This window comes from Engystomops pustulosus, chromosome 4 (genome assembly GCF_040894005.1).
Source record: "Engystomops pustulosus chromosome 4, aEngPut4.maternal, whole genome shotgun sequence".
Lineage (NCBI taxonomy): Eukaryota > Metazoa > Chordata > Amphibia > Anura > Leptodactylidae > Engystomops > Engystomops pustulosus.
In genome coordinates, this window is record NC_092414.1 from 44,416,689 (window position 1) to 44,705,046 (window position 288,358).

The 288,358-nt window shown below is 42.6% G+C and overlaps 1 protein-coding gene across 2 annotated transcripts; it reads left to right on the forward strand.

The window, feature by feature from the left end:
- The first annotated feature begins 2,659 nt into the window (after nt 1-2,659).
- On the forward strand, nt 2,660-149,005 carry PFDN1 (prefoldin subunit 1). Of its 2 annotated transcripts, XM_072145812.1 has the most exons (5): nt 2,660-2,955; nt 22,369-22,535; nt 78,992-79,076; nt 141,864-142,003; nt 148,812-149,005. In XM_072145812.1, the coding sequence occupies exons 1-5, from the start codon at nt 2,923-2,925 to the stop codon at nt 148,840-148,842; spliced, it is 456 nt and encodes a 151-aa protein (XP_072001913.1). In that variant the 5' UTR covers nt 2,660-2,922; the 3' UTR covers nt 148,843-149,005. The 2 variants fall into 2 exon arrangements, with proteins under 2 accessions (XP_072001913.1, XP_072001914.1); XM_072145813.1 differs by lacking the exon at nt 141,864-142,003 and having other exon boundaries at nt 2,741-2,955.
- Nucleotides 149,006-288,358: the final 139,353 nt, after the last annotated feature.

Genomic DNA, 288,358 nt, shown 5'->3' on the forward strand with positions numbered 1-288,358 from the left:
CATTACAGGGGGGCTGTGTGTGTGGGACATTACAGGGGGGCTGTGTGTGTGGGACATTACAGGGGGGCTGTGTGTGTGGGACATTACAGGGGGGCTGTGTGTGTGGGGACATTACAGGGGGGCTGTGTGTGGGGACATTACATGGCGCTGTGTGTGGGGGACATTACAGGGGTGCTGTGTGTGTGGGGACATTACAGGGGGGCTGTGTGTGTGGGGACATTACAGGGGGGCTGTGTGTGTGGGGACATTACAGGGGGGCTGTGTGTTGGGGAGATTACAGGGGGGCTGTGTGTGGGGGAGATTACAGGGAGTTGTGTGTGGGGGACATTACGGGGGTGCTGTGTGTGGGGGACATTACGGGGGTGCTGTGTGTGGGGGAGATTACGGGGGTGCTGTGTGTGGGGGACATTACAGAGCGCTGTGTGTGGGGGACATTACAGAGCGCTGTGTGTGGGGGACATTACAGAGCGCTGTGTGTGGGGGACATTACAGAGCGCTGTGTGTGGGGGACATTACAGAGCGCTGTGTGTGGGGGACATTACAGAGCGCTGTGTGTGGGGGACATTACAGAGCGCTGTGTGTGGGGGACATTACAGAGCGCTGTGTGTGGGGGACATTACAGAGCGCTGTGTGTGGGGGACATTACAGAGCGCTGTGTGTGGGGGACATTACAGAGCGCTGTGTGTGGGGGACATTACAGAGCGCTGTGTGTGGGGGACATTACAGAGCGCTGTGTGTGGGGGACATTACAGAGCGCTGTGTGTGGGGGACATTACAGAGCGCTGTGTGTGGGGGACATTACAGAGCGCTGTGTGTGGGGGACATTACAGAGCGCTGTGTGTGGGGGACATTACAGAGCGCTGTGTGTGGGGGACATTACAGAGCGCTGTGTGTGGGGGACATTACAGAGCGCTGTGTGTGGGGGACATTACAGAGCGCTGTGTGTGGGGGACATTACAGAGCGCTGTGTGTGGGGGACATTACAGAGCGCTGTGTGTGGGGGACATTACAGAGCGCTGTGTGTGGGGGACATTACAGAGCGCTGTGTGTGGGGGACATTACAGAGCGCTGTGTGTGGGGGACATTACAGAGCGCTGTGTGTGGGGGACATTACAGAGCGCTGTGTGTGGGGGACATTACAGAGCGCTGTGTGTGGGGGACATTACAGAGCGCTGTGTGTGGGGGACATTACAGAGCGCTGTGTGTGGGGGACATTACAGAGCGCTGTGTGTGGGGGACATTACAGAGCGCTGTGTGTGGGGGACATTACAGAGCGCTGTGTGTGGGGGACATTACAGAGCGCTGTGTGTGGGGGACATTACAGAGCGCTGTGTGTGGGGGATATAACAGGGAGGCTGTATGTGGGGACATTACATGCGCTGTGTGTGGGAACATTAAAGGGGGGCTGTGTGTGGGGACATTAAAGGGGGGCTGTGTGGGGGACATTACAGGGGGGCTGTGTGTGGGGGACATTACAGGGGGGCTGTGTGTGGGGGACATTACAGGGGGGCTGTGTGTGGGGGACATTACAGGGGGGCTGTGTGTGGGGGACATTACAGGGGGGCTGTGTGTGGGGGACATTACAGGGGGGCTGTGTGTGGGGGACATTACAGGGGGGCTGTGTGTGGGGGACATTACAGGGGGGCTGTGTGTGGGGGACATTACTGGGAGATATTATAGGGGTACTGTGTGTGGGGGACATTTCCTGGGGCATGCTCACGTGCATTCACACAACGCGTTGCGTTTTTGACGCATTCCACTGGCTTCAGCCTTGATTACATGCTAAGGTTACATTGCGTTTCCACTGCATCTGCTAAAACACAATGGGGGTCATTTACTAAGTGCCCGATTCGCGGTTTCCCGACGTGTTACCCGAATATTTCTGATTTGCGCCGATTGTACCTGAATTGCCCCGGTTTTTTGGCGCACGCGATCGGAATTTGGCACATCGGCGCCTGTATGCACGCGACGGAAATCGGGGGCCGTGGCCGAACGAAAACCCGACGTATTCGGAAAAACTGCCGCATTTAAAAAAAAATTGTGTCGCGAAAATTTCACTCACCTTCATCCTGGATAGGCCGGTGTATTTCGAGGCATTCCAGCGGACTTCAGCGCAGCAGCGCCACCTGGTGGACGTCGGAGGAACTGCTTTGATGAATCCCGGCCGGACCTGAATCCAGTGCAGAGAACGCGCCGCTGGATCACGAACGGACCGGGTAAGTAAATCTGCCCCAATGTATTCCCATCATGTGATGAAGGCTGAAGCCTTTGAAATGCGTCAAAAATGCGACGCAACGCATCACGTGAACGCGCCATCATAGTGAAGTGGACACGTCACCTGCAGTCATTGGATGTAAGTTGAGATTTCTCCTGTGGTTTCTGTAGATGTATATAGCGTCAGTAAAGTTGTTATTGGCACAAGCAAATATGAAAGGGCTATGTACAGGAGTGGGTTTTGCTGAAAGTGCGATAGACATGCATTGGGGTCCGTGCCGGATCTTTAACCACCCTAGCAACGCCCCTGTTTATAGGAAGCTTCCTTCTTCTCCACCTGACCCATCTCTCTGCCTATTTCTAATAAAATCACCTCTAGTAGGCTCTGGGCAGTGAGTCCTTCGTTTAGCAAACCTTGTCCCTTACTGGCAGACAGCGCCAGACGAGCCAACTCACTTAAAAGAGCCGCAATGCCCATCACCTACACACTACTGCTCTCCACATATGTCTTTCTCTCACAGCTACAGCATACCCTACTCCGACCTCCGGTCCCTCCTAGTTAATTCATATGACTTAGACGTCACCACCTACCGGCTAATCCAAGCTACTCTTGTAGACGGCCCATCTGACTAGTAACTGAAATACACAAACCAATCACATCGCGGGTTCTTAAAGTTCTCGTCAACGCATTTTCACTGGAAAAGCAACATGGCGGCCGCTGTGGACCTCGAGATTAAAAAGGTACATACGAAATACAAGTTGTGTTTCTCTAGCTAGATCGAGATTTCATCGCGATGTTGTGAGGCGCATTGTGGTCGTGATTATTCTAAAACATATGGGTCCGGTTTTCTCAAAGCATATGCTTATAGATGTGCGAAGACACTGACAGTGTTGAGCTGGCAGCATTTTTTCACATAGCTTTGTTTTATGGTTAAAAATCTGGAAATATTGTCGGATGTCACTCCTTTAAAAAAAGTCATCATTAACGTGTAGGAGACAAGATCTACTTATATTACAGTAACAGTGTACTCCAGTTTCTCATGCATGTTTCCCCCACCCCCCCATAGAAATCCATCGATTTATAAGGAACTCATGGGACTGTCTAGTTATAATTTAGGCTCAATGCACTGCAGTATGGAGGATGTAAATTGTACAAGGAATCGCACACTCATTTTTCGCTCCCCGCCTCCCCACCAATAGCTTTTTCATTTTTCTGTGTATAAAGCTGTATGAGGACTTATTTCTGTGTAACAAATTGCACTTATTTGGTATTTATTTATTCTGCCTCCTACTGGGAAGTGGGGAAAAAAAATTCCAAATGCACAAAATCGATGAAAAAAGGCATTTGCACCATTTTCTTGTGGCTTTGTTTTTTGCACCTTTCACACTGTTATCATGGGATAATAACGTATATACTTGAGTATAAGCCGAGACCCCTAATTTTACCATCAAAAACTGGGAAAACCTATTGACTGAAATACACAAAAAATACACATAAAAGGAGTATAAGCCGAGGGTGGGAAATGCATTGGTCACAGACCCTCCGGTGGCCCCGACGTGCAGCGCTGCTCCCCCGATGTCCACGCTGGTCCTCTTCTGGCTTCCGCGCCCGTCTTCTTTCTTCTCTAACTTCGTGCTGGGCGCCGCCATTGTTCTTTCCTGTACGGCCACCTTGTATAAAAACGCCCAGCACGAAGTTAGAGAAGAAAGAAGACGGACGCGGAAGCCAGAAGAGGACCCGCGCGGACATCGGGGGAACAGCGCTGCACGTCAGGGTAACCGAAGGGTGAGTGTATAAGTTTATTATTATTTTTTTTAAAGTATATATATGTGTGTATTGACTCGTGTATAAGCCGAGGGAACGTTTTTCAGCACATTTTTTGTGCTGAAAAACTCGGCTTATACGCAAGTATATACGGTAATAATTATTTATATAGCACACACAGATTAAGCAGCGCTGCACAAAGCATGACAAATTAGTCTCTGTCCCTATTGGGCTCACAATCTAAACAACCTACCAGTATGTTTTGGAGTGTGGGAGGAAATCGGAGGACCCAGAGGAAACCCTCGCAAACACGGAGAGAACATACAAACTCTTTACAGATGTTGACCTGATGGGACTAGAACCCAGGACTCCAGTGCTGCAAGGCAGAAGTGCTAACCAGTCAGCCACCATGGGATACTAAATTTATTTGCAAAAAAAATTGTTTTGCTATCTTCTGTAACTAATAACTCTTTCATACTTTGCAAGATAAACTGATGTTCTCATTGCAACCATTGTGAGAGCACAATAACCATACCTTCTAACTTTTCAAAACTAGTAAGAGGGACATTATCCATGCCTATAGCCAAACCCCCTTTCCGTGATTCACAGTGATTACCTTTGTAAAATTCAGCTTTGAAAGAAAGCAATCACATCATATTTGAAAAATTGCGTTTACAAATGCAATGCTAGTGTATTGGACAGGCCGTGGTCCAATCGCATTTGTGTTTCCAATGAAACACATACGATCGGTAAGCAATCGCATGCGTTTCACTGGAAATGCAAATAAAATAGGGCTGAGGCCTAACCCCATGTATTAGGACTGCACCCTGATGGGTTTACATGCAATATTCACACAGTTCCCGCAGGAACTCCCACACTGGCCAACTCTGCTTCCAGGCACAGCAAACTACTCTCCACACTCCCACTGAGTCTGAGGCCTGACTGGGAAAATAGTCGCAATTCCAGGAATTTTCCCTCCATACTGCATACTTTAGTTTTCTGAATGGTGTGTATTAGTATGGCATTGTGATAGACATAAGTTTAATCCTGTGCATGTTTTCCGATCCTGAGCAGTTTATATTTTTACATGAGCTGTATGAGGCCTTGTTTTCTGCCTAACAACATTGCTCTTCCTAGTGATGGTATTTAATATTCCATGCCGTGTACTGGGAAGCAGGGAAAAAAAATTCAAATGCAGTTAACCACTTCGCGCCCGCCCGCCGTGTATTCACGGCGGCGATCGGGGTCGCGCTGCATGGAGAGGGCTCACGGGCTGAGCCCTCTCCATAGCCGGTAAGTCTTTGCTGCATATTGCAGCAAAGGCTTACCGGTAACACCCGATCGCTAGCATTGACGCCGCAAACTTACCTAGGATCGCCGCTCCCCGTGACATCATCGGGGGGGGGGGGGGGCGGTGATCCGTCTCCATGGTAGCCTTGGGTCTTCCGAAGACCCGAGGCTATTTCGTTTTAACCCCTTCATTACAATGTGCTGATAGCACATTGTAATGAATGAGGAGGGAAAATCTCCATATACTGCCATACTGTAGTATATGATAGGATCGATCAGACAACCTATGGTTAAAGTACCCTAGGGAGTCTGAAAAATAGTAAAGTAAAAAAAAAAAAAAAGTTATAATTAAAAAAAACCTAACATTTCAAATCGCCCCCCTTTCCCTAGAACTGACATAAATATAAATAAACAGTAAAAATCATAAACACATTAGGTATCGACGCGTCCGAAAATGCCCGATCTATCAAAATATGATAACGGCTTTTCAATGCATTTAACCCCGTAACGGAAAATAGCGCCCAAAGTCGAAAATGTCACTTTTTTTCCATTTTGAAAAATAGAAAAAAATTTATAAAAAGTATAAAATTTTGCAAAAAATTACACCACCCACAGCTCCGTACACCATAGTATAAAAAAGTTATTAGCGCCAGAAGTTGGCAAAATCAAAAAAATAATTTTTGTACAGGAGGTTTTAATTTTTGTAAATGTATGAAAACATTCTAAAACCTATACAAATTTGGTATCCCCTTAATCGTACCGACCCAAAGAATAAAGTAGACATGTCATTTGGGGCGCTCAGTGAAAGATGTAATATCCAAGCCCACAAGAAAATGGCGCAAATGCGTTTTTTCACCATTTTCACTGCATTTGGAATTTTTTTCCCGCTTCCGAGTACATGGCATGGAATATTTAATACCATCACTATGAAGTGCAATTTGTTGCGCAGAAAACAAGCCGTCACACAGCTCTTTACGTGTAAAAATAAAAAAGTTATAGATTTTTTTGAAGGTGGGGAGTGAAAAATGGACATGAAAAACAGGAAAGGGCCCGGTCCTGAACCGGTTAAATTGGTGAAAAATGCATTTGCACCATTTTTCTTGTGGGCTTTGTTTTTACGCTTTCACTGGCGTTCCAAATTATGTTTACTTTATACTCTGGGTCTGTGCGATCACAGGGGATTTATATAGGTTTTATAATGTTTTCATTAAATTAAAACCTCTTCTTCATTTTGCCATGTTCTGGCGCTAACAACTTTTTCATACTTCAGTGTGCGGAGCTGTGGATGGTGTAATTTTTTTTTTTTTTTTTACCATGAGATGACAATTTTTTTTTTTTTTTTTTTTTTAATTAAATTTTAAAGATTTTTATTATTTTTCATTTTTTAAGGTCCAGGCTTTACAATATACAAATGCAAACAGAGGTTTTTATACAATTGTAGTAACAAATCCTATGTATGTATATTCCTTTCAGTTTGTACATTTGGGTGCTATAGCGGAAGATGGGTTAAATGGGTAGGAGAGTGATTTTCAATGCTACCATTTTTAGGGCTGATCACTGTCTATTAAATTTTTTATATTTTGCAAAGGGCAAAAAATTTTTTATGTTGGATCTATTTTTATGTTTGATTTTTTTTTTTTACTGTGTACAGTCATGGCCAAAAGTTTTGAGAATGATACAAATGTTAATTTTTACAAAGTCTACTGCATCAGGTTTAATAATGGCAATTTGCATGTACTCCAGAATGTAATAAAGAATGATCAGCTGAACAGCAATTTAATTGCAACGTCAATATTTGCCTAGAAAATGATTTTTTTTTTCACCAAAACACATTTCAACTTCATTGCAGGTCTACCTTAGGGCGCATTCACACGATGCGTTGCGTCATGTTTTTTGACGCATTCCGCTGGCTTCAGCCTTGATCACATGCTAATGTTACATTGCATTTTAGTAGATGCTGTGGAAATGCTATGTAACCTTAGCATGTAATCAAGGCTGAAGCCAGTGGAATGCGTCAAAAACGCGACACAACGCATCGTGTGAATGCGCTATCAAAAGGAGCAGCTAACATCGTTTCAGTGATTGCTACATTAACACAGGTGTGGGTGTTGATGAGGACAGGCCTGGAGATCAATCTGTCATGATTAATTAATAATCACTGGACACTTTTTAAAAGGAGGCTGGTGCTTGGCAGCATTGTTTCTCTTCTGTTAACCATGGTTATCTCTAAAGAAACGCGTGCAGTCATCATTGCACTGTACAAAACTGGCCTAACGGGGAAGAGTATCGCAGCTAGAAAGATTGCACCTCAGTCACCAATCTATCGCGTCATCAAGGAATTCAAGGAGAGAGGTTCCATTGTTGCCAAAAAGGCTCCAGGGCCCCCAAGAAGGACCAGCAAACGCCAGGACCGTCTCTTAAGTGTTTCAGCTTTGGGATCGGGCTACCAGCAGTCTGCACGCACTGTGAGGCGAAGACTCTTGGAGCAAGGGCTGGTGTCAAGGAGGGCAGCAAAGAAGCCACTTCTCTCCAGAATAAACATCAGGGACAGACTGATATTCTGCAAAAGGTACAGGGAGTGGACTGCTGAGGACTGGGGTAAAGTCATTTTCTCTGATGAATCCCCTTTCCGATTGTTTGGAACATCTGGAAAACAGCTTGTTCGGAGAAGACAAGGTAAGCGATACCACCAGTCTTGTCTCATGCCAATTGTAAAGCATCCTGCAACCATTCAAGTGTGGGGTTGCTTCTCAGCCAAGGGAATTGGCTCTCACAGCCTTGCCTAAAAACACATCCATGAATAAAGAATGGTACCAGAATGTCCTCCAAGAGCAACTTTTCCCAACCGTCCAAGAGCAGTTTGGCGATCAACAATGCCTTTTGCAGCATGATGGAGCACCTTGCCATAAAGCAAAGGTGATAACTAAATGGCTCAGGGAACAAAACAGAGGTTTTGGGTCCATGTCCTGGATACTCCCCTGATATTAATCCCATTGAGAACTTGTGGTCAATCATCAAGAGACGGGTGGACAAACAAAAACCAACAAATTGTGACAAAATGCAAGCATTGATTGTGCAAGAATGGACTACTATCAGTCAGGATCTGGTCCAGAAGTTGATTGAGAGCTGCAAGGGAGAATTGTAGAGGTCCTGAAGAAGAAGGGTCAACACTGCAAATATTGGCTTGGTGCATTAACTCATTCTAACTGTCAATAAAATATTGATCCAACCACAACCTCGGTATATGGGGATTTTTCACATAATTTATTATAGCATGCAAATCACACATTGTATTAGTTCATATCAAAACAGACAGGTGGGGAATTGCTTAGTAACCTGCAAACTTTGTCATGAAAGCAAGGCGCAGATGCTGCTGTCTGCATCTTCCTCATGCCATCTTGGCGTGAAGGGCGAAATAATCGCAATGCATGGATAACCTAAAGGCACTGTGATTATTTCAGGGCTTGTATGGCACAGAACTGAGACACCTAGCCCTGATGAATGTCTTATATCATACACTGACCTTAAACCATGTATGATGTGAGTGGCATGCCTTCTCTGGAGATACTCAGTGTAGACAAGGCAGCGATGTAGCCTCTGTCTGTGCTGCCACCTCCTGCTTGCACCTCCAACTATCGGGAGCTGCAATGGCCTCACTGACCTGCAGCTCAAGCAGCCATGCTGCCTCCTACCCTGTGTCTCTGCAGCCATTGTGTACAGGGACCAGGAGATGGGACTCGGTCTCCTGGCCTGGGTAGTGCTGCGAACAGCAGGACAATCTCTCCAACCAACCGAGAGCGGCAGGACAGCGGTGAAAAAACGGACTGTCCCGCTGCATCAGTCACGGTTGGGAGGTATGCAATAAGCGTTATTATATTTTGATTGACCGGACATTAACACAGTGGTACTTAACATTTATTTATATTGTTTATGTTTATTTTTATATCAGTTATATCGAAAGGGGGGGGGATAATTTGAACTTTTAGGTTTTATTAATTTTTTAACTTTTTTTATTTTTACTATTTTTCAAACCCCCTAGTGTACTTTTATCCTATATTGTCTGTCTGATCCTACCATACACTGCCATACTACAGAATGTCAATACATGGGGGTTTTCCACATCTATTACAATGTGCCAATCGCTACGATGTGCTAAACGAAACAGCGAAGGACCCAAGGGTGTCTCCATATACTGCCATACTGTAGTCATGGCAACAAATCGTTGTTCCATGATGACATTACGGAGAGCGACAAAGAAGCATGCTAACAATTAGAAGCAACTCCCCCCCCCCCCCCCCCCCCCCTGTTTAGGCCCTGTAAGAGGTTAAAGATAGATTAAATTGTAATTTAATATGTTCAATTTCAGGCAAACTTACTTGTGATTTTTTTATTTTTTTTTTTCTTCCCCTCTTTGACACCTTCACATTAAATGGGCGTGAAGGGCAGCCTGGTCGATGGTTAACTACAGAAGTACATTATTGTTTTATATTCTGTACAAGCTGTAGCTGCTCTCTGCAGCCCCCTAATCTTCTAAAAGGCTGGAGTTGGGAGAAGGTGGGCATGTTAAGAGGGCCAGAATCACTTTTCTGATGTAATCTGAAAAAGGAGTCTCTCCTTTTGTAGCTGCAAGGGAATCGAAGACATTATTTGTTAAAAGAAATCGGTTACACATTCTGCTGGTGAAGAATCTGTAAAGCTGAAGCCTGGGAATGGTGCCTTTGTGGAGAAATGGACAGCTCAAGGGGCTATTTCTCCAAAAACGCATCATTCTAGCTTTACAGATTCTTCATTGGCAGCACCTCAGCGGTATGTGAATGGAGCTCAGAAACACTGTATAGCAGTGGTTAATTTCCTTTAAAGTATAGATCACACCCCCTCTTTGACAATAGAGGGTGTGGACAGTGGCATTTTATGCCTAGGCACCAGGGACACCTTCAGCCAGGTTAAGTGGGGAAATTTATTTATTTTTTTATAATTTGATGGGAGGGGTTGTCGGTCAGCGGCGATTGCTGGTGGTGCAGCACTTACTTTATTACCTGCAGTAGATATGGTCTAAAGGACCTTAGAGGTCATGACCATGTGCCTTTTTTTATGTGGGAGGAGCAGCACAGAAGACCCCTGTATACAGTTTGATGCATGTGCTGCTGATGGGACAAGGTATGGGAAGTGATGCAAAAGCGGCCTTAGCAAGTGGAGAAATGTGGGGTGTAGGCGGTAGAATATGGTGTGCAGTGTGACTTGGCTGTAATGTGGGGGTGCACATTAAATGCTTATGTGTCTTAAGTCTTCAGAGCCGATTTCTCATCTGTGTGTGACATTGTTAGTCATCAGGGGTTGTCTCATCTAGCACGTACAGCACTTGGCTATCTTCGTCAGCTCCATAGAGATAAATCTGATGACCTGCGTATGCGCGATTGGTTGCTCCGGTCATCTCGGGATGCAACAGGGGTACATTTGACCCCTGTTCTCATGATCCGTGGGGGTCCCAACACTGAGACCCCCCCCCCCCCATAATCAACAAGTTTGCCCTATTCGACAACCCCTTTAATGTTAACCCCTTAACGCCGCAGCCCTTTTTTATTTTTGTGGTTTCATTTTTCACTTGCCTTCAAAAATCTATAACGTTTTTATTTTTCCATGTACAGAGCTGTGTTATGGCTTATTTTTTGTGTAACAAATTACACTTCAAAATGGTGGTATTTAATATTCCATGCCGTGTACTGGGAAGTGGGAAAATTCCAAATGCAATGAAATTGGTAAAAAAAACGCTCTTGTGGGCTTGGATTTTACGGATTTCACTGTGCTCCCCAAATGACATGTCTACTTTATTCTTTGGGTCGGTCTTTGAAGACCGGAGGCTGCCGTGGTGACGGATCGTCACTCCCCGATGACTTCACGGGAAGTGCCGATCCTCAGGAAAGATGCAGCTTCGTCGGCAGGGATCAGTGGGTGTTACCGGTAAGCCTTTGCTGCAATATACAGACAGTGAGCCCTCTCCATGCACCTGGGGTTAAAAGACAGAGTACATGTTGCTACTTATATAGCACATACTGTATGCGTCTGATGCGTTTTTCCTAATGTATTTGGATTGCAAACACATTATCAGAATGCAGCCTCCAGCTGCATTCACACTCTGCACTTGAATTACATTTCTAAAGACTATTCCAGCACAGTGTCTGGGAGTTTCTCCAGATCGCATCTGCATGAACAGTGTAACGCTTGCAATCGGGAATGTGCATTGTACACATGCGATCGGGAGACTCCTCCCCACTGTGCATGAATTATGTTCCTAAATGTAATTCAAGTGCAGCATGTTAATGTAATCACCAGGAACCTACCGTGTTTCCCCAATTATAAGACACCCCCGAAAGTAGGACGTAGCAGGGGTGTTAGGGGGGTGGACGTCTAATGTTAGACATACCTGCAGTAACCCAGACCAGCAGATGCACCTCTCCCCACAGCAGCTGCATCGGAGGATTAAGGTCTTATGTGGATGATGGTGGTAGTGAATGTGTCGGCGGGGACGGGAGCATTATGCAGGTTCCGGGAGCGGAGGGGGGATTGGTGGCTGCTGGTGGCAGGCCGATGTCAGCCGGCAGGGGCGGGAGCACGATACAGGTTCCGGGAGCAGAGGGGTGGGAATCTGAGGTACGAGGTATGTGGGAGGCGGGTTGGAGCGAGCCAAAGGGTGGGTGGGGGCTTGATGCCGGCATGTGCAGCGTGTGATTGGACCAGCGGCTCCAGGAGGAAGGAGAAGCCACACCTCTACCCAGCACCGCAGAGGAATTGATCCCATCGCCATTACAGTTCCAGGTACAGTAACCCGATGGGAGATGTGTGGGATACTGTATGGAGCTTTAACCGTATGGAAGGCTGTGTGGGATACTGTATGGAGCTTTAACCCTATGGAAGGCTGTGTGGGATACTGTATGGAGCTTTAACCCTATGGAAGGCTGTGTGGGATACTGTATGGAGCTTTAACCCTATGGAAGGCTGTGTGGGATACTGTATGGAGCTTTAACCCTATGGAAGGCTGTGTGGGATACTGTATGGGGCTGCAACCCTATGGAAGGCTGGGTGGGATACTGTATGGGCTGCAACCCTATGGGAGACTGTGATACGGAACCATAAGCAGTGCTTATACCTTATGCTACGGTATATTTTTGCCCCTAGACATGAGCGATTCCGGTTCCAGTGGTAAAAGGAGAGCTACACCATGGAGTATAAAAAAGCGATTGTCGAAGAATGTTGGGGCAAAAATGTAGTGGAGTTCTGCAAGGAGAAAATGTTGGATCACCGACTGGTCCAAAACTGGCGTGCAGAATACACTAAACTGAGTGGAAAAGTGGACAGCAGAATGGCTAAAAAGCGCAAGATTAGATGTGGTCGGCAACCAATGTGTACATAGCTGGAAAGCCTGGTCTCCGAGTGGGTTGCAGAGAGGAGAGCAAAGACATTGGTGGTGACCAGGGCTCAGATTCGTGAATATGCCCTTGCACTGTCACCAGAGTTTGACATTTCCCCTGACCAATTCAAGGCATCACAGGACTGGGTGGATAACTTTCTTGAACGCAATGACCTGTCTTTGAGAAGATCCACAACCCTCTTTAGGCTGGAAGATGCAGAGAGTGTTAAACGTGCATTAGCCTACAATAAGTTTGTGGATGACATTGACTTCTTTAAATACAGTCTTTGCAACATGATCGCCATGGATGAAACTGCCGTGTTCATGGGCCAAGCAGCTCAAACCACCATTAATCAACAAGGTGCCTCCTCAGTGTACGTTCCCTCCACCGCTTATGAAAGTGCACTTGTCACTTGTATTTTGGCGATTCGTCTGGATGGCACTAAAGTAACCCCGCTACTCATTGCAAAGGGCAAGAAGGAGAAGATTGAGCGGGTTTCTGGCATTTTATGTGCTGGAAACTGAAAAAGCCTGGGCCACACAAGCTGTTATAAGGAAGTGGCTTGATTTAATGCTACCGCTTGTTATGCGAGGGAACAAAAGAGGGTTGCTGATCTGGGATGCAGCCAGCACACACTGTGCTCAAAGGCAGTTTTAAATGTAACAGCAACAGATGCCTTGCATGCAATATAATCTCACATCGCACATGCTCCTTCCACTCTACAGTCACAGGAGAAACCTTCAATTTCAACCATTTCATGAATTGTGCATCAGACTACGTGGTCTATCTATTCCAGTGTTCCTGCCCTCTACAATATGTAGGAAGGACTACACAATCCCTCAGGGAAAGAATACACACAGAGGAAAGATAAAAAATGGATATCAACTACAGTGTCTCCCGACACTGTCATCAACATCATAACAATGACATCAACAACTTATCCCTTGTTCCTATTGAACAAATACCTAAAGCACATCCGGATCGCCTCAGCCAACTCATAAAGAGAGAGAACTTCTGGATTTTTAAATTAAACTCAATGTGCCCATACGGACTTAATGAATCGCTGGAACGTGTCTAATCCCCTAATTATCACCCCCATTAGTACTGTTGCCCACCTTTACCTCCACTCTACATCCCCTTCATAATCCAGTCCTGTTTTATCATCCGTGTTACTATCCGATATTCATTTACCCCAGCTCAACATCAGCTTCACTCTGCCTAATGTTACCTATTTCCTGGCAGAATTTAACACTATTCTCAAATCAGCCTCAGTCCCAACACACCCATGCTCATTATCTGCCACTACAATTAGTAACTTATCTCTCAGTACCACTAATCAACTGTTACCTTGCAGCTCTCCATTCCCAATTTAGATTCAGTTTCATCAAATCCTATTCTAACATCCCTGCTCACTTACACAACTCAGTCCCTCACATACCGAAAGATCAGTTCGCTCCACGGACCATCCGCTCCAACACGCATGCGCCAATATCTTACGCATGCGCAGTCGCACTCCATCTGTCATTTAAACCGCGAAGCCGGCACGGACATCGCACACAGCGCCCGTGCCGGCCCACGTCTTAAGACTCCGTAAGTATCGCTATTTCACCACAATTCTACCACACTACATACTCTACATTTATAATAATCATCTCTCCCCCACATTCCTTATACCTACAGATTCTTCGCAAGCCTGCATTAGTCCTCAGACTTCGAGGTAATTTACCCTTTTCTACATGTACCCCCACATCATCCCATTGTGTGTGTCTACTAACACTACTATTAACATCTAGGCCTACCCGTTGTGATTCCCACCTGTCTGTATCCCCCAATACCACCCAAGTTCACTCCTAGGACGGACTTTACACTGAGGAAAAGACATGTTAGGTTTACATTTATGACTTTACATGTTCACCTTTTAGAATAGGATATACATATTCTCCTTTTTAATTGCTATACTCTTTTCTCTCTACTCTTTTACCCGATGCTATTTATTTTTCTCACCTTCTGTGCTATGTTCGGGAGGTTCTTTTTATTTATCTATTATTACTGTTGCATATCTTTTTAAAATATTGTTAGTTATTTTATGATGAACTAGATGAATTTAAAATCAAGTACATGATATGACATATACATCAACAATGTTTACTTTGTAAGGTATATAGACATGTATTCATTTATTTATTTTTTAATTATTTGTAATTGTTCATTTACTCATCCACACATGTATGAACTTGTTTTTACTGTATATACATTTGGATCTTCTTATGTCACAGATTTTGTACTTTTGGACCTGACGAAGGAGGTAGTCCACCTCCGAAACGCGTTGTCCACCTCTATCAAAATAAACATTTTGTTGAACCAGAGCAGCGCGACTAGCCTGATTATTTTTAACCTGATCCTAATTACACCGTGCTAAAGACATGAAAAACTTCCTTCGTGAGCAGAGAATCAACCAAATCATGATTCCTGAAGCGATGACGGCTTATCTCCAGACTCTGGATATCGCCATTAACAAGTCGTTCAAGGACTATCTGCGTGCGGAAATCAATGACTACATTGAAAACCGCATGGAGAGAAATGTACGTGGGAACTTTGTGAAGCCCAAACTGCCAGAGAATAATTAATGGGATAAGATCACTGACACCTGCATTGCAAGTGCACTGCTAGCTGGCTACCTGGACAAGACTTGCCCATTTCAGGACAGCACTGTTGCTACCCATGAGAGATATGGGCCAATGATTCAGAAGGAAATGGAGTCCCAGGAGTTCCAAGAAAATCCACAGGAACCTCAGAGAGTGGATGTTTATGATGATGTTCCTGAAGATGATGACATGGTTGTCATGGAATAAATCTGTTCCAGTATAACATATTCAGACTGTTCGTTCTTACCGTTTTTTCAAACCGTCATGATACAGTTGTAACAAGACATTCTTCACACTTGCTTTAACAGTATAAAACTGTTTTGTCGTGAATACCATACTGTTCAGGTTGTTAATAAATGTTAATTTTTTGGTTAAAACAAAAATCGACATTTTTTTTTCAATAAGATATACCCCGAAAGTAAGACATAGTGGGACTTTTGAGGGTAAAAAGAATGTAAGACACTGTCTTACTTTTGGAAACATGGTAGGTGTTCTTTCAGCCAACTAAAGCTAGTCCTGCTAACCCTAAGCTACTGCCCCTCTAACATTTACAGTGCTCTCCATAATTAAAGGGGTTGAGGTAGTGGGGGAGGGGGCGCGTCAAAACAAGAAAGCCGTTATACTTGCCCAGTCTGGTGCTCTGGTCCAGCGCTGTGCCTGCCATCAATCCCGGACTGTACAGTCATGGCCGTAAATTTTCAGAATGACACAAATATTTATTTTCACATGATCTGTTGCCCTCTGGTTTTTATTTGTGTTTGTTAGATGTTTTTATCACATACAGAAATACAAGTGCAATCCTATAATGACTATTATTTGCAGTGTTGACCCTTCTTCTTCAGGACCTCTGCAATTCTCCCTTGCATGCTCTCAATCAAGTTCTGGACCAAATCCTGACTGATAGCAGTCCATTCTTGCACAATCAATTCTTGAATTTTGTCACAATTTGTTGGTTTTTATTGGTCCACCAGTCTCTTGATGATTGACCACAAGTTCTCAATGGGATTAAGATCTAGGGAGTTTCCAGGCCATGGACCCAAAATCTCTTGTTTTGTTCCCTGAACCATTTAGTTATCACCTTTGCTTTATGGCAAGGTGCTCCACCTTGCTGGAAAAGGCATTGTTGATCACCAAACTGCTCTTGGACAGTTGGGAGAAGTTGCTCTTGGTCATTCTGGTACCATTCTTTATTCATGGATGTGTTTTTAGGCAAGACTGTGAGAGAGCCAATTCCCTTGGCTGAGAAGCAACCCCACACTTGAATGGTTGCAGGATGCTTTACAATTGGCATGAGACAAGACTGGTGGTATCGCTTACCTTGTCTTCTCCGAACAAGCTGTTTTCCAGATGTTCCAAACAATCGGAAAGGGGATTCATCAGAGAAAATGACTTTACCCCAGTCCTAAGCAGTCCACTCCCTGTACCTTTTGCAGAATATCATTCTGTCCCTGATGTTTATTCTGGAGAGAAGTGGCTTCTTTGCTGCCCTCCTTGAAACCGGGCCTTGCTCCAAGAGTCTTCGTCTCACAGTGCGTGCAGATGCACACACACCTGCCTACTGACATTCCTAAGCAAGCTCTGCATTGCTGGTAGCCCGATCCCGAAGCTGAAACGCTTAAGAGTCGGTCCTGGAGCTTGCTGGTCCTTCTTGGGCGCCCTGGAGCCTTTTTGGCAACAATGGAACCCCTCTCCTTGAATTCCTTGATGATGCGATAGATTGGTGACTGAGGTGCAATCTTTCTAGCTGCGATTGGCTTGAGAAAGTGCCACTGAGCGTGTAACGGCACCGTTTCCAAGGCTTGCTTCTCCCTGCATGTGATTTTACGCTTCTTCACCTGAATAAAGGACATTACACTTTTCTATCAAGTGAGTGAGTGCCGTTACTTTCTTCAAGTTGCTTATGGACTTTTCTGTTTATTAACTGAGCACCACCGCATGGTCCTCTACCGCAACCTCTGGTTCCTGGATCGTTCTGTGGCTTAATGTGTGTCGAGTGAGGATACTGCTTTGATGGAAGATGGTTCCTGCCAGTTTTCCTTCATGTGATCTTTCTAGCTGCGATACTCTTCCCTGTTAGGCCAGTTTTGTGCAGTGCAATGATGACTGCATGTGTTTCTTTAGAGATAACCATGGTTAACAGAAGAGAAATCATGATGCCAAGCACCAGCCTCCTTTTAAAGTGTCCAGTGATTCTTAATTAATCATGACAGATTGATCTCCACACGTGTTAATGGAACAATTACTGAAACGATGTTAGCTACTCCTGTTAAGACAGGCCTACAATGAAGTTGAAATGTGTTTTGAGGGAAAAAGTTCATGTTCTCGGCAAATATTGACTTTGCAATTAATTGCTGTTAAGCTGATCACTCTTTATAACATTGGTGTATATGCAAATTCTAAAAACCTGATGCAGTAGAGTTTGTAAAAATGAACATTTTGTATCATTTCCAAAACTTATGGCCATGACTGTATGTATAGAGGTGCAGCAGTGACATCACAACCAAAGCCAGCAGGTCCTGGCTGTGTTCAGGCTGCAGGCAGAGGCTGCACAGGGAGCACGCTGTGGTGGTGAAATCAGAGGGTGTAAATACAACTGCTTTGTTGGTTTTTACAGCCGTCTAACTCTACTAGTGTAAAAAAATAAATAAATAACTACAAGCCTGGACAGCCCCTTTAATCATGAAGGCCATGTGTGTGTACAGAAACTCTTCCCCAAGCTCAGTTTTGTGTATTGAGTGAATGTGTGATACCAGCACATACTGTAAATCCAGTACACGTCTGGGATTTTCGGGCCGGATTTTACGACACTAGTGAAAACTGCTATACACGGTTCAGTTGACTATGAAGCGGAAATCAAATTTAAAAAAAAAAAAAATATATTAAAACTGATGAACATTGCTCTCGTTTGTGTGGCACGTAAATGGGTCGACAAAGAACCTCCCTCAAAGAAACTATGGCATAATCTTACCTTGAGTGGGCCAGTATGAAAAAATGTATTGGGCGGATATCTAAATGGCATAGTATCTGGTCGACATGGTTTTAACCCCTTACCGACATATGACGTAGTACTACGTCACATGTCGGGTCCCGGTACATGGAGAGGGCTCGCGGGCCGAGCCCTCTCCATAGCCGGTAAGTCTTTGCTGCATATTGCCGTGGATCGTCACTCCCCGTGACATCATCGGGGAGCGGCGATCCGTCGCCATGGTAGCTTCGGGTCTCACGAAGACCCGAAGCTACTTCGGGTTAACCCATTCATTACCATGTGGTAATGTATGAGTAGTAAAATCCCCATATACTGCCATACTGTAGTATGGCAGTATATGATAGGATCGTACAGACACCCTAGGGTTAAAGTCCCCTAGGGAGTCTGAAAAATAGTAAAAATAAAAATTTAAAAAAAATTTAAATAGAAAAATTATACTTAAACCTAAAAATTCAAATCACCCCCCCTTTCCCTAGAATTGATATAAATATAAATAAACAGTAAAAAAATCATAAACACATTAGGTATTGCCGCGTCCGAAAATGCCCGACCTATCAAAATATGATAACGGTTTTTCACTGCGTTTAACCCCGTAACGGAAAAGCGCCCAAAGTCAAAAATGGCACTTTTTTGCCATTTAAAATTTTTTTTTTAATTCTATAAAAAGTGATTAAAAGGTCGTACAGTCCTAAAAATGATAACATTGTAAACGTAATCAAAATCCGCAAAAAACGACACCACCCACAGCTCTGTACACCAAAGTATGAAAAAGTTATTAGCCCCAGAAATGGCAAAATCCCCCAAAAAAATTTTGTACGGGAGGTTTTAATTTTGTGTATGAAAACATTATAAAACCTATACAAATTTGGTATCCCCGTAATCGTACCAACCCAAAAAATAAAGTAGACATGTAATTTGGGGTGCACAGTGAAATCCGTCCAAGCCCACAAGAATAAAGCACAAATGCGTTTTTTTACCAATTTCACTGCGTTTGGAATTTTTTTTCCCGGTACACGGCATGAAATATGAAATACCACCATTTTGAAGTGTAATTTGTTACGCAGAAAATAAGCCATCACACAGCTCTGTACATGGAAAAATAAAAAAGTTACAGATTTTTGAATGTGGAGAGTGAAAAATGAAAACGCAAAATCGAAAAAGGGCCGCGGTGGGAAGGAGTTAAGGGTTTTTTTGTTTTTTTTTCCTCCCTGCGTTAAGAGTTAACACGATGCTGTATGTTCTACCCTTATTAAATGCATCCTTTTTATTTACTGAAAAAAAAATATATAAATGATTGATGAAAACATGAATAATTACCGAAAACCAATTCTATAGGTGAGGTTGTGAAAATAAAGTTGCTAAAAAAAGTGCAAAGTGATGAAGTGCATCATAAAGTGATGAAGTGCATCATGCAATAATATTGATCTATTTGACACATATCCACAAATACATGTGAACATATGTCAGTGCAAAATTTTTTGGGTGTCTGTGATAATTGGATTTTAAAGATGTTGGATTGTCATAAGAACCAGGATTAACAATAAATCTTAATTACAGGCACCATTGATAACTGTTAAAGCTATTTATTGTAGCCTAGGACTAAAGTAAGTAAATTACCAAAATCCAGAGGTCCGTTTGTAACTAGGGGTCGTATGTCAGGTGTTCTTAAGTAGGGGACCGCCTGTATGTGTGTAATATTGTATGTATGTAATATCGTATGCATTTAATCTTTATATAAAACCAACAATACAATGAGCCATGTTTATCCATTTTATATATAGAATCAGTGTTAAGATAACGGTGTTAAATTCACATTGATATGCAGGTCAAGTATTTTACATGAAATTGTTTAGGCACAGAAACTTCCGTACAGATATAGACCTGCAAAGGAATCGGTCCAATATGTGTCAGTCTGGTGTATTACAACATTGGTTACTTCTGTAAAGAAAAAAATGTTTTCAGCTCACCAACCAATAATGGGTTACTGCCGACTTGAATGTGCAGCTGGTGCATGGACATACTGTGCGGGGACCAGTCAGGAAATCGACAGTACCAAAAGAGTAGAGGTCAAGCATCCAGGCAAAAGTAATATGTTGAGTAAATAAAAAATCCACTTTATTAAAAAAATATTTTAAAACATATAGTGACGTACTATAACATAGTAATTCTGACCGTTCACGGTCCTTAATCGTAGCCTACTGAAATGCTATAGTGCAAAGTATTTATACATATGACTTAACCGGAAACAGATTTTGAGTCACATTAACCAATGAGGTACCAAAAAACAAAACAAAGAAAAAAAACAAGGAAAACTCACAAGTAGTAGATTTTTGCTTAATATATATACATAATATCATTTTTATAATTTAGATCGGATAGGGATAGAGTCTGCAGCATTAGAATCCAAAAAAGCCTCTCAAGATCGTACACGAGCCTTACGGTCTCGATAGGCTTTTTTTATTCTAATGGTACAGACTCGATCCCTGTCCGGTCTTAATTATAGAAATGATCTCGTGTGTATGTATATATAATATATATTACACTCATACACTCACCGGCCACTTTATTAGGTACACCATGCTAGTAACGGGTTGGACCCCCTTTTGCCTTCAGAACTGCCTCAATTCTTTGTGGCATAGATTCAACAAGGTGCTGGAAGCATTCCTCAGAGATTTTGGTCCATATTGACATGATGGCATCACACAGTTGCCGCAGATTTGTCGGCTGCACATCCATGATGCGAATCTCCCGTTCCACCACATCCCAAAGATGCTCTATTGGATTGAGATCTGGTGACTGTGGAGGCCATTTGACTACAGTGAACTAATTGTCATGTTCAAGAAACCAGTCTGAGATGATTCCAGCTTTATGACATGGTGCATTATCGAGCTGAAAGTAGCCATCAGATGTTGGGTACTTTGTGGTCATAAAGGGATGGACATGGTCAGCAACAATACTCAGGTAGGCTGTGGCGTTGCAACGATGCTCAATTGGTACCAAGGGGCCCAAAGAGTGCCAAGAAAATATTCCCCACACCATGACACCACCACCACCAGCCTGAACCGTTGATACAAGGCAGGATGGATCCATGCTTTCATGTTGTTGACGCCAAATTCTGACCCTACCATCCGAATGTCGCAGCAGAAATCGAGACTCATCAGACCAGGCAACGTTTTTCCAATCTTCTACTGTCCAATTTCGATGAGCTTGTGCAAATTATAGCCTCAGTTTCCTGTTCTTAGCTGAAAGGAGTGGCACCCGGTGTGGTCTTCTGCTGCTATAGCCCATCTGCCTCAAAGTTCTACGTACTGTGTGTTCAGAGATGCTCTTCTGCCTACCTTGGTTGTAACTGGTGGCGATTTGAGTCACTGTTGCCTTTCTATCAGCTCGAACCAGTCTGCCCATTCTCCTCTGGCATCAACAAGGCATTTCTGCCCACAGAACTGCCGCTCACTGGATGGTTTTTTCTTTTTCGGACCATTCTCTGTAAACCCTAGAGATGGTTGTGCGTGAAAATCCCAGTAGATCAGCAGTTTCTGAAATACTCAGACCAATCCTTCTGGCACCAACAACCATGCCACGTTCAAAGGCACTCAAATCACCTTTCTTCCCCATACTGATGCTCGGTTTGAACTGCAGGAGATTGTCTTGACCATGTCTACATGCCTAAATGCACTGAGTTGCCGCCATGTGATTGGCTGATTAGAAATTAAGTGTTAACGAGCAGTTGGACAGGTGTACCTAATAAAGTTATATATATGTGTGTGTGTATATGTATACACACACACACAATAAATATATATATTTTATTACATTTTTTTGTGTGTGTGTTTATTTATCTTCAATGTTATGTGTAATATATATATATATATATATATATATACATAAAGAAAATAGTCGGATCATACATGTTGGTACTGTAGTGGGTAAACTATTGTTCATAAACCCTGATCCATGAGAGTCTGTTAGTTTCAAATTTTTTACTTCCTAATTTTTGTTACTTCCTAAATTTTATGAATTCTGTGTTTTTTTTTTTTTTTTGTTTTTTTTTTAATTTCATAGGCCTTTACAGAACTTCAGGCTAAAGTTATTGACACGCAACAAAAGGTGAAACTTGCTGATATTCAGATTGAGCAGCTAAATAGAACCAAGAAACATGCAAATCTAACAGATGCTGAAATTAAGAGCTTGCCTGATGAAACTCCAATCTATGAAAGTGTGGGAAGGATGTAAGTTATTGTGTTCATTCTTAAAAGTGATGGTCTCATTTTCATTTTCCTCATTGATGTCATCACCCAGGACGGGCTTCAGGCACTATTTTACATATAACTACCCCCCCCCCCTATTTATGCAATCATTTTTAAAACTATTATAACTATATTAGCAGTCCAATAGTATTTGTCCCCCCTATGTCTCACTGATACCTACAATATAAGACTTGCCATCTATTATTGAAGAGAACCGGTCACCAGTGATTTCCTTACAAACCACATGTTCCACTGATGCCTTTTATCCATGGTAATAGATCCACCTTTCTTACAAGAAAGACTTTAGTTAAAGCTCTCTGTTCAAGTCAGGGAAGTGGGAGAGCTGCTGTATACAGTCAAGCTACCCTGCCCTCCTCATTGAGGCTGACACTGCTAACCCAGCTGAAGAGAATTCCTTAGGCAGAGGTGGAGGACAGAGGTTGATTTCTCCTCGCATCAATAGCATTACTACTGCATCTTTCTTCCTAAAGGAGTGGTTAATTATGTAGCAGAGCTGAGTCCCACACAGCCACTATCTCGCTCACCTCACCCTCAGTAATTCTCTAAAGCCCATTGTTGCCCCTGATAACAGTCCTTGCGGAGAAAAGTAATGCGAGTTGTATATCTAAACTATTGCTTTTTCCCTTTGTGCCATTCTGCATGACCAACAAGCTGTTATAAGTGCAGTTTAGTACTTGGGATAATCCACTCTGTGATATATTTAGGAATATACATTTTTACGGGGGAAAATGAGGGGAAAGAGTGTTATTTGGCTTCTGGATTTAGAATGTGATTTCTGGACACCATGTCACTTTCACATCAACTGATATGATGGAAACCCATTTTGGAAACTAGATTCATAAATTTATCAAGGGGTGTTGTGAGCATTTTGACCCCTTTCCTATAAAAAACCCCCAGCTCTCTGAATACTAAGACTTGCAATTACATTTATACTCACAAACGGAGTCAGTGTGTGTGTATATGTATATATTAAAAAAAATGACAATTTCCTAATAACTCCACAAAACTTGCATATATCTCACTGACAGTGATCAATAAATATACAGATTAATAAGTTTAATGCATACATACAAATGCGCGTTTAATGACCGATGGAATACCTTTTCCAATATGGTATGTCACGGATGCGTGACATGAGCCTTACAGCCTTTCTTCCTCCATTCTATTTTCCAGACATGCGTGTTCATATTTATTGGACTATAAGTCCTCACGGTACCTAGGATTAATCCACACAGGCTATCTTTTGCCTTAATTATTACTTTAACGTTCTTCAGGTGTTATTATACACCAGATCATTTTTGTATGTATGCATTACACTTATGAATTTGTATATTTATAGATCACGGTCAGCGAGATGGTGACATCACTCCTTCATTAAGTGAAATTTCATAAATAACTCCAAGGCTTGCATATGTTTCAACTATATAACGCCATTGTAACACTGTTTTTTGCTTGAATACAATATATATACATAGGTATATATGGAGTGTGTGTATGATATATATATTACACCATATTTTTTTGGACTATAAGACATCCTTTTTGGCAAGAAAAAAAATCTTGTTAAAAAGGCTTGCGTCTTATAGACCGAAGGTCTGGAGGTTCCAGCACTGCCAGACCCTCCTGACCGATTGGGTGATGCCCTGATGTACAGCTGCACCCGATCTCCCAGAGAGGAGAGGCTCCGTACTGCGCTCTCCCGCTGCCTACAGGTACAGGACCTGCGGTGATGTCAGAATCATGTGACTGATCACATGCTTCTTACATCACCACAATATCTGATACTGGGAGAATGGGGACATGCTGGGCTGGGACAGGTTAAGAAGGGGAGGGGAAGTGTGTATGTAGGGATGATGGGGAGGGGAAGTGTGTGTGTGTAGGGATGATGCAGGGCTGTGTGTGTGTGTGTGTAGGGATGATGCAGGGCTGTGTGTGTGTGTGTGTAGGGATGATGCAGGGCTTTGTGTGTGTGTGTGTGTAGGGATGATGCAGGGCTGTGTGTGTGTAGGGATGATGCAGGGCTGTGTGTGTGTAGGGATGATGCAGGGCTGTGTGTGTGTAGGGATGATGCAGGGCTGTGTGTGTGTAGGGATGATGCAGGGCTGTGTGTGTGTAGGGATGATGCAGGGCTGTGTGTGTGTAGGGATGATGCAGGGCTGTGTGTGTGTAGGGATGATGCAGAGCTGTGTGTGTGTGTAGGGATGATGCAGAGCTGTGTGTGTGTGTAGGGATGATGCAGAGCTGTGTGTGTGTGTAGGGATGATGCAGAGCTGTGTGTGTGTGTAGGGATGATGCAGAGCTGTGTGTGTGTGTGGGGACGATGCAGAGCTGTGTGTGTGTGTGTGTGGGGACGATGCAGAGCTGTGTGTGTGTGTGTACGATGCAGAGCTGTGTGTGTGTGTGTGGGGACGATGCAGAGCTGTGTGTGTGTGTGTGTGGGGACGATGCAGAGCTGTGTGTGTGTGTGGGGACGATGCAGAGCTGTGTGTGTGTGTGTGTGTGTGGGGACGATGCAGAGCTGTGTGTGTGTGTGTGTGTGGACGATGCAGAGCTGTGTGTGTGTGTGTGTGTGTGTGTGTGGACGATGCAGAGCTGTGTGTGTGTGTGTGTGGACGATGCAGAGCTGTGTGTGTGTGTGTGTGGACGATGCAGAGCTGTGTGTGTGTGTGTGGACGATGCAGAGCTGTGTGTGTGTGTGTGTGTGTGTGTGGACGATGCAGAGCTGTGTGTGTGTGTGTGTGTGTGTGTGGACGATGCAGAGCTGTGTGTGTGTGTGTGTGTGTGTACGATGCAGAGCTGTGTGTGTGTGTGTGTGTGTGGACGATGCAGAGCTGTGTGTGTGTGTGTGGACGATGCAGAGCTGTGTGTGTGTGTGTGTGTGTGGACGATGCAGAGCTGTGTGTGTGTGTGTGTGGGGACGATGCAGAGCTGTGTGTGTGTGTGTGTGTGTGTGGGGACGATGCAGAGCTGTGTGTGTGTGTGTGTGTGGGGACGATGCAGAGCTGTGTGTGTGTGTGTGTGTGTGGGGACGATGCAGAGCTGTGTGTGTGTGTGTGTGTGTGGGGACGATGCAGAGCTGTGTGTGTGTGTGTGTGTGTGGGGACGATGCAGAGCTGTGTGTGTGTGTGGGGACGATGCAGAGCTGTGTGTGTGTGTGGGGACGATGCAGAGCTGTGTGTGTGTGTGGGGACGATGCAGAGCTGTGTGTGTGTGTGGGGACGATGCAGAGCTGTGTGTGTGTGTGGGGACGATGCAGAGCTGTGTGTGTGTGTGGGGACGATGCAGAGCTGTGTGTGTGTGTGGGGACGATGCAGAGCTGTGTGTGTGTGTGGGGACGATGCAGAGCTGTGTGTGTGTGTGTGTGTGTGGGGACGATGCAGAGCTGTGTGTGTGTGTGGGGACGATGCAGAGCTGTGTGTGTGTGTGGGGACGATGCAGAGCTGTGTGTGTGTGTGGGGACGATGCAGAGCTGTGTGTGTGTGTGGGGACGATGCAGAGCTGTGTGTGTGTGTGGGGACGATGCAGAGCTGTGTGTGTGTGTGGGGACGATGCAGAGCTGTGTGTGTGTGTGGGGACGATGCAGAGCTGTGTGTGTGTGTGTGTGTGTGGGGACGATGCAGAGCTGTGTGTGTGTGTGTGTGTGTGGGGACGATGCAGAGCTGTGTGTGTGTGTGGGGACGATGCAGAGCTGTGTGTGTGTGTGTGTGTGTGTGTGGGGACGATGCAGAGCTGTGTGTGTGTGTGTGTGTGTGGGGACGATGCAGAGCTGTGTGTGTGTGTGTGGGGACGATGCAGAGCTGTGTGTGTGTGTGTGGGGACGATGCAGAGCTGTGTGTGTGTGTGTGGGGACGATGCAGAGCTGTGTGTGTGTGTGTGGGGACGATGCAGAGCTGTGTGTGTGTGTGTGGGGACGATGCAGAGCTGTGTGTGTGTGTGGGGACGATGCAGAGCTGTGTGTGTGTGTGGGGACGATGCAGAGCTGTGTGTGTGTGTGTGTGTGGGGACGATGCAGAGCTGTGTGTGTGTGTGTGTGTGGGGACGATGCAGAGCTGTGTGTGTGTGTGTGGGGACGATGCAGAGCTGTGTGTGTGTGTGTGGGGACGATGCAGAGCTGTGTGTGTGTGTGGGGACGATGCAGAGCTGTGTGTGTGTGTGGGGACGATGCAGAGCTGTGTGTGTGTGTGTGGGGACGATGCAGAGCTGTGTGTGTGTGTGGGGACGATGCAGAGCTGTGTGTGTGTGTGGGGACGATGCAGAGCTGTGTGTGTGTGTGGGGACGATGCAGAGCTGTGTGTGTGTGTGTGTGTGTGTGTGGGGACGATGCAGAGCTGTGTGTGTGTGTGTGTGTGTGTGTGTGGGGACGATGCAGAGCTGTGTGTGTGTGTGTGTGTGTGTGGGGACGATGCAGAGCTGTGTGTGTGTGTGTGTGTGTGTGTGTGTGTGGACGATGCAGAGCTGTGTGTGTGTGTGTGTGTGTGTGTGTGTGTGTGTGTGGACGATGCAGAGCTGTGTGTGTGTGTGTGTGTGTGTGTGTGGGGACGATGCAGAGCTGTGTGTGTGTGTGTGTGTGTGGGGACGATGCAGAGCTGTGTGTGTGTGTGTGGACGATGCAGAGCTGTGTGTGTGTGTGTGGGGACGATGCAGAGCTGTGTGTGTGTGTGTGTGTGTGTGTGTGTGTGTGTGGACGATGCAGAGCTGTGTGTGTGTGTGTGTGTGTGGGGACGATGCAGAGCTGTGTGTGTGTGTGTGTGTGTGGGGACGATGCAGAGCTGTGTGTGTGTGTGTGGGGACGATGCAGAGCTGTGTGTGTGTGTGTGGGGACGATGCAGAGCTGTGTGTGTGTGTGTGGGGACGATGCAGAGCTGTGTGTGTGTGTGGGGACGATGCAGAGCTGTGTGTGTGTGTGTGGGGACGATGCAGAGCTGTGTGTGTGGGGACGATGCAGAGCTGTGTGTGTGTGTGTGGGGACGATGCAGAGCTGTGTGTGTGTGTGTGTGTGTGGGGACGATGCAGAGCTGTGTGTGTGTGTGTGTGTGGGGACGATGCAGAGCTGTGTGTGTGTGTGTGTGTGTGGGGACGATGCAGAGCTGTGTGTGTGTGTGTGTGTGTGGGGACGATGCAGAGCTGTGTGTGTGTGTGTGTGTGTGTGTGTGTGTGGACGATGCAGAGCTGTGTGTGTGGGGACGATGCAGAGCTGTGTGTGTGTGTGTGTGTGGACGATGCAGAGCTGTGTGTGTGTGTGTGTGTGTGTGTGTGTGTGGGGACGATGCAGAGCTGTGTGTGTGTGTGTGGGGGGACGATGCAGAGCTGTGTGTGTGTGTGTGGGGACGATGCAGAGCTGTGTGTGTGTGGGGGGACGATGCAGAGCTGTGTGTGTGGGGACGATGCAGAGCTGTGTGTGTGTGTGTGGGGACGATGCAGAGCTGTGTGTGTGTGTGTGGGGACGATGCAGAGCTGTGTGTGTGTGTGTGTGTGGGGACGATGCAGAGCTGTGTGTGTGTGTGTGGGGACGATGCAGAGCTGTGTGTGTGTGTGTGTGGGGACGATGCAGAGCTGTGTGTGTGTGTGTGTGGGGACGATGCAGAGCTGTGTGTGTGTGTGTGGGGACGATGCAGAGCTGTGTGTGTGTGTGTGGGGACGATGCAGAGCTGTGTGCGCGTGTGTGTGGGGATGATGCAGAGCTAGCTGTATCTGTAGGACACACACCTACATGTGCATCTGTAGGGAAATGTATCCAAAGGGGGGCGGGGGCTGGTAAAATCACATACAATCACATCATGGTACAAGGCTGTAAAACCACGTAAACCATGTAAATGCATGAGTAGGTAGGTATTCAATCATGATATAAATAAATAAAAAAAATATATAAACAATAAACATTGTGCAACAATAGTTTAGCGGAACGCATAATGAAATTGCAGAACAAGCCGATGGATAGCTACATAATTAAATAAATAAATGAATAAATATAAATAGGTTAATAGATGGTTGAAGACACTATATGAGATATGTATATATATATATATATATATATATGTATGTGTATAATTATCTTTCAGCTGTACTAAAACAATGGGAAAAAGGTACTGTATAAGCCGAGGTACCTAGTTTTACCACCAAAAACTGGAAAACCTATTGAAGCCGAGGGTGGGAAATGCTTTGGTCACAGCTTCCCAGTATATAGCCTGCCAGCCCCCTGTTGCCGGTAGAAAAATAATAAACTTACTACTCACTATTCCGACGGCCCGGACAGCTCCTCTTCATCTTCATGCCGCAGGGCCGCGACAGCTCCGTGGCCGCGCCTCTTCTGTCTTCATGCCGGCTCGGGGCCACAACAGCCAAACGAGCCGGCATTAAGACAGAAGAGGCGCGCCCACTGAACTGCCACGGACCTGTGGCATGAAGATGAAGAGGAGCTGTCCGGGCCTTCGGAATGGTGAGTAGTAAGTTTATTATTTTGTATACCCGAGTATAAGCCGAGTGTTGAATTTTTAGCACAAAAGTTATGCTAAAAAAACTCTGCTTATACTCGAGTATATACGGTATATACATGTGCGGTACATAAGATAAATAGATTCGAGGCAAATGGTATGAATAAATAAGTAAATCGTTGGAATAAATATTAAACAACAGTAGATAGATATGAGATATGTTACCCGGAGCTGTCAGGCAGCGTTTGGCTAGTCCTCTAAGTGTTGGCTGGTGGGAGCGGCGCACGCCACAATGATTTTGGCGCATGCGCACAGAGGTATCCAACCTGGAAAATGTCTGCCAGCCGGTGCGGCGACATATTCAACCTGGAACAGCGAGGAGGAGCAATGCGAGGCGCATGCATGCTTTAGCGATGTTCAGATGGAGTAAGGGGGGTGTGATAAGGACCTACATGATGAGGAACTAAAATAATTAATGGAGAAGACTAAAACACTAAGGCAATTACTTGATAGGACCGATTTAATGATACGGACCTAGAACACTACCATAATTAATTTATAGGACTAAGACCCTAAGGTAATTAATTGGAAGGACCCAATTAATTATGATAGATGTTGGGGCAACTAGATGAATGGAAAAACAGGAACTTGACAGGAGATTATTAGTTAACAGAACATATTAATTATGAAAAGTTTGGGGACAACTGATAAATAGATGAATGAATCCGTTGGTGAAAAATTATTGTAAGTGGATGAATGGATAATTAGGTAAATACAAATGTATATATTCAAGAAATATGTGTATGAGCTATTTGTATAGTAGATGTAATTCTGTTGGGATAGGGGGAGGGTGGGCAATGAGAGGTGAGTAGTGAAGTAGTGGGGGCGGGGGAGTTAAAAATTACTTTCTAAAGCTTCATTTAGGCCACTGGGGACAAGACAATTTATTTTAAAAATCCATAACCTTTCTCTTTTACGTAAAAGATTTAAAACGATCGTTCCCTTCTGGAATGTGCTTAATTGGTGTGACGGAAAAAACTGAAAAATCCTTATGGTGGTGTGTGAATCCATGTCTTGAAACACTGGGGCAGATTTACTTACCCGGTCCTGTTGCGATCCAGCGGCGCTTTCTCTGTGGAGGATTCGGGTCTTCCGGCGATTCACTAAGGTAGTGCGCCCGATGTCTACCAGGTGTCGCTGCTCCGCTGAAGTCCGTCGTATTTCACTGAAGTTCACTGTCCTACCCTGGGTGCAGGTAAGCGCGTGTCAAGCAACACTTTTTTTTTTTTTTTTAAATACGGCAGGTTTTCTTACAGCCATGGCCTCCAATTTCTGTTGCATGCTTGCCGGCGGCGATGCGCCACAATCCGATAGCGAGCACCAAAAACCTGGGGCAATTAAGGGAAAATCAGCGCGAAACGGTAATATTCGGGTGACCCGATGGAAAAACGTGATTCGGGCCCTTAGTAAATGACCCCACTGTGTTTAATGTACCCATTAGAAGTATTACATCTATGGCTGTTCGTTCTTGTCTTAAGTTGCTGGGTTGTTCGGCCTACATATTGGAGGCCACGTGGGCACTCCATTAAGTACCGTATTTTCCGGGCCATTAGGCGCACCGGAATATAAGGCGCATTAGTCCGATGCGCCTTTATATATGTAATAATTCCATATATAAGGCGCATCGGACTATAAGGCGCGGGGTCCGGGGGCGTGTCGGAGGTCCGGAGCGGAGACGCGACGGGACGCGATGCGGAGAAGAGACGCGACCCGAAGACGAGACCCGACGAGACGCGGCGACGCGGGGAAGGTGAGTGGGGAAGGTGAGGGGGAGGTGGAGGAGGGCAGCGGACCATACTTACATAGGTCCCCGCTACCGGAGACAGCAGATCTCCAGCGGGAACTGCAGACCACGCGGCAGAAGTTGTTCGTGCCGCGTGGTCTGCAGTTCCCGCTGGAGATCTGCTGTCTCCGGTAGCGGGGACCTATGTAAGTATGGTCCGCTGCCCAGCGCCATACATAGGGCGCACCGGACTATAAGGCGCACTTTGGATTTCCAAGGAAATCCAAGGCTTTTAAGTGCACCTTATAGTCCGGAAAATACGGTAGATGATGAAGACAGAAGAACAGTTCATGAAGCTTCTGATGAGGAAAACTTCATTAGTGGTAGTACTTCTGAAGGTTTTGGCCCTGAGGGTGATGTTGAGACAGCATTTGCAGCTTGCGTTACCGCATTTGTATTTCCAGAAATTACTGGGAGCTACAGAGTTCCTTGGATTATTTTTGAGGGGAACATTCCGCAGCTTGCTGGGTGCCAGGTCGTTTTTCAGGGTTCTTGCTCTTCTGAAGATTATGCTTGGTCTTTTTGGAATATTCTTGGACAGGTATGGATCATTTAGAAGAATGGGCCAATGTTTGTTCAGAATCTTCCTGATGTGCCGATGTTCACTGTTGTATGTCGTGATAAAATTAATACTGGCGATCTTTTCGGATGAATTTGGTTGATCAGGTATGTTCTTTTTGGAGGGTGCTAGGCAGTCCTCTTGTGTCAATTTCTTTGATCTTTTGATTGTGGATTTAATGATTTTCTTCGGAAAACCTTTGTCCAAGAACCTTTTGGAGAGTATTTGGCTTTGTTCCAGAAAGGTGTCTCAGAGCAATTTTTTCTGATGCAACGGAATTGACTAAATGGTATATTATTCTTCCATTTTTTGTGATGGCTGCTCTTATAGTGCAGAAAGCTGTTTGTGTCTACCTTTTTAAAAAAAGGTTTTTGTTTGGATTTTTCCTTGTGTCGTGAACAGATGTAGATCAAGGATTCCATGCTGTGGGGTGAGTGGTTCCAATTGTTTGAATTGATGTTGTTTACAAAGGCTTTTATTTCTTCTTCATCTCTATGCCAGATGAGTAGAAGATCATCAATATATCTTTTATAGAGGACAAATTTTTTCCCATTTGTGCTTGGATTGGATGAATTCATGTACGAATACACCCATATAAATATTTGCAAAGCTGGCGGCAAAACGGGTCCCCATTACGGTACCATGAACTTGTTTAAAAACCTTGTTCTGGAATGAAAACACTTTGTGGGTGAGGATGAATTCAAGGATGAATTATTTTTGTTTGTTGGGGAGCAGTGGATTAGACTTGGACAGATTATTTATTTTGTCGATCCCTTTGTCGTGGGGAATATTAGAATATAAAGCGGACACGTCTAGTGTGACCCATTGGTAGGATGGTTTCCATGTTATGTCTCTGAGTGCCATGATGACACTTGTGGAGTCTCGGAGGTCAAGTTGAGTCCCATATCTTTTGAAGATGTGTATCAACATAATGTGATAAATGTCACTATATTGATGATCTTCCCGATATAATGGGTCTTAATGGTGGGTTCATCACATCTTTGTGTAGCTTAGGCAGGTGATAGAAGATTGGAGTCTTGCGGTTAGTGACCCTTATGTGATCCTTTTCGGGTTTTGTAATGTTATTCTTGTAGGCGTTATCCAAGAGTGTTCTTAGTTCCTGTGCGTGACTCTTTAGAGGGTTGTTCGTTAGAGTTTCATAATAGATGGTGTCTGAGAGGATTTTTTGAGCCTCTGCTAAATAGGTTTCATGGTTTTGGATGACAACACCTCCCCCCTATGACCAACCCACCGTATGACGATTGATGGGTTGGTCATGAGTTTTTTGGGGCTTGTCTCTCGGCGCGTGACAGATTGTGCGAGAGTTTGATATTTGAATAGATAGATCTGAATTCTTTTTCGACTAGAGTCATGAATGTTTTGATATTGTTGCCCCTGTGGTGTAGGGGATAAAACGTGGATCTGGGATTTAACCCGCTTCCTCTAACTGGTGGTTCTCCTTGTTCGTTTTAAGGGGTTCCTTGTATTAATGGATCCGTGGAGGAGGGAGAGGCAAGAGGGAAATCTTCAATCGCTGTGAGCGTATTGTTTAATGTTGTGATGTCAAGACACTTCTTGGGAAGACTGAAGTGTCTTGATAAAGTTAATTTTCTAAAATGACTGTAGGTCGATATATAGTTGGAATTCACAGAATTTAGATGTTGGGCAGTATGATAGGCCTTTGTTGAGATGGCTGATTTCTGATTTTTGTAGGTGAGAGGTTGAAGATTTTCACTTCAGCTTTTTTGTCTTTTTCCGGTTCTGTTCTGCAACCAGTGGTTCCAATGGGATTTGGGGGAGTAGTGTTTTTGTTGTTGCTTCTCTCTCGTCTTTTTCTTTTCCCCACTCTTGTGCCTCTTCTGTGTTTTTTCTTTTTTGGCTTTCTATTGAGCCCAACTGAAAAAAATAATAATGCTGGGGCCTCTTGTTCTGAGATGTGCAAGAGTTGGTGGGGTCTTCAACTCTAGTTGTCATCTGTGGGTTTGGTTCCACATGATTTTGGAATAAGTATCTTTGAGTCGGACTGGATGTTGGTCTTTGGGTCGGACATGTAGTTTTGACTCGGTTAACCCAGTGGAGGGGAGAGAGTCATAGAGGGTGAGAATGGATTCAATGAATGAAGATTTCAATTCTTACAGGGGAGCTGTTGATTTGTGGTCCTTGGAATGTGGTTGGGGGAAGGTTAAGTGGACAAACGTTAATCTCTGGGTTAACAGAGGGTGAAGGGATGGATGGTGGGGTGAAGAATTTTGGGGTAGGGGTAGCTGTAGGTTTTGTTGGAGTTTTGGAGGGTGGGGCGCTGATTTGAGGAATAGATAATTGTATAGGAATTGGAGTTTTGGTTGGGTGTTTGGATGACGGTGGCGGGGGGGGGGTTGTATTGGGTTTCCAATTGTATTTATTGTTGGACTTGTATTTATTTGGGTTGTTAGGGTTTCTGTGTTTATTTTTGGAATTAACTAATAGAGTTGTGGGAGGGTGTTCCTCTCTTGGTGTTGTGGGTGGGTTTTGATCCATTAGTTTTCGAAATGTGAATCGAATTAGGTGGAAGGATTGGTTCAACAGGAATATTGGGTTTCGTTGTAACAGGGGATGTAGGAACAGTATTTTTAGTTTGTTTGAGCCATAATTTGATGTTATCTGACTTGAAGTCTGCTCTATCCCTCTGTAGTTTGGTAAGTTTTTTTTAATCAAAATTTTCCCTTTCGAAGCATAGAACCCTATTCGTGATCATCCTGTCGAATTTGATAAATTCGGGATGATTATGATGGTAACTAAGGAGATTATGGCATGTGTTTATATCAAAGGTGAGTTTTCTAATAATCTCTTCTCTTTTTGCACATAGATGTACCCTAAGGCCATGTGCACAGGTCAAGAGATATGTATCCCAACTCTCTGCTAAGAGGGGATCATTCTTAGCAAGAATCCGTGCATATACAGAGACCTCTTGTTACTATTTTCTCTTTCATGTAGAGTTTCAGAAAGAGAACAACAATATGATGCTGTAGTTCGTCTTTCAAAAGTTTCTCCAAACGGTAAAATAATTGGAGGAGATCCGTGTTGTTGATGGAGAATGTGGTCCTGTCCTCTGATCTTTGGATGGTGGTGTGTCCTGAGTGTTGCGTGATTAGGGCTTCTCTTTGTTGGACAGTAGTCCATCTTTGTAGGCGAAGATTTGTTGAGACCAAATAGCGCACATTGAGTAGTACTAGGTTGTGAATTGTGGTGATGGTTAGAACGGTTAAAAAAAGGCTCACCGGGTCTGGTTGGCACAACTCTAATGTAGGTGTGAAAAGTCGGATGTTTGGTGTTTCCTGGTGCTGCCTGTGGACAAGGGTCGTCAAGACACTGTTGCCAAACTGGTCTGGAAACTAATTTGGTATAGCAGGAGTGGTACTTGTCACGGTCGGTGCGCGCGGAATTCTCACATGCACAGAATATTAGGTGAAGGATTTTTATTCGGTATCTCGGGTAGACAATGCGTGTGTATCTGTAGGGATGATGCACAGCAGTGTGTGTATGTATCTGTAGGGATGATGCACAGCAGTGTGTGTATGTATCTGTAGGGATGATGCACAGCAGTGTGTGTATGTATCTGCAGGGATGATGCACAGCAGTGTATGTGTGTGTATGTATCTGCAGGGATGATGCACAGCAGTGTGTGTGTGTGTGTGTATGTATCTGCAGGGATGATGCACAGCAGTGTGTGTGTGTGTGTGTATGTATCTGCAGGGATGATGCACAGCAGTGTGTGTGTGTGTGTATGCATCTGCAGGGATGATGCACAGCAGTGTGTGTGTGTGTATGCATCTGCAGGGATGATGCACAGCAGTGTGTGTGTGTGTGTATGCATCTGCAGGGATGATGCACAGCAGTGTGTGTGTGTGTATGCATCTGCAGGGATGATGCACAGCAGTGTGTGTGTGTGTATGCATCTGCAGGGATGATGCACAGCAGTGTGTGTGTGTGTATGCATCTGCAGGGATGATGCACAGCAGTGTGTGTGTGTGTGTATGCATCTGCAGGGATGATGCACAGCAGTGTGTGTGTGTGTGTATGCATCTGCAGGGATGATGCACAGCAGTGTGTGTGTGTGTGTATGCATCTGCAGGGATGATGCACAGCAGTGTGTGTGTGTGTGTATGCATCTGCAGGGATGATGCACAGCAGTGTGTGTGTGTGTGTATGCATCTGCAGGGATGATGCACAGCAGTGTGTGTGTGTGTGTATGCATCTGCAGGGATGATGCACAGCAGTGTGTGTGTGTGTGTGTGTGTGTATGCATCTGCAGGGATGATGCACAGCAGTGTGTGTGTGTATGCATCTGCAGGGATGATGCACAGCAGTGTGTGTGTGTATGCATCTGCAGGGATGATGCACAGCAGTGTGTGTGTGTGTGTGTATGCATCTGCAGGGATGATGCACAGCAGTGTGTGTGTGTGTGTGTATGCATCTGCAGGGATGATGCACAGCAGTGTGTGTGTGTGTGTATGCATCTGCAGGGATGATGCACAGCAGTGTGTGTGCGTGTGTGTGTATGCATCTGCAGGGATGATGCACAGCAGTGTGTGTGTGTGTGTGTATGCATCTGCAGGGATGATGCACAGCAGTGTGTGTGTATGCATCTGCAGGGATGATGCACAGCAGTGTGTGTGTATGCATCTGCAGGGATGATGCACAGCAGTGTGTGTGTATGCATCTGCAGGGATGATGCACAGCAGTGTGTGTGTGTGTGTATGCATCTGCAGGGATGATGCACAGCAGTGTGTGTGTGTGTGTATGCATCTGCAGGGATGATGCACAGCAGTGTGTGTGTGTGTGTATGCATCTGCAGGGATGATGCACAGCAGTGTGTGTGTGTGTGTGTATGCATCTGCAGGGATGATGCACAGCAGTGTGTGTGTGTGTGTATGCATCTGCAGGGATGATGCACAGCAGTGTGTGTGTGTGTATGCATCTGCAGGGATGATGCACAGCAGTGTGTGTGTGTGTGTATGCATCTGCAGGGATGATGCACAGCAGTGTGTGTGTGTGTGTATGCATCTGCAGGGATGATGCACAGCAGTGTGTGTGTGTGTGTGTGTGTGTATGCATCTGCAGGGATGATGCACAGCAGTGTGTGTGTGTGTGTGTGTATGCATCTGCAGGGATGATGCACAGCAGTGTGTGTGTGTGTGTGTGTATGCATCTGCAGGGATGATGCACAGCAGTGTGTGTGTGTGTATGCATCTGCAGGGATGATGCACAGCAGTGTGTGTGTGTGTATGCATCTGCAGGGATGATGCACAGCAGTGTGTGTGTATGTGCCGGCACTTATCTTAGTTATGTTTTTAAACAGTTTTAAAGTGTTTTAACACTTTATTAATGTTTATATCCTTACTAGCTTCCCCACACCGAGGTCCGTGCTCGGTGCACCATGCGCGGCTGTGCGTGCGCCTGAATAGGAAGTGGTAGGGCGCATGGTGTGCCGAGCGTGGACCTCGGTGCGGGGAAGCTAGTAAGGATATAAACATTAATAAAGTGTTAAATCTCTAGATGAAAAGGTTCTTCTCCCCTCCCCCCCACCCCCCAGAGGTATTAAGCTCCCTAGATTGGTGGTTGACCAGAGAAAATCTGAGGGTGGGCATTCCTTGGAACCCCTGTCAGGACAGATTAACTACTACGCATGCCAGTTCTTGGGGGGGGGGGGGGGGAGGGTGAGAGGCTCACATAGAAGAACAGGTTTTTCAGGGCACTTAGGACATAATGGAGAAGGGTACACAATGAGGGGGGAGCACCATATTGCGGGACTTATCCCTTACCCTACTCAGTTCGGGGCCTCGATCGGGTCGCGGCCCTTTCCTCTGCCTGTTAGGAACTGTGTTACCTCCGGCTCTGCCCGCAGCTCCTGGAGCCTAGGACACCCGGAACGCGTGATCTTTGCGCTCCCGCGCACTTCCGGCCGGCGTCGACGATTCCGGTGGAGTGATGAAACCGGATGTGACATCAAAGCTGCGCGACCCAGAAGCAGGATCGCGGGGTGGTAAGTTTAAATAGCTCTAGCGTGGTAATCGCGTTGATCTGAGGTCTAATCTTCATACCGGAGCGTACCTCTAACCTGCTGCTTGCGAGCTTAAGGTTTTTTCTGGCGATTATTCAGGTCGGTTTTTTGCATTGCATCCTTTTGTGCTACACACACCTGTATTTCTGTAACTGTGTATTCTGACATGGGCCACATTTACTTTATAGACCCTGGTGGATCTCTCCTGGCTTACCCGTACCAGGTAAAATCCTACCCGTTAACCATTACAGTTCTTAACTCCAGGCCTTCAATTGTTGTTATTACATTCTAGGCTGGCTGGTTACTGTAGTCCCTCTAGGAGCATGGAGCCCTGCAATTTGGAGGCCTCAGGTTTGGACCTCATATCCCCATCTCCTGTGAGTAGGGGTTAAAGGGATAGGGTGGTGGGTCACCCGCATGTCCCATTTGTAGCACTTCCTTATTTGGGCTCTCCTCGATAGGATCCCAAGGAGAAGGAAAAAGGCCGTTCTAAGGAGCAATCCTCCTCTAAAAGAGAAAGAAAATGGCTCATAAAAAATGCAACATGTGTTTTGAAAAACTGCCGAGTGCATACAAGAAAAAATGCCTGGATAATTTGCTTTGTGAGGAAAGGACTTCATTCATGGATGAGATGCGCAGTTTTATCCAGGAGGAAGTCCGATCATCTGTTTCATTATCCTTGGCTGCCTTTACCCCCCAGAAGCCACCTCAAAAGCGACAAAGGATAGTAGACTCATCTTCTGACCCCAGTTCAGACTCTGAAGGAGCTACGGTCAGGGATTCATTGGCGTTTGATACATCCCCCTCCACCTCTGCAAATAAGATGCAATCAAGATATTTACTGGCCTCTGAAGACCTAGAGGCTGTAAGAGACACCCTGAAAATAGAGGAGGTAGAAGAGACGCAGTCCATTCAGGATGAACTCTTCGGTCTGCTCAAAGTTAAGAAGAGGCGTGTATTCCCAATCAACAACACATTCAAAGATCTGATTCTGGAAGAATGGAGGGATCCGGAAAATATAATTTCTTTTATCCAAAGAATTTAGGAACCGCCTTTCATTTAATGAAGAGGAAGCCAGACTATGGAACTCGGCTCCTAAGATGGACATTCAGGTCACCCAGATGACCAAGCAGACAGATTTGCCTTTTGAGGACGCTACCCAGTTGAAGGACCCACTGGATAGAAAGGCAGATGGCCTGTTGAAAAAGAGCTGGGAGTATTCCATGCTGAACCTTAAGTCCAACATTGCTACAACGTCTGTAGCTCGCACCCTGTTCCACTGGGTAATGGAGTTGGAGAAGCATGTAAGGGATGGAACCTCAAGGGAGCTGTTGCTCAATACCTTCTCAACCATGAAGGCAGCCACAGCTTTCATTGCGGACGCCTCAGCGGAAGGGGTGAGGATTAGTGCCAAAGAAGGAGCTCTATCCAACTCAGTAAGAAGATCCCTCTGGTTGCGTCAGTGGAATGGAGACTTCAGGTCGAAGTCTAAATTGTGCGGCATTCCATTCGAGGGAGAGTATGTGTTTGGACCCGAATTGGACACCATCCTGGAAAAGGCGGCGGATAAGAAGGGCTTCCCAGAATCCAGGACCAATCTGAGGAAACCTTCCTTTTGTGACCCCAAAGACAGGAGACAGTCATTTAGGGGTAAGGGTAAGCAAGGAAAGTGGAGCTACCCCAAAGGTGGAAGAGGCAGGGAATTTCTCCTTAGTGCCAGTAACTCCGCCCCGAGTTTCAGGAAGCAATGACGCCAAGGTGGGAGGAAGACTGTTGAAATTTCATCAACAATGGAGCCAGATAACGTCAAACCCCTGGATCCTATATATCCTCCAGGACGGCTACAAGATAGAATTGACCGCTCTTCCTCCCACAAATTACGTCCTAACCAGGCAACCTTCTCGGGATCTGTTACTCCAACTCTGGACAGAAGTGCAGAAGTTGATAGAGCTGGATGTGATTATCCCCGTACCTCCAGAACATCAAAGAAGAGGACATTACTCTCCATTGTTCCTCATAAAAAAGCCGAACGGGAAGTCCAGAATGATCTGCAACCTGAAAGGCTTAAACAAGAATGTCCACTACAGAAGGTTTAAGATGGAGAACGTCTCTTCCGCTTCAGTTCTAATCCAACACCAGGCGTTCATGTGCACAATAAACCTGAAGGACGCCTACTACCACGTCCCAATATACCCCAACTCGCAGAAGTTTCTCAGGTTCGCAGTTCTGTCACCAGAAGGCGAGGAAGTTCACTTTCAGTACAAAGCCCTTCCCTTCGGAATATCCTCTGCACGAGAACGTTTTCTAAGATAGTGGTCGAGGTAGTAGCGTTCCTGAGAAAAGAAGGAATGTCCATCATTCCGTACTTGGACGACCTTCTGGTAGTAAGTGCCTCAAGACAAGAGCTGATTCTTCAGAGATGTCACCTTGAAGACTCTTCGACAGCTAGGCTGGATTATCAACACAGAAAAATCCAACCTAGACCCGAGCATGAACTTGGTATCCTAGGAGTACTAATAGACTGCACACAACAAATGTCCTTTCTCCCGCCGGAAAAAAGAGAAAAACTAATTCTCCAGGTAAAGACATTTCAGAAGAAGAAGTGCTGCTCCATAAGAGAAGCGATGAGAATACTTGGACTCATGACTGCATGCATCCAGTGCGTGCAATGGAGTCAAAGCCACACAAGGACAGTACAAAACTGGGTGCTGTCCTCCTGGGATAAAGATCCTCGTCACCTAAACCAGAAGGTGGAAATTCCCTTTTCAGTCTCACGATCCATGGACTGGTGGACAGATCCGGCAAATCTGAGGAAAGGAGTACCCTGGCATCCTTGGCCAGTTACAGTTATACAGACGGACGCAAGTCAGTCGGGATGGGGAGCGATTGTTGCAGATGATCCTGTTCAAGGACTGTGGCCAGATTCAGTAAAATCCCATTCCTCAAATTATCGGGAATTAAGAGCTGTGCTAGAAACCTTAAGATCCAGCACACAAATGCCAGTCCTGGGGGGGGGGGGGGGCTGTTACTGTATGCCTTTCCCCCAATACCTCTCGTGTCCCGAGTCGTACAAAAAATCAGGGAAGACCGGGCGGAAGTTATCCTCGTCATTCCTTGGTGGCCAAAAAGAAACTGGTTTCCTTGGCTAAAAAAGATGGCACTGGCAGATCCATTCCTGCTACCGCCTCATACCGATCTCCTGTTCCAGGGTCCAGTCCATCATCCCAATCCGCAGGCTCTCCAGCTCGCTGCATGGATCCTGAAAGGAAGATACTAACAGCCCAGGGGCTATCTGACAAGGTAATCTCCACGATGAAAGCCAGTCGTAAGGTGGTCACCCACAGAATTTACTCCAGAATATGGATGAAATTCGTGTCCTTTTGCGGCTCAGTTCCTCCTAACCAGTTGTCTCCTAACATATCCCAGATGCTGGATTTCCTGCAAGCAGGATTTGATAAAGGACTGAAGACAAGTTCGCTCAAGGTCCAGGTGTCGGCCCTTAGGGCCTTCTTTCCAGGTTAAGGCCTCGCTTAAAACAAAACATCCCAAACTGGGATCGGTCTCTGGTGTTGAATCACCTGATGGGGCCTCCATTTGAGCCCTTAGAGAATACTGACCTTAGAAGCCTAACCCTTAAGCTGACCTTCCTTATAGCCATAACCTCAGCTAGACGGCTAGGGAAGATTCAGGCTCTCTGAGAGCCCTATCTTAGAGTTTTGGAAGATAATTCTAACTCTAGACAAGACTTTCGCACCCAAGGTGTCTTCCAGTTTTCACCGCAATCAAGAAATTGTGTTACCTTCTTTTTGCCAGAACCCAAAGAACAGTAAGGAGTCAGCATGGCATACTCTGGATGTGAGGAGATGTCTTCTCCACTACCTGGACATCTCTAGACCTTTGGAGAAAGGACGACAACATCCTCCTGCAGTACATGGGGAAGAACAAGGGGAAAAAAGCTTCCAAGGCGTCTATTGCCTGTTGGATCCGAACTACCATCAGAGGCACATGATGCCGAAAAAATGGACATTCCAGGGACTGTGAGGGCCCACTCAACCAGGGGGTGGCAGCCTCATGGGCTGAATTAATCTGTAAAGCAGCTACCTGGTCTAGCCAGTTAACATTCGCATTAACATTTGGATTAATGTCCAAAGCGCCAGGGACCAAGCCTTCGGTAGGAAGGTCTTGCAGGCAGTTGCCCCCCCCCCTAGAAGTACTGGTAATCTGGTACATCTCCAGTTGGGGCCATCATGGGGGACGCCATGGAAAAGGAGATTTATTCTCACCGTTAATTCAGTTTCCATTAGTCCACCATGACGGTCCATATATTTTCCCGTCCTCCTTTTTTTGCTTTATAAGACAGAGAAGTCTTAGTATTGTTATTATTTAACCTGTTGTATACAATAAATGGGTTGCATCCAAAGCCGGTGTAGTTATTTGGTAGCCACTGGAGTGTGGATGCGGGGGAAGGGGCATTTAACCTCTCTGCTTCCTGTCCCTACAGAGGTCAAGGGTCATCCTCCAGTTGGGGCCGTCATGGTGGACTAATGGAAGCCGAATTAACGGTGAGAATAATTCTCCTTATCCTTAAACGGAGCAGACCTCCCATTGGCGGTGGATGCCTTTTCTCAGAAGTGGGACAGTCTTCTATTATATGACTTTCTTCCCATGATTCTCCTCCCCAGGACAACCAGGAAGATAAGACAGGAAAAAGCAAGGGTGATATTGATTGCCCCCTTCTGGCCTCGCCGGCATTGTTCTCCAGCCTAAGGGAAGTTTCAATAACAGATCCTTGGGTACTTCTGGAGTCGAAACTTGCTGTCACAAGGTCCGGTCTTTCATCCAGAAATAAAAGCCCTGCATTTGACGGCAAGGCTATTGAAAGGATCATTCTCCAAAAATGAGGTTTGTTCCCTGAGGTTATTTCTACTTTGCAAAAAAGTAGAAAACCAACTACCTACAGTATTTATCATAGAATTTGGAAGGCTTTCTTTTCCTTTTCTGGTCAGAACCCAGGGCATCTGGCTCAGCCTAATGTCAGTCAGATTCTAGACTTTCTGCAGAAAGGTCTTGAAAAGGGCCTTAGACCAGCTACACTTAAGCTTCAGGTATCGGCTCTAGGGGTCTTATTTGACCAGGAGTTAGGTCTTGAAAAGGGCCTTAGACCAGCTACACTTAAGCTTCAGGTATCGGCTCTAGGGGTCTTATTTGACCAGGAGTTAGCAAAACATCCCTTGATTTCTAGATTTATTAGGGCATCTGGTAGAATTCAGCCCACCGTTAGAAATAGAGTATCACCCTGGGATTTATACTTTGTTCTGAAGGCTTTGTCATGTCCTCCATTCAAACCCTTGGATAGTGTTTCCTCACGTTTAAAACTGTTTTCCTTAAAGCCATCACTTCAGCTAGAAGAGTGGACGAAATAGCGGCCCTGTCATGCAGACCACCATATTGTAGGATCTTAGATGAAAGGGTTATCCTTAGACCAGACCCGGGGTTTTTTTTACCTAAAATAGGAACCGACTTTCATAGATCTCAAGACATTACCGTTCCCTCATTTTGCAGTAATCCCAAAACAGAGAAGGAAAGGTCTTTTCACTGTCTTGATGTAATGTCCAAAATTTAAATGCTACTTCTATGTGGAGAAAATCGGATATTCTTTCCTGAAAAGAAAACAAAAAGACTAAGTGGATTAAGGCATCTTCCACATTGCTAGATGGATTAAAGTCTCTATTCAAATGGCCAATGAAATTTCAGAAGTTCCTGTCCTGGATGGCATCCGTGCCCATTCTACTAGAGCCTTAGCTACTTCATGGGCCGAGTTTAGGGATGCTTCTTTGGATCAGATTTGCCAGGCTGCCACCTGGTCTACCGCTCACACTTTCCTAAATCACTATAGGGTGGATGTGATGGGGTCCTCTTCCCTAACTTTTGGAAGAAAGGTCTTATCCTCGGCTGTCCACCCCCCCCCAACCCCCAACAGTCTTGTTTTTTTCTCTGTAATTCTCTCTGGAGGTGCCGTCTTGATGAAGGGGAAAACAAATTACTCTTACCGGTAATGTTGTTCCTTCGAGTCACAACGGCACCCGGGTGGGTGTTACTTTTTTATGTGGTGTTGGCTTCACTGGTATCGCAAAAAAGAGGAGATTAAGAAGATATCTATATGTGCCTAATAAATATGTAAGTTCTATCTACTAACTAAACGGCTCTTCCAAGAAATCTCTACCAAAGTGAGGAGGAGGAGCCTCTTTTTATGCTCGAGCCCTGTCCTTGGAGGGCGGATCCCAATCTCTCTGGTGGTGCCGTCGTGACTCAAGGAAACATTACCGGTAAGAGTAATTTATTGTTTTCTGTATTTTCAGGACTATAAAAATTGTAGATTCATACTGATGGCATCAGAACTATGAATTAACACATGTAGAGCTATATACTTAACAAAACATCGTGAAACAACTGAAAATATTTCTTATATTCTAGGTTCTTCAAAGTAGCCACTGTTAGACTGTTAGAATTTGTATTTTGACTAGAAAAAAGCAGTAAAGAAAAATGATTTACCAATTTTTCGGACTGACTGATCTTTGGTCAAACTTTCAAAATGTCCCCAAGTGCAGTTGCAAAAACCATCAAGTGATACAAAGATTCTGGCTCACATGAAGACCACCCCAGGAAAGGAAGACCAAAAGTCACCTCTGCTGTGGAAGATAAGTTCATCCAAGTCACCAGCCTCAGAAATCGCAGGTTAAAGGCTGCTCAGATTAGAGACCAGGTCAATGCCACACAGAGTTCTAGCAGCAGACTCCTCTCTAAAACAACTGTTAAGAGGAGACTGTGTGCAGCAGGCCTTCATGGTACAAAAACTGCTAGGAAACCACTCCTAAGGACAGGCAACAAGCTAAAGAGACTTGTTTGGGCTAAAGAACACAAGGAATGGACATTAGGAATGGAATCTGTGCTTTGGTCTGAGTTTAAATTTGAGATCTTTGGTTCCAACCATGTCTTTATGCGATGCAGAAAAGATTAATGAATGGCTGGTTCCCACCGTGAAGCATGGAGGAGGAGGTGTGATGGTGCTTTGCTGGAGACACTGTTGGGGATTTATTAAAAATTGAAGGTATACTGAACCAGAATGGTTACCAAAGCATCTTGCAGCGGTATGCTATTCCATTTGGTTTGTGTTTAGTTGGGCCATAATTTAATTTTTTAACAGGACAATGACCCCAAACAAACCTGCAGGCTGTGTAGGGGCAATTTGACCAAGAAGGAGAGTGATGGGGTGCTACGCCACAATTAAGATGGTTTGGTGTGAGCTGAACTGCAGAGTGAAGGCAAAAGGGCCAACAAGTGCTAAGCATCTCTGGGAACTCCTACAAGACTGTTGGAAGACCATTTCAGGTGACTAGGCATTTTCTTGATGAGCTTCAAGATGTAGAGTGTGCAAAGCAGTAATCAAAGCAAAAGGTGGCTACTTTAAAGAACCTAAAATACAATATATTTTAAGTAGTTTCACCCTTTTTTGTTAAGTATATAAATCCACATGTGTGAATTCATAGTTTTGTTGCGTGAATATAAAATTTTTATAGTTGTTAAATTACAGAAAACTCTTTGACCTAGGTGTGCCCAAACTTTTGATCTGTACTATTTACAGAGTTGGTAGACTGAAAACTTTTGTTTTCATATACAATGAATGCATTCAGTGATATTTTTTAGGGTTCATAAATACTGTATTTGTTTAACCCCTTAAACAAGGTGCGTCACATAGGTGGGGGGTGTACGAAGAGGGCTCACAGGATCAGCCCTCTTCATACTCCCGCCACTAATACCCGCAGTTGGTGCTTGCACCGATCGCGGTTATCATCCCTTTTGATACTGCAGGCAAAGCTGCCAACCGCATTTAAAAGATGTCAGCTCCGCAATCTTAGTTCTGATCGTCACTCCTCCAAATGCCAGGGGTGGATGTTGATCGGTTGCCATGACTGTCTCAGGTCTTCGGCAGAGCTGATGCGTTCTGGTTTCTGCAGATTTGTTACAATGAACCATTTGCTCATTGTAATGAATACTGTGCAAAAATCAGAACGATCAGATCATCTAGGGTTAATGTACCCTAGAGGGTCTAAAAAAAAAAAGTAAAATGAAAGTTTCAAAAATAAATAGAAAAAAAAAAACCTAAAAGCTCAAATCTTACCCTAAAACTGATATAAAATGTAATAAACTGTAAAAATCCGACACAATAGGTATTGCCACATCTCAAAATGGCCAAACTGTTAAAATATAAAAACTGTTATTGCCAGCAGTGAACCACATAACGGAAAAGAGCGCTCAAATGTCCGAAACGCGACTTTTGCATCAAATAAAAAGTGATCAAAATGTCGCACAGTCCTCAAAATGCTAGCAATGATTACGTCGGCACATTTCACAAAAAATGACACCTCGCACAGTTCCACACCAAAGTATGAAAGATGGTGAAAATTTTTTTTTTCAAAAGTATTAGTTTAATTTTTGAAAATTGTATTAAAACACAATAAAAACTATATAAATTTGGGATTACCGTGATCGTACCAAACGAAAGAATAAAGCAAAAGTGTTATTTGGAGTGCACCATGAATGTTGTAAACTAAGCCCACTAGAAAGTGATGCAAACACTTTTGTTTTTTTCCCCCCCAACATTTCCACATTTAGAAAATGTTTTTTCCAGCTTCCTAGTTCATGGCATTGAATATTAAATAATGCCACGGAGAAGTAAAATTTGTTACGCACAAAATAAGCCCTCACACAGCTCTGTACACGGAAAGATGAAAAAGTTATGGATTTTTGAAGGTGGAGAGCGAGAAATGTGCAAAAAAGCCCTCTGTCCTTAATCCTCTCCCAATACATGCCGTAATAGTACGGGGCACCTCGGGTGCGGTTACATGGAGAGGGCTCATTGGCTGAACCCTCTCTATAGCTAGTCTTCACTGCCTATTGGGTGTTATCCCGTCGATCGCCACCGGCAAAGCTCCTGGCAGGTTAAAAAACATGTGGGCGCGTGGGAGCAGCCATCTTGGTAACGAACGTCGCTCCCCGTGACGTCATCAGGAGTGGCGATACTGCCATAAGTGGCACTTTTTTGCTATTTTGAAAAATACAAAAAATTCTATAAAAAGTTATCAAAAGGTTGTACAGTTCTAAAAATGGTAGCATTGAAAACCTCATCAAAAGTCACATAAAATGACACCCCCCACAACTCCATGCACCAAAGTATGAAAAAGTTATTAGCGCCAGAAAATGGCAAAATAAAAAAAATTTGTGCAGGAGGTTTTAATTTTTGTAAATGTATGAAAACATTATAAAACCTATACAAATTGTGAATCCTTGTAATAATACTGACCCAATGAATAAAGTAGACATTTCATTTGGGGTGCGCAGTTAAAGCCGTATAATCCAAGCCCACAAGAAAATGGCCAAACGTGTTTTTTTTTTTTTTTTCACATCTGCACATGAGAATGGAATGCGAATCAAGTTGGGTAAAGACTGGGATGGGAAAGAGGTTAGAATAGGTTATGATTTGATAGATGAAATAATGTATGTACTAATATTAATATATTGTATGTGATTTGAAGGGTATCCCATGAAAGATAATTCTCAAACTTCAATCCCCTAGTGATATGATGATTTTTAACCCTTTAATTCACAATTGTACTCCGTTTTATTGCGGTTTTAGCTCCTGTCACTCAGTGATGGTCAGTGCAAAATTCCATCACACTTTAAGCAGACACCTTATGATCCATCTAGTTCTGTGAGCTGATAGTGTGGTCAGATTATCAGGGTACAGCTTTATATACACTTTCATCTGGCTTCTGAACATTCTACTTGTATCTGACCCACAGAAAGTGAGATTAGACAGATCAGAGATGAGATCCCTGAGATGCCTATTACACACGGTGACACAGTCAGCTACGCCACATCTCCGCTGCTCCACAACACAGTAGTTCTTCTGTGCATTCCTCCCTAGATAAAGAACTTGAACTAGATAAAGCTAGATCAGTGATGGGCAACCTTATGAGCTTGGGGTGTCAAAATTCGCCAAAAAACCAAGCATAACTCGGGTGGTGTGTCACCTTGACAAAAAAAACATAATTTTGTGATATTTATAGTTTAAATAACAAATATGTATAATTATTTAACTTCTAGGGTACTTTAATCCTAGGTTGTGTGATTGATCCTACCATGTACTGCCATACTAGATCTATTTATTACAATGTGCTGGACAATCTCTCAGCCTCCCGGCTACTGCACCTGGCCGTGTAGGAGCAGAGGATGAAACTTAACTCTCCGGCGGCCGCGTGTCACTGAAAATGGCTATGCGTGTCAGCACTGACACGCGTGTCATAGGTTGGCCATCACTGAGCTAGATAAACTTTCATTTTTACGTGTACAGACCTGTGTGAGGGCTTATTTTGTGCGTAACAAATTTTACTTTCCTGTAATGTTATTTATTTTAACATGCCGGCCGTAACCGTTTTTATATTTTGATAGATTGGGCGTTTTGGGACGCGGCGATACCTAATGTGTCTGTGATTTTAACTGTTTATTATGTTTTATATCAGTTCTAGGGAAAGGGGGGTGATTTGAATTTTTAATAATTTTTTTTTTTTTTTATAATTGTATTTTTATTATCATTTTCAAAACAATATAACAAATAACATGCACGTATTTCACATTGAAGTTTTTCAATAATAGTACAACCGAAAGACAAGTGTTGTCCAAAAAGATATTGACAGCTCAAATTTCCCATCTGCATAATGGGGTGCAAGATTTAACAGTGCAGTGTTTTCCTGGCAGTAAACCAATTACCAAGGACAGCTTCAACTTCATGCCCAATCGGTCTAGAAGGGTTGGGGGGGGGGGAACCGACAGAAGACAATCAGACGAACTGACCATGACAACAACATGACCACCTCACTCTCCTCCTCCTGCCCGCTCTTCTATCCAATAGCGATCCCAACGTTCCCAGGTTTTGTCGAATAATGGGATACGATTATTTAAGGAGGCGGTCAAGTGTTCCATACTGCGGGTTTCCCTTACCCTAGCGAGTAGGTCCATTCGGGAGGGAGGGGCCTGCCTTTTCCAAAATTGAGCTATCAGGCATCTTGCAGCTGTGAGTATGTGCAAGCTCAATTTTGTAGCCGTCTTGGGCATGGGCTGAGGAGAGACGTTTAGCAAGTAATACAATGGAGAGAGTGGAATGTCCACCGCTACAACCTCCCGGAGGAGAGACTTTACCTCCTGCCAGAAAGGCTGCACCAATGAACACGTCCAGAAGATGTGCTGAAGAGTTCCCCCGGGCGAGCCACATCGCCAGCAGGTATCCGGCGTGTCTGGAAATAATCTGTGTAATAAGGATGGGGTATGGTACCACTGCAACATTAGCTAGTACTGATTCTCCTTATGTGTAGCACATAAGGAGGTTTTAGCTGCTCTATTCCAAATCATCTGCCACGTGTCTTGAGATATTGGACCCCCCACTATGCTTTCCCACTTGGCCATGTATGGGTGAGCTATAGGGTCATCTGAGCTTGGGTGTAATAGTAGCATATAGATATCTGATATGAGACCAGAGGTGTGGGTAGCGGTTTTGCAAATGTGCTCAAACGTGGTGGGTGCCGAAACCATCTCAGTACTGCTCAGGGACTGTAAGAAGTGCCTAATTCGAATATAGTGGAAGTTGGCTGTATGTGGGAGATGGAATTTATCCTGCAAGGCAGGAAACGGCAAAATCTTCCTATCCCGGTAATCTGTCTGCGAATCTAAATAATCCCTTCTCATGCCATGGTTTAATTTCCTGCCCAACTCCGGCCTGTTGCATAAGAGGGGTGTGTAAGAAAGATTGCATAGGAGAACATTGGGATACCAGCGGAAACCTGGTCACACAGGCCCTCCACAATTTAATTGTGAATGAGATGGGGCCTAATTGGGGGTCAGGCAATGTAGGCACCTCCTCAGGCCAGAGGTAAGAGTTAGGGTGAAAAATCTCCATCCATTTGGAGAATGCCAGCAAGGTAGACCATGCTGGAATTCGTCGCAAATGTGTTGCCCAGTAGTATCTGGTGATATCCGGCACCGATAGTCCACCCTTGGATTTGTGAGAGATTAGCACCGACTTGGAGACTCTGTGCCTCTTTTTTGCCCAGATAAAATGTAAAATTGATGCTTGCAGTGACCGCAGAGCACCTAACGGGACTGGCACCGGCAGAGTTTCAAAAAGATAAAGCAGCTTGGGTAGGATAGTCATTTTAACCGCTGCTATCCTGCCAAAAAGAGAGAGAGGGAGACTATTCCAGTTATCCAGAAGAGTCCTTATTTCACGGAAGCTACCAGGGAAGTTTTGCCCATAGAGTGTGTTATAAGAGGGGGTCAGGAGTATCCCCAGATACTTAATAGCATCAGTTTTCCAGTTATATCGGAATGTCGCCTTCAATTGATCAACCAATGGTTGGGTGAGATTAAGGGGTAAGGCCTCTGTCTTTGAGGTATTCACTTTATAACCAGAAAGAAGACCATACTGCTGTAACCGTGCTTGTAGGTTGGGCAGAGAGATTAGGGGTTGAGTTAAAGTGAGCAGGATGTCGTCTGCAAATAGAGACAATTTGAATTCCTTATCTCTGACCATAATACCATGGATATTAGGGTCCTGTCGGATGATGGAGGCCGAGGGTTCAATGCAGAGTATGAACAGGAGAGGAGAAAGTGGGCAACCCTGACGTGTACCATTCCTTATCTGCAGAGGTGGGGAGGACGCATGCGGAAGCTTAATTTCAGCTGTGGGATTTGAATATAACCCCCTCAGCCTGGAGAAAGGGGCCTTTTATTCCAATGTGTTCTAGCACTTGAAACATGAAGGGCCAGCTGAGGCGATCAAACGCCTTTTCTGCGTCTAAACTGAGGATCAGGGCCTGGTCGTTTTGTTTGTTGGCTACATCAATAAGATCAATTGTTCTCCTCGTGTTGTCGCCACCTTGATGCCCTGGCACAAAGCCTACTTGATCCTTATGGATTACCTGAGGGATCCACTGGATCAGGCGATTGGCCAGCAATTTTGTGAATATTTTCAAATCAGCGTTCAGAAGTGCAATCGGCCTATAATTGGCACAGTCAGTTGCATCTTTCCCAGGCTTGGGGATAAGAGTGATATAAGAATGAGTAAAAGTTGTAGGCATAGGCTCGCCTTGTAAGAACGCGTTAAACACTTTTGTCATATGCGGCAACAACACAGGGGAGAAGGTCTGATAATAGAGATATGTGAGCCCATCCGGACCCGGGGATTTCCCATTGGGCATTCCTTTAATCACTTCCTCTATCTCCTCTGATGTTAATTCTGAGCTAAGTGTCTCAATGGCCTCCGAGGGGAGACCCGGGAGGGAGCAAGAGTTCAAGAAATCTACTAGCAACGTTTTTCTAAGGTCCTCTTCCAGGTGCAGGGTGTTTGGTAAAGAGTACAATTTGGCATAAAATTCTTGAAAACGAGAGACAATCGCCCTCGGGTCATGCAAGAAGTTCCCCCCCGGAATCGCGTATAATATGGGGAGTTTGGTTATCTCTCCTCTCCCTCAGTTGCCTCGCCAGGAGAGAATGGTGTTTATTCGCTTGCTCATAGTACCGTTGCTTAGTAAACACCAGCAGTTTCTCTACCTCTTGGGTCTGAACCTCTCGCAACTGTTCCCTGACCTCAATTAGCTGCTGGAGTCTCCTCCTAGTTGGTTTGGCTAACAAAGCTGCCTCCTGCTTACCAATCTCTTTTCTTAGTTCTTTCTCCAGATGGACCCTATTCTTTTTCAATCTGGTTCCCTGTTCAATGCAGTGACCTCGGAAGACCGCTTTGTGAGCTTCCCACATCACAGGAATGGAGGGAATTGAATCCTCATTAAACTGAAAATACTCCCGCAACGCCCCATTTAACTCCTCCTTGATCAAGGGCTTTTTAAGAAGGGATTCATTCAGGCGCCAGTGACATACCCTCGTTGTAGTGAGGCCCTCTCTAAGCTGTAGGAGGACTGGCGCATGATCTGACCACGATATGTCCCCCACCTCTGCAGTGTGCATCATTCGCAAGAATTGTATATCTCCAAACCAATAATCTATACGGGTATGGGTGCCATGCGGGGCGGAGTAAAAGGTAAATGAGCGGTCACCCGGGTTGCTCACTCTCCACAAGTCATACAGGGCAAACTTCCTAATGACTCTACGGAATGCCGCTGAGATGGTGTTCTGCGATCTAGTGGTGGGGTTGGGATCAATTGCCAGGCGGTCCATATTTTCTGAAAAAATGACATTGAAGTCCCCTCCTATCAGTAGGGGTGCTGGTGGAAGTTTAGCTAACTTATTCAGGACTTTAGTAATGAAGCGAACCTGGGATGTATTGGGAGCATATATGTTGCATAAAAGTACGGGCGAGCCGAACAATTTACCCTGAATAATGATAAAGCGGCCCATGGGGTCCGAAGTCATTGTCTCAGGCACTATGGGGCACGAGGTTGAGAACAGAATTGCCACTCCCGCTTTCTTGTTCTCCGTGGACGCCATATAAGAAACCGGGTAAAGATGCTTAGCAAAATTAAAATTCCCCGTCGCATCATAATGCGTCTCCTGCAAAAACACCACATCTGCTCTACTCCTCTTCAGCTCATTAAGCGCGAGTCTTCGCTTACGAGCTGAATTGAGCCCTTTTACATTTAGCGTCAAGAGCTGGACCATGATTACCTGATTAGCGGATACTCCTGGGCCAAACCCGCGGCGCGCTCCTGTGTGGTATGCGCCTGGACCTAGAAAGGGAGGGGATGAGAGGGGCTATATGTAGCTTCTACAGTAAGGCTTCAGTATGGGAGTGGGGAAGAGTGCTGGTGTGTGCACACCTAAGATGTCAGAAACACTAGGAAGGAAGGGTAAGGAATGTGACAAAGGGGCGGACAAAACTTGCACACTACAAGACAGACAATCAAAACGAATAAAAAACCCAAGTAAGAAAATAACAAGAAAACAAGAATAAATTCCCAAGTCTATAACCAGGGAGAGGAGAGACCTCCTGACCCTGGTGCAGGCCTACTCAGCCGGTCTGCCCCTAAGGTAGGGGAGTATAGTCGGCTGATCTGGAATCACCACCTCCTATATAAACCCCAATCTGGGATTAGGGAGCAGGATCCAGAAAAGACCCACCTAGTGGGGAAAACGTGGTAATGTAACCCTGAAAAGCAGAGAAAGAAAAGAAAATTTCTGCAAGTACAATACTGTACTAGATTAAATACTTTGATATATCACTAACTATCCAGAGAATCCGGAAAATAACCCCGATGCCTTTATGCATATTACTATCTAAAATTGTTAAGGAGGGAAAGGGCACCCCGAACATAAGCAAACATAGGACCCCCTTTAAACTGTAAAGGATATATGTACAGCAGATGTTCTTCCCTAATCATAAGAGTCCTGGGATGGAGCTCTGGTTCGTGGTCTTCGTCTCTTTTGTTGCGGCTGGCTCTTATACTGCTGTTGGCGTAGCTGATGGGGAAGAGCCCCCCAATCGTCCAGTCGTGGAGTCGGAATGTTCCAGATGTCGCAGAATTCCTGCAGCTCCTCAATCACAGTAAGCGTGGCCGTAATTCCATCTTTGGTGGCCGACAGGGCAAAAGGAAAGTTCCAGCGGTAGGAAATGCCGTTCTCGTGTAGAATATCCAGCAACGGTCGTAGAATCCGCCTCTTCTGAAGGGTGATCCCAGAGAGATCCTGATAAAGCTGTATGACATTTCCATTGAAATTAAAGTTCTTATTTTTCCTCGCCGCAAACATGAGGCGTTCCTTTAATTCAAAGTCATGCACACAACAGATGACATCCCGCGGGTTTCCTCCCAATGCTTTAGGCCTCAATGCTCTATGAGCTCTGTCAAGCTTCACCTGTATTTCCAGCTCCCCTAGTAGCGCTGAAAAAAGTGCTTGTAATGTAGCGCGAACATCTTCCTTGCCCTCCACCTCCGGTAGACCCCTTACCCTAATATTATTACGTCTTCCTCTGTTGTCAAGATCTTCCAGGTGCCTGGCCATATCTTGTAGTGTAACAGACTGAGAATGCAAAGTATGTTGCGCATGTGAGATCTGACGCCTTGAGTCTGCCTGCGCAGTTTCCAGCTCATCAATTTTCTGCGTCATACACTGAATATCGCGTCGTACCTCTGAAATTTCAGACTTTAACTTCAGCGATCAACGATTTAAAGTCCTCCTTAGTAGGCAGATTCTGGAGATGAGCATGCCAGTACGGTTCCAATGCTGATGGCCTCTTGTCTGTCATAATGTCCATACTATATGGCTCCGGCGATGATGCCCACTCTGGAGAAGGTGCTACATAACTGGTGAGGGTGGGAGTAGCACCCAGCTCCTCTTCTTGCTCTCCTGACCTGGGGATAAACGGGGTTCCCGGGATAAATTCCCTTGGCTGCGACCGTTGAGGGGATCGCAGAGGAAGGCCCCTAGGGTGTCGCCCCTGCCCTCCATTATCTTCCTGTCCAGGGCCAGGTTCATTCTCCTGGGGCTGTAGCTGGGGCAAGGTGGCAGCATTTGACTGGGGGGACTTCCCTTCCCCAGTATGTCGCTGGAGGGCTCCCTGGTCAGTGTCCTGCGGTGGCACCACTTTATTTTGGCGCTGCTGCGCCACTGTAGTTTGGCGCTGCTGCGCTACAGGGGAGTCACGCTGCCCTGCAGACTTGGGGCTAAGATGGCGGCTCGGCGCGGCCTGTGACGAGCCGACCGAGTCTTTGCAGCCTGCATGTGGAGGCGGCGCCGCAGTATTCGCCTCGGATCCCCGCCTCCCCGCTGCTGGTGTGGGGGCCATGACGGACGCCTTAGGAAGCTGCGGTGATTCACCTCTCGGTTCTTCAGGTCTCCCGGCTGCACGTGGGCCCGCGCTGACCGCAACTGCGGACCGGAGGAAGAAGCGGGTAAGCGGCGTTTCGCTTGTCCGACCAGCGTCTTGGGGTCTTGAAGGCTTTGTTCCCCTTCTGGGGGTCTTTTTGGCTTTTGGGGCCAGGATAATTCCCCTCCTTATAGCAAAGTTAGGCACCGGGGCTGCGGAGCTCTGCTAATGTGCGGCCATCCTGTCCAGGGTCCAGACCACGCCCCCCTGAATTTTTAATATTTTATTAATTTTTTTTATTTTTTAAACTTTTTTTTTTCTTTTTTTTTCACTATTTTTTAGACCATCTAGGGTACATTAACCCTAGATGATCAGATCGTTCCTACCATATACTGCAATACTTCTGTATCGCAGTATATGGCATTTCTGCACACTATACATTACAATGAGCCACAGGCTCATAGTAATGGATATGCAGAAGCCATGTATCCTCGGGTCAAACGAAGACCCGAGGCTACCATGGCAACCGATCGCCGCCCCCCGATGACGTTCGGGGGCGCGGCGATCGTAACAAAGATGGCGCCGCCGTCTTTAAAATGCCGCCGGCGACTTTGCAAGCACCGACCGTGGTTATTAGCGGTGGGGGTTTTACGCAATATGCAAAAACCCCCACCTTTGTATGAAGAGGACTCAGCCCTTGAGCCCTCTTCATACACTCCTTATACCTCTGCGCCGTAGAGCTACGGTGCAGAGTGTTAAGGGGTTAAGAAACTTTTCTTTGTGGGAATGCTCCTTTAATGTATATTTTTATATATGGGATGTAATGTATATATTGTCTGAAATAGAATATACATTAATTCATATACCAATTCTTCCAACTGAAATAGAATATATATTGATTTAACATTTACCATCTATCTGGATATGAGATGAATAAAAGAAAGGTTGCATATATGGGGATTAAAAATTCAAGTGGGATGCTTGATAAAGTAGATGGTCCAGTGTAAATTTCAGACTTTCTCTATTGTTTTGTTTAGACCATTGGGGCTAAGAAAATTTAATTCGAAATCCACAAATGTTCTCCAGTGTTTTTGAGGCGATCCGGATGTAATTTTGGGATTTGTTCTATTGGGGAGAGTATCAGTAGATCTGGATTCTTGTGGCGGGAGATGCTATGTAGTGCGTAGCCTGCTTTGTTTGCTTCTATGCGTGTTCATGCATTATCTCAAGGACTGACTTGTGCGTCCTCTATATTGCGGGGTGCATTGGCACTCCAGCAAATAGACTACGTAGTCAGAGGGAGAGTTCATGAAGCTCATAATGAAATAAAATTCTTTTGTGATATTCGAAGAGAATTGTTGGGGGAGGTGTTTTAATATGTTGCATGTTAGACATCAATTACTATTACAGTGGTACGCATCCCTTGGTAATGGTGATAAGTGACTTTTTGGCTCTGGATATGTTTTGCTTTATAACTTTAAAGGGGTATTCCCATTTCGGCAAATTGTTAGTGTTTGTATTTTAAAAAGTTAAACAATTTTCCAATATACTATCTGTATCAATTCCTTATTTTTCTAGGTTGCTTGCTTTCATACTATAGAAAGCTTCTATTTTTACTAGCAATGGACTGAAATCTGACCATGGTCACACAGGTGCACGGCTTTTATTATAACTTACAGCTTTGCTAACTCTTGTCGATGCAATGGCTTACAGCTAGTAATCTATGGGTGAGAGAGTGAGACAGACTGACAGACATACAGAGACAACAGAGTCATCCCCCCATGGGAGATGGTGGGGGTAGAGACAGAGACAGGTGACACGTCATGCTTAGTGCTCCATCCACCTTCCCCCCCCCCCCCCCCAGAGCATTCAAATAAACTTTATTATATATAGTAAAATCCTGGGACTGCCCCTCACAATCTACATAAACATGTGACTGATGTCATAAAAGAACACATGATGCCATATATGTCCTTTACATAAAGCTGATGATAAAGCTAGTATGTCCAACTTAATATAAAAATAGTCTTTAGTGAGGGGGGTAGTCTTGCAGAGTCCAGCTACAGCTGTCATTCACAAAGTTGTACAATGTTTATTCTTGTCAGAGGTCAACGACCTAAGACGGCCTTCACAAGGCAATAATAGTGTTCACATAAACTTATTAAATTTAATTTATTTGCATTAACATTTCCTCCTTTTGAACACATTTATTGCCTCCTTATGTTGTTGCACCCAAACAGCTACTTCTGACCGGATCCCCCAGACCAGGACACTCGAACGTCATTTACCAGTTGGGCCTCAACTTCATAAGGAAACAGTACAACACTGGAACTCTTGCAGACCAGTCATTTCACTATATCTAAGGGGTTGTATCAAATATATTTATCAAATCAAATATAGTATTGAAGTAGGGTGATCTTCTTATGCGGCGCCAAACTCCAGAAGTTCAAGGGTCACATCATCTGATTTCAGAAAGCTTTAATCATCTCCCCTTGGACTCTCCTGGGCTTGGACCACTTTGGACATTTTCAGCTGTTGCTTTAAGTTACCTTACACAAAAGCAAAACACAAGCTTAAAAGACAGCAAAAACAGCAAAATTACATATCTCTACTATCAATAAATTTTAAAATCCCTTAAATTGATTAATCCCTCAAGGCCACCACCAGTTGACTTTACAAACTGAGACAGGCCGGTCACTAGAAATTCTCATCCTCTACTGAGTTAGATGGTTAAAATTCTTCCCTTTAAACTTGCTCAACATCATGTTAGACCCATAAAGACCAAAAGGATCTAAATATAACTGATAGAACTCACCACCTGGCACATGTCATACTATTAGAAGAGACACTACTTTTAACAATACTATGCCAGGTCCCAATAATTTAACATAAAAACTACTTCCATAAATTGGAAACACTTATAATAATAATTATATTTTACTATGGTCACATGATGTTCAACAAGCTTATAGTCCCAATACTCCTACAGAAATTTTTTTTAAAAAGTTGACACATAAACACTATACGTCAGACCAGGAGACATCTAACAACTGGTTCTCCTGATTTTTCATCAGTTGACAAACATTTCTCATTAGTTAACACACACTTGTCATTGCCTCCTGAAATCCAAGCTGGATGGTCTAATTGAGCCTTTCCACCTTCCTACTTCTCTTCAGACGAAGGAGTGTGGAAAGCCTGACCTCTATATCCAGAATATTTAAAACATTCAGTTTTGAGTGAAGATTGTACCTTTTCAGTAAACTTAATACCTTTACCACTCTTACTGGTACATCTATCTTCTGTCCTGAGAAGGGATCTGCACAGACCAGAACATCCTTAACTCACCAACCCTTGACAGTCTCAAGTTACCCTTTGCAGTCGCTGAGATGTGTAAGCTGCTCTCTAAATGTGCCTTTCTGTAACTCTCACAGTGTTGTCAGGTTATGGCAGACACATATATCATTGCACAAATCTGGCAGCATTGCTAGATCCCTGGGTGACCCATCATCATGTAAACATAGTCCTTGTCCTGACACTTGTCCCTCCATCCTCAAGCTAAACCATTATGGAAACATAGTTCTAGGCAGACACTATTTTATCCCTGCTCCCATTACTCCAAGATACACTGAAGGCTTCCCAGTGCTTCCTTACAGCCATTGGGATCCATCCTTGCAGCTCATCTAACATGACTACAGGACCTTTTATCCTCCACAATCATGAAAGAGACCATATCCTATGGGAAAAGTAGAGCAGGGCAGCAGCCTCAGCTGCCTCATCAGATAACATACGTGTGCCCACACCTAGGTAATACTAATAAAGAGGCAGTGTCAGGATCTCAACCACTCATCAACATTCATCATGAGATTTCCTGAGGACCCAGCAAGGTCTGAACAACTCAGACTTGGCCATGACCACAATACTAAAGACACCTCTTACCAGCTTGCATGTATCAGCGAAGCCCTCAGCTCCCCCTCCTGTTATGACAGGGCAGGAGTGGTTCTCTATTACAGCTGTCAGGATGGTAAGAAGATCCGTGATCTAGTAGATTCCTCAGGACATAATCTACAAGACAACCTAAAGTTTCAGTTGGACAATGAGCAATGTAGTCAACCTGTGTACTATGAGAATTTCCTGTGACCAGTCTGTTCTATCCCAACAGTCCCATATGTCTGTCATTCCTTATTTAACCATATCATATCTCCCGTCTTTTTGGACTCTGAATATGTAATATAGCAGGGTACAAAATACACCACTAATGAGATAAAAACAGAATTGAACAAAGGAAGAATGTTATACCCATTGACACAGACAAATATTCAATAGGAGACTGAGTATCTCACCAACTTAAACAACTGGTCTAAAACATAATTGTTGATAATATTTGTTTGTGGCCTTGTAAATCAATATAAACAGCAATTTGAATAGCTCAGGTAATAAGCAAAAAGCGGTATATGAACAAAGTAAACATTTAGTGTAGTTGCATAGAAAAACCATTCTCCCACAATAGTTTCCGACAGACCCTATGTTGTTATCTCTATGATCCACACACAAGGAAACTTTGCACCTGTTGTAGACCACAAATAAAGAAAGACAAATCACTGTATGTGTCAGCTGTCTGACACCACAAGAGAAACTAATGACACCAAAAGGGTAGTACAAAATACATTTCACATAAATAGACAATGGGCCCACATGACACTTTCTCACTGGAGCAATTCTACAACTGTGCAGAATTAGCACATAGAACACTTACTTGTGGATCACATATAAACAAATAAAACAAAGACATTGCCAAGATCTTAATTGCAAATGTATTCTTAAAATTTCCCTTATACATTAGATGACTGGGCAGGCCTTTGCCCAGGCTCCTAAAACCATAAGTAATACAATTTCTACCATACAATAATACAATGACTTTACAAGTAAGTGACATTTAAACAGACACCAAAAATGTGACACAACCTATTCTTAGCCCCAAATGGTCAGATGTCACTTTGCTCCTGTCAATCAATTGGCATGGATCTTTCCAACATTCCACAACATGCACATAACACTCTGGTGTTATGTGCATGTTGTGGAATGTTGGAAAGATATGCACCTAAAAATAGGAACATCATATTTTTACATCCACAAAAATGCACATGCACAATTACACAAAAACAGATGATTTGCACACAGAAAGCAAAATTTAACTGAGCTCATTTGTTGTCACGTGACCCGGTACCAATTAACCAATTTGAAGGATATCCGTTTGATTTTACATTTAAACATTTTACATAATGAAATTACAAATAGACCTCCTTTTTTTTTTTTTTTTACTCACATTACCTGGAAAAAAAACATAAACACATTCATTCACTTATACTATTTCCAGATAAGGCACAATTCTTAAAGTTGTTAAAAGTTACACAATATAAGGAACTAACAGTATCTCCAAATCACATCACTTAAATCTCTAGCTCCCAGGGACCTGCATCTTTTAACTGCCTTCTCCCCACATTGTCTAGTAACTATTTCTGCTGCCATAGGTCCCCACCCTCTGTGGTCATCTCTGCATTTGCTTTAGACCCCGATATTCCCATCCTCACCTGACCTTAATACAGGTGCAACTAATTAACTACCGGTCCGCACCTCGCCTTACTACAGGTGCCACTACGGTAATTAAACAAAAGAAGCTGATCAGACTTCTGATATCGACGGCCTTAACGCGATCTTACACCTGAAAAAAATCAGTAACTATCACCGGGTGTAGCAAAACCAATCTGCACCCTACCTTCACAGCCAACCTGATTTCCACTGGATCAAGCGTCTAGCATCAACTTGCATACCGTAGCTGGTTAAACTACCACCAGAATCCGCTAGGCTCCAATGCAGAATGGCTTCAAACAACATCAATGAGTTACTTCTCAAATATTGGAGCACTCAAAACAATCTATCCTATGTTACAATGGCACCTTGAGCATTACCTAACTCATACTCCAGTACTTCTTAACCACAACATCAGTACCACAACCTAGGAACATCACAGTCAGTTTCTTATTCTAACAACAACTAAACATATACAACTGTACATATACACAACCCATAGAAAACTAGGTCCATATACTTCCTACTTTACATCAAGAAAACAATACCTGGACAGTAGCTAATACAATTTTGTCAATTGTTTTACTCACCAGTCCAATAGTGTGATTCCCTGTTGTCCTGTTAGCCACTGCCCTCCATGGATTATTTCTATTGGTTCCTTTAATAATCGCGGACGAGAGCCCCCAAGTAATGTCGTTGCAATGGCTTTAACAGCTAGTCATCTATGGGTGTGAGGGTGAGACAGACAGACTGACATAGAGAGAGAGCAGAGTCATCCCCCATGGCAGATGGTGGGGGTAGAGACAAATAAACTCAAACTTGATTATATATAGTAAAATCCTGGGAATGCCCCTCACAATCTACATAAACATGTGACTGATGTCCTAAGAGAACACATGATGCCATATATGTCCTTTACATAAAGCTGATAAAGCTAGAATGTCCAACTTAATATAAAAATAGTCTTTAGTGAGGGGGATAGTCTTGCAGAGTCCAGCTACAGCTGTCATTCACAAAGTTGTACAATGTCTATTATTGCCTTGTGAAGGCCGTCTTAGGTCGTTGACCTCTGACAAGAATAGTGTTCACATAAACTTATTAAATTTAATTTATTTGCATTCACACTCTCTATAACATAACAATTTTGATTCCCGATGTGGTCTGTTGCTAGTCTTGACATGCCTTGATCACCTAGAAAACAAACTTATAATTAGCAGTGTGGGGATGAGATGTCTGGCGCTCCAGGCTGCTAATTATGCATGCCTCGATCACCTCCCTCCCCCATGCTTCAAGAATGGGAGTGGGAGGTGACTCGGGCGCGAATAATTAGCAGCCCAGAGCGCCAGATATCTTGTCCCCACACTGCTTATTATAAGTCTGTTTTCTAGGTGATTCTGGTATGTCAAGACTAGCGCCGGACCGTGTCGGGATCGAGATGAAGAGGAGCGGAGGTGAGTATTTCTAGCCTTTTACTTCATGTTGGTTGAGAAATGTAACAATATATTTAGTATTTATAAAATAAATGGAAATTTGACGAATATTTTGAAAAAAACCTTTCCAAATTCAAAATTTTCTACTTTTTGGAAAGTTAGTCATATCACCAAAATAACTTGATAACTAACTTTTCCCATATGTCTGCTTCAATTTGGCATCATTTTTCAAACATCCTTTCCTTTTTTTAGGATGTTAGGTGTGATTTTTTTTTTTTTTTCATATTTTTACAAAAATCTTCAAAACCTACTTTTGCAGGGCCAATTTAGTTAGAAGTGACTTTATAAGACCTAAATGACAGGAACCCCCACAAATGACACCATTTTAGAAGCTGCACTCCTCAAAATATTCAAAACAACCTTTAGAAGTTTGTTAACCCTATGGGCGTTTCAGGAGGGTGAAAAATAAGTGAAATGGAAATTACAGAAATCTAATTTTATCTTACAATATATTCATTGAACACTAAAATTTGCACCTTCACAATGGGTTATAAAGGAAAATGCTTTTTACTATGTTTGGTGCAATTCCTCCAGCGTATGCCAATACCCATTTTGTCACTGTACCCTACTGTACGGGCACAGGGGGGCACTTGGAAGGGAAAGAGCGTTGTTTTGTTTTTGGAGGACAAATATGGCTGAAAAAGTTTTCATGTGTCAGGATGCATTTGGAACCTAGTGGTACAAAACAGAAGAAATCCCCAACAAGTGACACCATTTTGGAAAGTACACCCTTTAAAGAATTTAGCAAAGTGTCAATTGTGTATTTGCCCCAACAGGTGTTTGATTCAATTAGGCCCCAAAAAGGAAAACAATGAAAATTTTCTGTTACTTTTGGCCCAAATTTGTGTAAGCCACAATGGATGAAACAACCCCCAGAACTATTTTTCTAAGCGTAGAATAGCCCCACATGTGCATATAAAATGTTGTATGGGTACACAGTAGTGCTCAGAAGGGAAAGAGGGATGTTTGGTTTTCAAAGCCAAATTTGACAGAAATCCTTTATGTGTCAGGATGCATTTGGAGAGCCCTAGTGGTACAAAAAAAGAGGAGAACCTCAACAACCATTTTGGAAAGTACACCCCTTGGAGAGTTTATCAAGGTGTAATATGTGTATTTGCCTCTACAAGTGTTTGATTCAATTATGCCCTAAAAAAGAAAAAGATGAAAATTTCCCCCAAAAAGTCAATTTCAGCCCTAATTTTTGTAAGCCACAAGGGATAATATAAAACAACCCGCAGACATGTGTAAAACTATTTCTCCCGAGTGTAGAATTGCCTCACATGTGCATATAAAATGTATGGGTACACAGTAGGTTTCAGAAGAGAAAGAGGCCTTTAAGAAGCCAAATTTGACAGATATCCTTAACATGTGCCAAGATGCATTTAGAGACCCCTAGTGGTATCAAAACAGCGGGGAACCATTTTGGAAAGTACACCCCTAGTAGAATTTAGCAAGGTGATATATGTGTATTTTGCCCAACATGGCAAAAATTAGGCCGCTATAAGGAAAAAGATGAACATTTTCCCAAAAAAGTCACTTTTAGTCCTAATTTTTGTAAGCTATAGGGGATTAAAGATGACCCCCCCCCCACCAAGAAAAAGTGTGTACTGCTATTTCTCCCGAGCATAAAATTGCCCCACACGTTACATGCTCCATTTTCTACTGGATAAGGTGAGAGTCACTCTTTTACACATATCTCGCTTCCAGTAGAATACACTTGAATCTCTCGCGCTTTTGTCTCCTCTCTTCTTCTGGCAATATTGGTGCACATCCGTGGATCTCCACACCTACGCACCCAACGTTAGCATTTTGTCTACAGAAGAAATTTAAATAGAAATTATAAAATAGAAATTTAATACAGAAGAATGTAAATTAAAGAAGAGGAGCTGCTGCCGACGGGACTCCTCGTCCGGGCATCTAGCAATGACGGACTTGGCAGTGTAGTGAAGATCCACGAGGTACTGTCCCGCTCCTGTCGGCGCTGCTACACTCAGTGAGTGGATAGACTCTTGTAATCATAAAATATTTTGAGTCTATCCACTCACTGAGTGTAGCAGCGCCCACAGGAGCGGGACAGTACCTCGAGTACCTCGTGGATCTTCACTTCTATTTCTTCTGGAGTAATTACTTTATTTAATTGGGCTAGAGCTTCCGCTGTTAATCGGGGGAAAAAAACATTAAGGGAGACATTGATCATTTTGTCTTTCGGTCAGGAGAGGAAGAAGGGAGCGTGGATGGCAGTGATTAAAGGGTTGAATAATATGAGTGGAAAAGCTCGGCAATTTTAGTAGGATCATAGTGTAAGGTACCATTTTTTATTCTTAATATTATATGGTGTTTGGTTAACCATTTTGTGTCACAACTGATGGGCCAACATTGTTTGTTCCCTGTTCCTAAAATCTACGTTTGGAGAATGTGATCATCTGCTAAACATCTAGCAGGTCCAGTTCTCTTATTCTGAATCGGAGCACTAGGATTTAGGTGGTGTGTGGGGTGGAACGTATATTCCTTTTCCGATTGACGTAATTGCTGTTTAAATCTAGAGTAGTGTAAAAGTCTATATTTCTTTTGTTTGGAGGCTAGTGATATTGCTCCCCCTCTAAAGACTGTTTTATGCGCCTCCCATAGAATCGGAACCGAAGGTGCCGTTGAGGTATTTTCTTTTAAATAATTAACCAGACCTGTTCGTAAGGCTTCTCTGGAGGGTACGGACGTGAGAAGAGCATCATTTAACGCCAATGTGGTATTTTGGAGAGAGCATCTTGAAGTTGTCTCAATGAAAACCAGAGTATGGTTGGACCATGTAATGTGTCCAATAGTGGCCAGATGCATAGCTTTTAGGGCAGGGTAGTTACAACCCCACAGAATGCACTCTAGGATAGACTACTTCTTTGGTGAGTAGATACAAAGAGTTTTTGCAAATTAATTGGCAGAAACGTAGCGCAACTGATTTCACACCATGTGGCGTTGGACGTGTGGGGAGGGTCAGGCAGTCTGTACTGTCTGAAAAAATAGTGTTAGTCACTCCCGACTTGTCTCGTAGCGTGTCCAGAAGAGGTTTGATGGCTCGGCGTTGTTGAAGCGTAATCCAGGAGAGATCTTGGTAGAGTTGAAGCTGAGAGAAGAGAAAGGAAACTGATTTAAACTGTCGAGAGTGAAATTAAGGAGGAAATTATGAAGCAAAGTCCGTAATATGGCAGATAATGTTCCCTGGGGGAGGGGGACCATTTTTTTTTTCCGGGGGAAGTGCCCTATAAGCACTGTCCATTTTTAGTGGTGTCTCCAGTGGTCTTTTCAAGATCATGTTGAACAACCGTTGTAGATAGCCTCGTACATTCTCCTCTCCTTGCTGTTCCGGGATGCTGCGCGCTCTAATATTGTGATGACGACCTCTATTATCAAGATCCTCTATATGGCGTTTCAGATCTGAGTTGCAGCTTGTTCAGTCACTTGATGCTGTAGGGTCGAGACCACTGGTCGAGCTGCATTATGAGCATCCTCCAATATATCCACTCTTTGTGCCACCTGTTGTACATCTTTGTGTACTTCTGGAACTTCTTACTTGCATGTTTCTTTGACTTCATCAATCTTCTCTCTAAAGTCTTTTTTTTTTTTTTTTTTTTTTTTAGTGGGCATTTAGTGGGCCAAAGTGGATCTTGAAGAGGAGGGGACAGCTGGGCTAGAGAGGATATACACTCACTGGCCACTTTATTAGGTACTGGTTGGACCCCCTTTTGCCTTCAGAACTGCCTCAATTCTTCGTGGCATAGATTCAACAAGGTGCTGGAAGCATTCCTCAGAGATTTTGGTCCATATTGACATGATGGCATCACACAGTTGCCGCAGATTTGTCGGCTGCACATCCATGATGCGAATCTCCCGTTCCACCACATCCCAAAGATGCTCTATTGGATTGAGATCTGGTGACTGTGGAGGCCATTTGACTACAGTGAACTCATTGTCATGTTCAAGAAACCTGTCTTTACCCAGGAAAATCCCCTGGTGGAAGACACAATGAGGAATAATGTAAATTCTTTTTATAATGTCAACAGTTTAACCCAGGAAGAGGTACGGCGCCGCCTCGCAACCACTAAGATAGATAAATCACCTGGCCAGATGGTATACACCCCCGGGTTCTGCATGAATTATGTACGGTGATAGACAGACCGTTATTTTTAATATTTGAAGATTCACTGAGGACTGGTTATGTTCCACAGGAATGGCGCATAGCAAATGTGGTACCAATATACAAAAAAGGATCAAATAGCGATCCTGGAAACTACAGACCCGTAAGTCTAACTGCTGTGGTGGGGAAAATATTTGAGGGGTTTATTAGAGATGCTATCCTGGAGTATCTCACTGTGCACAACCTTATAACCCAGCGTCAGCATGGGTTTATGAGAGATCGGTCCTGTCAGACTAATCTGATTGGTTTCTACGAGGAGGTAAGTTCAAGACTGGATCTGGGGGACGCTGTGGATGTTGTATATCTGGACTTTTCAAAGGCATTTGACACCGTGCCACATAAAAGGTTGGTATATAAAATGAGACTGCTGGGAATAGGAGAAAATCTGTGTATCTGGGTAAGTAATTGGCTTAGTGATAGAAAACAGAGGGTGGTCATTAATGGCACATTCTCAGATTGGGTTGATGTTACCAGTGGAGTGCCACAGGGGTCAGTATTGGGGCCACTTCTTTTTAATATTTTTATTAATGACCTTGTAGTGGGTTTACACAGTCAAGTTTCAATATTTGCAGATGATACTAAGCTGTGTAAAGTAATAAATACTGAGGTCGATAGTTTAGCATTACAGAGGGATTTGTGGAAGCTTGAGGGATGGGCAGAGAAATGGTTGATGAGGTTTAATGTAGATAAATGTAAAGTTATGCACTTGGGCCATGGAAACAAAAAGTATAATTATGTTCTAAACGGTCAATTACTTAGTAAAACTGAAGCTGAAAAGGACTTGGGCGTATTGGTGGATGGTAAACTTAGTTTTAGTGACCAGAGCCAGGCGGCTGCTGCTAAAGCAAATAAAATAATGGGATGTATCAAGAGAGGAATAGATTCTCATGATAAAGACATAATTCTGCCCTTATACAAATCCCTGGTCAGACCACACATGGAATATTGTGTACAGTTTTGGGCACCAGTATATAAAAAGGATATAGTAGAGCTGGAACGGGTGCAGAGGAGAGCAACCAGGATTATTAGGGGAATGGGGGGACTAGAATACAATGACAGACTACAAAATTTGGGATTATTCAGTTTAGAAAAAAGACGACTGAGGGGAGACCTCATTACAATGTACAAATACCTGAACAGACAGTACAAGGATCTCTCCAAAGATCTTTTTATACCTCGGCCTGTGACCAGGACAAGGGGGCATCCTCTACGCCTAGAGGAGAGGCGATTCTACCATCACCATAGACAAAGGTTCTTTACTGTAAGAGCAGTGAGACTATGGAACTCTCTGCCGCAGGAGGTTGTTATGGCGGACTCTATGTACATGTTCAAGAGAGGCCTGGATGACTTTCTGGAGAGAAAAAATATCACGGGTTATGGGGATAAAACATTTATTTAATTCTTGAAGGTTGGACTTGATGGACTTGCGTCTCCTTCCAGCCTTATATACTATATACTATGATTCCAGCTTTATGACATGGCGCATTATCCTGCTGAGAGTAGCCATCAGATGTTGGGTACATTGTGGTCATAAAGGGATGGACATGGTCAGCAACAATACTCAGGTAGGCGTTGCAACGATGCTCAATTGGTACCAAGGGGCCCAAAGAGTGCCAAGAAAATATTCCCCACACCATGACACCACCACCACCAGCCTGAACCGTTGATACAAGGCAGGATGGATCCATGCTTTCATGTTGTTGATGCCAAATTCTGACCCTACCATCGGAATGTCACAGCAGAAATCGAGACTCATCAGACCAGGCAAAGTTTTTCCAATCTTCTACTGTCCAATTTTGATGAGCTTGTGAAAATTGTAGCCTCAGTTTCCTGTTCTTAGCTGAAAGGAGTGGCAACCGGTGTGGTCTTCTGCTGCTGTAGCCCATCTGCCTCAAAGTTTGACGTACTGTGCGTTCAGAGATGCTCTTCTGCCTACCTTGGTTGTAACGGGTGGCGATTTGAGTCACTGTTGCCTTTCTATCAGCTCGAACCAGTCTGCCCATTCTCCTCTGGCATCAACAAGGCATTTCCGCCCACAGAACTGCCGCTCACTGGATGGATGTCTAAATGCACTGAGTTTCCGCCATGTGATTGGCTGATTAGAAATTAAGTGTTAACGAGCAGTTGGACAGGTGTACCTAATAAAGTGGCCGGTGAGTGTATGTTGAGGTGATAATGCTTGAGGCATGGATAATAGACTACAGCTCTTTTGTATGTCAGGAGGTAATCATGGTGGAGTGTGGTAGAGAGTCTATAAAGGGTCCCCATGGCAGGGCATTGTTGTGCATCATTTTGTCAGCTGCAGCTTCTGGGGAGTCCCTCATCTCTCCCTGTGGTAAGGAGGGTGAAGGCGGCAAAGAAGGCTGGGGTGCCGGTGAGGCCCAGTCCCTTATTGGCAGATTCACCCCTATGTCCTCTTCTGCAAAAGCATTACCTGGGGTTGGAGGCGAGAGATAGGGGGCTGGGGATTCCTGGCAGTGTGGATCTCCTGCCTGGTTTGGGGCCTCATGGAAACGCTGCTGGAGTCCTGAGGGCGGCATGGCAAACTACCATAACGGAGGCCTACAAAACTTTAGACCAACTTTAGAGGTGGCAGTTGGCAGTGACTTGGAGTCTGGTAGAAAGGTCCAGTGCTGTAGTGGTGAATGAGAAAACATTAATTACTTACCGGTAACGCTGTTTCATGGAGCCACAACAGCACCTCAATAGCATTCACTTTATGCTCAGGTTTACCTGTCTCTTGGTTGTTGCTTTCGTGGCTTCATGAAACAACATTACCGGTAAGTAACTACTGGTTTCCGCCTGATCTGTTATGAAGCTGCTGGGCCAGCCCACAGCCTGCATCCCGGTGGTTACCTGGTGCCAAAGCCACACTAGAATCCTTGAACACTGAAGCCTATCCTCCTGGGACAAGACTGCAATAGGATTGGAAAAGCAGGTTGCCGTAAATCCATCAGTGACTAGGGACCTTCGTTGGTGGCTTCAGGAGTCGAACTTGGCCAGAGGAGTGGCCTGGGTTCATCATTCATTGATAAAAATTTCAATGGATGCCTGTCAAGTTGGGGAGCCACATTCCCAGATCACATCCAAGGACTGTCAGGTCAAGCTACCGTCTTCCAACTACAGAGAGTTCGGAGCAACATGGGACACTGCAAGTGGATGCTCACCTTCTTATTCTATAAGACAATATGGCAAAATCCAGAGCCTCCAATCCTTGTCACAAAGAATCTTTTTGTGGGAAGAATTTTTTTTTCTTTCAGCTTACTTATCTTTTGGGTACAGAAAATAGAACTGCAGACTTCAGATGCTCCTTCCAAACGAGTGTTGTCTGAAATAAGAGCTCTGAGGTGTGGGGACGTTCGGTAATAAACCTATTTTCTACCAGGATCAATGCTAACTTCAGGAATTTCTGTTCTCTTGAAACAAGAGAGCCTTATCAGATATTGGACGACATCAGCCATTCTTGGAATCATCCAAATGCCTGTGCCTTTTCCCCCGATTTGCCCTGATTTCAAGACTACTGCAAAAAATTCTCATCTGCCCAAACTAGAGAATAAAGAACAGATACAAGCTTCAGTATCTTGTCTTGCTCTTTCAGGGTCCACTTCTCAGTTCAAAGCCAGCCCAGTTAATTCTGGCAACGTGGAATCTTTTGAGTGGTCCACACCTTAAAGGCAAGTAGGAAACCTGTACCTTTACCATTGATCACAAAATTTGTTAAAGATTTGTGTCCTTTTGTGGAAACAAAGCTCTTTCTGAAGATAAGCCTAATATCTAGAAGATCCTAGAGTTCCCTCAAGCAGTCCTAGAGATAGGACTTTCTATGAACACCCTTAAAATCCAGATTTCCATTTTAAGTGCCTTTCATGATTGCTGCTTGATGGACATTGTTGCCTGCTAGAATCAGGCCCAAAGTTCTTAACCATGCCCCTACCTTACTCCCTGCCTTAGCTAAAGGACTTTGGACCAATGGAAGAGTCTAGCATCAGAAATCTCACTCTAAAGACTGTATTTCTAGTTCCTATAACTTCAGCCAGAAGATTAGGAGAACTCTAGCTATATATATTCAGAATCCCTATGTTAAGATATTGCATAATAGATTTGTAATAACAATTGATCCTACCTTTCTTCCCAATGTGGTATAGGGTTTTCTACAGGTTATTCTACAGGAATCCCTCCTCTCCCAGAGAAGCTGAGTGGCTTACTCTTATGAAATCTTGGCATTTGGATAATAATCTTTTTTATCAATTTCAGGGGAATAAGGGGAAGAATGCATCTAAAACAACCATTGCTAGGTGGCTCAAAATGGTGATAACCAACTTACTCTATCCAGAAGAAATCAGTTCCACCTAACTTGAGGGACCACTCTACCAGGGCGATGTCTACTTCCTGGGTGTAAAAAAGGGTAGCATCACAGGATCAAATATTTCTTTTTTTTATACCTAAGCCTGTGACCAAGACAAGGGGGCTTTCTCTACTCCTAGAGGAGAGTTGGTTTTACCATCGCAATAGACAAACGTTCTTTACTGTAAGAACATTGAGAACATTGCCACTGGGGTTGGTTATGTAAATCGATATCCACTAGTCCACTATGACAGCCTATATATATTCACTCCCTTCTTTATATTGTGTCATTGTGTTTTGTGTGATGTAAATATACTAAATATCTTGCATTCCCATGTGGTTATTTGGTAGTCACCATTATGTCTCTGACAGGTTCCCTTTAACTCTCCATAGACCTCCTGCGGTTACTAGAGGGTTATCAGCACTCAGTAGGTGTGCCAGTAATATCACGGTCTGGGAGAGAAAAGATGTCAAGTTATGGAGAGGCTGAAGGACACGATTTTTCTAGTCATAAATTAGGTATCTGCAGTCCTCTTACACTGCCATCACAGTGCCTGCAAAACTCCAAACAATGAAGTAGTAAGGCAGCAAACAGGACAAATACCATCAAGCTGGCCAGCAAGTTGGTAAAAAATTCAGCCATGCAACTTGGGGGGGGGGGGGGGTGGCTTTAAACTGGGGAACAGACGTTATCTTGCCTGGGGTGATTATGTTGGTAATGCAAGGGGGAGTGTGGGTATGGGCAGAGGTCGCATTAACGCCTCACCACGCGTCATAGACGCATGATGAGGCGCAATTACCCCCCAAAATAATTGCCATGCGTAAAGATACGCTTGGCAATTATTCCGTGTAGTGCGCAGGCTGAGCAGCCCGGTGCGCACTGCATAGGAGGGGAATGGCAGTAGCGTGATCGTAGCGTGCGCCGGACCGCTCAGCAGGATGCAGCGATCTCTAGGATCTGTGAGCCCCGGCCCCAGGAGAGACATGTGAGCCGCAAAGCCGCTGCTCCTCGTCCTGCTCCAATTCTCTCTGCCCACAGCATCGGCCAGCAGTTATGTGGTCCCGGGTGAGTGTGAGCCACGGCCGGGGTACACTGCACTTTGTGTATGTGAGTGTGTGCTGTGCTTTGCCCTGGGTGTGCTGTGCCGTGCCCTGGGTGTGCTGTGCCGTGCCCTGGGTGTGCTGTGCCGTGCCCTGGGTGTGCTGTGCCGTGCCCTGGGTGTGCTGTGCCGTGCCCTGGGTGTGCTGTGCCGTGCCCTGGGTGTGCTGTGCCGTGCCCTGGGTGTGCTGTGCCGTGCCCTGGGTGTGCTGTGCCGTGCCCTGGGTGTGCTGTGCCGTGCCCTGGGTGTGCTGTGCCGTGCCCTGGGTGTGCTGTGCCGTGCCCTGGGTGTGCTGTGCCGTGCCCTGGGTGTGCTGTGCCGTGCCCTGGGTGTGCTGTGCCGTGCCCTGGGTGTGCTGTGCCGTGCCCTGGGTGTGCTGTGCCGTGCCCTGGGTGTGCTGTGCCGTGCCCTGGGTGTGCTGTGCCGTGCCCTGTGCTGTGCTGTGCTGTGCTGTGCCGTGCCGTGCCCTGTGCTGTGCCGTGCCCTGTGCTGTGCCGTGCCCTGTGCCGTGCCGTGCCCTGTGCCGTGCCGTGCCCTGTGCCGTGCCGTGCCCTGTGCTGTGCCGTGCCCTGTGCTGTGCTGTGCCGTGCCCTGTGCTGTGCTGTGCCGTGCCCTGTGTGTGTACAGTGAGCAGACAGATGATTTTTTTTTTGTATAAATAGCGTCTATTAACATTATAAACTGCTATGAGATATGTATATGTATACTCCTCATCGGCTAAAAATACTCCTCAAAAATAGTAAGAAGAGTATTATTACCCTTCGGGAAAAATGTTAGTGCGACCTCTGGGTATGGGGTATTATGGAGGTCATATCCGCTGATTAGATTCTTTTTAATGTTTTGCTTTATTTCCTTGTCTCCATGCTATGTTTGGGACATAAGATACCCTGCTCACTGCAGGAAAAGAGGAGCAGATAGAGACCTAGATGAGCTGTTTTCTTAATGAAAACACTACTACTCAAAAGTTCGTGGTCACTCAGACAATTGTGTGTTTTCTGTGAAAACTCTATACTATCATAGTATATAAGGCTGGAAAAAGATGCAAGTCCAACCTTTAAGAATAAATGTTTTTCCCCATAACCTGTGATATTTCTTCTCTCCAGAAAGTCATACAGGCCTCTCTTGAACATGTACATAAAGTCTGCCATAGCAACCTGCGGCAATGAGTTCCATAGTCTCACTGCTCTTATAGTAAAGAGTACTAAAAGTAGGGGAAAAAAACAAAACAAAGGCAAACAAGAGGACGGCGCCTCGTGTGATACTGTGAGGATAAGGAGAAAGAGGTACGTATGGTATCCAATGGAACCACGCAGAAAATAGGGGGGGTATGTAGGAAGTGACCCCCCCCCCCCCCTAGAGGTGTGCTCACCTTATTATAAAGTTAATGCGCTTTTAAAGTATCCGTAAGCTGCCCTTCAGCGTGCTGGTGTTTAACCCAAGTTAAACCAGTGATCCAATAGACAGAAGGGGTGGTTTAGAAAACCAAAAGAGGGCTGGAACGGACCCTTGTCCGAATAGCGCCGTTCCAGCCCTCTTTTGGTTTTCTAAACCACCCCTTCTGTCTTATAGTAAAGAACCTTTGTCTATGTTGATGGTAGAATCACCTCTCCTCTAGGCGTATAGGATGCCCCATTTTCCTGGTTATAGGCCTAAGTATAAAAATCTTTGGAGAGATCCTTGTACTGCCCGTTTAGGTATTTGTATATTGTAATGAGGTGTCCCTAAAATAATCTTTTTTCTAAACTGAATAATCACAAATTTTGTAATCTTCCATTGTCTTCTAGCCTCCCCCCCCCCCCCCCCCCCATTCCTCTTATAATCTTGGTTGCTCTCCTCTGTACCTGTTCCAGTTCATCTATGTCCTTTTTATACACCGGTGCCCAAAACTGTCCACATCTATCCATCCCATAATGTGATTTGCTTTAGCAGCAGCTACCTGGCTCTGGTCCCTAAAGTTAAGCTTTAAGTAAAGAAGTCTGTAGTTTTCAGGATCGCTTTTTAATCCTTTTTTGTATATTGGTACCACATTTGCTATGCGCCCGTCCTGTGGAACATAACCAGTCCTCAGGGAATCTTCAAATATTAAAAATAACGGTCTGTCTAGCAAGGTACATAGTTCTTGCAGAACTCAGGGGTGTATGCCACCTGGGCCCATTGATTTGTCAATCTTAGTGGTTGTGAGGCGGTGCAGTACCTCTTCTTGGGTTAAACTGTTGACATTCCAAAGAGAAATTACATCATTTCACATCGTGTCCACTAGGGGATTTTCCTGGGTAAAGACAGTCGAGAAGCCGACATTCACTAGATTAATCCATTCCTCATCTCCTTCCACCTTATGTTATTCCTCAGAGGGCCCACACTCTGTTTTTAGTTTCTTATCATTTTTATATACTTGAAAAATAATTTGGGATTATTTTTGCTCTCCTTGGCAATTTTTCTGTCTCTATTTTTGCAGCTTTTATCTGCTTTTTACTAGATTTATTTTTCACTCTATAATCCTGCCTCATCACTACCTTTTGCGTTCTAGCACCTTGAACGCCATATATTTCTTGCTTATTGCTCTCCTTACAAGACTAGTTGGCCACATTGGCTTTTTCATGTTCCTCTTATTCTTTTTCCCATATGGTATATGTGTTTCTCACAATTTTTTTTTTAGAATATTTATGAAAGTCCCATTTTTTTGGGGGGGGGAGGGGGGGGGGGCTTTTGTCTTTGAGAACGCTGTCCCAGTCTATGCCTATAAGGTCCTCCCTTAGTTGTTGAAAATTTGCCCTCCTGAAGTTTACAGTGTTGGTTGCCCCTCCACTAACGCTGTCAGGTCTGTTGGTTAGGATAAGGTCCAGCAGTGACCCCCTATCTTGTTGGCCCCTGGACTAGTTGCGACAGGTAATTGTCTTCTATAGTCAACAAAAACCTGCTACCTTTTAAGGACCTTCAGGTTTCTGCCCCCAGTCAATTTCTGGGTAATTGAAGTCCCCCATGATAAGTACTTCACCATGCTTTGTACCCCCATACATTTGACTTATCAACATTTCCTCTGCTGCCTCCATTATATTTGGAGCCTTATAACAAACCCCCAGTAATATTTTATTATTATTTTTTCCCTCCCCTTATCTCCACCCATAGGGACTCCACATTTTCATTTGCGTCACGGATGTCATCTCGCAGGACAGGCTTGAGGCCAAGATTTCACATATAAACAAACCCCTCCCCATTTTTTATTTATATGATTATTTCTAAAAAGACAATAACCATCTATAGTAACAGTCCATTCATAGCTAATGTCCAGCAATGTCTCGCTGATACCCACTATATCATATTTGCAGTCCAACATTAAGAGTTCCAGTTCCTCCATTTTGTGTGTGAGGCTTCTGGCATTTGTGTACATGCACTTTGTTTTTCTCTATCGCTATTCTTTTCTTATTCCCCAATCTTATTCCAGCCGAAGGGGGGCTGGAATAGGGGGAGGAAGGGGCTCCCCCATGGACTATGACTCTTCTCAGCTCTCTACACTGTCATTTTGCCCTGCACAAGTGTAGTTGCCCCCCCCCCCCCTAAGTCTGTAGTTTTAAACTCTCCTCCAACCTTCTTGTCATTTTCCCCCAAAACAGCTTCACCCTCCCATCCCTACTGTAGAGCCTGTAGCCGACAGAAAAGTCAGCCCAGTTCTCCATGAACCCAAAACCCTCCTTCCTACACCAACTTTTGAGCCACTTGTTTACCTCCCTTATCTCCCGGTGCCTTTTTGTTGTGGGCCAAATAAAATAACACAATACAACTGTTAAAAAATATAAGGGAGAAACAAACTTACATGAAGACATGGTTCACATGGTGGAGGCAACCTGGTCTGAAAATCACATAATTTTATACTTTTTCTCTTTGGTCAGTGTTAATTAAGCAGGAGAGTCCGGAATATTTAACCCCTTAACGCTGAAGCCACTTTTCACCTTCCTGACACAGCCCATTTTTTCAAATCTGCCCTGTGTCACTATAAATGGTTATAACTTCGGAACGCTTTAACATATACAAGTGATTTTAAAATTGTTTTCTCGTGACGCTTTGTACTTCATGTTAGTTGAAAAATTTTGGTGTTTTGTTTTGCATTTATTTATGAGAAAATCAGATGTTTGGTGAAAATTTGGAAAAATTCTTGATTTTCGAACTTCAAAATGTTCTACTTTTTCCATACATAGTCATAACCGCAAAAAAACGTAATAACTAACATTCACTAAATGTCTTCTTTATGTCTCCGTGGTTTTTTATGCATACTCTTATATTTGTAGGATGTTATGGGGCCTTTGAACGTTAGGTGCGATTTTTCACATTTTTATAAAAAACGCAAAATCACGCTATTGAGGGACCTGCTCAGGTTTTAAATCACTTTGAGAGACCTGAATAAAAGTAATACCCCATAAATTACCCCATTATAGAAACTACACCCCTCAACGTACGTAAAACAACTTTTACGAAGTTTATTAACCCTTTAATTATTTTACAGGGTTTAAAACAAAATCGGATACAATTTTGAAAGTAAACTTTTTTGGCTAAATGAATGTGTTTTTCAAAAAATTTACAAATTCTCAGTGGATAAAATACCAAAACGCTCCACAAAATTTGATACCCAATCCCTCCGGCGTATAACAATACCCCATATGTGGTGGTAACCTGCTGTATGGGCACACGCCAGGGCATCGAAGGGAAGCTGCGCCATTCAGAGCAGATTATGCATTGTCACTTTTTATTGGCTATACAATCTTTATTTTTTTGGCAATTTGGACAGATAAGGGCTTATTTTTTGCGACATGAGATGCACTTTACAAATAATTAATTTTCGTGGGTCATTAGCTTATTGAAGAGATTTTATTAACTCTTGAATGTATGGGTGAAAAGAAAATTGTCAATTTTGGTTTACTTTTTTTTCGTATTTTTTTGGGGTCGTACACCGTACACTAAAAATACTATATTATCTTTATTCTATAGGTGATTACGATTATGGTGATACCTCATTTATACAGTTTTTCATTTATTTTTACAATTTTACTGGATAAAAACTAATATAGAGGAAATCTCATTTGTTTTTGCATCGCCATCTTTTCGGAGACGTAACTTTAATATTTTTTGGTTGACAGAGCTAGTTTTGGGCTTATTTTTTACGTGTTGAGTTGTTCTTTTCAGTGAAATCATTTTGGCGCACATAACTTTTTTTGATCACTTTTTAGAACATTTTTGTGTAGAGATTTTATGAAAAATGTAAATTTTTGGCGTTTTTTACGGGTTTTGTTTTTACGGCGTTCACCGAGCGGGTCCAATAATGTTTGAGTTATTGTACGGATTATTACGGACGCGGCGATACCAAATATGTGGGGGTTTTTTTGCGATTTTGTGTTTTTTTCACTTTATTGCATGTGTATAGGGAATATTTGTGTTTAGGGGACTTTAACTTTATTTAATTAATTCTTTTTATTAAAAAATGATTTTATGTAGTGTTTTTAACATTTTTTATTAACTTTTACAGGTTAGCTTGAACAAGTGATCCACTGATCACTTGTTCAAGCTCTTCTTCACATTACACAGTGCGCATAGTATCATAGTATCATAGTATATAAGGCTGGAAGGAGACGCAAGTCCATCAAGTCCAACCGCATGCTCAGTGTGTTACAGCCGGGTTCTGCCAGAAGGCACGGACCCGGCTCACAGAAGAGGATCGCGCAGCCCCGGGCACCGGCAGTCCCGGGGCTGCGATCGGAGCAGCGGACCCCCCCCCCCCGGTAAGCGCCGCGGGGGGGGGGGGGGTCCGATTCTTCTCAAATGCCCCTTGCACGCCGCGGTCATCGCGACCGCGGCGTGTCAGGTGTTAACACTCGCAATCGGAGAAATCTCCGATCGCGGGTGTTAGAGGCGGGTGTCAGCTATAATATATAGCCGACACCCGCAGCTTCTGGCGCGGGCTCCGTTCTGGAGCCGGCGCCAGAAGCGTGACGTACTATTACGGTATTTTGTGGGAACGCACCTCCCACCATGCAGTAATAGTACGTCAAATGTCGGGAAGGGGTTAAAGTTTACTTTGTCTTGAGTCCTAGTGGGGGGAAAGATGTTGATGTGTCCCTTTGGCCAGGCTGGAGGATAAAATTTATCAGGCTGTGTTACCTTATCCCACCATAAACTAAGCTAGCAGCTTCAAAGAATCTCCTGACTTATACTCAAGTCTATAAAATAATTAACACTTTAGTTACCTTTGCGAAGCCCCCCGCATGTCCTCTTTTTGCTTCAGGTCTTCCCGTTCTTACTTTGGTTCTCCGGCTCCTCTTTGGGTCCCTGCATGATGCTGGCGCACAAGCGGCTGACGTCATTGTGTGTAGGACGCGCACGGGGACCGCAAGAAGAGAACCGTCAGGGGCATCGGAAAGGTGAGTATAGTGTTAATTTTTTTTTTTTTTTTTTAAATTAAAGGCTTGGCATACTTGGGGCAGGGGCTGGCCCACTATATACTGGGGTGGGCTGGCTATATACTTTGGGGCAAGGACTGGCAGGTTATATATTTGGGGGGGAAGGGCAGGGGACTGGCCGGCTATATACTAGGCTGAGGGACACCAACTAGCCAGAGGTCGCGTGAACATTTTCCTGCAAGGGTAACAATACTCCTCATACAATTTTTGAGGAGTATTTTTAGCCGAGGAAGAGTATGACATTAATAGCTCCTAGGCGTATATAGTGTTAATGGATGTCTATTTGAACCAGTTTTCTTTGCTTTAAGTAGCCAATTGAGACAACTCCTAGTAATTTTAAATTGTGCATTAAATGAAGGTGAGCAACCTTCTTTTTGTCTCCTGAGAAATTTCAACCTACAGGGCAAATAGGGCTGATGCGCCAAATCTCCCTACCCTCAAATGAGACAGGCTAGCACACCTGAATTTTTACTTTATTTATTTTTTGGTGGTAAGGGGGCAAACGTTTTTATTTGAATTTTTCTGCTTTTTTTTTTTTTTTAATTACAATTCTTAAACGGGGCACACTAAAATTTTAATTACCATTACACATGTTCTTTATTTCTATGTATAAGTGTATATCTATATCCGTGCACATTATGGTGGGTGTATATCTATCATGTATATATCAGTGTAGCGTTTGGCAGGTTTATTTATCTATTATGTATATATTAGTACAGTTATACACATGTTACAGGATGGAGTTGAGCTCATCCTCCTTGAAGGCAAATCTCATGTCGTAGCCATAGGAGAGCATCCCCCGCGCAATCCTTCCGCATCTGCTGGCTGAGCCCGGTCCGGACGAAGCTGTACAACCTCGCTGCCCTCACCGTCCCCAGATAAATGGTGCCTTGCGGAGCGTGCAGCCCCAGCACCACTGAACACCAGTGCTTCCCTGGCCCAACACTTCCAGGGTCCATCTTGGCTGCGTACCTCCTCTCCTGCTCAGATCTGCAGCACTGCACCATGCGCAGCTCCATGGGGCCATAAGCCCCAGGTTGAGGCTGCCAAAGATGCCAAATAGGGAGAGCAGCACAGCGACCTGCAACCACCTGGGGAGCGCCACACGCCAGCACCCGCACATCCAGTCCCGGGTGCAGTACACTACAGGGGATAATGGACAAGCGTATTTTTACGCTTGGCTTTTATTTTGGAGTTTAATGGCGCCCACTAATGCATCTATGATGCTTGGTGAGGCGTTAGTGTGACCTCTGTTTCTAGCTATATAGCTGGGGGGGGGGGGTCAGCTTTATACTGGCTGTAAGTAATGCCTTTTCCACCCTAGACTTAAACTCGAGTCAATGGGTTTTCCCAGTTGTTTAGATTAGGTACCTTGCAGTATACTTATGTCTATATACGGGATTTGCTCCATAGCTGACCAGCCTGGGAGTATTTTGATTTAATATTTCATCACAATTTATTGCACACTGCAATCTTATTACTTTGTACAAATGACAGTGTTTAATTTAAGTTTTTCTTATTATAGGTTTCTTCTTCAAAATAAAGAAAAAATTCACAGTCAACTACTGAATAAGCAAAAAATTGCTGATGACAAGATTACCGAATTAGAGGTTTGTAACATTTCTTTGTTTTTAAATATTCTGTGTACACGGTAAAAGGGTTATTGCCATACATGTAGGCAACACCACTATGAAAAGACATTCCAGAAGGTTGCATTATAGAGCACCTATACCAGATGAATGCTTGTTCAAGCCCAAGAGTGGTAAATTTTAAAAAAAAGTAAAAAAAATTATAAATCTTTTTATAATAATAATTAAATAAAAGAAGTCCCATAAATCCCCCCGTTACATATAAAAAGCAAATAAATGTATATAAAACACAAGTACATATTTGGTATCACCGTGTCCATATGAATCTGTACAATAAATCTAAATCAATATTGAACAAAAAAACATGAAAAACTTCCCATAATATACAATTTTTCATCAAATACTGTCACAAAAAATGAACAAAAAAAGCTATGCGCTTTTCTCGCAAAAAATAAGAACTCAACCAGATCTGTCAACAGAAAAAATACAGAAGTTATGCCCCTGAAAAGTTCTCAATAGTAAAAACAATGCGATTTTCTCCAATATTGCTTTTGCTCAGTAAAATTGATCAAAGATAAGAGAACTATAATAAATGAGGTATCAACGCAATCGTAGTGAACCAGAGAATAAAGATTAAATATTTGTTTTGCGTTACGGTGAGCAGGGCAAAAAAATGTGCTAAAAATCTAAATGAAAAATTGATGATTATTGTTATACACTATACACACTCAATATGAATTATTTATACAAGTGTATCTTGCCCCGCAAATTGTAAGCCCTCATATGTCCACATTACCAAAAAAAATTTAATTTTATTGTCTATACATTGTGACAATACAAATCTGCTCTGAATGGCGCTGCTTTCAATCTATACCCAGCCGTGTGCCCATACAGAAGTTTACCACCACAAATTGGGGTATCGCTACACTCAGGAGAAATTGCATATCTAACTTTGCAGAACACTTCATTATTTTATTCATTATGAAACTGTCAGTTTTGGCCTAATTTTAATGTATTTTGTAAAAAAAAAAAAAAAGTTTCTAAAAATCAGGTACATATTGTTTTAGCCCATATGAAACTTAAAGGGTTAATAGACTTAACTAAGTTGTTTTGCATACGTGGAGGGGTGTAGTTTCTATAGTGAGGTAATTTATGGGGTTTTACTATTATTTAGGCCTTTCAAAGTCACCTGAGAGCTCAGTTGTCCCTTATTTTATCACACAAAACTGGGAAAACCTATTGACAAACCTAGGGTGGGAAAAACACTGGCTGGAGGCTTTGACCAATGCAAGGCTAGCCAGAACCCCCCCCCCCCCTCCAGAGGATATAGCCAGCCCATGCCCCTTCGTATATAGCCTGCAAGTCCTCCCATGCCCCTTAATATATAGCCTGCCACCCCATGCCTCTTAGTATGTAGCCTGCCAGCCCATGCCCTTTGGTATATAGCCTCCTAGCCCATAACCTAGCCTATATACTGATTATAGCCAGCAGCCCTGGAAAAGAGAAGAGTACTTCCAGGGATGTCGGAAAGGTAAGTACAGAGTTAGTTTTTTTTTTTTTATAGTATAAGCGGAGTTTTTTTCTGCACATTTTTTATGCTTGAAAAACTGGGCTTATACTCAAGTATATACAGTAAGCTCCCACACTTTGTTCAACAACAGATTTTATTGGATGTTACATTATAGTAAGTCCTATTACACAACATTACATAGTAGGGGACAGGTGGTCCCCTACTTAAAGACACGCGACTTACAGACGACCCCTAGTTAAAGACGGACCCCTCTTCCCACAGTGATCTCTGGTGAAGCTCTCTGGATGCTTAAGTGTCTGCAATGAAGGTTTATTGATAATCCTTGGTCCCATTACAGCAAAAAATTTTGAAAACTACAAAAAAAAATTTGTCTGGATCTATAATTCTAAAATATACAGTTTCGGCTTACATACAAATTCAACATGCTGGCCAAAATCTAATACAAAATAAATGGTGCAGAGTAAATAATGCATTTTTATCTCAAAAATTTCATTTTAGTGCCTAATATATTGTGTTCAATCCATGCCACACTCAACCATAGACAAACACCCCAAAAATCATTCTGCCGGTTCTCCCGAGTACGGCAATATCACACATGTGCCAATAATTAACAGGTTGGGCACACAGCAGGGCAGAGAAGGAATGGAGTGAAATTTTTGCTTTTGCAGGTCCGTTTTCACACGTTTGGATTTGGAGTGCCATGTTATATTTGCAGGGCCCGTGAGGTACCAGTGCAATAGAAACCTCTGGAAAATTATACCATTTTGGAAACTAGACCCCTCAAAGAATTTATCTACGGTTGTGGTGAGCATCTTAACTCCCAACATGATGGTCAAAATCTAATGCAATACCTAATATATATACCACTTTAGACAAACACCCCAAAAATTATTCTGCGGGTTATTATGGGTGAAATTGGGGCGATGGACTGAGTGCTCACAGAAAGGGCTCTGAGTGCCACCTCTGGCACCTGTGCCTCAGGTTCGCCAACACTGGTCAACAGGCTTGGGACAAGGCAGGGCTGAGAAGGGACAAGCAAAATTTAGCTTTTGAAGCACCCTTTTCACTAGACTGGTGTTTGGGTGTTGGATCTTCTGCCCTGATAGCTACCTAGGCTGTACGTTTGTCTCTGAGATGAAAACGCATGATTGCTGTAAAGAGTTCCTGAGACTACGACTGGCGAGCAATGTGAAGAGAGAAGCATATGCAAGAAGGAGAAGAGTAATCTAAGTCTGATTAGCAGCTTTAGGATTAAATTGGTGCTTTGGCCCTAGATATCAACTGTGGATTTGTATTAGAATTGAGTAGCATGAGTAGAGTCGAGGACAAATGAGAACTACCTGTTATTTGTGTTTAGTCATTGTTGAAACATTGTACCAAACATCTGTAAAGTCTCATACCTTCTCAAGCGCATTCAATCCCATCAACTCGGTTTTAATGAGGCATAAACTGTCCAATCTGAACACTAACCAGTCTATCACTAGCTGGATATATGACTATCTAACTGAAATGCCTCAATACATCCAAATGGGCAAAGAACAATCAAAAACTTTGGTCAGTACCCGAGTAGCACCACAGGTACCATTACTGTTTACTTAATACAATTCTGGCTTTTGCAATCACTCTGACACCTGTCACCTTGAGAAATTTTCGGATGATTCAGTCATTGTTGGCTGCATCCAAGAGGGTGATGAAAAAACCTATAGGATAGTCATAAACAAATTTCAGCCCATGATCCTATCTTATTTAAAGATAGAGGCCATTGGCCAGGTCCATACCTATAAGTATCATGGCACTCAAGAAAGCTTCATCCAGATTGTACTTCCCGATTCAGTATCTTCAACAAAATCCTAAAGATGTTCTACGAATCTACTAGTGTACTTTTAATGTATGGCTACAAAAAGATGTGGTCACTGTATTGTGCTAGTTTAACCCCTTAACGCCAAAACCACTTTTCGCCTTCCTGACATGGCCCATTTTTAAAAAAATCTTACATGTATCATTATAAGTGTTATAACTTTAGAACATTTTAACATATCCAAGTGATTTTGAAGTTGTTTTCTCGTGACAATTTGTGCTTCATGTTAGTTGAAAAATTTTGATGGTATGTTTTGCGTTATGAAAATTTATGAAAATTATATTTGGTAAAAATGTGGAAAAATGCTCGATTTCTGAAGTTCAAAATGTTCTACTTTTTCCATGCATATTCATAACAGCGAAAAATCTTAATAACTAACATTCACAGAATGTCTACTTTTATGTGGACTTTTTTGCATCCTCCCATTTTTGTAAGATGTAATGGGGCTTTGAACGTTAGGTGCGATTTTTCACATTTTCATAAATGCAAAATCCTGATATTGAGGGACCTGCTCAGGTTTCAAGTCACTTTAAGAGGCCTAACTAAAAGTAAAACCCCATAAATTACCCCATTAGAGAAACTACACCCGTCAACATATGTAAATCAACTTTTATGAAGTTGGTTAACCCTTTGTTTTACAGGGGTTAAAGCAACATTGAAATTTGAAATTATTTGAAATTAACTATTTGAAATTAACATTTTTTTGGCTAAATGAATGTGTTTTAAAATGTACAAATTCTCAGTTGCAAAAATATCAAAACGGTCCACAAAGTTTGATACCCAATCCCTCCAGAGTATAACAATACGCCATATGTGGTGGTAACATCTTGTATGGGCACATGCCAGGGCATGGAGGTAAGCTGTGCCATTCAAAACAGATATTGTCACTTTTTATTAGCAATACAATCTTTTTATTTTTTTGGTAATTTGGACATATAAGAGCTTATATTTTGCGACATGAGATGCACTTTACATATACTTCATTTAAGTGGGTCATTACCTTATTGATGAGATAACTTATTAACTCATGTAAAGAGGAAAAGAAAATGTGTCAATTTTGGTTTAATTACTTTTTGTATTCTTTGGGGATCGTGCAAAGTACACTAAAAATATTATATTCTTTATTCTATAGATCACTACGATTACGGATCCCTCATATAGTTTTTTTTTAAATTTCTTTATTTAGAAGATTGTTCTTTAACGTTTACATATGCTTCAACAACACCAACACAATCCATATGTATATATACAATTCCTTCCACCACCCCACCCCCCATTTGTGCAAACCCTGTAAAAAAGGGAAGAAAAGAAGAAAGGGAAAAAAAATTCCCCCCCGGCAATCTCTCATCCCAACAATAGAAAAAGAGCAGGAAATAAAAAATATCTCCTTCTCTTTTTCTATATCCCTTCTTAGGGGTATTATGCCTCAAGAAGATTCCTATATTCTGTTTTCTGAAATACTATCCAATTTTCCTAGGTCTTCTGGTAAAGCATATACTTTCCTTTCATATAAGCTGTTAGCTCCTCCATCCTCATCTCTTCAACTCTCTGTACTCATTCCTTGCATTCCTTGAACACCGCAAGTGTTCTTCCAGTTTGAAGTTATGCATGCTCTGGTTGCATTAACTAAAGGGCCTACAATTGAGGACCTTTACCTTTTTAAATGGAAGCTTTGACACATGAAACATGCAAATTAGTTTATCTAGTTCCAGATCTTGCTCACCTCATTGTTTAATCACTCGTCCCACTGTCGTCCATAAGGGACGAATTTTCGGACATTCCCAAAATATGTGAATCAAGGAGCCGCTTTCCCAACCTCATCTCCAGCACATTGCTGAGATCAATGGGTACATCTTATTCAACACCTCAGGTACATGATACCACCTTGATAATAGCTTAAACCCCAATTCCTGAGCATTGGAGGCTATTGAGGAGCCATGAACCATTTTCTATATACACTTTTCTTGTTGTTTTGATATGTTTATACCGAGATCTCTTTCCCATTTCTCTATATATCTTGACCTTCCTCCATCCTCTTTTGAGACTTAATTGTGTGTATATCACTGATAGAGAATGGGCTATATGTCCTTCCCCTAAACATCTTTTCTCAAAGGCTGTTAATTCTCTGATAAAATAACTGGCTGGGGGTAAGGAGTTCAGGAAATGATGTAACTGAATTGCTCTCCAGTAACCCAGCTGGCTAGGAACCTCTTGTGTTATTAAGTCCTTTAGTGTCCACCATGAGTTCTCTTTTATAAAATCTCTAGCACATGTCCTTCCGTGCTGTGCCCATTCTCTGAATACCCTATCTCTATTCCCTGGATAAAATTTAGGATTATTCAAGATGGGGAAAATTGGTGATGATAGTGGAGATAAAACACTACCTTGTAAATATTACTACATATCTTTAAGGTTGGTGATATAGTAGGATGACTAAAGTCCCACAAAGGTAGAAGAGGTATCCATGGGGCGCTCTTGAAAGGAATCAAGGTTACGCGCTCTTCCATTTCCACCTGGCCTTCTTCCCTCTCCATATAAATGAGAAAATATGATGCCAATTTCTTAAAAAATTATCTAGGGATATTTTTTCGGAATAGCCTGAAAAAGGTATAAGATCCTTGGTAATATCGTATATACTCGAGTATAAGCCGACCCGAGTATAAGCCGAGACCCCTAATTTTACCACCAAAAACTGGGAAAACCTATTGACTCGAGTATAAGCCGAGGGTGGGAAATGCCCAGTATATAGCCAACCAGCCCCTTATAGTATACAGCCAGCCTAGCTTGCCCCCAGCAGTATACAGGCAGCCCAGCTTGCCCCCAGCAGTCTACAGCCTGCCCCCAGTAGACTACAGCCTGCCCCCAGTAGACTACAGCCTGCCCCCAGTAGACTACAGCCCAGCCCAGCATTAAAAAAAAAAATAAACTTATGTACTCACCCTCCGGTGGCCCCGATGTGCAGCGCTGCTCCCCCGATATCTGCGCGGTTCGTCTTCAGGCTTCCGCGCCGTCGTCTTTCTTCTCAGGCTTCCAGATGTTCGGTCTGGCTATAAAGAATAATAAGTCATCTGCGTAAGCAGAGACTTTATGATCCTTTTTGTCCAACTTTGATACCCTTAATGTTTACATTCGCCCTGACCATGCTCAAGAGAGGCTCCATGACCAGGGCGAATATGAGAGGAGAGAGGGGGGCATCCCTGCCTTGTTCCATTCACTATGTTAAAATACTCAGACAACACCCCGTTTACCTTAAACGCTGCAGTTGGATTTCCATATATACACCAATCCAGGTTTGCATTCCTGGCCCCAGCCCCACATAGTTCAAGGTGCCGTTGATAAAATCCCAGCGAATCCTGTCAAATGCTTTTTCTGCATCTGCAGAGATGCCCTCTCTTTTAATCTCATGGATCACATTTATTGCTCTAATTGTCCCCTCTCTGGCTTCCCTAGTATGCATAAAGCCAATTTGGTCTTTATGTATTATATGTAGTAGGTATGGAGAGAGTCGTGAAGCCAGACTCTTAGCAAATAGTTTCAAATCTGCATTTAAAAGGGAGATGGGCCTATAGTTTGCAAAAATTTGGGTCTTTGCCTTCTTTATGGAGTACAGAGATATGTGCTCTCAGGAGCCCAGGGGGTAAGGTGGTATTTGGCTGGACTGTATTAAATGTCTTTAAAAATCTATTTTGGAGCTGCACGAGATAGATTTTATAGTATTTTATTGTAAACCCATCAGGCCCTGGAGCTTTTTCTGCTGGAGATGAAGCAATAGATTTCTGCAGTTCTTGTGCTGTTATAGGTCTATTCAACTCTTCAATCGCTCCTCCAGGGATCCTGGGCATCCCTGAGTCTTCTAGATATTTCATTATTTGTTTTTAATATTGGGGAGTTTTCTCTCTCCTTGATGTTATACAGGTCGGCATAGTATTTAGAGAATACTTCCAGAATTTGGGTGGGCAGTGTTACTAGTTGATTCTGCGCATTTGTGATTTTTGGAATATATGTCCTATTTCTCTGGTTCTTTAGGGCCCTGGCTAAGGTTTTTCCTGGTTTGTTCCCAAACTCATAGAAATGTCGGGTACACTTCTGCAGGATAGCCTTTGCCTTACTAAATACCAGAGTTTTATACTGTTCTCTGAGTTGACACAGGTGCGTACCCAAGTTCTGATATGTTGTCCTTTTTATGTATTTTTTTTCTATTTGTTGGATTTGTTTTGCTAGATCATTTGCCTGCGATTTATGTTTTTTCTTAATACGCGCCCCTATTTCTATCAGCATGCCCCTGATGTGATTTTTATGGGCTTCCCATAACCATTGTTTAGTGATATCTGGTGTGTCATTCTGCTCAAAGAAATTTTCCATTTTCATTGAAAGTTCATCAATAATTGCAGCATCATCTAGCAGGCTCTCGTTTAATTTCCAGTCCCAGCTTCTAGCTTGAGAGGGTGGAAGAGATAGAGTAATAGATATCAAGACGTGATCTGAAAAAGTAATTGGGAAAATTTTTGCATCTATGAGATATGTTAATGAGCAATGTGGCACAAAGAGATGATCGATTCGGGAATAGACATTATGCACATGTGAAAAGAAAGTGAAGTCTTTCTCATTCGGGTGGAGAATTCTCCAAGTATCTATTAACTGAAAAGAGTGTAAGGCCCTTTGTGCTGTTCGTATTGCACTCTGGGGAACTGACGATGTGCTGCTTGATGTGTCTAGTTTTGGATCTAAAACCATATTCAGGTCCCCCAAGGATCAAAGTGCCTTGAATAAATTCCTCCATTTTCTGGAGGATCCCTTCAAGGGCCTTAGCTTGGCCTTTATTGGGTAGATAGTTTGACCCAAATGTAAATATGGCCGATGCTATTTTACCCTTGACGAAAACAAACCTCCCCTCCTCATCCGACTTTCTATCTATTAGTTCCCATGGTGTATTTTTAACAAAGATAATAGAAGTCCTTTTGGTTTTAGTCTGGGGCTGGACTGTGATATACCATTGGATAGTTTCTATCATACAGTCTGGGGATTTGATTTTCCCGAAAGTGAGTTTCTTGAATGAATGCTATAGAGGCTTTTTGTTTTTTAAGTAAACGAAGCAAAGAGATTCTTTTTTCAGGTATGTTTAACCCCTTCGCATTTAGCGATACGAAGTGTAGCTGATCCATTTTTTTCATGGAGAACCACTGTATCTAAACCTGAATAAAAGAAGACCCTTATGTAGTAGAGAGAGGGAGGGAGAAAAGAAAAAGAAAAAAACCCTTCTTAAAAGAAAAAAATAGTTATTCCCATATACCCTGTGTAGCAAAATCCACCCTATAGGGGCTCCCCTTCCCGTACCTCTCTAGGCCTCAGCCAGTTCCAGATAGGTAGGTAGCACCTAAAAGTCGTTTAATAGTGGCTCCAGCAATGGGGATGCATCTCACCTAACCTATTAGAGAGGAATAATTTAAAAAAAATATCTATTGGTTTATTTACATATTTATTTAAAAATTTCCAAGACCACCGCCTCTAGAGGTCCCAAAATATTATTTAACGATTAACAAATCTATGCAATATCTATTGACACAAACAGTGGAAGGAAAAAAAAAATTAGGTTTTCCTTTTCTCTTTTCTCTCTTCCCTCCCCTCTCTGAGGCAACCAACCCTAGTTTTATGACCTTTCTATCTAGAAAGCCTATAAATGGATATGTAAAGGGAGCATCTTATATATTTTATTCGCTGAAACCACAGATTGTATTTTTAGGATCTTTGTACTCTCACCTTTCTCCTCTCCTTCTCTCCCTCTCCCTCCCCTCTCCTCCAGACCCCCCCACTAGTTATTTAACCTATCTATTATCCCTTCACCTATCTTATGTACCCCCCTATCGATACACAAAAACCTTACCCTAATCCAGTGATGGCGAACCTTTTAGAGCCTGAGTGCCCAAACTTCAACCAAAAGCCACTTATTTATTGCAAAGTGCCAGCACAGCAATTTAAGCAGTAATGTTTTTTGACAACTTTCAATCGTTCAGCCTCCTAAAGACACCAAAGCAGTTTAAAAGAGGAGGGCAAATTTGCCTATCATTGTAGGAAGATTCTGTAGGAAGATTCTTTGAGTCCTGTTTGGTGAACTTCATGCTGGGGTGATGGCCTGGGTGCCCACAGAGAGGGCTCCGAGTGCCGCCTCTGGCACCAGTGCCATAGGTTCGCCACCACTGCCCTAATCAATTACCCCTATTATATTTTTACTACTATATACTTTGTGTCCGACATCAAAATAGGAGCTCTCATTCTTCATCACCTCCTATTTATGGAGACCCCTTAAATAAACGTGAATAATGAGAAAAAAAAATCATTTTTATTCTATACAATTGTGCAATTATATTCAAATATACCCTTATTCAATTTGTGAACCTATAACATACTATTCCATAGCCTTTAGTTGACCACACAATCTATTATATACAAATATTGTCACTTCAATGTCGCACCCCCCCCCTCCTCTCCACCCACCCCAACCCTAACACTCTACATTGATCGCCCCCATTCTCCATCCAAGTGACATGGAGCACTGCATGCATTTCACTCTAGAATTTAAACTTTCAGTACCTCAAATAGAAAACGTGCATAATTGTGAAAAACAAGGATATCATCTTCTTTGAACTTATACAGTGAGATTTCAAACCCCTTATTCAAGTTTATACCTACAACACACATTTTCCGTTACTCAGTGACTTTCTTAGTCTTTGTGAATGCATACACCCTATTCCAGTGCATCAACCCACCTCGCACCCCTCCCTCCTCTAACCATACCTAGTGTAGCCACAATTTTTCCAGACCCCCATTGAAGAAAGAGGGGAGAGTGAGAAAAAAGGTGGTAGCAGAGGAGATCAGGGAAGGATTACCATCTCTATACTTGCCCCCTGGATCTGCGCACAACGAGTCCTGCGTCACTCCCCACTGAGCCGGGAGAGACACGAGTAAGACCGTCCACTACCACCTCCCGGGAGGTGAATCTACAGGCGAGGGAACATCATATACAATTTGTTGGTATTCACACAGCAAAATCCCCTGACCTCTCCTTAAACATACCATTGTAGAATATATCTTCATAATATGAGTGAAACCTCGCTAGAGAGGGAAAAATAGATGAAAAGAGAAAAAAAAAAAAAAGAAAAATTAGTCTAGCATGCAACCAGCATCTCAGGCAGTTCTAGGTAGTGCCACTGATTTTCTTTCAGGTTGCGGGTTGTTTATTGTATCTCTACTTGTTAGATGTTTTACTTCCACTCGCTGTATCTGGCCCCTAGCTCTTGCTCCATTAAGATTGGGTAATGAATATAGTGTCCTGTCTGGGATCTCCAGTGGCTCAATCCCAAGAAATCTGTAGGCTCCCTCAGGGTCTATTGGGGTATGAATCATATAACGCAGGCCGTCTCTACGCAAAGTCACACAGAAAGGGTACCCCCATTTCTAGGTAGCTCCCACTTCTTTGGCCCTCTGTAGGAGTGAGCCCAGCATTTTCCTTTTCACTAACGAGCGTTTAGAGATGTCCGGTAATAAAAACACCTGAGCATTTTCAAATGGGATACAACCCCTTTCCCAGGCTTTTCTGATAATGTTTTCTTTTTGTTGGAAATGGTGGAGATGACACAAAACATCCCGTGCAGCATTGTCTGAGTCTCTATTATGTCTATACAAGACCCGATGTATACGGTCAATCTCAAATATATTCGGCGGTCTCTTTCAATTGTGCTGCCGATATAGACTCTGGGATCCCCCTAATTTTAATATTTTTCCGTCGTCCTCTGTTATCAAAATCATCCATCTGCAATATCAGATCGGACAGCCTTTGTACCTGGGTATGCAAGGCAGCACATTCTCTATCATGCACAGTATATTCATTTTGGAGAAGGCTGATTGCCTCTGAGTTTAACGCCATGGAGTCCCTTACCACCTCCAGTTCACCGAAGCATCTTTCTTCCAATCCGGTTTAGCTGTGTCTGTAGTTCATTCTTGATTGGGAGAGCTTCCTACATAGTTTTCAACTCCACAAGAGACACATTCTGCTCTGTGTTACCTGTGGACAGGTTAGACTGCAGCTGAAGTTCCATCTGTTGTTCCGCTGCTATGAGCTGCGATACCGGGGTACTCTCTTCCGTGTCTCCTTGAGAGTCAGGAGAGGTTGTCAACTGTACATTGTTTGCAGGTCCAGCTGGTGACCTCGGCTGCGTCGTTCATGCCTGAACCGCCCCCCCCCCCCCGAGCCGGGGAACCATGTATTCCCCCTGTCGAGGTACGAGCAAATCGGGCAATGGAAGCAGAGGGAGAGATTATCGGGAGACCTCCGCATATTTTTTGGTTGACATAGCTGGTTTAGTGCTTATTTTTTACATGTTGAGTTGTCCTTTTCATTGGTGCCATCTTGGCGCACATTATTATTTTTTTTTTTATCACTTTTTGGAACATTTTTCTGAAGGGATTTTTTGAAGTGTACATTTGTTTTGTTTTGCTTTTTGGCGTTCTCCGAGTGGGTCCAATAATGTTTCTGAGTTAATGTACAGATTGTTACGGACGAGGCAATACCAAATACTGTATGTGGGTTTTTTGGTTATTTAGTCATTTTTTTGTTTTACTTTTATTAGACATGTATAGGGAATGTTCAGGGGGCTTTATTTAATTGTTTTTCTAATAAAAACAAAGTGTTTTTAACTTTAATTTTTTACTTCTTAACAGGTTGATCAAAAAATCTTCATTATGCTACATAATAGGAACGGGTATCAAGCCCTCCACCTTCTAAATACGGAACTACTCCTAAACACATTCAATACCACAAGAAAAAAAGGAGCCACTCAGTTCTCAAATATAAAATTGTACAGAAAATCTATTCAATAATATTAAAAAACGGATCGATTACAATGGATGTTTAATGGAAGAAATCCAATATTACTGGTCCGCGTTAGCTAAACCCCTGCATTACACTATAGGGTATATCCACCAAACGAATATCAAATAGCCAAATTAGTGCCTCTGAGAAGTCTCCGATGTACATAAATCCTAAACTGATATGCACTACTAATTAAGGTATATGCAGTTGGTGAAATTTCACCAACTGCATATACCTTAATTAGTGCATATCAGTCTAGGATTTATGTACATCGGAGACTTTGGTGGATACTTTAGTGTAATGCGGGGGTTTACCTAACTCGGACCAGTAATATTGGATTTCTTCTATTAAACATCCATTGTAATCGATTCGTTTGTTAATATTATTGAATAGATTTTCTGTACAATTTTATATTTGAGAACTGAGTGGCTCCTTTTTTTCTTGTGGTATATTCTCAACAGGTTGGTTTGAACAAGCGATGCTCTTATCGCTTGTTCAAGCCTTCATTCATGTAACACATATAACATAACATGTTATTGCATGTTTAGACCCCACTTTTATACTCTCTCCGTACCACATCTCCGTCAACCAAAAAGGGGAGTGTCGGCTTTAACCAATTACCACCTACAATAATGTGAGAGTCCCGTACCACGTGATTCCCTGTACCCAATGAAAGACCTCTCTTCTTGTTGGTACAAGACCAAGATTAATACATTGGGATATTTGGTTGAGAAGATTAGGACTTTCTCTCTCTCTTTACTCATACGTGTTCTAAAAAATGACTGGACAGGTGGGGTTAAGTATTAAGTAGGTGGGGTTAAGTATTTGGAGCAAAAAACAATGTTGGATGAGATATCTCAAGAAAATAGCAATTTAAAGGATGAACTGATCGATTTGAAAGACCGTTCTAGGAGAAGTAACTTCAGAATAGCAGGAGTACCTGAAAAGGAAGAGGGAAATAATGTAATAGCGTTTGTACAGGCTTTGATAGGAAAAGGGATTGGTAGAAAACATGAATCCAAGTTTTCTGATGAATGTGCTCACAGGATACCAGGGAAACCTCCCCCAGCAGGAGAAAAACCTTTGATATATTTTGAAAAAAAATTTTCAACAGATACTCAGAAGGATGAGTGAAGATGTAGAATTGAAGGTAAATGGAAATAACATTTCAATTTATCCAGACTTCTCTTAGCCACTCCTCTTAAGAGGAAACGTTTTCAAGAAGTAAAGAGGTTTAGTAAAAAAAAGTTAATTTTGTTGATTAACTAATTACACTAAGAGAATGGGGCGGACAGACGCGACTGAAGTGAGCTCCATGCAGGGCATCCGCCCTCGGGACACCTCTGTGTGTCCACCCCCCCCCCCTTTTCCTCATTGTCTGCAACTTGCCATGTCTGCTAGCCCAGTGGGCTCTAAGGGGATGCCTGGAAGCAGGATCAGCCCCAGGGATGATGGGGCAGAGGCAGGCTCTCCACTCAACGCAGAAGCACCTACCTTCTCAACCCTTGGCTACATTTCACATCCTCCTGTGGAGGCTTTATCCCCCATGATGGAACTGGGCCACACACCACTATGCCTCCAGACCTTCCTCTTCCAGGAGAGGCTGCCCTTGCTTTAAGAGGTCATCCTGCATTACAAGCCCTTCTTTGCACTTCTCCCTTCTAATAGCGACATGGACCATCTAGCCTTTGAATTGAAAGGGGCATGGGATAGACTTTCAAGTTGTGCGAGAGGACATAGCTAATTTGCATTAAAGTGTGGCAGATCTTGGAAGGTTTAAGGCTGAGATATTTTCGGTTGTCGGTGTGTTACAGGAAAAACTGGGCAGGGGGCACAGCAGCGCCACCTAGTGGCACACCTTGATGTCATCGAAGACAGAAACCTCCACAACAAAATAAGGTTCCAAGGCCTTCCAGAAGCAACACCACCAACCTGATCTGGATGCCACCCTCACAGGAATAATTAATATGCTCCCTGACCGCCCAGTTGACACACCCATAGAAATTGATCGGGCGCATAGGGCACGAAGAGCTTGTAGTGCTGATCCCACAAGACAGAGAGACATGTGATATGCAGGATTAATTTTTACAGTCTTAGAGAGCAAGAGTCAAGGGAAAACTGTTCTTTGATGCTGCTAAGAGCAGCCTGTTTCCAGACCTAACCAGACGCACACTGCGAAAGCAGGCAATATTAAGACCGCTCCTCACACATCTCCAGGAAAAGGGCATCTCCTACAGGTGGGGATTCCACTTTGCTCTATATTCCCGCTGTGGTGAAACCCAGGCAACCCTGACATCAGGAAGATCTCCCAGCCTTTCTCAGAGAGTTAAACCTACCACCTCTATCACTACCGGACTGAGACTCTACGAATCTAACAACGTTTCGTTCCAACCAAGGGGCCTCTTCGTGGAATACTATGCGGGTCCAGATCGGAGCATCGCCCAGGCCCCACGTGCACCAATGTCTCTCCACTGAAGGACGCCAAGAAGACTGATTGTATTCGGCTATTTCACAAGGATGGGTGAGAATGTCCTGATCCACGTTTTCCCTGCTTATGGCAGATTGTTCTTGATATAGAAGGATCTGCTCTCCATTGACCGCCGAGTGGTGCTACCAACATGTGCAAGCAACATGATTTGCTTCCATAACTGAATATGGCTTAGCTAACTATGACTTGGCTTAGCTAACTGTTCAGCTTCTCTTGTTTCTGGCACTTGATACCTCACTGGGGAAATCCTCTATATCTTACAACAAATGAAACCTTAAAGAAAAGAAGTAGGGGGAGCAGCACAATGAAAAGCGAATTAAAATTCGTGGGTGCAAGCTTCGCAAGGATCCGGCTCAAATCCCATGAATAGCCAAAATTCAAAACAGGGAGGCAGCACTCCGTGAAATATTGAGTGTTTTATTTCGCCAGTGGGCAGATGCAACGTTTCAGCTGTCTCTGCAGCCATTTTCAAGCATAGTGGTAGTACAAGGCGGGTTTATATCCCCCACAGGATGTGACATTATCAATCAATTTACAATGAGTGTGATAATATACAACATAAATTCATATTGGGCAGTGGTAATAAAGTGTTAAAATGAATCAAAAGTGAATACATAATTAAAATATTTACATTATTGCCGTCAGACAATCAGCCCGAGGCTCCGTCATGCCTAAATAAGTGAACCAATGGCGCATGTCCTGCAAGTTGCCTAGGTAACCAGGACAACAAAAGATACAGCTAAAGGAAGAAAAAGACATTTAAATAGCGGCACACATAGTCTAAGACCCACACATCAGGACTCGGGGCGTACCTCGGTTAGGATCACGTAAGGCTCCCGGGGGGGGACTAGCTGGGACGGCGCGATCGTGTCGCGGAATGCCCAGAAGGCATCATGTCACACAGCAACGTCACTCACACAGGGACGCCTCTACTCTCGCGAGAGTGTCCAGACTGGGTAGCGGCCATCTTGGAAGTGGGAAAACGGGAGCGATATGAATTTATTTATGCCCAATATGAATTTGTTGTATATTATCACACTCATTGTAAATTGATTGATGATGTCACATCCTGTGGGGGATATAAACCCGCCTTGTACTACCACTAATTATGCTTGAAAATGGCTGCATAGAGACAGCTGAAACTTTGCATCTGCCCACTGCCCATATTTCACGGAGTGCTGCCTCCCTGTTTTGAATTTTACAACAAATGAAACAATCAAAAATGCCTTGCAGTTGTGTGATGTATGGAGATTTAAATCGCCCGACAGAGGCTATTCCTTCCTGTCCATGGTACATACCACCTATATTGATTGACTTTATCTTCGTTCAGCACCACCTCCTTTCACAAGTCCAAAGGGTCCATTTATCTCTGATCATGCCCCCATTTCCTGCACACTGGGCCTATATTAACATAAACGGGGTCCATTCAACTGGAGACTGAATAAGTCCTTATTGACGGACAGGTTATGCTTAGAAGACCGTAAACAAACTTTAATATCCTTTAATGCTGACCAGAGCCATGTCTTTTCTTCTGAAGCCCTGAAATGGGAGGCTATGAAGTGCAGGCTCAGGGGGCTTCTTATGAAGCATGGTGCCATTTGAAACGTGAAAAGGGGAATAAGATTGTGTCTCTTTTGTCTTCTCTCCAGAGATTGGAAGCTCAACATAAAAGAACACTCCAGATGGCCACCCTGAGAAAACTCACTGCCACTCGGCAGGAATTTAATGCCTTACTGGAGGCCGAACACCTCTTCTCCAGCTTGTTATATGAGTGGGGTAACAAGCCAGGAAGACTAATTGCGAGGGCTTTACACGACGCCAGGGCATTCACTTCCAACAAATCACAAACCGGTATTCAAATGCACAAAACTGAGGAAATTGCTGAGGCCTTCACTGATTATTATCGATCACTCTACAACCTCCCACCGCCCTCGACCACTTTCCGACCACCCCAAACTCCCCATTCCCTTTCACAGCATATTACCACTACCCGAGAGAATGGTTAGGATGGCGCTGTGCATGAGACTGACGCGGAGATCCGAGTAAAAAAAGGAATCCGCTTTATTATGCCTGATGAAAGCTCCCAGGTTAAACCATCTTTCACAGCATATGAGGAAAACAGTCTTGCCTACACAGGTTTGCCAGATTTCAAAGGATTACAAAGCCCTGACTCCTTTTGAACAGCTGTGCACATCACAGACATCGATTTCCCCACTCAATCGCTGCAATATATGACCTGTTACTGGACAAATGGGCGTTGTCTGACTTGCCTTATGTTAAAATGTGGGAGCTTGAGTTTGGTAAATCTTTCACTGACGAGGAATGGTCCAAATCCTTCGAGTTGAGCTATCTCTTTCAGGCAGGGCTCAGGAAACGAACTTTAAAATATTATCACGCTGGTACTAGACCCCTGCAAAACTTAGCAGAATCTACCCCTCATGCCCCAATGAGTGCTGGCGCTGCAGAAAATCTCCAGGAACTATGACTCGCATATGATGGATATGCCCCTTGTTGAGGCCCCACTGGTCCATGGTCATTAATCTTATCTTGACCCTAAGAGGCATTAAACTAAATGATGACCCCCGTTACACTTTTGTTGAACATGCTCCTGACCGCAAGCCACAAGTCTAAATGATCACTACTGGGGTTTCTGTTGATGGCTGCAAGGATATTGATACCACACCAGTGGAAATCTACCAGGGTTCCATCCAGCGCTGATCTCTCGGAGATTTCGCTGCTACATAGGGTTATATGCAAACCCTGGTTTCAGATGTGCCTTGAATACAGACAAGAAATTATGTATTGTGTTAACATCTTACTACACCAGGGCCACCCTACTGTCAGTTAAAACCCTTATTGTAAGATTAAAGAGAACCCGTACTACAAAATAACCCCCCTAATCTAAATAGATTTTCATAAACTGCCATTAGAGAGCATCGCCTCCATCCCTTTATTGTCCCTCTACATGCCTGTAAACCTAAGCAATGAGGTCCTAAAGCTGTATGCAAATGACCTGTGAAATGTCCTATGAGTCATTGGCATATTCAAGCTGTCCAGCTTATTCATGAGTGGGAGGCACAGCCACACCTCCAGTGCATGACTGACTGCCTGTATAATGCCTGACAGCCTGTGTGTGTGTGCATGTGAAAGATAAAACAGCTCCAGGCAGCCATGTTATAGCAGAACATGTGTAGCTGATGTCTGTGTCTCTGTGTGTCAGGAGGATGTAGCATGTCAGCAGATGCAGCACACACACTAGCATTACTATACATTCTTGTATATCCTTTAGCGAATCCAGAATTTCGTTCCACTTTCCCTCTTGGAAACTTTACTAGTGCAGTTCCACACAAGCGATATTTGGATGAGGATAGACCACTGTTCAGACAGTCCAGCTGCGTTTTCTTATATCAATAAATGTAGGGCTACTACAGAAAAGATTTAAGCAGCAATAGTGCAGTATGTTCAAGCAGATTAAAATTTATTCAGATAAAATATACAAAGGAAAAGTAAAAAATGCACATATAAAATCCACCATGCGGACGCCAGTCTCGCTAGTTCGCATGGTGGCGTCCGCATGGTGGATTTTATATGCACATTTTTTACTTTTCTTTTGTGAGTATGTTTTATCTGTTTGAACATACTGCACTATTGCTGCTTAAATCTTTTCTGTAGTAGCTGTAGAGTGGTTACAAGATATAAGAAAACACAGCTGGACTGTCTGAACAGTGGTCTATCCTCATCCAAATATCGCTTTCCAAGAGGGAAAGTGGAACGAAATTCTGGATTCGCTAAAGGATATACAAGAAGACATAAAAGGAGCTCCAGTCAGACTGTTTTTATTTTTACTATTTGTTGGACGTGGGATCGATCCGTGACTGTGAGGTAGCTCCCAAAAGGGTTAAGTGTGCAACTCAGAATTCTTTGATTACTATACATTACACACAGACATGGGGGAGGAGAGGGGAGGGGGAACAGGCGTGACATCACTGCCTCTGACCATGTGACCAGCCTCATTTTACATAATAAAGAATACATGATTTTATAATGATTAATGTATGAATTAACTAGATAAAGGCTGGGATGGGATCCTTGTGAGCTGCTTCAACAGGTAGAGTTGACAGAAATAGTGATAGAGACCTCATGACATGTCCTTTAAGTCTTTGCTGTTATGTTATACTGATGCATACAATTGAATTTATTTTTCAATATTTGAGTACATTGTGTAATGTGAAACCTTCTCTGTACCCCCACGCCCGCATGCTCTAGGGGTTGTTTGCACAATTTGTTGAGAACAGTATTTTGAGTGTATTGCATATGCTTTTCTTTTTTTTAATAAAAGCATGATACAAAAAAAAAATCAAATAGAATGGCTTGATATTAATGGTATATAAGATGCCTCTCTTTTTCTTATAGTAAGAATATTTTGTTTTCTTTATCTCATAACTTTGTAAAGGAAGTTTCACTACAATATACATATGCAAAACCCCTGCTAACACATAGGCATGGGGGTAGTTGCAAATAGATCCTGACATGGAGAGGGGCGCTATCTATTAAGCCTGCGAAACTCATCAAGAAGAGAATGCTAGGAGAACGGTTAACTGGTATATGTAATTAGCCAATGATCTATCTGCTTTGAAAGCTGGAGTGTGATTGGAGAGGTGCTATCACCTGACCAGGGTTATATAAACCCCTGCTGGGTGGGCAGCACATGGTCGATTCTTCAGTGAGTTTGAGGAGCTGCCTCAGCCGTCAATCCTAGGAACTTCCAGTGCCTCAGGCCTACTGCCTGGCACATAGTGCGAGTCTGGAGACTCGAGCCTAGAGCTGCAGCTTCCACAATTTTGTATGCAGCTCCACGTGAACCATCCCAGTCTGCAAAATTTTCCATTTTCGAAATCATTGCACTTTCAGGCAGATCGATTTACCACCTAAAAAGGTTGCTGAATAACATTTTCATAATTTCTGAAATGTCTGGATAATTTATTTTGATGTCACGCGGCATACAATATGAAAATCTATTTTCCGTATTTTCAAAATTGACTATTTTGGGGATATACTGTTTTGTCTGAAGTTTTAAATATTTAGCATTAAAAAAAACTCTTACATAATCAACCATTTTCAATTCTACACCCCTCAAACTATCAGAAACAGCTTTTAGGAAGATTGTTAACCCCTTGAAGTCTTCATAGTAATTAAATCCAAATGGAGGTGAAATTTAAGAATGGTCAAATTTTGTTCGTTATATGTTTAATTAGCCCTAAAATTTACACATTTCCAAAAGGTAAAAAGAGAAAACCCATCTCACAGTTTTTTTATGCATTATCTCCCAAAGAACAGAGACCCCCTACATGTGGCCATAACTTGTTTTATGGGCGCACAGTGAGGCCCAGAGTGGCCTGCAGCTGCCAGGATTTTAGTTTCCTCATTGGCCCTTTTTATAGGCTATAATATTTTATGGTTCAATAACGATTTTATTTAATATGCACATTAACAAGTAGAGTAAATTGTGACAAGCATTTCAAGAGTAGTGGTATCATTATGTTGAATGCTTAGTATGACAGGATTAAGTGCATAATGAAATTGAATGTATTGGAACAGGGAAATCAGGAAAAAACTGGCAACGTCCAGAACAAAAGAAACCATGGACAATAACTCAATTAACATAGTACAGACAACATAGTGACACAAGACATAGGGGGTAAGATAGAAAGGGTAGTGGGTACAAGGGGGGGGGGGGGAAGTAGAGAGACGCCTTAGACCCTGGAGTTGAGTTTTAGAGTGCGGAGTCGGTAGCCTGTAGCCATGCTTCCATGGCCGTTTGGGTTCTAAAAGTAATCCAGGGACTCCATGTTTTATGGAAAATGTCATGTTTGCCCTTATCATTAGCCTTCAATTCCTCCTTGTGTAGGATAGCATTCAGTGCCTCCGCCCACTGTGCTTTAGTTAGCCGGCTTGGGGAATCTCCATAGCCTTGGGATTATCTACCTAGCTGCCATCAGAAAGTGCCGAAGCAGGCTTTTTTTGAATTTGGAGATAACCCTTCTCTATATTCTCAGGGACTAACTCAGGTGACGGATCTATTCCTGGTGAGCATATGTTATTGTACAGATTAAAGATTTCCCTCCAGAGTTTATCAGAGGGCAATACCACTATAGGTGTAACATGTTGCCTTCTGATTCTCCACAGCGCCAGCACTGGGGAGAGACCCCCGGGAACATTCTATGCAGTTTTGCAGGCATTCTGTACCATTGAGATACCATTTTATAATTAAGTTCTTGAAGGCGGCAAAAGACTGAGGCCTTGTGGGTTAAGATAAGTGCTTTTTGCCACTGCTCGTGTAGGAGAGACTTACTGATGTTCCTCTCCCAGTAAACGACGGCAGAGCGTCTCCCGCACCTCCCCGTATCAGTATAGCATAGACCAAGGAGATTGTGTGGATGGGAGAAGTCCATACCCCATTAGAAGATTTGTGTAAGTGTGGTAGAGAGTGGAGATGGGCCCAAGGTGTTGACAAATTTACGGACCTGGAAGAATTGTAGCCATCTAGAGGGAGCTAGTCGGAGTGCTGTAGTTACATCTGTCATAGCGCGGATCCCATTCTTCTCAACTACACTATATACCCTGGGGAGCGGGACTTGTGGATTAGAGGGGGCACTTTGCTGTTCGGGCAGGTCAGGATTGCCTATGAGCAGAGTGAGGCATCCTGACACTGTAATCAGGGAAGTAAGTCACATAAATTTGTGCCAGGATTTAAGTAGCAGCGTTATGAGAGGGGAGATATTGATATTTCGTATTGAGATGCTTGGGGACCACAAGAAGGCTCCAAGGGCATGTGCGTGATTTAGCTCTAGCTCCATTTCAACCCATAGTTTGGAGTTACGTTTGTGAAAGAAGTCAAGTATGCCCCCATCTAATTTGTTTAGACTTGGCACAGATTTTCTAAGACACGGCCTTGATGAGTGCCAGACAAATGATTGTGACATCTGCCTAAGTTGGTCGAAGAAGGACCTTGGTAGGGGAAAGGGGATAGTCTGGAACAAATACAAAAGGCAGGTAGTACGTCCATTTTTAAAATATTAATTCTACCGAACCAAGATAGTTAGTTTGGACCATTTTTCTAGAACTTTCTCAATAGCCTTTAACAGGGGCGTGTAGTTTAAGTTAAATAAAAGATTTAGATGTGAGGATATATTTGTTCCCAGGTAGCGTATGGCGGACCTGGCCCATTTAATTGGAAAAGCGGTTTCCAAGTGTACCTGCTCATGTTGGGGTAGGGTGACATTGAACATTTCGAATTTTTGTGGGCGTTGACCTTAAAGTTGCTCAGGGACCCGAAGGCGCAGAATTCCTTTAGCAGTGAGGGCAACTATGTTGTCGGGGACGTCACATATATAAGGAGGTCCGCAAAAAGGAAGAGCTTACAATCCCGCTGTCCCATCGTCAAGCCGGTGATGTCAGGGTTTAGTTTTATGGCATTTGCCAGAGGTTCCATCGCCAACAGATATAGGAAAGGGGAAAGAGGACATCCCTGCCTTGTTCCATTGGCGAAGATATATGAAAAGAACAACCGGAGGATGCTGCCCCATGTAATACCGTCACGTGTCTAGAGTAAGCAATAATGCTCACCTGTTTACCAATTGGTGGTATGCAATGTACAATCCAAAGGAATGGTCCTCAGAGTCCAATACGGCCCTGCAGCTCCCAGAATAGTCGGTACTGATTCTCCTCACACCAGTAGATTTGGGCAAAGGATATTTTATTGAGGATAAAACTTAAATACAATAAATTACTTGGGAAATTATAGGTGCTTAAAATGCTGAATAAATATAAAATAAATACTTTTGTCCAGAAAAGTGACGCGTTGGGAAAAAGTTCCCTTCTTCTGACTAAAAAATGGACATATGACAGCATTCACAGATCACCAGATATATATAGGACCATGCACATTAAGTAATAATTAAGTCATACTGGGATTGGTTAAGAGGACACCCAAGCGCAAGGAGTATTGTGCTGTCCCCTTATGAAGATGGAATGTAATTTTATGCTATATGAGTGGGAGAATCTATCCATAGATGGATAAATCGATAAATATATAAATAGGGATTACTAGTGTTAGAACTGAAAAGAAGCATAATAATAGGGATGGAAGTAAATGAGCGATCCCTAAATAAATGAATAAATGTATGTACACCTCTGACCTTTTGAGACAAGTCTTGGGTTTTCCCTGTAAAGAAGAATATCTCTTCATCACAATGGACATAGCGTCCCTATATACCAATATCCCACACGATCGGGGTATTCACGCTATCTCCCATTTCTTGAGAAATGACCCTGACATGCCAGAGACTCATGGGAGCTTTATCACTTAGGGCAGTGGTGGCGAACCTATGGCACGGGTGCCAGAGGCGGCACTCAGAGCTCTTTCTGTGGGCACCCGGGCCATTGCCCCAGCACACCAGACAAGACTTAACCCCTTAACGCTGAAGCCACTTTTCACCTTCCTGACACGGCCCATTTTTTCAAATCTGCCCTGTGTCACTATAAATGGTTATAACTTTGGAACGCTTTAACATATCCAAGTGATTTTGAAATTTGTTTTCTCGTGACACATTGTAATTCATGTTAGTTAAAAAATTTTGGTGGTATGTTTTGCATTTATTTATGAGAAAATCAGATATTTGGTGAAAATTTGGAAAAATTCGCAATTTTTGAAATTCAAAATGTTCTACTTTTTCCACACATAAGTCATAACCCCAAAAAACATAACTAGCATTCACCGAATGTCTACTTTATGCCTCAGTGGTTTTTTATGCATACTCTTATTTTTGTAGGATGTTATGGGGCTTTGAACGTTAGGTGCGATTTTTCATATTTTCATTAAAAAAGCTAAATCCTGCTATTGAGGGACCTGCTCAGGTTTGAAGTCACTTTGAGAGGCCTAAATAAAAGTAAAACCCCATAAATTACTCTATTGTAGAAACTACACCCCTCAACGTACGTAAAACAACTTTTATGAAGTTTGTTAACCCTTTAATTGGTTTACGGGGGTTAAAACAAAATCGGATGCAATTTTGAAATTACATTTTTTTGGGCTAAATGAATGTGTTTTTCATAAAATGTACAAATTCTCAGTGGATAAAATACCAAAACGCTCCACAAAATTTGATACCCAATCCCTCCCGCGTATAACAATCCCCCATATGTGGTGGTAACCTGCTGTATGGGCACACGCCAGGGCATCGAGGGGGGAGCTGCGCCATTCAGAGCAGATTATGCATTGTCACTTTATAATGGCTATACAATCTTTATTTTTTTGGCAATTTGGACATATAAGGGCTTATTTTTTTGCGACATGAGATGCACTTTACAAATACTTCATTTTAGTGGGTCTGTAGCTTTTTGATGAGATTTTATTAACTCTTTAATGTATGGAGGAAAACAATTGTCAATTTTGGGTTTCTTTTTTTTTGTATATTTTGGGGGTCGTACACCATACACTAAACATACTATAATATTTTTATTCTATAGATCACTACGATTACGGTGATACCTCATTTATATAGTTTTTTATATATTTTACAATTTTATAGTAAAAAACGAATATAAAGAAAATCTCATTTGTTTTTGCATCGCCATCGTTTCGGCGACGTAACTTTAATATTTTTGGGTTGACAAAGCTGGTTTATGGCTTATTTTTTAAGTGTTGAGTTGTCGTTTTCAGTGGTACCATTTTGGCGCACATAACTTTTTTTTAATCACTTTTTGGAACATTTTTGTTTAGGGATTTTATGAAAATTTAAATTTTTGGCGAGTTTTTCAGGTTTTTTTACGGCGTTCACCGTACGTGTCCAATAATGTTTCTGATTTATTGTAAAGATTGTTACGGACGCGGCGATACCAAATATGTGGGGGGTTTTGGTGGTGATCCGTTTTTTTTTACTTTATTAGATGTGTATAGGGAATCTTTGTGTTTAGGGGACTTTAACTTTATTTAATTAATTCTTTTTATTAAAAAGTGTGTTTAATTAGTGTTTTTAACTTTTTCTCTTTACTTTTACAGGTTAGCTTGAACAAGTGATCCACTGATCACTTGTTCAAGCTGTTCTTCACCTAATACAGTGTAATACAGATGCTCATGCTCAGTGTGTTACAGCCGGGTCCTGTCAGAAGGCAGGACCCGGCTCCCCGGAAGGAGATCGCGCAGCCCCAGGCACTGGCAGTCCCGGGGCTGCGATCGGAGGCACCTACACCCCCCGGTAAGCGCCGCGGGGGGGGGGGGTCCGATTGCGGTCAAATGCCCCTGACACGCCACGGTCAGCGCGACCGCGGCGTGTTAGGGGTTAACACCCGCGATCAGAGAAATCTCCGATCGCGGGTGTTAGAGGCGGGTGTCAGCTATAATATATAGCCGACACCCGCAGCTTCTGGCGCGGACTCCGTTCTGGAGCCGGCGCCAGAAGCATGACGTACTATTACTGCATTTTGCGGGAACGCACCTCCCGCCATGCAGTAATAGTACGTCAAATGTCGGGAAGGGGTTAAAGAATCTTCCTGAAGTTCTAAGCAACTTAAAAGATGCTGCTTTCGGTCATATTTTCATACTTACTTCGCTACTTGGGACTGTAGGAAGAGGGAGAATGAATACACAGGGCCGAATTATCTTTGGAAGACCTCTTGCCGGCCCCATAATTCTCTGTGCACAGAGGGACACTGGGAAGAAGCTAAAATTATGCAAATTTTCCATCTTTCTACTGTGTTGCTGTCCTTAGGAGGCCAATTTGATTGAAAGTTGTTTAAGAACAGGAAGCAATAAGTTACTGCTTTAATTTTTGGTTGGCACCTTGCGATAAATAAGGGGGGTTTTGGGTTGATTTTTGGGCACTCGGCCGCTAAATGGTTAGCCATCACTGACTTAGGGCCATCGCCTTTATTCTTGAGCATAACTTTTTCTCCTTTTTAGACAAGATCTACATGCAGCAGAAAGGTACTGCTATGGGCAGTAAGTTAGCCCCAAGTTGTGCCAATTTGTTTGTAGGTCTGTTTGAAGGGCAAAATATCTATACGCATGCATTCTTCAAACATTGCGCATTGAATAAACGCTATATAGATGACATATTCATAATTTGGAAGGGAAATAAGGAAGAGTCCGAAGACTTCATTAGGGATATAAACAAAAACGATTGGTGCCTCAGCTTCACCTACTACATTGTACCCAATGAAGCAGAATTCTTAGATGTTGTAGTTTTTCATGATGTAGGAAAAATCTACACAAAAACGCATTTTAAAGCCGTTAACCACAACAGCTACCTTGATTTTTCAAGTAATCATTTCAAAAAAAGGAAGACCAATATTCCATATGGTCAATTTAAAAGAATACGCGGAAACTGCACCAAGACTGAGGATTATAACACACAGTAACATTTAGGAGACCGCGTACAGTTAAAAACACAGTAGCCCCCAGTCGTCTTCGGACTCAGACCATTACTAGACCGTCTTTTTTACCCCGAACCATTGGCAGCTTTAGATGTAATCATAATTTATGCAAATGTTACGAAACCATACTGCATAGAAAGATCAGCTTCCAGTCCAATACCACCGGGGAAACTTTTGATATTAAAAGTTTCCTTAACTGTAGCAGGGATTATGTCATATACATGATAGAATGCACGTGCAAGTTACAATACATGGGACGCACCATACAGCCTCTAAGAGAAAGATTAAACAAGCACAGATCCAATATTACAAATGGCTTCTGTCAACACAGTGTTTCCAGACATGCGGCTGTAGGTCATAACGAAAACTACAAAGATTTTAAGGTGACACCGATGGAACAAATTAGCCCCCTCTTCCCCCAGCGTTTCAATAAGCTCAAACACCGCAAAATGTATTGGATATTCAAACTACAGACCCTAATGCCCGCAGGATTAAATGAAAGCCTGGAAAGCGTGTTTTAACTACCACTGTATACCAACTGACACGCCCATCTTTTAATTTTAATCTAAATTTTAATTTTTAGTTTTTATTTTCATTGTCTGCAGACCATTTTCCCATGCATCACTCTAGACATAGCTATAGGTCTGGTTCTATATATTCTGTCATGTTCAGTCTACATCTACAAATGTACTGTTTTGGATGAACTGTGGATGTTTTTTATCTATTTAATGACTCTGATAATTTTTATCTGTATTTACGTATTCATATTCTCATATTTATTTAATAATGCTTTATCATAATTTATATTTCCCATGTATTTATGTACTCATATAATCTAATAATGCGTTATCATAACTTTTTTTCTATCATAATGATAGAATCCAGACTCTCCACCACCTCCAGGTACTCTGGTACATGTACATACATTTATTCATTTATTTAGGGATCACTCATTTACTTGACTTCATAGTTTATACGGTTGAAAATCCATCCCTATTATTATGCTTCTTTTCAGTTCTAACACTAGTAATCCCTATTTATAGATTTATCGATTTATCCATCTATGGATAGATTCTCCCACTCGTATAGCATAAAATTACATTCCATCTTCATAAGGGGACAGCACGATACTCCTTCCCCTCCACCATTGATCTCCGGCTACCCTCCACGCATGCGCCACTTGTCATGGGCGCGCGCTTAGATCGCTTTCTGTGCAGCCGCCGGCGTCTCGCATACACAGGAGCCGGCACGCTTCATCTTGTTAGCCATGAACCATGGTTTATCAGGATACCTTTTGTCAAATTTTAGGCCTTCCCATTTAAGTGTGGCATTGGAAGAGTCTACGGTATGTTGTAAAGTGAAGGACTGTATGGCTCCTATGTCTGATATGCATAGGGCATCACTTAATAAGTTGTCGTTTAGCCGCGAAGAGTATTGTGATTGGGATTAAGCCACCTATGTAAGGGACCCCATGACTGGGGCATGGTCGGACCATAGAAATCCATCGATCGAGCAACGTGGTCCTAAATCTAAGAGATGGTGTGAAATAAAAAGATGGTCTAATCTATGGTAGCTATTGTGGGCTGCAGAATGGAATATATAACAATGGATGAGAAAAAGTCAGCTCACCTGGACACCGTAGTTGGAATTTAGACAACTGCAGCAGCGCGGATTTCAGCCTTCGATCTAAGGCACCACATGGAGATAAGAAAAAACACGATCCAGCTTCTATATGCAGTATCATAAAATCTTCAAGGTTTATTTAGTACAGCTTTTAAAAGTAGGGAAATATCCCACATAGGAAACATGGATAGAAAAAACAAAAAACGGTCTGCAGGCAAAGCCTACGCGTTTCAATAAAACATCTTAATCATGGCTTAGCGTGTACGTTCGCTACCCTGACTTATATTCCCCTAATGAGGGACATGTTGCGCGACATACATGCAGGGAATTGCGGGACCTGTAAAGTAGTAGCTATTGAAAAAGTCAGTAAACCTAAAAGGGGAGGTGACCACAGAAGATGTCTCCTTAAACGGGAGACCTTCTGGATTTTCCTCCTACAAACCCGCACCCCCACAGGTATGAACAGTCGCCAAGACGTGATCTATTTTTATTAACCATTTCAAACCTAATACCATCACATTTTCTTATTCTGTGTCTAAGAATAGTGGATAGACAGGCATAAGTATAAAATGTAAATTTACTTTGATAAACAAACTTGCCTTCATTTCCATTTGTTCATTCCTCCGTCTCGGAACGGAACTGGTAATCACATGACACCAGCTCATTAGGGGAATATAAGTCAGGGTAGCGAACGTACACGCTAAGCCATGATTAAGATGTTTTATTGAAACGCGTAGGCTTTGCCTGCAGACCGTTTTTTGTTTTTTTTATCCATGTTTCCTATGTGGGATATCTCCCTACTTTTAAAAGCTGTACTTAATAAACCTTGAAGATTTTATGATACTGCATATAGAAGCTGGATCGTGTTTTTTCTTATCTCCATGCAGAATGGAATGTGAAATCTTTTACCCCAGGGTGAAGGATTCTCCATAGGTCTACTAGTTGCATATCCCTCAGTGATCTCCTTAGTCTACGCAGTTACACAGATGAGACGGAAGACTTACTGGTCGTAGTGTCTTGGAGAGGATCGAAAGCGAGGTTGAAGTCTCCTAGCAAATTCTGAAAGTTCCCGGAGCGTTTAGATACCAGAATCGACTTGACCCTGATTGGGAAAGTACACATTAGCGATTGTATAGATTCTATTTGCAAAGGAAACTTTTAAAAAGTTAAAAAGATTTAAAAAGTTTTAAAAGAGGAATCTGCCTTCTGGATCTGTTTTGGAGTCGAGAAGGGTGTGTTGGAAGGTTTTGTGTAAGGCTATGAACACACCCCTTGCTTTATGTGTCTGGTTTGGGCCATGATGCCAGACTGAGTAGTATGAGGTGGGGCATTTCGGCACATGTAGGGCGCTAAAGTGTGTTTCTTGGAAGAGGACAATCATTACCCTTTTACGTTGCATTCGATATAGGATTTGGCCTCTTTTGTTTGGAGCGTTGAAGCCTCTAGCATTAAATGTGCAGATAGAGAGGGAGGACCTGGTTATCAGCTAATCTCTTGGCTCTTTTAAGAGGGTGTACAGGTAGGGAACACCGATAGGAAGACACAAGAGGGGGGAGTGAAAAGATCGGGGTTACACAAGACTATAGACAACACAAACAGAACCTAATAAAGAAAAGGAAAACTGCGGCAGGTATTAATCACCTGCAATGTTGTTTCTAATTGCTGTAGAAAGGATAAGCTAAGCGAGCCACAAGGGCTACGGTTCCCTCGCGGGGCAAAGGAAGAGGGCCCCCGGCAGGGCGCCTGTGCCTGTTCTTGATGTCATCGATATGGGTCAAGATATCAGATCGGTGCAGATTGTGCCATAATGACTTGACGATGTTCCTCCAAAATAGTTTGGGTATGATTTTGTGCCTCCTCCATTACAAACACTTTAGCACCCACATGGTGAATTTCTTGTTTTATAACTTCCATGTCTCTTATGAGATGCTTCTAATTTAAGTAGCAAATTTTCCAAATCACCCTTTGTAGGGATAGAGCGAAGATGAGCTTGCCAGTCCCAATTTTGTTCACCACAAGCTAGGCTGTTGGGGAGAGCAGCTTGAGAAGATGAAGACTGGCTACCCCCTGCAGCAGCTGAAGTCTTTTGGGCTGCCTACGCCTGTGTGACAGCCCGAGATGGTAGTGTGGGAGAGCTGGGAGCCGGTACTGTGGACCCTGTAGCCAGTGGGGCCTTCTGAGTGGCATCAGGGGTCTCACCTGAGATGTGCCCGGGTGTGGAGTGCTGCGAGGACGCTGCCGACGATGGCGGGATTACCTCGTGGGAGAGGGGAGCCGGCTCCATGCCTGATGTCGAGTTCGCGGAAGCTTCCTGTGTGGAAGCTTGGGTTCTGCTGCGAGGTCTTCGGGCAGCGAGGAGAGGCCCAGGGACTGCTGCTTAGAGCTTTGTGGCGGCTCCTTCGCACCCTGCTTCCTGGTGCCGGTACTTTTGGGTGGTCCCATGTGAAGAGACCGGTACGGTGGGTGAGCACGTCTTACTCGGCCAGAGGCAAGCTGGAACACCAGGCTATAATATTTTTAGCTTTTTCGTTATTGGCACCGTATGACAGAACTTTTTTTTACAGGATGGGATGCTTTTTCCAGTGTTACCATTTTGGGGTTGGTATCTCCTATTGTTGAAAATTTCTGAACTTTTTTCGGAGTAGAAAAGCATCAACTCTGTACTGGATTTTTTTACTTTTTTTGTTCACAGCATAGCCTAATAATCATGTTATCTTTATTCTATGGATCAATATGATTGCGTGGATAACATACTTAGATGTTTTTTTCTTTTGTTTTACAAAATTTTCTTATCACTTTTTATTGTGGGAGTAAATAGGTAAAAATCATCATTTTTGACAGGTTTTTAACAGTGCGCTAACAAATGGAGCCTGCACACTACCAGTACGGTGCTGAGCGCTAAGGGTTTAAAAAATGGATTGGGCATAATGATAATTCATTATGTTCTGTATATTCTAGGGGTCTTTCTGTCTTAATTCCTAATATTGACTTTAAGAAAAGGGAAATAATTTTTTGCAACTTTTGACGTTTCAATGCTACCATTTTTAGGACTTCACAACCTTTTGATCACTTTTTATTGAATTTTCTATATTTTTCAAAATGGCAAAAAAGTGGTATTTTCGCCTTTAGGCACTATTTTCTGTTACAAGGTTAAACGCAGTTAAGAAAAACGTTATTATGTTTTGATCAGACATTTTGGGACGTGGCGATACCTAACAAGTTTGATATTTACTGTTTATGCCTTCTAGAGAAAGAGGGATGATTTGAATTTCTAGTTTTTTTAAATATATTTTTTTAAACTTTACCTTTTACTTTAACCCTAGGTTGTCTGATTGATCCTACCATATACTGCCATACTACAGTAAGACATATGGGCATTTTCCTCCTAATTTATTTTAATGAGGCACATTTTCCTCCTAATTTATTTTAATGAGGCACATTTTCCTCCTAATTTATTACAATGGGGCACATTTACTTAACTGTCCTGCGCGATCCCCCGTGCATTGTCCGACTGAAATGCACATCTGCCTCGATTCAAGAAGATTGTGCACCCGATTTCCTGCAAGTGTCACTTCTTTCATAGCTATAGTTTATACAATTGAAAAAAGACACATGTCCATCAAGTTTCAACCAAGGAAGAGAAGGGATTGGCTGAGGAATTGATTTAGGGGAAACAATTCTATATAACATAAGCCTATATTTAGGTGTAAAAAGGCATCTAGACCCTTCTTGAAGCTCTCTGCTGTTCCTGCTGTGACCAGCGCCTGATGCAGGCTATTCCACAGATTGACAGTTCTCAAAGAAAAAAAGCCCTGCCGCTTATGGTGATTAAACGTTGATTTCTCCAGCTGGACAGTGCCCCCTCGTCTTTTGATTTTAATATGAAACAATTTACCCCCCATATTTTATGTATGGACCATTCATATATTTATACAAATTAATCATGTCCCCTCGTAGTCGTCTCTTTTCCAGACTAAATAAATCTAGTTGTTTTAATCTTTCCTCATAACTGAGACCTACCCTTATCATTTTTGTGGCTCTACATTGAACCCTCTCCAGCTCCATGGTATCCTTTTTATGGACCGGTGCCCAGAACTGGACAGCATATTCCAGGTGAAGCCGAACCAATGCCTTGTACAGTGATTAATATTACATCCCTATCATGAAAGTCCATACCACTTTTGATACATGACAAGATCCTACTGGCTTTGGAGGCAGCTGACGTTGCATGCTGTTATTCAATTTATGATCTACTAGTACCCCCAAGTTCTTCTCAACATGGGACTCTCCCAGATTTACTCCCTCTAAGGACATATTTTGCCTTTGGATTATTAGCCCCCAGGTGCATAATTTTCCATTTATCCACATTGAACCTCATTTGCCAAGTGGATGACCAAACTCTGTTTTTCCAAGGCACCCTCAGCCTATGAACATCCTCCATAGACTGTATTACACTACACAGCTTTGTTATCTGCAAAAATAGACACTGTGCTATTAATTTCTTCCTCTATATCATTAATAAATATAACAGTGAGGTTTAAGTGAAAAATTGTTGAGGGATTTGTTTTTTGAGCCAGGCGCCTAGTAGTATGTGCACAATAAGGGAATATTAAGGCGATTGTCAAGTTAAAATGGATTTGCAGCGTCAGGCCCCAGGGCTGGAGAGAGAACCTATTATCTTTCCCTAAGGTTCGGACACCAGCAAGAGACCAATCTTTGCCAGTATGTTCTGGCAGGTACATCGCTATTCCCTACACCACATGTATTTATCTCTCCATTTAATCACTGATCCAATCAATACATCCTCACATTTGCATCCTTTAATGAAATCATCCTCACGTTTGCATCCATTTATTTACTTTTTAATTAACTAATTTACATACTACATGTATCTTTGATTAAGGCAGCAAACTGAGAAATGATTCAAACAAACATTTGTTTATTTATTTATCTACTTTGCATGGTGGTACTGATTCTCTTGATTCTATTTGATTTTATTGGTTTTATTGATTTAATTAATTTTATTGACTTGATTTATATTGATTGTACACCACTGACTGACTATTGATGATTCGATCATGCATGTATATATATATATATATATATATATATACATTTAAATCTTAATTTATCTATTATAAGTATTTTTTATTGCCATAATTTATTTATTTATTGATACATACTTTTATATACAGTTGTATATCTCTACATATGCAAGTTTACTCTTATATATGTCACTTGTCAATGTTTCTTGTTAATACCTACTAACCTACTTGCTAGTTATCCTTTTTTACAAATTAGCCTTCTATGTGTCATTTCACTTTATTTCATTTTATTTTATTTCATTTCTTTTGTTTTACTACGTTTATAGATTCTGACCTGATGAAGACACCGAAACGGTGTTGAAACGCGTTGTCAAAAATAAATACTTATAAATAAAAATAACTTTGGAAGTAGCGCGTCAATCAATCCCACCCCTTATTTTTCTTTTTTCTTGCATTAATAAATATATTAAATAGTAGCGGGCCAAGCACAGAACCTTGGCGTACACCACTTGGTGTTTGACCATTCCAAGTAGGAATCATTGACCGCAACTCTCTGGACGATCCTTCAGCCAGTTTTCAAGCCAATTGCAAATGATTCCTGCCAAACCAATAGATCTTATTTTACCCGTCAGGCGTCTATGAGGGACAGTGTCAAATGCCTTTGCAAAGTCCAAGAACACAATATCCACAGCAGCTCCATCCAGGCATCTGCTCACCTCTTCATAGCAGCAGATCAGGTTAGTCTGACAACTCGGGTCCGCCGGAGTTCACCTTCTTACCGGTACATTTAAGTGCTTGATCTTGCGACACAAAGTGAAAGTTAAATCCCGTGGTTTGTCCGAATGTCGCATGAAAGCCGGCACCGATGCGCCAAAATCCGATGGTGTGCGACAATCCCCTTTTAAATGCCTGTCCTGGCGGCGCGATCCCCGAAAAAGTCGGAAAACCCAACGGAAATGCGGCCGCGGGACCCTTAGTAAATAAATGTGCAAATACAACATTGTAATAATTAGGTTAAAACCAGACAGCCTAGGTTCCCCGATGACATCCCAAAGCTCAAAACCTAATCCAAGATGACCTTGAGCTCTCTCCATACCTTCGCTGCTGGCATTTCATGTCATTTCATTTCAATAATAATAATAATAAAATAATAATAATAAAAGCAGACCTGAAGGTCAGGGCTGGCAGTAGCGGAGCGGAGTCAGGAATGGAATCTTGGTCACAACGGGAATTCAGCAAACAAACACAGGACGTAAGGGAACAAGCTTAGGGCACGAGGCACAAAGATGCGGCAGGGTTTGAAGGAAGAAGCTGGCTATTTATAAAAAGCAGGGATGACCAGCCCCAATCAGCAGTGCGCTGGCCCTTTTAATCGCGAGAAGCCAGCATATGCATGCCCTAGGAAGCGGAGCGCGGACAGGTGAGTGAGACTGTCGCAGCTGAGCAGGAGCACATGGGTCGTAGGAGCACCCGAGACAGGGAGGATCTTCTGCTCACAAAGGAGGAGGCCATGTTACCGTGTATGTAGCAGAGCAAGATGTGTACAGAACAGTGGATAAAGATGTTCCCTGCACATAATAATGAGGTACAAGATCTCCCCTGTTCCCTATCAGTCCCTCCATCCCTGCCTGTGATACTACAGAACATTCTCTGTGTCTCTGCACATCATGCTGTAGCCCTTCCCCCACCTTGTCATCGGCAGTATCAGCTCTGTGCAGATAAGCTATCAACCTTAGTTGACAGCACAGGCCATAGATCTCATGTAACTGGTTTACTTGCATTTTTTCCACTTATTACATGTTCCCTGCTCCTCCATGTGTTGGACGCTACCAGGCTAGTCATCATATACATCCTGTGCAGTGTTCAGTGGATTTACTTGTTAGAAACTAAATGGATTTAATGCTAAATTACTATGAGAAAGAAAACCTATTGCATCATGGGATCTGTGGGCAAGCTAACTGGCCTCAGTTTGAGGGCATGTATAGACAGACATTAGTCTCTGCCCACTTCACACTTTCAGAACAGAAAATGCCATAACTTTGTCATGAAAAGGGACAAGCAGAACAAAATAGGCATTGTTCTGTTGGTTTTCAAAGGGGGAATAGCATGTATTTTTCGGACTATAGGCGCACAAAGTCCTTTGATTTTCTCAGAAATCAAAGGTGCGCCTTGTAGTCCAGTGCGCCTTATATATGAACTGTACCTACAGACAACAGCTGCCTTGAACTGTGCGCAGGTCTGCCACCTGCTGGTCATTCATCCTTATAATCCGTTGCACCTTATATATGAACCTAGACGTTTTAGCTGGCATTTATTGATGGTGCGCCTTATAATCTGGTACTCCTTAGTCCGAAAAATACAGTAATTTAGTAAAATCACTATAACTTTACAGTTACGTTTTAAATATTCTTGGGATAACAAAATAACATGTTCTCTAATTCACTTTTATTAACAATAATACAGCATTTCACAGCTATAATTCCAACCTGTCTCTAATAATCCTGGTGTACACAATTTCAGTTGCCCTTGGTTTCTCACCCTGGATCATCTGTCTTTGGTTCGGCAAAGCCATATTGTTTTTCTGCTTGACGCTGCATGAGCTAATCTGCTTGACGCTGCATTAGCTAATCTGCTCCTTATCTCTACCTACCACACTTGCATTCCAAGACGAGCTCAGAGACCCACACTGACTTCCTGCTGGCAAATAGATCACATTTTTAAGGAGACCTACAGGCAGATAAATGTTCTCTCTGGTGGAGTGAGGCACATCAGATCTGGTGACTTAGGAACCAAGAAGAGGTTTACGCACTTTTCTCCTGCACACATTGAATTGACCAGAATTGACGCTCTTTTAGCATTGCCAGACTTGGTCACTAGAGGAACACAGGCAGAAATAGCAGAGATGGTCATCTCTGACCACTGCCCCATCTCCTACAGCTTAGAACATATATTTCCCCAAGGTGAGAAATTCCACACTGGTGGTTGGAATTTTTGGCAGACCATGTGGGTTGAGATGGATCCCGTCAATTTTACTGGGTCGGGGGAAAAGTGACACTGAGGGGGCGAATTCAGGTCTACACAGAAAGGGTTATGAAAACTGCATCACTTGGTGCAGGAGTAAAGTGAATCTCTTAGGCCAGCATACATCACGTTTCAGCCTTCTCCATCACCGGCTACTAAGGAAGACCGGGTTTTGCTAAACACCTATATGAGCAGTGGGTGGAATATAAAGAATCCTATCGCATAAAAATTCTCCAATCAAACCTGTGTGAAGTATTACTGAATTATGGTGCCTCTGCCTATCGGCCGCTCTGCGGCGGATATATCCAACCCTGTGCACAGTGACTTAGCGCTCAGTAGCGGATATATCCGACTCTTAGCTGATGCCGGCTCAGCTCGAGATCGGAGCTGGGCCGTCATCTGGATGCGCAGGGTGCCGGCTGTAACCAACAGCTGACATGCCAGTGTAACACCTGCAGTCGGAATGAGCTCCAAATGCAGGTTTATAACTTGTTAAAAGGAGTCTCTACCCCACAGTCTAGAAGAGTTAGGGTCTATGCCCGTGGATCGAAGAATGTGAGTCATAGTATCATAGTTCCAAACGAAAAAAGGGCACCAGCGCTTCAGGAGATTTGAAATGTAAAATCCTCTTTATTCAATCCAGATAAAAACTCGCACATGGCATATGGTACATAGGTGAGTGGACCAACAGGTTATAACCGACGCGTTTCGCTCATTCAGAGCTTAGTCATGGTTTTACATGCTTCTTATTATAAGAGAGCTATTTAAAGATCGCGTCCTGGGTGGGCGTGTGGCGTCACCGGCACGTGATGTAGATCACATGACCGGACCTGTACACTTCCTCTTACATGTTAACCCTTTCTCCCAGGAGGCAATGAAATTAAAACACTTATGATAAAGATAAGAACATTATATCACACAAGGTAAGATGATTATGGAAATTAATATGTGAGTGAGATGTTTCTAATGGAAATAGAGGTCTATTACATGTATATATATATATGGATGGTGGTTACGATACAAGGGTAGAAAACATACACTCTACAAACCAACACAAGAAAGGTAAGAGTTGGGAGGCAATATTGTTGTGACAGATAAATGTTATTAATCATAGCATAGGATCAGATCCTGACGCAGATTCAGACCCATAGGCTGTGTTGTTTTAAGAACAAACATCCAATAGGTCTCTCTGCTCATGAGTTTTTTCCTGTGATCTCCTCCCCTATCCGGTCGTTTGACCTTTTCTATTCCTTGCCACATGAAATGTCTGCTATCACCATTATGCACATCTCGAAAGTGTCTCGAAGCCGCAGAAAAATTAGTTAAGTTGCTGTTTTTTATGTCGGATAAATGTTTTCTTATACGGACTTTGAGTGCATTTGTAGTGCATGCCACGTATTGTTTGTTGCACAAAGTGCATTTGATACTGTATATAGCAAATGATGTATTACAATTTAAATATGAGGTAATTTTGTAGCTCTTTTGAGTAGTGCACGAAGAAAAAGAATCAGATGCACACACATATCCACATGCTATACATTTTAGATGTCCGCATTTGTGACTACCCAAATGTTGTAGCCAGGTGTATTTTGTGGAATTTGTGGTGGCGCTTTTGAATAAGCTGGGGGACAACATGGATCCAAGAGTGGGGGCTTTTTTAGAGATGCATCTAATTCCTTTCTAAAGACAAAGTTTCAAATCATCATTCTGCTATAAGATGGGTAGTTAATACATTCGATTTATATTTACGTTCCCTAAATCTCTTTTCCCAGTCATGTATTTGTACATCAAAAGTAGAATCTAATGAGCTGTTCCGGCGAAGTCGTACCCGTTCCCCATAAGGGACATTGTCTCCAAAGAAGGTCATTGAGATTTAGATAAGAAACAAAGTCGTCAAATTCATTACTTGAACCTTCCCACACCCACAACAGGTCATCTATGAAGCGACCAAACCACTTCACAGACGACCTGTGCGGGTTGTGTTCCGAAAAAATGAACCTTTTTTCCCATTGTATTATGAAAATATTTGCAAGGGAGGGGGAAAACTTGGCTCCCATAGGAGCCCCCTCCACTTGCAAATAAAATCCCGAGTCAAACATGAAAAAGTTGTTGCTTAATAAGAATTGTGTGACCATAACAATGTGTTCCTTAAGCTCTGGGGAATAGGTACAAAAATCATTGAGATGTTGGGTAAGGTACAACAATGCCAATTCGTGTGGTATGGAGGAGTAGAGGGCGACCACGTCACACAAAGTCCAATTATAAGTATCTCTCCATTTCATCTTATCCATAATTTGTAACAAATGTTTCGTGTCTCTCAAATATGTGGGTTAACATGTAAGAGGAAGTGTACAGGTCCGGTCATGTGATCTACATCACGTACCGGTGACGTCACACGCCCACCCAGGGCGCAATCTTTAAATAGATCTCTTATAATAAGAAGCATGTAAAACCATGACTAAGCTCTGAATGTGCGAAACGCGTCGGTTATAACCTGTTGGTCCACTCACCTATGTACCATGCCATGTGCAAGTTTTTATCTGGATTGAATAAAGAGGATTTTACATTTCAAATCTCCTGAAGCGCTGGTGCCCTTTTTTCGTTTGGAGTCGTGTGCCCGAGGTCCATGGGGTTGTTTGCTGTTCCGTGCTCTGGGGTGAATCGATTGGAGAGGTGAGCTGAACAAACACTTTTTTGTTGTTCCATAGTATCATAGTATATAAGGCTGGAAAAAGACGCAAGTCCATCAAGTCCAACCTTTAAGAATTAAATAAATGTTTTATCCCCATAACCCGTGATATTTTTGCTCTCCAGAAAGGCATCCAGGCCTCTCTTGAACAAGAACATAGAGTCCGCCATAACAACCTCCTGCGGCATAGAGTTCCATAGTCTCACTGCTCTTACAGTAAAGAACCTTTGTCTATGTTGATGGTAAAATCGCCTCTCCTCTAGGCGTAGAGGATGCCCCCTTGTCCTGGTCACAGGCCTAGGTATAACAAGATCTTTGGAGAGACCCTTGTACTGTCCGTTCAGGTATTTGTACATTGTAATGAGGTCTCCCCTCAGTCGTCTTTTTTCTAAACTGAATAATCCCAAATTTTGTAATCTGTCATTGTATTCTAATCCCCCCATTCCCCTAATAATCCTGGTTGCTCTCCTCTGCACCCGTTCCAGCTCTACTATATCCTTTTTATACACTGGTGCCCAAAACTGTACACAATATTCCATGTGTGGTCTGACCAGCAATTTGTATAAGGGCAAAACTATGTCTTTATCATGAGAATCTATTCCTCTCTTGATACATCCCATAATTTTATTTGCTTTGGCAGCAGCTGCCTGGCTCTGGTCACTAAAATTAAGTTTACCATCCACCAATAGCCCCAAGTCCTTTTCAGCTCCAGTTTTACCAAACTTTTTGTTTCCATGGCCCAAGTGCATAACTTTACATTTATGTACATTAAATCTCATCAACCATTTCTCTGCCCACTCCTCAAGCTTCCACAAATCCCTCTGTAATGCTAAACTATCGACCTCAGTATTTATTACTTTACACAGCTTAGTATCATCTGCAAATATTGAAACTTGACTGTGTAAACCCACTACAAGGTCATTAATAAAAATATTTAAAAGAAGTGACCCCAATACTGACCCCTGTGGCACTCCACTAGTAACCTCAACCCAATCTGAGAATGGGCCATTAACCCCTTAAGGACCAGGCCCTTTTTCGTTTTTGCGTTTTTATTTTTCACTCCCCACCTTCAAAAATCTATAACTTTTTTATTTTTCCGTGTATAGAGCTATGTGATGGCTTATTTTCTGCGTAACAAATTGCACTTCGTAGTGATGGTATTAAATATTCCATGCCGTGTACTGGGAAGCGGGAAAAAAATTCTAAATGCAGTGAAAATGATGAAAAAACACATTTGCGCCATTTCTTGTGGGCTTGGTTTTTACAGCTTTCACTGTGTGCCCCAAATGACAGGTCTATTTCATTCATTGGGTCAATACGATCACGAGGATACCAAATTTGGATAGGTTTTATAATGTTTTCATACATTTACAAAAATTAAAACCTCCTGTACAGAAAAAAAAATTCTTCATTTTGCTGTGTTCTTGCGCTAATAACTTTTTCATACTTTGGTGTATGGAGCTGTCAGTGGTGTCATTTTTTGCGACTTCTGATGATGTTTTCAATGCTTCTATTTTTAGGACTGTGCGACCTTTTGATCACTTTTTATAGAATTTTTTCTATTTTTCAAAATGGCAAAAAAATGCCATTTGCGACTTCGGGCGCTATTTTCCGCAACAGGGTTAAAAGCAGTGAAAAACGGTTATTATATTTTGATAGATCGGGCATTTTCGGACGCAGCGATACCTAATGTGTTTATGATTTTTACGGTTTATTTATATTTATATCAGTTCTAGGGAAAAGGGGGTGATTTGAATTTTTATGTTTTTTTAATAAAATTTTTTTTTTTTACTTTTTTTTATTTATTTTTTTTACTATTTTTCAGACTCCCTAGGGTACTTTAACCCTAGGTTGTCTGATTGATCCTACTACAGTATGGCAGTATATGGGGATTTTGCATACCATCTATTACAATGTGCAGATCGCACATTGTAATAGATAGCCTCGATCATGACAGCCTCGGATCTTTGTGTGATCCCAGGCTGTCATGGCAACGGATCACCGCTCCCCGGCGACGTCACGGGGAGTGACGATCGGAGCCAAGATGGCGGCGCCCACGCGCCGCCGGCTCTTTAATGCCGCCGGCAGCTTTGCCGACGGCGATCAAAGGGTTAACACCCGCGATCGGTGCAAGCACCGATCGCGGGTGCTAGCGACGGGCGTTTGCTTCATTATGAAGCAAATGCCCGGTGAGTATGAAGAGAGCTCAGCCCGTGAGCCCTCTTCATACTCCCCCATGCGCAGTAAGACGTAAGGGTACGTCTTATTGCGCTATGGGGTTAATGACGACCCTCTGTTTTCTATCACTAAGCCAATTACTTACCCAAATACACAGATTTTCTCCTATTCCCAGCAGTCTCATTTTATATACCAACCTTTTGTGGCACAGTGTCAAATGCCTTTGAAAAGTCCAGATATACAACATCCACAGCGTCCCCCAGATCCAGTCTTGAACTTACCTCCTTGTAGAAACCAATCAGATTAGTCTGACAGGACCGATCTCTCATAAACCCATGCTGACGCTGGGTTATAAGGTTGTGCACAGTGAGATACTCCAGGATAGCATCTCTAACAAACCCCTCAAATATTTTCCCCACCACAGGAGTTAGACTCACGGGTCTGTAGTTTCCAGGATCGCTATTTGACCCTGCATATTGGTACCACATTTGCTATGCGCCAGTCCTGTGGAACATAACCAGTCCTCAGTGAATCTTCAAATATTAAAAATAACGGTCTGTCTATCACAGTACATAGTACATAGTACATGCAGAACCCGGGGGTGTATGCCATCTGGCCCCGGTGATTTTTCTATCTTAGTGTTTGCGAGGCGGCGCCGTACCTCTTCCTGGGTTAAACTGTTGACATTCCAAAAAGAATTTGCATTATTCCTCATTGTGTCTTCCACCCGGGGATTTTCCTGGGTAAAGACAGTTGAGAAGGCGACATTCAGTAGATTGGCCCTTTCCTCATCTCCTTCCACCATGACCCCCATGTTATTTCTAAAGGGACCCACACTCTCTGTTTTTAGTTTCTTATCATTTATATACTTGAAAAATAATTTGGGATTATTTTTGCTCTCCCTGGCAATATTTCTCTCAGTCTCTATTTCTGCAGCCTTTATCTGCTTTTTACAGGATTTATTTTTCTCTCTATAATCCTGTAATGCCTCATCGCTTCCTTCACATTTTAGCACCTTAAACGTCTTATTTTTCTCGCTTATTGCTTTCCTTACAAGACTAGTTAGCCACATTGGCTATTTCTTGTTCCTCTTATGCTTTTCCCATAAGGTATGTGTTTCTCACAGGACTTTTTCAGAATATATGAGAAAAATTCCCATTTTTGGAGGGGGCTTTTGTCTTTGAGAACATTATCCCAGTCTATGCCTTTAAGGTCTTCCCTTAGTTGCTGAAAATTTGCCCTCTTGAAGTTTAGAGTGTTGGTTCCCCCTTCCCTAACGTTCTTAGTAAACCGTAGTACAAAATCAATGATATTATGATCACTATTCCCCAGGTTCCCCCCAACCTGTAGTTTTGATACCCTATCAGGTCTGTGGGTTAGGATAAGCTCCAGCAGTGCCCCCCCCTCTTGTTGGCTCCAGGACTATTTGCGACAGGTAATTGTCTTTTGTTGTTGACAAGAACCTGCTGCCTTTTGAAGGACCTGCATGTTTCTGCCCCCCAGTCAATATCTGGGTAATCGAAGTCCCCCATGATAAGTACTTCACCATGCTTTGAAGCCGCATCCATTTCACTTATCAGCATTTCCTCTGTTGCCTCCATTATATTTGGAGCCTTATAGCAAACCCCTAGTAATATTTTATTATTCTTTTTCCCTCCCCTTATCTCCACCCATAGGGACTCCACATTTGCATTTGCGTTACTGATGTCATCTCGCAAGACAGGCTTCAGGCAAGAATTCACATATAAACAAACCTCTCCCCCTTTTTTATTTATACGATCCTTTCTAAAAAGACTATAACCATCTATAGCAACAGCCCAGTCATAGCTACTGTCCAGCCATGTCTCGCTGATACCCACTATATCATATTTCCGCTCCAACATCAAGAGTTCCAGTTTCTCTATTTTGTTTGTGAGGCTTCTGGTATTTGTGTACGTACACTTTATATGGTTTTCCCTGTCCGTATTCCTTTTGTTCTTATTCCCCAATCTCATTCCAGCCCCCCTTCCTCCCCCATGGACTATGACTCTTCCCAGCTCTCTATCTACACTGTCTATTTGCCCTGCACAAGTGTAGTTGCCCTCCCCCCAGGTCTCTAGTTTAAACACTCCTCCAACCTATAGCCATTTTTTCCCCCAAAACAGCTGCACCCTCCCCATTGAGGTGCAGCCCATCCCTACTGTAGAGCCTGTAGCCGACAGAAAAGTCAGCCCAGTTCTCCATAAACCCAAAACCCTCCTTCCTACACCAACTTTTGAGCCACTTATTTACCTCCCTGATCTCCTGCTGCCTTTCTGGTGTGGCACGTGGTACAGGTAGTATTTCGGAGAAAACTACCTTTGAGGTCCTTGCCCTGAGCTTATGGCCTAAATCCCTAAAATCATTTTACTAGTACTAGTACGGCGCGCGCCGGGTCCCGGTGCATGGGGAGGGCTCGCGGGCCGAGCCCTCTCCATAGCCGGTAAGTCTTTGCTGCATATTGCAGCAAAGGCTTACCGGTAACACCCGCGATCGGTGCTAGCATGGGCGCCGCATGGGCGCCGCCATCTTGTTGTGGATCGCTGCTCCCCGATGACGTCACGGGGAGCGGCGATCCGTCGCCATGGTAACCTCGGGTGTTCCGAACACCCGAGGCTACTTCCTTTTAACCCATGCATTACAATGTGCTAATTGCACATTGTAATGCATGGGGAGTAAAATCCACATATACTGCCATACTGTAGTATGGCAGTATATGATAGGATCGATCAGACTACCTAGGGTTAGAGTACCCTAGGGAGTCTGAAAAATAGTAAAAGTAAAAATAAAAAAAAGTTTAAAAAAAAAAAATTATAATAAAAAAACCTAAAAATTCAAATCACCCCCCTTTCCCTAGAACTGATATAAAAATAAATAAACAGTAAAAATCATAAACACATTAGGTATCGCCGCGTCCGAAAATGCCCGATCTATCAAAATATGATAATGTTTTTTCACTATGTTTAACCCCGTAACGGAAAATAGCGTCCAAAGTCGAAAATGGCATTTTTTTGCCATTTTGAAAAATATAAAAAAATTAATAAAAAGTGATCAAAAGGTCGCACAGTCCCAAAAATTATAGTAATGAAAACGGCATCAAAATTCGCAAAAAATGACACTATCCACAGCTCCGTACACCAAAGTATGAAAAAGTTATTGGCCCCAGAAGATGGCAAAATAAAAAAAAAATATTTTGTAAAGGAGGTTTTAATTTTTTTAAATGTATGAAAACATTATAAAACCTATACAAATTTGGTATCCACGTGATCGTACCGACCCAAAGAATAAAGTAGACATGTCATTTGGGACGCAGAGTGAAAGCTGTAAAATCCAAGCCCACAAGAAAACGTCACAAATGTGGTTTTTCCCCATTTTCACTGCATTTGGAATTTTTTTCCCGCTTCCCAGTACACGCCATAGAATATTAAATACCGTCACTACGAAGTGCAATTTGTTACGCAGAAAATAAGCCATTTTTGAAGTTGGTGAGTGAAAAATGGAAGTGAAAAACTAAAAAAGGCCAAGTCGTTAAGGGGTTAAGGACCTTCCACCTACCTGTTACTTTGTCATTAGTGCCAATGTGGACCATGACTGCTGGTTCCTCACCAGCCCCTCCCAGTAATCTGTCAACCCGATCCGCAACATGCCGAACCCGAGCACCCGGCAAACAACACACTGTTCGGTATGCACGGTCTTTGTGACAGATTGCCCTGTCTGTTCCCCTAATAATCGAATCTCCCACTACCAGCACCTGTCTGACCTTGCCTGTGCTCCCATTACCCTTCTTACCGGAGCAGACAGTCCCCTGGTTGCTAGAGGCCACGTCTTGCTGCAGCATTGCTACCCCAGAGCTGATATCCCCCTCATCCGCCAGCCTGGCAAACTTATTTAGGCAAACTTATCAGGACTAGACTCCCTACAACTCTTCCATCTACCCCGCCTTCTACATGTTACCCAACTAGCTGCCACCTCACTCTGCACCTCCATACTTCCCTCCCCACACCCATCTTCCCCAGAGAGTTTGTGCTCCAGGAGCAGCAAACTTCGCTCCATATTGTCAATTGCCCGCAGCCTGGAAACTTGCTCATTTAGATCCAGAATCTGGGCTTCCAGATGAGCAATTTTTACACATCCCACACAGCAGTATTCCCCCTCGAACGGCTGTTCAAGGAAAGCATACATGGCACAGGATGTACACTGTGTAGCAATGCCACTTATGGAGTCCATTGTTCTAATGGGGATTACAATGGAAATATGCACAGAAAGAAGAATTTACAGTCAAAGTAACACAAATTACAGCAGTTACCTGCTTAAGTCCCTCAAACTTAAGTCCCTCAAACTTAAGTCCCTCTTAGAACTCTGCACACACTTCGGATCAATGCACACTCGCCACCACGCTCACACACTCGCTTTTCTGTTGCTTTTTTATAGGTAATGTGCCACAAAACTCTGCAGAGCTCACTGCAACAAGATCTGGCTGCAAGATCGAGCCTTACCTATGTTATAATTTCACTTGCCGATTACGCCAGATTTATAAATACATAAAGATACATGTGAATGTATAGGAGCTGACTTATTTGATCCAAGGTTTAAACAAAGTTGCAAGCTATATATAAATAACGAAGAAACTATAAATATATGCCGTTGCAGGAACTTGAAGTTAATGGACAGTGTCAGTCTATGCATGTGCATAGGCTGACACAGCTAATACCTTGCAATACATCACTATTGAAGAGTATTATGATGAACAAGCAGATGATTACTTGTTCATGTCCCATGGTGGAACTAATAAAAAAGTGTAAAAAAAAGTTATTAAATAAAAAATGAATTAATAAAAATGCCCATAAGCCCCATAAACACATAAAGAGACATATATTGCATAAAGTCTAAATCATAACAAACCTCACAATTATAGCATCACACGTTAACAACCCGTCAAAGATCCTTATTGAACCCGCTCGGTGAACACTGTAGAAAAAAACTTAATGATTTTTATGCGTTTCATCCCACACAAAATGAAATAAAAAGTAATTTAAAAAAAGTTAAAATGTTATGCTACTTGGAAGACGGCGATGCAAAAATGATTGTATGGTACCCACGTAATCTAATCGTATTGACCCATTGATTAAAGAGAACATGATTATTAGGCTATGTGGTGAACGCCAAAAAAAAAAAAAGTTAAAACTCCAGTACAGAATTGATGCTTTTCTACTCCTGCCCTCAAAAAAAAAAGTTCAGAAGTTTTCAATAATAGAAGATACCAATCCCAAAACACTGGAAAAAGCATCTCATCCTGAAAAATAAATGCCGTCAAAAACGAAAAAGCTAAAATTTTATAGCCTACAACAACTGCCATTAACCCCTTCCCGACATTTGACGTAATAGTACTGCATCGCGGGAGGTGCGTTCCCGCAAAATGCAGTATTATTATGTCATGCTTCTGGCACCGGCTCCTGAACGGAGCCGGGGCCAGAAGCTGCGGGTGTCAGCTATATATTATAGCCAACACCTGCCTCTAACACCCGCGATCGCAGACTTCTCCGATCGCGGGTGTTAACCCCTGACCGCGGCGTGCAAGGGGCATTTCAGAAGAATCGGACCCCCCGCGGCGCTTACCGGGGGGGTCCGCTGCTCCGATGGCAGCCCCGGGGCTGCGCGATCCTCCTTCCTGTAGCCGGGTCCTGCCTTCTGACAGGACCCGGCTGTAACACACTGAGCATGCGCAGCATGCTCAGTGTGTTACATTACACAGTGTAATACATCTGTATTACACTGTGTAATGTGAAGAAGAGCTTGAACAAGTGATCAGTGGATCACTTGTTCAAGCTAACCTGTAAAAGTTAATAAAAATGTTAAAAACATTACATAAAATAATTTTTTAATAAAAAGAATTAATTAAATAAAGTTAAAGTCCCCTAAACACAAATATTCCCTATACACATGCAATAAAGTGAAAAAAACACAAAATCGCCAAAAAACCCCACGTATTTGGTATCGCCGCGTCTGTAACAATCCGTACAATAACTCAGAAACATTATTGGACCCGCTCGGTGAACGCCGTAAAAACAAAACCCGAAAAACACGCCAAAAATGTACATTTTTCATAAAATCTCTACGCAAAAATGTTCTAAAAAGTGATCAAAAAAAGTTATGTGCGCAAAAATGGTACCACTGAAAAGAACAACTCAACACGTAAAAAATAAGCCCTAAACTAGCTCTGTCAACCAAAAAATATTAAAGTTACGTCTCCGAAAAGATGGCGATGCAAAAACAAATGAGATTTCCTCTATATTCGTTTTTATCCAGTAAAATTGTAAAAATAAATGAAAAACTATATAAATGAGGTATCACCGTAATCGTAGTGACCTATAGAATGAAGATAATATAATATTTTTAGTGTACAGTGTACGACCCCCAAAAAATACGAAAAGAAAGTAAACCAAAATTGACAATTTTCTTTTCACCCATACATTCAAGAGTTAATAAAATCTCATCAATAAGCTAATGACCCACTAAAATGAAGTATTTGTAAAGTGCATCTCATGTCGCAGAAAATAAGTTCTTATATGTCCAAATTGCCAAAAAAATAAAGATTGTATAGCCAATAAAAAGTGACAATGCATAATCTGCTCTGAATGGCACAGCTCCCTTCGATGCCCTGGCGTGTGCCTATACAGCAGGTTACCACCACATACGGAAGAGATTGGGTATCAAATTTTGTGGAGCGTTTTGGTATTTTATCCACTGAGAATTTGTACATTGTTTGAAAAACATATTAATTTAGCCAAAAAAAATTTACTTTCAAAATCGCATCCGATTTTGTTTTAACCCCTGTAAAACAATTAAAGGGTTAACAAACTTCATAAAAGTTGTTTCACGTACGTTGAGGGGCGTAGTTTCTATAATGGGGTAATTTATGGGGTTTTACTTTTATTTAGGTCTCTCAAAGTGATTTGAAACCTGAGCAGGTCCCTCAATAGCAGGATTTTGCGTTTTTTATGAAAATGTGAAAAATCGCACCTAACGTTCAAAGGCCCATAACATCCTACAAAAATAAGACTATGCATAAAAAACCATGTCCACATAAATTAGACATTTAGTGAATGTTAGTTATTACGTTTTTTGCGGTTATGACTATGTATGGAAAAAGTAAAACATTTTGAAGTTCAAAAATCAAAAATTTTTCCAAATTTTCACCAAATATCTGATTTTCTCATAAATAAATGCAAAACATACCACCAAAATTTTTCAAATAACCTGAAGTACAATGTGTCACGAGAAAACAATTTTAAAATCACTTGGATATGTTAAAGCGTTCCGAAGTTATAACCACTTGTAGTGACACAGGGCAGATTTGAAAAAATGGGCCGTGTCAGGAAGGTGAAAAGTGGCTTCAGCGTTAAGGGGTTAAGGAAGCTAAAATCCTGGCAGCTGCAGGGTGCTCCTTCCTTTCTGCGTCTCGCTGTGCGTCCATAAAACAAGTAACGGCCACGTGTGGGGGCATCTCTGTACTTGTGAAAAATTGCAAATTTTATGATGGGTTTTCTCTTATCTTTTGGAAATGTGTAAATTTTAAGGCTAAATAAACATGTAACCAACAAAATTTGACCATTCCAAATCTTGCCTCCGTTTAATTTTATTAGTATGAAGATCTCAAGGGGTTAGCAACCTACCTAAAAGCAGTTTCTGATAGTTTGAGGGGTGCATATTTTGATTAAGTAAGGGGTTTTTGATGTTATATTTTCAAATCTCCACCCCTCCACCCATCAGAAACGGCTTTTAGGAAGATTGTTAACCCCTTGATCTTCATAGTAATTACATCAAAATGGAGGTGAAATTTAGAATGGTCAAATTGTGTCGGTTGTACGTTCATCTAGCCCTAAAATTTACACATTTCCTAAAGATAAAAAGAGAAAAACCACCTTACAATACATTATGCAATTTTTCCCAAATAGAGGGACCCACCACATGTGGCCAGTACTTGTTTTATGGGCACACAGGGCGGCGGAAGAGGGAAAGAGTGCCCTGCAGAAGCCAGGATTTTAGTTTCTCCATTAGCCCCTTTTGTAGGCTATAAAATTTTTGCGGTTTCATTATTGGGACCAATTTTTTTTTTTTTGCGGGATGAGATGCTTTTTCCAGTGTTACCATTTTGGTGTTTGTATCCTCCTATTGTTGAAAATTTAGGAATATTTTTTTTTTTTTTTGAGGGCAGGAGTAGAAAAGCATCAATTCTGTGCTGGATTTTTTCGTGTTTTCTTTTTTTTTTTTTTTGCGTTCACCGCCTAATAATCATTTTATTTCTATTCTTTGGGTCAGTGTGACCACAGTGAAACCATAGTTGAATATTTATTCTTACATTTTACTAAATTTCCCAAATAAAACCTAAGGTGGGGAAAAATATATAATTTTTGCATCGCCGTCTTCCTAGTGGCATAACATTTTTGGCTATGCAACTGGTTTATGGCTTTTGCGGGACATGTTGTACGTTGCAACAGTATCATTCTGGAGTACATATGTTTTTTTGATCACTTTTTATTGCATTTTTTGTGGGATTCAATAGATAAAAATCATTTTTTTACAGGTTTTTTTAATAGGCGTTCATCGTGCGGGTTCAATAATTATTTACTTTAATTCTACGGGTTGTTACGGGCACAGTGATACTATTTTAAAAAAAAAAGTCTAAATCATAACACAAACACCACACATATAGTGTTACATGTCTCTTTATTTTATGGGGTTACGGGCATTTTTATTGATTTATTACTTTATTTTGATCGGACCCCAGGGCTACCATAGCAACAATGCCCCCCCCTGAAAACAGCATGGGGGGGGGGGATCGTGGGGGAAAGACCCCTCCACCCCCCCACCCCAGCACCCACGGATTAAACACCCGCGATCAGAGTCCACTCCGGGTATTACACTGGGGTGTTGGCTATTAGTTATAGCCGGCACCCCGTGTGTCCCGATGCAGGTTCGGCTCAGATCTTGAGCTGAACCGCATCAGCGCTGCCTCTGATATATCGGACGCTGAACGCTAAGTCACTGCCCTCAGCATGCGATATATCGGATGCTGAGCGCCAAGAGATTAATTTAGTGGTGGAACCCTTGTCTAGTTTCCTTGGATATAGAGGACATTCAGGCGGGTGGATCCAAACTTTGTAGGGCAGGGTTCGTAGGGCATGGTTCACTCTTTCTATCTTGACTTACAATAGACTTTCCCAGAATGTTTGACCATCTCCGCTGTTTGGAGTCTTTTTCAGGTTTCAAGGTAAATGTGTCCAAATGTGAAATCCTAGACCTTTCCCAGGTACATGTTAATAGCCTCAGTCCTTGGGAATTCAGGCTGGTGCTACCTCTGATTCGAAATACAATCTGAATTATCCCCCACTAGTTAGAAAGCTAAGAACACAGTTGAAAAGATGGGAGTGTCTCCCCCTCTCTCCCCCGGCACGTTGCTACCTTCTTAAAATTATGTCTTTCCCTAAGTTTCTATATCCTATGCAGATGATTACGCTGCTTCTCAGACATAATGACCTCAGCATTGACTTCTTTTATATGGCAATCCAAAAGACCCAGAATTGTGCTTAAAAGTTTCAATTGCATAGAGAGATGGGAGGTCTTGCCCTACCAAACCTACAAAAATACAAATTGGCCTGTATTCATTTACTGGTTAGGAAACAAGGATTCTGGGAAAATATGCAAAGTTTTCCATAAGGAAAACCACGTCTCTTTTAGCTACTTTGTAAAGCAGCTCCCTTGACATCAAGCATGACCTACAAAAAGGTCTTATGACATGCAGTATTTAAATAAAAACTATTCCAGATGGAACAGACTCCCAACTGTAGACAAATAGCAGAGGACTATTGCCTTGGTTCAGGAGATTATCTGGCATTTACAAGGGGTTTTATCTTGGATAAATGAAGCAATTGGTCTAAGGCGGCAGCCACTAACTTCCTTGACTCCACTATAAACTCCCTGACTATGGGATACTTAATTTCAGTCTTGTACACCAAGCTATGTACCATAAGTTTGGCCTAGGAGGAGGCCAAAATATGGGAAAAAGTAGTAGATGGGGAGGACCTCTCAGAATAAATACTAGATGGACGGTTTCTTACCTATAGGGCAGTAATATGTTTGAGATGGCTAGACAGCCACTTTAAGTTTATACACGTTGATCAACGTTTTCAACATTCCTCCACATCCTAACGCCCCAGACCGCCTAACTGCATGCCTGAAGTATAAAGGCAAAGGGGAAGGCGGGGTAATACTCTTAGTTAGAATTAACCATACAAGTTTGGAAGACTTCATTTTCAGAATCTTTAATTTTTGTACTTAATGTCAATGATATCCTACTGTGTATGAGTGAGTCAAACAGGTCGGTACCAAAAGCAATACAAATAAGTAAATTTGGAACCTATTCAGGTATGGAGATTAATTGGGATAAAATCAGTATTACGTCCGATAGATTATTTTAAAATGCAGGGGGTAGAGAAATTAATAATTTATACATTACAATAGATACATTACAAAGTTTTAATACAAAGATTATGCCTTTGAATAAGGATTGTTTGAAATTACATTTACAGCCAAAAGTAAATAAAGCACTAAAGTAACCATATGCTTTATCCAGTAACTCCATTTATCCAGAATAAAATTGGTCTAGTAAAATTGATAATAATTCTGCAGTTAATATACATATTATCAAAGTGCCCAATATGGATAAATGATAGTTGGTTCAAGCTAATTAGGACTATTATTTAAAGCTTATCTGGGGACAAAAGGGGGTAAGATCAAAACGGGAATTTATGTGAAAAATAAATAATAAAGGTGGGGTTGGGTTTCCATCTTTCCTGCATTTTTTTATCATTGTATCTGTGCCGCAATAAAATAAAGTCTCGCCTATTTAAATCACTGAAGAAATATACTGTGATTTATAGAAGTTATAGTTATTTTTTGTTAGAATCTGGAACCCTTATTAGGTCTCCTTTTATGGAAATACCAATGTTTGAATTGAGGATGAGGAGCTGGGGATATTTCAAAAAAGTGTTACAAATTAAAGGGATATATACACCAGTATGGGTGTTGGGATTGGATTTAAGATCTCCTATTTTAGTCTACACTCACCGGCCACTTTATTAGGTACACCTGTCCAACTGCTCGTTAACACTTAATTTCTAATCAGCCAATCGCATGGCGGCAACTCAGTGCATTTAGGCATGTAGACATGGTCAAGACAATCTCCTGCAGTTCAAACCGAGCATTAGTATGGGGAAGAAAGGTGATTTGAGTGCCTTTGAATGTGGCATGGTTGTTGGTGCCAGAAGGGCTGGTCTGAGTATTTCAGAAACTGCTGATCTACTGGGATTTTCACGCACAACCATCTCTAGGGTTTACAGAGAATGGTCCGAAAAAGAAAAAACATCCAGTGAGTGGCAGTTCTGTGGGCCGAAATGCCTTGTTGATGCCAGAGGTCAGAGGAGAATGGGCAGACTGGTTCGAGCTGATAGAAAGACGACAGTGACTCAAATCGCCACCCATTACAACCAAGGTAGGCAGAAGAGCATCTCTGAACGCACAGTACGTCGAACTTTGAGGCAGATGGGCTACAGCAGCAGTAGACCACACCGGGTGCCACTCCTTTCAGCTAAGAACAGGAAACTGAGGCTACAATTTGCACAAGCTCATCGAAATTGGACAGTAGAAGATTGGAAAAACGTTGCCTGGTCTGATGAGTCTCGATTTCTGCTGCGACATTCGGATGGTAGGGTCAGAATTTGGCGTCAACAACATGATAGCATGGATCCATCCTGCCTTGTATCAACGGTTCAGGCTGGTGGTGGTGGTGTCATGGTGTGGGGAATATTTTCTTGGCACTCTTTGGGCCCCTTGGTACCAATTGAGCATCGTTGCAATGCCACAGCCTACCTGAGTATTGTTGCTGTCCATGTCCATCCCTTTATGACCACAATGTACCCAACATCTGATGGCTACTTTCAGCAGGATAATGCGCCATGTTATAATGCTGGAATCACCTCAGACTGGTTTCTTGAACATGACAATGAGTTCACTGTACTCAAATGGCTTCCACAGTCACCAGATCTCAATCCAATAGAGCATCTTTGGGATGTGGTGGAACGGGAGATTCGCATCATGGATGTGCAGCCGACAAATCTGCGGCAACTGTGTGATGCCATCATGTCAATATGGCACCTTGTTGAATCTATGCCACGAAGAATTGAGGCAGTTCTGAAGGCAAAAGGGGGTCCAACCCGTTACTTGCATGGTGTACCTAATAAAGTGGCCGGTAAGTGTATGTTGGCTGCGTGTTTCTAATCAATAAGCATACAAAGGATGATTCAGGCAAATTGCTGATGCAAGATTTTCTATTGCTGTTGCCCAGGGCAAAAATCAGCACTGCACAAGCTTTATTTGGATCCACAAATCTATATAGAAATTAGGAAAGAAGCAGAAGGGGGCGGAAAATTCCTAGCTTATGTAGTCTCTTGATTGACGTCATGTTCACGTCACGCCCACATTCCTTTAGCCTTGATGTCGGCGCCATCTTGAAATGTATTCTCTGTTACAATGCTTTTAGGAAAATAGGACAAGTAGAAGTGACAGGATTTGATTTAGCAGCTAGGTTTACCTTAACAGTCCCCCCTAAATACTGGAATTTCTCTCAGCTACTCTGTCTAGAAGGACCTACAGATCTGCCCATATGTGCATTGCTCTCCTTTTCACCAGTTGAATGACAGCAGACCCCTGTTGGGTGTGCTCCCATTTAGTGGACTTTCACATATGGGAATCAAATCTCTACTCTACCTTTCCCTACTCAGGGGGGGGGGGGGGCTGCTTGATATGTTTCAGGGGTGGTTGATCTCAGAAGGATATCTTCATTATGCAAATTTAGGTAACTTGATTAAGGGGTCTTTGGCTTGTCTTACTACTGATACCCATGATAGTTGGTGGACTTGATGAGGGGGGACCACATAACACGCAATACGTGACAAGTGCAAAATCACAATCCTCAGTATCACCCCCATTTAAAGGAAACCCTTCCAATCCCCCAACCACAAAGTGAAGGATATAGCGTCCACTTCTGTGTTTCTCTTGAATTCCCTGGACAGTCCTTCAATCTTTTCAAGTGCATGGGTAATGGATCCATAGGGGGCGATGTCATCTGGGATGTACATGCAATAAAGCCGTTACAACCATCTTACAGACTCCTCCCTTCTCAGCAAGGGTCATGTCCAAAGCCATTCAGTTCTGTGAAGCATCTCGGATATAATTCACAAATCTCTGTTCATTACAATAAAAACAGTTAACCCAATCAGCATTTTGCTCATAGCTATCTGGGGAATAATCGACTCTAGACCTGCCCATATCTGATTGTGGACCTTGTACTGATCTGGGAACCCCCTTTGTACTCCCATTGTATCTGTATAAATGTTGTCATCTAGGTGCTTCTCTCTTTGACCTCCAGAATACCTTCGGATTCTCTAACTTTTCTTTGTGTTTGATCAAACTTATCCTTGGGGATCACGAGGAAGGAATACACAGGTTTTATCACAGTGCACTCACCTTCCCAGCCTCTAGGCTTGACCTGACTCTCCTATCCCCACAAATCCAGTACACATCAGACACTGCTAATACAGGGTTTCCTGTGCTGTCAATGTTAAAGAAGGTCATTGTCTTGCTGCACCAACCGTAGGTAAAGTCTACTAATCTGGGGGCATCCTGGTCATCCCTATGGATACAGTGATAGTCATGGTCGGGGTGTCCCAGAGCATACAGTCAGTCAGAAGAGACCAGCTAGAAAGAAGAATAGGTAAGTTTGCAATAGAAAGCGTGGAAGCATGCTGGCTTCCCTCTAGCTTCACAAATGTGGCACTAGTCAGCAGGACTTGGAAAGGACCATCGTAGCGAGGCTCCAGACTCTCTCTGGTTTGTCTCTTTACCATCACGTAGTCTACAGGTTATGCATCCTGAGGTCTCTGTCTGGATTGGAAAAGGAATCAAACACTTTGACTGACCTTTTCCAAGGCTGGGCTCAAATGTCTGGCATGTTCCACCTGTTTTCCTGCCATCAGCTCTAGGGTCTATAGAAAGTAGGGCCTAGTCTGGGTGCACAGCCAAAAAATATCTCAAAGGGGGCAATCCCATCTTTCTGTTGAGGGTGGTCATAACTGAATAGTGGGCAGCAGGAAAGCACTCGCGCCATGGTTTCCCTGTTACTTCCATGGCCTTCCTGGATCTCTAATTTAAGAGTGCCACTTAGTTTTTCAATCCCACCACTAACTTGGGGATGGTAAGGGGTGTGCAGGGCCTGTTCAACACCCAGGAGGGACAAGGTTTCAGGTCTTTACCTGTCCAGTGAAGTGGGTTCTGCGACCAGACTCTATGGTCTCTGGAAGTCCAATCCTGCAGAAAAATCTCACTCGCCAACTTCTTGGCTGCAGCTCTGGCAGTAGCCTTGGTCGTGTAAAAAGCTTCTGGCCACCCTGGAAAGAGATCAATGCACACTAGCACGTATTCCTACGTACCACTTTTTGGTAGCTGGAAATCCAACTTCGGTGTCACCTTCTGTGAGGTCTTTACCACCTTACCCGGGTTGTGGCGGACACAGACTATACAGGCTTTCACTAGTCTAGTAATGCCCGGGGCAAACCACTTGCGGTTTTTGAGCGCTAGCATTGCCGTTTTGGATGTGTGTGTGTGTGTGTGTGTGTGTCCGTGGGCTACTTGATTTACTGTCGGGTGCAGGGCTCTGGGTAGGCACACCCTCTCTCCCAGCATCCAGGTTTAATCGGCATCTGAGCTCCAGCTTTCCTCCACACTTCCTTCCCTTCTGATGACACTCAGGAAACCAGGGACTGGAACACCTTTTACCTTCCATATAACTATACCTTGTTTGCCCTTTTACATTCCACCAGCTGTAGCGCTTCCCTGAGTGCCGTCACTCCACCTCCTGCGCTGACCTATGGAGGGAGTGGTTCTGCTTGTACTACCTCATGTGCGCCACTTACCACTGCATATCCAGCATAGAACAGTCTGTCTTCTCCTGCAGACCTGGAGCCATCTATGAGAAAAAAACTCAACATCTGGGTTAAGCACCCAAACCAAACTCAACACATAGGTTAATCATCTCCCCCCCCCCCCACCCCCTGAATCTTGTAAGACCGGCAACAGGAATCAGGATTCAGGGCTGTACACCTTGTCAGTGTGTCCTGGGGCATCAGGAGTCTGAGCTGTATGGCCTTTGCTCAGATGCTTGGGCTGTACTTGGGTGAGGACACTGTGCAAGTCATGTAGGGTTTACACAGTAACTCTGTGGTCTGGGATCTAGGATCAACTCACTGGATCCGCTCCCCTCATGATTGAGTCTAACCGGGCTTAATAGTGGACCACTGGGGAGGCCATCATGTTCCTGGACACCTGTGGCGTGGCCTAGATACTCAGTGCAAAATAAAACAAAAGTTTGATCCAGTGGGGTGTGCCTAGGGCCGGGGCAGACAGGATTTGTCCAGCTTAAGGCTATGGAATGCATCAATTGCCTGCTGACTAAGGGCAAATGGGGAAGAGGCAATGCAGTCATTAAGGGGCAGCATCAGGCTGGAGGCAGCAGACCTTATCCCAGGCCTGCAGTGGATGGCCAGTCCTAGAAACATGTGAAGCTTAGGGTCTCTGGGCAGGGGCATATTGTGGACTGCCAGCTTTCTTTCCTCTGTCAGGTGTCTGCCTAGGAACACCACCGCCTTCTGGCAATACTGGAGTTTGTCTCTTGAAACTTTGCAACCCTCCTGGAACAGAAAACACATAAGGTCAATAAATGCATTCTGGAAAATCTGTAAAATGGAGGCACAGAAACAATAGATCATCTGCATACTGTAAAAGGACATCATCCAGTAAGGGGCTAGTCTGTCAATCTACTCCCTTTAGTACTGGCTGGGTGAGTTTTACCCCCCTTATGGGAACCTGCATTAGGTATACTGGAATACTGAACTGGGAAGGGCAAATAGGTACTGTCAATCTGCATGTAGGGGCACAGAGGGAACATTTGCCAAATCAATAACGGTGAATAATATGTCACTCCCGGGGACTGCGCCAGTGTGGGACACTCATTTGCAGCTTGGAGGTCATAGACCATCCTACATGTATCCGGCTGTTCTTTCTGGGTCTTTTTCTTGACTGAGAATGGGTTAAATCTTTATCAGGCTAGCAGGGGAGGAATCACACTTCAGTTCTACAATGAGAGGAGCTAACTCTGTCTGGGGGGAATGCACTTGCTGACATCCTCATTAGTTACCAGCCCCCTAGTCCTGCCCTGTTGGGGGCGTTTCTGTTTCCCTAGAATGTGGCCAGTCACTTCAGTAATGTCTCCTCCCAGAAGTCAGTTGAGACTTCCGGAACTGTTGTCAGTCTCACTTTGGTGTGGTCTGTGAAACCACCGACCCTGTTCTGTTCCCTCTGTACGTCACTCTGTCAGTCTTTTCAGTCCCTCTGTACGTCAAGTCTGGCAGAGATGTCTCTAGTCCTAGATGTACAGTACACTGTCAGGTCACCCCCCCCCCCCCCCATGTGTCCTAAAGCTGTAAACAATTCCCGTGGAACTCCTCCATTACCGTTTTACATCTCCGCTTTATCTCATCCAGACATATAGGATTCTCCCTTCACCATCTCCAGCCCAGTGTTCTGTGCTTTCTATAAAATTCTGGCCAGACTCCAGCATCTCAAACAGAAGTCAGGTACACTTGTGTTGGTTTTTAGTCAAAAAGCAATAAAAGTCAGTCATAAGCTCTGTAATACAGTTCGGGGGCTTATTCTTGCTTAGTCTGTTCATGGGGTACACAGCGGGCATCATCGTCATTACGTGCCATAAACGGGGTTTGTCTCGCAAATTCCTTCAAGACGTCTTAGGCTGTCAAAAAGAAATCTAAACGCAGCGGTGTGCCCCCCTCCCTATTGTAAACATTGGCACTAGCCTGTCTCTTAGATAAGAGACACAGCAAGAGACACAATTCAGCTTTCTGTGAACGTCAAGGTCAGTTTTGGGCAAAACAGACACTGATAACACAGCTCAGGCAAAGCCCAGCTGCACAGTTGCCCCCCACAATCTGACCCTTGTTAACCCCTTAAACGCCAGAAAGCAGGTACCAGTGACATTGCAACACATTTTGTAGTAAATTTTCTCTAATCGTCAGGATCAAATAAGTTTCAACTAGACCATACCCAAACAAACAATGTCCCACACTTCAAGATCTTTAGCAGTAGTCTGAAATTAGGTAAAATTACCCGTGCTGTCGTTTATTTCAGACACCTGCCAAGAATCCCGAAGGGCAAAAATCAGCACTGCACAAGCTTTATTTTGATCCACAAATCTATATAGAAATTAGGAAAGAAGCAGAAGGGGCAGAGAATTCCCAGCTTATGTAGTCTATTGATTGGAGAACTTCCCTGCTGTTGCACATTGACGTCATGTTCACGTCACGCCCACATTCCTTTAACCTTGATGTTTTGGTTATGATCCACAATTTAGAAATGACAGGATTTGATCTTTCAGCTAGGTTTACCTTAACATGGGGAAACCTTAAAGGGAACCTGTCACCAGGAGACCCATTTTTAGCACTCCCCCAGTCCCCACAGAGCATAGTATATACGCTGCCAAAGTGTTTTTGTATTAAAAATTGGTTTTACAGAAAAAACGAGATGTTATATTGTACCTTTCATTCATTAGCATCTGCTTTGTGACTAGGCAGTTGCCAAAAGGGAGGGTCTGGAAAGGAGCAGTTTCCCCCCACCCTTGGGGAACAGCTACTCCATGTGACCTTTTCAAATATATGAAAACACCCATCACTGGGCTTAGCGACGCCCCCTGCTCCTCTACAGCCAATCCCGAGTGAGGGGAGTTATTCATATATTTGAAAAGGTCTTATGGTGGAGGGGAACTGCTCCTTTCCAGCCCCTCCCTTTTGGCAACTGCCTAGTCACAAAGCAGATGCTAATGAAAGGTACAATATAACATCTTTTTTTCTGTAAAACTTATTTTTTTTTTTTTTATACAAAAACACTTTGACAGCGTATGTACTATGCTCTGTGGGGACTGGGGGAGGGCTAAAAATGGGTCTCCTGGTGACAGGTTCCCTTTGACAAGAATTTCAGAACTTTGATTACATTAATTGGAAAAATTGGGAATGGTAAATATATAACAATTTCTTAGGGAGGATAAATTGATCAGATTTGCAGAATTAAATAAGGAAAAAATGATTGGTGAAGGATATAGATTAAGATATGGGTTGGGAAAATGAAAAAGTAAGTACCAATATATAAGATGTTAATGAGTTGTAAAGTAGAGAGTTTAACACACACTGGTCAAAATAAATGGATGAAGGAATTGGCACGGGGTGGGGGGGGGCAGGGATTGAGTTTATAAATTTGATTGTTTTTAGAAATGCCCCCAGACTCTTACTGAAAATGAAGCATAGAACAGTACAGCTTAATATTATATACAGTACAGACCAAATTTTTGGACAGACCTCATTCAAAGAGTTTTCATGCCTATAAAAATTGTACATTCACACTGAATGCATCAAAAATATGAATTATCAATTTGGAATCTGGGATCAGGTTTCAGGATTCTTGTTGGAAAACCACACCCAGAGCTGCCTGTGATTGACAGCTCAATTTCTGATCCTGGGTGTGTCTTTGTAATCTTTTTGCCTGCAGCTGCAGTTTGAGTGATGGACAGCTGAGCCAATCAGTGCTGGAGGTAGTGTCCATTTCTGCCTTATATTCTGCCCAGCCCTTCATTAGGTGCTGGTTATTGCAGTCCATCTGTGTGTCTAGTGCTCTTGCCATTGTGTTTCGTGCTATTCTGTGTATTGACTTCTGCTTTTTCTACTGACCATTCTATTTGCTATACGAAAATGTACCTTTGCCACCATCTTGGTTTTGACCCAGTTTGTTTGACTCCGCTTGTCTGTCTGTATTTGTTGTTTGTCCCCCAGTATCGTTTATCTCCTAGTGTGACCCCACCTTTCTGTCTGTCTTGTGTTGGTTTATGTTACCAGTGTGAACACTGACCTATATCTGTATTCCGGTTACTTGTCTGCTCCACCATCCAGCAGCTGCCCGACGAAGTAGGTTTTCCTGTCTTCTTGTAGGGTCACTCAGGGACCATTAGATAGGTTCCTGATAGAGGGTTCCACCTTGTCAGGGCGGTTTATCTGCTTTAGGCAGGGCCTTAGCCCACAGGGGCATCACAGGGTGAGTTCGGCACCTTCAGGCTGTGTGAGGGCTATTTGACAAAGTAGGAGAGTGATGGGGTGCTATGCCAGATGTCCTGGCCTTTACAGTCACCAGAACTGAACCCAATTGAGATGGTGAGTTGCACCACAGAGTTAAGAAAAAAGGGCCAACAAGTGCTAAGCATCTCTGTGAACTCCATCAAGATTTTTGGAAGACCATTCACAGTGACTACATCTTAAAGCTCATCAAGAGAAGGCCTTGTGTAAAGCATTCTCAAAGCAAAAGGTAGCTACTTTGAAGAACCTAGAATATAAGACACATTTTCAGTTGTTTCACACTTTTTTGTTAAGTATATAATTCCATATGTGTTAATTCATAGTTTTGATGCCTTTTTAATAGTCGAGGAAATACAGAAAACTATTTGAAAGAGAAGGTGTGTCGAAACTTTTGGTCTGTACTGTATATGTTATATTTTATACTGGCTCTACCTAATTTCCCATAAAAGAACATTCCCAAATGCCATTTTCAAATTAGGAAGCTATTTTCTGTTACGGGGTTAAACGCAGTGAAAAACCGTTATATTTTGATAGATCGGACATTTTCAGACGTTGCGATACCTAATGTGTTTATGATTTTTACTTTTTTATTTATATTTATATCAGTTCTAGGGAAAAGGGGGTGATTTGAATTTGTAGGTTTTTTTATAATTTTTTTTTCAACTTTTTTTTTTTTATTTTTACTGTTACTATTTTTCAGACTCCCTAGGGTACTCTAACCCTAGGTTGTCTGATCGATCCTACCATATACTGCCATACTGCAGTATGGCAGTATATGTGGATTTTACTCCCCATTCATTACAATGTGCAATTAGCACATTGTAATGAAAGGCTTAAAACGACGTAGCCACGGGTATTGGAACACCCGAGGCTACCATGGTGACGGATCGCCGCTCCCCATTGCCGGCGGCGATCGAGGTGAAAACACCCACGATCGGTGCTAGCACCGATTGCAGGTGTTACCGATAACAATATGCAGGTGTTACTTTGCGGCAATATGCAGCAAAGACTTACCGGCTATGAAGAGGGCTCGGCTCGCGACGGCCCGGCGCGCGCCGTACTAGTCGGGAAGGGGTTAAAGGTTATGTTATATGAATTATTTCCCCTAAATCCCTTCCTCATGCAATCCCTTCCCTTCCTCGGTTGAACTTGATGGACATGTCATTTTTCAACCGTATAAATTATGATAAACTATGAATTTGAGAACGTGTTATTTTGTTATCATGAATACATTTAAGAAACTTGTCTTCGTGGGAATACCCCTTTTAAGAAGGCTTAGATAAGGGAGAATTCAGATTGTTATATATGTCAACAAGATATTATTGAAACAGGAATATATGTGGAAAAGAAATTATAAAAGGTGGGGTTGAGCTTCCATCTTTCCGATATTAATTTAATTGCTGCACAGATAAAATATGTGGGAATATGGGAAGGATGTTTTTGAAGAAATGGAAAATAGATTAAATGTAGAACGTCCCTTTACTGTTCAAGGAATTGATATTAATTTGGAGGTGATAATAGGTAAACTTTGGTTCCTGGCTAGGTTGGTTATTATAAAAAACAGTGTTGTTCCTCTGATGCATCAAAATATTTAACTCTGAATTTAATCAATTATTTGTGGCATTTTGGTTGCGTTTTGAAAGGCTCCACTCAAGATGACATGTTTTGATAACATTGTGTTTCCAACACGTTAAGTAAACACAAAGGAAATGCGATCACAATCAAAATGCCACCTGTAAATGTGTAAATGCCACCCTACAAAAGCTCAGTAGCGCTCCTTCCCATTTGCGCCCCGCCATGTGCCCAGACAACAGGTTAACTTTCACATGCATGGTGTCCTCTTACTTGGTGGAACCTGCACAATATATTTATGGAAACATTTCTTACTTTTATTCAGTTTATGTGGGTGAAAGTTTAGAACCAAGTGTATAACTTACACATAAGAACTCATCAGCCATTTCTCCATCATTGGCCTCATCGGCCATCGCATTCCACAAATCCCTCTGTATTGTTATACTGTCGGCCTCAGTATTAATATTACTTTACAGAGCTTAGTATCATCTGCAAATATTCAAACTTGACTCTTTGATCCTATTTTGTATATTGGTACCACATGTGCTATGTGCCAGTCCTGTGGTACAGAACCTATATTTGAAATTTTCAAATATTAAAAAATAATGGTCTGCCTATCACAGTACATAATTCAAGAAGTGTATGCCATCTTGGACTGGCAATTTGTCCTTTTTAAGTGGTTTTAAGGTGACCCTGTACCTCTTCCAGGGTTAAACTTTATGGAAAATATGCAAATATGTTTTCCAAGGTGTTTAATGGAAAACAATGCCTCCTTTTGCTACCTTGAACTGCCCCCTTAACACCAAGTATGACCTACAAGAAGTCTAATAACATGATGTGGGTTTAAGCCAAACTATTGTATCTATTCAAGAAGAAACAGACTCCCAACTGTAGACAACACTGTTGGGTCACCTCAGTAAAGCGTAGGGGACTGGCTGTGAGAGAGACTATTGACTACGGTCAGAAGGTGACCTAGAGGAGACTTTGCCAATTAAGGCCACCTTATAGGCGTGTGGAGACTTAAAGCCATAGATGCTCCACTTGTGAATTCTGGGAAGTATGCAAATATGTTTTCCACTATTTAAATGGAAATCAATGCCTCCTTTTGCTACCTTGAAAGGCACATACATAAAGTCTAATAACATGATGTGGGATTAAGCCAAACCAGTATATCTATTCCAGATGGAACGGACTCCCAACTGTAGACAGCACTGCAATACAAAAAATGAGGAAAAGAAATGCTTATGCTCACCCACAAAAATGCATGTTGAAGGTTGCTCCGTGCTGGATAGAAGATGGATGGCGCTTGGTCTAGATCCAAGGTAAGTAGCAGAGGAAGAAAAAAGGTAAGAGATATCCACTCTGTCCGCACTGGTGTAAGGTTAAAAAATATTCAAAACAATTTATTCAGTTCATCAAAAAAGTTAAAAACAGCACAACATCACAGGGAAAAAATGCATGAGATGACGCGTTTCGGACAAAACAAGGTGTCAGTCCTTAATCATACCTAACATAACATGGATGTGAGGTTGTATATAAAGGAAAGGAGGAAACCGGAAAAGGGGAACTCCCAATGGAATGGAACAGCTGTGTGTAAGGAGGAGAAAGAGTTAAGGTACCTGAGGTGGAGAGTGAAGAATCATGTGATGTAGGCGCACGTGATCTGGAGGAAAGACCTCCCAGAAATATGCAAAACCGCAGTAAACGAAACCACGGACAACGTATTGTGTACAGGTACAGAAACTCAATATATAAGGATAATGTGATGATACACAAACGAGGGGACTAGGAGAGGAAGGAGAAAGGATATAGTGACAATGAGATGAAATATAAGACACGAGAGTAAAGTAAAATACTGATGGATGAGTAGAAATTAGTCAGTAAACACCTCAATAAATGTACATTAAATCATTTTTAAAGTTCATACCCTTCGGAAATCTAGTATCTAGGCGCATGATCCAATATGCCTCGCGTATGTGTAAGCGTTTTTCTCGATTACCACCTCTCTTGTCATGGGAAATGTGTTCAATAGCTATGATACTCATGTGACGTACTGAGCCTTTATGTAAATCTTGGAAGTGTTTGGAAATGCCAGAAACACTGCGGACGCTGTTACCGCTGTTAGTATTAGCACCACTGATGTGTTCTGCAATGCGTGTTTTCAACTTGCGGGTGGTGCAGCCCACATATTGGACTTTACATACTGTGCAGGTAATGAGATAAATAACAAAAGTAGATTCACAGTTGAGATAAATATTAATGGGGAAGGTGAGGTTATTGACACAGGAGGTGAATTTGGTGGTTTTACACATATATTGTCAGATGTTACATCTGGTGCCGCCACAGCAGACATTGCCCTTGCTAACAAGAGCCAATTAGAATTGATATTTGTTCTGTGAAATAAATTGGGAGAGAGGGTGCTACCTAAAGTAGGTGCCTTGGTGGACACACACTGTATGCCATTGTGTAAAATGGAGGCTAATGTAGTGTCACGATTCAGGATGGGTAAATACTTTCTGATGATGTGTGAAATCTCCACGAAATCTGTACTGTATTGAGTGGTGAATGTGAGTCTGTTGTTGTTAGCTTTGGATTCTTTATGTCGTTTATGAAACGGGTAATGCGACCTTTCTTGAGATGCAACTATATTACGGGCTCTATTACATAATCTGGTGTTATAGCCTCTTTTTTTGTAGCCGTTTGGTGATGTTACTACATTCGGCTAAGTAGGCGGCTTCACTTGATGTAGCTCTCTTAGCCCATATGAATTCACCTATGGGTAAATTTTTCGTGGTGTGGTTGGGGTGGCAACTATCTGCTCGTAAGGTGGTGTTGCCGGAGGTAGGTTTTCTGTAAAGTTTAGTATGAATTGTGCCTGAGATAATATCTCCCTGTAAAAGAATATCCAGAAAGGGTATGGTGGTAGAATTATGTTCGTGCGTGAAAGATAAATTGATCTGATTGTGGTTAAGGTATGACAGGAAATCGGCGACCGCCTCCTCATCCCCGCACCAGTCGATATACCTGCCATATGGAAGACAAGAAGGGGTTGTTGACAGAAAAAAGGTGCTCCTCTTCCCACATGGCCATGTAAATGTTGGCCAGAGGCGCATCCGACCTTCTGTAAGAAGTAATAGTTGTCGAACATAAAAAAATTATTGTTCAAAAGGAAAATGAGTACATCCAAAACAAAATTCTGCAAAACCACAGAGAAATTGCTGTATCTGGCCAGGTACACGTGCGCCTACATCACATGATTCTTCACTCTCCACCTCAGGTACCTTAACTCTTTCTCCTCCTTACACACAGCTGTTCCATTCCATTGGGAGTTCCCCTTTTCCGGTTTCCTCCTTTCCTTTATATACAACCTCACATCCATGTTATGGTAGGTATGATTAAGGACTGACACCTTGTTTTGTCCGAAACGCGTCATCTCATGCATTTTTTTCCTGTGATGTTGTGCTGTTTTTAACTTTTTTGATGAACTGAATAAATTGTTTTGAATATTTTTTAACCTTCCACCAGTGCGGACAGAGTGGATATCTCTTACCTTTTTTCTTCCTCTGTAGACAGCATGGTTTTGACCTGGTTGGGTCACCTGAGGAAAAGAGAGAGCGGAGCCCTGGCCGGTGGGGGTCGAGTTTGAATGAAGCAAATCTGGAACTGCCTCTTGCCTTTTTGTAGATGTTTAACATGCAATCCATTCATTATGGTTACACTGGCCACAGGAACACTTTCAAGCTGTGTGTAGGACTCTGTCTTAGCCCTAAGACTGTTCATTCCCAGCTTGGAGACGGCTCTTGGAATCATGGGATATGTTAGGCGATACTTGGGAACATATTTGAAACTTGACCATCTATCTAGTATAGGTTTATAAAATAAAATAGTGGCATATTGATTATCTAAAATAAGCTATTGCAGTCTGTTAAATAAAATACACGCTTCTCAAACAGAATCAACATGTGAAAACTGATTTCCCAAAGTAAAAACAGGAATATAGTATTCATGTATATAAAAACTATAAGATCATCAGTCTTTTTCTCAGCAGTGTTGCACCCAGAGAGCCTCCTTCGTTGGTTTGTGTGTGTGAGGATCATTATATACCCAATAAGATACTTTCTTACCACCATCAGCTAGTTCCTTTAGCATTAGTGGAGTAGGTAGGGGTGCAGGTCTGGGGTAGGGGGGGGGGGCACATATTCAATTGGAGCCCAGTCAAAGTAGGACAGAGAATGTCAGTGCCAGAGGCCGTTAGCTCCCTGCTTTTTACAGTGCAATTCAGCTATATGGGTATAATGTAGAACGCATTCAGTCAGTCTAAATTCTAATGTAAATGATTCCTCAATCTAGTTCAGGGGTGCACAAGCTTTATTGGTCCAGAGGCTGCTCAACTAAGGATCCTCCAAAGGTCCTGGAACGCAGATTGAAAGCTGGCAGATGGGACACATCTTCCATGTCCCAAGAAGCGGGATTCTAGTACCATATGTAGAAAGTGAATTCCGGACTTGTAGTGGCCTATAATAATCACACAGCCCAGGGAACGGGGCAGTCTTAATCCGCTGCTGGCTGCAGGGATAATTTTTCTATTTTAATTCCTGGAAGGGCATCATTTTCTGTTATGCTCTGTCATTTTCGGAGTGTATAACATAAAATACATATGGAAGGTGAAAGTAAAGTCTTAGTTCACCTTCTGTGTCCCATGACATGACAGAAGGAGCCTTGTATACATGTATCCCTATACAAAGCTCCTTCTGTCATGTTTTTGATAATTCTAACAGTGAAAATGATTTGTGCTGCAACTCTATTTCCGCTGTTATAAACAACGAACCTAGAGGGGTATGATGTATAATAGAACTGAGCCTTACACATATAAATATTATTATATGTCCCTATATGACATATACCCATATACCGTATATACTCGAGTATAAGCCGACCCAAGTATAAGCCGAGACCTAGGGGTCTCGGCTTATACTCGAGTATATATTCGGTATATGGGTATATGTCATATAGGGACATATAATATTTTGACACAAAAAACTGGAAAAACCCTATTGACTTGAGTATAAGCCAAGGGTGGGAAATGCATTGGTCACAGCCCCCCTCCCTCAGTATATAGCCTGCCAGCCCCCTCGAGTTTATAGCCCGTCAGCCCCCTCGAGTATATAGCCTGCCTGCCTTCCCCCTCGAATATATAGCCTGCCTGCCTCCCCCCACAAGTATGTAGCCTGCCAGCCCCTCCTGACATCATAGTGTGTGCCAATGCGGCTGTCGTCACAAAGACTGTGACGGACCAGGACCCGATTCCGGGGAGCATCAGAAGGAAAGTTCACTTTTTGTTTTTTTCCTTGACTCAAGTATAAGCCGAGGTAGGGGTTTTCTGCACATTTTTTGTGCTGACAAACTAGGCTTATACTTGAGAATATATGGTAAATCACCTACTCAATACAATTACAGGGTCAAATACAAACAGAAATATGCTTACCACACACATATTGCACACACAAAGGCTTTCATTTGTAATGAATTTTCATACATATTGGTTTAAGGGCCGTAACTTCTTTTTCTTGTGCAATACCATTACATTTACGGTATTTCTCCATCAATCTAACCTAGGGTTAGACCTAAGGGCCCCCAGGGCAGGGAGGAGCAGTGCCCCGGCTGCTCTAACAGTCCAGATCCCGCGGTCAATGAGGGAGGCTCCCTCCCTCTCCTCCCTGCACCCCACAATGCAATCGCAGGCTGCCGTCTTCTTATCTGGGCAGACAGGGACCTTTATGAAGGTCCCTGGGGTCTGCCTTCGGCACATGCCTGCGCAGTCCAGCCCCTGTCCGGACTGAGTAGCTTCCGTCGTCTTATCTGGTAAAACAGGGACATTATGAAGGTCCCCCGAGGTCTGCCTTTGGCACATCCCTGCTCGGTCCAGCCCCAGTATGCTGAGTATGCTGATGGCATAGGCTGACACTTCTGATGTACTGCATTACATGGTTATTGCAGAGCATTAGTATTAACTAGTGATCACTTGATCAAAAAAATCAGTACAAAAAAGCACAAAAGATTAAAATAAATTAAATTCATTGAAATGTCCCAAAAGCCCCTAACACATATTAAACAATAAATAATTTTGAAAAAGAGAAAAAAAGGAAAAAAAAAACACAACATATTAGGTACCACTGCATGAACCCCATACCAAAAAAAATTTGCGCTAAAATGTCCGATTTTGCCACTTGTTGCCCTTTTGTAACACATAAATGTAATAAAAACTGATCTAAAGATCGCATTGTTCCAAAAATGGTAGCCATAAAAACGTCAGTTTCTCCCGGAAAAAATGACACCTTAGCCAACTCTGTACTCCTAAGTATGAGAAAATTATTGGAGTAAGATCTATTGGGTAAAATCTATTAACACCTAATAAAACCTATATAAATTTGGTATCCCTGTGATCATACCGAATCAGAGAATATATTAAAAGGTGTTATTTGGAGTGTACAGTGAAAGACGCAAAGAGCCAACAAGAAAATGGTGCAAATATGGTTTCTTGTCAATTTTACCCCAATTTGAATTATTTCCGCTTTCCAGTACACAGCACGAAATATAAAATACGAAGTAGGAAGTACAATTTGTTACACAGAAAACAAGCCCTCACACAGAAAAAATTTTTATATAAAGAGTTAGTGAAATTTGAAAGTAGGGAACGATAAACAAAGTAAAATGGAAAACGCTAATCGGAGGCAATGGGTTAAAATTCCCCCTATACAAGTGATGGCTAACCTTCGAGCTGGAGTGCCCAAACTTCAACCAAAAGCCACTTATTTATTGCAAAGTGCCAGCACAGCAATTTAAGCAGTAATTTTTTTTTTCCTTTTTCTTTGACAATTTTCAATTGTTCAGCCTCCTAAGGACACCAACACAGTTGAAAGGAGGAGGGAAAATTCGTCTTTCTTTGTAGGAAGATTCTCCAGGAAGATTCTTTGAGTCCTGTCTGGTGAACTTCATTCTGGGGTGATGGCCTGGGGTGCCCACCCAGAGGGCTCAGAGTGCCGCCTCTGGCACCAGTGCCATAGGTTCGCCACCATTGCCCTATACCATATGATAAAAAGTTTTTACAAATTCTCTGGGTTTGTGGTACCTGAGGCCACATTCATACGTGGCATTTTGGTTACATTTGGAAACCCAATCCAGAGACTCCATGCATTTTAAGAATATATTATGCACTTTTTTCCGAGTAAGAGGATTCCCCAAATGTAGATGTAACTAACTGTCTGGGCACATGGCGAAGCACGGAAAGGAAGAACTTTAGCTTTTGAAGGGTTAAATAGCTCAGGTGCCATGACGTGTTTGTAGAGCCCCTGGGGCTACGTTCTACGGGGCATTTTGGTTGCGTTTTGAAGCACAATCCAAAGGCTCGACCGGAGATAGCACGTTGAGGTAAGATTGCATTCACTTTGTGTTTTCAACACGTTAACTAAACGCAATGTTACCAAAATATGTGATCACGAGTGAAGCTTCAGGTACCACAAACCTTTATCCCAGAGAATTTGTAAACTTTTTATAATGCGGTATAGGGGACATATTAACCCGTTGCCACTGATGGGATTTTTCTAGTTTACTTTGTAAGCTCCCTACTTTCAAAAATCAATAAGTTTTTTAATTTTCCATTTACAGAGCTCTATGGGGGCTAATTTTCTTTTATGCCATTTTCTTGTGGGCTCTGTTTTACGTCTTTCTCTGTACATTACAAATGGCATCTCTAATATATCCTATGGTTTATATAGGTTTTTTGGGTGTTTAATTTTTGGTAAAATCTTTTAATCCATATGGGTTGTCACTAAGGGGTTAATTGCAGCTGCTATATGCTGTACTTATTGGGGACGTGGAAATTGTTGAAGTATGCATTAAAACTTTGTTTCCTGTGTACCTTGTTAGATTATTCCAGCTTTTACAATGTCTGAAGGGCAATAAAATGTTTTCCTTTCAGACACACTGCAAATGTCTTTGGCTGTGGGTAATGAGCAGTTTTTTCTTTTAGTAATTTAGTATCTTTTTACTTTAAATTTCATGTACTTTGCTGGTCTATGAATTGCAATGTAATTTACAATATTTAACCAGTATTCAATTTTTGTTTTTCAGCAGAAAAAGTCATACCTGGAGCGAAGTGTGAAAGAAGCTGAAGATAATATTAGAGAATTGCTGTTGGCTAGAAAGTCAATGTGATTGCAGTAAATTATTAAATTTCTTAGTAAAAAATTTGTTTTGCATTTAATCTGGTATCAAATATGTCTTGTTGGAGTTTTACAGAAATAAATTGGATTAATACATTAAAATGGTTTTTATGTTTTAAGGGAAGTCCAACATAAAAATGTATAAACTTTCAAATGTGGGAGGATTATTGTTATTCTTGTGCACAGGACCCCGGAGTTTGAACATAGAAATGAATGATCATTGAGTAGTCAATAAAAGCTTCAAGGAGTTTGTAATGGGTGTGTGTGCCCAACAAAGTATTGGAGGAACAGACAAGACAAAATAGGGGGTCTATCTCCCGAATTGTCCTTTTAATTACATTACATAACCAGATAAGTATGAATTCCCATAGGAAATGTTCCTGGAAAGCAACTAGTATTCCTCCCTCCCAATGATGGCCAAAGAAGATGCAGACAGATAACGCCAAAAGCAGAACGTCCTAGTGACCTAGATACTTTCCACTGGAGGCAAGTGGGTCCAAAGGAAGGGAAAGATACACATGAAGGAACAAGGGGTACAGGTTTGTGATGAGCACAAAACACTTAAAGGAAACACTACCATCAGGATCAAGGCTTGTAAACCAAGTACACTGACTGCAGGTATTTGCCCCCTCTGGCAGGATTCGCTTTTGCTTAATATTTTTATTCTTAAAAACAAGGGCATAAGAAGCTTTAAATATTATGCAAATGAGTCTGAGTGGCTCCAGGGTGAATTAAAACCTATGTTTTTTTGCATAATTTTAAAATCCTTTTTTGTAAAAACCTGGGAATGAGAAGCTAAACGATAAATAGATCCAGCCAGAGAGGGGCACACTCCAGCATCAAAACCTATGGTTATTTGCATAATTTTTAAAGCCTTTTTTGTAAAAACCTGGGAATAAGTAGCTAAAAGATGAGCAGATCTCGCCAGAGTGCACACACTAGCATGTAAGTGTGCTTGGTTTACAATCCCTTGGTCTTAATCAGTTCTATTCAGGAATTATATTAAGGCCCCTTTCACACTTGCCTTGTGGGGATGTATATCTGACCGCAAGTCGTCCTAGATGGCAATAGCATGCTCTATCTTTCTCTGTTTATGTACAAAAGGAGGAAAAAATCGGGACTCGAGTATTGGGCACTGAACGGCCTAGGTTGGTGGAGTGTCTACACCAGCAGATGTATTTGACTGATTCAACCCACACCAAAAATATTAGGCAGTGGACAATTTTATTGAGTTTAAAACTACAAGTGCATATAAAAAGCAAGCTTAAAATATATAAATATATATGAGAATTGGTCCAGAAAAGTCACGCGTTTTGGGAAAGAAATCTCTTCTTCTGACTAAAAATGGACATCGGCCGATGGTACCTGTCATCTGGGGTTTTGTGGAGCTGCAGGAATGTGTTGGACCCTGAGGACCATATCTCTTGGACTATACACTGCATACCAGCAAGTGGTAACCAGGTGAGCAATATTGCTTACTCCTTACACCGCATCTGTGACGGTATCACACGAGGCGCCGTCCTCCCGTTGTTTTTGTTTTTTTCTCATTTCTCTGTTTATGGCCAGGTGCCGTGCTTCACTATGGAAAAACAGCACTCACCCCTTCTCCCCCTCTCCAGAGCGCTGTCGTATGCTCACCCTGCTACAACCAGGTGACTATACGTTAAGTGTGAAACCAGCCTAAGACTAAGGAGTAAAACTTGAAAGCTCAAGTTAAAGAGAGACCATCTGAATGTATGCATGTGAACTTGCTTCCATATCACTTTGCTAAAGAGACGGTGAATCTACATATGTTCAGATTTGAGCTGAACAACCTAACACATTCAGCTAACGAACATAGCTCCATAAGCACTACGTAATGATGGCATTGTCCAACTATTTCTCATATTAGTGCATGCGTATCCATGAGGTTTTCTTTTTAGCAAAGTGATATGGAAGCGAGTTCACTGTGAATCTACATATATTGAGATGGCCTTAACCTGGGAATGTATGCAAAGTTTTCTAGGATGGGATAAGGAACCTTTTAAGGCAGCTCCCGTGACATCAAGCATGACCTACAAGAGTCCTCATGACATGATGCAGGATTAATACCAAACCAGCATATTTGTTCCAGAAGGAACACACTCCCAAATGTAGACAGCACTGTTTCGACCCGGTTGGGTCTGGTTAGGCTGTGTGAGCACTGCTACGTGAATGCACCTAATTAAACATAAATGACATTTAAATTACAGCAATGACCTAGTGTAAATTTGGGAAGGGGTGTGGGGAGAAAGGGGAGGTGGTGGGGAGATCACTGTCCCGAAACTTTATTAAAATACAGACACACAAGGGGGGAAAATAGGAAGGGGAACCTGCAATATGCATAATTTATACAAAACCCACAATCCCCTGCAAAAGTCCAAAATGGGTACAAAATGGAGGTTTTTGGTGGGTGCCGGACAGAGCTACTGCTGGTACTCTCCCTGAGAAGGGTGATGACGAGGCAGCTCACAGCAGGTCCATCAAGTCCGGCATGACCTGACCTGCTTTCTTACAGTACAATTATAGACTCCTAGTTGGGTAGCATCATCACTGCCCCTTGCGCAAGCAGAGGATGGAGTTCCTCCTCCTCTACTTTGTTTGGAGAGTACAGGCTTCTTCCTTGTCTTCTTTGAGGAAGTGGAGAAATGGTACAGTGTATATTACTCCCTTCTGGGGAGAAAAGAGCTGGCTAGTTCTTCCTCACTGAGGAGGTGGGGAATTGGTACACTAAGGCTTTGGTACAGTCCATAAACACTCCCTCTGGGGAGGGACTGGGCTAGGCCAAAACCTCTTGTTCCTCGGTGTAGTCTCTATGAGCCTCCCATATGGTCTAGTCCCACAGGGTTCTGTGGACCATTTGGCAGCCGGCAGTGGAAAGTGTCTTTTTGGTGTCTCATGGTGTTCCTGGGCACAGAAGTACCAAAGTCCTGCTCCAGGGCATCCAACAAACGCTGAGAAGAAGGGCACACCCAAAACAGGTTTATGGGTGTTTCCACCCTCCTGGGGCACCTGGGACTGAAGCACGTCTTTCTCAGCCTCTGGGCATACCTGAAGGCCCTCGGTGGCAGTCCCCCCTTGATGGCCATCTCGATAGGTCCTTGTGTTTGTTGGAAAGTCGCTCCATTATAGTCAGTATACATTCATAGTATCATAGTATATAAGGCTGGAAAAAGACGCAAGTCCATCAAGTCCAACCTTTAAGAATTAAATAAATGTTTTATCCCCATAACCCGCGATATTTTTTCTCTCCAGAAAGGTATCCAGGCCTCTCTTGAACATGTACATAGAGTCCGCCATAACAACCTCCTGCGGCAGAGAGTTCCATAGTCTCACTGCTCTTACAGTAAAGAACCTTTGTCTATGTTGATGGTAAAATCGCCTCTCCTCTAGGCATAGAGGATGCGCCCTTGTCCTGGTCACAGGCCTAGGTATAAAAAGATCTTTGGAGAGATCCTTCTACTGTCCGTTCAGGTATTTGTACATTGTTATGAGGTCTCCCCTCAGTCGTCTTTTTTCTAAACTGAATAATCCCAAATTTTGTAATCTGTTAGTGTATTCTAATCCCTCCATTTCCCTAATAATCCTGGTTGCTCTCCTCTGCACATGTTCCAGCTCTACTATATCCTTTTTATACACTGGTGCCCAAAACTGTACACAATATTCCATGTGTGGTCTGACCAGGGATTTGTAGAAGGGCAAAACTATGTCTTTATCATGAGAATCTATTCCTCTTTTGATACATCCCATAATTTTATTTGCTTTAGCAGCAGCCGCCTGGCTCTGGTCACTAAAATTAAGTTTACCATCCACCAATACCCCCAAGTCGTTTTCAGCTCCAGTTTTACTAAGTAATTGACCGTTTAGAACATAATTATACTTTTTGCTTCCATGGCCAAAGTGTTTCCAAAGTGCATAACTTAACATTTATCTACATTAAACCTCATCAACCATTTCTCTGCCCACTCCTCAAGCTTCCACAAATCCCTCTGTAATGCTAAACTATCGACCTCGGTATTTATTACTTTACACAGCTTAGTATCATCTGCAAATATTGAAACTTGACTGTGTAAACCCACTACAAGGTCATTAATAAAAATATTAAAAAGAAGTGGCCCCAATACTGACCCCTGTGGCACTCCACTGGTAACATCAACCCAATCTGAGAATGTGCCATTAATGACCACCCTCTGTTTTCTATCACTAAGCCAATTACTCAGATACACAGATTTTCTCCTATTCTCAGCAGTCTCATTTTATATACCAACCTTTTATGTGGCACGGTGTCAAATGCCTTTGAAAAGTCCAGATATACAACATCCACAGCGTCCCCCAGATCCAGTCTTGAACTTACCTCCTCGTAGAAACCAATCAGATTAGTCTGACCGGACCGATCTCTCATAAACCCATGCGGACGCTGGGTTATAAGGTTGTGCACAGTGAGATACTCCAGGATAGCATCTCTAACAAACCCCTCAAATATTTTCTCCACCACAGCAATTAGACTCACGGGTCTGTAGTTTCCAGGATCGCTGTTTGATCCTTTTTTGTATATTGGTACCACATTTGCTATGCGCCAGTCCTGTGGAACATAACCAGTCCTCAGTGAATATTCAAATATTAAAAATAACGGTCTGTCTATCAGCGTACATAATACATGCAGAACCCGGGGGTGTATGCCATCTGGCCCCGGTGATTTATATATGTTAGTGGTTGTGAGGCGGCGCCGTACCTCTTCCTGGGTTAAACTGTTGACATTCCAAAAAGAATTTACATTATTCCTCATTGTGTCTTCCACCAGGGGATTTTCCTGGGTAAAGACAGTTGAGAAGGCGACATTCAGTAGAATGACCCCCATGTTATTTCTAAGGGGACCCACACACTCTGTTTTTAGTTTCTTATCATTTATATACTTGAAAAATAATTTGGCATTATTTTTGCTCTCCCTGGCAATATTTCTCTCGGTCTCTATTTTTGCGGCCTTTATCTGCTTTTTACAAGATTTATTTTTCTTTCTATAATCCTGTAATGCCTCATCGCTACCTTCACGTTTTAGCACCTTAAACGCCTTCTCTTTCTCACTTATTGCTTTCCTTACAAGACTAGTTAGCCACATAGGCTTTTTCTTGTTCCTTTTATGCTTTTTTTTTCCATAAGGTATGTGTTTCTCACAGGACTTTTTCAGAATATATGAGAAAAAGTCCCAAAGAAGAGAAGTTCTATGGTGGGATTCCTCCCCTTTCTGCTTGTGCAAGGAGCAGCAGCAACACTGCAGGGAGTATATATCTACTACATGGGTATAGCGAGAGCAGCTCAAGCTATGCCCCGTTGTGAGCCGTTGTGAGCTGGCTCATCATTCCTGAAGCACAACATCTTCCTCGGGGAGAATTATGCAAATCATGCAAACCAGGAACTGGACTTTTGGCAGGTTTCTATTTTCCCTTCTTGTGTGTCTGTATTTCAATAAAGCTTTGGGCCAGTGATATCCCTATACTCTCCCCTTTTACCTTCATGCCCTTTCCCAAATTGACACTAGGTCGTCACTGTAATTAAAATGTCATGTGTCTTTAGTTAGGTGCATTGACCGAGCAGTGTGTTTTAGAGTAGCATTTTCATGGCATAGTTAAGGTATTTAGTTTCCTGTGTGATGTCAGGGCTAAGTGTAAATATGATAGGTGCTAGGAGTGTATCTTAAATTACTGTGTGCTGTCGCGTGGCTTGTGCATGGGGAAGCGCTGTCCTCCATACCTTAGCAAACCCGAAATTTCTCACCATATGGGAAACAGGAGAAGGACCAGAGCCTCTAGCGTGAGTCACTCCGGCGATCGCGGCTCCATGGCCTCATATTTTGACTCGGCACATGATTCTCCGGCCTGCTTGGAAGCCGCGCACATGTCAGCACCGCCCTCACCTACAGGTACCTCCATGTCGGCTTACAGCATAGACTGGGACCTGCGTGCTCATCTATAATCTCTGCCCACCAAGGCAGACCTGGAGGGCCTGGTGAACCGTCTCGAGGCCTCATACATTTGGGACACTCAGAACACCAGATAATACAGGCCCATTCCTTAGCCATAAGGGACATCTTCTTAGCCTAAGAAGATTTAGAAAACCATCATTGACGGAATAACATTCGCATAAGAGGCTTACCCGAATCAATTGAGGCCAAAGAACTGGACTCGGTAGCTCAACTGTTGTTTGCTGATTTGCTGGATGACCCATCGCTACCTCCGGTGGAATTGGATAGAATTCACCGCACATTAGGCCCGAAGCCTGCAGACAATCAACTTCCCAGAGATGTAGTATACAGAGTGCATTTCTTCAAGATGAAAGAGCAATTAATGAGGGCTGCCAGAACCAAAGAACATGTGCTATATTTGGATAAAGAAATCACCTTTTTACCTGATCTGGCACGCCGTACTCTACAGCTTAGAAGAGCCTTGATCTAATCTCCCGCAAAATTCAATATCGTGGGGGATATCCTTTTAATCGCAAAGCACCAAGGCAAGACAGCGATATCTCGTGATCTAGGGGACCTACCTAAGTTTCTAAGCACATTGGAACTTCCGATGATCGCTATCTCGGACTGCCCGGTATTACCACAACCTTTGGAGTTACCTCAACGAGAGAAGTGGTCACCCTCACAGAAACCACCTAAGAAGAGGCCTTCTAATGGGAACTCTCCTGGTACCACCTGATTAGATCACAGCGGTGATTGTCATTGCTCAGTTGGTATATGACCACTTTCTGGGTTCGCTAGCACAAGTCTCTTAACTCCAAAAATGGTACAAAATTGTATACGACCCAACTAATTCTAAGAGAGTTTCAGAATTATTACTCTGCACTATATAATATTCACCCCAAATTTGAGAGCTCCGCAGTGAGTGATAAGTTGGCGGAAATTAAGACATATATCACGGCTCATGGCTTGCCTTCTTCACCTGAGGAAGATATCAAGCAGCTAGAGTCAGATTTCACTCCTCAGGAGCTGGATTTTGTTATAAAAGAGCGTAAAAATGGCAAAAGCCCAGGCCCGGACTGATTTACTTCCAGATTCTTTAAGACATTCTCAAGAGTCCCTATCCCCTACCATGCTGAGAGTTTTCAATGACATCGCAAAAGGAGGATCATTTCCACCTCAGGCCCTACAAGCCCATATCTCCGTCGTGCCTAAACCCGGGAAAGACCCAACTGTATGTGGCAACTTTTGGCCAATTTCCTTGATCAACATTGATTTAAAATGATGTTCTAAAATAATAGCCACTAGGCTGAAATTCTTATTACCCAAGATAATACATCTTGACCAGGTCCGGTTTGTAGCTGGCAGAGAGGCTAGGGATAACACCCTAAAAACCATAACCCTGACCAGGTTTGCCAAGTCTAGGGGAGTCCCACTGTGCCTTCTATTCATCGATGCTGAGAAAGCATTTGATAGGGTCAGTTGGGACTTCCTTAGAGTCACTCTGGAAGAAATTGGTATAGACGTATCATGGCACTTTGCAGTCATGAGCCTGACACAGCTCTTTTGATAAGGGGACGACATGTGGAGGCAGCCATGGAGACGACTTCCATGATTAAGAGCGACAGTATGGGGCATTCATATTGCGCTGCTATAATTGCAACTTCAGGTCTCCAGCATGGCGGCGACAAATGGACCGAGTTCCACTATGTATCTGGTGAAACACCTGAAAATTCTGCCTGACACAGCTCGTTTGATAAGGGGACGATGTATGGAGGCAGTGAAGTAGTAGATTAAAAGTGCTGTAGTTAAAACTATGTTAGTTGGATCTTGGGATGGAGCTGGCGCTCTGCTGCCAGGCGAGCTTTCGCCAATCCAAGCCCCTATCTCTCGGCTACTCCCCAAACAGCACTTCTAAGAACCTTTTGTATAAGATCAAGTGTAGTAGTGTTCTTATAAGTTTGGGTTATGCGGGTGAGGGGAATGTAAACAGATGCGCAAGAAGCGCTGAAATAATATTGGTAAATGATAAAAGTTTGCCAGTATATTTTGTGGATTACACAGCAGGGTGGCGACAAAGTTAACAAGTTTGATGTGAAAACAACCCAAAATTCTGCCTGACACAGCTTGTTTGATAAGGGGACCATGTATGGAGGCAGCTATATGGACGACTATTGGAGGCAGCTATGGCGATGACGTGTGGAGGTAGCAATGGAGACGACGTGTGGAGGCAGCTAAAGAGATGACGTGTGGAGCCTGCTATGGAGACAATTTAATTTGGATAGTGCCTGTATGTGACAGTCCAAAAAAGTTTTCAAACCAGAGGAGCAGGTAGGTGGTCCTCCAGAAAAATTAAATAGATTGAGTGCCTGTATGTGGCACTCCCAAAAATTGTTTAAAACAGAGGACCGGGTAGAAAAATTAAATACAGAGAGTACTATAGCTATAGCCAGTTGGCCCTGGCAAAAAATAGCCAGTTTCCTCTGCTTTAGTGTACAAACAGGAGGAGAAGGAGGACAATGAGTAGGAGGAGTGCATACATTATTCAGGTTGAGCTTCTTTCAGCTGGTGGAGAATGGAAATTCTGAGAAATCCAGGCTTTATTCATCTTGATAAGCATCAGCCTGTCAGCGCTGTCAGTCGACAGGCGTGTACGCTTATCGGTGATGATGCCACGAGCTGCACTGAAAACCCGCTCGGACAACACGCTAGTGGCAGGGCAGGCAAGAACCTCCAAGGCATACAGCGCCAGTTCGTGCCACATGTCCAGTTTTGAAACCCAGTAGTTGTAGGGAGCTGTGTGATCATTTAGGACAGTGGTTCTCAACCTTTCTAATGCTGTGACCCCGCAATACAGTTCCTCATGTTGCGGTGACCCCAAACCATGTACAAGAATATTGTATTTGTGCCAAAAAATGCAATAAAATCGTGGCCCCGATGGCTTTAGGCGACCCCTGTGCTTTTGTCGTTCGACCCCCGTCGGGGTCACGACCCACAGGTTGAGAACCACTGATTTAGGACGATGGTATGGTCAGCTACGTACTCCCTCACCATCTTTCTGTAAAGATCAGCCCTACTCTGTCGAGACTGGGGACAGGTGACAGTGTCTTGCTGGGGTGACATAAAAATGGCAAAGGCCTTGTAAAGCATACCCCTGCCAGTGCTGGACAAGCTGCCTGCTCTCCTACTCTCCCTCGCTACTTGTCCCGCAGAAGTACTCCCTCTGCAGCTAGCGCTGTCAGAAGGGAAATACTGTTTCAGCTTGTGCTCCAGGGCCTGCTGGTATTCATGCATTCTCACACTCCTTTCCTCTCCAGGGATGAGAGTGGAAAGATTTTGCTTGAACCGTGGGTCCAGGAGAGTGAATACCCAGTAATCGGTGCTGGAATAAATTCTTTGAGCGCGAGGGTCACGGGATAGGCAGCCTAGCATGAAATCTGCCATATGCGCCAGAGTCCCAACGCGCAAGAATTCACTCCCCTCACTGGCCTGACTGTCCATTTCCTCCTCCTCCAACTCCTCCAACTCCTCTTCTTCTGCCCATACACGCTGAACAGTGAAGGACTGAACAATGGTCCCCTCTTCTGTCTCGCCAACATTCTCCTCCTCTTCCTCCTCATCCTCCTCCTCCGATATGCGCTGAGAAACAGACCTGAGGGTGCTTTGGCTATCAACAAGGAAATCTTCTTCCCCCATCTCTTGTGACGAGCGCAAAGCTTATGACTTCATGCTGACCAGAGAGTTTTTCAACAGGCCAAGCAGCGGGATGGTGAGGCTGATGATGGCGGCATCGCCACTGACCATCTGTGTTGACTCCTCAAAGTTACTCAGCACCTGACAGATATCAGACATCCACGTCCACTCCTCATTGTAGACTTGAGGAAGCTGACTGACCTGACTACCAGTTCTGGTGGAAGTCGACATCTGGCAGTAAACTCTGGATAACATGGTTAATATTGAATTCCACCTCATGGGCACGTTGCACAACAGTCGGTGAGCGGGCAGTTGGAGGTGGCGCTGCGCTGCCCTGAGAGTGGCAGCATCTGTGCTGGACTTCCTGAAATGTGCACAGATGCGGCGCACCTTCGTGAGCAAATCAGACAGATTGGGGTATGTCTTGAGGAAACGCTGAACTATGAGATTTAACACATGGGTCAGGCATGGCCCATGTGTTAGTCTGCCGAGTTGCAGAGCTGCCACCAGGTTACGGCCGTTGTCACATACAAACATGCCTGGCTTCAGGTTCAGCGGTGCCAGCCACAGATCAGTCTGCGCCGTGATGCCCTGTAATAGCTCTTGGGCAGTGTGTCTTTTATCACCTAGGCTCAGCAGTTTGAGCACCGCCTGATGTCGCTTAGCGATGGCACTGCTGATGTGCCTAGAGCTACCGACTGATGGCGCCATGCCCACGGATGGTAATTCGGAGGAGGAGGTGGAGGAGGGGTGGGAGGAGGAGGAGGCATAGTAGGCCTTTGAGACCTGGACCGAGGTACGCCCCACAATCCTCGGCCTCGGCAGTATATGACCAGCCCCAAGGTCAGACTCAGTCCCAGCCTCCACCAAGTTAACCCAATGTGCCTTCAGCGATATAATGTGGCCCTGCCCAGCAGCACTTGTCCACGTGTCCGTGGTCAGGTGGACCTTGTCAGAAATGGCGTTGGTCAGGGCACGGATGATGTTTTCTGACACGTGCTTATGCAGGGCTGGGACGGCACATCGGGAAAAGTAGTGGTGGCTGGGGACCAAATACCAAGAGGCCGCCACAGCCATGAGGTTTCGAAAGGCCTCGGTCTCTACCAGCCTATAGGGCAGCATCTCCAGGCTAAGCAGTTTGGAGATGTGGACATTAAGGGCTTGGGCGTGTGGGTGGGTTGCACTATACTTCCTTTTGCGCTCCAGCGTCTGGGGTATGGAGAGCTGAATGCTGGTGGATGCTGTGGAGGATCGTGGAGGCGAAGATGGGGTTTTCGCACGGGAGGTGTTTGGGCCGTGGTCCTGGGCAGATGACACAGGGGAAGGAGCAGTGGTGTGCCCGGCCGGAGCTCAACGGGCTTGGTGCCATTGAGTGGGGTGTTTAGCATTCATATGCCTGCGCATACTGGTGGTAGTTAAGCTAGTAGTGGTGGAACCCCTGCTAATCCTGGTTTGGCACAGGTTGCACATCACAGTCCGTCGGTCATCGGGTGTTTCTTTAAAGAACCTCCAGACTTCTGAAAATCTAGCCCTCGCCACGGGAGCTTGACTATGTGAAACATTTGGCGCTGATGCAACAGCTCTGGCCCTGCCTCTCTGTCTGGCCCCACCACTGCCTCTTCCAACCTGTTCTGCTATAGGACTCGCCTCCGTCTTAGAAGCACTGTGTTCACCCAGCATATCAACCCAGATTGGGTCTGTCACCTCATCATCCTCCGATCCCTCAGTCTGCTCCCCACTCGGACTTCCTGCCCTGACAACAACTTCACCACTGTCTGACAATTGTGTCTCCTCATCGTCCGACACCTCTTTACACACTTCTTCCACTACGTCAATAATGTCATCATCACCCACAGACTGCAACCGGTGGAAAACCTGGGCATCGGAAAATAGCTCAGCAGCAACCGGACAAGTGGTTTGTGACTGTTGGAAGGGTCCAGAAAACAGTTCCTCAGAGTATGCCGGTTCAAATGCCAAATTTTGCTGGGAGGGGGCAGACTGGGGAGAGGGAGGCTGAGGTGGAGGAGCTGGAGGAGTGCTGATTTCAGTGACATGAATGGACTGCGTGGAAGACTGACTGGTGGACAAATGGCTAGAAGCATTGTCCGCAATCCACGACATCGCCTCTTCGCACTGTTCTGGCCTCAACAGTGCTCTACCACGAGTCCCAGTAACTTGAGACATGAAGAACCTAAGGAGTGTAGCTCTGCGGCGTTCCCCTGCTCCCTCAGCAGCAGGTGGTGTCTCACCCCGCCCAGGACCACGGCCTCTGACCCCTGCAGTAGTTGGACGCCCATGTCCATGCCCTCGTCATCTACCCCTAGAGGATGAAGTAAGTTGGTCTCTTCTAGATCTGAGCAGAATAACCTGCTAACTCATTCAGCAACTAAGATTTTCACGAACTTAGCTCCTTTAGCAAGAAATGCATGGAAAACAATGTGCCTCTGATCATTGAGATTGTCTTGCTAGGAAAATGAGTTAGGACACAAAATAACGCTGTTCCTACATGAAGTTAGTTGGTCTCTTTTAGATCTGAGCAGAATAACCTGCTAACTCATTCAGCAACAGAAATCATCACGAATTTTGCTTCTTTAGCAAGAAATGCATGAAAAACCGTGTGCGTCTTATCATTGAGATTGTCTTGCTAGGAAAATGAGTTAAGACACAAAATAACGGTGTTCCTACATGAAGTCAGTTGGTCTCTTTTAGATCTAAGCACAATAACCTGCTAGCTCTTTCAGCAACAGAGATAATCACGAACTTAGCTCCTTTAGCAAGAAATGCATGGAAAACAGTGTGCGTCTTATCATTGAGGTTGTCTTGCTAGGAAAATGAGTTAGGACACAAAATAACGCTGTTCCTACATGAAGTCAGTTGGTCTCTTTTAGATCTAAACAGAATAACCTGCTAGCTCATTCAGCAACCGAGATTTTCACAAACTTAGCTCCTTTAGCAAGAAATGCATGGAAAACAATGTGCGTCTTATCATTGAGGTTGTCTTGTTAGGAAAATGAGTTAGGAGGCAAAGTAACAGTGTTTCTACATGAAGTCAGTTGGTCTCTTTTAGATCTGAGCAGAATAACCTGCTAGCTCATTCAGCAACTGAGACTTTCACGATCTTAGCTCCTTTAGCAAGAAATGCATGGAAAAGAATGTGCGTCTTCTCATTGAGGTGGTCTTGCTAGGAAAATGGGTTAGGACACAAAATAACGGTGTTCCTACATGAAGTCAGTTGGTCTCTTTTAGATCTAAGCACAATAACTTGCTAGTTCTTTTAGCATCAGAGATAATCACGAACTTAGCTCCTTTAGCAAGAAATGCATGGAAAACAATGTGCGTCTTATCATTGCGGTTGTCTTGTTAGGAAAATGAGTTAGGAGACAAAGTAACGGTGTTCATACATGAAGTTTTTGATTCTCTCTCAGATCGGAGATGAATAGCCTCCTAGCTCATTCAGCAATAGAGATAATTACGATATTAGCTCTTTTAGCAAGAAATGCATGGAAAACAATGTGCGTTTTATCATTCAGGTTGTCTTGCTAAGAAAATGAGTTAGGACACAAAATAACGATGTTCCTACATGCAGTCAGTTGGTCTCTATTAGATCTAAACAGAAAAACCTGCTAGCTCATTCAGCAACTGAGATTTTCACGAACTTAGCTCCTTTAGCAAGAAATGCATGAAAAATAATGTGCGTCTTATCATTGAGGTTGTCTTGCTAGGAAAACGAGTTAGGAGGCAAAGTAACGGTGTTTCTACATGAAGTTAGTTGGTCTCTCTTAGATCAGAGTTGAATAGCCTCCTAGCGCACTTAGCAACAGAGATAATCACGATCTTAGCTCTTTTAGCAAGAAATGCATGGAAGACAATGTGCGTCTTATTATTGAGGTTGTCTTGCTAGGAAAATGAGTTAGGACACAAAATAACGGTGTTCCTACATTAAGTCAGATGGTTTCTATTAGATCTAAGCAGAATAAACTGCTAGCTCATTCAGCAACAGAGATAATCAAGAACTTAGCTCCTTTAGCAAGAAATGCATGGAACACAATGTGCGTCTTATCATTGAGGTTGTCTTGCTAGGAAAATTAGTTAGGACACAAAATAACGCTGTTCCTACATGAAGTTAGTTGGTCTCTTTTAGATCTGAGCAGAATAACCTGTTAGCTCATTCAGCAACAGAGATAATCACGATCTTAGCTCTTTTAGCAAGAAATGCATGGAAAACAGTGTGCTTCTTATCATTGAGGTTGTCTTGTTAGTAAAATGAGTTACGAGACAAAAAAACTGTGTTTCTACATTAAGTTAGTGTGTCTCTTTTAGATCGGAGTTGAATAGCCTCCTAGTTCATTCAGCAACAGAGATAATCACGATCTTAGCTCTTTTAGCAAGAAATGCATGGAAAACAGTGTGCGTCTTATCATTGAGGTTGTCTTGTTAGGAAAATGAGTTAGGAGACAAAGTAACGGTGTTCCTACATGAAGTTAGTGAGTATCTCTTAGATTAGAGTTGAATAGCCTCCTAGCTGATTCAGCAACAGAGATAGTCACGAACTTAGCTCCTTTAGCAAGAAAGGCATGGAAAACAATGTGCGTCTTATCATTGAGGTTGTCTTATTAGGAAAATGAGTTAGGAGACAAAATAACGGTGTTTCTACATTAAGTTAGTGTGTCTCTTTTAGATCGGAGTTGAATAGCCTCCTAGCTCATTCAGCAACAGAGATAATCACGATCTTAGCTCTTTTAGCAAGAAATGCATGGAAAACAGTGTGCGTCTTATCATTGAGGTTGTCTTGTTAGGAAAATGAGTTAGGAGACAAAGTAACGGTGTTCCTACATTAAGTTAGTGTGTCTTTTTTAGATCGGAGTTGAATAGCCTCCTAGCTCATTCAGCAACAGAGATAATCACGATCCTAGCTCTTTTAGCTAGAATTGCATGGAAAACAGTGTGCGTCCTATCATTGAGGTTGACTTGTTATTAAAATGAGTTAGGAGACAAAGTAGCGATGTTCCTACATGAAGTTTGTGAGTCTCTATTAGATTAGAGTTGAATAGCCCCCTAGCTCATTCAGCAACAGAGATAATCACGATCTTAGCTCTTTTAGCAAGAAATGCATGGAAAACAGTGTGCGTCTTATCATTGAGGTTGTCTTGTCAGGAAAATGAGTTAGGACACAAAATAACGGTGTTCCTACATGAAGTCAGATGGTCTCTTTTAGATCTAAGCACAATAACCTGCTAGCTCTTTCAGCAACAGAGATAATCACAAACTTAGCTCCTTAAGCAAGAAATGCATGGAAAACAATGTGCATCTTATCATTGAGGTTGTCTTGCTAGGAAAATGAGTTAGGACACAAAATAACGGTGTTCCTACATGAAGACAGTTGGTCTCTTTTAGATCTAAACAGAATAACCTGCTAGCTCATTCAGCAACTAAGATTTTCACGAACTTAGCTCCTTTAGCAAGAAATGCATGAAAAACAATGTGCGTCTTATCATTGAGGTTGTCTTGTTAGGAAAACGAGTTAGGAGGCAAAGTAACGGTGTTTCTAAATGAAGTTAGTTGGTCTCTCTTAGATCAGAGTTGAATAGCCTCCTAGCGCATTCAGCAATAGAGATCATCACGAACTTTGCTCCTTTAGCAAGAAATGCATGGAAAACAATGTGCGTCTTATCATTGATGTTGTCTTGCTAGGAAAATGAGTTAGGAGACAAAGTATTGGTTTTTCTACATGAAGTTAGTTGGTCTCTTGTAGATCTGAGCAGAATAACCTGCTAGCTCATTCAGCAACAGAGATCATCACAAACTTTGCTCCTTTAGCAAGAAATGCATGGAAAACAATGTGCGTCTTATCATTGATGTTGTGTTGTTAGGAAAACGAGTTAGGAGGCAAAGTAACGGTGTTTCTACATGAAGTTAGTTGGTCTCTCTTAGATCAGAGTTGAATAGCCTCCTAGAGCACTTAGCAACAGAGATAATCACGATCTTAGCGCTTTTAGCAAGAAATGCATGGAAGACAATGTGCGTCTTATCATTGAGGTTGTCTTGCTAGGAAAATGAGTTAGGACACAAAATAACGGTGTTCCTACATTAAGTCAGATGGTCTCTTTTAGATCTAAGCAGAATAAACTGCTAGCTCATACAGCAACAGAGATAATCACGAACTTAGCTCCTTTAGCAAGAAATGCATGGAAAACAATGTGCGTCTTATCATTGAGGTTGTCTTGCTAGGAAAATGAGTTAGGACACAAAATAACGCTGTTCCTACATGAAGTTAGTTGGTCTCTTTTAGATCTGAGCAGAATGATCTGCTACCTTATTCAGCAACAGAAATCATCACGAATTTTGCTTCTTTAGCAAGAAATGCATGGAAAACAATGTGCGTCTTATCATTGAGGTTGTCTTGTTAAGAAAATGAGTTAGGACACAAAGTAACGGTGTTTCTACATGAGGTTAGTTGGTCTCTTGTAGATCTGAGCAGAATAACCTGCTAGCTCATTCAGCAACAGAGATCATCACGAACTTTGCTCCTTTAGCAAGAAATGCATGGAAAACAATGTGCGTCTTATCATTTTGGTTGTCTTGTTAGGAAAATGAGTTAGGAGACAAAGTAACGGTGTTCCTACATGAAGTTAGTGAGTCTCTCTTAGATTAGAGTTGTATAGCCTCCTAGCTCATTCAGCAAAAGAGATAATCACGATTTTAGCTCTTTTAGCAAGAAATGCATGTAAAACAGTGTGCGTCTTATCATTGAGGTTGTCTTGTTAGGAAAATGAGTTAGGAGAAAAAATAATGGTGTTTCTACATTAATTTAGTGTGTCTCTTTTAGATCGGAGTTGAATAGCCCCCTAGCTCATTCAGCAACAGAGATAATCACGATCTTAGCTCTTTTAGCAAGAATTGCATGGAAAACAGTGTGCGTCTTATCATTGAGGTTGTCTTGTTAGGAAAATGAGTTAGGAGACAAAATAATGGTGTTTCTACATTAATTTAGTGTGTCTCTTTTAGATCGGAGTTGAATAGCCTCCTAGCTTATTCAACAACAGAGATAATCACGATCTTAGCTCTTTTAGCAAGAAATGCATGGAAAACAGTGTGCGTCTTATCATTGAGGTTGTCTTGTTAGGAAAATGAGTTAGGAGACAAAATATTGGTGTTTCTACATTAATTTAGTGTGTCTCTTTTAGATCGGAGTTGAATAGCCTCCTAGCTTATTCAACAACAGAGATAATCACGATCTTAGCTCTTTTAGCAAGAAATGCATGGAAAACAGTGTGCGTCTTATCATTGAGGTTGTCTTGTTAGGAAAATGAGTTAGGAGACAAAGTAGCGGTGTTCCTACATGAAGTTAGGGAGTATCTCTTAGATTAGAGTTGAATAGCCTCCTAGCTCATTCAGCAACAGAGATAGTCACGAACTTAGCTCCTTTAGCAAGAAAGGCATGGAAAACAATGTGCGTCTTATCATTGAGGTTGTCTTATTAGGAAAATGAGTTAGGAGACAAAATAACAGTGTTTCTACATTAAGTTAGTGTGTCTCTTTTAGATCGGACTTGAATAGCCTCCTAGCTCATTCAGCAACAGAGATAATCACGATCTTAGCTCTTTTAGCAAGAAATGCATGGAAAACAGTGTGCGTCTTATCATTGAGGTTGTCTTGTTAGGAAAATGAGTTAGGAGACAAAGTAACGGTGCTCCTACATTAAGTTAGTGAGTCTCTCTTAGATTAGAGTTGAATAGCGTCCTAGCTCATTCAGCAACAGAGACAATCACGATCTTAGCTCTTTTAGCAAGAAATGCATGGAAAACAGTGTTCGTCTAATCATTGAGGTTGTCTTGTTAGGAAAATGAGTTAGGAGTAGAGATGAGCGAGCACTAAAATGCTCGGTACTCGTTGTTCGAGACAAACTTTTTCCGATGCTCGAGTGCTCGTCTCGAATAACGAGCCCCATTGAAGTCAATGGGAGACTCGAGCATTTTTCAAGCGGACCAAGGCTCTGCACAGGGAAGCTTGGCCAAACACCTGGGAACCTCAGAAAAGGATGGAAACACCACGGAAATGGACAGGAAACAGCAGGGGCAGCATGCATGGATGCCTCTGAGGCTGCTGAATCGCTCCATTATGCCAAAATTATGGGCAACAGCATGGCCATGACAGAGTGACCGAATGAGGCTAGATAGCATCTAAAACATCCAATAATTGACCCTGACACTATAGGGGACGGCATGCAGAGGCAGCGGCAGCAGTGGCAGGCTAGAGAGTCTCATGGCGACATACCCTAAATGGACTCAGGTTTCACCAAAGGAGGTGAAATGATTTCCTATGTGAACAAAAGGTTGACGGTATATTTAGTCGATAACACAGCATGGTGTCGACATAGTGACCAAGTTCCATAACGTATCTGGTGAAACACCCGAAAAATGAGCCTGACACAGCTCTTTTCATAAGGGGACGACATGTGGAGGCAGCCATGGAGACGACTTCCATGATTAAGAGCGACAGTATGGGGCATTCATATTGCGCTGCTATGATTGCAACTTCAGGTCTCCAGCACGGCGGCGACAGATGGGCCGAGTTCCACTATGTATCTGGTGAAACACCTGAAAATTCTGCCTGACACAGCTCGTTTGATAAGGGGATGATGTGCTACATATCCTCTCGTGCTCCAGCGTCTGGGGTATAGAGAGTTGAAATGAGACATTGGTGGACGCTGTGGAGGATCGTGGAGGCAAAATGGACAGGAAACAGCAGGGGCAGCATGCATGGATGCCTCTGAGGCTGCCTAATCTTGGGATGGAGCTGGCGGTCCACTGCCAGGCGAGCTTTCACCTGTCCAAGCCCCTGTCTCTCGGCTCCTCCCCACCCAAAATGGGACTGGGGGCCAGAAGCGTTTACTTTGAAAAAATTATAATTTTCAAAGCAGGCCGGGTCGTTTGAATATTTCACCTAGGAATAATGGAATAGCATAGTGGTTCTATTTTTAATTGTTTTTACGGAAATGGTTCCATGATTAAGAGCGACAGTATGGGGCATCCATATTGCGCTGCTATGATTGCAACTTCAGGTCTCCAGCATGGCGGCGACAGATGGGCCGCCTTCCACTATGTATCTGGTGAAACACCTGAAAATTCTGCCTGACACAGCTCGTTTGATAAGGGGACGATGTATGGAGGCAGTGAGCTAGTAGTAGATTAAAGGTGCTGCAGTTAAAACTATGTTAGTTGGATCTTGAGATGGAGCTGGCGCTCCGCAGCCAGGCGAGCTTTCGCCAATCCAAGCCCCTGTCTCTAGGCTACTCCCCAAACAGCACTTCTAAGAAACTTTTGTATTAGATCAAGTGTAGTAGCGTTCTTATAAGTTTAGGATATGGCGGGTGAGGGGAATGTAAACAGATGCGCAAGAAGCGCTGAAATAATATTGGTAAATGATAAAAGTTTGCCAGTATATTTTGTGGATTACACAGCAGGGTGGCGACAAAGTTAACAAGTTTGATGTGGAAGCCATGAAAACAACCCAAAATTCTGCCCGACACAGCTCGTTTGATAAGGGGACGATGTATGGAGGCAGTGAACTAGTAGTAGATTAAAGGTGCTGCAGTTAAAACTATGTTAGTTGGATCTTGAGATGGAGCTGGCGCTCCGCAGCCAGGCGAGCTTTCGGCCAATCCAAGCCCCTGTCTCTAGGCTATGGACTCTAGCCTGTCTCTAGCACTTCTAAGAACCTTTTGTATAAGATCAAGTGTAGTAGCGTTCTTATAAGTTTAGGATATGGCGGGTGAGGGGAATGTAAACAGATGCGCAAGAAGCGCTGAAATAATATTGGTAAATGATAAAAGTTTGCCAGTATATTTTGTGGATTACACAGCAGGGTGGCAACAAAGTTAACAAGTTTGATGTGGAATCCATGAAAACAACCCAAAATTCTGCCTGACACAGTTCGTTTGATAAGGAGACCATGTATGGAGGCAGCTCTATGGACGACTTTTGGAGGCAGCTATGGCAATGACGTGTGGAGGTAGCAATGGAGACAACGTGTGGAGCCAGCTAAAAAGACGACATGTGGAGGCTGCTATGGAGACAATTTAATTTGGATAGTGCCTGTAAGTGGCAGTCCAAAAAAGTTTTCAAACCAGAGGAGCAGGTAGGTGGTCCTCCAGAAAAATTAAATAAATTGAGTGCCTGTATGTGGCAGTCCAAAAAAGTTTTCAAACCAGAGGAGCAGGTAGGTGGTCCTCCAGAAAAATTAAATAGATTTAGTGCCTGTATGTGGCACTCCCAAAAATTGCTTAAAACAGAGGACCGGGTAGGTGGCCCTCCAGAAAAATTAAATACATAGAGTACTATAGCTAGAGCCAGTTGGCCCTGGCAAAAAATAGCCAGTTTCCTATGCTTTAGTGTACAAAGAGGAGGAGAAGGAGGACAATGAGGAGGAGGAGTGCATACATTATTCAGGTTGAGCTTCTTTCACCTGTTGGAGAATGAAAATCCGGAGAAATCCAGGCTTTATTCATCTTGATAAGCGTCAGCCTGTCAGCGCTGTCAGTCGACAGGCGTGTACGTTTATCGGTGATGATGCCACCAGCTGCACTGAAAACCTGCTCGGACAACACGCTAGCGGCAGGGCAGGCAAGAACCTCCAAGGCGTACAGCGCCAGTTCGTGCCACATGTCCAGCTTTGAAACCCAGTAGTTGTAGGGAGCTGTGTGATCATTTAGGACGTACTCCCTCACCATCTTTCTGTAAAGATCAGCCCTACTCTGCCGAGACTGGGGACAGGTGACAGTGTCTTGCTGGGGTGACATAAAAATGGCAAAGGCCTTGTAAAGCGTACCCCTGCCAGTGCTGGACAAGCTGCCTGCTCGCCTACTCTCCCTCGCTACTTGTCCCGCAGAAGTACGCCCTCTGCCGCTAGCGCTGTCAGAAGGGAAATACTGTTTCAGCTTGTGCACCAGGGCCTGCTGGTATTCATGCATTCTCACACTACTTTCCTCTCCAGGGATGAGAGTGGAAAGATTTTGCTTGTACCGTGGGTCCAGGAGAGTGAATACCCAGTAATCGGTGCTGGAATAAATTCTTTGAACGCGAGGGTCACGGGATAGGCAGCCTAGCATGAAATCTGCCATATGCGCCAGAGTCCCAACGCGCAAAAATTCACTCCCCTCACTGGCCTGACTGTCCATTTCCTCCTCCTCCAACTCCTCTTCTTCTGCCCATACACGCTGAACAGTGAAGGACTGAACAATGGTCCCCTCTTCTGTCTCGTCAACATTCTCCTCCTCTTCCTCCTCATCCTCCTCCACCTCCTCCGATATGCGCTGAGAAACAGACCTAAGGGTGCTTTGGCTATCAACAAGGGAATCTTCTTCCCTCGTCTCTTGTGACGAGCGCAAAGCTTCCGACTTCATGCTGACCAGAGAGTTTTTCAACAGGCCAAGCAGCGGGATGGTGAGGCTGATGATGGCGGCATCGCCACTGACCATCTGTGTTGACTCCTCAAAGTTACTCAGCACCTGACAGATATCAGACATCCACGTCCACTCCTCATTGTAGACTTGAGGAAGCTGACTGACCTGACTACCAGTTCTGGTGGAAGTTGACATCTGGCAGTCTACAATCGCTCTGCGCTGCTGGTAAACTCTGGATAACATGGTTAATGTTGAATTCCACCTCGTGGGCACGTCGCACAACAGTCGGTGAGCGGGCAGTTGGAGGCGGCGCTGCGCTGCCCTGAGAGTGGCAGCATCTGTGCTTGCCTTCCTGAAATGCGCACAGATGCGGCGCACCTTCGTGAGCAAATCAGACAGATTGGGGTATGTCTTGAGGAAGCGCTGAACTATGAGATTTAACACATGGGCCAGGCATGGCACATGTGTCAGTCTGCCGAGTTGCAGAGCTGCCACCAGGTTACGGCCGTTGTCACACACAACCATGCCTGGCTTCAGTTTCAGCGGTGCCAGCCACAGATCAGTCTGCGCCGTGATGCCCTATAACAGCTCTTGGGCGGTGTGCCTTTTATCGCCTAGGCTCAGCAGTTTGAGCACCGCCTACTGTCGCTTAGCAATGGCACTGCTGCTGTGCCTAGAGCTACCGACTGATGGCGCCATGCCCACGGATGGTAATTCGGAGGAGGAGGAGGAGGCATAGTAGGCCTTTGAGACCTGGACCGAGGTAGGCCCCGCAATCCTCGGCGTTGGCAGTATATGAGCAGCCCCAGGGTCAGACTCGGTCCCAGCCTCCACCAAGTTAACCCAATGTGCCGTCAGCGATATATAGTGGCCCTGCCCGGCAGCACTCGTCCACCTGTCCGTGGTCAGGTGGACCTTGTCAGAAACGGCGTTGGTCAGGGCACGGATGATGTTCTCTGACACGTGCTTATGCAGGGCTGGGACGGCACATCTGGAAAAGTAGTGGCGGCTGGGGACCGAGGGGCGGCCGTCGCCATGAGGTTTCGAAAGGCCTCGGTCTCTACCAGCCTATAGGGCAGCATCTCCAGGCTAAGCAACTTGGAGATGTGGACGTTGAGGGCTTGGGCGTGTGGGTGGGTTGCGCTCCAGCGTCTGGAGTATGGAGAGCTGAACGCTGGTGGATGCTGTGGAGGATCGTGGAGGCGAAGATGGGGTTTTCGCAAGGGAGGTGTTTGGGCCGTGGTCCTGGGCAGGGGGATGACTAGCAGATGACACAGGGGAAGGAGCAGTGGTGTGCCCGGCCGGAGGTGAACGGGCTTGGTGCCATTGAGTGGGGTGTTTAGCATTCATATGCCTGCGCATACTGGTGGTAGTTAAGCTAGTAGTGGTGGAACCCCTGCTGATCCTGGTTTGGCAAAGGTTGCACACCACAGTCCGTCGGTCATCCGGTGTTTCTTTAAAGAACCATCAGACTTCTGAAAATCTAGCCCTCGCCCTGGGAGCTTGACTGCGGGCAACATTTGGCGCTGATGCACCAGCTCTGGCCCTGCCTCTCCGTCTGGCACCACCACTGCCTCTTCCAACCTGTTCTGCTATAGGACTCGCCTCCGTCTCAGAAGCACTGTGTTCACCGGCCTATCAACCCAGCTTGGGTCTGTCACCTCATCATCCTCCGATCCCTCAGTCTGCTCCCCCCTCGGACTTCTTGCCCTGACAACAACTTCACCACTGTCTGACAACCGTGTCTCCTCATCGTCCAACACCTCTTTACACACTTCTTCCACTTCGTAAATAATGTCATCATCACCCACAGACTACGACTGGTGGAAAACCTGGGAATCGGAAAATTGCTCAGCAGCAACCGGACAAGTGGTTTGTGACTGTTGGAAGGGTCCAGAAAACAGTTCCTCAGAGTATGCCGCTTCAAATGCCAAATTTTGCTGGGAGGGGGCAGACTGGGGGGAAGGAGGCTGAGGTGGAGGAGCCGGAGGACTGCTGATTTCGGTGACATGGGTGGACTGCGTGGAAGACTGACTGGTGGACAAATGGCTAGAAGCATTGTCCGCAATCCACAACATCACCTCTTCGCACTGTTCTGGCCTCAACAGTGCTCTACCACGAGTCCCAGTAACTTCAGACATGAACCTAGGGAGTGTAGCTCTGCGGCGTTCCCCTGCTCCCTCATCAGCAGGTGGTGTCTCACCCCGCCCAGGACCACGGCCTCTGACCCCTGCAGTAGTTGGACGCCCACGTCCCCGCCCTCGTCCTCTACCCCTAGCCCTCGGGTTAAACATTTTGAAAATGAAAGTTATAACTTTAATTTTTTTAAAACTTTTTTTTGTGTTTTTTTGTGTTTTTTTTTTTGTGTGTTTTTTAGTTTTTAAAACCAAACGATGCTATCCTATTGCTATGGCTATTTTCTAGCCAAGTATGAAAGCACACTGCTATGCCAGATGAGATGACGCTGAGTTATGAAAAAATAAACGTAAAATAAAAAGTAAATGGCAGACTGTGCCTAATTGAAATCAAACCCCTAATAAATTTTCCCTCTTCGGTCTTTGCGATGGATATGTGCGTCACTAAGCGCTAAACAAAACGGTCGCAAGTCTCACTACAAATTCCTCACAATATGGTAGTAGATGCACTACAGCAAGGACAGCCACCAGCAGATCAACCAGAAATAAAATATATAACGCTATTGTAGGCCTAAGTAAGCCGTTTGGATTCTCCTATGGCTATTTTCTAGCCAAGTATGAAAGCACACTGCTATGCCAGATGAGATGACGCTGAGTTATGAAAAAATAAACGTAAAATAAAAAGTAAATGGCAGACTGTGCCTAATTGAAATCAAACCCCTAATAAATTTTCCCACTTCGGTCTTTGCGATGGATATGTGCGTCACTAAGCGCTAAACACAACGGTCGCAAGTCTCACTACAAATTCCTCACAATATGGTAGTGGCGAGGGCTCCCTCGGCGAGGGCTAGATTTTCAGAAGTCTGGAGGTTCTTTAAGGAAACACCAGATGACCGACGGACTGTGGTGTGCAACCTTTGCCAAACCAGGATCAGCAGGGGTTCCACCACTACTAGCTTAACTACCACCAGTATGCGCAGGCATATGAATGCTAAACACCCCACTCAGTGGCACCAAGCCCGTTCACCTCCGGCCGTGCACACCACTGCTCCTTCCCCTGTGTCAGCTGATAGTCAGCCCCCTGCCCAGGACCCTGGCACAAAAACCCCATCGTCGCCTCCACGATCCTCCACAGCATCCACCAGCGTTCAGCTCTCCATACCCCAGACGCTGGAGCGGAAAAGGAAATATAGTGCAACCCACCCGCACGCCCAAGCCCTTAATGTCCACATCTCCAGATTGCTTAGCCTGGAGATGCTGCCCTATAGGCTAGTAGAGACCGAGGCCTTTCGCAACCTCATGGCGGCGGCCGCCCCTCGGTATTCGGTCACCAGCCGCCACTACTTTTCCCGATGTGCCGTCCCAGCCCTGCACCAGCACGTGTCAGACAACATCATCCGTGCCCTGACCAACGCCGTTTCTGACAAGGTCCACCTGACCACGGACACGTGGACGAGTGCTGCCGGGCAGGGCCACTATATATCGCTGACGGCACATTGGGTTAACTTGGTGGAGGCTGGGACCGAGTCTGACCCTGCGGCTGGTCATATACTGCCGACGCCGAGGATTGCGGGACCTACCTCGGTCCAGGTCTTTCAGGCCTACTATACCTCCTCCTCCTCCCACCCCTCCTCCACACCTCCTCCTCCGAACTACCATCAGTGGGCATGGCGCCATCAGTCGCTAGCTCTAGGCACAGCAGCAGTGCCGTCGCTAAGCGACAGCAGGCGGTGCTCAAACTGCTGAGCCTAGGCGATAAAAGGCACACCGCCCAAGAACTATTACAGGGCATCACGGCGCAGACTGATCTGTGGCTGGCACCGCTGAACCTGAAGCCAGGCATGGTTGTGTGTGACAACGGCCGTAACCTGGTTGCGGCTCTGCAACTCGGCAGACTGACACATGTGCCATGCCTGGCCCATGTGTTAAATCTGATAGTTCAGCGTTTCCTAAAGACATACCCCAATCTGTCTGATTTGCTCACGAAGGTGCGCCGCATCTGTGCGCATTTCAGGAAGTCCAGCACAGATGCTGCCACTCTCAGGGCAGCGCAGCACCGCCTCCAACTGCCCGCTCACCGACTGTTGTGCGACGTGCCCACGAGGTGGAATTCAACATTAACCATGTTATCCAGAGTTTACCAGCAGCGCAGAGCGATTGTAGACTGCCAGATGTCAACTTCCACCAGAACTGGTAGTCAGGTCAGTCAGCTTCCTCAAGTCTACAATGAGGAGTGGACGTGGATGTCTGATATCTGTCAGGTGCTGAGTAACTTTGAGGAGTCAACACAGATGGTCAGTGGCGATGCCGCCATCATCAGCCTCACCATCCCGCTGCTTGGCCTGTTGAAAAACTCTCTGATCAGCATGAAGTCGGAAGCTTTGCGCTCGTCACAAGAGACGGGGGAAGAAGATTCCCTTGTTGATAGCCAAAGCACCTCAGGTCTGTTTCTCAGCGCATATCGGAGGAGGTGAAGGAGGATGAGGAGGAAGAGGAGGAGAATGTTGGCGAGACACAAGAGGGGACCATTGTTCAGTCCTTCACTGTTCAGCGTGTATGGGCAGAAGAAGAGGAGTTGGAGGAGTTGGAGGAGGAGGAAATGGGCAGTCAGGCCAGTGAGGGGAGTGAATTTTTGCGCGTTGGGACTCTGGCGCATATGGCAGATTTCATGCTAGGCTGCCTATCCCGTGACCCTCGCGTTCAAAGAATTTATTCCAGCACCGATTACTGGGTATTCACTCTCCTGGACCCACGGTACAACAAAATCTTTCCACTCTCATCCCTGGAGAGGAAAGGAGTGTGAGAATGCATGAATACCAGCAGGCCCTGGTGCACAAGCTGAAACACTATTTCCCTTCTGACAGCGCTAGCGGCAGAGTGCGTAGTTCTGCGGGACAAGTAGCGAGGGAGAGTAGGCGAGCAGGCAGCTTGTCCAGCACTGGCAAGGGTACGCTTTACAAGGCTTTTGCCAGATTTATGTCACCCCAGCAAGACACTGTCACCTGTCCCCAGTCTCGGCAGAGTAGGGCTGATCTTTACAGAAAGATGGTGAGGGAGTACGTAGCTGACCATACCATCGTCCTAAATGATCACACAGCTCCCTACAACTACGGGGTTTCAAAGCTGGACATGTGGCACGAACTGGCGCTGTACGCCTTGGAGGTTCTTGCCTGCCCTGCCGCTAGCGTGTTGTCCGAGCGGGTTTTCAGTGCAGCTGGTGGCATCATCACCGATAAGCGTACACGCCTGTTGACTGACAGCGCTGACAGGCTGACGCTTATTAAGATGAATAAAGCCTGGATTTCTCATAATTTCCAATCTCCACCAGGTGAAGGAAGCTCAACCTGAATAATTTATGCACTCCTCCTCCTCATTTTCCTCCTTCTCCTCCTCTTTGTACACTAAAGCAGAGGAAACTGGCTATTTTTTGACAGGGCCCACTGGCTCTAGCTATAGTACTTTATGCATTTAATTTTTCTGGAGGGCCACCTACCCGGTCCTCTGTTTTAAACAATTTTTGGGAGTGCCACATACAGGCACTCAATCTATTCAATTTTTCTGGAGGGCCACCTACCTGCTCCTCTGGTTTGAAAACTTTTTTGGACTGCCACATACAGGCACTCAATCTATTTCATTTTTCTGGAGGGCCACCTACCTGCTCCTCTGGTTTGAAAACTTTTTTGGACTGCCACATACAGGCACTCAATCTATTCAATTTTTCTGGAGGGCCACCTACCTGCTCCTCTGGTTTGAAAACTTTTTTGGACTGCCACATACAGGCACTCAATCTATTTCATTTTTCTGGAGGGCCACCTACCTGCTCCTCTGGTTTGAAAACTTTTTTGGACTGCCACATACAGGCACTCAATCTATTTCATTTTTCTGGAGGGCCACCTACCTGCTCCTCTGGTTTGAAAACTTTTTTTGGACTGCCACATACAGGCACTCAATCTATTTCATTTTTCTGGAGGGCCACCTACCTGCTCCTCTGGTTTGAAAACCTTTTTGGACTGCCACATACAGGCACTATCCAAATTAAATTGTCTCCATAGCAGCCTCCACACGTTGTCTCCATTGCTACCTCCAAAAGTCGTCCATATAGCTGCCTCCATACATCGTCCCCGTATCAAACGAGGTGTGTCAGGCAGAAATTTGGGTTGTTTTCATGGATTCCACATCAAAGTTGTTAACTTTGTCGCCACCCTGCTGTGTTATCCACAAAATATACTGGTAAACTTTTACCATTTACGGATATTATTTCTGTGCTTCTTGCGCATCTGTTTACATTCCCCTCACCCGCCATATCCCAAACTTATAAGAACGCTACTACACTTAACTTGGTGGAGGCTGGGACCGAGTCTGACCCTGGGGCTGGTCATATACTGCCGACGCCGAGGATTGCGGGGCCTACCTCGGTCCAGGTCTCAAAGGCCTACTATACCTCCTCCTCCTCCCACCCCTCCTCCACCTCCTCCTCCTCCGAATTACCATCCGTGGGCATGGCGCCATCAGTCGGTAGCTCTAGGCACAGCAGCAGTGCTGTCGCTAAGCGACAGCAGGCGGTGCTCAAACTGCTGAGCCTAGGCGATAAAAGGCACACCGCCCAAGAGCTATTATAGGGCATTCCACATCAAACTTGTTAACTTTGTCGCCACCCTGCTGTGTAATCCACAAAATATACTGGCAAACTTTTATCATTTACCGATATTATTTCAGCGCTTCTTGCGCATCTGTTTACATTCCCCTCACCCGCCATATCCCAAACTTATAAGAACGCTACTACACTTGATCTTATACAAAAGGTTCTTAGAAGTGCTGTTTGGGGAGTAGCCTAGAGACAGGGGCTTGGATTGGCGAAAGCTTGCCTGGCAGCGGAGCGCCAGCTCCATCCCAAGATCCAACTAACATAGTTTTAACTGCAGCACCTTTAATCTACTACTAGTTCACTGCCTCCATAATAATAATAATAATAATAATCTTTATTTATATAGCGCCATCATATTCCGTAGCGCTTTACAAATCATAGGAAATAAATACAAATGTAATGTAACAGAGCACAACATTTGTATGGAACAACAGGAGTGAGGTCCCTGCTCGCCAGAGCTTACGGTTTATGTAGATGATGGGGTAACACGAGGTAAAAGAATATTTAATGGTCAAGCCATTCTTCTTAGGGAATAGAACAAAATATAATAAATGGAATTGCTGTCGCTTGAACCACTCAGCCGTCATCTTATATACCAGGTCCAGGGTGAATGGGACTGCAGAGAAGTCTGGTGCCTGTTGGTTGCTGGATAACAGATGGGAGGACGACACAGGACGGGTTAGTAGAAGAGTTAAAACTTCATGCAGTTAATGAGTGTTATAGGCTTGCCTAAAGAAATGGGTTTTAAGAGCACGTTTGAAACTTTGGAGGTTAGGTATTAGTCTGATAGTCCGGGGCAGAGCATTCCATAGAATTGGTGCAGCTCTAGAGAAGTCTTGGAGACGCGAGTGAGAGGTCCGCACTAGGGTAGAGGTTAATCTAAGATCACTGGCGGATCTAAGAGCATGGGTTGGGCGATAGACTGAGATAAGAGAGGAGAGGTAGGGGGGTGCAGCATTATACAGAGCTTTATGGATGAGGGTTATTATTTTAACCTGTTTTCGAAAGGAGACTGGCAGCCAGAGCAGCGACTGGCATGAACTGTAGGCATACATGGTCCCCTTATCAAACGAGCTGTGTCAGGCATAATTTTGGGTTGTTTTCATGGCTTCCACAACAAACTTGTTAACTTTGTCGCCACCCTGCTGTGTAATCCACAAAATATACTGGCAAACTTTTATCATTTACCAATATTATTTCAGCGCTTCTTACGCATCTGTTTCCATTCCCCTCACCCGCCATATCCTAAACTTATAAGAACGCTACTACACTTGATCTTATACAAAAGGTTCTTAGAAGTGCTGTTTGGGGAGTAGCCTAGAGACAGGGGCTTGGATTGGCGAAAGCTTGCCTGGCAGCGGAGCGCCAGCTCCATCCCGAGATCCAACTAACATAGTTTTAACTGCAGCACCTTTAATCTACTACTAGTTCACTGCCTCCATACATGGTCCCCTTATCAAACGAGCTGTGTCAGGCAGAATTTTGGGTTATTTTCATGGCTTCCACATCAAACTTGTTAACTTTGTCGCCACCCTGCTGTGTAATCCACAAAATATACTGGCAAACTTTTATCATTTACTGATATTATTTGAGCACTTTTTGCTCACCTCCTTTGGTTCCTTTCTGCCACCCATTGGTTTTAAGCCTGAGTCCATTTGGGGTATGTTGCCAAGACACTCTCTAGCCTGCCGCTGCTGCCGCTGCCTCTGCATGCCGTCCCCTATATTTTCAGGGTCAATTATTGGATGTTTTAGATGCTATCTAGCTTCATTCTGTCACTCTGTCATGGCCATGCTGTTGCCCATAATTTTGGCATAATGGTGCGTTTAAGCAGCCTCAGAGGCATCCATGCATGCTGCCCCTGCTGTTTCCTGTCCATTTCCGTGGTGTTTCCATCCTTTTCTGAGGTTTCCAGGTGTTTGGCCAAGCTTCCCTGTGCAGAGCCTTGGTCCCCTTGAAAAATGCTCGAGTCTCCCATTGACTTCAATGGGGCTCGTTATTCGAGACGAGCACTCGAGCATCGGGAAAAGTTTGTCTCGAATAACGAGTACCCGAGCATTTTAGTGCTCGCTCATCTCTAGTTAGGAGACAAAGTAACGGTGTTCCTACATGAAGTTACTGAGTCTCTATTAGATTAGAGTTGAATAGCCTCCTAGCTCATTCAGCAACAGAGATAATCACAAACTTAGCTCCTTTAGCAAGAAAGGCATGGAAAACAATGTGCGTCTTATCATTGAGGTTGTCTTATTAGGAAAATGAGTTAGGAGACAAAATAACGGTGTTTCTACATTAAGTTAGTGTGTCTCTTTTAGATCGGAGTTGAATAGCCTCCTAGTTCATTCAGCAACAGAGATAATCACGATCTTAGCTCTTTTAGCAAGAAATGCATGGAAAACAGTGTGTGTCTTATCATTGAGGTTGTCTTGTTATTAAAGTGAGTTAGGAGACAAAGTAACGGTGTTCCTACATGAAGTTAGTGAGTCTCTCTTAGATTAGAGTTGAATAGCGTTCTAGCTCATTCAGCAACGGAGACAATTACGATCTTAGCTCTTTTAGCAAGAAATGCATGGAAAACAGTGTGCGTCTTATCATTGAGGTTGTCTTGTTAGGAAAATGAGTTAGGAGACAAAATAACGGTGTTTCTACATTAAGTTAGTGTGTCTCTTTTAGATCGGAGTTGAATAGCCTCCTAGCTCATTCAGCAACAGAGATAATCACGATCTTAGCTCTTTTAGCAAGAAATGCATGGAAAACAGTGTGCGTCTTATCATTGAGGTTGTCTTATTAGGAAAATGAGTTAGGAGACAAAATAACAGTGTTTCTACATTAAGTTAGTGTGTCTCTTTTAGATCGAAGTTGAATAGCCCCCTAGCTCATTCAGCAACAGAGATAATCACGATCTTAGCTCTTTTAGCAAGAAATGCATGGAAAACAGTGTGCGTCTTATCATTGAGGTTGTCTTGTTAGGAAAATGAGTTAGGAGACAAAGTAACGGTGTTCCTACATGAAGTTAGTGAGTATCTCTTAGATTAGAGTTGAATAGCCTCCTAGCTCATTCAGCAACAGAGATAATCACGAACTTAGCTCCTTTAGCAAGAACGGCATGGAAAACAATGTGCGTCTTATCATTGAGGTTGTCTTATTAGGAAAATGAGTTAGGAGACAAAATAACAGTGTTTCTACATTAAGTTAGTGTGTCTCTTTTAGATCGAAGTTGAATAGCCCCCTAGCTCATTCAGCAACAGAGATAATCACGATCTTAGCTCTTTTAGCAAGAAATGCATGGAAAACAGTGTGCGTCTTATCATTGAGGTTGTCTTGTTAGGAAAATGAGTTAGGAGACAAAGTAACGGTGTTCCTACATGAAGTTAGTGAGTATCTCTTAGATTAGAGTTGAATAGCCTCCTAGCTCATTCAGCAACAGAGATAATCACGAACTTAGCTCCTTTAGCAAGAAATGCATTGAAAACAGTGTGCGTCTTATCATTGAGGTTGTCTTGTTAGGAAAATGAGTTAGGAGACAAAATAACAGTGTTTCTACATTAAGTTAGTGTGTCTCTTTTAGATTAGAGTAGAATAGCGTCCTAGCTCATTTAGCAACAGAGATAATCACGATCTTAGCTCTTTTAGCAACAAATGCATGGAAAACAGTGTGCGTCTTATCATTGAGGTTGTCTTGTTAGGAAAATGAGTTAGGAGTAGAGATGAACGAGCACTAAAATGCTCGGGTACTCGTTATTCGAGACGAACTTTTCCCGATGCTCGAGTGCTCGTCTCGAATAACAAGCCCCATTGAAGTCAATGGGAGACTCGAGCATTTTTCAAGGGGACCAAGGATCTGCACAGGGCATCTTGGCCAAGCACCTGGGAACCTCAGAAAAGGATGGAAACACCATGGAAATGGACAGGAAACAGCAGGGGCAGCATGCATGGATGCCTCTGAGGCTGCTTAATCGCACCATTATGCCAAAACTATGGGCAACAGCATGGCAATGACAGATTGACCGAATGAGGCTAGATAGCATCTAAAACATCCAATAATTGACCCTGACACTATAGGGGACGGCATGCAGAGGCAGCAGCAGCAGCGGCAGGCTAGAGAGTGCATTGGCAACATACCCCAAATGGACTCAGGCTTAAAACCAATGGGTGGCAGAGAGGAGCGCTCAAATAATATCGGTAAATGATAAAAGTTTGCAAGTATATTTTGTGGATTACACAGCAGGGTGGCGACAAAGTTAACAAGTTTGATGAGGAAGCCATGAAAACAACCCAAAATTCTGCCTGACACAGCTCGTTTGATAAGGGGACCATGTATGGAGGCAGTGAACTAGTAGTAGATTAAAGGTGCTGCAGTTAAAACTATGTTAGTTGGATCTTGGGATGGAGCTGGCGCTCCACTGCCAGGCGAGCTTTAGCCAATCCAAGCCCCTGTCTCTAGGCTACTCCCCAAACAGCACTTCTAAGAACATTTTGTGTAAGATCAAGTGTAGTAGCGTTCTTATAAGTTTAGGATATGGCGGGTGAGGGGAATGTAAACAGATGCGCAAGAAGCGCTGAAATAATATTGGTAAATGATAAAAGTTTGCCAGTATATTTTGTGGATTACACAGCAGGGTGGCGACAAAGTTAACAAGTTTGATGTGGAAGCCATGAAAACAACCCAAAATTCTGCCTGACACAGCTCGTTTGATAAGGGGACCATGTATGGAGGCAGCTATATGGACTACTTTTGGAGGCAGCTATGGCGATGACGTGTGGAGGTAGCAATGGAGACAACGTGTGAATGCAGCTAAAAAGACGACGTGTGGAGGCTGCTATGGAGACAATGTAATTTGGATAGTGCCTGTATGTGGCAGTCCAAAAAAGTTTTCAAACCAGAGGAGCAGGAAGCTGGTCCTCCAGAAAAATTACATAGATTGAGTGCCTGTATGTGGCAGTCCAAAAAAGTTTTCAAACCAGAGGAGCAGATAGCTGGTCCTCCAGAAAAATTGAATAGATTGAGTGCCTGTATGTGGCAGTCCAAAAAAGTTTTCAAACCAGAGGAGCAGGTAGCTGGTCCTCCAAAAAGATTAAATAAACTGAGTGCCTGTATGTGGCAGTCCAAAAAAGTTTTCAAACCAGAGGAGCAGGTAGCTGGTCCTCCAGAAAAATTACATAGATTGAGTGCCTGTATGTGGCAGTCCAAAAAAGTTTTCAAACCAGAGGAGCAGGTAGCTGGTCCTCCAAAAAGATTAAATAAATTGAGTGCCTGTATGTGGCAGTCCAAAATAGTTTTCAAACCAGAGGAGCAGGTAGCTGGTCCTCCAGAAAAATTACATAGATTGAGTGCCTGTATGTGGCACTCCCAAAAATTGTTTAAAACAGAGGACAGGGTAGTTGGCCCTCCAGAAAAATTAAATACATAGATTACTATAGCCAGAGCCAGTTGGCCCTGGCAAAAAAATTGCCAGTTTCCTCTGCTATAGTGTACAAAGAGGAGGAGAAGGAGGACAATGAGGAGGAGGAGTGCATACATTATTCAGGTTCAGCTTCTTTCACCTGGTGGAGAATGGAAATGCGGAGAAATCCAGGCTTTATTCATCTTGATAAGCGTCAGCCTGTCAGCGCTGTCAGTCGACAGGCGTGTACGCTTATCGGTGATGATGCCACCAGCTGCACTGAAAACCCGCTCGGACAACACGCTAACGGCAGGGCAGGCAAGAACCTCCAAGGCGTACAGCGCCAGTTCGTGCCACATGTCCAGCTTTGAAACCCAGTAGTTGTAGGGAGCTGTGTGATCATTTAGGACGATGGTATGGTCAGCTACGTACTCCCTCACCATCTTTCTGTAAAGATCAGCCCTACTCTGCCGAGACTGGGGACAGGTGACAGTGTCTTGCTGGGGTGACATAAAACTAGCAAAGGCCTTGTAAAGCGTACCGCTGCCAGTGCTGGACAAGCTACCTGGTCGCCTACTCTCTCTCGCTACTTGTCCCGCAGAAGTACGCCCTCTGCCGCTAGCGCTGTCAGAAGGGAAATACTGTTTCAGCTTGTGCACCAGGGCCTGCTGGTATTCATGCATTCTCACACTCCTTTCCTCTCCAGGGATGAGAGTGGAAAGATTTTGCTTGTACCGTGGGTCCAGGAGAGTGAATACCCAGTAATCGGTGCTGGAATAAATTCTTTGAACGCGAGGGTCACGGGATAGGCAGCCTAGCATGAAATCTGCCATATGCGCCAGAGTCCCAACGCGCAAAAATTCACTCCCCTCACTGGCCTGACTCGACGTCGGCAGTATATGACTAGCCCCAGGGTCAGACTCGGTCCCAGCCTCCACCAAGTTAACCCAATGTGCCGTCAGCGATATATAGTGGCCCTGCCCGGCAGCACTCGTCCACGTGTCCGTGGTCAGGTGGACCTTGTCAGAAACGGCGTTGGTCAGGGCACGGAGGATGTTCTCTGACACGTGCTTGTGCAGGGCTGGGATGGCACATCGGGAAAAGTAGTGGCGGCTGGGGACCGAATACCGAGGGGCGGCCGCCGCCATGAGGTTTCGAAAGGCCTCGGTCTCTATCAGCCTATAGAGCAGCATCTCCAGGCTAAGCAACTTGGAGATGTGAACGTTGAGGGCTTGGGCGTGTGGGTGGGTTTCGCTATACCTCCTTTTGCGCTCCAGCGTCTGGGGTATGGAGAGCTGAACGCTGGTGGATGCTGTGGAGGATCGTGGAGGCGAAGATGGGGTTTTCGCACGGGAGGTGTTTGGGCCGGGGTCCTGGGCAGGGGGATGACTAGCAGATGCCACAGGGGAAGGAGCAGTGGTGTGCCCGGCCGGAGGTGAACGGGCTTGGTGCCATTGAGTGGGGTGTTTAGCATTCAGATGCCTGCGCATACTGGTGGTAGTTAAGCTAGTAGTGGTGGAACCCCTGCTGATCCTGGTTTGGCAAAGGTTGCACACCACAGTCCGTCGGTCATCCGGTGTTTCTGTAAAGAACCTCCAGACTTCTGAAAATCTAGCCCTCGCCACGGGAGCTTGACTACGGGCAACATTTGGCGCTGATGCACCAGCTCTGGCCCTGCCTCTCCGTCTGGCCCCACCACTGCCTCTTCCAACCTGTTCTGCTATAGGACTCGCCTCCGTCTCAGAAGCACTGTGTTCACCCGGCCTATCAACCCAGCTTGGGTCTGTCACCTCATCATCCTCCGATCCCTCAGTCTTCTCCCCCCTCGGACTTCCTGCCCGGACAACAACTTCACCACTGTCTGACAACCGTGTCTCCTCATCGTCCGACACCTCTTTACACACTTCTTCCACTACGTGAATAATGTCATCATCACCCACAGACTGCGACTGGTGGAAAACCTAAGCATCGGAAAATAGCTCAGCAGCAGCAGGACAAGTGGTTTGTGACTGTGGGAAGGGTCCAGAAAACAGTTCCTCAGAGTATGCCGGTTCAAATGCCAAATTTTGGTGGGAGGGGGCAGACTGGGGGGAAGGAGGCTGAGGTGGAGGAGCTGGAGGAGTGCCGATTTCGGTGACATGGGTGGACTGCGTGGAAGACTGACTGGTGAACAAATGGCTAGAAGCATTGTCCGCAATCCACGACATCACCTCTTCGCACTGTTCTGGCCTCAACAGTGCTCTACCACGAGTCCCAGTAACTGCGGTGTTCCCCTGCTCCCCCATCAGCAGGTGGTGTCTCACCCCGCCCAGGACCACGGCCTCTGACCCCTGCAGTAGTTGGATGCCCACGTCCACGCCCTCGTCCTCTACCCCTAGCCCTCGGGTTAAACATTTTCCAAATTAAAGTGTAAACTTGAAAAAATAAAAATTTTGTGTTTATTTTTTTTTAGTTTTTAACAAATTTTTTTTAACAAAACGATGCTATCCTATTGCTATGGCTAGTTTCTAACCTACACTGACAGCACACAACTGGATTTTGTGCTTTGCAAGATGAGTTTGAGCTATAAAATGAAATAAAGGTAAAAAAAAAAAAAAAAATCAGCAGACTCTGCCTAATTCTACTCAAACCCCTAATAAATTGTCCCACTTCGGTGTTTGAGGTGGATATGCGTGTCACTAAGAGCTAAACACAACGGTCGCAGGTCTCCCAGCAAATTCCTCACAGTATGGTACTAGCTGCACTACTAGTGCCAGCAAGCCCAGCCACAAGCAAACAAAAAAAAGGAAAATATAACGCTATTGTAGGCCTAAGTAAGCCGTTGGGGTTCTCCTATGGCTATTTTGTAGCCTACAATGAGAGCACACTGCTTTGCAAGATGAGTTTGAGTTTACAATGAAATACAGCTAAAAAAAAAAAAAAAAAATCAGCAGACTCTGCCTAATTCTACTCAAACCCCTAATAAATTGTCCCACTTTGGTGTTTGAGGTGGATATGTGTGTCACTAAGAGCTAAACACAACGGTAGCAAGTCCCCCTGCAAATTCCTCACAATATGGTACTAGCTGCACTACTAGTGCCAGCAAGCCCAGCCACAAGCAAATTAAAAAAAAAAAAGTATAACAATATTGTAGCCCTAAGAAGGGCTGTTGGGTTCTTGTAGAATCACTCCTGCCTAACACTATTCTAATAGAACACCCTAACGCTTTCCCTGACCAGCAGCAGCTCTCTCCCTAGCGGCATTCAGACACAGAATGATCCGAGCAGCGCAGGCAGGGGCTAGTCTATTCCAGGGTCACCTGATCTGGCCAGCCAACCACTGCTATCGACGTGTAAGGGTACCACGTCATGCTGGGTGGAGTGCAGAGTGTCTTGGCTTGTGATTGGCTCTGTTTCTGGCCGCCAAAAAGCAAAACGGCGGGAGATGCCATTTTCTCGAGCGGGCGAAGTATTCGTCCGAGCAACGAGCAGTTTCGAGTACGCTAATGCTCGAACGAGCATCAAGCTCGGACGAGTATGTTCGCTCATCTCTAGTTAGGAGACAAAGTAACGGTGTTAATACATGAAGTTAGTGAGTATCTCTTAGATTAGAGTTGAATAGCGTCCTACCTCATTCAGCAACAGAGATAATCACGAACTTAGCTCCTTTAGCAAGAAAGGCATGGAAAACAATGTGCGTCTTATCATTGAGGTTGTCTTATTAGGAAAATGAATTAGGAGACAAAATAACAGTGTTTCTACATTAAGTTAGTGTGTCTCTTTTAGATTAGAGTTGAATAGCCCCCTAGCTCATTCACCAACAGAGATAATCACGATCTTAGCTCTTTTAGCAAGAAATGCATGGAAAACAGTGTGCGTCCTATCATTGAAGTTGTCTTGTTAGGAAAATGAGTTAAGAGACAAAGTAACGGTGTTCCTACATGAAGTTAGTGAGTCTCTATTAGATTAGAGTTGAATAGCCCCCTAGCTCATTCAGCAACAGAGATAATCACGATCTTAGCTCTTTTAGCAAGAAATGCATGGAAAACAGTGTGCGTCTTATCATTGAGGTTGTCTTGTCAGGAAAATGAGTTAGGACACAAAATAACGGTGTTCCTACATGAAGTCAGTTGGTCTCTTTTAGATCTAAGCACAATAACCTGCTAGCTCTTTCAGCAACAGAGATAATCACAAACTTAGCTCCTTAAGCAAGAAATGCATGGAAAACAATGTGCGTCTTATCATTGAGGTTGTCTTGCTAGGAAAATGAGTTAGGACACAAAATAACGGTGTTCCTACATTAAGACAGTTGGTCTCTTTTAGATCTAAACAGAATAACCTGCTAGCTCATTCAGCAACTGAGATTTTCACGAACTTAGCTCCTTTAGCAAGAAATGCATGAAAAACAATGTGAGTCTTATCAATGAGGTTGTCTTGTTAGGAAAACGAGTTATGAGGCAAAGTAACGGTGTTTCTACATGAAGTTAGTTCGTCTCTCTTAGATCAGAGTTGAATAGCCTCCTAGCGCATTCAGCAATAGAGATCATCACGAACTTTGCTCCTTTAGCAAGAAATGCATGGAAAACAATGTGCGTCTTATCATTGATGTTGTCTTGCTAGGAAAATGAGTTAGGACACAAAGTATTGGTGTTTCTACATGAAGTTAGTTGGTCTCTTGTAGATCTGAGCAGAATAACCTGCTAGCTCGATCAGCAACAGAGATCATCACAAACTTTGCTCCTTTAGCAAGAAATGCATAGAAAACAATGTGCGTTCTCTCTTAGATTAGAGTTGAATAGCGTCCTAGCTCATTCAGCAACAGAGACAATCACGATCTTAGCTCTTTTAGCAAGAAATGCATTGAAAACAGTGTGCGTCTTATCATTGAGGTTGTCTTGTTAGGAAAATGAGTTAGGAGACAAAGTAACGGTGTTCCTACATGAAGTTAGTGAGTCTCTCTTAGATTAGAGTTGAATAGCGTTCTAGCTCATTCAGTAACAGAGACAATCACGATCTTAGCTCTTTTAGCAAGAAATGCATTGAAAACAGTGTGCGTCTTATCATTGAGGTTGTCTTGTTAGGAAAATGAGTTAGGAGACAAAGTAACGGTGTTCCTACATGAAGTTAGTGAGTCTCTCCTAGATTAGAGTTGAATAGCGTCCTAGCTCATTCAGCAACAGAGACAATCACGATCTTAGCTCTTTTAGCAAGAAATGCATTGAAAACAGTGTGCGTCTTATCATTGAGGTTGTCTTGTTAGGAAAATGAGTTAGGAGACAAAGTAACGGTGTTCCTACATGAAGTTAGTGAGTCTCTCCTAGATTAGAGTTGAATAGCGTCCTAGCTCATTCAGCAACAGAGACAATCACGATCTTAGCTCTTTTAGCAAGAAATGCATTGAAAACAGTGTGCGTCTTATCATTGAGGTTGTCTTGTTAGGAAAATGAGTTAGGAGACAAAGTAACGGTGTTCCTACATGAAGTTAGTGAGTCTCTCCTAGATTAGAGTTGAATAGCGTCCTAGCTCATTCAGCAACAGAGACAATCACGATCTTAGCTCTTTTAGCAAGAAATGCATTGAAAACAGTGTGCATCTTATCATTGAGGTTGTCTTGTTAGGAAAATGAGTTAGGAGACAAAGTAACGGTGTTCCTACATGAAGTTAGTGAGTCTCTCCTAGATTAGAGTTGAATAGCGTCCTAGCTCATTCAGCAACAGAGACAATCACGATCTTAGCTCTTTTAGCAAGAAATGCATTGAAAACAGTGTGCGTCTTATCATTGAGGTTGTCTTGTTAGGAAAATGAGTTAGGAGACAAAGTAACGGTGTTCCTACATGAAGTTAGTGAGTCTCTCTTAGATTAGAGTTGAATAGCGTCCTAGCTCATTCAGCAACAGAGACAATCACGATCTTAGCTCTTTTAGCAAGAAATGCATTGAAAACAGTGTGCGTCTTATCATTGAGGTTGTCTTGTTAGGAAAATGAGTAAGGAGACAAAGTAACGGTGTTCCTACATGAAGTTAGTGAGTCTCTCTTAGATTAGAGTTGAATAGCGTCCTAGCTCATTCAGCAACAGAGACAATCACGATCTTAGCTCTTTTAGCAAGAAATGCATTGAAAACAGTGTGCGTCTTATCATTGAGGTTGTCTTGTTAGGAAAATGAGTTAGGAGACAAAGTAACGGTGTTCCTACATGAAGTTAGTGAGTCTCTCCTAGATTAGAGTTGAATAGCGTCCTAGCTCATTCAGCAACAGAGACAATCACGATCTTAGCTCTTTTAGCAAGAAATGCATTGAAAACAGTGTGCGTCTTATCATTGAGGTTGTCTTGTTAGGAAAATGAGTTAGGAGACAAAGTAACGGTGTTCCTACATGAAGTTAGTGAGTCTCTCTTAGATTAGAGTTGAATAGCGTCCTAGCTCATTCAGCAACAGAGACAATCACGATCTTAGCTCTTTTAGCAAGAAATGAGGAAAATGAGTTAGGAGACAAAGTAACGGTGTTCCTACATGAAGTTAGTGAGTCTCTCCTAGATTAGAGTTGAATAGCGTCCTAGCTCATTCAGCAACAGAGACAATCACGATCTTAGCTCTTTTAGCAAGAAATGCATTGAAAACAGTGTGCGTCTTATCATTGAGGTTGTCTTGTTAGTAAAATGAGTTAGGAGACAAAGTAACGGTGTTCCTACATGATGTTAGTGAGTCTCTCTTAGATTAGAGTTGAATAGCGTCCTAGCTCATTCAGCAACAGAGACAATCACGATCTTAGCTCCTATAGCAAGAAATGAGGAAAATGAGTTAGGAGACAAAGTAACGGTGTTCCTACATGAAGTTAGTGAGTCTCTCCTAGATTAGAGTTGAATAGCGTCCTAGCTCATTCAGCAACAGAGACAATCACGATCTTAGCTCTTTTAGCAAGAAATGCATTGAAAACAGTGTGCGTCTTATCATTGAGGTTGTCTTGTCAGGAAAATGAGTTAGGAGACAAAGTAACGGTGTTCCTACATGAAGTTAGTGAGTCTCTCCTAGATTAAAGTTGAATAGCGTCCTAGCTCATTCAGCAACAGAGACAATCACGATCTTAGCTCTTTTAGCAAGAAATGCATTGAAAACAGTGTGCGTCTTATCATTGAGGTTGTCTTGTTAGGAAAATGAGTTAGGAGACAAAGTAACGGTGTTCCTACATGAAGTTAGTGAGTCTCTCTTAGATTAGAGTTGAATAGCGTCCTAGCTCATTCAGCAACAGAGACAATCACGATCTTAGCTCTTTTAGCAAGAAATGCATTGAAAACAGTGTGCGTCTTATCATTGAGGTTGTCTTGTTAGGAAAATGAGTTAGGAGACAAAGTAACGGTGTTCCTACATGAAGTTAGTGGGTCTCTCTTAGATTAGAGTTGAATAGCGTCCTAGCTCATTCAGCAACAGAGACAATCACGATCTTAGCTCTTTTAGCAAGAAATGAGGAAAATGAGTTAGGAGACAAAGTAACGGTGTTCCTACATGAAGTTAGTGAGTCTTTCCTAGATTAAAGTTGAATAGCGTCCTAGCTCATTCAGCAACAGAGACAATCACGATCTTAGCTCTTTTAGCAAGAAATGCATTGAAAACAGTGTGCGTCTTATCATTGAGGTTGTCTTGTTAGGAAAATTAGTTAGGAGACAAAGTAACGGTGTTCCTACATGAAGTTAGTGAGTCTCTCTTAGATTAGAGTTAAATAGCGTCCTAGCTCATTCAGCAACAGAGACAATCACGATCTTAGCTCTTTTAGCAAGAAATGCATTGAAAACAGTGTGCGTCTTATTATTGAGGTTGTCTTGTTAGGAAAATGAGTTAGGAGACAAAGTAACGGTGTTCCTACATGAAGTTAGTGAGTCTCTCTTAGATTAGAGTTGAATAGCGTCCTAGCTCATTCAGCAACAGAGACAATCACGATCTTAGCTCTTTTAGCAAGAAATGAGGAAAATGAGTTAGGAGACAAAGTAACGGTGTTCCTACATGAAGTTAGTGAGTCTCTCCTAGATTAAAGTTGAATAGCGTCCTAGCTCATTCAGCAACAGAGACAATCACGATCTTAGCTCTTTTAGCAAGAAATGCATTGAAAACAGTGTGCGTCTTATCATTGAGGTTGTCTTGTTAGGAAAATGAGTTAGGAGACAAAGTAACGGTGTTCCTACATGAAGTTAGTGAGTCTCTCCTAGATTAAAGTTGAATAGCGTCCTAGCTCATTCAGCAACAGAGACAATCACGATCTTAGCTCTTTTAGCAAGAAATGCATTGAAAACAGTGTGCGTCTTATCATTGAGGTTGTCTTGTTAGGAAAATTAGTTAGGAGACAAAGTAACGGTGTTCCTACATGAAGTTAGTGAGTCTCTCTTAGATTAGAGTTGAATAGCGTCCTAGCTCATTCAGCAACAGAGACAATCACGATCTTAGCTCTTTTAGCAAGAAATGAGGAAAATGAGTTAGGAGACAAAGTAACGGTGTTCCTACATGAAGTTAGTGAGTCTCTCCTAGATTAAAGTTGAATAGCGTCCTAGCTCATTCAGCAACAGAGACAATCACGATCTTAGCTCTTTTAGCAAGAAATGCATTGAAAACAGTGTGCGTCTTATCATTGAGGTTGTCTTGTTAGGAAAATGAGTTAGGAGACAAAGTAACGGTGTTCCTACATGAAGTTAGTGAGTCTCTCTTAGATTAGAGTTGAATAGCGTCCTAGCTCATTCAGCAACAGAGACAATCACGATCTTATCTCTTTTAGCAAGAAATGAGGAAAATGAGTTAGGAGACAAAGTAACGGTGTTCCTACATGAAGTTAGTGAGTCTCTCTTAGATTAGAGTTGAATAGCGTCCTAGCTCATTCAGCAACAGAGACAATCACGATCTTAGCTCTTTTAGCAAGAAATGCATTGAAAACAGTGTGCGTCTTATCATTGAGGTTGTCTTGTTAGGAAAATGAGTTAGGAGACAAAGTAACGGTGTTCCTACATGAAGTTAGTGAATCTCTCTTAGATTAGAGTTGAATAGCGTCCTAGCTCATTCAGCAACAGAGACAATCACGATCTTAGCTCTTTTAGCAAGAAATGAGGAAAATGAGTTAAGAGACAAAGTAACGGTGTTCCTACATGAAGTTAGTGAGTCTCCCCTAGATTAAAGTTGAATAGCGTCCTAGCTCATTCAGCAACAGAGACAATCACGATCTTAGCTCTTTTAGCAAGAAATGCATTGAAAACAGTGTGCGTCTTATCATTGAGGTTGTCTTGTTAGGAAAATGAGTTAGGAGACAAAGTAACGGTGTTCCTACATGAAGTTAGTGAGTCTCTCCTAGATTAGAGTTGAATAGCGTCCTAGCTCATTCAGCAACAGAGACAATGACGATCTTAGCTCTTTTAGCAAGAAATGCATTGAAAACAGTGTGCGTCTTATCATTGAGGTTGTCTTGTTAGGAAAATGAGTTAGGAGACAAAGTAACGGTGTTCCTACATGAAGTTAGTGAGTCTCTCTTAGATTAGAGTTGAATAGCGTCCTAGCTCATTCAGCAACAGAGACAATCACGATCTTAGCTCTTTTAGCAAGAAATGAGGAAAATGAGTTAAGAGACAAAGTAACGGTGTTCCTACATGAAGTTAGTGAGTCTCTCCTAGATTAGAGTTGAATAGCGTCCTAGCTCATTCAGCAACAGAGACAATCACGATCTTAGCTCTTTTAGCAAGAGATGAGGAAAATGAGTTAGGAGACAAAGTAACGGTGTTCCTACATGAAGTTAGTGAGTCTCTCCTAGATTAAAGTTGAATAGCGTCCTAGCTCATTCAGCAACAGAGACAATCACGATCTTAGCTCTTTTAGCAAGAAATGCATTGAAAACAGTGTGCGTCTTATCATTGAGGTTGTCTTGTTAGGAAAATGAGTTAGGAGACAAAGTAACGGTGTTCCTACATGAAGTTAGTGAGTCTCTCTTAGATTAGAGTTGAATAGCGTCCTAGCTCATTCAGCAACAGAGACAATCACGATCTTATCTCTTTTAGCAAGAAATGAGGAAAATGAGTTAGGAGACAAAGTAACGGTGTTCCTACATGAAGTTAGTGAGTCTCTCTTAGATTAGAGTTGAATAGCGTCCTAGCTCATTCAGCAACAGAGACAATCACGATCTTAGCTCTTTTAGCAAGAAATGCATTGAAAACAGTGTGCGTCTTATCATTGAGGTTGTCTTGTTAGGAAAATGAGTTAGGAGACAAAGTAACGGTGTTCCTACATGAAGTTAGTGAATCTCTCTTAGATTAGAGTTGAATAGCGTCCTAGCTCATTCAGCAACAGAGACAATCACGATCTTAGCTCTTTTAGCAAGAAATGAGGAAAATGAGTTAAGAGACAAAGTAACGGTGTTCCTACATGAAGTTAGTGAGTCTCCCCTAGATTAAAGTTGAATAGCGTCCTAGCTCATTCAGCAACAGAGACAATCACGATCTTAGCTCTTTTAGCAAGAAATGCATTGAAAACAGTGTGCGTCTTATCATTGAGGTTGTCTTGTTAGGAAAATGAGTTAGGAGACAAAGTAACGGTGTTCCTACATGAAGTTAGTGAGTCTCTCCTAGATTAGAGTTGAATAGCGTCCTAGCTCATTCAGCAACAGAGACAATCACGATCTTAGCTCTTTTAGCAAGAAATGCATTGAAAACAGTGTGCGTCTTATCATTGAGGTTGTCTTGTTAGGAAAATGAGTTAGGAGACAAAGTAACAGTGTTCCTACATGAAGTTAGTGAGTCTCTCTTAGATTAGAGTTGAATAGCGTCCTAGCTCATTCAGCAACAGAGACAATCACGATCTTAGCTCTTTTAGCAAGAAATGAGGAAAATGAGTTAAGAGACAAAGTAACGGTGTTCCTACATGAAGTTAGTGAGTCTCTCCTAGATTAGAGTTGAATAGCGTCCTAGCTCATTCAGCAACAGAGACAATCACGATCTTAGCTCTTTTAGCAAGAAATGCATTGAAAACAGTGTGCGTCTTATCATTGAGGTTGTCTTGTTAGGAAAATGAGTTAGGAGACAAAGTAACGGTGTTCCTACATGATGTTAGTGAGTCTCTCTTAGATTAGAGTTGAATAGCGTCCTAGCTCATTCAGCAACAGAGACAATCACGATCTTAGCTCCTATAGCAAGAAATGAGGAAAATGAGTTAGGAGACAAAGTAACGGTGTTCCTACATGAAGTTAGTGAGTCTCTCCTAGATTAGAGTTGAATAGCGTCCTAGCTCATTCAGCAACAGAGACAATCACGATCTTAGCTCTTTTAGCAAGAAATGCATTGAAAACAGTGTGCGTCTTATCATTGAGGTTGTCTTGTTAGGAAAATGAGTTAGGAGACAAAGTAACAGTGTTCCTACATGAAGTTAGTGAGTCTCTCTTAGATTAGAGTTGAATAGCGTCCTAGCTCATTCAGCAACAGAGACAATAACGATCTTAGCTCTTTTAGCAAGAAATGAGGAAAATGAGTTAGGAGACAAAGTAACGGTGTTCCTACATGAAGTTAGTGAGTCTCTCTTAGATTAGAGTTGAATAGCGTCCTAGCTCATTCAGCAACAGAGACAATCACGATCTTAGCTCTTTTAGCAAGAAATGCATTGAAAACAGTGTGCGTCTTATCATTGAGGTTGTCTTGTTAGGAAAATGAGTTAGGAGACAAAGTAACGGTGTTCCTACATGAAGTTAGTGAGTCTCTCTTAGATTAGAGTTGAATAGCGTCCTAGCTCATTCAGCAAGAGAGACAATCACGATCTTAGCTCTTTTAGCAAGAAATGAGGAAAATGAGTTAAGAGACAAAGTAACGGTGTTCCTACATGAAGTTAGTGAGTCTCTCCTAGATTAAAGTTGAATAGCGTCCTAGCTCATTCAGCAACAGAGACAATCACGATCTTAGCTCTTTTAGCAAGAAATGCATTGAAAACAGTGTGCGTCTTATCATTGAGGTTGTCTTGTTAGGAAAATGAGTTAGGAGACAAAGTAACGGTGTTCCTACATGAAGTTAGTGAGTCTCTCCTAGATTAGAGTTGAATAGCGTCCTAGCTCATTCAGCAACAGAGACAATCACGATCTTAGCTCTTTTAGCAAGAAATGCATTGAAAACAGTGTGCGTCTTATCATTGAGGTTGTCTTGTTAGGAAAATGAGTTAGGAGACAAAGTAACGGTGTTCCTACATGAAGTTAGTGAGTCTCTCTTAGATTAGAGTTGAATAGCGTCCTAGCTCATTCAGCAACAGAGACAATCAAGATCTTAGCTCTTTTAGCAAGAAATGAGGAAAATGAGTTAGGAGACAAAGTAACGGTGTTCCTACATGAAGTTAGTGAGTCTCTCCTAGATTAGAGTTGAATAGCGTCCTAGCTCATTCAGCAACAGAGACAATCACGATCTTAGCTCTTTTAGCAAGAAATGCATTGAAAACAGTGTGCGTCTTATCATTGAGGTTGTCTTGTTAGGAAAATGAGTTAGGAGACAAAGTAACGGTGTTCCTACATGATGTTAGTGAGTCTCTCTTAGATTAGAGTTGAATAGCGTCCTAGCTCATTCAGCAACAGAGACAATCACGATCTTAGCTCTTTTAGCAAGAAATGAGGAAAATGAGTTAGGAGACAAAGTAACGGTGTTCCTACATGAAGTTAGTGAGTCTCTCCTAGATTAAAGTTGAATAGCGTCCTAGCTCATTCAGCAACAGAGACAATCACGATCTTAGCTCTTTTAGCAAGAAATGCATTGAAAACAGTGTGCGTCTTATCATTGAGGTTGTCTTGTTAGGAAAATGAGTTAGGAGACAAAGTAACGGTGTTCCTACATGAAGTTAGTGAGTCTCTCTTAGATTAGAGTTGAATAGCGTCCTAGCTCATTCAGCAACAGAGACAATCACGATCTTAGCTCTTTTAGCAAGAAATGAGGAAAATGAGTTAGGAGACAAAGTAACGGTGTTCCTACATGAAGTTAGTGAGTCTCTCTTAGATTAGAGTTGAATAGCGTCCTAGCTTATTCAGCAACAGAGACAATCACGATCTTAGCTCTTTTAGCAAGAAATGCATTGAAAACAGTGTGCGTCTTATCATTGAGGTTGTCTTGTTAGGAAAATGAGTTAGGAGACAAAGTAACGGTGTTCCTACATGAAGTTAGTGAGTCTCTCTTAGATTAGAGTTGAATAGCATCCTAGCTCATTCAGCAACAGAGACAATCACGATCTTAGCTCTTTTAGCAAGAAATGCATTGAAAACAGTGTGCGTCTTATCATTGAGGTTGTCTTGTTAGGAAATTGAGTTAGGAGACAAAGTAACGGTGTTCCTACATGAAGTTAGTGAGTCTCTCCTAGATTAAAGTTGAATAGCGTCCTAGCTCATTCAGCAACAGAGACAATCACGATCTTAGCTCTTTTAGCAAGAAATGCATTGAAAGAAGTGTACGTCTTATCATTGAGGTTGTCTTGTTAGGAAAATGAGTTAGGAGACAAAGTAACGGTGTTCCTACATGAAGTTAGTGAGTCTCTCCTAGATTAGAGTTGAATAGCGTCCTAGCTTATTCAGCAACAGAGACAATCACGATCTTAGCTCTTTTAGCAAGAAATGCATTGAAAACAGTGTGCGTCTTATCATTGAGGTTGTCTGGTTAGGAAAATGAGTTAGGAGACAAAGTAACGGTGTTCCTACATGAAGTTAGTGAGTCTCTCTTAGATTAGAGTTGAATAGCGTCCTAGCTCATTCAGCAACAGAGACAATCACGATCTTAGCTCTTTTAGCAAGAAATGAGGAAAATGAGTTAGGAGACAAAGTAACGGTGTTCCTACATGAAGTTAGTGAGTCTTTCCTAGATTAAAGTTGAATAGCGTCCTAGCTCATTCAGCAACAGAGACAATCACGATCTTAGCTCTTTTAGCAAGAAATGCATTGAAAACAGTGTGCGTCTTATCATTGAGGTTGTCTTGTTAGGAAAATTAGTTAGGAGACAAAGTAACGGTGTTCCTACATGAAGTTAGTGAGTCTCTCTTAGATTAGAGTTAAATAGCGTCCTAGCTCATTCAGCAACAGAGACAATCACGATCTTAGCTCTTTTAGCAAGAAATGCATTGAAAACAGTGTGCGTCTTATCATTGAGGTTGTCTTGTTAGGAAAATGAGTTAGGAGACAAAGTAACGGTGTTCCTACATGAAGTTAGTGAGTCTCTTTTAGATTAGAGTTAAATAGCGTCCTAGCTCATTCAGCAACAGAGACAATCACGATCTTAGCTCTTTTAGTAAGAAATGCATTGAAAACAGTGTGCGTCTTATTATTGAGGTTGTCTTGTTAGGAAAATGAGTTAGGAGACAAAGTAACGGTGTTCCTACATGAAGTTAGTGAGTCTCTCTTGGATTAGAGTTAAATAGCGTCCTAGCTCATTCAGCAACAGAGACAATCACGATCTTAGCTCTTTTAGCAAGAAATGCATTGAAAACAGTGTGCGTCTTATCATTGAGGTTGTCTTGTTAGGAAAATGAGTTAGGAGACAAAGTAACGGTGTTCCTACATGAAGTTAGTGAGTCTCTTTTAGATTAGAGTTAAATAGCGTCCTAGCTCATTCAGCAACAGAGACAATCACGATCTTAGCTCTTTTAGCAAGAAATGCATTGAAAACAGTGTGCGTCTTATTATTGAGGTTGTCTTGTTAGGAAAATGAGTTAGGAGACAAAGTAACGGTGTTCCTACATGAAGTTAGTGAGTCTCTCTTAGATTAGAGTTGAATAGCGTCCTAGCTCATTCAGCAACAGAGACAATCACGATCTTAGCTCTTTTAGCAAGAAATGAGGAAAATGAGTTAGGAGACAAAGTAACGGTGTTCCTACATGAAGTTAGTGAGTCTCTCCTAGATTAAAGTTGAATAGCGTCCTAGCTCATTCAGCAACAGAGACAATCACGATCTTAGCTCTTTTAGCAAGAAATGCATTGAAAACAGTGTGCGTCTTATCATTGAGGTTGTCTTGTTAGGAAAATTAGTTAGGAGACAAAGTAACGGTGTTCCTACATGAAGTTAGTGAGTCTCTCTTAGATTAGAGTTGAATAGCGTCCTAGCTCATTCAGCAACAGAGACAATCACGATCTTAGCTCTTTTAGCAAGAAATGAGGAAAATGAGTTAGGAGACAAAGTAACGGTGTTCCTACATGAAGTTAGTGAGTCTCTCCTAGATTAAAGTTGAATAGCGTCCTAGCTCATTCAGCAACAGAGACAATCACGATCTTAGCTCTTTTAGCAAGAAATGCATTGAAAACAGTGTGCGTCTTATCATTGAGGTTGTCTTGTTAGGAAAATGAGTTAGGAGACAAAGTAACGGTGTTCCTACATGAAGTTAGTGAGTCTCTCTTAGATTAGAGTTGAATAGCGTCCTAGCTCATTCAGCAACAGAGACAATCACGATCTTAGCTCTTTTAGCAAGAAATGAGGAAAATGAGTTAGGAGACAAAGTAACGGTGTTCCTACATGAAGTTAGTGAGTCTCTCTTAGATTACAGTTGAATAGCGTCCTAGCTCATTCAGCAACAGAGACAATCACGATCTTAGCTCTTTTAGCAAGAAATGCATTGAAAACAGTGTGCGTCTTATCATTGAGGTTGTCTTGTTAGGAAAATGAGTTAGGAGACAAAGTAACGGTGTTCCTACATGAAGTTAGTGAATCTCTCTTAGATTAGAGTTGAATAGCGTCCTAGCTCATTCAGCAACAGAGACAATCACGATCTTAGCTCTTTTAGCAAGAAATGAGGAAAATGAGTTAAGAGACAAAGTAACGGTGTTCCTACATGAAGTTAGTGAGTCTCCCCTAGATTAAAGTTGAATAGCGTCCTAGCTCATTCAGCAACAGAGACAATCACGATCTTAGCTCTTTTAGCAAGAAATGCATTGAAAACAGTGTGCGTCTTATCATTGAGGTTGTCTTGTTAGGAAAATGAGTTAGGAGACAAAGTAACGGTGTTCCTACATGAAGTTAGTGAGTCTCTCCTAGATTAGAGTTGAATAGCGTCCTAGCTCATTCAGCAACAGAGACAATCACGATCTTAGCTCTTTTAGCAAGAAATGCATTGAAAACAGTGTGCGTCTTATCATTGAGGTTGTCTTGTTAGGAAAATGAGTTAGGAGACAAAGTAACGGTGTTCCAACATGAAGTTAGTGAGTCTCTCTTAGATTAGAGTTGAATAGCGTCCTAGCTCATTCAGCAATAGAGACAATCACGATCTTAGCTCTTTTAGCAAGAAATGAGGAAAATGAGTTAGGAGACAAAGTAACGGTGTTCCTACATGAAGTTAGTGAGTCTCTCCTAGATTAGAGTTGAATAGCGTCCTAGCTCATTCAGCAACAGAGACAATCACGATCTTAGCTCTTTTAGCAAGAAATGCATTGAAAACAGTGTGCGTCTTATCATTGAGGTTGTCTTGTTAGGAAAATGAGTTAGGAGACAAAGTAACGGTGTTCCTACATGATGTTAGTGAGTCTCTCTTAGATTAGAGTTGAATAGCGTCCTAGCTCATTCAGCAACAGAGACAATCACGATCTTAGCTCCTATAGCAAGAAATGAGGAAAATGAGTTAGGAGACAAAGTAACGGTGTTCCTACATGAAGTTAGTGAGTCTCTCCTAGATTAGAGTTGAATAGCGTCCTAGCTCATTCAGCAACAGAGACAATCACGATCTTAGCTCTTTTAGCAAGAAATGCATTGAAAACAGTGTGCGTCTTATCATTGAGGTTGTCTTGTTAGGAAAATGAGTTAGGAGACAAAGTAACGGTGTTCCTACATGAAGTTAGTGAGTCTCTCTTAGATTAGAGTTGAATAGCGTCCTAGCTCATTCAGCAACAGAGACAATAACGATCTTAGCTCTTTAAGCAAGAAATGAGGAAAATGAGTTAGGAGACAAAGTAACGGTGTTCCTACATGAAGTTAGTGAGTCTCTCCTAGATTAAAGTTGAATAGCGTCCTAGCTCATTCAGCAACAGAGACAATCACGATCTTAGCTCTTTTAGCAAGAAATGCATTGAAAACAGTGTGCGTCTTATCATTGAGGTTGTCTTGTTAGGAAAATGAGTTAGGAGACAAAGTAACGGTGTTCCTACATGAAGTTAGTGAGTCTCTCTTAGATTAGAGTTGAATAGCGTCCTAGCTCATTCAGCAACAGAGACAATCACGATCTTAGCTCTTTTAGCAAGAAATGAGGAAAATGAGTTAGGAGACAAAGTAACGGTGTTCCTACATGAAGTTAGTGAGTCTCTCTTAGATTAGAGTTGAATAGCGTCCTAGCTCATTCAGCAACAGAGACAATCACGATCTTAGCTCTTTTAGCAAGAAATGCATTGAAAACAGTGTGCGTCTTATCATTGAGGTTGTCTTGTTAGGAAAATGAGTTAGGAGACAAAGTAACGGTGTTCCTACATGAAGTTAGTGAGTCTCTCTTAGATTAGAGTTGAATAGCATCCTAGCTCATTCAGCAACAGAGACAATCACGATCTTAGCTCTTTTAGCAAGAAATGCATTGAAAACAGTGTGCGTCTTATCATTGAGGTTGTCTTGTTAGGAAAATGAGTTAGGAGACAAAGTAACGGTGTTCCTACATGAAGTTAGTGAGTCTCTCCTAGATTAAAGTTGAATAGCGTCCTAGCTCATTCAGCAACAGAGACAATCACGATCTTAGCTCTTTTAGCAAGAAATGCATTGATAAAAGTGTACGTCTTATCATTGAGGTTGTCTTGTTAGGAAAATGAGTTAGGAGACAAAGTAACGGTGTTCCTACTTGAAGTTAGTGAGTCTCTCCTAGATTAGAGTTGAATAGCGTCCTAGCTCATTCAGCAACAGAGACAATCACGATCTTAGCTCTTTTAGCAAGAAATGCATTGAAAACAGTGTGCGTCTTATCATTGAGGTTGTCTTGTTAGGAAAATGAGTTAGGAGACAAAGTAACGGTGTTCCTACATGAAGTTAGTGAGACTCTCTTAGATTAGAGTTGAATAGCGTCCTAGCTCATTCAGCAACAGAGACAATCACGATCTTAGCTCTTTTAGCAAGAAATGCATTGAAACAGTGTGCGTCTTATCATTGAGGTTGTCTTGTTAGGAAAATGAGTTAGGAGACAAAGTAACGGTGTTCCTACATGAAGTTAGTGAGTCTCTCTTAGATTAGAGTTGAATAGCGTCCTAGCTCATTCAGCAACAGAGACAATCACGATCTTAGCTCTTTTAGCAAGAAATGAGGAAAATGAGTTAGGAGACAAAGTAACGGTGTTCCTACATGAAGTTAGTGAGTCTCTCCTAGATTAAAGTTGAATAGCGTCCTAGCTCATTCAGCAACAGAGACAATCACGATCTTAGCTCTTTTAGCAAGAAATGAGGAAAATGAGTTAAGAGACAAAGTAACGGTGTTCCTACATGAAGTTAGTGAGTCTCTCCTAGATTAAAGTTGAATAGCGTCCTAGCTCATTCAGCAACAGAGACAATCACGATCTTAGCTCTTTTAGCAAGAAATGCATTGAAAACAGTGTGCGTCTTATCATTGAGGTTGTCTTGTTAGGAAAATGAGTTAGGAGACAAAGTAACGGTGTTCCTACATGAAGTTAGTGAGTCTCTCCTAGATTAGAGTTGAATAGCGTCCTAGCTCATTCAGCAACAGAGACAATCACGATCTTAGCTCTTTTAGCAAGAAATGCATTGAAAACAGTGTGCGTCTTATCATTGAGGTTGTCTTGTTAGGAAAATGAGTTAGGAGACAAAGTAACGGTGTTCCTACATGAAGTTAGTGAGTCTCTCTTAGATTAGAGTTGAATAGCGTCCTAGCTCATTCAGCAACAGAGACAATCAAGATCTTAGCTCTTTTAGCAAGAAATGAGGAAAATGAGTTAGGAGACAAAGTAACGGTGTTCCTACATGAAGTTAGTGAGTCTCTCCTAGATTAGAGTTGAATAGCGTCCTAGCTCATTCAGCAACAGAGACAATCACGATCTTAGCTCTTTTAGCAAGAAATGCATTGAAAACAGTGTGCGTCTTATCATTGAGGTTGTCTTGTTAGGAAAATGAGTTAGGAGACAAAGTAACGGTGTTCCTACATGATGTTAGTGAGTCTCTCTTAGATTAGAGTTGAATAGCGTCCTAGCTCATTCAGCAACAGAGACAATCACGATCTTAGCTCTTTTAGCAAGAAATGAGGAAAATGAGTTAGGAGACAAAGTAACGGTGTTCCTACATGAAGTTAGTGAGTCTCTCCTAGATTAAAGTTGAATAGCGTCCTAGCTCATTCAGCAACAGAGACAATCACGATCTTAGCTCTTTTAGCAAGAAATGCATTGAAAACAGTGTGCGTCTTATCATTGAGGTTGTCTTGTTAGGAAAATGAGTTAGGAGACAAAGTAACGGTGTTCCTACATGAAGTTAGTGAGTCTCTCTTAGATTAGAGTTGAATAGCATCCTAGCTCATTCAGCAACAGAGACAATCACGATCTTAGCTCTTTTAGCAAGAAATGCATTGAAAACAGTGTGCGTCTTATCATTGAGGTTGTCTTGTTAGGAAAATGAGTTAGGAGACAAAGTAACGGTGTTCCTACATGAAGTTAGTGAGTCTCTCCTAGATTAAAGTTGAATAGCGTCCTAGCTCATTCAGCAACAGAGACAATCACGATCTTAGCTCTTTTAGCAAGAAATGCATTGAAAAAAGTGTACGTCTTATCATTGAGGTTGTCTTGTTAGGAAAATGAGTTAGGAGACAAAGTAATGGTGTTCCTACATGAAGTTAGTGAGTCTCTCCTAGATTAGAGTTGAATAGCGTCCTAGCTCATTCAGCAACAGAGACAATCACGATCTTAGCTCTTTTAGCAAGAAATGCATTGAAAACAGTGTGCGTCTTATCATTGAGGTTGTCTTGTTAGGAAAATGAGTTAGGAGACAAAGTAACGGTGTTCCTACATGAAGTTAGTGAGTCTCTCTTAGATTAGAGTTGAATAGCGTCCTAGCTCATTCAGCAACAGAGACAATCACGATCTTAGCTCTTTTAGCAAGAAATGCATTGAAAACAGTGTGCGTCTTATCATTGAGGTTGTCTTGTTAGGAAAATGAGTTAGGAGACAAAGTAACGGTGTTCCTACATGAAGTTAGTGAGTCTCTCTTAGATTAGAGTTGAATAGCGCCCTAGCTCATTCAGCAACAGAGACAATCACGATCTTAGCTCTTTTAGCAAGAAATGAGGAAAATGAGTTAGGAGACAAAGTAACGGTGTTCCTACATGAAGTTAGTGAGTCTCTCCTAGATTAAAGTTGAATAGCGTCCTAGCTCATTCAGCAACAGAGACAATCACGATCTTAGCTCTTTTAGCAAGAAATGCATTGAAAACGGTGTGCGTCTTATCATTGAGGTTGTCTTGTTAGGAAAATGAGTTAGGAGACAAAGTAACGGTGTTCCTACATGAAGTTAGTGAGTCTCTCTTAGATTAGAGTTGAATAGCGTCCTAGCTCATTCAGCAACAGAGACAATCACGGTCTTAGCTGTTTTAGCAAAAAATGAGGAAAATGAGTTAGGAGACAAAGTAACGGTGTTCCTACATGAAGTTAGTGAGTCTCTCCTAGATTAGAGTTGAATAGCGTCCTAGCTCATTCAGCAACAGAGACAATCACGATCTTAGCTCTTTTAGCAAGAAATGCATTGAAAACAGTGTGCGTCTTATCATTGAGGTTGTCTTGTTAGGAAAATGAGTTAGGAGACAAAGTAACGGTGTTCCTACATGATGTTAGTGAGTTTCTCTTAGATTAGAGTTGAATAGCGTCCTAGCTCATTCAGCAACAGAGACAATCACGATCTTAGCTCCTATAGCAAGAAATGAGGAAAATGAGTTAGGAGACAAAGTAACGGTGTTCCTACATGAAGTTAGTGAGTCTCTCCTAGATTAGAGTTGAATAGCGTCCTAGCTCATTCAGCAACAGAGACAATCACGATCTTAGCTCTTTTAGCAAGAAATGCATTGAAAACAGTGTGCGTCTTATCATTGAGGTTGTCTTGTTAGGAAAATGAGTTAGGAGACAAAGTAACGGTGTTCCTACATGAAGTTAGTGAGTCTCTCTTAGATTAGAGTTGAATAGCGTCCTAGCTCATTCAGCAACAGAGACAATAACGATCTTAGCTCTTTTAGCAAGAAATGAGGAAAATGAGTTAGGAGACAAAGTAACTGTGTTCCTACATGAAGTTAGTGAGTCTCTCTTAGATTAGAGTTGAATAGCGTCCTAGCTCATTCAGCAACAGAGACAATCACGATCTTAGCTCTTTTAGCAAGAAATGCATTGAAAACAGTGTGCGTCTTATCATTGAGGTTGTCTTGTTAGGAAAATGAGTTAGGAGACAAAGTAACGGTGTTCCTACATGAAGTTAGTGAGTCTCTCTTAGATTAGAGTTGAATAGCGTCCTAGCTCATTCAGCAACAGAGACAATCACGATCTTAGCTCTTTTAGCAAGAAATGAGGAAAATGAGTTAAGAGACAAAGTAACGGTGTTCCTACATGAAGTTAGTGAGTCTCTCCTAGATTAAAGTTGAATAGCGTCCTAGCTCATTCAGCAACAGAGACAATCACGATCTTAGCTCTTTTAGCAAGAAATGCATTGAAAACAGTGTGCGTCTTATCATTGAGGTTGTCTTGTTAGGAAAATGAGTTAGGAGACAAAGTAACGGTGTTCCTACATGAAGTTAGTGAGTCTCTCCTAGATTAGAGTTGAATAGCGTCCTAGCTCATTCAGCAACAGAGACAATCACGATCTTAGCTCTTTTAGCAAGAAATGCATTGAAAACAGTGTGCGTCTTATCATTGAGGTTGTCTTGTTAGGAAAATGAGTTAGGAGACAAAGTAACGGTGTTCCTACATGAAGTTAGTGAGTCTCTCTTAGATTAGAGTTGAATAGCGTCCTAGCTCATTCAGCAACAGAGACAATCAAGATCTTAGCTCTTTTAGCAAGAAATGAGGAAAATGAGTTAGGAGACAAAGTAACGGTGTTCCTACATGAAGTTAGTGAGTCTCTCCTAGATTAGAGTTGAATAGCGTCCTAGCTCATTCAGCAACAGAGACAATCACGATCTTAGCTCTTTTAGCAAGAAATGCATTGAAAACAGTGTGCGTCTTATCATTGAGGTTGTCTTGTTAGGAAAATGAGTTAGGAGACAAAGTAACGGTGTTCCTACATGATGTTAGTGAGTCTCTCTTAGATTAGAGTTGAATAGCGTCCTAGCTCATTCAGCAACAGAGACAATCACGATCTTAGCTCTTTTAGCAAGAAATGAGGAAAATGAGTTAGGAGACAAAGTAACGGTGTTCCTACATGAAGTTAGTGAGTCTCTCCTAGATTAAAGTTGAATAGCGTCCTAGCTCATTCAGCAACAGAGACAATCACGATCTTAGCTCTTTTAGCAAGAAATGCATTGAAAACAGTGTGCGTCTTATCATTGAGGTTGTCTTGTTAGGAAAATGAGTTAGGAGACAAAGTAACGGTGTTCCTACATGAAGTTAGTGAGTCTCTCTTAGATTAGAGTTAAATAGCGTCCTAGCTCATTCAGCAACAGAGACAATCACGATCTTAGCTCTTTTAGCAAGAAATGAGGAAAATGAGTTAGGAGACAAAGTAACGGTGTTCCTACATGAAGTTAGTGAGTCTCTCTTAGATTAGAGTTGAATAGCGTCCTAGCTCATTCAGCAACAGAGACAATCACGATCTTAGCTCTTTTAGCAAGAAATGCATTGAAAACAGTGTGCGTCTTATCATTGAGGTTGTCTTGTTAGGAAAATGAGTTAGGAGACAAAGTAACGGTGTTCCTACATGAAGTTAGTGAGTCTCTCTTAGATTAGAGTTGAATAGCCTCCTAGCTCATTCAGCAACAGAGATAGTCACGAACTTAGCTCCTTTAGCAAGAAAGGCATGGAAAACAATGTGCGTCTTATCATTGAGGTTGTCTTATTAGGAAAATGAGTTAGGAGACAAAATAACAGTGTTTCTACATTAAGTTAGTGTGTCTCTTTTAGATCGGACTTGAATAGCCTCCTAGCTCATTCAGCAACAGAGATAATCACGATCTTAGCTCTTTTAGCAAGAAATGCATGGAAAACAGTGTGCGTCTTATCATTGAGGTTGTCTTGTTAGGAAAATGAGTTAGGAGACAAAGTAACGGTGCTCCTACATTAAGTTAGTGAGTCTCTCTTAGATTAGAGTTGAATAGCGTCCTAGCTCATTCAGCAACAGAGACAATCACGATCTTAGCTCTTTTAGCAAGAAATGCATGGAAAACAGTGTTCGTCTAATCATTGAGGTTGTCTTGTTAGGAAAATGAGTTAGGAGTAGAGATGAGCGAGCACTAAAATGCTCGGTACTCGTTGTTCGAGACAAACTTTTTCCGATGCTCGAGTGCTCGTCTCGAATAACGAGCCCCATTGAAGTCAATGGGAGACTCGAGCATTTTTCAAGCGGACCAAGGCTCTGCACAGGGAAGCTTGGCCAAACACCTGGGAACCTCAGAAAAGGATGGAAACACCACGGAAATGGACAGGAAACAGCAGGGGCAGCATGCATGGATGCCTCTGAGGCTGCTGAATCGCTCCATTATGCCAAAATTATGGGCAACAGCATGGCCATGACAGAGTGACCGAATGAGGCTAGATAGCATCTAAAACATCCAATAATTGACCCTGACACTATAGGGGACGGCATGCAGAGGCAGCGGCAGCAGTGGCAGGCTAGAGAGTCTCATGGCGACATACCCTAAATGGACTCAGGTTTCACCAAAGGAGGTGAAATGATTTCCTATGTGAACAAAAGGTTGACGGTATATTTAGTCGATAACACAGCATGGTGTCGACATAGTGACCAAGTTCCATAACGTATCTGGTGAAACACCCGAAAAATGAGCCTGACACAGCTCTTTTCATAAGGGGACGACATGTGGAGGCAGCCATGGAGACGACTTCCATGATTAAGAGCGACAGTATGGGGCATTCATATTGCGCTGCTATGATTGCAACTTCAGGTCTCCAGCACGGCGGCGACAGATGGGCCGAGTTCCACTATGTATCTGGTGAAACACCTGAAAATTCTGCCTGACACAGCTCGTTTGATAAGGGGATGATGTGCTACATATCCTCTCGTGCTCCAGCGTCTGGGGTATAGAGAGTTGAAATGAGACATTGGTGGACGCTGTGGAGGATCGTGGAGGCAAAATGGACAGGAAACAGCAGGGGCAGCATGCATGGATGCCTCTGAGGCTGCCTAATCTTGGGATGGAGCTGGCGGTCCACTGCCAGGCGAGCTTTCACCTGTCCAAGCCCCTGTCTCTCGGCTCCTCCCCACCCAAAATGGGACTGGGGGCCAGAAGCGTTTACTTTGAAAAAATTATAATTTTCAAAGCAGGCCGGGTCGTTTGAATATTTCACCTAGGAATAATGGAATAGCATAGTGGTTCTATTTTTAATTGTTTTTACGGAAATGGTTCCATGATTAAGAGCGACAGTATGGGGCATCCATATTGCGCTGCTATGATTGCATCTTCAGGTCTCCAGCATGGCGGCGACAGATGGGCCGCCTTCCACTATGTATCTGGTGAAACACCTGAAAATTCTGCCTGACACAGCTCGTTTGATAAGGGGACGATGTATGGAGGCAGTGAGCTAGTAGTAGATTAAAGGTGCTGCAGTTAAAACTATGTTAGTTGGATCTTGAGATGGAGCTGGCGCTCCGCAGCCAGGCGAGCTTTCGCCAATCCAAGCCCCTGTCTCTAGGCTACTCCCCAAACAGCACTTCTAAGAAACTTTTGTATTAGATCAAGTGTAGTAGCGTTCTTATAAGTTTAGGATATGGCGGGTGAGGGGAATGTAAACAGATGCGCAAGAAGCGCTGAAATAATATTGGTAAATGATAAAAGTTTGCCAGTATATTTTGTGGATTACACAGCAGGGTGGCGACAAAGTTAACAAGTTTGATGTGGAAGCCATGAAAACAACCCAAAATTCTGCCCGACACAGCTCGTTTGATAAGGGGACGATGTATGGAGGCAGTGAACTAGTAGTAGATTAAAGGTGCTGCAGTTAAAACTATGTTAGTTGGATCTTGAGATGGAGCTGGCGCTCCGCAGCCAGGCGAGCTTTCGGCCAATCCAAGCCCCTGTCTCTAGGCTATGGACTCTAGCCTGTCTCTAGCACTTCTAAGAACCTTTTGTATAAGATCAAGTGTAGTAGCGTTCTTATAAGTTTAGGATATGGCGGGTGAGGGGAATGTAAACAGATGCGCAAGAAGCGCTGAAATAATATTGGTAAATGATAAAAGTTTGCCAGTATATTTTGTGGATTACACAGCAGGGTGGCAACAAAGTTAACAAGTTTGATGTGGAATCCATGAAAACAACCCAAAATTCTGCCTGACACAGTTCGTTTGATAAGGAGACCATGTATGGAGGCAGCTCTATGGACGACTTTTGGAGGCAGCTATGGCAATGACGTGTGGAGGTAGCAATGGAGACAACGTGTGGAGCCAGCTAAAAAGACGACATGTGGAGGCTGCTATGGAGACAATTTAATTTGGATAGTGCCTGTAAGTGGCAGTCCAAAAAAGTTTTCAAACCAGAGGAGCAGGTAGGTGGTCCTCCAGAAAAATTAAATAAATTGAGTGCCTGTATGTGGCAGTCCAAAAAAGTTTTCAAACCAGAGGAGCAGGTAGGTGGTCCTCCAGAAAAATTAAATAGATTTAGTGCCTGTATGTGGCACTCCCAAAAATTGCTTAAAACAGAGGACCGGGTAGGTGGCCCTCCAGAAAAATTAAATACATAGAGTACTATAGCTAGAGCCAGTTGGCCCTGGCAAAAAATAGCCAGTTTCCTATGCTTTAGTGTACAAAGAGGAGGAGAAGGAGGACAATGAGGAGGAGGAGTGCATACATTATTCAGGTTGAGCTTCTTTCACCTGTTGGAGAATGAAAATCCGGAGAAATCCAGGCTTTATTCATCTTGATAAGCGTCAGCCTGTCAGCGCTGTCAGTCGACAGGCGTGTACGTTTATCGGTGATGATGCCACCAGCTGCACTGAAAACCTGCTCGGACAACACGCTAGCGGCAGGGCAGGCAAGAACCTCCAAGGCGTACAGCGCCAGTTCGTGCCACATGTCCAGCTTTGAAACCCAGTAGTTGTAGGGAGCTGTGTGATCATTTAGGACGTACTCCCTCACCATCTTTCTGTAAAGATCAGCCCTACTCTGCCGAGACTGGGGACAGGTGACAGTGTCTTGCTGGGGTGACATAAAAATGGCAAAGGCCTTGTAAAGCGTACCCCTGCCAGTGCTGGACAAGCTGCCTGCTCGCCTACTCTCCCTCGCTACTTGTCCCGCAGAAGTACGCCCTCTGCCGCTAGCGCTGTCAGAAGGGAAATACTGTTTCAGCTTGTGCACCAGGGCCTGCTGGTATTCATGCATTCTCACACTACTTTCCTCTCCAGGGATGAGAGTGGAAAGATTTTGCTTGTACCGTGGGTCCAGGAGAGTGAATACCCAGTAATCGGTGCTGGAATAAATTCTTTGAACGCGAGGGTCACGGGATAGGCAGCCTAGCATGAAATCTGCCATATGCGCCAGAGTCCCAACGCGCAAAAATTCACTCCCCTCACTGGCCTGACTGTCCATTTCCTCCTCCTCCAACTCCTCTTCTTCTGCCCATACACGCTGAACAGTGAAGGACTGAACAATGGTCCCCTCTTCTGTCTCGTCAACATTCTCCTCCTCTTCCTCCTCATCCTCCTCCACCTCCTCCGATATGCGCTGAGAAACAGACCTAAGGGTGCTTTGGCTATCAACAAGGGAATCTTCTTCCCTCGTCTCTTGTGACGAGCGCAAAGCTTCCGACTTCATGCTGACCAGAGAGTTTTTCAACAGGCCAAGCAGCGGGATGGTGAGGCTGATGATGGCGGCATCGCCACTGACCATCTGTGTTGACTCCTCAAAGTTACTCAGCACCTGACAGATATCAGACATCCACGTCCACTCCTCATTGTAGACTTGAGGAAGCTGACTGACCTGACTACCAGTTCTGGTGGAAGTTGACATCTGGCAGTCTACAATCGCTCTGCGCTGCTGGTAAACTCTGGATAACATGGTTAATGTTGAATTCCACCTCGTGGGCACGTCGCACAACAGTCGGTGAGCGGGCAGTTGGAGGCGGCGCTGCGCTGCCCTGAGAGTGGCAGCATCTGTGCTTGCCTTCCTGAAATGCGCACAGATGCGGCGCACCTTCGTGAGCAAATCAGACAGATTGGGGTATGTCTTGAGGAAGCGCTGAACTATGAGATTTAACACATGGGCCAGGCATGGCACATGTGTCAGTCTGCCGAGTTGCAGAGCTGCCACCAGGTTACGGCCGTTGTCACACACAACCATGCCTGGCTTCAGTTTCAGCGGTGCCAGCCACAGATCAGTCTGCGCCGTGATGCCCTATAACAGCTCTTGGGCGGTGTGCCTTTTATCGCCTAGGCTCAGCAGTTTGAGCACCGCCTACTGTCGCTTAGCAATGGCACTGCTGCTGTGCCTAGAGCTACCGACTGATGGCGCCATGCCCACGGATGGTAATTCGGAGGAGGAGGAGGAGGCATAGTAGGCCTTTGAGACCTGGACCGAGGTAGGCCCCGCAATCCTCGGCGTTGGCAGTATATGAGCAGCCCCAGGGTCAGACTCGGTCCCAGCCTCCACCAAGTTAACCCAATGTGCCGTCAGCGATATATAGTGGCCCTGCCCGGCAGCACTCGTCCACCTGTCCGTGGTCAGGTGGACCTTGTCAGAAACGGCGTTGGTCAGGGCACGGATGATGTTCTCTGACACGTGCTTATGCAGGGCTGGGACGGCACATCTGGAAAAGTAGTGGCGGCTGGGGACCGAGGGGCGGCCGTCGCCATGAGGTTTCGAAAGGCCTCGGTCTCTACCAGCCTATAGGGCAGCATCTCCAGGCTAAGCAACTTGGAGATGTGGACGTTGAGGGCTTGGGCGTGTGGGTGGGTTGCGCTCCAGCGTCTGGAGTATGGAGAGCTGAACGCTGGTGGATGCTGTGGAGGATCGTGGAGGCGAAGATGGGGTTTTCGCAAGGGAGGTGTTTGGGCCGTGGTCCTGGGCAGGGGGATGACTAGCAGATGACACAGGGGAAGGAGCAGTGGTGTGCCCGGCCGGAGGTGAACGGGCTTGGTGCCATTGAGTGGGGTGTTTAGCATTCATATGCCTGCGCATACTGGTGGTAGTTAAGCTAGTAGTGGTGGAACCCCTGCTGATCCTGGTTTGGCAAAGGTTGCACACCACAGTCCGTCGGTCATCCGGTGTTTCTTTAAAGAACCATCAGACTTCTGAAAATCTAGCCCTCGCCCTGGGAGCTTGACTGCGGGCAACATTTGGCGCTGATGCACCAGCTCTGGCCCTGCCTCTCCGTCTGGCACCACCACTGCCTCTTCCAACCTGTTCTGCTATAGGACTCGCCTCCGTCTCAGAAGCACTGTGTTCACCGGCCTATCAACCCAGCTTGGGTCTGTCACCTCATCATCCTCCGATCCCTCAGTCTGCTCCCCCCTCGGACTTCTTGCCCTGACAACAACTTCACCACTGTCTGACAACCGTGTCTCCTCATCGTCCAACACCTCTTTACACACTTCTTCCACTTCGTAAATAATGTCATCATCACCCACAGACTACGACTGGTGGAAAACCTGGGAATCGGAAAATTGCTCAGCAGCAACCGGACAAGTGGTTTGTGACTGTTGGAAGGGTCCAGAAAACAGTTCCTCAGAGTATGCCGCTTCAAATGCCAAATTTTGCTGGGAGGGGGCAGACTGGGGGGAAGGAGGCTGAGGTGGAGGAGCCGGAGGACTGCTGATTTCGGTGACATGGGTGGACTGCGTGGAAGACTGACTGGTGGACAAATGGCTAGAAGCATTGTCCGCAATCCACAACATCACCTCTTCGCACTGTTCTGGCCTCAACAGTGCTCTACCACGAGTCCCAGTAACTTCAGACATGAACCTAGGGAGTGTAGCTCTGCGGCGTTCCCCTGCTCCCTCATCAGCAGGTGGTGTCTCACCCCGCCCAGGACCACGGCCTCTGACCCCTGCAGTAGTTGGACGCCCACGTCCCCGCCCTCGTCCTCTACCCCTAGCCCTCGGGTTAAACATTTTGAAAATGAAAGTTATAACTTTAATTTTTTTAAAACTTTTTTTTGTGTTTTTTTGTGTTTTTTTTTTTGTGTGTTTTTTAGTTTTTAAAACCAAACGATGCTATCCTATTGCTATGGCTATTTTCTAGCCAAGTATGAAAGCACACTGCTATGCCAGATGAGATGACGCTGAGTTATGAAAAAATAAACGTAAAATAAAAAGTAAATGGCAGACTGTGCCTAATTGAAATCAAACCCCTAATAAATTTTCCCTCTTCGGTCTTTGCGATGGATATGTGCGTCACTAAGCGCTAAACAAAACGGTCGCAAGTCTCACTACAAATTCCTCACAATATGGTAGTAGATGCACTACAGCAAGGACAGCCACCAGCAGATCAACCAGAAATAAAATATATAACGCTATTGTAGGCCTAAGTAAGCCGTTTGGATTCTCCTATGGCTATTTTCTAGCCAAGTATGAAAGCACACTGCTATGCCAGATGAGATGACGCTGAGTTATGAAAAAATAAACGTAAAATAAAAAGTAAATGGCAGACTGTGCCTAATTGAAATCAAACCCCTAATAAATTTTCCCACTTCGGTCTTTGCGATGGATATGTGCGTCACTAAGCGCTAAACACAACGGTCGCAAGTCTCACTACAAATTCCTCACAATATGGTAGTGGCGAGGGCTCCCTCGGCGAGGGCTAGATTTTCAGAAGTCTGGAGGTTCTTTAAGGAAACACCAGATGACCGACGGACTGTGGTGTGCAACCTTTGCCAAACCAGGATCAGCAGGGGTTCCACCACTACTAGCTTAACTACCACCAGTATGCGCAGGCATATGAATGCTAAACACCCCACTCAGTGGCACCAAGCCCGTTCACCTCCGGCCGTGCACACCACTGCTCCTTCCCCTGTGTCAGCTGATAGTCAGCCCCCTGCCCAGGACCCTGGCACAAAAACCCCATCGTCGCCTCCACGATCCTCCACAGCATCCACCAGCGTTCAGCTCTCCATACCCCAGACGCTGGAGCGGAAAAGGAAATATAGTGCAACCCACCCGCACGCCCAAGCCCTTAATGTCCACATCTCCAGATTGCTTAGCCTGGAGATGCTGCCCTATAGGCTAGTAGAGACCGAGGCCTTTCGCAACCTCATGGCGGCGGCCGCCCCTCGGTATTCGGTCACCAGCCGCCACTACTTTTCCCGATGTGCCGTCCCAGCCCTGCACCAGCACGTGTCAGACAACATCATCCGTGCCCTGACCAACGCCGTTTCTGACAAGGTCCACCTGACCACGGACACGTGGACGAGTGCTGCCGGGCAGGGCCACTATATATCGCTGACGGCACATTGGGTTAACTTGGTGGAGGCTGGGACCGAGTCTGACCCTGCGGCTGGTCATATACTGCCGACGCCGAGGATTGCGGGACCTACCTCGGTCCAGGTCTTTCAGGCCTACTATACCTCCTCCTCCTCCCACCCCTCCTCCACACCTCCTCCTCCGAACTACCATCAGTGGGCATGGCGCCATCAGTCGCTAGCTCTAGGCACAGCAGCAGTGCCGTCGCTAAGCGACAGCAGGCGGTGCTCAAACTGCTGAGCCTAGGCGATAAAAGGCACACCGCCCAAGAACTATTACAGGGCATCACGGCGCAGACTGATCTGTGGCTGGCACCGCTGAACCTGAAGCCAGGCATGGTTGTGTGTGACAACGGCCGTAACCTGGTTGCGGCTCTGCAACTCGGCAGACTGACACATGTGCCATGCCTGGCCCATGTGTTAAATCTGATAGTTCAGCGTTTCCTAAAGACATACCCCAATCTGTCTGATTTGCTCACGAAGGTGCGCCGCATCTGTGCGCATTTCAGGAAGTCCAGCACAGATGCTGCCACTCTCAGGGCAGCGCAGCACCGCCTCCAACTGCCCGCTCACCGACTGTTGTGCGACGTGCCCACGAGGTGGAATTCAACATTAACCATGTTATCCAGAGTTTACCAGCAGCGCAGAGCGATTGTAGACTGCCAGATGTCAACTTCCACCAGAACTGGTAGTCAGGTCAGTCAGCTTCCTCAAGTCTACAATGAGGAGTGGACGTGGATGTCTGATATCTGTCAGGTGCTGAGTAACTTTGAGGAGTCAACACAGATGGTCAGTGGCGATGCCGCCATCATCAGCCTCACCATCCCGCTGCTTGGCCTGTTGAAAAACTCTCTGATCAGCATGAAGTCGGAAGCTTTGCGCTCGTCACAAGAGACGGGGGAAGAAGATTCCCTTGTTGATAGCCAAAGCACCTCAGGTCTGTTTCTCAGCGCATATCGGAGGAGGTGAAGGAGGATGAGGAGGAAGAGGAGGAGAATGTTGGCGAGACACAAGAGGGGACCATTGTTCAGTCCTTCACTGTTCAGCGTGTATGGGCAGAAGAAGAGGAGTTGGAGGAGTTGGAGGAGGAGGAAATGGGCAGTCAGGCCAGTGAGGGGAGTGAATTTTTGCGCGTTGGGACTCTGGCGCATATGGCAGATTTCATGCTAGGCTGCCTATCCCGTGACCCTCGCGTTCAAAGAATTTATTCCAGCACCGATTACTGGGTATTCACTCTCCTGGACCCACGGTACAACAAAATCTTTCCACTCTCATCCCTGGAGAGGAAAGGAGTGTGAGAATGCATGAATACCAGCAGGCCCTGGTGCACAAGCTGAAACACTATTTCCCTTCTGACAGCGCTAGCGGCAGAGTGCGTAGTTCTGCGGGACAAGTAGCGAGGGAGAGTAGGCGAGCAGGCAGCTTGTCCAGCACTGGCAAGGGTACGCTTTACAAGGCTTTTGCCAGATTTATGTCACCCCAGCAAGACACTGTCACCTGTCCCCAGTCTCGGCAGAGTAGGGCTGATCTTTACAGAAAGATGGTGAGGGAGTACGTAGCTGACCATACCATCGTCCTAAATGATCACACAGCTCCCTACAACTACGGGGTTTCAAAGCTGGACATGTGGCACGAACTGGCGCTGTACGCCTTGGAGGTTCTTGCCTGCCCTGCCGCTAGCGTGTTGTCCGAGCGGGTTTTCAGTGCAGCTGGTGGCATCATCACCGATAAGCGTACACGCCTGTTGACTGACAGCGCTGACAGGCTGACGCTTATTAAGATGAATAAAGCCTGGATTTCTCATAATTTCCAATCTCCACCAGGTGAAGGAAGCTCAACCTGAATAATTTATGCACTCCTCCTCCTCATTTTCCTCCTTCTCCTCCTCTTTGTACACTAAAGCAGAGGAAACTGGCTATTTTTTGACAGGGCCCACTGGCTCTAGCTATAGTACTTTATGCATTTAATTTTTCTGGAGGGCCACCTACCCGGTCCTCTGTTTTAAACAATTTTTGGGAGTGCCACATACAGGCACTCAATCTATTCAATTTTTCTGGAGGGCCACCTACCTGCTCCTCTGGTTTGAAAACTTTTTTGGACTGCCACATACAGGCACTCAATCTATTTCATTTTTCTGGAGGGCCACCTACCTGCTCCTCTGGTTTGAAAACTTTTTTGGACTGCCACATACAGGCACTCAATCTATTCAATTTTTCTGGAGGGCCACCTACCTGCTCCTCTGGTTTGAAAACTTTTTTGGACTGCCACATACAGGCACTCAATCTATTTCATTTTTCTGGAGGGCCACCTACCTGCTCCTCTGGTTTGAAAACTTTTTTGGACTGCCACATACAGGCACTCAATCTATTTCATTTTTCTGGAGGGCCACCTACCTGCTCCTCTGGTTTGAAAACTTTTTTTGGACTGCCACATACAGGCACTCAATCTATTTCATTTTTCTGGAGGGCCACCTACCTGCTCCTCTGGTTTGAAAACCTTTTTGGACTGCCACATACAGGCACTATCCAAATTAAATTGTCTCCATAGCAGCCTCCACACGTTGTCTCCATTGCTACCTCCAAAAGTCGTCCATATAGCTGCCTCCATACATCGTCCCCGTATCAAACGAGGTGTGTCAGGCAGAAATTTGGGTTGTTTTCATGGATTCCACATCAAAGTTGTTAACTTTGTCGCCACCCTGCTGTGTTATCCACAAAATATACTGGTAAACTTTTACCATTTACGGATATTATTTCTGCGCTTCTTGCGCATCTGTTTACATTCCCCTCACCCGCCATATCCCAAACTTATAAGAACGCTACTACACTTAACTTGGTGGAGGCTGGGACCGAGTCTGACCCTGGGGCTGGTCATATACTGCCGACGCCGAGGATTGCGGGGCCTACCTCGGTCCAGGTCTCAAAGGCCTACTATACCTCCTCCTCCTCCCACCCCTCCTCCACCTCCTCCTCCTCCGAATTACCATCCGTGGGCATGGCGCCATCAGTCGGTAGCTCTAGGCACAGCAGCAGTGCTGTCGCTAAGCGACAGCAGGCGGTGCTCAAACTGCTGAGCCTAGGCGATAAAAGGCACACCGCCCAAGAGCTATTATAGGGCATTCCACATCAAACTTGTTAACTTTGTCGCCACCCTGCTGTGTAATCCACAAAATATACTGGCAAACTTTTATCATTTACCGATATTATTTCAGCGCTTCTTGCGCATCTGTTTACATTCCCCTCACCCGCCATATCCCAAACTTATAAGAACGCTACTACACTTGATCTTATACAAAAGGTTCTTAGAAGTGCTGTTTGGGGAGTAGCCTAGAGACAGGGGCTTGGATTGGCGAAAGCTTGCCTGGCAGCGGAGCGCCAGCTCCATCCCAAGATCCAACTAACATAGTTTTAACTGCAGCACCTTTAATCTACTACTAGTTCACTGCCTCCATAATAATAATAATAATAATAATCTTTATTTATATAGCGCCATCATATTCCGTAGCGCTTTACAAATCATAGGAAATAAATACAAATGTAATGTAACAGAGCACAACATTTGTATGGAACAACAGGAGTGAGGTCCCTGCTCGCCAGAGCTTACGGTTTATGTAGATGATGGGGTAACACGAGGTAAAAGAATATTTAATGGTCAAGCCATTCTTCTTAGGGAATAGAACAAAATATAATAAATGGAATTGCTGTCGCTTGAACCACTCAGCCGTCATCTTATATACCAGGTCCAGGGTGAATGGGACTGCAGAGAAGTCTGGTGCCTGTTGGTTGCTGGATAACAGATGGGAGGACGACACAGGACGGGTTAGTAGAAGAGTTAAAACTTCATGCAGTTAATGAGTGTTATAGGCTTGCCTAAAGAAATGGGTTTTAAGAGCACGTTTGAAACTTTGGAGGTTAGGTATTAGTCTGATAGTCCGGGGCAGAGCATTCCATAGAATTGGTGCAGCTCTAGAGAAGTCTTGGAGACGCGAGTGAGAGGTCCGCACTAGGGTAGAGGTTAATCTAAGATCACTGGCGGATCTAAGAGCATGGGTTGGGCGATAGACTGAGATAAGAGAGGAGAGGTAGGGGGGTGCAGCATTATACAGAGCTTTATGGATGAGGGTTATTATTTTAACCTGTTTTCGAAAGGAGACTGGCAGCCAGAGCAGCGACTGGCATGAACTGTAGGCATACATGGTCCCCTTATCAAACGAGCTGTGTCAGGCATAATTTTGGGTTGTTTTCATGGCTTCCACAACAAACTTGTTAACTTTGTCGCCACCCTGCTGTGTAATCCACAAAATATACTGGCAAACTTTTATCATTTACCAATATTATTTCAGCGCTTCTTACGCATCTGTTTCCATTCCCCTCACCCGCCATATCCTAGCCATATCCTAAACTTATAAGAACGCTACTACACTTGATCTTATACAAAAGGTTCTTAGAAGTGCTGTTTGGGGAGTAGCCTAGAGACAGGGGCTTGGATTGGCGAAAGCTTGCCTGGCAGCGGAGCGCCAGCTCCATCCCGAGATCCAACTAACATAGTTTTAACTGCAGCACCTTTAATCTACTACTAGTTCACTGCCTCCATACATGGTCCCCTTATCAAACGAGCTGTGTCAGGCAGAATTTTGGGTTATTTTCATGGCTTCCACATCAAACTTGTTAACTTTGTCGCCACCCTGCTGTGTAATCCACAAAATATACTGGCAAACTTTTATCATTTACTGATATTATTTGAGCACTTTTTGCTCACCTCCTTTGGTTCCTTTCTGCCACCCATTGGTTTTAAGCCTGAGTCCATTTGGGGTATGTTGCCAAGACACTCTCTAGCCTGCCGCTGCTGCCGCTGCCTCTGCATGCCGTCCCCTATATTTTCAGGGTCAATTATTGGATGTTTTAGATGCTATCTAGCTTCATTCTGTCACTCTGTCATGGCCATGCTGTTGCCCATAATTTTGGCATAATGGTGCGTTTAAGCAGCCTCAGAGGCATCCATGCATGCTGCCCCTGCTGTTTCCTGTCCATTTCCGTGGTGTTTCCATCCTTTTCTGAGGTTTCCAGGTGTTTGGCCAAGCTTCCCTGTGCAGAGCCTTGGTCCCCTTGAAAAATGCTCGAGTCTCCCATTGACTTCAATGGGGCTCGTTATTCGAGACGAGCACTCGAGCATCGGGAAAAGTTTGTCTCGAATAACGAGTACCCGAGCATTTTAGTGCTCGCTCATCTCTAGTTAGGAGACAAAGTAACGGTGTTCCTACATGAAGTTACTGAGTCTCTATTAGATTAGAGTTGAATAGCCTCCTAGCTCATTCAGCAACAGAGATAATCACAAACTTAGCTCCTTTAGCAAGAAAGGCATGGAAAACAATGTGCGTCTTATCATTGAGGTTGTCTTATTAGGAAAATGAGTTAGGAGACAAAATAACGGTGTTTCTACATTAAGTTAGTGTGTCTCTTTTAGATCGGAGTTGAATAGCCTCCTAGTTCATTCAGCAACAGAGATAATCACGATCTTAGCTCTTTTAGCAAGAAATGCATGGAAAACAGTGTGTGTCTTATCATTGAGGTTGTCTTGTTATTAAAGTGAGTTAGGAGACAAAGTAACGGTGTTCCTACATGAAGTTAGTGAGTCTCTCTTAGATTAGAGTTGAATAGCGTTCTAGCTCATTCAGCAACGGAGACAATTACGATCTTAGCTCTTTTAGCAAGAAATGCATGGAAAACAGTGTGCGTCTTATCATTGAGGTTGTCTTGTTAGGAAAATGAGTTAGGAGACAAAATAACGGTGTTTCTACATTAAGTTAGTGTGTCTCTTTTAGATCGGAGTTGAATAGCCTCCTAGCTCATTCAGCAACAGAGATAATCACGATCTTAGCTCTTTTAGCAAGAAATGCATGGAAAACAGTGTGCGTCTTATCATTGAGGTTGTCTTATTAGGAAAATGAGTTAGGAGACAAAATAACAGTGTTTCTACATTAAGTTAGTGAGTCTCTTTTAGATCGAAGTTGAATAGCCCCCTAGCTCATTCAGCAACAGAGATAATCACGATCTTAGCTCTTTTAGCAAGAAATGCATGGAAAACAGTGTGCGTCTTATCATTGAGGTTGTCTTGTTAGGAAAATGAGTTAGGAGACAAAGTAACGGTGTTCCTACATGAAGTTAGTGAGTATCTCTTAGATTAGAGTTGAATAGCCTCCTAGCTCATTCAGCAACAGAGATAATCACGAACTTAGCTCCTTTAGCAAGAACGGCATGGAAAACAATGTGCGTCTTATCATTGAGGTTGTCTTATTAGGAAAATGAGTTAGGAGACAAAATAACAGTGTTTCTACATTAAGTTAGTGTGTCTCTTTTAGATCGAAGTTGAATAGCCCCCTAGCTCATTCAGCAACAGAGATAATCACGATCTTAGCTCTTTTAGCAAGAAATGCATGGAAAACAGTGTGCGTCTTATCATTGAGGTTGTCTTGTTAGGAAAATGAGTTAGGAGACAAAGTAACGGTGTTCCTACATGAAGTTAGTGAGTATCTCTTAGATTAGAGTTGAATAGCCTCCTAGCTCATTCAGCAACAGAGATAATCACGAACTTAGCTCCTTTAGCAAGAAATGCATTGAAAACAGTGTGCGTCTTATCATTGAGGTTGTCTTGTTAGGAAAATGAGTTAGGAGACAAAATAACAGTGTTTCTACATTAAGTTAGTGTGTCTCTTTTAGATTAGAGTAGAATAGCGTCCTAGCTCATTTAGCAACAGAGATAATCACGATCTTAGCTCTTTTAGCAACAAATGCATGGAAAACAGTGTGCGTCTTATCATTGAGGTTGTCTTGTTAGGAAAATGAGTTAGGAGTAGAGATGAACGAGCACTAAAATGCTCGGGTACTCGTTATTCGAGACGAACTTTTCCCGATGCTCGAGTGCTCGTCTCGAATAACAAGCCCCATTGAAGTCAATGGGAGACTCGAGCATTTTTCAAGGGGACCAAGGATCTGCACAGGGCATCTTGGCCAAGCACCTGGGAACCTCAGAAAAGGATGGAAACACCATGGAAATGGACAGGAAACAGCAGGGGCAGCATGCATGGATGCCTCTGAGGCTGCTTAATCGCACCATTATGCCAAAACTATGGGCAACAGCATGGCAATGACAGATTGACCGAATGAGGCTAGATAGCATCTAAAACATCCAATAATTGACCCTGACACTATAGGGGACGGCATGCAGAGGCAGCAGCAGCAGCGGCAGGCTAGAGAGTGCATTGGCAACATACCCCAAATGGACTCAGGCTTAAAACCAATGGGTGGCAGAGAGGAACCAAAGGAGGTGAGCAAGAAGCGCTCAAATAATATCGGTAAATGATAAAAGTTTGCAAGTATATTTTGTGGATTACACAGCAGGGTGGCGACAAAGTTAACAAGTTTGATGAGGAAGCCATGAAAACAACCCAAAATTCTGCCTGACACAGCTCGTTTGATAAGGGGACCATGTATGGAGGCAGTGAACTAGTAGTAGATTAAAGGTGCTGCAGTTAAAACTATGTTAGTTGGATCTTGGGATGGAGCTGGCGCTCCACTGCCAGGCGAGCTTTAGCCAATCCAAGCCCCTGTCTCTAGGCTACTCCCCAAACAGCACTTCTAAGAACATTTTGTGTAAGATCAAGTGTAGTAGCGTTCTTATAAGTTTAGGATATGGCGGGTGAGGGGAATGTAAACAGATGCGCAAGAAGCGCTGAAATAATATTGGTAAATGATAAAAGTTTGCCAGTATATTTTGTGGATTACACAGCAGGGTGGCGACAAAGTTAACAAGTTTGATGTGGAAGCCATGAAAACAACCCAAAATTCTGCCTGACACAGCTCGTTTGATAAGGGGACCATGTATGGAGGCAGCTATATGGACTACTTTTGGAGGCAGCTATGGCGATGACGTGTGGAGGTAGCAATGGAGACAACGTGTGAATGCAGCTAAAAAGACGACGTGTGGAGGCTGCTATGGAGACAATGTAATTTGGATAGTGCCTGTATGTGGCAGTCCAAAAAAGTTTTCAAACCAGAGGAGCAGGAAGCTGGTCCTCCAGAAAAATTACATAGATTGAGTGCCTGTATGTGGCAGTCCAAAAAAGTTTTCAAACCAGAGGAGCAGATAGCTGGTCCTCCAGAAAAATTGAATAGATTGAGTGCCTGTATGTGGCAGTCCAAAAAAGTTTTCAAACCAGAGGAGCAGGTAGCTGGTCCTCCAAAAAGATTAAATAAACTGAGTGCCTGTATGTGGCAGTCCAAAAAAGTTTTCAAACCAGAGGAGCAGGTAGCTGGTCCTCCAGAAAAATTACATAGATTGAGTGCCTGTATGTGGCAGTCCAAAAAAGTTTTCAAACCAGAGGAGCAGGTAGCTGGTCCTCCAAAAAGATTAAATAAATTGAGTGCCTGTATGTGGCAGTCCAAAATAGTTTTCAAACCAGAGGAGCAGGTAGCTGGTCCTCCAGAAAAATTACATAGATTGAGTGCCTGTATGTGGCACTCCCAAAAATTGTTTAAAACAGAGGACAGGGTAGTTGGCCCTCCAGAAAAATTAAATACATAGATTACTATAGCCAGAGCCAGTTGGCCCTGGCAAAAAAATTGCCAGTTTCCTCTGCTATAGTGTACAAAGAGGAGGAGAAGGAGGACAATGAGGAGGAGGAGTGCATACATTATTCAGGTTCAGCTTCTTTCACCTGGTGGAGAATGGAAATGCGGAGAAATCCAGGCTTTATTCATCTTGATAAGCGTCAGCCTGTCAGCGCTGTCAGTCGACAGGCGTGTACGCTTATCGGTGATGATGCCACCAGCTGCACTGAAAACCCGCTCGGACAACACGCTAACGGCAGGGCAGGCAAGAACCTCCAAGGCGTACAGCGCCAGTTCGTGCCACATGTCCAGCTTTGAAACCCAGTAGTTGTAGGGAGCTGTGTGATCATTTAGGACGATGGTATGGTCAGCTACGTACTCCCTCACCATCTTTCTGTAAAGATCAGCCCTACTCTGCCGAGACTGGGGACAGGTGACAGTGTCTTGCTGGGGTGACATAAAACTAGCAAAGGCCTTGTAAAGCGTACCGCTGCCAGTGCTGGACAAGCTACCTGGTCGCCTACTCTCTCTCGCTACTTGTCCCGCAGAAGTACGCCCTCTGCCGCTAGCGCTGTCAGAAGGGAAATACTGTTTCAGCTTGTGCACCAGGGCCTGCTGGTATTCATGCATTCTCACACTCCTTTCCTCTCCAGGGATGAGAGTGGAAAGATTTTGCTTGTACCGTGGGTCCAGGAGAGTGAATACCCAGTAATCGGTGCTGGAATAAATTCTTTGAACGCGAGGGTCACGGGATAGGCAGCCTAGCATGAAATCTGCCATATGCGCCAGAGTCCCAACGCGCAAAAATTCACTCCCCTCACTGGCCTGACTCGACGTCGGCAGTATATGACTAGCCCCAGGGTCAGACTCGGTCCCAGCCTCCACCAAGTTAACCCAATGTGCCGTCAGCGATATATAGTGGCCCTGCCCGGCAGCACTCGTCCACGTGTCCGTGGTCAGGTGGACCTTGTCAGAAACGGCGTTGGTCAGGGCACGGAGGATGTTCTCTGACACGTGCTTGTGCAGGGCTGGGATGGCACATCGGGAAAAGTAGTGGCGGCTGGGGACCGAATACCGAGGGGCGGCCGCCGCCATGAGGTTTCGAAAGGCCTCGGTCTCTATCAGCCTATAGAGCAGCATCTCCAGGCTAAGCAACTTGGAGATGTGAACGTTGAGGGCTTGGGCGTGTGGGTGGGTTTCGCTATACCTCCTTTTGCGCTCCAGCGTCTGGGGTATGGAGAGCTGAACGCTGGTGGATGCTGTGGAGGATCGTGGAGGCGAAGATGGGGTTTTCGCACGGGAGGTGTTTGGGCCGGGGTCCTGGGCAGGGGGATGACTAGCAGATGCCACAGGGGAAGGAGCAGTGGTGTGCCCGGCCGGAGGTGAACGGGCTTGGTGCCATTGAGTGGGGTGTTTAGCATTCAGATGCCTGCGCATACTGGTGGTAGTTAAGCTAGTAGTGGTGGAACCCCTGCTGATCCTGGTTTGGCAAAGGTTGCACACCACAGTCCGTCGGTCATCCGGTGTTTCTGTAAAGAACCTCCAGACTTCTGAAAATCTAGCCCTCGCCACGGGAGCTTGACTACGGGCAACATTTGGCGCTGATGCACCAGCTCTGGCCCTGCCTCTCCGTCTGGCCCCACCACTGCCTCTTCCAACCTGTTCTGCTATAGGACTCGCCTCCGTCTCAGAAGCACTGTGTTCACCCGGCCTATCAACCCAGCTTGGGTCTGTCACCTCATCATCCTCCGATCCCTCAGTCTTCTCCCCCCTCGGACTTCCTGCCCGGACAACAACTTCACCACTGTCTGACAACCGTGTCTCCTCATCGTCCGACACCTCTTTACACACTTCTTCCACTACGTGAATAATGTCATCATCACCCACAGACTGCGACTGGTGGAAAACCTAAGCATCGGAAAATAGCTCAGCAGCAGCAGGACAAGTGGTTTGTGACTGTGGGAAGGGTCCAGAAAACAGTTCCTCAGAGTATGCCGGTTCAAATGCCAAATTTTGGTGGGAGGGGGCAGACTGGGGGGGAAGGAGGCTGAGGTGGAGGAGCTGGAGGAGTGCCGATTTCGGTGACATGGGTGGACTGCGTGGAAGACTGACTGGTGAACAAATGGCTAGAAGCATTGTCCGCAATCCACGACATCACCTCTTCGCACTGTTCTGGCCTCAACAGTGCTCTACCACGAGTCCCAGTAACTGCGGTGTTCCCCTGCTCCCCCATCAGCAGGTGGTGTCTCACCCCGCCCAGGACCACGGCCTCTGACCCCTGCAGTAGTTGGATGCCCACGTCCACGCCCTCGTCCTCTACCCCTAGCCCTCGGGTTAAACATTTTCCAAATTAAAGTGTAAACTTGAAAAAATAAAAATTTTGTGTTTATTTTTTTTTAGTTTTTAACAAATTTTTTTTAACAAAACGATGCTATCCTATTGCTATGGCTAGTTTCTAACCTACACTGACAGCACACAACTGGATTTTGTGCTTTGCAAGATGAGTTTGAGCTATAAAATGAAATAAAGGTAAAAAAAAAAAAAAAAATCAGCAGACTCTGCCTAATTCTACTCAAACCCCTAATAAATTGTCCCACTTCGGTGTTTGAGGTGGATATGCGTGTCACTAAGAGCTAAACACAACGGTCGCAGGTCTCCCAGCAAATTCCTCACAGTATGGTACTAGCTGCACTACTAGTGCCAGCAAGCCCAGCCACAAGCAAACAAAAAAAAGGAAAATATAACGCTATTGTAGGCCTAAGTAAGCCGTTGGGGTTCTCCTATGGCTATTTTGTAGCCTACAATGAGAGCACACTGCTTTGCAAGATGAGTTTGAGTTTACAATGAAATACAGCTAAAAAAAAAAAAAAAAAAATCAGCAGACTCTGCCTAATTCTACTCAAACCCCTAATAAATTGTCCCACTTTGGTGTTTGAGGTGGATATGTGTGTCACTAAGAGCTAAACACAACGGTAGCAAGTCCCCCTGCAAATTCCTCACAATATGGTACTAGCTGCACTACTAGTGCCAGCAAGCCCAGCCACAAGCAAATTAAAAAAAAAAAAGTATAACAATATTGTAGCCCTAAGAAGGGCTGTTGGGTTCTTGTAGAATCACTCCTGCCTAACACTATTCTAATAGAACACCCTAACGCTTTCCCTGACCAGCAGCAGCTCTCTCCCTAGCGGCATTCAGACACAGAATGATCCGAGCAGCGCAGGCAGGGGCTAGTCTATTCCAGGGTCACCTGATCTGGCCAGCCAACCACTGCTATCGACGTGTAAGGGTACCACGTCATGCTGGGTGGAGTGCAGAGTGTCTTGGCTTGTGATTGGCTCTGTTTCTGGCCGCCAAAAAGCAAAACGGCGGGAGATGCCATTTTCTCGAGCGGGCGAAGTATTCGTCCGAGCAACGAGCAGTTTCGAGTACGCTAATGCTCGAACGAGCATCAAGCTCGGACGAGTATGTTCGCTCATCTCTAGTTAGGAGACAAAGTAACGGTGTTAATACATGAAGTTAGTGAGTATCTCTTAGATTAGAGTTGAATAGCGTCCTACCTCATTCAGCAACAGAGATAATCACGAACTTAGCTCCTTTAGCAAGAAAGGCATGGAAAACAATGTGCGTCTTATCATTGAGGTTGTCTTATTAGGAAAATGAATTAGGAGACAAAATAACAGTGTTTCTACATTAAGTTAGTGTGTCTCTTTTAGATTAGAGTTGAATAGCCCCCTAGCTCATTCACCAACAGAGATAATCACGATCTTAGCTCTTTTAGCAAGAAATGCATGGAAAACAGTGTGCGTCCTATCATTGAAGTTGTCTTGTTAGGAAAATGAGTTAAGAGACAAAGTAACGGTGTTCCTACATGAAGTTAGTGAGTCTCTATTAGATTAGAGTTGAATAGCCCCCTAGCTCATTCAGCAACAGAGATAATCACGATCTTAGCTCTTTTAGCAAGAAATGCATGGAAAACAGTGTGCGTCTTATCATTGAGGTTGTCTTGTCAGGAAAATGAGTTAGGACACAAAATAACGGTGTTCCTACATGAAGTCAGTTGGTCTCTTTTAGATCTAAGCACAATAACCTGCTAGCTCTTTCAGCAACAGAGATAATCACAAACTTAGCTCCTTAAGCAAGAAATGCATGGAAAACAATGTGCGTCTTATCATTGAGGTTGTCTTGCTAGGAAAATGAGTTAGGACACAAAATAACGGTGTTCCTACATTAAGACAGTTGGTCTCTTTTAGATCTAAACAGAATAACCTGCTAGCTCATTCAGCAACTGAGATTTTCACGAACTTAGCTCCTTTAGCAAGAAATGCATGAAAAACAATGTGAGTCTTATCAATGAGGTTGTCTTGTTAGGAAAACGAGTTATGAGGCAAAGTAACGGTGTTTCTACATGAAGTTAGTTCGTCTCTCTTAGATCAGAGTTGAATAGCCTCCTAGCGCATTCAGCAATAGAGATCATCACGAACTTTGCTCCTTTAGCAAGAAATGCATGGAAAACAATGTGCGTCTTATCATTGATGTTGTCTTGCTAGGAAAATGAGTTAGGACACAAAGTATTGGTGTTTCTACATGAAGTTAGTTGGTCTCTTGTAGATCTGAGCAGAATAACCTGCTAGCTCGATCAGCAACAGAGATCATCACAAACTTTGCTCCTTTAGCAAGAAATGCATAGAAAACAATGTGCGTTCTCTCTTAGATTAGAGTTGAATAGCGTCCTAGCTCATTCAGCAACAGAGACAATCACGATCTTAGCTCTTTTAGCAAGAAATGCATTGAAAACAGTGTGCGTCTTATCATTGAGGTTGTCTTGTTAGGAAAATGAGTTAGGAGACAAAGTAACGGTGTTCCTACATGAAGTTAGTGAGTCTCTCTTAGATTAGAGTTGAATAGCGTTCTAGCTCATTCAGTAACAGAGACAATCACGATCTTAGCTCTTTTAGCAAGAAATGCATTGAAAACAGTGTGCGTCTTATCATTGAGGTTGTCTTGTTAGGAAAATGAGTTAGGAGACAAAGTAACGGTGTTCCTACATGAAGTTAGTGAGTCTCTCCTAGATTAGAGTTGAATAGCGTCCTAGCTCATTCAGCAACAGAGACAATCACGATCTTAGCTCTTTTAGCAAGAAATGCATTGAAAACAGTGTGCGTCTTATCATTGAGGTTGTCTTGTTAGGAAAATGAGTTAGGAGACAAAGTAACGGTGTTCCTACATGAAGTTAGTGAGTCTCTCCTAGATTAGAGTTGAATAGCGTCCTAGCTCATTCAGCAACAGAGACAATCACGATCTTAGCTCTTTTAGCAAGAAATGCATTGAAAACAGTGTGCGTCTTATCATTGAGGTTGTCTTGTTAGGAAAATGAGTTAGGAGACAAAGTAACGGTGTTCCTACATGAAGTTAGTGAGTCTCTCCTAGATTAGAGTTGAATAGCGTCCTAGCTCATTCAGCAACAGAGACAATCACGATCTTAGCTCTTTTAGCAAGAAATGCATTGAAAACAGTGGGCATCTTATCATTGAGGTTGTCTTGTTAGGAAAATGAGTTAGGAGACAAAGTAACGGTGTTCCTACATGAAGTTAGTGAGTCTCTCCTAGATTAGAGTTGAATAGCGTCCTAGCTCATTCAGCAACAGAGACAATCACGATCTTAGCTCTTTTAGCAAGAAATGCATTGAAAACAGTGTGCGTCTTATCATTGAGGTTGTCTTGTTAGGAAAATGAGTTAGGAGACAAAGTAACGGTGTTCCTACATGAAGTTAGTGAGTCTCTCTTAGATTAGAGTTGAATAGCGTCCTAGCTCATTCAGCAACAGAGACAATCACGATCTTAGCTCTTTTAGCAAGAAATGCATTGAAAACAGTGTGCGTCTTATCATTGAGGTTGTCTTGTTAGGAAAATGAGTAAGGAGACAAAGTAACGGTGTTCCTACATGAAGTTAGTGAGTCTCTCTTAGATTAGAGTTGAATAGCGTCCTAGCTCATTCAGCAACAGAGACAATCACGATCTTAGCTCTTTTAGCAAGAAATGCATTGAAAACAGTGTGCGTCTTATCATTGAGGTTGTCTTGTTAGGAAAATGAGTTAGGAGACAAAGTAACGGTGTTCCTACATGAAGTTAGTGAGTCTCTCCTAGATTAGAGTTGAATAGCGTCCTAGCTCATTCAGCAACAGAGACAATCACGATCTTAGCTCTTTTAGCAAGAAATGCATTGAAAACAGTGTGCGTCTTATCATTGAGGTTGTCTTGTTAGGAAAATGAGTTAGGAGACAAAGTAACGGTGTTCCTACATGAAGTTAGTGAGTCTCTCTTAGATTAGAGTTGAATAGCGTCCTAGCTCATTCAGCAACAGAGACAATCACGATCTTAGCTCTTTTAGCAAGAAATGAGGAAAATGAGTTAGGAGACAAAGTAACGGTGTTCCTACATGAAGTTAGTGAGTCTCTCCTAGATTAGAGTTGAATAGCGTCCTAGCTCATTCAGCAACAGAGACAATCACGATCTTAGCTCTTTTAGCAAGAAATGCATTGAAAACAGTGTGCGTCTTATCATTGAGGTTGTCTTGTTAGTAAAATGAGTTAGGAGACAAAGTAACGGTGTTCCTACATGATGTTAGTGAGTCTCTCTTAGATTAGAGTTGAATAGCGTCCTAGCTCATTCAGCAACAGAGACAATCACGATCTTAGCTCCTATAGCAAGAAATGAGGAAAATGAGTTAGGAGACAAAGTAACGGTGTTCCTACATGAAGTTAGTGAGTCTCTCCTAGATTAGAGTTGAATAGCGTCCTAGCTCATTCAGCAACAGAGACAATCACGATCTTAGCTCTTTTAGCAAGAAATGCATTGAAAACAGTGTGCGTCTTATCATTGAGGTTGTCTTGTCAGGAAAATGAGTTAGGAGACAAAGTAACGGTGTTCCTACATGAAGTTAGTGAGTCTCTCCTAGATTAAAGTTGAATAGCGTCCTAGCTCATTCAGCAACAGAGACAATCACGATCTTAGCTCTTTTAGCAAGAAATGCATTGAAAACAGTGTGCGTCTTATCATTGAGGTTGTCTTGTTAGGAAAATGAGTTAGGAGACAAAGTAACGGTGTTCCTACATGAAGTTAGTGGGTCTCTCTTAGATTAGAGTTGAATAGCGTCCTAGCTCATTCAGCAACAGAGACAATCACGATCTTAGCTCTTTTAGCAAGAAATGAGGAAAATGAGTTAGGAGACAAAGTAACGGTGTTCCTACATGAAGTTAGTGAGTCTTTCCTAGATTAAAGTTGAATAGCGTCCTAGCTCATTCAGCAACAGAGACAATCACGATCTTAGCTCTTTTAGCAAGAAATGCATTGAAAACAGTGTGCGTCTTATCATTGAGGTTGTCTTGTTAGGAAAATTAGTTAGGAGACAAAGTAACGGTGTTCCTACATGAAGTTAGTGAGTCTCTCTTAGATTAGAGTTAAATAGCGTCCTAGCTCATTCAGCAACAGAGACAATCACGATCTTAGCTCTTTTAGCAAGAAATGCATTGAAAACAGTGTGCGTCTTATCATTGAGGTTGTCTTGTTAGGAAAATGAGTTAGGAGACAAAGTAACGGTGTTCCTACATGAAGTTAGTGAGTCTCTTTTAGATTAGAGTTAAATAGCGTCCTAGCTCATTCAGCAGCAGAGACAATCACGATCTTAGCTCTTTTAGCAAGAAATGCATTGAAAACAGTGTGCGTCTTATTATTGAGGTTGTCTTGTTAGGAAAATGAGTTAGGAGACAAAGTAACGGTGTTCCTACATGAAGTTAGTGAGTCTCTCTTAGATTAGAGTTGAATAGCGTCCTAGCTCATTCAGCAACAGAGACAATCACGATCTTAGCTCTTTTAGCAAGAAATGAGGAAAATGAGTTAGGAGACAAAGTAACGGTGTTCCTACATGAAGTTAGTGAGTCTCTCCTAGATTAAAGTTGAATAGCGTCCTAGCTCATTCAGCAACAGAGACAATCACGATCTTAGCTCTTTTAGCAAGAAATGCATTGAAAACAGTGTGCGTCTTATCATTGAGGTTGTCTTGTTAGGAAAATGAGTTAGGAGACAAAGTAACGGTGTTCCTACATGAAGTTAGTGAGTCTCTCCTAGATTAAAGTTGAATAGCGTCCTAGCTCATTCAGCAACAGAGACAATCACGATCTTAGCTCTTTTAGCAAGAAATGCATTGAAAACAGTGTGCGTCTTATCATTGAGGTTGTCTTGTTAGGAAAATTAGTTAGGAGACAAAGTAACGGTGTTCCTACATGAAGTTAGTGAGTCTCTCTTAGATTAGAGTTGAATAGCGTCCTAGCTCATTCAGCAACAGAGACAATCACGATCTTAGCTCTTTTAGCAAGAAATGAGGAAAATGAGTTAGGAGACAAAGTAACGGTGTTCCTACATGAAGTTAGTGAGTCTCTCCTAGATTAAAGTTGAATAGCGTCCTAGCTCATTCAGCAACAGAGACAATCACGATCTTAGCTCTTTTAGCAAGAAATGCATTGAAAACAGTGTGCGTCTTATCATTGAGGTTGTCTTGTTAGGAAAATGAGTTAGGAGACAAAGTAACGGTGTTCCTACATGAAGTTAGTGAGTCTCTCTTAGATTAGAGTTGAATAGCGTCCTAGCTCATTCAGCAACAGAGACAATCACGATCTTATCTCTTTTAGCAAGAAATGAGGAAAATGAGTTAGGAGACAAAGTAACGGTGTTCCTACATGAAGTTAGTGAGTCTCTCTTAGATTAGAGTTGAATAGCGTCCTAGCTCATTCAGCAACAGAGACAATCACGATCTTAGCTCTTTTAGCAAGAAATGCATTGAAAACAGTGTGCGTCTTATCATTGAGGTTGTCTTGTTAGGAAAATGAGTTAGGAGACAAAGTAACGGTGTTCCTACATGAAGTTAGTGAATCTCTCTTAGATTAGAGTTGAATAGCGTCCTAGCTCATTCAGCAACAGAGACAATCACGATCTTAGCTCTTTTAGCAAGAAATGAGGAAAATGAGTTAAGAGACAAAGTAACGGTGTTCCTACATGAAGTTAGTGAGTCTCCCCTAGATTAAAGTTGAATAGCGTCCTAGCTCATTCAGCAACAGAGACAATCACGATCTTAGCTCTTTTAGCAAGAAATGCATTGAAAACAGTGTGCGTCTTATCATTGAGGTTGTCTTGTTAGGAAAATGAGTTAGGAGACAAAGTAACGGTGTTCCTACATGAAGTTAGTGAGTCTCTCCTAGATTAGAGTTGAATAGCGTCCTAGCTCATTCAGCAACAGAGACAATCACGATCTTAGCTCTTTTAGCAAGAAATGCATTGAAAACAGTGTGCGTCTTATCATTGAGGTTGTCTTGTTAGGAAAATGAGTTAGGAGACAAAGTAACGGTGTTCCTACATGAAGTTAGTGAGTCTCTCTTAGATTAGAGTTGAATAGCGTCCTAGCTCATTCAGCAACAGAGACAATCACGATCTTAGCTCTTTTAGCAAGAAATGAGGAAAATGAGTTAAGAGACAAAGTAACGGTGTTCCTACATGAAGTTAGTGAGTCTCTCCTAGATTAGAGTTGAATAGCGTCCTAGCTCATTCAGCAACAGAGACAATCACGATCTTAGCTCTTTTAGCAAGAAATGAGGAAAATGAGTTAGGAGACAAAGTAACGGTGTTCCTACATGAAGTTAGTGAGTCTCTCCTAGATTAAAGTTGAATAGCGTCCTAGCTCATTCAGCAACAGAGACAATCACGATCTTAGCTCTTTTAGCAAGAAATGCATTGAAAACAGTGTGCGTCTTATCATTGAGGTTGTCTTGTTAGGAAAATGAGTTAGGAGACAAAGTAACGGTGTTCCTACATGAAGTTAGTGAGTCTCTCTTAGATTAGAGTTGAATAGCGTCCTAGCTCATTCAGCAACAGAGACAATCACGATCTTATCTCTTTTAGCAAGAAATGAGGAAAATGAGTTAGGAGACAAAGTAACGGTGTTCCTACATGAAGTTAGTGAGTCTCTCTTAGATTAGAGTTGAATAGCGTCCTAGCTCATTCAGCAACAGAGACAATCACGATCTTAGCTCTTTTAGCAAGAAATGCATTGAAAACAGTGTGCGTCTTATCATTGAGGTTGTCTTGTTAGGAAAATGAGTTAGGAGACAAAGTAACGGTGTTCCTACATGAAGTTAGTGAATCTCTCTTAGATTAGAGTTGAATAGCGTCCTAGCTCATTCAGCAACAGAGACAATCACGATCTTAGCTCTTTTAGCAAGAAATGAGGAAAATGAGTTAAGAGACAAAGTAACGGTGTTCCTACATGAAGTTAGTGAGTCTCCCCTAGATTAAAGTTGAATAGCGTCCTAGCTCATTCAGCAACAGAGACAATCACGATCTTAGCTCTTTTAGCAAGAAATGCATTGAAAACAGTGTGCGTCTTATCATTGAGGTTGTCTTGTTAGGAAAATGAGTTAGGAGACAAAGTAACGGTGTTCCTACATGAAGTTAGTGAGTCTCTCCTAGATTAGAGTTGAATAGCGTCCTAGCTCATTCAGCAACAGAGACAATCACGATCTTAGCTCTTTTAGCAAGAAATGCATTGAAAACAGTGTGCGTCTTATCATTGAGGTTGTCTTGTTAGGAAAATGAGTTAGGAGACAAAGTAACGGTGTTCCTACATGAAGTTAGTGAGTCTCTCTTAGATTAGAGTTGAATAGCGTCCTAGCTCATTCAGCAACAGAGACAATCACGATCTTAGCTCTTTTAGCAAGAAATGAGGAAAATGAGTTAAGAGACAAAGTAACGGTGTTCCTACATGAAGTTAGTGAGTCTCTCCTAGATTAGAGTTGAATAGCGTCCTAGCTCATTCAGCAACAGAGACAATCACGATCTTAGCTCTTTTAGCAAGAAATGCATTGAAAACAGTGTGCGTCTTATCATTGAGGTTGTCTTGTTAGGAAAATGAGTTAGGAGACAAAGTAACGGTGTTCCTACATGATGTTAGTGAGTCTCTCTTAGATTAGAGTTGAATAGCGTCCTAGCTCATTCAGCAACAGAGACAATCACGATCTTAGCTCCTATAGCAAGAAATGAGGAAAATGAGTTAGGAGACAAAGTAACGGTGTTCCTACATGAAGTTAGTGAGTCTCTCCTAGATTAGAGTTGAATAGCGTCCTAGCTCATTCAGCAACAGAGACAATCACGATCTTAGCTCTTTTAGCAAGAAATGCATTGAAAACAGTGTGCGTCTTATCATTGAGGTTGTCTTGTTAGGAAAATGAGTTAGGAGACAAAGTAACAGTGTTCCTACATGAAGTTAGTGAGTCTCTCTTAGATTAGAGTTGAATAGCGTCCTAGCTCATTCAGCAACAGAGACAATAACGATCTTAGCTCTTTTAGCAAGAAATGAGGAAAATGAGTTAGGAGACAAAGTAACGGTGTTCCTACATGAAGTTAGTGAGTCTCTCTTAGATTAGAGTTGAATAGCGTCCTAGCTCATTCAGCAACAGAGACAATCACGATCTTAGCTCTTTTAGCAAGAAATGCATTGAAAACAGTGTGCGTCTTATCATTGAGGTTGTCTTGTTAGGAAAATGAGTTAGGAGACAAAGTAACGGTGTTCCTACATGAAGTTAGTGAGTCTCTCTTAGATTAGAGTTGAATAGCGTCCTAGCTCATTCAGCAACAGAGACAATCACGATCTTAGCTCTTTTAGCAAGAAATGAGGAAAATGAGTTAAGAGACAAAGTAACGGTGTTCCTACATGAAGTTAGTGAGTCTCTCCTAGATTAAAGTTGAATAGCGTCCTAGCTCATTCAGCAACAGAGACAATCACGATCTTAGCTCTTTTAGCAAGAAATGCATTGAAAACAGTGTGCGTCTTATCATTGAGGTTGTCTTGTTAGGAAAATGAGTTAGGAGACAAAGTAACGGTGTTCCTACATGAAGTTAGTGAGTCTCTCCTAGATTAGAGTTGAATAGCGTCCTAGCTCATTCAGCAACAGAGACAATCACGATCTTAGCTCTTTTAGCAAGAAATGCATTGAAAACAGTGTGCGTCTTATCATTGAGGTTGTCTTGTTAGGAAAATGAGTTAGGAGACAAAGTAACGGTGTTCCTACATGAAGTTAGTGAGTCTCTCTTAGATTAGAGTTGAATAGCGTCCTAGCTCATTCAGCAACAGAGACAATCAAGATCTTAGCTCTTTTAGCAAGAAATGAGGAAAATGAGTTAGGAGACAAAGTAACGGTGTTCCTACATGAAGTTAGTGAGTCTCTCCTAGATTAGAGTTGAATAGCGTCCTAGCTCATTCAGCAACAGAGACAATCACGATCTTAGCTCTTTTAGCAAGAAATGCATTGAAAACAGTGTGCGTCTTATCATTGAGGTTGTCTTGTTAGGAAAATGAGTTAGGAGACAAAGTAACGGTGTTCCTACATGATGTTAGTGAGTCTCTCTTAGATTAGAGTTGAATAGCGTCCTAGCTCATTCAGCAACAGAGACAATCACGATCTTAGCTCTTTTAGCAAGAAATGAGGAAAATGAGTTAGGAGACAAAGTAACGGTGTTCCTACATGAAGTTAGTGAGTCTCTCCTAGATTAAAGTTGAATAGCGTCCTAGCTCATTCAGCAACAGAGACAATCACGATCTTAGCTCTTTTAGCAAGAAATGCATTGAAAACAGTGTGCGTCTTATCATTGAGGTTGTCTTGTTAGGAAAATGAGTTAGGAGACAAAGTAACGGTGTTCCTACATGAAGTTAGTGAGTCTCTCTTAGATTAGAGTTGAATAGCGTCCTAGCTCATTCAGCAACAGAGACAATCACGATCTTAGCTCTTTTAGCAAGAAATGAGGAAAATGAGTTAGGAGACAAAGTAACGGTGTTCCTACATGAAGTTAGTGAGTCTCTCTTAGATTAGAGTTGAATAGCGTCCTAGCTTATTCAGCAACAGAGACAATCACGATCTTAGCTCTTTTAGCAAGAAATGCATTGAAAACAGTGTGCGTCTTATCATTGAGGTTGTCTTGTTAGGAAAATGAGTTAGGAGACAAAGTAACGGTGTTCCTACATGAAGTTAGTGAGTCTCTCTTAGATTAGAGTTGAATAGCATCCTAGCTCATTCAGCAACAGAGACAATCACGATCTTAGCTCTTTTAGCAAGAAATGCATTGAAAACAGTGTGCGTCTTATCATTGAGGTTGTCTTGTTAGGAAATTGAGTTAGGAGACAAAGTAACGGTGTTCCTACATGAAGTTAGTGAGTCTCTCCTAGATTAAAGTTGAATAGCGTCCTAGCTCATTCAGCAACAGAGACAATCACGATCTTAGCTCTTTTAGCAAGAAATGCATTGAAAGAAGTGTACGTCTTATCATTGAGGTTGTCTTGTTAGGAAAATGAGTTAGGAGACAAAGTAACGGTGTTCCTACATGAAGTTAGTGAGTCTCTCCTAGATTAGAGTTGAATAGCGTCCTAGCTTATTCAGCAACAGAGACAATCACGATCTTAGCTCTTTTAGCAAGAAATGCATTGAAAACAGTGTGCGTCTTATCATTGAGGTTGTCTGGTTAGGAAAATGAGTTAGGAGACAAAGTAACGGTGTTCCTACATGAAGTTAGTGAGTCTCTCTTAGATTAGAGTTGAATAGCGTCCTAGCTCATTCAGCAACAGAGACAATCACGATCTTAGCTCTTTTAGCAAGAAATGAGGAAAATGAGTTAGGAGACAAAGTAACGGTGTTCCTACATGAAGTTAGTGAGTCTTTCCTAGATTAAAGTTGAATAGCGTCCTCGCTCATTCAGCAACAGAGACAATCACGATCTTAGCTCTTTTAGCAAGAAATGCATTGAAAACAGTGTGCGTCTTATCATTGAGGTTGTCTTGTTAGGAAAATTAGTTAGGAGACAAAGTAACGGTGTTCCTACATGAAGTTAGTGAGTCTCTCTTAGATTAGAGTTAAATAGCGTCCTAGCTCATTCAGCAACAGAGACAATCACGATCTTAGCTCTTTTAGCAAGAAATGCATTGAAAACAGTGTGCGTCTTATCATTGAGGTTGTCTTGTTAGGAAAATGAGTTAGGAGACAAAGTAACGGTGTTCCTACATGAAGTTAGTGAGTCTCTTTTAGATTAGAGTTAAATAGCGTCCTAGCTCATTCAGCAACAGAGACAATCACGATCTTAGCTCTTTTAGTAAGAAATGCATTGAAAACAGTGTGCGTCTTATTATTGAGGTTGTCTTGTTAGGAAAATGAGTTAGGAGACAAAGTAACGGTGTTCCTACATGAAGTTAGTGAGTCTCTCCTAGATTAAAGTTGAATAGCGTCCTAGCTCATTCAGCAACAGAGACAATCACGATCTTAGCTCTTTTAGCAAGAAATGCATTGAAAACAGTGTGCGTCTTATCATTGAGGTTGTCTTGTTAGGAAAATTAGTTAGGAGACAAAGTAACGGTGTTCCTACATGAAGTTAGTGAGTCTCTCTTAGATTAGAGTTGAATAGCGTCCTAGCTCATTCAGCAACAGAGACAATCACGATCTTAGCTCTTTTAGCAAGAAATGAGGAAAATGAGTTAGGAGACAAAGTAACGGTGTTCCTACATGAAGTTAGTGAGTCTCTCCTAGATTAAAGTTGAATAGCGTCCTAGCTCATTCAGCAACAGAGACAATCACGATCTTAGCTCTTTTAGCAAGAAATGCATTGAAAACAGTGTGCGTCTTATCATTGAGGTTGTCTTGTTAGGAAAATGAGTTAGGAGACAAAGTAACGGTGTTCCTACATGATGTTAGTGAGTCTCTCTTAGATTAGAGTTGAATAGCGTCCTAGCTCATTCAGCAACAGAGACAATCACGATCTTAGCTCCTATAGCAAGAAATGAGGAAAATGAGTTAGGAGACAAAGTAACGGTGTTCCTACATGAAGTTAGTGAGTCTCTCCTAGATTAGAGTTGAATAGCGTCCTAGCTCATTCAGCAACAGAGACAATCACGATCTTAGCTCTTTTAGCAAGAAATGCATTGAAAACAGTGTGCGTCTTATCATTGAGGTTGTCTTGTTAGGAAAATGAGTTAGGAGACAAAGTAACGGTGTTCCTACATGAAGTTAGTGAGTCTCTCTTAGATTAGAGTTGAATAGCGTCCTAGCTCATTCAGCAACAGAGACAATAACGATCTTAGCTCTTTAAGCAAGAAATGAGGAAAATGAGTTAGGAGACAAAGTAACGGTGTTCCTACATGAAGTTAGTGAGTCTCTCCTAGATTAAAGTTGAATAGCGTCCTAGCTCATTCAGCAACAGAGACAATCACGATCTTAGCTCTTTTAGCAAGAAATGCATTGAAAACAGTGTGCGTCTTATCATTGAGGTTGTCTTGTTAGGAAAATGAGTTAGGAGACAAAGTAACGGTGTTCCTACATGAAGTTAGTAAGTCTCTCTTAGATTAGAGTTGAATAGCGTCCTAGCTCATTCAGCAACAGAGACAATCACGATCTTAGCTCTTTTAGCAAGAAATGAGGAAAATGAGTTAGGAGACAAAGTAACGGTGTTCCTACATGAAGTTAGTGAGTCTCTCTTAGATTAGAGTTGAATAGCGTCCTAGCTCATTCAGCAACAGAGACAATCACGATCTTAGCTCTTTTAGCAAGAAATGCATTGAAAACAGTGTGCGTCTTATCATTGAGGTTGTCTTGTTAGGAAAATGAGTTAGGAGACAAAGTAACGGTGTTCCTACATGAAGTTAGTGAGTCTCTCTTAGATTAGAGTTGAATAGCATCCTAGCTCATTCAGCAACAGAGACAATCACGATCTTAGCTCTTTTAGCAAGAAATGCATTGAAAACAGTGTGCGTCTTATCATTGAGGTTGTCTTGTTAGGAAAATGAGTTAGGAGACAAAGTAACGGTGTTCCTACATGAAGTTAGTGAGTCTCTCCTAGATTAAAGTTGAATAGCGTCCTAGCTCATTCAGCAACAGAGACAATCACGATCTTAGCTCTTTTAGCAAGAAATGCATTGAAAAAAGTGTACGTCTTATCATTGAGGTTGTCTTGTTAGGAAAATGAGTTAGGAGACAAAGTAACGGTGTTCCTACTTGAAGTTAGTGAGTCTCTCCTAGATTAGAGTTGAATAGCGTCCTAGCTCATTCAGCAACAGAGACAATCACGATCTTAGCTCTTTTAGCAAGAAATGCATTGAAAACAGTGTGCGTCTTATCATTGAGGTTGTCTTGTTAGGAAAATGAGTTAGGAGACAAAGTAACGGTGTTCCTACATGAAGTTAGTGAGACTCTCTTAGATTAGAGTTGAATAGCGTCCTAGCTCATTCAGCAACAGAGACAATCACGATCTTAGCTCTTTTAGCAAGAAATGCATTGAAACAGTGTGCGTCTTATCATTGAGGTTGTCTTGTTAGGAAAATGAGTTAGGAGACAAAGTAACGGTGTTCCTACATGAAGTTAGTGAGTCTCTCTTAGATTAGAGTTGAATAGCGTCCTAGCTCATTCAGCAACAGAGACAATCACGATCTTAGCTCTTTTAGCAAGAAATGAGGAAAATGAGTTAGGAGACAAAGTAACGGTGTTCCTACATGAAGTTAGTGAGTCTCTCCTAGATTAAAGTTGAATAGCGTCCTAGCTCATTCAGCAACAGAGACAATCACGATCTTAGCTCTTTTAGCAAGAAATGAGGAAAATGAGTTAAGAGACAAAGTAACGGTGTTCCTACATGAAGTTAGTGAGTCTCTCCTAGATTAAAGTTGAATAGCGTCCTAGCTCATTCAGCAACAGAGACAATCACGATCTTAGCTCTTTTAGCAAGAAATGCATTGAAAACAGTGTGCGTCTTATCATTGAGGTTGTCTTGTTAGGAAAATGAGTTAGGAGACAAAGTAACGGTGTTCCTACATGAAGTTAGTGAGTCTCTCCTAGATTAGAGTTGAATAGCGTCCTAGCTCATTCAGCAACAGAGACAATCACGATCTTAGCTCTTTTAGCAAGAAATGCATTGAAAACAGTGTGCGTCTTATCATTGAGGTTGTCTTGTTAGGAAAATGAGTTAGGAGACAAAGTAACGGTGTTCCTACATGAAGTTAGTGAGTCTCTCTTAGATTAGAGTTGAATAGCGTCCTAGCTCATTCAGCAACAGAGACAATCAAGATCTTAGCTCTTTTAGCAAGAAATGAGGAAAATGAGTTAGGAGACAAAGTAACGGTGTTCCTACATGAAGTTAGTGAGTCTCTCCTAGATTAGAGTTGAATAGCGTCCTAGCTCATTCAGCAACAGAGACAATCACGATCTTAGCTCTTTTAGCAAGAAATGCATTGAAAACAGTGTGCGTCTTATCATTGAGGTTGTCTTGTTAGGAAAATGAGTTAGGAGACAAAGTAACGGTGTTCCTACATGATGTTAGTGAGTCTCTCTTAGATTAGAGTTGAATAGCGTCCTAGCTCATTCAGCAACAGAGACAATCACGATCTTAGCTCTTTTAGCAAGAAATGAGGAAAATGAGTTAGGAGACAAAGTAACGGTGTTCCTACATGAAGTTAGTGAGTCTCTCCTAGATTAAAGTTGAATAGCGTCCTAGCTCATTCAGCAACAGAGACAATCACGATCTTAGCTCTTTTAGCAAGAAATGCATTGAAAACAGTGTGCGTCTTATCATTGAGGTTGTCTTGTTAGGAAAATGAGTTAGGAGACAAAGTAACGGTGTTCCTACATGAAGTTAGTGAGTCTCTCTTAGATTAGAGTTGAATAGCATCCTAGCTCATTCAGCAACAGAGACAATCACGATCTTAGCTCTTTTAGCAAGAAATGCATTGAAAACAGTGTGCGTCTTATCATTGAGGTTGTCTTGTTAGGAAAATGAGTTAGGAGACAAAGTAACGGTGTTCCTACATGAAGTTAGTGAGTCTCTCCTAGATTAAAGTTGAATAGCGTCCTAGCTCATTCAGCAACAGAGACAATCACGATCTTAGCTCTTTTAGCAAGAAATGCATTGAAAAAAGTGTACGTCTTATCATTGAGGTTGTCTTGTTAGGAAAATGAGTTAGGAGACAAAGTAACGGTGTTCCTACATGAAGTTAGTGAGTCTCTCCTAGATTAGAGTTGAATAGCGTCCTAGCTCATTCAGCAACAGAGACAATCACGATCTTAGCTCTTTTAGCAAGAAATGCATTGAAAACAGTGTGCGTCTTATCATTGAGGTTGTCTTGTTAGGAAAATGAGTTAGGAGACAAAGTAACGGTGTTCCTACATGAAGTTAGTGAGTCTCTCTTAGATTAGAGTTGAATAGCGTCCTAGCTCATTCAGCAACAGAGACAATCACGATCTTAGCTCTTTTAGCAAGAAATGCATTGAAAACAGTGTGCGTCTTATCATTGAGGTTGTCTTGTTAGGAAAATGAGTTAGGAGACAAAGTAACGGTGTTCCTACATGAAGTTAGTGAGTCTCTCTTAGATTAGAGTTGAATAGCGCCCTAGCTCATTCAGCAACAGAGACAATCACGATCTTAGCTCTTTTAGCAAGAAATGAGGAAAATGAGTTAGGAGACAAAGTAACGGTGTTCCTACATGAAGTTAGTGAGTCTCTCCTAGATTAAAGTTGAATAGCGTCCTAGCTCATTCAGCAACAGAGACAATCACGATCTTAGCTCTTTTAGCAAGAAATGCATTGAAAACGGTGTGCGTCTTATCATTGAGGTTGTCTTGTTAGGAAAATGAGTTAGGAGACAAAGTAACGGTGTTCCTACATGAAGTTAGTGAGTCTCTCTTAGATTAGAGTTGAATAGCGTCCTAGCTCATTCAGCAACAGAGACAATCACGGTCTTAGCTGTTTTAGCAAAAAATGAGGAAAATGAGTTAGGAGACAAAGTAACGGTGTTCCTACGTGAAGTTAGTGAGTCTCTCCTAGATTAAAGTTGAATAGCGTCCTAGCTCATTCAGCAACAGAGACAATCACGATCTTAGCTCTTTTAGCAAGAAATGCATTGAAAACAGTGTGCGTCTTATCATTGAGGTTGTCTTGTTAGGAAAATGAGTTAGGAGACAAAGTAACGGTGTTCCTACATGAAGTTAGTGAGTCTCTCTTAGATTAGAGTTGAATAGCGTCCTAGCTCATTCAGCAACAGAGACAATCACGATCTTAGCTCTTTTAGCAAGAAATGAGGAAAATGAGTTAGGAGACAAAGTACCGGTGTTCCTACATGAAGTTAGTGAGTCTCTCCTAGATTAGAGTTGAATAGCGTCCTAGCTCATTCAGCAACAGAGACAATCACGATCTTAGCTCTTTTAGCAAGAAATGCATTGAAAACAGTGTGCGTCTTATCATTGAGGTTGTCTTGTTAGGAAAATGAGTTAGGAGACAAAGTAACGGTGTTCCTACATGAAGTTAGTGAGTCTCTCTTAGATTAGAGTTGAATAGCGTCCTAGCTCATTCAGCAACAGAGACAATCACGATCTTAGCTCTTTTAGCAAGAAATGAGGAAAATGAGTTAGGAGACAAAGTAACGGTGTTCCTACATGAAGTTAGTGAGTCTCTCCTAGATTAAAGTTGAATAGCGTCCTAGCTCATTCAGCAACAGAGACAATCACGATCTTAGCTCTTTTAGCAAGAAATGCATTGAAAACAGTGTGCGTCTTATCATTGAGGTTGTCTTGTTAGGAAAATGAGTTAGGAGAAAAAGTAACGGTGTTCCTACATGAAGTTAGTGAGTCTCTCTTAGATTAGAGTTGAATAGCGTCCTAGCTCATTCAGCAACAGAGACAATCACGATCTTAGCTCTTTTAGCAAGAAATGCATTGAAAACAGTGTGCGTCTTATCATTGAGGTTGTCTTGTTAGGATAATGAGTTAGGAGACAAAGTAACGGTGTTCCTACATGAAGTTAGTGAGTCTCTCTTAGATTAGAGTTGAATAGCGTCCTAGCTCATTCAGCAACAGAGACAATCACGATCTTAGCTCCTACAGCAAGAAATGAGGAAAATGAGTTAGGAGACAAAGTAACGGTGTTCCTACATGAAGTTAGTGAGTCTCTCCTAGATTAAAGTTGAATAGCGTCCTAGCTCATTCAGCAACAGAGACAATCACGATCTTAGCTCTTTTAGCAAGAAATGCATTGAAAACAGTGTGCGTCTTATCATTGAGGTTGTCTTGTTAGGAAAATGAGTTAGGAGACAAAGTAACGGTGTCCCTACATGAAGTTAGTGAGTCTCTCTTAGATTAGAGTTGAATAGCGTCCTAGCTCATTCAGCAACAGAGACAATCACGATCTTAGCTCTTTTAGCAAGAAATGAGGAAAATGAGTTAGGAGACAAAATAACGGTGTTCCTACATGAAGTTAGTGAGTCTCTCCTAGATTAGAGTTGAATAGCGTCCTAGCTCATTCAGCAACAGAGACAATCACGATCTTAGCTCTTTTAGCAAGAAATGCATTGAAAACGGTGTGCGTCTTATCATTGAGGTTGTCTTGTTAGGAAAATGAGTTAGGAGACAAAGTAACGGTGTTCCTACATGAAGTTAGTGAGTCTCTCTTAGATTAGAGTTGAATAGCGTCCTAGCTCATTCAGCAACAGAGACAATCACGGTCTTAGCTGTTTTAGCAAAAAATGAGGAAAATGAGTTAGGAGACAAAGTAACGGTGTTCCTACATGAAGTTAGTGAGTCTCTCCTAGATTAAAGTTGAATAGCGTCCTAGCTCATTCAGCAACAGAGACAATCACGATCTTAGCTCTTTTAGCAAGAAATGCATTGAAAACAGTGTGCGTCTTATCATTGAGGTTGTCTTGTTAGGAAAATGAGTTAGGAGACAAAGTAACGGTGTTCCTACATGAAGTTAGTGAGTCTCTCCTAGATTAAAGTTGAATAGCGTCCTAGCTCATTCAGCAACAGAGACAAACACGATCTTAGCTCTTTTAGCAAGAAATGCATTGAAAACGGTGTACGTCTTATCATTGAGGTTGTCTTGTTAGGAAAATGAGTTAGGAGACAAAGTAACGGTGTTCCTACATGAAGTTAGTGAGTCTCTCTTAGATTAGAGTTGAATAGCGTCCTAGCTCATTCAGCAACAGAGACAATCACGGTCTTAGCTGTTTTAGCAAAAAATGAGGAAAATGAGTTAGGAGACAAAGTAACGGTGTTCCTACATGAAGTTAGTGAGTCTCTCCTAGATTAAAGTTGAATAGCGTCCTAGCTCATTCAGCAACAGAGACAATCACGATCTTAGCTCTTTTAGCAAGAAATGCATTGAAAACAGTGTGCGTCTTATCATTGAGGTTGTCTTGTTAGGAAAATGAGTTAGGAGACAAAGTAACGGTGTTCCTACATGAAGTTAGTGAGTCTCTCCTAGATTAAAGTTGAATAGCGTCCTAGCTGATTCAGCAACAGAGACAATCACGATCTTAGCTCTTTTAGCAAGAAATGCATTGAAAACGGTGTGCGTCTTATCATTGAGGTTGTCTTGTTAGGAAAATGAGTTAGGAGACAAAGTAACGGTGTTCCTACATGAAGTTAGTGAGTCTCTCTTAGATTAGAGTTGAATAGCGTCCTAGCTCATTCAGCAACAGAGACAATCACGGTCTTAGCTGTTTTAGCAAAAAATGAGGAAAATGAGTTAGGAGACAAAGTAACGGTGTTCCTACGTGAAGTTAGTGAGTCTCTCCTAGATTAAAGTTGAATAGCGTCCTAGCTCATTCAGCAACAGAGACAATCACGATCTTAGCTCTTTTAGCAAGAAATGCATTGAAAACAGTGTGCGTCTTATCATTGAGGTTGTCTTGTTAGGAAAATGAGTTAGGAGACAAAGTAACGGTGTTCCTACATGAAGTTAGTGAGTCTCTCTTAGATTAGAGTTGAATAGCGTCCTAGCTCATTCAGCAACAGAGACAATCACGATCTTAGCTCTTTTAGCAAGAAATGCATTGAAAACAGTGTGCGTCTTATCATTGAGGTTGTCTTGTTAGGAAAATGAGTTAGGAGACAAAGTAACGGTGTTCCTACATGAAGTTAGTGAGTCTCTCTTAGATTAGAGTTGAATAGCGTCCTAGCTCATTCAGCAACAGAGACAATCACGATCTTAGCTCTTTTAGCAAGAAATGAGGAAAATGAGTTAGGAGACAAAGTACCGGTGTTCCTACATGAAGTTAGTGAGTCTCTCCTAGATTAGAGTTGAATAGCGTCCTAGCTCATTCAGCAACAGAGACAATCACGATCTTAGCTCTTTTAGCAAGAAATGCATTGAAAACAGTGTGCGTCTTATCATTGAGGTTGTCTTGTTAGGAAAATGAGTTAGGAGACAAAGTAACGGTGTTCCTACATGAAGTTAGTGAGTCTCTCTTAGATTAGAGTTGAATAGCGTCCTAGCTCATTCAGCAACAGAGACAATCACGATCTTAGCTCTTTTAGCAAGAAATGAGGAAAATGAGTTAGGAGACAAAGTAACGGTGTTCCTACATGAAGTTAGTGAGTCTCTCCTAGATTAAAGTTGAATAGCGTCCTAGCTCATTCAGCAACAGAGACAATCACGATCTTCGCTCTTTTAGCAAGAAATGCATTGAAAACAGTGTGCGTCTTATCATTGAGGTTGTCTTGTTAGGAAAATGAGTTAGGAGAAAAAGTAACGGTGTTCCTACATGAAGTTAGTGAGTCTCTCTTAGATTAGAGTTGAATAGCGTCCTAGCTCATTCAGCAACAGAGACAATCACGATCTTAGCTCTTTTAGCAAGAAATGCATTGAAAACAGTGTGCGTCTTATCATTGAGGTTGTCTTGTTAGGATAATGAGTTAGGAGACAAAGTATCGGTGTTCCTACATGAAGTTAGTGAGTCTCTCTTAGATTAGAGTTGAATAGCGTCCTAGCTCATTCAGCAACAGAGACAATCACGATCTTAGCTCCTACAGCAAGAAATGAGGAAAATGAGTTAGGAGACAAAGTAACGGTGTTCCTACATGAAGTTAGTGAGTCTCTCCTAGATTAAAGTTGAATAGCGTCCTAGCTCATTCAGCAACAGAGACAATCACGATCTTAGCTCTTTTAGCAAGAAATGCATTGAAAACAGTGTGCGTCTTATCATTGAGGTTGTCTTGTTAGGAAAATGAGTTAGGAGACAAAGTAACGGTGTCCCTACATGAAGTTAGTGAGTCTCTCTTAGATTAGAGTTGAATAGCGTCCTAGCTCATTCAGCAACAGAGACAATCACGATCTTAGCTCTTTTAGCAAGAAATGAGGAAAATGAGTTAGGAGACAAAGTAACGGTGTTCCTACATGAAGTTAGTGAGTCTCTCCTAGATTAGAGTTGAATAGCGTCCTAGCTCATTCAGCAACAGAGACAATCACGATCTTAGCTCTTTTAGCAAGAAATGCATTGAAAACGGTGTGCGTCTTATCATTGAGGTTGTCTTGTTAGGAAAATGAGTTAGGAGACAAAGTAACGGTGTTCCTACATGAAGTTAGTGAGTCTCTCTTAGATTAGAGTTGAATAGCGTCCTAGCTCATTCAGCAACAGAGACAATCACGGTCTTAGCTGTTTTAGCAAAAAATGAGGAAAATGAGTTAGGAGACAAAGTAACGGTGTTCCTACATGAAGTTAGTGAGTCTCTCCTAGATTAAAGTTGAATAGCGTCCTAGCTCATTCAGCAACAGAGACAATCACGATCTTAGCTCTTTTAGCAAGAAATGCATTGAAAACAGTGTGCGTCTTATCATTGAGGTTGTCTTGTTAGGAAAATGAGTTAGGAGACAAAGTAACGGTGTTCCTACATGAAGTTAGTGAGTCTCTCCTAGATTAAAGTTGAATAGCGTCCTAGCTCATTCAGCAACAGAGACAAACACGATCTTAGCTCTTTTAGCAAGAAATGCATTGAAAACGGTGTACGTCTTATCATTGAGGTTGTCTTGTTAGGAAAATGAGTTAGGAGACAAAGTAACGGTGTTCCTACATGAAGTTAGTGAGTCTCTCTTAGATTAGAGTTGAATAGCGTCCTAGCTCATTCAGCAACAGAGACAATCACGGTCTTAGCTGTTTTAGCAAAAAATGAGGAAAATGAGTTAGGAGACAAAGTAACGGTGTTCCTACATGAAGTTAGTGAGTCTCTCCTAGATTAAAGTTGAATAGCGTCCTAGCTCATTCAGCAACAGAGACAATCACGATCTTAGCTCTTTTAGCAAGAAATGCATTGAAAACAGTGTGCGTCTTATCATTGAGGTTGTCTTGTTAGGAAAATGAGTTAGGAGACAAAGTAACGGTGTTCCTACATGAAGTTAGTGAGTCTCTCTTAGATTAGAGTTGAATAGCGTCCTAGCTCATTCAGCAACAGAGACAATCACGATCTTAGCTCTTTTAGCAAGAAATGAGGAAAATGAGTTAGGAGACAAAGTAACGGTGTTCCTACATGAAGTTAGTGAGTCTCTCCTAGATTAGAGTTGAATAGCGTCCTAGCTCATTCAGCAACAGAGACAATCACGATCTTAGCTCTTTTAGCAAGAAATGCATTGAAAACAGTGTGCGTCTTATCATTGAGGTTGTCTTGTTAGGAAAATGAGTTAGGAGACAAAGTAACGGTGTTCCTACATGAAGTTAGTGAGTCTCTCTTAGATTAGAGTTGAATAGCGTCCTAGCTCATTCAGCAACAGAGACAATCACGATCTTAGCTCTTTTAGCAAGAAATGAGGAAAATGAGTTAGGAGACAAAGTAACGGTGTTCCTACATGAAGTTAGTGAGTCTCTCCTAGATTAAAGTTGAATAGCGTCCTAGCTCATTCAGCAACAGAGACAATCACGATCTTAGCTCTTTCAGCAAGAAATGCATTGAAAACAGTGTGCGTCTTATCATTGAGGTTGTCTTGTTAGGAAAATGAGTTAGGAGAAAAAGTAACGGTGTTCCTACATGAAGTTAGTGAGTCTCTCTTAGATTAGAGTTGAATAGCGTCCTAGCTCATTCAGCAACAGAGACAATCACGATCTTAGCTCTTTTAGCAAGAAATGCATTGAAAACAGTGTGCGTCTTATCATTGAGGTTGTCTTGTTAGGATAATGAGTTAGGAGACAAAGTAACGGTGTTCCTGCATGAAGTTAGTGAGTCTCTCTTAGATTAGAGTTGAATAGCGTCCTAGCTCATTCAGCAACAGAGACAATCACGATCTTAGCTCCTACAGCAAGAAATGAGGAAAATGAGTTAGGAGACAAAGTAACGGTGTTCCTACATGAAGTTAGTGAGTCTCTCCTAGATTAAAGTTGAATAGCGTCCTAGCTCATTCAGCAACAGAGACAATCACGATCTTAGCTCTTTTAGCAAGAAATGCATTGAAAACAGTGTGCGTCTTATCATTGAGGTTGTCTTGTTAGGAAAATGAGTTAGGAGACAAAGTAACGGTGTCCCTACATGAAGTTAGTGAGTCTCTCTTAGATTAGAGTTGAATAGCGTCCTAGCTCATTCAGCAACAGAGACAATCACGATCTTAGCTCTTTTAGCAAGAAATGAGGAAAATGAGTTAGGAGACAAAGTAACGGTGTTCCTACATAAGGTTAGTGAGTCTCTCCTAGATTAGAGTTGAATAGCGTCCTAGCTCATTCAGCAACAGAGACAATCACGATCTTAGCTCTTTTAGCAAGAAATGCATTGAAAACAGTGTGCGTCTTATCATTGAGGTTGTCTTGTTAGGAAAATGAGTTAGGAGACAAAGTAACGGTGTTCCTACATGAAGTTAGTGAGTCTCTCTTAGATTAGAGTTGAATAGCGTCCTAGCTCATTCAGCAACAGAGACAATCACGATCTTAGCTCTTTTAGCAAGAAATGCATTGAAAACAGTGTGCGTCTTATCATTGAGGTTGTCTTGTTAGGAAAATGAGTTAGGAGACAAAGTAACGGTGTTCCTACATGAAGTTAGTGAGTCTCTCTTAGATTAGAGTTGAATAGCGTCCTAGCTCATTCAGCAACAGAGACAATCACGATCTTAGCTCTTTTAGCAAGAAATGAGGAAAATGAGTTAGGAGACAAAGTAACGGTGTTCCTACATGAAGTTAGTGAGTCTCTCCTAGATTAGAGTTGAATAGCATCCTAGCTCATTCAGCAACAGAGACAATCACGATCTTAGCTCTTTTAGCAAGAAATGCATTGAAAACAATGTGCGTCTTATCATTGAGGTTGTCTTGTTAGGAAAATGAGTTAGGAGACAAAGTAACGGTGTTCCTACATGAAGTTAGTGAGTCTCTCTTAGATTAGAGTTGAATAGCGTCCTAGCTCATTCAGCAACAGAGACAATCACGATCTTAGCTCTTTTAGCAAGAAATGAGGAAAATGAGTTAGGAGACAAAGTAACGGTGTTCCTACATGAAGTTAGTGAGTCTCTCCTAGATTAAAGTTGAATAGCGTCCTAGCTCATTCAGCAACAGAGACAATCACGATCTTAGCTCTTTTAGCAAGAAATGCATTGAAAACAGTGTGCGTCTTATCATTGAGGTTGTCTTGTTAGGAAAATGAGTTAGGAGACAAAGTAACGGTGTTCCTACATGAAGTTAGTGAGTCTCTCTTAGATTAGAGTTGAATAGCGTCCTAGCTCATTCAGCAACAGAGACAATCACGATCTTAGCTCTTTTAGCAAGAAATGAGGAAAATGAGTTAGGAGACAAAGTAACGGTGTTCCTACATGAAGTTAGTGAGTCTCTCCTAGATTAAAGTTGAATAGCGTCCTAGCTCATTCAGCAACAGAGACAATCACGATCTTAGCTCTTTTAGCAAGAAATGCATTGAAAACAGTGTGCGTCTTATCATTGAGGTTGTCTTGTTAGGAAAATAAGTTAGGAGACAAAGTAACGGTGTTCCTACATGAAGTTAGTGAGTCTCTCTTAGATTAGAGTTGAATAGCGTCCTAGCTCATTCAGCAACAGAGACAATCACGATCTTAGCTCTTTTAGCAAGAAATGCATTGAAAACAGTGTGCGTCTTATCATTGAGGTTGCCTTGTTAGGAAAATGAGTTAGGAGACAAAGTAACGGTGTCCCTACATGAAGTTAGTGAGTCTCTCTTAGATTAGAGTTGAATAGCGTCCTAGCTCATTCAGCAACAGAGACAATCACGATCTTAGCTCTTTTAGCAAGAAATGAGGAAAATGAGTTAGGAGACAAAGTAACGGTGTTCCTACATGAAGTTAGTGAGTCTCTCTTAGATTAGAGTTGAATAGCGTCCTAGCTCATTCAGCAACAGAGACAATCACGATCTTAGCTCTTTTAGCAAGAAATGCATTGAAAACAGTGTGCGTCTTATCATTGAGGTTGTCTTGTTAGGAAAATGAGTTAGGAGACAAAGTAACGGTGTTCCTACATGAAGTTAGTGAGTCTCTCTTCGATTAGAGTTGAATAGCGTCCTAGCTCATTCAGCAACAGAGACAATCACGATCTTAGCTCTTTTAGCAAGAAATGAGGAAAATGAGTTAGGAGACAAAGTAACGGTGTTCCTACATGAAGTTAGTGAGTCTCTCCTAGATTAAAGTTGAATAGCGTCCTAGCTCATTCAGCAACAGAGACAATCACGATCTTAGCTCTTTTAGCAAGAAATGCATTGAAAACAGTGTGCGTCTTATCATTGAGGTTGTCTTGTTAGGAAAATGAGTTAGGAGACAAAGTAACGGTGTCCCTACATGAAGTTAGTGAGTCTCTCTTAGATTAGAGTTGAATAGCGTCCTAGCTCATTCAGCAACAGAGACAATCACGATCTTAGCTCTTTTAGCAAGAAATGCATTGAAAACAGTGTGCGTCTTATCATTGAGGTTGTCTTGTTAGGAAAATGAGTTAGGAGACAAAGTAACGGTGTTCCTACATGAAGTTAGTGAGTCTCTCTTAGATTAGAGTTGAATAGCGTCCTAGCTCATTCAGCAACAGAGACAATCACGATCTTAGCTCTTTTAGCAAGAAATGAGGAAAATGAGTTAGGAGACAAAGTAACGGTGTTCCTACATGAAGTTAGTGAGTCTCTCCTAGATTAAAGTTGAATAGCGTCCTAGCTCATTCAGCAACAGAGACAATCACGATCTTAGCTCTTTTAGCAAGAAATGCATTGAAAACAGTGTGCGTCTTATCATTGAGGTTGTCTTGTTAGGAAAATAAGTTAGGAGACAAAGTAACGGTGTTCCTACATGAAGTTAGTGAGTCTCTCTTAGATTAGAGTTGAATAGCGTCCTAGCTCATTCAGCAACAGAGACAATCACGATCTTAGCTCTTTTAGCAAGAAATGAGGAAAATGAGTTAGGAGACAAAGTAACGGTGTTCCTACATGAAGTTAGTGAGTCTCTCCTAGATTAAAGTTGAATAGCGTCCTAGCTCATTCAGCAACAGAGACAATCACGATCTTCGCTCTTTTAGCAAGAAATGCATTGAAAACAGTGTGCGTCTTATCATTGAGGTTGTCTTGTTAGGAAAATGAGTTAGGAGAAAAAGTAACGGTGTTCCTACATGAAGTTAGTGAGTCTCTCTTAGATTAGAGTTGAATAGCGTCCTAGCTCATTCAGCAACAGAGACAATCACGATCTTAGCTCTTTTAGCAAGAAATGCATTGAAAACAGTGTGCGTCTTATCATTGAGGTTGTCTTGTTAGGATAATGAGTTAGGAGACAAAGTATCGGTGTTCCTACATGAAGTTAGTGAGTCTCTCTTAGATTAGAGTTGAATAGCGTCCTAGCTCATTCAGCAACAGAGACAATCACGATCTTAGCTCCTACAGCAAGAAATGAGGAAAATGAGTTAGGAGACAAAGTAACGGTGTTCCTACATGAAGTTAGTGAGTCTCTCCTAGATTAAAGTTGAATAGCGTCCTAGCTCATTCAGCAACAGAGACAATCACGATCTTAGCTCTTTTAGCAAGAAATGCATTGAAAACAGTGTGCGTCTTATCATTGAGGTTGTCTTGTTAGGAAAATGAGTTAGGAGACAAAGTAACGGTGTCCCTACATGAAGTTAGTGAGTCTCTCTTAGATTAGAGTTGAATAGCGTCCTAGCTCATTCAGCAACAGAGACAATCACGATCTTAGCTCTTTTAGCAAGAAATGAGGAAAATGAGTTAGGAGACAAAGTAACGGTGTTCCTACATGAAGTTAGTGAGTCTCTCCTAGATTAGAGTTGAATAGCGTCCTAGCTCATTCAGCAACAGAGACAATCACGATCTTAGCTCTTTTAGCAAGAAATGCATTGAAAACGGTGTGCGTCTTATCATTGAGGTTGTCTTGTTAGGAAAATGAGTTAGGAGACAAAGTAACGGTGTTCCTACATGAAGTTAGTGAGTCTCTCTTAGATTAGAGTTGAATAGCGTCCTAGCTCATTCAGCAACAGAGACAATCACGGTCTTAGCTGTTTTAGCAAAAAATGAGGAAAATGAGTTAGGAGACAAAGTAACGGTGTTCCTACATGAAGTTAGTGAGTCTCTCCTAGATTAAAGTTGAATAGCGTCCTAGCTCATTCAGCAACAGAGACAATCACGATCTTAGCTCTTTTAGCAAGAAATGCATTGAAAACAGTGTGCGTCTTATCATTGAGGTTGTCTTGTTAGGAAAATGAGTTAGGAGACAAAGTAACGGTGTTCCTACATGAAGTTAGTGAGTCTCTCCTAGATTAAAGTTGAATAGCGTCCTAGCTCATTCAGCAACAGAGACAAACACGATCTTAGCTCTTTTAGCAAGAAATGCATTGAAAACGGTGTACGTCTTATCATTGAGGTTGTCTTGTTAGGAAAATGAGTTAGGAGACAAAGTAACGGTGTTCCTACATGAAGTTAGTGAGTCTCTCTTAGATTAGAGTTGAATAGCGTCCTAGCTCATTCAGCAACAGAGACAATCACGGTCTTAGCTGTTTTAGCAAAAAATGAGGAAAATGAGTTAGGAGACAAAGTAACGGTGTTCCTACATGAAGTTAGTGAGTCTCTCCTAGATTAAAGTTGAATAGCGTCCTAGCTCATTCAGCAACAGAGACAATCACGATCTTAGCTCTTTTAGCAAGAAATGCATTGAAAACAGTGTGCGTCTTATCATTGAGGTTGTCTTGTTAGGAAAATGAGTTAGGAGACAAAGTAACGGTGTTCCTACATGAAGTTAGTGAGTCTCTCTTAGATTAGAGTTGAATAGCGTCCTAGCTCATTCAGCAACAGAGACAATCACGATCTTAGCTCTTTTAGCAAGAAATGAGGAAAATGAGTTAGGAGACAAAGTAACGGTGTTCCTACATGAAGTTAGTGAGTCTCTCCTAGATTAGAGTTGAATAGCGTCCTAGCTCATTCAGCAACAGAGACAATCACGATCTTAGCTCTTTTAGCAAGAAATGCATTGAAAACAGTGTGCGTCTTATCATTGAGGTTGTCTTGTTAGGAAAATGAGTTAGGAGACAAAGTAACGGTGTTCCTACATGAAGTTAGTGAGTCTCTCTTAGATTAGAGTTGAATAGCGTCCTAGCTCATTCAGCAACAGAGACAATCACGATCTTAGCTCTTTTAGCAAGAAATGAGGAAAATGAGTTAGGAGACAAAGTAACGGTGTTCCTACATGAAGTTAGTGAGTCTCTCCTAGATTAAAGTTGAATAGCGTCCTAGCTCATTCAGCAACAGAGACAATCACGATCTTAGCTCTTTCAGCAAGAAATGCATTGAAAACAGTGTGCGTCTTATCATTGAGGTTGTCTTGTTAGGAAAATGAGTTAGGAGAAAAAGTAACGGTGTTCCTACATGAAGTTAGTGAGTCTCTCTTAGATTAGAGTTGAATAGCGTCCTAGCTCATTCAGCAACAGAGACAATCACGATCTTAGCTCTTTTAGCAAGAAATGCATTGAAAACAGTGTGCGTCTTATCATTGAGGTTGTCTTGTTAGGATAATGAGTTAGGAGACAAAGTAACGGTGTTCCTGCATGAAGTTAGTGAGTCTCTCTTAGATTAGAGTTGAATAGCGTCCTAGCTCATTCAGCAACAGAGACAATCACGATCTTAGCTCCTACAGCAAGAAATGAGGAAAATGAGTTAGGAGACAAAGTAACGGTGTTCCTACATGAAGTTAGTGAGTCTCTCCTAGATTAAAGTTGAATAGCGTCCTAGCTCATTCAGCAACAGAGACAATCACGATCTTAGCTCTTTTAGCAAGAAATGCATTGAAAACAGTGTGCGTCTTATCATTGAGGTTGTCTTGTTAGGAAAATGAGTTAGGAGACAAAGTAACGGTGTCCCTACATGAAGTTAGTGAGTCTCTCTTAGATTAGAGTTGAATAGCGTCCTAGCTCATTCAGCAACAGAGACAATCACGATCTTAGCTCTTTTAGCAAGAAATGAGGAAAATGAGTTAGGAGACAAAGTAACGGTGTTCCTACATAAGGTTAGTGAGTCTCTCCTAGATTAGAGTTGAATAGCGTCCTAGCTCATTCAGCAACAGAGACAATCACGATCTTAGCTCTTTTAGCAAGAAATGCATTGAAAACAGTGTGCGTCTTATCATTGAGGTTGTCTTGTTAGGAAAATGAGTTAGGAGACAAAGTAACGGTGTTCCTACATGAAGTTAGTGAGTCTCTCTTAGATTAGAGTTGAATAGCGTCCTAGCTCATTCAGCAACAGAGACAATCACGATCTTAGCTCTTTTAGCAAGAAATGCATTGAAAACAGTGTGCGTCTTATCATTGAGGTTGTCTTGTTAGGAAAATGAGTTAGGAGACAAAGTAACGGTGTTCCTACATGAAGTTAGTGAGTCTCTCTTAGATTAGAGTTGAATAGCGTCCTAGCTCATTCAGCAACAGAGACAATCACGATCTTAGCTCTTTTAGCAAGAAATGAGGAAAATGAGTTAGGAGACAAAGTAACGGTGTTCCTACATGAAGTTAGTGAGTCTCTCCTAGATTAGAGTTGAATAGCATCCTAGCTCATTCAGCAACAGAGACAATCACGATCTTAGCTCTTTTAGCAAGAAATGCATTGAAAACAGTGTGCGTCTTATCATTGAGGTTGTCTTGTTAGGAAAATGAGTTAGGAGACAAAGTAACGGTGTTCCTACATGAAGTTAGTGAGTCTCTCTTAGATTAGAGTTGAATAGCGTCCTAGCTCATTCAGCAACAGAGACAATCACGATCTTAGCTCTTTTAGCAAGAAATGAGGAAAATGAGTTAGGAGACAAAGTAACGGTGTTCCTACATGAAGTTAGTGAGTCTCTCCTAGATTAAAGTTGAATAGCGTCCTAGCTCATTCAGCAACAGAGACAATCACGATCTTAGCTCTTTTAGCAAGAAATGCATTGAAAACAGTGTGCGTCTTATCATTGAGGTTGTCTTGTTAGGAAAATGAGTTAGGAGACAAAGTAACGGTGTTCCTACATGAAGTTAGTGAGTCTCTCTTAGATTAGAGTTGAATAGCGTCCTAGCTCATTCAGCAACAGAGACAATCACGATCTTAGCTCTTTTAGCAAGAAATGAGGAAAATGAGTTAGGAGACAAAGTAACGGTGTTCCTACATGAAGTTAGTGAGTCTCTCCTAGATTAAAGTTGAATAGCGTCCTAGCTCATTCAGCAACAGAGACAATCACGATCTTAGCTCTTTTAGCAAGAAATGCATTGAAAACAGTGTGCGTCTTATCATTGAGGTTGTCTTGTTAGGAAAATAAGTTAGGAGACAAAGTAACGGTGTTCCTACATGAAGTTAGTGAGTCTCTCTTAGATTAGAGTTGAATAGCGTCCTAGCTCATTCAGCAACAGAGACAATCACGATCTTAGCTCTTTTAGCAAGAAATGCATTGAAAACAGTGTGCGTCTTATCATTGAGGTTGCCTTGTTAGGAAAATGAGTTAGGAGACAAAGTAACGGTGTCCCTACATGAAGTTAGTGAGTCTCTCTTAGATTAGAGTTGAATAGCGTCCTAGCTCATTCAGCAACAGAGACAATCACGATCTTAGCTCTTTTAGCAAGAAATGAGGAAAATGAGTTAGGAGACAAAGTAACGGTGTTCCTACATGAAGTTAGTGAGTCTCTCCTAGATTAAAGTTGAATAGCGTCCTAGCTCATTCAGCAACAGAGACAATCACGATCTTAGCTCTTTTAGCAAGAAATGCATTGAAAACAGTGTGCGTCTTATCATTGAGGTTGTCTTGTTAGGAAAATGAGTTAGGAGACAAAGTAACGGTGTTCCTACATGAAGTTAGTGAGTCTCTCTTAGATTAGAGTTGAATAGCGTCCTAGCTCATTCAGCAACAGAGACAATCACGATCTTAGCTCTTTTAGCAAGAAATGCATTGAAAACAGTGTGCGTCTTATCATTGAGGTTGTCTTGTTAGGAAAATGAGTTAGGAGACAAAGTAACGGTGTTCCTACATGAAGTTAGTGAGTCTCTCTTCGATTAGAGTTGAATAGCGTCCTAGCTCATTCAGCAACAGAGACAATCACGATCTTAGCTCTTTTAGCAAGAAATGAGGAAAATGAGTTAGGAGACAAAGTAACGGTGTTCCTACATGAAGTTAGTGAGTCTCTCCTAGATTAAAGTTGAATAGCGTCCTAGCTCATTCAGCAACAGAGACAATCACGATCTTAGCTCTTTTAGCAAGAAATGCATTGAAAACAGTGTGCGTCTTATCATTGAGGTTGTCTTGTTAGGAAAATGAGTTAGGAGACAAAGTAACGGTGTTCCTACATGAAGTTAGTGAGTCTCTCTTAGATTAGAGTTGAATAGCGTCCTAGCTCATTCAGCAACAGAGACAATCACGATCTTAGCTCTTTTAGCAAGAAATGAGGAAAATGAGTTAGGAGACAAAGTAACGGTGTTCCTACATGAAGTTAGTGAGTCTCTCCTAGATTAAAGTTGAATAGCGTCCTAGCTCATTCAGCAACAGAGACAATCACGATCTTAGCTCTTTTAGCAAGAAATGCATTGAAAACAGTGTGCGTCTTATCATTGAGGTTGTCTTGTTAGGAAAATGAGTTAGGAGACAAAGTAACGGTGTTCCTACATGAAGTTAGTGAGTCTCTCTTAGATTAGAGTTGAATAGCGTCCTAGCTCATTCAGCAACAGAGACAATCACGATCTTAGCTCTTTTAGCAAGAAATGAGGAAAATGAGTTAGGAGACAAAGTAACGGTGTTCCTACATGAAGTTAGTGAGTCTCTCCTAGATTAAAGTTGAATAGCGTCCTAGCTCATTCAGCAACAGAGACAATCACGATCTTAGCTCTTTTAGCAAGAAATGCATTGAAAACAGTGTGCGTCTTATCATTGAGGTTGTCTTGTTAGGAAAATAAGTTAGGAGACAAAGTAACGGTGTTCCTACATGAAGTTAGTGAGTCTCTCTTAGATTAGAGTTGAATAGCGTCCTAGCTCATTCAGCAACAGAGACAATCACGATCTTAGCTCTTTTAGCAAGAAATGCATTGAAAACAGTGTGCGTCTTATCATTGAGGTTGCCTTGTTAGGAAAATGAGTTAGGAGACAAAGTAACGGTGTCCCTACATGAAGTTAGTGAGTCTCTCTTAGATTAGAGTTGAATAGCGTCCTAGCTCATTCAGCAACAGAGACAATCACGATCTTAGCTCTTTTAGCAAGAAATGAGGAAAATGAGTTAGGAGACAAAGTAACGGTGTTCCTACATGAAGTTAGTGAGTCTCTCCTAGATTAAAGTTGAATAGCGTCCTAGCTCATTCAGCAACAGAGACAATCACGATCTTAGCTCTTTTAGCAAGAAATGCATTGAAAACAGTGTGCGTCTTATCATTGAGGTTGTCTTGTTAGGAAAATGAGTTAGGAGACAAAGTAACGGTGTTCCTACATGAAGTTAGTGAGTCTCTCTTAGATTAGAGTTGAATAGCGTCCTAGCTCATTCAGCAACAGAGACAATCACGATCTTAGCTCTTTTAGCAAGAAATGCATTGAAAACAGTGTGCGTCTTATCATTGAGGTTGTCTTGTTAGGAAAATGAGTTAGGAGACAAAGTAACGGTGTTCCTACATGAAGTTAGTGAGTCTCTCTTCGATTAGAGTTGAATAGCGTCCTAGCTCATTCAGCAACAGAGACAATCACGATCTTAGCTCTTTTAGCAAGAAATGAGGAAAATGAGTTAGGAGACAAAGTAACGGTGTTCCTACATGAAGTTAGTGAGTCTCTCCTAGATTAAAGTTGAATAGCGTCCTAGCTCATTCAGCAACAGAGACAATCACGATCTTAGCTCTTTTAGCAAGAAATGCATTGAAAACAGTGTGCGTCTTATCATTGAGGTTGTCTTGTTAGGAAAATGAGTTAGGAGACAAAGTAACGGTGTTCCTACATGAAGTTAGTGAGTCTCTCTTAGATTAGAGTTGAATAGCGTCCTAGCTCATTCAGCAACAGAGACAATCACGATCTTAGCTCTTTTAGCAAGAAATGAGGAAAATGAGTTAGGAGACAAAGTAACGGTGTTCCTACATGAAGTTAGTGAGTCTCTCCTAGATTAAAGTTGAATAGCGTCCTAGCTCATTCAGCAACAGAGACAATCACGATCTTAGCTCTTTTAGCAAGAAATGCATTGAAAACAGTGTGCGTCTTATCATTGAGGTTGTCTTGTTAGGAAAATAAGTTAGGAGACAAAGTAACGGTGTTCCTACATGAAGTTAGTGAGTCTCTCTTAGATTAGAGTTGAATAGCGTCCTAGCTCATTCAGCAACAGAGACAATCACGATCTTAGCTCTTTTAGCAAGAAATGCATTGAAAACAGTGTGCGTCTTATCATTGAGGTTGCCTTGTTAGGAAAATGAGTTAGGAGACAAAGTAACGGTGTCCCTACATGAAGTTAGTGAGTCTCTCTTAGATTAGAGTTGAATAGCGTCCTAGCTCATTCAGCAACAGAGACAATCACGATCTTAGCTCTTTTAGCAAGAAATGAGGAAAATGAGTTAGGAGACAAAGTAACGGTGTTCCTACATGAAGTTAGTGAGTCTCTCCTAGATTAAAGTTGAATAGCGTCCTAGCTCATTCAGCAACAGAGACAATCACGATCTTAGCTCTTTTAGCAAGAAATGCATTGAAAACAGTGTGCGTCTTATCATTGAGGTTGTCTTGTTAGGAAAATGAGTTAGGAGACAAAGTAACGGTGTTCCTACATGAAGTTAGTGAGTCTCTCTTAGATTAGAGTTGAATAGCGTCCTAGCTCATTCAGCAACAGAGACAATCACGATCTTAGCTCTTTTAGCAAGAAATGCATTGAAAACAGTGTGCGTCTTATCATTGAGGTTGTCTTGTTAGGAAAATGAGTTAGGAGACAAAGTAACGGTGTTCCTACATGAAGTTAGTGAGTCTCTCTTCGATTAGAGTTGAATAGCGTCCTAGCTCATTCAGCAACAGAGACAATCACGATCTTAGCTCTTTTAGCAAGAAATGAGGAAAATGAGTTAGGAGACAAAGTAACGGTGTTCCTACATGAAGTTAGTGAGTCTCTCCTAGATTAAAGTTGAATAGCGTCCTAGCTCATTCAGCAACAGAGACAATCACGATCTTAGCTCTTTTAGCAAGAAATGCATTGAAAACAGTGTGCGTCTTATCATTGAGGTTGTCTTGTTAGGAAAATGAGTTAGGAGACAAAGTAACGGTGTTCCTACATGAAGTTAGTGAGTCTCTCTTAGATTAGAGTTGAATAGCGTCCTAGCTCATTCAGCAACAGAGACAATCACGATCTTAGCTCTTTTAGCAAGAAATGAGGAAAATGAGTTAGGAGACAAAGTAACGGTGTTCCTACATGAAGTTAGTGAGTCTCTCTTAGATTAAAGTTGAATAGCGTCCTAGCTCATTCAGCAACAGAGACAATCACGATCTTAGCTCTTTTAGCAAGAAATGCATTGAAAACAGTGTGCGTCTTATCATTGAGGTTGTCTTGTTAGGAAAATGAGTTAGGAGACAAAGTAACGGTGTTCCTACATGAAGTTAGTGAGTCTCTCTTAGATTAGAGTTGAATAGCGTCCTAGCTCATTCAGCAACAGAGACAATCACGATCTTAGCTCTATTAGCAAGAAATGCATTGAAAACAGTGTGCGTCTTATCATTGAGGTTTCCTTGTTAGGAAAATGAGTTAGGAGACAAAGTAACGGTGTCCCTACATGAAGTTAGTGAGTCTCTCTTAGATTAGAGTTGAATAGCGTCCTAGCTCATTCAGCAACAGAGACAATCACGATCTTAGCTCTTTTAGCAAGAAATGAGGAAAATGAGTTAGGAGACAAAGTAACGGTGTTCCTACATGAAGTTAGTGAGTCTCTCTTAGATTAGAGTTGAATAGCGTCCTAGCTCATTCAGCAACAGAGACAATCACGATCTTAGCTCTTTTAGCAAGAAATGCATTGAAAACAGTGTGCGTCTTATCATTGAGGTTGTCTTGTTAGGAAAATGAGTTAGGAGACAAAGTAACGGTGTTCCTACATGAAGTTAGTGAGTCTCTCTTAGATTAGAGTTGAATAGCGTCCTAGCTCATTCAGCAACAGAGACAATCACGATCTTAGCTCTTTTAGCAAGAAATGAGGAAAATGAGTTAGGAGACAAAGTAACGGTGTTCCTACATGAAGTTAGTGAGTCTCTCCTAGATTAGAGTTGAATAGCGTCCTAGCTCATTCAACAACAGAGACAATCACGATCTTAGCTCTTTTAGCAAGAAATGCATTGAAAACAGTGTGCGTCTTATCATTGAGGTTGTCTTGTTAGGAAAATGAGTTAGGAGACAAAGTAACGGTGTTCCTACATAAAGTTAGTGAGTCTCTCTTAGATTAGAGTTGAATAGCGTCCTAGCTCATTCAGCAACAGAGACAATCACGATCTTAGCTCTTTTAGCAAGAAATGCATTGAAAACAGTGTGCGTCTTATCATTGAGGTTGTCTTGTTAGGATAATGAGTTAGGAGACAAAGTAACGGTGTTCCTGCATGAAGTTAGTGAGTCTCTCTTAGATTAGAGTTGAATAGCGTCCTAGCTCATTCAGCAACAGAGACAATCACGATCTTAGCTCCTACAGCAAGAAATGAGGAAAATGAGTTAGGAGACAAAGTAACGGTGTTCCTACATGAAGTTAGTGAGTCTCTCCTAGATTAAAGTTGAATAGCGTCCTAGCTCATTCAGCAACAGAGACAATCACGATCTTAGCTCTTTTAGCAAGAAATGCATTGAAAACAGTGTGCGTCTTATCATTGAGGTTGTCTTGTTAGGAAAATGAGTTAGGAGACAAAGTAACGGTGTCCCTACATGAAGTTAGTGAGTCTCTCTTAGATTAGAGTTGAATAGCGTCCTAGCTCATTCAGCAACAGAGACAATCACGATCTTAGCTCTTTTAGCAAGAAATGAGGAAAATGAGTTAGGAGACAAAGTAACGGTGTTCCTACATAAGGTTAGTGAGTCTCTCCTAGATTAGAGTTGAATAGCGTCCTAGCTCATTCAGCAACAGAGACAATCACGATCTTAGCTCTTTTAGCAAGAAATGCATTGAAAACAGTGTGCGTCTTATCATTGAGGTTGTCTTGTTAGGAAAATGAGTTAGGAGACAAAGTAACGGTGTTCCTACATGAAGTTAGTGAGTCTCTCTTAGATTAGAGTTGAATAGCGTCCTAGCTCATTCAGCAACAGAGACAATCACGATCTTAGCTCTTTTAGCAAGAAATGCATTGAAAACAGTGTGCGTCTTATCATTGAGGTTGTCTTGTTAGGAAAATGAGTTAGGAGACAAAGTAACGGTGTTCCTACATGAAGTTAGTGAGTCTCTCTTAGATTAGAGTTGAATAGCGTCCTAGCTCATTCAGCAACAGAGACAATCACGATCTTAGCTCTTTTAGCAAGAAATGAGGAAAATGAGTTAGGAGACAAAGTAACGGTGTTCCTACATGAAGTTAGTGAGTCTCTCCTAGATTAGAGTTGAATAGCATCCTAGCTCATTCAGCAACAGAGACAATCACGATCTTAGCTCTTTTAGCAAGAAATGCATTGAAAACAGTGTGCGTCTTATCATTGAGGTTGTCTTGTTAGGAAAATGAGTTAGGAGACAAAGTAACGGTGTTCCTACATGAAGTTAGTGAGTCTCTCTTAGATTAGAGTTGAATAGCGTCCTAGCTCATTCAGCAACAGAGACAATCACGATCTTAGCTCTTTTAGCAAGAAATGAGGAAAATGAGTTAGGAGACAAAGTAACGGTGTTCCTACATGAAGTTAGTGAGTCTCTCCTAGATTAAAGTTGAATAGCGTCCTAGCTCATTCAGCAACAGAGACAATCACGATCTTAGCTCTTTTAGCAAGAAATGCATTGAAAACAGTGTGCGTCTTATCATTGAGGTTGTCTTGTTAGGAAAATGAGTTAGGAGACAAAGTAACGGTGTTCCTACATGAAGTTAGTGAGTCTCTCTTAGATTAGAGTTGAATAGCGTCCTAGCTCATTCAGCAACAGAGACAATCACGATCTTAGCTCTTTTAGCAAGAAATGAGGAAAATGAGTTAGGAGACAAAGTAACGGTGTTCCTACATGAAGTTAGTGAGTCTCTCCTAGATTAAAGTTGAATAGCGTCCTAGCTCATTCAGCAACAGAGACAATCACGATCTTAGCTCTTTTAGCAAGAAATGCATTGAAAACAGTGTGCGTCTTATCATTGAGGTTGTCTTGTTAGGAAAATAAGTTAGGAGACAAAGTAACGGTGTTCCTACATGAAGTTAGTGAGTCTCTCTTAGATTAGAGTTGAATAGCGTCCTAGCTCATTCAGCAACAGAGACAATCACGATCTTAGCTCTTTTAGCAAGAAATGCATTGAAAACAGTGTGCGTCTTATCATTGAGGTTGCCTTGTTAGGAAAATGAGTTAGGAGACAAAGTAACGGTGTCCCTACATGAAGTTAGTGAGTCTCTCTTAGATTAGAGTTGAATAGCGTCCTAGCTCATTCAGCAACAGAGACAATCACGATCTTAGCTCTTTTAGCAAGAAATGAGGAAAATGAGTTAGGAGACAAAGTAACGGTGTTCCTACATGAAGTTAGTGAGTCTCTCCTAGATTAAAGTTGAATAGCGTCCTAGCTCATTCAGCAACAGAGACAATCACGATCTTAGCTCTTTTAGCAAGAAATGCATTGAAAACAGTGTGCGTCTTATCATTGAGGTTGTCTTGTTAGGAAAATGAGTTAGGAGACAAAGTAACGGTGTTCCTACATGAAGTTAGTGAGTCTCTCTTAGATTAGAGTTGAATAGCGTCCTAGCTCATTCAGCAACAGAGACAATCACGATCTTAGCTCTTTTAGCAAGAAATGCATTGAAAACAGTGTGCGTCTTATCATTGAGGTTGTCTTGTTAGGAAAATGAGTTAGGAGACAAAGTAACGGTGTTCCTACATGAAGTTAGTGAGTCTCTCTTCGATTAGAGTTGAATAGCGTCCTAGCTCATTCAGCAACAGAGACAATCACGATCTTAGCTCTTTTAGCAAGAAATGAGGAAAATGAGTTAGGAGACAAAGTAACGGTGTTCCTACATGAAGTTAGTGAGTCTCTCCTAGATTAAAGTTGAATAGCGTCCTAGCTCATTCAGCAACAGAGACAATCACGATCTTAGCTCTTTTAGCAAGAAATGCATTGAAAACAGTGTGCGTCTTATCATTGAGGTTGTCTTGTTAGGAAAATGAGTTAGGAGACAAAGTAACGGTGTTCCTACATGAAGTTAGTGAGTCTCTCTTAGATTAGAGTTGAATAGCGTCCTAGCTCATTCAGCAACAGAGACAATCACGATCTTAGCTCTTTTAGCAAGAAATGAGGAAAATGAGTTAGGAGACAAAGTAACGGTGTTCCTACATGAAGTTAGTGAGTCTCTCCTAGATTAAAGTTGAATAGCGTCCTAGCTCATTCAGCAACAGAGACAATCACGATCTTAGCTCTTTTAGCAAGAAATGCATTGAAAACAGTGTGCGTCTTATCATTGAGGTTGTCTTGTTAGGAAAATAAGTTAGGAGACAAAGTAACGGTGTTCCTACATGAAGTTAGTGAGTCTCTCTTAGATTAGAGTTGAATAGCGTCCTAGCTCATTCAGCAACAGAGACAATCACGATCTTAGCTCTTTTAGCAAGAAATGCATTGAAAACAGTGTGCGTCTTATCATTGAGGTTGCCTTGTTAGGAAAATGAGTTAGGAGACAAAGTAACGGTGTCCCTACATGAAGTTAGTGAGTCTCTCTTAGATTAGAGTTGAATAGCGTCCTAGCTCATTCAGCAACAGAGACAATCACGATCTTAGCTCTTTTAGCAAGAAATGCATTGAAAACAGTGTGCGTCTTATCATTGAGGTTGTCTTGTTAGGAAAATGAGTTAGGAGACAAAGTAACGGTGTTCCTACATGAAGTTAGTGAGTCTCTCTTAGATTAGAGTTGAATAGCGTCCTAGCTCATTCAGCAACAGAGACAATCACGATCTTAGCTCTTTTAGCAAGAAATGCATTGAAAACAGTGTGCGTCTTATCATTGAGGTTGTCTTGTTAGGAAAATGAGTTAGGAGACAAAGTAACGGTGTTCCTACATGAAGTTAGTGAGTCTCTCTTCGATTAGAGTTGAATAGCGTCCTAGCTCATTCAGCAACAGAGACAATCACGATCTTAGCTCTTTTAGCAAGAAATGAGGAAAATGAGTTAGGAGACAAAGTAACGGTGTTCCTACATGAAGTTAGTGAGTCTCTCCTAGATTAAAGTTGAATAGCGTCCTAGCTCATTCAGCAACAGAGACAATCACGATCTTAGCTCTTTTAGCAAGAAATGCATTGAAAACAGTGTGCGTCTTATCATTGAGGTTGTCTTGTTAGGAAAATGAGTTAGGAGACAAAGTAACGGTGTTCCTACATGAAGTTAGTGAGTCTCTCTTAGATTAGAGTTGAATAGCGTCCTAGCTCATTCAGCAACAGAGACAATCACGATCTTAGCTCTTTTAGCAAGAAATGAGGAAAATGAGTTAGGAGACAAAGTAACGGTGTTCCTACATGAAGTTAGTGAGTCTCTCTTAGATTAAAGTTGAATAGCGTCCTAGCTCATTCAGCAACAGAGACAATCACGATCTTAGCTCTTTTAGCAAGAAATGCATTGAAAACAGTGTGCGTCTTATCATTGAGGTTGTCTTGTTAGGAAAATGAGTTAGGAGACAAAGTAACGGTGTTCCTACATGAAGTTAGTGAGTCTCTCTTAGATTAGAGTTGAATAGCGTCCTAGCTCATTCAGCAACAGAGACAATCACGATCTTAGCTCTATTAGCAAGAAATGCATTGAAAACAGTGTGCGTCTTATCATTGAGGTTTCCTTGTTAGGAAAATGAGTTAGGAGACAAAGTAACGGTGTCCCTACATGAAGTTAGTGAGTCTCTCTTAGATTAGAGTTGAATAGCGTCCTAGCTCATTCAGCAACAGAGACAATCACGATCTTAGCTCTTTTAGCAAGAAATGAGGAAAATGAGTTAGGAGACAAAGTAACGGTGTTCCTACATGAAGTTAGTGAGTCTCTCTTAGATTAGAGTTGAATAGCGTCCTAGCTCATTCAGCAACAGAGACAATCACGATCTTAGCTCTTTTAGCAAGAAATGCATTGAAAACAGTGTGCGTCTTATCATTGAGGTTGTCTTGTTAGGAAAATGAGTTAGGAGACAAAGTAACGGTGTTCCTACATGAAGTTAGTGAGTCTCTCTTAGATTAGAGTTGAATAGCGTCCTAGCTCATTCAGCAACAGAGACAATCACGATCTTAGCTCTTTTAGCAAGAAATGAGGAAAATGAGTTAGGAGACAAAGTAACGGTGTTCCTACATGAAGTTAGTGAGTCTCTCCTAGATTAGAGTTGAATAGCGTCCTAGCTCATTCAACAACAGAGACAATCACGATCTTAGCTCTTTTAGCAAGAAATGCATTGAAAACAGTGTGCGTCTTATCATTGAGGTTGTCTTGTTAGGAAAATGAGTTAGGAGACAAAGTAACGGTGTTCCTACATGAAGTTAGTGAGTCTCTCTTAGATTAGAGTTGAATAGCGTCCTAGCTCATTCAGCAACAGAGACAATCACGATCTTAGCTCCTACAGCAAGAAATGAGGAAAATGAGTTAGGAGACAAAGTAACGGTGTTCCTACATGAAGTTAGTGAGTCTCTCCTAGATTAAAGTTGAATAGCGTCCTAGCTCATTCAGCAACAGAGACAATCACGATCTTAGCTCTTTTAGCAAGAAATGCATTGAAAACAGTGTGCGTCTTATCATTGAGGTTGTCTTGTTAGGAAAATGAGTTAGGAGACAAAGTAACGGTGTCCCTACATGAAGTTAGTGAGTCTCTCTTAGATTAGAGTTGAATAGCGTCCTAGCTCATTCAGCAACAGAGACAATCACGATCTTAGCTCTTTTAGCAAGAAATGCATTGAAAACAGTGTGCGTCTTATCATTGAGGTTGTCTTGTTAGGAAAATGAGTTAGGAGACAAAGTAACGGTGTTCCTACATGAAGTTAGTGAGTCTCTCTTAGATTAGAGTTGAATAGCGTCCTAGCTCATTCAGCAACAGAGACAATCACGATCTTAGCTCTTTTAGCAAGAAATGCATTGAAAACACTGTGCGTCTTATCATTGAGGTTGTCTTGTTAGGAAAATGAGTTAGGAGACAAAGTAACGGTGTTCCTACATAAAGTTAGTGAGTCTCTCTTAGATTAGAGTTGAATAGCGTCCTAGCTCATTCAGCAACAGAGACAATCACGATCTTAGCTCTTTTAGCAAGAAATGAGGAAAATGAGTTAGGAGACAAAGTAACGGTGTTCCTACATGAAGTTAGTGAGTCTCTCCTAGATTAGAGTTGAATAGCGTCCTAGCTCATTCAGCAACAGAGACAATCACGATCTTAGCTCTTTTAGCAAGAAATGCATTGAAAACAGTGTGCGTCTTATCATTGAGGTTGTCTTGTTAGGAAAATGAGTTAGGAGACAAAGTAACGGTGTTCCTACATGAAGTTAGTGAGTCTCTCTTAGATTAGAGTTGAATAGCATCCTAGCTCATTCAGCAACAGAGACAATCACGATCTTAGCTCTTTTAGCAAGAAATGAGGAAAATGAGTTAGGAGACAAAGTAACGGTGTTCCTACATGAAGTTAGTGAGTCTCTCCTAGATTAAAGTTGAATAGCGTCCTAGCTCATTCAGCAACAGAGACAATCACGATCTTAGCTCTTTTAGCAAGAAATGCATTGAAAACAGTGTGCGTCTTATCATTGAGGTTGTCTTGTTAGGAAAATGAGTTAGGAGACAAAGTAACGGTGTTCCTACATGAAGTTAGTGAGTCTCTCTTAGATTAGAGTTGAATAGCGTCCTAGCTCATTCAGCAACAGAGACAATCACGATCTTAGCTCTTTTAGCAAGAAATGCATTGAAAACAGTGTGCGTCTTATCATTGAGGTTGCCTTGTTAGGAAAATGAGTTAGGAGACAAAGTAACGGTGTCCCTACATGAAGTTAGTGAGTCTCTCTTAGATTAGAGTTGAATAGCGTCCTAGCTCATTCAGCAACAGAGACAATCACGATCTTAGCTCTTTTAGCAAGAAATGAGGAAAATGAGTTAGGAGACAAAGTAACGGTGTTCCTACATGAAGTTAGTGAGTCTCTCCTAGATTAAAGTTGAATAGCGTCCTAGCTCATTCAGCAACAGAGACAATCACGATCTTAGCTCTTTTAGCAAGAAATGCATTGAAAACAGTGTGCGTCTTATCATTGAGGTTGTCTTGTTAGGAAAATGAGTTAGGAGACAAAGTAACGGTGTTCCTACATGAAGTTAGTGAGTCTCTCTTAGATTAGAGTTGAATAGCGTCCTAGCTCATTCAGCAACAGAGACAATCACGATCTTAGCTCTTTTAGCAAGAAATGAGGAAAATGAGTTAGGAGACAAAGTAACGGTGTTCCTACATGAAGTTAGTGAGTCTCTCCTAGATTAAAGTTGAATAGCGTCCTAGCTCATTCAGCAACAGAGACAATCACGATCTTAGCTCTTTTAGCAAGAAATGCATTGAAAACAGTGTGCGTCTTATCATTGAGGTTGTCTTGTTAGGAAAATGAGTTAGGAGACAAAGTAACGGTGTTCCTACATGAAGTTAGTGAGTCTCTCTTAGATTAGAGTTAAATAGCGTCCTAGCTCATTCAGCAACAGAGACAATCACGATCTTAGCTCTTTTAGCAAGAAATGCATTGAAAACAGTGTGCGTCTTATCATTGAGGTTGCCTTTTTAGGAAAATGAGTTAGGAGACAAAGTAACGGTGTCCCTACATGAAGTTATTGAGTCTCTCTTAGATTAGAGTTGAATAGCGTCCTAGCTCATTCAGCAACAGAGACAATCACGATCTTAGCTCTTTTAGCAAGAAATGAGGAAAATGAGTTAGGAGACAAAGTAACGGTGTTCCTACATGAAGTTAGTGAGTCTCTCCTAGATTAGAGTTGAATAGCGTCCTAGCTCATTCAGCAACAGAGACAATCACGATCTTAGCTCTTTTAGCAAGAAATGCATTGAAAACAGTGTGCGTCTTATCATTGAGGTTGTCTTGTTAGGAAAATGAGTTAGGAGACAAAGTAACGGTGTTCCTACATGAAGTTAGTGAGTCTCTCTTAGATTAGAGTTGAATAGCGTCCTAGCTCATTCAGCAACAGAGACAATCACGATCTTAGCTCTTTTAGCAAGAAATGCATTGAAAACAGTGTGCGTCTTATCATTGAGGTTGCCTTGTTAGGAAAATGAGTTAGGAGACAAAGTAACGGTGTCCCTACATGAAGTTAGTGAGTCTCTCTTAGATTAGAGTTGAATAGCGTCCTAGCTCATTCAGCAACAGAGACAATCACGATCTTAGCTCTTTTAGCAAGAAATGAGGAAAATGAGTTAGGAGACAAAGTAACGGTGTTCCTACATGAAGTTAGTGAGTCTCTCCTAGATTAAAGTTGAATAGCGTCCTAGCTCATTCAGCAACAGAGACAATCACGATCTTAGCTCTTTTAGCAAGAAATGCATTGAAAACAGTGTGCGTCTTATCATTGAGGTTGTCTTGTTAGGAAAATGAGTTAGGAGACAAAGTAACGGTGTTCCTACATGAAGTTAGTGAGTCTCTCTTAGATTAGAGTTGAATAGCGTCCTAGCTCATTCAGCAACAGAGACAATCACGATCTTAGCTCTTTTAGCAAGAAATGAGGAAAATGAGTTAGGAGACAAAGTAACGGTGTTCCTACATGAAGTTAGTGAGTCTCTCCTAGATTAAAGTTGAATAGCGTCCTAGCTCATTCAGCAACAGAGACAATCACGATCTTAGCTCTTTTAGCAAGAAATGCATTGAAAACAGTGTGCGTCTTATCATTGAGGTTGTCTTGTTAGGAAAATGAGTTAGGAGACAAAGTAACGGTGTTCCTACATGAAGTTAGTGAGTCTCTCTTAGATTAGAGTTAAATAGCGTCCTAGCTCATTCAGCAACAGAGACAATCACGATCTTAGCTCTTTTAGCAAGAAATGCATTGAAAACAGTGTGCGTCTTATCATTGAGGTTGCCTTTTTAGGAAAATGAGTTAGGAGACAAAGTAACGGTGTCCCTACATGAAGTTATTGAGTCTCTCTTAGATTAGAGTTGAATAGCGTCCTAGCTCATTCAGCAACAGAGACAATCACGATCTTAGCTCTTTTAGCAAGAAATGAGGAAAATGAGTTAGGAGACAAAGTAACGGTGTTCCTACATGAAGTTAGTGAGTCTCTCCTAGATTAGAGTTGAATAGCGTCCTAGCTCATTCAGCAACAGAGACAATCACGATCTTAGCTCTTTTAGCAAGAAATGCATTGAAAACAGTGTGCGTCTTATCATTGAGGTTGTCTTGTTAGGAAAATGAGTTAGGAGACAAAGTAACGGTGTTCCTACATGAAGTTAGTGAGTCTCTCTTAGATTAGAGTTGAATAGCGTCCTAGCTCATTCAGCAACAGAGACAATCACGATCTTAGCTCTTTTAGCAAGAAATGCATTGAAAACAGTGTGCGTCTTATCATTGAGGTTGCCTTTTTAGGAAAATGAGTTAGGAGACAAAGTAACGGTGTCCCTACATGAAGTTATTGAGTCTCTCTTAGATTAGAGTTGAATAGCGTCCTAGCTCATTCAGCAACAGAGACAATCACGATCTTAGCTCTTTTAGCAAGAAATGAGGAAAATGAGTTAGGAGACAAAGTAACGGTGTTCCTACATGAAGTTAGTGAGTCTCTCCTAGATTAGAGTTGAATAGCGTCCTAGCTCATTCAGCAACAGAGACAATCACGATCTTAGCTCTTTTAGCAAGAAATGCATTGAAAACAGTGTGCGTCTTATCATTGAGGTTGTCTTGTTAGGAAAATGAGTTAGGAGACAAAGTAACGGTGTTCCTACATGAAGTTAGTGAGTCTCTCTTAGATTAGAGTTGAATAGCGTCCTAGCTCATTCAGCAACAGAGACAATCACGATCTTAGCTCTTTTAGCAAGAAATGCATTGAAAACAGTGTGCGTCTTATCATTGAGGTTGTCTTGTTAGGAAAATGAGTTAGGAGACAAAGTAACGGTGTTCCTACATGAAGTTAGTGAGTCTCTCTTAGATTAGAGTTGAATAGCGTCCTAGCTCATTCAGCAACAGAGACAATCACGATCTTAGCTCTTTTAGCAAGAAATGAGGAAAATGAGTTAGGAGACAAAGTAACGGTGTTCCTACATGAAGTTAGTGAGTCTCTCCTAGATTAGAGTTGAATAGCGTCCTAGCTCATTCAACAACAGAGACAATCACGATCTTAGCTCTTTTAGCAAGAAATGCATTGAAAACAGTGTGCGTCTTATCATTGAGGTTGTCTTGTTAGGAAAATGAGTTAGGAGACAAAGTAACGGTGTTCCTACATGAAGTTAGTGAGTCTCTCTTAGATTAGAGTTGAATAGCGTCCTAGCTCATTCAGCAACAGAGACAATCACGATCTTAGCTCTTTTAGCAAGAAATGAGGAAAATGAGTTAGGAGACAAAGTAACGGTGTTCCTACATGAAGTTAGTGAGTCTCTCCTAGATTAAAGTTGAATAGCGTCCTAGCTCATTCAGCAACAGAGACAATCACGATCTTAGCTCTTTTAGCAAGAAATGCATTGAAAACAGTGTGCGTCTTATCATTGAGGTTGTCTTGTTAGGAAAATGAGTTAGGAGACAAAGTAACGGTGTTCCTACATGAAGTTAGTGAGTCTCTCTTAGATTAGAGTTAAATAGCGTCCTAGCTCATTCAGCAACAGAGACAATCACGATCTTAGCTCTTTTAGCAAGAAATGCATTGAAAACGGTGTGCGTCTTATCATTGAGGTTGTCTTGTTAGGAAAATGAGTTAGGAGACAAAGTAACGGTGTTCCTACATGAAGTTAGTGAGTCTCTCTTAGATTAGAGTTGAATAGCGTCCTAGCTCATTCAGCAACAGAGACAATCACGATCTTAGCTCTTTTAGCAAAAAATGAGGAAAATGAGTTAGGAGACAAAGTAACGGTGTTCCTACATGAAGTTAGTGAGTCTCTCCTAGATTAAAGTTGAATAGCGTCCTAGCTCATTCAGCAACAGAGACAATCACGATCTTAGCTCTTTTAGCAAGAAATGCATTGAAAACAGTGTGCGTCTTATCATTGAGGTTGTCTAGTTAGGAAAATGAGTTAGGAGACAAAGTAACGGTGTTCCTACATGAAGTTAGTGAGTCTCTCTTAGATTAGAGTTGAATAGCGTCCTAGCTCATTCAGCAACAGAGACAATCACGATCTTAGCTCTTTTAGCAAGAAATGAGGAAAATGAGTTAGGAGACAAAGTAACGGTGTTCCTACATGAAGTTAGTGAGTCTCTCCTAGATTAGAGTTGAATAGCGTCCTAGCTCATTCAACAACAGAGACAATCGCGATCTTAGCTCTTTTAGCAAGAAATGCATTGAAAACAGTGTGCGTCTTATCATTGAGGTTGTCTTGTTAGGAAAATGAGTTAGGAGACAAAGTAACGGTGTTCCTACATGAAGTTAGTGAGTCTCTCTTAGATTAGAGTTGAATAGCGTCCTAGCTCATTCAGCAACAGAGACAATCACGATCTTAGCTCTTTTAGCAAGAAATGAGAAAATGAGTTAGGAGACAAAGTAACGGTGTTCCTACATGAAGTTAGTGAGTCTCTCCTAGATTAAAGTTGAATAGCGTCCTAGCTCATTCAGCAACAGAGACAATGACGATCTTAGCTCTTTTAGCAAGAAATGCATTGAAAACAGTGTGCGTCTTATCATTGAGGTTGTCTTGTTAGGAAAATGAGTTAGGAGACAAAGTAACGGTGTTCCTACATGAAGTTAGTGAGTCTCTCTTAGATTAGAGTTGAATAGCGTCCTAGCTCATTCAGCAACAGAGACAATCACGATCTTAGCTCTTTTAGCAAGAAATGAGGAAAATGAGTTAGGAGACAAAGTAACGGTGTTCCTACATGAAGTTAGTGAGTCTCTCCTAGATTAAAGTTGAATAGCGTCCTAGCTCATTCAGTACCAGAGACAATCACGATCTTAGCTCTTTTAGCAAGAAATGCATTGAAAACAGTGTGCGTCTTATCATTGAGGTTGTCTTGTTAGGAAAATGAGTTAGGAGACAAAGTAACGGTGTTCCTACATGAAGTTAGTGAGTCTCTCTTAGATTAGAGTTGAATAGCGTCCTAGCTCATTCAGCAACAGAGACAATCACGATCTTAGCTCTTTTAGCAAAAAATGCATTGAAAACAGTGTGCGTCTTATCATTGAGGTTGCCTTGTTAGGAAAATGATTTAGGAGACAAAGTAACGGTGTCCCTACATGAAGTTAGTGAGTCTCTCTTAGATTAGAGTTGAATAGCGTCCTAGCTCATTCAGCAACAGAGACAATCACGATCTTAGCTCTTTTAGCAAGAAATGAGGAAAATGAGTTAGGAGACAAAGTAACGGTGTTCCTACATGAAGTTAGTGAGTCTCTCCTAGATTAAAGTTGAATAGCGTCCTAGCTCATTCAGCAACAGAGACAATCACGATCTTAGCTCTTTTAGCAAGAAATGCATTGAAAACAGTGTGCGTCTTATCATTGAGGTTGTCTTGTTAGGAAAATGAGTTAGGAGACAAAGTAACGGTGTTCCTACATGAAGTTAGTGAGTCTCTCTTAGATTAGAGTTGAATAGCGTCCTAGCTCATTCAGCAACAGAGACAATCACGATCTTAGCTCTTTTAGCAAGAAATGCATTGAAAACAGTGTGCGTCTTATCATTGAGGTTGCCTTGTTAGGAAAATGAGTTAGGAGACAAAGTAACGGTGTCCCTACATGAAGTTAGTGAGTCTCTCTTAGATTAGAGTTGAATAGCGTCCTAGCTCATTCAGCAACAGAGACAATCACGATCTTAGCTCTTTTAGCAAGAAATGCATTGAAAACAGTGTGCGTCTTATCATTGAGGTTGTCTTGTTAGGAAAATGAGTTAGGAGACAAAGTAACGGTGTTCCTACATGAAGTTAGTGAGTCTCTCTTCGATTAGAGTTGAATAGCGTCCTAGCTCATTCAGCAACAGAGACAATCACGATCTTAGCTCTTTTAGCAAGAAATGAGGAAAATGAGTTAGGAGACAAAGTAACGGTGTTCCTACATGAAGTTAGTGAGTCTCTCTTAGATTAAAGTTGAATAGCGTCCTAGCTCATTCAGCAACAGAGACAATCACGATCTTAGCTCTTTTAGCAAGAAATGCATTGAAAACAGTGTGCGTCTTATCATTGAGGTTGTCTTGTTAGGAAAATGAGTTGGAGACAAAGTAACGGTGTTCCTACATGAAGTTAGTGAGTCTCTCTTAGATTAGAGTTAAATAGCGTCCTAGCTCATTCAGCAACAGAGACAATCACGATCTTAGCTCTTTTAGCAAGAAATGCATTGAAAACAGTGTGCGTCTTATCATTGAGGTTGTCTTGTTAGGAAAATGAGTTAGGAGACAAAGTAAAGGTGTTCCTACATGAAGTTAGTGAGTCTCTCTTAGATTAGAGTTGAATAGCGTCCTAGCTCATTCAGCAACAGAGACAATCACGATCTTAGCTCTTTTAGCAAGAAATGAGGAAAATGAGTTAGGAGACAAAGTAACGGTGTTCCTACATGAAGTTAGTGAGTCTCTCCTAGATTAAAGTTGAATAGCGTCCTAGCTCATTCAGCAACAGAGACAATCACGATCTTAGCTCTTTTAGCAAGAAATGCATTGAAAACAGTGTGCGTCTTATCATTGAGGTTGTCTTGTTAGGAAAATGAGTTAGGAGACAAAGTAACGGTGTTCCTACATGAAGTTAGTGAGTCTCTCTTAGATTAGAGTTGCATAGCGTCCTAGCTCATTCAGCAACAGAGACAATCACGATCTTAGCTCTTTTAGCAAGAAATGCATTGAAAACAGTGTGCGTCTTATCATTGAGGTTGCCTTGTTAGGAAAATGAGTTAGGAGACAAAGTAACGGTGTCCCTACATGAAGTTAGTGAGTCTCTCTTAGATTAGAGTTGAATAGCGTCCTAGCTCATTCAGCAACAGAGACAATCACGATCTTAGCTCTTTTAGCAAGAAATGAGGAAAATGAGTTAGGAGACAAAGTAACGGTGTTCCTACATGAAGTTAGTGAGTCTCTCCTAGATTAGAGTTAAATAGCGTCCTAGCTCATTCAGCAACAGAGACAATCACGATCTTAGCTCTTTTAGCAAGAAATGCATTGAAAACAGTGTGCGTCTTATCATTGAGGTTGCCTTTTTAGGAAAATGAGTTAGGAGACAAAGTAACGGTGTCCCTACATGAAGTTATTGAGTCTCTCTTAGATTAGAGTTGAATAGCGTCCTAGCTCATTCAGCAACAGAGACAATCACGATCTTAGCTCTTTTAGCAAGAAATGAGGAAAATGAGTTAGGAGACAAAGTAACGGTGTTCCTACATGAAGTTAGTGAGTCTCTCCTAGATTAGAGTTGAATAGCGTCCTAGCTCATTCAGCAACAGAGACAATCACGATCTTAGCTCTTTTAGCAAGAAATGCATTGAAAACAGTGTGCGTCTTATCATTGAGGTTGTCTTGTTAGGAAAATGAGTTAGGAGACAAAGTAACGGTGTTCCTACATGAAGTTAGTGAGTCTCTCTTAGATTAGAGTTGAATAGCGTCCTAGCTCATTCAGCAACAGAGACAATCACGATCTTAGCTCTTTTAGCAAGAAATGCATTGAAAACAGTGTGCGTCTTATCATTGAGGTTGCCTTGTTAGGAAAATGAGTTAGGAGACAAAGTAACGGTGTCCCTACATGAAGTTAGTTAGTCTCTCTTAGATTAGAGTTGAATAGCGTCCTAGCTCATTCAGCAACAGAGACAATCACGATCTTAGCTCTTTTAGCAAGAAATGAGGAAAATGAGTTAGGAGACAAAGTAACGGTGTTCCTACATGAAGTTAGTGAGTCTCTCCTAGATTAAAGTTGAATAGCGTCCTAGCTCATTCAGCAACAGAGACAATCACGATCTTAGCTCTTTTAGCAAGAAATGCATTGAAAACAGTGTGCGTCTTATCATTGAGGTTGTCTTGTTAGGAAAATGAGTTAGGAGACAAAGTAACGGTGTTCCTACATGAAGTTAGTGAGTCTCTCCTAGATTAGAGTTGAATAGCGTCCTAGCTCATTCAACAACAGAGACAATCACGATCTTAGCTCTTTTAGCAAGAAATGCATTGAAAACAGTGTGCGTCTTATCATTGAGGTTGTCTTGTTAGGAAAATGAGTTAGGAGACAAAGTAACGGTGTTCCTACATGAAGTTAGTGAGTCTCTCTTAGATTAGAGTTGAATAGCGTCCTAGCTCATTCAGCAACAGAGACAATCACGATCTTAGCTCTTTTAGCAAGAAATGAGGAAAATGAGTTAGGAGACAAAGTAACGGTGTTCCTACATGAAGTTAGTGAGTCTCTCCTAGATTAAAGTTGAATAGCGTCCTAGCTCATTCAGCAACAGAGACAATCACGATCTTAGCTCTTTTAGCAAGAAATGCATTGAAAACAGTGTGCGTCTTATCATTGAGGTTGTCTTGTTAGGAAAATGAGTTAGGAGACAAAGTAACGGTGTTCCTACATGAAGTTAGTGAGTCTCTCCTAGATTAGAGTTGAATAGCGTCCTAGCTCATTCAACAACAGAGACAATCACGATCTTAGCTCTTTTAGCAAGAAATGCATTGAAAACAGTGTGCGTCTTATCATTGAGGTTGTCTTGTTAGGAAAATGAGTTAGGAGACAAAGTAACGGTGTTCCTACATGAAGTTAGTGAGTCTCTCTTAGATTAGAGTTGAATAGCGTCCTAGCTCATTCAGCAACAGAGACAATCACGATCTTAGCTCTTTTAGCAAGAAATGAGGAAAATGAGTTAGGAGACAAAGTAACGGTGTTCCTACATGAAGTTAGTGAGTCTCTCCTAGATTAAAGTTGAATAGCGTCCTAGCTCATTCAGCAACAGAGACAATCACGATCTTAGCTCTTTTAGCAAGAAATGCATTGAAAACAGTGTGCGTCTTATCATTGAGGTTGTCTTGTTAGGAAAATGAGTTAGGAGACAAAGTAACGGTGTTCCTACATGAAGTTAGTGAGTCTCTCTTACATTAGAGTTGAATAGCGTCCTAGCTCATTCAGCAACAGAGACAATCACGATCTTAGCTCTTTTAGCAAGAAATGAGGAAAATGAGTTAGGAGACAAAGTAACGGTGTTCCTACATGAAGTTAGTGAGTCTCTCCTAGATTAAAGTTGAATAGCGTCCTAGCTCATTCAGCAACAGAGACAATCACGATCTTAGCTCTTTTAGCAAGAAATGCATTGAAAACAGTGTGCGTCTTATCATTGAGGTTGTCTTGTTAGGAAAATGAGTTAGGAGACAAAGTAACGGTGTTCCTACATAAAGTTAGTGAGTCTCTCTTAGATTAGAGTTAAATAGCGTCCTAGCTCATTCAGCAACAGAGACAATCACGATCTTAGCTCTTTTAGCAAGAAATGCATTGAAAACGGTGTGCGTCTTATCATTGAGGTTGTCTTGTTAGGAAAATGAGTTAGGAGACAAAGTAACGGTGTTCCTACATGAAGTTAGTGAGTCTCTCTTAGATTAGAGTTGAATAGCGTCCTAGCTCATTCAGCAACAGAGACAATCACGATCTTAGCTCTTTTAGCAAAAAATGAGGAAAATGAGTTAGGAGACAAAGTAACGGTGTTCCTACATGAAGTTAGTGAGTCTCTCCTAGATTAAAGTTGAATAGCGTCCTAGCTCATTCAGCAACGGAGACAATCACGATCTTAGCTCTTTTAGCAAGAAATGCATTGAAAACAGTGTGCGTCTTATCATTGAGGTTGTCTAGTTAGGAAAATGAGTTAGGAGACAAAGTAACGGTGTTCCTACATGAAGTTAGTGAGTCTCTCTTAGATTAGAGTTGAATAGCGTCCTAGCTCATTCAGCAACAGAGACAATCACGATCTTAGCTCTTTTAGCAAGAAATGAGGAAAATGAGTTAGGAGACAAAGTAACGGTGTTCCTACATGAAGTTAGTGAGTCTCTCCTAGATTAGAGTTGAATAGCGTCCTAGCTCATTCAACAACAGAGACAATCACGATCTTAGCTCTTTTAGCAAGAAATGCATTGAAAACAGTGTGCGTCTTATCATTGAGGTTGTCTTGTTAGGAAAATGAGTTAGGAGACAAAGTAACGGTGTTCCTACATGAAATTAGAGAGTCTCTCTTAGATTAGAGTTAAATAGCGTCCTAGCTCATTCAGCAACAGAGACAATCACGATCTTAGCTCTTTTAGCAAGAAATGCATTGAAAACAGTGTGCGTCTTATCATTGAGGTTGCCTTTTTAGGAAAATGAGTTAGGAGACAAAGTAACGGTGTCCCTACATGAAGTTATTGAGTCTCTCTTAGATTAGAGTTGAATAGCGTCCTAGCTCATTCAGCAACAGAGACAATCACGATCTTAGCTCTTTTAGCAAGAAATGAGGAAAATGAGTTAGGAGACAAAGTAACGGTGTTCCTACATGAAGTTAGTGAGTCTCTCCTAGATTAAAGTTGAATAGCGTCCTAGCTCATTCAGCAACAGAGACAATGACGATCTTAGCTCTTTTAGCAAGAAATGCATTGAAAACAGTGTGCGTCTTATCATTGAGGTTGTCTTGTTAGGAAAATGAGTTAGGAGACAAAGTAACGGTGTTCCTACATGAAGTTAGTGAGTCTCTCTTAGATTAGAGTTGAATAGCGTCCTAGCTCATTCAGCAACAGAGACAATCACGATCTTAGCTCTTTTAGCAAGAAATGAGGAAAATGAGTTAGGAGACAAAGTAACGGTGTTCCTACATGAAGTTAGTGAGTCTCTCCTAGATTAAAGTTGAATAGCGTCCTAGCTCATTCAGTACCAGAGACAATCACGATCTTAGCTCTTTTAGCAAGAAATGCATTGAAAACAGTGTGCGTCTTATCATTGAGGTTGTCTTGTTAGGAAAATGAGTTAGGAGACAAAGTAACGGTGTTCCTACATGAAGTTAGTGAGTCTCTCTTAGATTAGAGTTGAATAGCGTCCTAGCTCATTCAGCAACAGAGACAATCACGATCTTAGCTCTTTTAGCAAGAAATGCATTGAAAACAGTGTGCGTCTTATCATTGAGGTTGCCTTGTTAGGAAAATGATTTAGGAGACAAAGTAACGGTGTCCCTACATGAAGTTAGTGAGTCTCTCTTAGATTAGAGTTGAATAGCGTCCTAGCTCATTCAGCAACAGAGACAATCACGATCTTAGCTCTTTTAGCAAGAAATGAGGAAAATGAGTTAGGAGACAAAGTAACGGTGTTCCTACATGAAGTTAGTGAGTCTCTCCTAGATTAAAGTTGAATAGCGTCCTAGCTCATTCAGCAACAGAGACAATCACGATCTTAGCTCTTTTAGCAAGAAATGCATTGAAAACAGTGTGCGTCTTATCATTGAGGTTGTCTTGTTAGGAAAATGAGTTAGGAGACAAAGTAACGGTGTTCCTACATGAAGTTAGTGAGTCTCTCTTAGATTAGAGTTGAATAGCGTCCTAGCTCATTCAGCAACAGAGACAATCACGATCTTAGCTCTTTTAGCAAGAAATGCATTGAAAACAGTGTGCGTCTTATCATTGAGGTTGTCTTGTTAGGAAAATGAGTTAGGAGACAAAGTAACGGTGTTCCTACATGAAGTTAGTGAGTCTCTCTTCGATTAGAGTTGAATAGCGTCCTAGCTCATTCAGCAACAGAGACAATCACGATCTTAGCTCTTTTAGCAAGAAATGAGGAAAATGAGTTAGGAGACAAAGTAACGGTGTTCCTACATGAAGTTAGTGAGTCTCTCTTAGATTAAAGTTGAATAGCGTCCTAGCTCATTCAGCAACAGAGACAATCACGATCTTAGCTCTTTTAGCAAGAAATGCATTGAAAACAGTGTGCGTCTTATCATTGAGGTTGTCTTGTTAGGAAAATGAGTTGGAGACAAAGTAACGGTGTTCCTACATGAAGTTAGTGAGTCTCTCTTAGATTAGAGTTAAATAGCGTCCTAGCTCATTCAGCAACAGAGACAATCACGATCTTAGCTCTTTTAGCAAGAAATGCATTGAAAACAGTGTGCGTCTTATCATTGAGGTTGTCTTGTTAGGAAAATGAGTTAGGAGACAAAGTAAAGGTGTTCCTACATGAAGTTAGTGAGTCTCTCTTAGATTAGAGTTGAATAGCGTCCTAGCTCATTCAGCAACAGAGACAATCACGATCTTAGCTCTTTTAGCAAGAAATGAGGAAAATGAGTTAGGAGACAAAGTAACGGTGTTCCTACATGAAGTTAGTGAGTCTCTCCTAGATTAAAGTTGAATAGCGTCCTAGCTCATTCAGCAACAGAGACAATCACGATCTTAGCTCTTTTAGCAAGAAATGCATTGAAAACAGTGTGCGTCTTATCATTGAGGTTGCCTTGTTAGGAAAATGAGTTAGGAGACAAAGTAACGGTGTCCCTACATGAAGTTAGTGAGTCTCTCTTAGATTAGAGTTGAATAGCGTCCTAGCTCATTCAGCAACAGAGACAATCACGATCTTAGCTCTTTTAGCAAGAAATGAGGAAAATGAGTTAGGAGACAAAGTAACGGTGTTCCTACATGAAGTTAGTGAGTCTCTCCTAGATTAGAGTTAAATAGCGTCCTAGCTCATTCAGCAACAGAGACAATCACGATCTTAGCTCTTTTAGCAAGAAATGCATTGAAAACAGTGTGCGTCTTATCATTGAGGTTGCCTTTTTAGGAAAATGAGTTAGGAGACAAAGTAACGGTGTCCCTACATGAAGTTATTGAGTCTCTCTTAGATTAGAGTTGAATAGCGTCCTAGCTCATTCAGCAACAGAGACAATCACGATCTTAGCTCTTTTAGCAAGAAATGAGGAAAATGAGTTAGGAGACAAAGTAACGGTGTTCCTACATGAAGTTAGTGAGTCTCTCCTAGATTAGAGTTGAATAGCGTCCTAGCTCATTCAGCAACAGAGACAATCACGATCTTAGCTCTTTTAGCAAGAAATGCATTGAAAACAGTGTGCGTCTTATCATTGAGGTTGTCTTGTTAGGAAAATGAGTTAGGAGACAAAGTAACGGTGTTCCTACATGAAGTTAGTGAGTCTCTCTTAGATTAGAGTTGAATAGCGTCCTAGCTCATTCAGCAACAGAGACAATCACGATCTTAGCTCTTTTAGCAAGAAATGCATTGAAAACAGTGTGCGTCTTATCATTGAGGTTGCCTTGTTAGGAAAATGAGTTAGGAGACAAAGTAACGGTGTCCCTACATGAAGTTAGTGAGTCTCTCTTAGATTAGAGTTGAATAGCGTCCTAGCTCATTCAGCAACAGAGACAATCACGATCTTAGCTCTTTTAGCAAGAAATGAGGAAAATGAGTTAGGAGACAAAGTAACGGTGTTCCTACATGAAGTTAGTGAGTCTCTCCTAGATTAAAGTTGAATAGCGTCCTAGCTCATTCAGCAACAGAGACAATCACGATCTTAGCTCTTTTAGCAAGAAATGCATTGAAAACAGTGTGCGTCTTATCATTGAGGTTGTCTTGTTAGGAAAATGAGTTAGGAGACAAAGTAACGGTGTTCCTACATGAAGTTAGTGAGTCTCTCTTAGATTAGAGTTGAATAGCGTCCTAGCTCATTCAGCAACAGAGACAATCACGATCTTAGCTCTTTTAGCAAGAAATGAGGAAAATGAGTTAGGAGACAAAGTAACGGTGTTCCTACATGAAGTTAGTGAGTCTCTCCTAGATTAAAGTTGAATAGCGTCCTAGCTCATTCAGCAACAGAGACAATCACGATCTTAGCTCTTTTAGCAAGAAATGCATTGAAAACAGTGTGCGTCTTATCATTGAGGTTGTCTTGTTAGGAAAATGAGTTAGGAGACAAAGTAACGGTGTTCCTACATGAAATTAGTGAGTCTCTCTTAGATTAGAGTTAAATAGCGTCCTAGCTCATTCAGCAACAGAGACAATCACGATCTTAGCTCTTTTAGCAAGAAATGCATTGAAAACAGTGTGCGTCTTATCATTGAGGTTGCCTTTTTAGGAAAATGAGTTAGGAGACAAAGTAACGGTGTCCCTACATGAAGTTATTGAGTCTCTCTTAGATTAGAGTTGAATAGCGTCCTAGCTCATTCAGCAACAGAGACAATCACGATCTTAGCTCTTTTAGCAAGAAATGAGGAAAATGAGTTAGGAGACAAAGTAACGGTGTTCCTACATGAAGTTAGTGAGTCTCTCCTAGATTAGAGTTGAATAGCGTCCTAGCTCATTCAGCAACAGAGACAATCACGATCTTAGCTCTTTTAGCAAGAAATGCATTGAAAACAGTGTGCGTCTTATCATTGAGGTTGTCTTGTTAGGAAAATGAGTTAGGAGACAAAGTAACGGTGTTCCTACATGAAGTTAGTGAGTCTCTCTTAGATTAGAGTTGAATAGCGTCCTAGCTCATTCAGCAACAGAGACAATCACGATCTTAGCTCTTTTAGCAAGAAATGCATTGAAAACAGTGTGCGTCTTATCATTGAGGTTGTCTTGTTAGGAAAATGAGTTAGGAGACAAAGTAACGGTGTTCCTACATGAAGTTAGTGAGTCTCTCTTAGATTAGAGTTGAATAGCGTCCTAGCTCATTCAGCAACAGAGACAATCACGATCTTAGCTCTTTTAGCAAGAAATGAGGAAAATGAGTTAGGAGACAAAGTAACGGTGTTCCTACATGAAGTTAGTGAGTCTCTCCTAGATTAGAGTTGAATAGCGTCCTAGCTCATTCAACAACAGAGACAATCACGATCTTAGCTCTTTTAGCAAGAAATGCATTGAAAACAGTGTGCGTCTTATCATTGAGGTTGTCTTGTTAGGAAAATGAGTTAGGAGACAAAGTAACGGTGTTCCTACATGAAGTTAGTGAGTCTCTCTTAGATTAGAGTTGAATAGCGTCCTAGCTCATTCAGCAACAGAGACAATCACGATCTTAGCTCTTTTAGCAAGAAATGAGGAAAATGAGTTAGGAGACAAAGTAACGGTGTTCCTACATGAAGTTAGTGAGTCTCTCCTAGATTAAAGTTGAATAGCGTCCTAGCTCATTCAGCAACAGAGACAATCACGATCTTAGCTCTTTTAGCAAGAAATGCATTGAAAACAGTGTGCGTCTTATCATTGACGTTGTCTTGTTAGGAAAATGAGTTAGGAGACAAAGTAACGGTGTTCCTACATGAAGTTAGTGAGTCTCTCTTAGATTAGAGTTGAATAGCGTCCTAGCTCATTCAGCAACAGAGACAATCACGATCTTAGCTCTTTTAGCAAGAAATGAGGAAAATGAGTTAGGAGACAAAGTAACGGTGTTCCTACATGAAGTTAGTGAGTCTCTCCTAGATTAAAGTTGAATAGCGTCCTAGCTCATTCAGCAACAGAGACAATCACGATCTTAGCTCTTTTAGCAAGAAATGCATTGAAAACAGTGTGCGTCTTATCATTGAGGTTGTCTTGTTAGGAAAATGAGTTAGGAGACAAAGTAACGGTGTTCCTACATGAAGTTAGTGAGTCTCTCTTAGATTAGAGTTAAATAGCGTCCTAGCTCATTCAGCAACAGAGACAATCACGATCTTAGCTCTTTTAGCAAGAAATGCATTGAAAACGGTGTGCGTCTTATCATTGAGGTTGTCTTGTTAGGAAAATGAGTTAGGAGACAAAGTAACGGTGTTCCTACATGAAGTTAGTGAGTCTCTCTTAGATTAGAGTTGAATAGCGTCCTAGCTCATTCAGCAACAGAGACAATCACGATCTTAGCTCTTTTAGCAAAAAATGAGGAAAATGAGTTAGGAGACAAAGTAACGGTGTTCCTACATGAAGTTAGTGAGTCTCTCCTAGATTAAAGTTGAATAGCGTCCTAGCTCATTCAGCAACAGAGACAATCACGATCTTAGCTCTTTTAGCAAGAAATGCATTGAAAACAGTGTGCGTCTTATCATTGAGGTTGTCTTGTTAGGAAAATGAGTTAGGAGACAAAGTAACGGTGTTCCTACATGAAGTTAGTGAGTCTCTCTTAGATTAGAGTTGAATAGCGTCCTAGCTCATTCAGCAACAGAGACAATCACGATCTTAGCTCTTTTAGCAAGAAATGAGGAAAATGAGTTAGGAGACAAAGTAACGGTGTTCCTACATGAAGTTAGTGAGTCTCTCCTAGATTAGAGTTGAATAGCGTCCTAGCTCATTCAACAACAGAGACAATCACGATCTCAGCTCTTTTAGCAAGAAATGCATTGAAAACAGTGTGCGTCTTATCATTGAGGTTGTCTTGTTAGGAAAATGAGTTAGGAGACAAAGTAACGGTGTTCCTACATGAAGTTAGTGAGTCTCTCTTAGATTAGAGTTGAATAGCGTCCTAGCTCATTCAGCAACAGAGACAATCACGATCTTAGCTCTTTTAGCAAGAAATGAGGAAAATGAGTTAGGAGACAAAGTAACGGTGTTCCTACATGAAGTTAGTGAGTCTCTCCTAGATTAAAGTTGAATAGCGTCCTAGCTCATTCAGCAACAGAGACAATGACGATCTTAGCTCTTTTAGCAAGAAATGCATTGAAAACAGTGTGCGTCTTATCATTGAGGTTGTCTTGTTAGGAAAATGAGTTAGGAGACAAAGTAACGGTGTTCCTACATGAAGTTAGTGAGTCTCTCTTAGATTAGAGTTGAATAGCGTCCTAGCTCATTCAGCAACAGAGACAATCACGATCTTAGCTCTTTTAGCAAGAAATGAGGAAAATGAGTTAGGAGACAAAGTAACGGTGTTCCTACATGAAGTTAGTGAGTCTCTCCTAGATTAAAGTTGAATAGCGTCCTAGCTCATTCAGTACCAGAGACAATCACGATCTTAGCTCTTTTAGCAAGAAATGCATTGAAAACAGTGTGCGTCTTATCATTGAGGTTGTCTTGTTAGGAAAATGAGTTAGGAGACAAAGTAACGGTGTTCCTACATGAAGTTAGTGAGTCTCTCTTAGATTAGAGTTGAATAGCGTCCTAGCTCATTCAGCAACAGAGACAATCACGATCTTAGCTCTTTTAGCAAGAAATGCATTGAAAACAGTGTGCGTCTTATCATTGAGGTTGCCTTGTTAGGAAAATGATTTAGGAGACAAAGTAACGGTGTCCCTACATGAAGTTAGTGAGTCTCTCTTAGATTAGAGTTGAATAGCGTCCTAGCTCATTCAGCAACAGAGACAATCACGATCTTAGCTCTTTTAGCAAGAAATGAGGAAAATGAGTTAGGAGACAAAGTAACGGTGTTCCTACATGAAGTTAGTGAGTCTCTCCTAGATTAAAGTTGAATAGCGTCCTAGCTCATTCAGCAACAGAGACAATCACGATCTTAGCTCTTTTAGCAAGAAATGCATTGAAAACAGTGTGCGTCTTATCATTGAGGTTGTCTTGTTAGGAAAATGAGTTAGGAGACAAAGTAACGGTGTTCCTACATGAAGTTAGTGAGTCTCTCTTAGATTAGAGTTGAATAGCGTCCTAGCTCATTCAGCAACAGAGACAATCACGATCTTAGCTCTTTTAGCAAGAAATGCATTGAAAACAGTGTGCGTCTTATCATTGAGGTTGCCTTGTTAGGAAAATGAGTTAGGAGACAAAGTAACGGTGTCCCTACATGAAGTTAGTGAGTCTCTCTTAGATTAGAGTTGAATAGCGTCCTAGCTCATTCAGCAACAGAGACAATCACGATCTTAGCTCTTTTAGCAAGAAATGCATTGAAAACAGTGTGCGTCTTATCATTGAGGTTGTCTTGTTAGGAAAATGAGTTAGGAGACAAAGTAACGGTGTTCCTACATGAAGTTAGTGAGTCTCTCTTCGATTAGAGTTGAATAGCGTCCTAGCTCATTCAGCAACAGAGACAATCACGATCTTAGCTCTTTTAGCAAGAAATGAGGAAAATGAGTTAGGAGACAAAGTAACGGTGTTCCTACATGAAGTTAGTGAGTCTCTCCTAGATTAAAGTTGAATAGCGTCCTAGCTCATTCAGCAACAGAGACAATCACGATCTTAGCTCTTTTAGCAAGAAATGCATTGAAAACGGTGTACGTCTTATCATTGAGGTTGTCTTGTTAGGAAAATGAGTTAGGAGACAAAGTAACGGTGTTCCTACATGAAGTTAGTGAGTCTCTCTTAGATTAGAGTTGAATAGCGTCCTAGTTCATTCAGCAACAGAGACAATCACGGTCTTAGCTGTTTTAGCAAGAAATGAGGAAAATGAGTTAGGAGACAAAGTAACGGTGTTCCTACATGAAGTTAGTGAGTCTCTCCTAGATTAGAGTTGAATAGCGTCCTAGCTCATTCAGCAACAGAGACAATCACGATCTTAGCTCTTTTAGCAAGAAATGCATTGAAAACAGTGTGCGTCTTATCATTGAGGTTGTCTTGTTAGGAAAATGAGTTAGGAGACAAAGTAACGGTGTTCCTACATGAAGTTAGTGAGTCTCTCTTAGATTAGAGTTGAATAGCGTCCTAGCTCATTCAGCAACAGAGACAATCACGATCTTAGCTCTTTTAGCAAGAAATGCATTGAAAACAGTGTGCGTCTTATCATTGAGGTTGTCTTGTTAGGAAAATGAGTTAGGAGACAAAGTAACGGTGTTCCTACATGAAGTTAGTGAGTCTCTCTTAGATTAGAGTTGAATAGCGTCCTAGCTCATTCAGCAACAGAGACAATCACGATCTTAGCTCTTTTAGCAAGAAATGAGGAAAATGAGTTAGGAGACAAAGTAACGGTGTTCCTACATGAAGTTAGTGAGTCTCTCCTAGATTAGAGTTGAATAGCGTCCTAGCTCATTCAGCAACAGAGACAATCACGATCTTAGCTCTTTTAGCAAGAAATGCATTGAAAACAGTGTGCGTCTTATCATTGAGGTTGTCTTGTTAGGAAAATGAGTTAGGAGACAAAGGAACGGTGTTCCTACATGAAGTTAGTGAGTCTCTCTTAGATTAGAGTTGAATAGCGTCCTAGCTCATTCAGCAACAGAGACAATCACGATCTTAGCTCTTTTAGCAAGAAATGAGGAAAATGAGTTAGGAGACAAAGTAACGGTGTTCCTACATGAAGTTAGTGAGTCTCTCCTAGATTAAAGTTGAATAGCGTCCTAGCTCATTCAGCAACAGAGACAATCACGATCTTAGCTCTTTTAGCAAGAAATGCATTGAAAACAGTGTGCGTCTTATCATTGAGGTTGTCTTGTTAGGAAAATGAGTTAGGAGACAAAGTAACGGTGTTCCTACATGAAGTTAGTGAGTCTCTCTTAGAATAGAGTTGAATAGCGTCCTAGCTCATTCAGCAACAGAGACAATCACGATCTTAGCTCTTTTAGCAAGAAATGAGGAAAATGAGTTAGGAGACAAAGTAACGGTGTTCCTACATGAAGTTAGTGAGTCTCTCCTAGATTAAAGTTGAATAGCGTCCTAGCTCATTCAGCAACAGAGACAATCACGATCTTAGCTCTTTTAGCAAGAAATGCATTGAAAACAGTGTGCGTCTTATCATTGAGGTTGTCTTGTTAGGAAAATGAGTTAGGAGACAAAGTAACGGTGTCCCTACATGAAGTTAGTGAGTCTCTCTTAGATTAGAGTTGAATAGCGTCCTAGCTCATTCAGCAACAGAGACAATCACGATCTTAGCTCTTTTAGCAAGAAATGAGGAAAATGAGTTAGGAGACAAAGTAACGGTGTTCCTACATGAAGTTAGTGAGTCTCTCCTAGATTAGAGTTGAATAGCGTCCTAGCTCATTCAGCAACAGAGACAATCACGATCTTAGCTCTTTTAGCAAGAAATGCATTGAAAACAGTGTGCGTCTTATCATTGAGGTTGTCTTGTTAGGAAAATGAGTTAGGAGACAAAGTAACGGTGTTCCTACATGAAGTTAGTGAGTCTCTCTTAGATTAGAGTTGAATAGCGTCCTAGCTCATTCAGCAACAGAGACAATCACGATCTTAGCTCTTTTAGCAAGAAATGAGGAAAATGAGTTAGGAGACAAAGTAACGGTGTTCCTACATGAAGTTAGTGAGTCTCTCTTAGATTAGAGTTGAATAGCGTCCTAGCTCATTCAGCAACAGAGACAATCACGATCTTAGCTCTTTTAGCAAGAAATGCATTGAAAACAGTGTGCGTCTTATCATTGAGGTTGCCTTGTTAGGAAAATGAGTTAGGAGACAAAGTAACGGTGTCCCTACATGAAGTTAGTGAGTCTCTCTTAGATTAGAGTTGAATAGCGTCCTAGCTCATTCAGCAACAGAGACAATCACGATCTTAGCTCTTTTAGCAAGAAATGCATTGAAAACAGTGTGCGTCTTATCATTGAGGTTGTCTTGTTAGGAAAATGAGTTAGGAGACAAAGTAACGGTGTTCCTACATGAAGTTAGTGAGTCTCTCTTAGATTAGAGTTGAATAGCGTCCTAGCTCATTCAGCAACAGAGACAATCACGATCTTAGCTCTTTTAGCAAGAAATGAGGAAAATGAGTTAGGAGACAAAGTAACGGTGTTCCTACATGAAGTTAGTGAGTCTCTCCTAGATTAAAGTTGAATAGCGTCCTAGCTCATTCAGCAACAGAGACAATCACGATCTTAGCTCTTTTAGCAAGAAATGCATTGAAAACAGTGTGCGTCTTATCATTGAGGTTGTCTTGTTAGGAAAATGAGTTAGGAGACAAAGTAACGGTGTTCCTACATGAAGTTAGTGAGTCTCTCTTAGATTAGAGTTAAATAGCGTCCTAGCTCATTCAGCAACAGAGACAATCACGATCTTAGCTCTTTTAGCAAGAAATGCATTGAAAACAGTGTGCGTCTTATCATTGAGGTTGTCTTGTTAGGAAAATGAGTTAGGAGACAAAGTAACGGTGTTCCTACATGAAGTTAGTGAGTCTCTCTTAGATTAGAGTTAAATAGCGTCCTAGCTCATTCAGCAACAGAGACAATCACGATCTTAGCTCTTTTAGCAAGAAATGCATTGAAAACAGTGTGCGTCTTATCATTGAGGTTGTCTTGTTAGGAAAATGAGTTAGGAGACAAAGTAACGGTGTTCCTACATGAAGTTAGTGAGTCTCTCTTAGATTAGAGTTGAATAGCGTCCTAGCTCATTCAGCAACAGAGACAATCACGATCTTAGCTCTTTTAGCAAGAAATGAGGAAAATGAGTTAGGAGACAAAGTAACGGTGTTCCTACATGAAGTTAGTGAGTCTCTCCTAGATTAAAGTTGAATAGCGTCCTAGCTCATTCAGCAACAGAGACAATCACGATCTTAGCTCTTTTAGCAAGAAATGCATTGAAAACAGTGTGCGTCTTATCATTGAGGTTGTCTTGTTAGGAAAATGAGTTAGGAGACAAAGTAACGGTGTTCCTACATGAAGTTAGTGAGTCTCTCTTAGATTAGAGTTGAATAGCGTCCTAGCTCATTCAGCAACAGAGACAATCACGATCTTAGCTCTTTTAGCAAGAAATGAGGAAAATGAGTTAGGAGACAAAGTAACGGTGTTCCTACATGAAGTTAGTGAGTCTCTCCTAGATTAAAGTTGAATAGCGTCCTAGCTCATTCAGCAACAGAGACAATCACGATCTTAGCTCTTTTAGCAAGAAATGCATTGAAAACAGTGTGCGTCTTATCATTGAGGTTGTCTTGTTAGGAAAATGAGTTAGGAGACAAAGTAACGGTGTTCCTACATGAAGTTAGTGAGTCTCTCTTAGATTAGAGTTAAATAGCGTCCTAGCTCATTCAGCAACAGAGACAATCACGATCTTAGCTCTTTTAGCAAGAAATGCATTGAAAACAGTGTGCGTCTTATCATTGAGGTTGTCTTGTTAGGAAAATGAGTTAGGAGACAAAGTAACGGTGTTCCTACATGACGTTAGTGAGTCTCTCTTAGATTAGAGTTGAATAGCGTCCTAGCTCATTCAGCAACAGAGACAATCACGATCTTAGCTCTTTTAGCAAGAAATGAGGAAAATGAGTTAGGAGACAAAGTAACGGTGTTCCTACATGAAGTTAGTGAGTCTCTCCTAGATTAAAGTTGAATAGCGTCCTAGCTCATTCAGCAACAGAGACAATCACGATCTTAGCTCTTTTAGCAAGAAATGCATTGAAAACAGTGTGCGTCTTATCATTGAGGTTGTCTTGTTAGGAAAATGAGTTAGGAGACAAATTAACGGTGTTCCTACATGAAGTTAGTGAGTCTCTCTTAGATTAGAGTTGCATAGCGTCCTAGCTCATTCAGCAACAGAGACAATCACGATCTTAGCTCTTTTAGCAAGAAATGCATTGAAAACAGTGTGCGTCTTATCATTGAGGTTGCCTTGTTAGGTAAATGAGTTAGGAGACAAAGTAACGGTGTCCCTACATGAAGTTAGTGAGTCTCTCTTAGATTAGAGTTGAATAGCGTCCTAGCTCATTCAGCAACAGAGACAATCACGATCTTAGCTCTTTTAGCAAGAAATGCATTGAAAACAGTGTGCGTCTTATCATTGAGGTTGTCTTGTTAGGATAATGAGTTAGGAGACAAAGTAACGGTGTTCCTACATGAAGTTAGTGAGTCTCTCTTAGATTAGAGTTGAATAGCGTCCTAGCTCATTCAGCAACAGAGACAATCACGATCTTAGCTCCTACAGCAAGAAATGAGGAAAATGAGTTAG

Excerpts from the sequence above, each read along its gene's own strand:
- PFDN1 (XM_072145812.1), top strand. The coding sequence starts at position 2,923 with ATGGCGGCCGCTGTGGACCTCGAGATTAAAAAG. Across the intron at positions 2,956-22,368 it reads TGGACCTCGAGATTAAAAAG|GCCTTTACAGAACTTCAGGC; the intron begins GTACATACGAAA and ends TTAATTTCATAG. Across the intron at positions 79,077-141,863 it reads ACAAGATTACCGAATTAGAG|ATGGAACGGACTCCCAACTG; the intron begins GTTTGTAACATT and ends TATCTATTCCAG.